Source organism: Phacochoerus africanus, chromosome 4 (assembly GCF_016906955.1).
Source record: "Phacochoerus africanus isolate WHEZ1 chromosome 4, ROS_Pafr_v1, whole genome shotgun sequence".
Taxonomy (NCBI): Eukaryota; Metazoa; Chordata; class Mammalia; order Artiodactyla; family Suidae; genus Phacochoerus; species Phacochoerus africanus.
In genome coordinates this window covers 77321023-77558117 of record NC_062547.1, presented here as the reverse complement: position 1 = coordinate 77558117, position 237095 = coordinate 77321023, and the positions used below count along the sequence as shown (strand labels likewise).

Here is a 237095-nt window from a genome sequence, read left to right as displayed (position 1 = left end):
TCCAAGGAAGGACAGGCACCCCACTGCCCAGGGGAGACAGCCATACCACCAGGTGCCAGCCAGCACCTGGAGCCCAGACATGTGGGCCCCAAGGTGACCCGTGGAGCTTTCCAGAAAGTTGCCCCCAAATGACAGCTTGCCTAATGGTCCAGAAAATCCATGTGACTTAGCAGATGCCATAATCACTGTACCTGAAGGCCTTGCTGAGCTTGTGCTTTTAGGGCATCCTTTTCCTGGGCTTCACCCTTCACCAGCAGCCTAGTCGTGCTGCAGCAGAATGACAGGCAGCGCCTGGGCCCACCCTCATTGCCCACTCATGGGGGCAGTTACCTGGAGCTGCTAGCTGAGGCGTCTGCTGTCTGGTGGGGTCTGCATTGTAGGTCCTCCCCCCTACACGGTGAGGTTACAGCACGCATGGGGCCCTAGGGGGTCCTAGCAGTGGGGAGGAGGGGCCCACGGCAGCCACAGCACAGAGCTTGGGGCTTGGCGCAGCAGCCAGGGCTCAGCTTTCCCATCTGCAGCCTGGGCCCAGTCCATCCTCACCCCTTGGTCTCCAGAGAGTCTGGAAGATGGGAGAGAGCCTCAGAACTGGCTGATGGTCCCCAGGGGCCACCTAATCGCCCCAGACCCTGACCCTGCTTAGGGTCCCATGTAGCCCCTAGTGCTGTGCCCAGGGCCTGCTGCCCTCTGCCTGGCCACGCAGCCCTGTGCCTTCAGTTGTCTGCACTCCGTGATGAAATGGCTTGAGAGAAGATGCCAGTTCCTGAGGCCCAGATCCTGCTCATTGCGTCCCAGACAGGAGCTGGCAGATGGCCTGGAGATCTCAGTCTCCATCTGGCAGCCACCTTCCCTGGGGGAGGGGCTGCTGTTCCCACTCTTCTGACCAACCCCCTTCCAAGGAGTCCTAGGGCCAGAGAACCCCCATAGCACTGCTCTGGACCTTCAGCTGTGGAGTAGGTGCTGGGGGGGTGTCCTCCTGGTACACCCATTCCCCCTTGTGATCAGGGCCAAGGGCACCTTAGTCACTCGTGGCTCCTGCAGGGCTGGGGGTGAGAGTGATCACTCCTGGGCAGGGCAGGTGGGATCCCCAGCCCCTGGACCTAGCACTGTGATGACTCAGGCCTACAGGACAGTGGGCCTGGCTTGGGGAGAGCCTCCAGTTGAGGTGTAACCATCCTTGCCCACACCGTCCCATGCAGGCCTGCAAGGTCTCCCATCCCCCTCTGCCAGCCATGCCAAGAGGGCTCAGAGGAGGTGGGTCAGCCAGCCAGCCCATGTTGGTGGCAGTGAGGGGTAGAACTTGGTGGCCTCTCCCATTGGACCTGACATCCCTACATGGCCTCAGACAAGCCATACATTAAGACCCAGCACTCTTAGATGTAAAGGGGGGTCTACCTCCTGTGCTTGCAAGGAGCCTCAGGAGCTGGTGTGTGGTGGACAGGTGGGTGGCAAGTGATGAATTCGTCCTGCCTCTAAGAATCCAGATAAGCACAATTTGACCCTGACTCCCAGGCCATCACTGCTTGCTATGCACTTTCTGAGAGTTTGTAACCACAGTGACTTGCCTCCTCACACCCAGAGGGACAGCTGTTATTTAGAAAAACAAAGTGAGTGTCAGGAGGCAAAGGAGAGAATTTTCGAGCCCTTGTGAAACTGCCTGATGGAGTGTGAAATGGTACACATGCTGTGGCAAATAATCTGGAGAGTCCTCGGAGTTCCCAATGTGGCACAGTGGAAATGAATCCGACTAGAGTCCACAAAGACACGGGGTCGATCCCTGGCCTCGCTTAGTGGGTTAAGGATCAGTCATTGCTATGAACTCGGGGGGTAAGTTGCAGACACGGCTCAGATCCCGTGTTGCTTTGGCTGTGGTATAGACTGGCAGCTGCAGCTGCAATTGCACTCCTAGCCTGGGAACTTCCATATGCTGTGGGTGCAGCCCAAAAAACAAAATAAATCTGGAGAGTCCTCAAAAAATTAAACATGGAATCACACACACTCCAGCAAGCTCACTCCAAGGGGTATCCCCAAAGCAACAGACTTCAGATGTCTGTACAGCCGTGTTCACAGGAGCACAATTCATAACAGCCAAAGGCGGAAGCACGCTAGGTGTCCAAGGACAGGTGATGGATGAACAGATGTGGTTCCTCCATAGCAGTGGGATATGACTGAGCCTTAAAAAGGAAGGGGATTCTGATACCTGCTCCAACGTGGATGGATCTTGAGGACATCGAGGACATGAGGAGAGAAGCAGATACAGAAGGACAAACACTGCCTGATCCCACTCTCAGGAGGTCCCTAGAGGAGTCAGAGCCACAGAGACAGGAAGGAGATGGTGGGGAGGGGGAGTCAGTGTTTCATGGAGACAGAGTTTTGGTTTGGGAGGATGAGAAAATTCTGGAGTTGACGGGATGACCGTGTGACAGTGTGAATGCGCTTAATTTCACAGAGCTTTGCACTTGAAAAATGGTTAAAATGGTGAACTCTGCGGTATATATATTTTGCAATTAAAATCCTTAGCCTGGGAACTTGCATGTGCCGTGGGTGCGGGCCTAAAAAGACAAAAATAAAAAAATAAAATAAAATAAAGGAGTTCCAGTCATGGCTCAGGGATTAGTGAACCCAACTAGCATCCATGAGGACATGGGTTCGATCCCTGGCCTCGCTCAGCAGGTTAAAGATCCCGCGTTGCCATGAGCTGTGGTGTAGGTCACGGACATGGCTCGGATCCTGTGTTGCTGTGGCTGTGGATTAGGCCAAGCAGCTACAGCTCTGATTAGACCCCTAGCCTGGGAACCTCCATGTGCCGCGGGTGTGGCCCTAAAACCACAAAAAGACTATAAAAAAGAAAAAAGAAAACGAAAATAAAACCTCCCAAGGGTTCCCTGGTGGCTCGGTGGTTAAGGATCTGGCATTGTCACGGTTGTGGCACAGATTCAATCCCTGGCCTGGGAACTTCCCCATGCAGTGGGGGCAGCCAAAAAAAAAAAGATTAAACAAACAAAAAAAATTGTTTAATGTGCACGCATGGTACCTGGGAAGTCAGAACTACTGCTCTGGCCCTCGTAAAGATGGAGAATGGAGGCACAGTATCCAGGGAGCCCAGCCAGGTTGCGCGTGGACAGAAGCAGTTAGATTCCAGCCTGATAATGGGGAGATAACGGCCAGGTGGCACTCTGGGGAAGGCAAGGGGTGACAGCAGAACCAGAGACATGACAGCTTCAGGGAGTGCCCCTGTGTGAGTCCTGGGGGGCCCAAAGGCGCCATATGGTGCTCAGCTGCCTTCCAGAACCAGCACACAGCAGTTTGTTGACTGACTGGCCGAGCATCTGGTGATGGCCATGTTACGGTGCAGAAGTGCCCCCCTTGGGATGAGTTCCTATTACTGAGGACTCATGTTGGCAGAGGGACCTTACCCCAAGGTGGGACAGGGCCCAGGCGATCCCTGAAGACACATTTTATCCTGGTGCCTCATCCAGAACAGTGGGGAGGAACAAAGGGGAGCAGTTCCCTTGTGTGACAGTGGCTTCAGGCAGGGAGGGAGCTGGAACCCAGGCCCCTCCCTGTCCTGGGGTGGCTGGTCAGGTGGCTGGACGAGGTGGCCTTGTCAGCTGGAAGCCAGCCACCCAGCCTGCATTAGTCATCTCAAAATTCAATCTATGCTGCTGGCTGGCACTTGGCATTTTTATTCGACTAATGGAGTGTTTTTCCTTCCTCTCTGATACTGGGTCCAAAGGAGATGCTTGGTTGTGTGTGAAAAAAAAACCAACCGAGTGTAGACTCACTAGTTAGAGCTCGAATGTTCTGAGCAGAGCTGCTGCCCTGCGCCCTGAGGCATCCTGGGAGAAGCCTGGCCTTCTCCGCTCCCTGAACTGGGATGAGAGAATTCCATGCAGGGAGCTGCTGCTGGGTCCTTACTTGGCCAGTGTTTATTGAGCACCTGCAGCATGCCAGGGCCACAGGAAGGGTTATTTCTGGGGGTAGGTGGGGAGGAGCAGAGAACAGAGGAGACAGCTGGGAAACTGGCAGATGTCATGGAGCTACAGAAGGTTCTGGAGCAGTGGAGGGTGATATAACCAAATATCCTTGTCTGAACAGTTGCTCAAGCAATAAGCATTTATAGAGCACCTACTGTGTGCAAACACTCAGAGCAGTTGCCACCGGACCCCCCCCCCCCCCCCCCCCGCCCAGCCCCGTCTCCCAGGGTTAGCCACTAAATAATGAAAATAAAGGAACAAAAAAAGGTGAGAGTGTTAATGTAGGCAGAGGGATGTTCTGCATCCTTCTGGATGACAAGCTGGGGATGTTTTTCAAGCAAGGCCATTTGGGCACTGAGTCTTGAAGGGTAAAGGGGAGTTCTCTGGCTCAAGTTGCTGCCCACAGCTGGAAGGTGGGAGAGCTGCCCTATTGGTCCCCATCAGACAAGTCAGTTTCCCCAGGGTGCCCAGGATGTTAGAACACACTCAGGTGTGTGGGTCTGGGTGGACTGGTTCTTGGAGTTAGGAGTAGGAGGACCTACTGTGTGATTATGGAGACAAATTGACCTCTTCTGGCCCTTAGTTTCTCTCATTGAACAATGGGAAATGTTCCCAGGCTGGAGGGGGGCATGAAGAATCTGGGAGTGGGACAGGGGTGAGTATGGGGAACCTATTCTGAAGCAAACCTCGGTTTCACCATCTGTAGAATGAGAATAACCCCTCCACAGAGCCAGGAAGAGCGGTGGTTAGATCCCACCCAACCCCACTGATGTGCACCTCCACCCCACCCGCCTTGCGTGGCTATCTGAGCCTCAGTTTCCCGCCCTGGCTAGTGGTTCCCACTCCTCCCTCGCCGGTTGCTTAGCGGTGGGGGACCGGGAGGGCCGAGGGCGGGCACAGGTGGGCGGACTCAGGCAGCGAGGGAGGCGCCTGCATGCGGGGGTGGCGCGGCTGGGGCTGGCCAGGACCCCGCCTCCCGCGGTACCACCCGCGGCTCCGCCCCGCGGCGCCCGCCGGCAACTTCGGGATGGAGTTTGTGCGGGCGCTGTGGCTCGGCCTGGCGCTGGCGCTGGGGCCGGGGCCCGCTGGGGGCCACCCGCAGCCGTGCGGCGTCCTGACGCGCCTGGGGGGCTCGGTGCGCCTGGGCGCCCTCCTGCCCCGAGCGCCGGCCGCCCAGGCCCGCGTCCGCGCCGCCCTAGCCCGGGCCGCCCTGGAGCCGGGGCTGCCGCACAACCTGAGCCTGGAGCTTGTGGCTGCCGCGCCCCTCGCCCGCGACCCCGCCTCGCTGGCCCGCGGCCTGTGCCAGGCGCTGGCGGCACCGGGAGTGGCCGCCGTGCTCGCCTTCCCCGAGGCGCGGCCCGAGCTGCTGCAGCTGCACTTCCTGGCGGCCGCCACCGAGACCCCCGTGCTCAGCGTGCTACGGCGGGAGGCACGCGCGCCCCTCGGCGCCCCGGTACGCGCGGACGCCGCGGTTAGGATGCGCGTGGACCCGGGGTCCGGATAGCGGAGTCCTTGGGATGCACGAGACTCAGACTTTTGGACCTTCTGGACCGTAGATGCGGGAGCCCCCAGGGACACCTAGGAGTCCGGGTGACAGGAGCCCTGGGATGGCCCTCGGGCTCGTGGGAAGAACCGCTTGATCTCGGATGTCCCCGGAGCTCAGGGACGCGGAAAGAGAGGCGGGAGCCCAGGGGCCCAGAGACCTAGAGCCATGGGCCTGCGGTTCGGGAACCCCGCGAGCCGCCTCTGTACCCCAGATGGCAGATCCCACAGGACGCTTCCCTGGCCTTGGCAGCGGACTCCCCCTCGAAGCGCGGCCCCCTTCCTGGCTCCGAGGACGCCTCCCAATTCCCAGATTCCTACCGTGTAGGGCCGTGGGGCCAGGATGAGGAAGCAGGTCTACCTGCTTTCTCTCTAGGGGCTGTGGCTTCACACCTTTCTCCTTCCAGAATCCTCACAGAGGCCCTCAAGGCCAAGGCCACCCCCAACCCGCAGCCTCCCTAATGGCTTTCTCAGGTCACCCTGTCTCAGGACACCCTGATACTCCAAACCCCTCCCTCCTCCACCCACTTCTAGTCTTTGGAGTTTATTTTCTCTTCTTAATTCCACCCCCATCCCCTCAGGCTCGGATTTAGGTCCGAATAACTCGAGGAGGAGAGAAGAGTGACTGGCAGAGCTCTGGGGAGACCCTGTTGTGTCTCAGGGAAAGACCACCCCCATTCTCAGGGCCAGCGGGGAAAGGCCTGACACCAGGACACAAGGGCTAGTGTGTGTGGGGGGTCTCACTGCCTCCACACCGAGCTTGAAGCCCCTCCAGGCCTTCCTTCTCGAGACCAGGGAGATCCTGACCCTAGAGGAAGCCCTGGCTCTCCTTAACCTCCACTATCCCTGCCCCCATCCCACGGGAGAGACGCAGGACCCAAATCCAGGCCTGTAGCGCCCTCTGCATCCGGATCCGGGAACTGCACCCATGCAGTAGGAACCGTCAGGATACCGAATTGACTCTGCTGCCACTGGTCTGAGCAGCAGCCCCCTAGTCTGTTCCCAGGCACTCAGCATCCTGTCCCTCTCCAGACAACACCCTAGGTTCCTGAGATGTCTGGCAAAGCTCTCTCATCCTTCCCACACTCAAAGAAAATTCAGAGGAACTTTCTGAGTGCCCCTGGGCACAAAGGGAGCCCATAAGTCCCTGGCTTGCTTGGGGCATCTGAATAGAGGAGGGATAGTGGAGCTGGGTTTTGAAGGATGTGTAGGAGTTGGCTGATATAGATGGGAAAAGGGTATTCCAGCGGGCGAATGCAAAAGGCCTCAGGGTGACTAGAGCCAAGAGAGCAGACCCTAAATGTGAGGCCAGAGCAAGGCTTTGTGCTAATGGTGATGGGGAGACACAAGAGGGTTTAGAGCAGGGTGGGGCTCAGAAGAAGCTGAGGTCCAGTTATAGAGGTGACGTGTTTTTACTGAACATCTACTGATGGGGGTGGGAAAAGTGTGGTGGGACATTGAGGTCACCAGCCCTAACCGTGACCACTCCTTTGCCAGAACCCATTCCACCTGCAGCTGGACTGGGCCAGCCCCCTGGAGACGCTGTTGGATGTGCTGGTGTCTGTGCTTCAGGTGCACACCTGGGAGGATGTCGGCCTGGTGCTCTGCCGCGTGAGGGACCCCAGTGGCCTGGTGGCCCTCTGGACAAGCCGGGCTGGCTGGGCCCCGAAGCTCGTGCTAGACCTGAGCCGGCAGGACCCTGGCGATGCAGGCCTGCAGGCACGCCTGGCCCCACTGGGAGCGCAAGAGGGGGGCACTGCCCCAGTACCCATAGCGGTCCTCCTGGGCTGCGATGCAGTGCGTGCTCAGCAGGTGCTGCAGGCTGCACCCCCTGGGCCCCGCTGGCTGCTGGGCACCCCGCTGCCCGCTGAGGCCCTGCCTACCGAGGGCCTGCCTCCTGGGCTGCTGGCGATGGGGGAGGTTGCTCGGCCCCCACTGGAGGCCGCCATCCATGACGCAGTGGAACTAGTGGCCCGCGCGCTGGGCAGCGCCGCCCGTGTGCAACCAGAGCGTGCCCTCCTCCCCACCAAGGTCAACTGCAATAACCTGCAGCCTGGGTCCGAGTCCTCTGGCCTCTTCCTGGCACGGTGAGCAGGGACCCTGCTGCAGGAAGCCACCTCTGCCTGTGGGTCACAGAGGCAACATTATCAGGCACTTGCTGGGTGCTGTGTCCCCACAGGAGAGGCGGTTTGTCCATCCTGGGTGGAAACAGCACAAGAAGGGGATTCTGCTGGAGGGGATGTGCTGTGGGAGAGACGGGAGGGGCAGGGGAGGGAATGGGTGAGTCTCCGCCTGACCTGAGGAAGCCCCGAGGCCCCACCTGGGTGTCAGAATAGGGCAGCTGCTGTTGCTTTGGGGTGGGCCATCTTCACGGTCTCCAGGGCACCGGTGCCCCGGCTGGGAAGGGGCCCTCCAGCGCCCACCATGGCTTCTCAGTGCTTAGAGAGGTGGCTGGGATCCCTCCGCCATTCTGACTCCACCCCACCCCCACCAGGTTCCTGGCCAACACGTCGTTCCAGGGTCACACCGGGCCAGTGTGGGTGACCGGCTCCTCGCAGGTGCACATCTCCCGCCGCTTCCGGGTGTGGAGCCTTCGCCAGGATCCGCTGGGTGCCCCGGCCTGGGCCACGGTGGGCAGCTGGAGGGACGGGCGGCTGGAGTCCGAGACGGGGGGCGTGGCGGCGAGGCCCCCTCCCCAGCCCGGCGCCCCGGGGGCTCGGCCTAAGCTGCGCGTGGTGACGCTGGTGGAGCACCCGTTTGTGTTCGCCCGCGAGCCGGACGAAGACGGGCAGTGCCCTGCAGGGCAGCTGTGCCTGGCCCCCGGCACCAATGACTCGGCCACCTTGGATGCGCTCTTCGCTGGGCTGGCCAATGGCTCGGTGCCCCGCGCGCTGCGCAGATGCTGCTACGGCTACTGCATCGACCTGCTGGAGCGCCTGGCAGAGGACACGCCCTTCGACTTCGAGCTGTACATTGTGGGTGATGGCAAGTACGGCGCGCTCCGAGACGGCCGCTGGACCGGCCTGGTGGGCGACCTGCTGGCTGGCAGGGCGCACATGGCGGTCACCAGCTTCAGCATCAACTCGGCCCGCTCGCAGGTGGTGGACTTCAGCAGCCCCTTCTTCTCTACGAGCCTTGGCATCATGGTGCGCTCATGGGACACGGCGTCGCCCATTGGCGCTTTCATGTGGCCGCTGCACTGGTCCATGTGGCTGGGTGTCTTCGCCGCGCTGCACCTCACGGCGCTCTTCCTCACGCTCTATGAATGGCGTAGCCCCTACGGCCTCACACCCCGCGGCCGCAACCGGGCCACCGTGTTCTCCTACTCCTCTGCCCTCAACCTCTGCTACGCCATCCTCTTCGGCCGCACGGTGTCCAGCAAGACGCCCAAGTGCCCCACGGGGCGCCTCCTCATGAACCTGTGGGCCATCTTCTGCCTGCTCGTGCTCTCCAGCTACACGGCCAACCTGGCCGCCGTCATGGTCGGGGACAAGACTTTCGAGGAGCTGTCGGGGATCCACGACCCCAAGGTGGGTAGCTGCGGGGTGGGGGGCTCGCAGATAAAGCTGGGAGTTCACCCACCCATGCCAGTCCCATCCATCCCACCCCGACCCAGCAAAACAGGCAGGTGTTGCAAACTAGATGGTGTGTGAGATGGTGATAAAGTTCCAAGGAAAAAAATAAGGCAGGGTGGGGACACAGGGAGTGCCAGAGAGGAATAATTTCTCAAATGGGGATCAGGAGGTCCTCTAGAGGGGTGATGTGTGAGGGACTTTTATGTAGCCATCAGGGAGCAATGGTCTAAGCAGATGATGCAGCCTGTGCAAAGGCCCTGGGGGAGGAAGGTGCTTAGTGTGGTGGAGGAATGAGGAGGAGGCCTTGCGGCTAGGGGAGAGAGGGAGGGGTGAGGGCAGGGTGGGGACAGATGGAGCTCTGGAAAGCTGTGGGCAGAGCAGGGCATGCCCCAGCCTACATATTTTCCTTCTCTCTCTTTCTCTCCCCCTCCCTCTCTTTTTTTTTTTTTTTTTTTTTGCCACACTCATGACTTGTGGAAGTTCCCAGGCCAGGGTGGAATCTGCACTACAATGTAACCAGAGCCACAGCAGTGACAATGCCAGATCCTTAACTGACTGAGCCACCAGGAAACTCCCATATTTTCTTTCTTTTATTGCACCTGCAGCATATGGAAGTTTCTTGGCTAGGGGTCAAATCAGAGCTGCAGCTGCTGGCCTACGCCTCAGCCACAGCAACGTCACATCCGAGCCACACCTGTGAACTACACCACAGCTTACAGCAATGCCAGATCCTTAATCCATTGAGCAAGGCCAGGAATTGAACCTGTTTCAGATTTGTGTCATAGATACTAGTCAGATTTGTTTCTGCTGAGCCATGACGGAAACTCCCCCCATGTTTTCTCTTAATGAAAAAAATTTGATATTTTTGAGTAAGATCTTTTTCCTTAGTGCAGTAGGCAGTGTGCCAGTCTCATATTTTTGAGTAGGGCACAATGACTACCATGAATGAGCCCATAACCCAGTTTGAAAATCAACTCTTGGCCAGTTTCATCCATGCACCAGTCCCAGACACTGGATTTTCATGAGGCACATCCCAGGCCTATCATTTCATCATGAATATTCTGGGAACTTAAACATCAAGGGCCCATTTTCTCAGTTGTATTACCCCCGTACTCTCAGTTTGTTTGAATCTGGATTCTAAATGCACAGACATTACAGGTGGTAGAAGCCTTTTTGTTACTGAAGCAAACATGGGGTCCGCACATCTGCAAGTCGTAAAGCCAATGGCCTGACCCCAGGTTGTGGGGTAGGAAAGGGCAGCGTTTATTGCAGGCACCGAGCAAAGAGGCCAGGCGGCTAAGACACGAATTAGAGTTCTCCTGTGGCTCAGTGGGCTAAGGATCTGGCATTGTCACTGCAGTGGCTGGGTTGCTGCTGTGGTGAAGGTTTGACCCCTGGCCCAGGAACTTCCACATGCCGCAGTTTCGGCCAAAAAGAAAATAAATAAATAAAAGACCCGAATGTCCTGATGGCTTTCAGGGAAAGATTTTTCAATACAGCATGAGGAAGTGGGGTGTAGGCTGTTATGATCAGTTGGTGGACAGTCTTCTGATTGGTTGGTGATGAGGTAATCGGGGGTCAATATAGATATATCAACTTTTGGATTCCTGGTCTGGGGTCTATATGGGGGTGGCCAGCATGTAGTTAACATCTTCCACCTGGTGAGGGTTTCTGTCTCTGCAAAGCAGCTCAAGGACATGCCTCAGGATATTATCTACCGCCCTTGAGGAGGAACTAAAGCTCCTAGACTTTGTTTAATGGCTAAATTATTATTTTGTCTTGCTTGCCTCTTTTCCTTTGTTTCTGCATTTTCTCACTTCTCTGATTAAATGTATTCTTTGGAATTCAGGGGAGGCTTAGGAGGCTAAAGCTTTTCTACAAACAAGAGGCAGGAGGAGGACAGGAGGTCTGTCTGGGGATGGCACTACAGGGTCCTGCTAGGGTACATCTTGACACTCAAGTCCAGATGTCTTCTTCATCTTTTTTCACCATCAGTTTTTTTTGTTGGAGAAATAGTTTGCTTTTTTCCCCCCATAGCGTCTCCCAGCATTTGGATCTAGCTCGTTGCATGCCCCTAAGTGGTGTTTAGCCTTTTATGCCGTCCCCCACCCCAGTGTTCTTGGTAAACCAGTAATAAAACATAGATGCTTATCATCCCATGATCTAGCTACTTGACACATGTGCAACTTTTTTTTTTTTTTTTTTGGCTGCACTCACTGCATGCGGAAATTCCTGGGCCAGGGATTGAGCCACAGCAGTGACAACTCCCAATCCTTAACCAATAGGCCACCAGGGAACTCCCATGTGCTACTTTTTTTTTTTTAACTCAATGAATTATATTTATTGTTGTACAATCATCATCACAACCCAATTTTACATTTCCATCTGAAACCTCCAGCCCATCCTCCCCCTCCCAACCTGTCTCCTTTGACAACCATGTTTCTCAAAGTCTGTGAGTCAGTTTCTGTTCTGCAAAGAACTTCATTGTATCTTTTTTTTAGATTCCACATATAAGTGATAGCATCTGACATTGGGGTCTCACTGACTAACTTCACTTAGCATGACAATTTCTAGATCCATCCATGTTGCTGCAAATGCTATCATTTCATTCCTTTTTATGGCCAAGTAATATTCCATTGCGTATATGTACCACAACCACATCTTCTTTAGCCATTCCTCTGTTGATGGACATTTAGGTTGCTTCCATGTCTTGGCTATTGTATATAGTGCTGCAATGAACATTGGGGTACACGTTACCTTTTCACATCATGGTTTCCTCTGGATGCATGAGATATTCCCCAGGAGTGGGATTGCTGGATTGAATGGTAAATTCTATTTTTAGTTTTTTGAGGAATCTCCATGTGCTCTTTTTTAAATTGATTTAATTGAGAGCACTTAACAGATAATTGAAAACAGCAGAGGTGCAGAGCCGTTCCCTTCCCCAGGAAGCTTTAGATGGCCCTGCCCCAAGGTCTCCATAAACTCAGGTTGGCTTTTTGGAGGTGTCATAGCTCTGTCAGTGTGGCCTCAGCAGCTACTCACTCATTCTTTAGGAGCTTACACAGACTATGGGTGGCACTGCTGCAGCACTGGGGGGATGAGGGCCCTGGGTGGGGGCTGCAGAAGGGTGAGCAGTGGGCAGGTCTAGGGTGTTCTGAAGGTGATTCCCAGGTTTTGTGGATGGACAGGATGTGGAGGTGAGAGGCACATAGAGGAACAAAGGAGGGAGAAGGGACTGCAGTGGGAAGGGGTCTTGGATGGTGTGAGCTTGGTGCTCCTGTGGGACCCCCAAGCGTAGATGTGGAGGATGCGGGAGGAGGAGGACTTTTGGAGTTCAGGGCCAGGTCTGCCTGGAGACAGACATAGGGTTCTACAACACAAGTTTTCAACTGGGCAGTTCTGCCCCCAGAGGATACTGAGCCATGTCTGAGGATTTCTGTGGTGTCAGACGGTTAGGGGGTGGTGTCTCCTGGCAGCGAGGGGGTGCCCAGGGCGGACCCCCAGAGACGATGTGGCCCCGAGGCGACCTGGCGAGGGGAGACGAGGGTTCGAAGCCTGGGCAGTCCGGGCTGGAGGACATGACAGGCCTAGCGCTGACCGGGTGCTGGCCCACAGCTGCACCATCCGTCCCAGGGATTCCGCTTTGGCACCGTGTGGGAAAGCAGCGCCGAGGCTTACATCAAGAAGAGCTTCCCCGAGATGTACGCACACATGCGGCGCCACAGCGCACCCACCACGCCCCACGGCGTCTCCATGCTCACGTGAGGCGGGCGCTGGGGGCGGGGGGAGAGCGCGGGGCGGGGCCTCGAGGGCAGAGCTGCTCACCCCGCCCCCGCCCCCCCAGGAGCGACCCCCCCAAGCTCAACGCCTTCATCATGGACAAGTCTCTTTTGGACTACGAAGTGTCTATCGACGCTGACTGCAGACTGCTGACTGTGGGCAAGCCTTTCGCCATCGAGGGTGAGGGACCCCGGGCACGCGTGATCCTGGGGCAGCAGGGAGCCACTGCAGGCTCCAGGCGGGTAGAGTTCCTCTGGGGCTGCTTCCAGCCTGGTCCCAAGCCAAAGCCCGGCCTCCCCCAGGTTATGGCATCGGACTCCCCCAGAACTCGCCGCTCACCTCCAACCTGTCGGAGTTCATCAGCCGCTACAAGTCCTCTGGCTTCATCGACTTGTTGCACGACAAGTGGTACAAGATGGTGCCTTGTGGGAAGCGGGTCTTAGCCGTTACAGAGGTGGGGCTTGGGACACAGGGTGGGGGTAGGTGTGTGTGGGGGGGCCCTGAACCTGCCCGGTCCTTCACTGAGGTGGCTAATGCCTGCTTATTCCCAACTTGTCTGCTTTTGCACATCTTACCCCACAAAACCCCTGCCCTAGTGCCCTCTCTTCTGAACATGGAGCCCTACCCTTCCATTCCAATTCCTCGGCCCCAGGCCCTTCTTTCTGGCCCAACCTCTGCCCTGTCTCCAAGGCTAGAGACCCCCTAAGGGTCACCACGGCCATGAGGGATGGTGTGCCTGTGTCCTGCCTACAGACCCTCCAGATGGGCATCTATCACTTCTCGGGGCTCTTTGTGCTGTTGTGCCTGGGCATGGGCAGCGCCCTCCTTAGCTCACTGGGTGAGCATGTCTTCTACCACCTGGCACTGCCGCGCATCCGAAGGGGCAACAAGCTGCAGTACTGGCTGCACACGAGCCAGGTGAGGAGCCTGCCATGTGGTTGGGTGGGTGCCACTGTTTCCTGTAGTTCCAAACTCCACCTGGCCTCTACCTTGGCTCCTAGAGAATCCATCGTGCCCTCAACACAGAGCCGCCTGATGGACAGGAGGAGGCAGAGCCGGAGCCAAGGTAAAGGGTCCTGGGGCTGCTCACCACCCCAGGAACTCCCATCCCCGCCCTCAAGCCCACCACTGGGTCCACACCTCCTGTCACCAGCAGCCTCCTCAGGGACCCTGACCCTAAAGGGCAGAGAGAGGTTGTGTGGGTAGGATGTAGCTGCCCAGCCCCATCTGTCCCCAGATGTCCTGAAGAGCCTCAAGAGGACACAGGGGCCCCCACCACGGGTCCACGGAGCTGGACACAGGTGCGCCAGGCCGTGGTGAGGGAAAGGCGGGTACGCTTCCTGCTGGAGCCAGCCATGGCCGCCGCCACACCAGATGCGGAGGGGGATGAGGCTGTGCTGCCCAGCTGCCCAGTCTGGCTCTGCTCCAATGGTCGCCTGGCCACCGAGCTGCCCTCCAGAGCCCCTCGCCCTGGGGAGCTGGAGGAACTGGAGCAGCACATCGCAGACACACATGAGCGGCTCCGCCAGGCACTGGTGCGGCGTGGAGAGCTTCTGGCCCAGCTTGGGGACAGCGCTCATGACCAGCCATGCCCACTGCTCCAGGCCTTTGAGGAAGCACCTGGGGCTGCCCAGTGACTCTGGGACCAGGAACTGGGCCCCATCACCACCCCGCCCTGCCCAAGAGTGGACCCTACACTCCCCAGCCCACACCCTGGTCCTGCACAGAAATGCCGGCCGGACGCTGTCAACAGACAGTTTATTCTATATACAAACACCATTTTGTACACTGCAATTAAATAGAGTGGAATGAGCACTCTTCTGCGTTCCTCACCAAGTGACTGGGTTGGGCCGCAGGCCGTTCCCCACCCTGAGCAGGGCAGGCCCCTGGTGCCCAGTGGCTGCCTTCAATGTTGGTGGCTGTGCGCTAGGCCTGAGGCGCAGGTACTGCCTCCTCGGGACCCCAGCCCGGGCACGCAGGGTGGCCGTGGAAAGGCACTGCGCACGATGGAGCACCAGCGGAGCTGGCCCCACCCATGTTCACCTTGCTCAGAGACCTGCCTGCTCTGCCTGGGGACAGCTCGCTCCAGACCTTTCACAAACCCCTTCCAGAACTTTCCAGGGAGCCCCCGCCCCCTCTCCCACCCCGGCTCATTGGCTTGTCTTGATTCACCAGCTGAGGAGGCCCACCACAAACAGGGACAAGCTTCAGGCAGGCCCCGCGTCCAGGGGAAGAGAAGCCTGCCTCCAAGCAAACCTGATGGACCCCGATTCCACTCAAGGCGGGGTAGGCAGTCCGAGCCACTGGGAACAGCCTCCCTGACCCCCGAGGGCTCTAGCCAGGCCATACCCAGCTGGCCTGGATGGCCAGGGACAGAGGCGGTCAATTTGCCCAGGGCTCAGGAACCAACCTCCGAGGGTGTGTCCACCGGAGCCATGGACACAAGGCTGGGCCGACTCAACCCGGCGGTCTGAGGGGCTGTGTCAGGCCCTGGGGAGTCGCTGGGAGGGGCATTGTCCTGGGGGGCCTGGGTGAGCCCCCCAGTGGGGCTCAGGGAACTGGCTGGCCTCCGGTCCAGGAGGGAGGCGCTCAGGCCAGATAGGAAGGAGGCATCTGTGATAATGGCGGCTGTCTCTGCCATCCAGCCCAGGTCACCACTGGCTGCTGCAGCTACTGAGGCCGCTGCGGCCACCAGGGAGCTGGGTGCCTCAGCCACAGGCCCAGGGCCACCACCAGCACCTTGCAAGCCAGGGCCCAGGGCAGGTGGCTGGCCGGTAGAGTCAGGGGTGGCAGCTGGGGCACCTCCGTTGTTGTTGAGGTCATCTGGCAGTGCCATGGGGGTGCCAGGCCCCAGCGGTGGGGTCTGCAGCAGCATCTCCTGGATGCGGATCTGCTGCAGGATGGCGGGCAGCTCATAATGGTGGAAGAAGTAGATCATGGAGTGCTGGGGGGCAGGCGATGGGTCAGGCCAGAGTCCAGAGCCAGAACCCTGGCCTGTGAAGTCCCCCAGGGCAGCCCCCTCACCTGGATAAAGAGCCAGGAGGTGACCAGCGCCAGGCTGCTATACTGCCCGTTGAAGCGGTAGTGGTAAGCATAGAAAGCGAAGTGGTACAGGTAGAAGAACCTGCGAGGGGGGACAATGAGACGCTGCCCACCTGGCTGCCCCCTCCCGTGACCGCAGGGACCCCTGGTGCCCACCGAAGCCAGTGCCGCTTGCTGGTGTTGGTGTGACAGCAGATGGCGTCGTACTGGTCGGCCAGCCACACGATGAGGATGATGTAGAAGGCTGTGGTGGTGTCGTTGAAGAACTCGGACATGATGGCCTCCATCCCTGCAGGGAGATGGCGAGCCAGCGGGTTGGGGCGGGCAGGCCTTGGCTGGGGTAGGGGACAGGGCATCAGGGCGGGGTCCTCACCCACGAGGGCCAGGATGACGGTCAGCAGGGGTGCTGCGGGGAAGGCGATGGCCATGTTCATCTCCAGCATCTGCAGCAGGTCCACTGCGGGCAGAGGGCAGCGGGCGGGCAGACCGGGTGAGGCGCCCGGCAGGGGGTGCGGAGGGGAGGGTGGCCGGCTGGGATACTCACCAATGAAGACAAAGATCTGATGGTGGGAGTAGCGCAGCAGCATGGACACACTCAGGGTCTGCAAGTGGGACACCATGAGGCCTTGGGCAGCTGGCCTGCCCCCATCCTCCAGCCCCACCCCGTCCCCACGGCACTCACGAAAATGACCATGATGACGAAGGCGGCCAGGTAGGATGTGCGTGCCATCCACATGCTCACGAAGCGGTAGTGCTCCCCGGACACCACGTTCCGCAGGAAGCCTGGGCGGGCGGTGGGGCAGTGAGGTGGTGTGCGGGCACCCCAGGCCCCGCCCCGCTCCCACCCGCCCCTGGCACCGCGGCCGCACCCTTGTTCTCCTCGTTCTCCGCCAGGCCCTTCACACTGGACATGAGGATGTCATCGTAGCCCAGGAACTCGGCCAGCAGCAGGCGACTGAAGCGGTCCCCGAAGCACTGGTCCCGCGTGGGGTCTGTGGGCCGGACCGTGACAGACGTGCGCCCAGCCAGCATGCCCACCCCAGGCCCAGAGCTTCATTCCCAGAAGTGGGGCAGCCCTGCCCAGCAGCCGACCAAGCAGTGCTGTGACCTGCTGGCCTGGGAACCGTGCCGGGATGAAGCTTCCTGCAGCTGCAGAGCGAGGATGGCCCCCAACCCTCCCAAAGGTTTGCTCTGCAGGTGGCACTCACCCAGGGTGACCACCATGACGGGGATGCTCAGCCGCTGCCGTGTGGCCTGAGACAGCCGCAGGAAACCGTACTCCAGTGAATACTCCACGATATACTCGTCCTGCGGCCACACTGCTCGGGGTACAGGCCCGGTCAGCCTGCAGAGCCCCTCTCCCCTGGGAGGGGAGGGGTGACCACAGGCCCACTCGGGGTCCTGGACTTGCACCCCCAGCAAGCAGCCCATACCTTTGGTGGGTGTCTCAGGGAAGGGGAACTCCTGGCTGTCGTTTAGGGCCTCAGGGCCACCTGGAGGTTTGAACACCTTGGGCTCGATATCCAGCTCAAACTGCAGAGTGGGAAGGGGTCAGCAGATCTATGGTACCAGGGGTCAGGCCCAGAGGCCTCTCCCCTATTGATTGGAAGGAGATCCGACCCACCCCACCGCCAAGCTCCCCAAGAGGCTGTCTCCAGGTGAGGGTCTGGAAGCGACAGGGGTCCAGTGAGGTCTGCACCAATACCCACCCACACCAATCCCTGGCCTGGGGCAGCCCCACCTCTGGCAGCCCAAGCACATCCCTCCCCCCAGGCTGGGCGCTGCACATGTCCACTGGCCTGCTTCCAGGGACCAGCCCTCACCATTCGTGCTGGCAGCCTTGCCACCTAGAGTAGCCCGCTTAGAGCTCTAGCCCAGAGCCTCCGGGGGCCTCCTTCCTGGACAATCCTTTTCAGGAGTCAGCTGTGTCCTGGGGCCCTGAGTCAGCCCAGCACAGCCCTCTGCCCTGCCCTGGGGCCATACCAGAAGAAGCAGGCAGGGAGCCCCTGAACGTCACTAGTTTACGTGTGCACTGATCAAGCACCTCCTGTATGCAACACTCCCAGCGGGCTCACCTTGATGGAGCTGTTCCCGAACATCTCCACGGTCAGCTCTTCTTCTTCCTCCTCCTCTTCCAGCTCCAGGCCACCCGGCTCCACAGCCAGGCCAGGGAAGCTGCTGCGGCCACTGTCACAGAACTGCAGGAAGACGGGTGCGCGGCTCGAGTTGTGCTGCACCTCCACGCGCAGGATGCCCTCTCTCGGCCACTTGTCCCGCACATGCTCCAGGCAGTTGATGGGCGAGCGGGAGAAGACGATGTGGATGTAGGCCAGGACGAAGAGCACGAACAGGGCCTGGAGGCAGGGGCCGGTCAGTGGGGGAAGCTGCTTGCGGCCCCACTACCCAGCCCTGAGGACCCCACTGGGCACAGGATGCCCAGGTAGCCAGGATGAGCCCCTCTTCAGCGCCTGCAGGACCACCACCCTGGGAGAGACCAGGCTGGGCTTGGGCCCACCTGATGGGACACAGGAGAACACCTGGTGCCATCGACACCTACACTGCCTAGTCCTCAGACAGCTCCTGATCTCACCGACTAAAAACAGCCTCCCTGGTCGGCCAGGCCTGCTCTGTGCCCTCCCAGGGCAGAGTGCGGTCTCCCTGAGGTAGTCTCCCTGCTGTAAAATGGGGCACTCCTGGCATTACCCCACACCCCAGAAAATGACTCCACTTCAGGGTCCACGGGGCCGAGGAACCCCCCTGTCTAACCACTGTGTTTGCCCCAGTTGACCAGTGTCTCCCTCCAGCCTGGAGGCCGCCTTTAGGGCATCACTCCTATGCACCCCACCCACTAACCCACCTCTTGGGGAAAGGCAGGAGTCAGGGAGCTGGCGACCCCGCTGCTGGGCCGGCACTGCCTTCAATCCATCCCCCACATCAAATTCCCAATCTGGGATGAGTTCACTGTGTGGTACGAAACCACAGCCAAGAAAATCCAGATGGTGGAGACACCAGAGCACAAAGCCTGTTCTCATTCTGACACCCAGGGGTGTGAACTACCCATGGCAATACAGCCACCAGCAGGGCCGCCAGCAACTTGTCCTTTCCACACCCTGCCACAAGCCCCATAGGGTGGTGCCAATGCCAGCTGTAGACTGCCCAGCTCCCCTGTGGGAGCATAGCACCCACGCCCGTCCTGGCTCCATCACAGTGGCTGTGACCTGAGGGGGATGCAGGGCATACCTGGACCCCCAACCATTCCTGAAACTGGAAGGAGCCCACCCCAGACTCTTCAGTTGCGTTGGTTCCAAAATCTCCTTGGAGTTCCTGTTGTGGCTCAGCGGTAACGAATCTGACTAGCATCCAGGAGGACATGGGTTTGATCCCTGGTCTTGCTCAGTGGGTTAAGGATCAGGAGTTGCCATGAGCTATGGCATAAGTTGCAGATGTGGCTCAGATCCCACATCGCTGTGGCTGTGGTGTAGGCTGGCAGCTCCAATTTGACCCCTAGCCTAGGAACTTCCATATGCCTTGCGTGCAGTCCACAACAAAACCTCCTCCTCTTGGGCCAATGTGAACTGCTTGCAGCCCAAAGTGCTGCAGGGGTATGGAAATTAAGAGCACCGTTGAGATTTAAGCTGGGACCCTGACTTGTGCGCAGGGAGGCGTGGGGAAGTTAGTGGGGAAGGCCAGCTGAGGCCCTGCATGTCTGCAGAGGCTTCCACAGACCAGCTTGTACCAGGGCCTTGAGCCCAGGCCCTAACTCCCTCAGGACCCCCAGCACCCCTCCCCACGTTTTGTCTGGGGACCCCGGAGCTGGTGATAGGCAGCTGAATAGCACAGGACTCAGAGCAGTGGTTAGAGCTGACTCACAGCTCCTGGCCGTGCGCCCCATGCCCAGAAGCCCAGCAGGAGCTCTGTCTAGAACACCGTCCACTCTGGGCCGAAAGGACAGCACTGTACAATGTGTGGAGATGTCACAAAAAGTGCTGACATGCAGTATGGCCTGGTGCCAGGGGCTGCCCAAGCACTTCCTCGGGACACATATGCCTGCCATTACCCTCAGTTTTTTGGGTCTTTTTTTGGCCTTGCCTGCAGCACCTGGAAGTCCCAGGCCATGGATTGAATCTACACCACAACAGTGACCCAAGCTGCTCCAGTGACAACACTGGATCCATTAACCTGCTGAGCAGTAAGAAAACTCCGCCCTGTTTGCAGATGAGGAAACTGAGGTACAGAGGCCACATAGCCAGGAAAGGTGGAGCAGGAGATTAAACCCAGAAGTTATTCCAGGCAGGGGTAACTGGGTCCTGAGAAGAGGGATACTAGGCAGATGGGGGTGCTGGTGACACCACTGCCCGTGACCTTGCTGAGTAGGCCCCCAAGCCCCTCACTGTCACCCCTGTGCCCTCTCTAGTGCCAATCAGGGGTCTGCCCCGTCACTGTCACCTATCCTATCACCCTTGACTGAGTAGATAGGTCCTTGGAGATGGGCCAGGAGTCTCAGCCCCACTTGTCAAGGCCTGCCCCAGCTCTGGGCCAGTTTCCCTATTATGGAACAAGCTAGCAGACAAAGCTTCAGTCATCGCCTGCCACAGGGAAGTCCCATCCACCCAGGCAAGGTGGGGTCTGGGGCCCACTCAGGGACCCACCAGCCCTGCCCAATTCTCCATTCCAGGGTCTCAGGAGTCTTGTCCAGGGCCTCTCCTGGCCACCTCACTGGCCCTGGGTGCGCCAGCCCCCAGCCCCTGGCACTCCATGACCCTGTGCTCCACCTCTCTAGCCACACCGCCATGCCAGCTCCAAGGCCTTCACAGACACCATTCCTGCCGCCCACCTCCTCACGGCCTCAGGATGCCTGCCCTAACAGCTCCTGCCCTGCTGCTCTGTCACCCTCTCCTCCTGGTCAGCCCACTCATCACTGGGTCCCAGAGACTGGTGAGAGGTGGCACAGAGGGAGTGAATGGCAAAGGTGCCCTGGTCAGAGCCCCATGACCCTGCGGGTGTCTGCTCAGTGGCAGCAGGATCAGACTCCCCAAGGCCCAGAGTCCAACTGTACAGGCTCAGGCACCTCAGGCCTGCTGCCCCTGGCCTGGTACTGGGTGATCCAGCAGAGGTGGGAGCCGAGGCCAGCAGGGGTCTGCCTCAAACACAGGCCTGGTCCCTACCTCTTGCTCCCCAAAGGCCCTGGACTCCAGTCCCCAGAAGCACCCGAGGTTCAGCAGGGAGCTGGGCTGACTCTGCCGACAGTGAGCTCAGCAGAACAGGTGCCCCAGGAAGAGGCCAGCGTGAGGAAGTCTGACAGGGGAACTCATCTCTGCAGCAAGAGCCCGGAAGCTACAAGGCAGGAAGCTACGAGGCAGAGCTTTCTGGTACTTGAGGCTGCTTCAGAGATCAGTTGCCCCGACTCCACTGGAGGACACCAAAGCCACCAGGGGCCAGGCAGGTTCACAGGGAGCAAGGAACCCCCCTGGCTGCACTCTGTCCAGAGAGGAGATGCAGGGGACCAGGGACGTAGAATGGATACACACCCCACCTGCCCCAAGCCCTGCCCTGCCTGGCTTCTCAATCAGGAAGCGGCACAGGACCTGCTCTCAGAGGAGGCTGAGCTTCTGGGGAGGGGGCCCACCTCACAGAGGGCACACTTGGCAGGGGCTCCTCTGGGGAGAACCATCCTCCCTTTCCCAAGGAAATCACTCCATGCATGGGTTTCCCTCCATTCAAGCCATTCTTGGGTCCCAGGAGCCAGATAGAGACATCCTAACTCAGGATCCTCAGAGGCTCACTCCATGCCTCTGGAAGGGGATGCCTGCCATTCTGGGGGGTGGGTGGCAGGCAGGCAGGCTCCGCACAGCCTTGTGAGGCAAAGAGCATGTGTCAGTCTCACTCTAGGCATGGGGCTTTCAGGGTCTCCCTGGAGGCTGTGGAGGGGCTGGAACCCACACCCAGGTCTGTGGGACAGCCACACTAGCTCGCTTTGCACCACACCAACCAAGTTGACCTGGCTGGCACTCCATGTACCTTGACCGTCAGCACCAGCCTCTTTTCTGCAGATGAAGAATCCAAAACTTACTCTGATGTCAGCAATCCCACCCCAGCCTGGCAATAACTACAGGACACCAAACGAAATGGCAACCAGGACCCTGGCACCCAGTGAGCTCCTTCTGAGTGAGACCCCTTCCTGGAGGACCCATGCAGACACCCGTCCTCCCAGCTGAAAGCTCTGCCACCAGAGGCAGGACAGGAAGTAGGTTCCCAGGAGGCCCCTCACTGTGCCACAAGCAGCGCCACCGGCTGGGACTTTGTCACTAACCCTGGCGATGTGACCTCAGCTAGGTCACATTCCCCCCGGAGGTTCAGAGCAGGGAGAATGGGGGTGGGAACAAGCTGAAGGACCCGAGGAGAGCCCTAAGAAAAAGGGGGAGGAGGAGCTTTCGGTGCAGTGGGAGGCCAGGGGGGTGTGTCCTGGGAAGGGGGCATTGGCGGTGGAACCTGGAATCCTCCAGGATTGGAGTTCTGGGCTGGGCCAGGCCAGACTCGGAGGGTTGGGAGAGGATCATCCGGGGAGAGGATCATCCAGGGCTGAGAATCCCAGGCGGCAGGGCCAGGAGGTCCTGGAGCTGGACTGCCGGGCTCCAGCCTCCGGAGGTGGTGGACGCGGGGGAAGGGCGAGGCCAGGGGTGGGGTGCGGCTGGAAAAGGCTGGGAGTGAGTTCCTGGAGTCGGGATCAGGAGCCACTAACCGGATGAGCCTCGGGCCTTCCCGGTTGGAAGTTTCTAGGCAGGGGGTCGGGAATGGCAGGCTTAAGGGAAGGGTCCCAACGGGTAGGGCCGGGTCTATGCCTCCGGGTGGGAGGGGCGCGCTCCCCCCGGCGGGATCAAAAGTCGCAGATCTGAGGGAAGGGTCCGGCTACCGGGGTCAAGGGTTGGGGCTGCGGTCACCTTGAGCAACACGAAGAACTCGAAGAGACGACGGAAGGCGGGAGGGAAAAGGCGCGAGTAGGTGACAGCCATCTTGAAGAAGAGCGCGTGGAAGAGCCGGTCGCGCACGTTGATGAGAGGGTTGGGATTGAGGTTGGGGGTGCGAGGCCCGCGCGCGGGGGCCGGGCCGCCGCCACCGTTGGGCCCGGGCCCCTGGGCCCCGGGCGCCGCGTGCTCCGACATGCCGCCCAGCGTCGCGCCCTAACGGCCCGCGGGTCCCCGAGGACGCCTCCCGGCTGCCATCGGCAGCCCTCGCCGCCGCCGCGCTCCTCACGGCCGTAGGGCTACAGCCGCCATCTTCCGCCTCCGTGCCCCAGCTGACGCCAGCGAGTCGCGGCGCGGGCAAGAGCGGCCTCCTTGCGCTCGCGCGGAACGCCGGGATACCGGCGGCCGGCCCGTGGCGGCCCCGCCCACCGTCCAGACGCCTGGCTCGGAACGCCTAGGGGCGGGGCTGCGTTAGTCCCCAGGTCTTTTGCATATTGCCCTTGCAGCTGGAAGGCGAGCGATAAAATTAGTCAACATATAAGGATTTTGGAGGTGGTAAGATAAACGTAAGGTAAATGTGACCGGTGGAGATATTTTCTTTGTGCCGCTCTAGAAAATTATGCTGTAGCTGCGCTTACGTTAGGTTGCCCTAACTGCAAAGTGATCGCATTGGGATCTTTAAATAATGTCGGAGGGAAAATGGTTTTCGTTTTCTTCGCTTTCCGTGGTTCCGAAGTGGTGCTTCGTAACGTTATTAGCGTGTGTGGTGTTTCCGGGCTTTACCCGGCTCTCACCTTCCAGCATTTCGTAGTGGTGGCCCAGGTTGTGTCGTTTACTGAGCGCTGTTTTCATCCTAGAGACTGAAGCAATGGCTTTTTTCTTTTTCACAATCCAGATCTTGCCCACTAGCGCTCTTGGCTTTGGCTTTTTGTTCTGTGACCGGGACTGTTCAGTGGGTCCCTCTCTGCTCCCTGGCCCAAGTGATGTGTACCTGGTCCCTGAAAAAGACTCTGAAACCAAGGTAAGCATTCTTAGAGCCTCAACCATCCCCTCCTGGCTGCCGCCTGGTGCCAAGCCTTGGCTCCTCCTGGTAACCAAGGAAGTAATCAGTCCCAACATTCGTTGAGCACCTACTATATGCCAGGTTCCAAAGCAAGGTATGGGTGGGCTTTCTCAGGAAGCACGGAAGGGCAGATGGAGCTGGAGACCAGGGGCTCAGGCATCCTGAGCGTCGGCCCTGGGGAAGGACTCCCAAAGCCTGCTCAAACGTTTCGGGGAAGTGGCTTACAGTACCCCAGGGCCTGCGCTGGGTGCTGGGGACACAGCGGTGGCCAGTGCAGGCTGGATTCTGCCCTCACAGGGCCCAGGGACCAGCAGGAGACAGGCGGACCTCTTGAGGTGGATGTCTGGTCTGGTTCCCAATGGTGAGCACCCCACCGTGAAGGGCACAGACAGGGCTTCTGAGAAAAACCAGGTCCTGGGAGGGGGTCTCTTCTGAATTGCACTGGGGGTGGGGGTGGGGGCGGGGGAGGGGGAGACTTTTCAGATGTGACTTGGAACCTACCTGAGGGAACCTTCCAAACCTATCTGCCAGTTTAGTCCCACTCCCTGGAGTGAAGACTTTCAGTTTCATAGTGCGCCCTGGCATATCAGTAGGTGCTCAATCAATGCACATGATACTCTTATGGATCACCCCCAGATCACTTGTTTTTTTTTGTTTTTTTTTTGTCTTTTTATCTATTTCTTGGGCCGCTCCCGCGGCATATGGAGGTTCTCAGGCTAGGGGTCAAATCGGAGCTGTAGCCACCGGCCTACGCCAGAGCCACAGCAACGCAGGATCCGAGCCGCGTCTGCAACCTACACCACAGCTCACGGCAACGCCGGATCGTTAACCCACTGAGCAAGGGCAGAGACCGAACCCGCAACCTCATGGTTCCTAGTCGGATTCCTTAACCACTGCACCAGGACGGGAACTCCCCCAGATCACTTGTTAATTGCAAAAGGAGAGCTAAAACTCGTTCTTCCCAGTGGAGGGACCGATTGATATCCTTTTTTTTTTTTTTTTTTTCAGGGCCTTTGACTAGGGATCAAATCTGAGCTGCAGGTGCCAGCATACGCCACAGCCACAGCAATGAGGGATTCACCAACCCATGCTGAGCAGCACTGGAACTCCCTGAACTCCTAGAACTTTCAACTTTATTTTCATTGATGTAATTTATATTGAAATAGGTTTTTGTGGCAAGCAGCAAGGCCTAGAGCTCACTCCCACAATCTGGCAACACACGGCCCAGGAGAGTAAGTGAAGGTTATTCTTACAAAAAAGGAACACTGCAGGGGACAGATCTAAATCTACACCAAAGACACAGAGAAGGACCAGACCCCAGGCCCACCCTTCTGGGGACAGTCCCTTCTGGGGATAGCTGGGGAATTTAGACGAGCTAGATTGCAGAGGATGCCGTGGGTGTCACTGTTACCTGTCTGAGGTGTGTGGGCTGCTTGAGGTGGGGACCCTGGGCTGGGGCTCACTGCGAAGGTGCTGGAAGGTGGACAGTGAACAAGCCAGGTGGGAAGAGTTTCAGGCAGTGGGTACCGACCGCTAGGGAAAGGGCCCAAGGCAGGACTAGGGCTGATCATTGGAGGCAGAACCAGGAGAAGCACCAGGCTTTGGGAGCAGAGTCAGTAAAGGGGAGGTGGAGCCTGGAGGACACCTTTGTGGAAGGGCAATGGGGCGGCAAGAATGTCGAATTGTGAATAAGGGGATTGATACCTGGCCTGAGTTAACAGACTTGAGGTTTCATTGCTGCTATATATATACATAAACTAAAGCCAATTTTATTTTATAAGAATCTTATTTTATTTTACTTTTTATTTTATATCGGCATAGAGTTGATTTTTATGTTATGTTAATTTCCAGTGTACAGCAAGGTGGTTTGGTTATACACATGCACATGTCCATTCTTTTTTCAGATTCTTCTTCTATATAGATGATTACAGAATATTGGCTAGTGTTCCCTGTGCTATACAGTAGGTCCTTGTTGGTTATCTATTTTACGTTACCTTATTTTATTTACTTTATTTTTTTAGGGCTGCACCCACGGCATATGGAGGTTCCCGGGCTAGGGGTTGAATCGGAGGTGCAGCTGCTGGCCTACGCCACAACCACGCCAGATCTGAGTTACATCTTTGACCCATACCACAGCTTGCGGCAATGCCAGAACCTTAACTCACTAAGTCAGGCCAGGGATTGAACACACATCCTCATGGATACCAGTCAGTTTCTTAACCCACTGAGCACAATGGGAACTCCGGTTATCTATCTTATATATAGGAGTGTGTATATGTTAACCCCAAACTCCTAATTTATCCCTCCCCCTGCTATCTTTCCCCTTTTGGTAACCATAAATTTGTTTGTTTCATAAATTTGTTTTCTGTGAGTCTGTTCCTGTTTTGTGAGCGCCCTGCTCAGCGGGTTAAGGATCCAGCATTGCCATGACCTGTGTGTATAGGTCGAAGACCCAGCTCAGATCTGGTGTGGCTGTGCCTGTGGCATACGCCAGCAGCTGTAGCTTCGATTAGACCCCCTAGCCTGGGAACCTCCATATGCCGAGGGTGCAGCCCTGAAAAGCAAAAAAAAAACAAAACAAGAGAAAAGATCTGAACCATAAGAGAACTCTCACATCATTGTTACTGTTACTATTTTTTTTTTTTTTTACTTTTTGGGGCTGTACCTGCAGCATATGGAGGTTTGCAAGCTGGGGTCCAATTGGAGCTACAGCTGCGGGCTTATGCCACAGCCACAGCAACTCAGGATCCAAGCCGAGCCTGTGACTTACACCACAGCTCACAGTAACACCAGATCCCCAACCCACTGAGCGAGGCCAAATATTGAACCTGCAACCTCATGGTTCCTAGTCAGATTCGTTAACCACTGAGCCATGATGGGAACTCCCTATTATTGGTTTGTTTTCATTGCAAGATTCAGCCTGCAGGATACCTTTGGGGTCCCACTCAGAGCCCTGAAATGGTAGGGACAGCCAGAATTGCCAAGAAGGTGGCTGCCAGGAAGGAGCCCTCACTGTACCTATGGCCCCTGGTGCCCTGCCCCCATAGCTCAGCTCTCAAGGTTGAGGCTCCTGGCTTTCCTGCAACCACAGGCCCCCCTCCAGCATCATGGAGATTATGGAGATTAGATTCTTCCCCCCACCCCCAGTGAGCCTGCATCATTCCACAGCCCCTGCAGGCAGTTTCCCCAGGGGTTACCTGGACAAAGAGGTGAGTGCTAGGGGTCAAGGGCAGTGGACAGCTGCAGAAGCACCAGAGCTCCCTGTGAAATTCCTGCAGCTGTGCCAAAATTCCAAAGATTTTTTAATGTGTATTGACTCAGTGTTGTGCCCTTACCTCAGCTGAGAGGGTTTTTTTGTTTTGTTTTGTTTTTTGTCTTTTTGCTATTTCTTTGAGCCGCTCCCACGGCATATGGAGGTTCCCAGGCTAGGGGTCGAATTGGAGCCGTAGCCACCAGCCTACGCCAGAGCCACAGCAACGCAGGATCCGAGCCGCGTCTGCGACCTACACCACAGCTCACGGCAACGCCGGATCGTTAACCCACTGAGCAAGGGCAGGGACTGAACCCGCAACCTCATGGTTCCTAGTCGGATTCGTTAACCACTGCACCACGACGGGAACTCCTGAGAGGGGTTTTGAACTCAGGTTGAGGCAGCAGGCGCTGAGGTGGTAGGGTTATATTGAATCACATAATTCTCTAAGTCTTGGGAGTTCCCATTGTGGCTCATCGATAATGAACCTGACTAGTATCCATGAGGTCACAGATTCGATCCCTGGCCTTGCTCAGTGGGTTAAGGAACCGGCATTGCCGCGAGCTATGAAGTAGGTCACAGATGTGGCTCTGATCCTACATGACTGTGGCATAGGCCAGCAGCTGTAGTTCCCATTCAGCCTGTAGCCTGGGAACTTCCATATGGCACAGGTGCAGCACTAAAAAAAAACAACAACAACAAAAGAATGAAAGAAAGAAAAAAGGAAGGAAAGAAAGGAAGAAAGAAAGAAAATAAGTCTCAGGTCTTGGGGGGATTTCTCAAATTGTAATACTCTAAGCTCTTGGAACCCAGGATTTCCAATTCTGGAATGTCTGATCTGCATCTGCATTTTTTTTTTCTTTTCTTTTTTGGCTGCCCTGGCTGGCATATCCCATGCCAGGGATCAGATCTGATTCTTAACCCACTGTGCCCCAGAGATGCCGCTGATCTGGTTGCACCACAGGAGGAACTCCTTTTTCTTTCTTCTTTTTTTATTTTTATTTTTTGGCTGCAGCATGCAGAAGTCCCTGGGCCAGAGATGAAACCTGAGCCACAGCAGTGACCCGAGCCACAGCAGTGACAACTGCCAGATCCTTAACCCACTGAGTCACCAGGGAACTCCAGAGTCTGCATTTCTTGAGTTCCAGGAGGCTGAAAGTCTAGACCATGGGTCAATAAACTATTTTCTGTAAAAAGCCCAAAAGCTAATATTTTCTGCTTTGCAGCCCAGAGACTGCCCAGCCACAAGTGGTTTGTACATGAATGGCGGTATGCCAATGTAACTCTGTCCAAACATGGAAATCTGAATATTATATGACTTCCATGTGTCATGAAATAGTCTTCTTTTGATTTTTTAAAACCACTTGAAAATGTAAAAACCATTCTTAGCTCAGAGGCTGTACCAGGAAAAAAAAATTGCATCTGAATTTGGCCCACAGTCCAGAACAGGGCTGGCTAATAGAAAAATAAGACAAACCACACATGTAATTTTCATAGTTAAAGAACTAAAAGAGAATAGTTTTAGAAATATATTTCACTTAACTGAATGCCTCAGAAATACAGTTGTTGCAATATGTAATTCATATGAAAAATGATGAAAGAGGTGTTTCACACCCGTTTGAAATCTGGCCTTTCCCATTCACAGCACCTCTCAGCCCAGTGCTGATGCTTCCTCAGAGACACTCATCTGTAGCTAGACAGCATAATTTTTTTTTTTTTTTGCTTTTTAGGGCCACACCCGTGGCACATGGAGGTTTACAGGCTAGGGGTCGAATCGGAGCTACAGCTGCTGGCCTACACCACAGCTCACGGCAATGCCGGATCCTTAACCCGCTGAGCAAGGCCAGGGATTGAACCTGCAGCCTTATGGTTACTAGTCCAATTCATGTCCTCTGCGCCATAACAGGAACTCCTAGATGGCGTAAAATTGACACTGAAGAGGAAAACACATCCACCCACACACACAAGTTGTTTCAAATATACTCAGACATTTTCCAAAAACTAAATCCGGTATGGGTTTGTAATTGTATTTTTATTTGTTTTATTTTTATTTTTTGGCTGCCCCACGGCGTATGGAGTTCCAGGGCCAGGAATCAGACCAGATCCGAGCTGCAATTGCCACCTGCGCTGCAGCTGCAGCAACGCTGGATCCGTAACACACTGTGCTAGGCTGGGAATCAAACCTGTGTCCCAGTGCCCCCAAGACCACACCAATCCCATTGTGCCATAGCATGAACTCCGGGTTTGAAATCTTAAATTGGGATTAATTAGGACTTCCTGTTTTGGCTCCGTTAAGCCAACAAGTATCCATGAGAGGATATAGGTTCAATCCCTGGCCTAGATCAGTGGATTAAGGATCTGGCGTTGCCTTGAGCTGTGGCATATGTCACAGATGTGGCTTGGATCTGGAGTTGCTGTGACTGTGCTGTAGACTAGCGGCTGTAGCTCCAATTCGACCCCTAGCCTGGGAATTTCCATATGCTTCAGGTGTGGCCCTAAAAAGACAAAAGACAAAAAAAAAATAGAATTAATTGAAATCAAGTAATTCTTTGCTTCCCTTCTCTAGCCAGCCACACTTCCAGGAGGATGCAGGAGCCCCAATGCCGGTGGGATGGTTTCCAGGAGGACATTTCCGCCATATAGGTCCCATCCTTCAACACTGGTCAAAATGCCACAATTCGGGTCTCTCAGCACTTTTGTGGTGTTTATACAACATCCCAGGCATATTTCTGGGTGCCTGGTAAGAATCAAGGCCTGGAGGTAAGCACATTTCACAGGTGGGAGACTGAGACTTGGCAGTGTTGGGGGACTTGTCTGGTTCACCAGCAGAAAGGCAAGTAGGTGCTTCTCAAGTTTGGAACCATCCGAGCTCAGTCTTCTGAACTTTAGCTCCTGTCCAGTCCTCCCAGAATCTGGTCCTCCCAGGGCCCCACATGTGGTCCAGCCACCTACAAGCATCACATGCAACTTCTGTGTCCCAGAGAGCCCCAGCTCAGGTTGTTGTCCCTAGACAGTCACTGGTGGCCCCCCTGGACAAGCACAAGGGGTCGGGGCATGACCAGGAGGGCCATGGGCATGATGCCAGCAGCCACCGACCACTGCACTCCTGGAGCAGGCACACTGGAGACTGGCTCCAGCCTCCTTACTCCCCCACCCTGTGCCCCAGCAGGACCTGCAGGGGGTCCACCATTCCCACATTCAGTCTCACTGTCTTATTATTGATGCCCCACTTGTCCACTGGTCCCCATTCCACACATGAAACAGACCCAGAAGGGAAAGTACTCTCCCAAGACCACCTGGCTAGGACTTGAACCCTAAAGAAAGGAGTCATCACATAGATGGAATGGGAGACTGACAGGCAAAGAGTAAATAGACATCCAGGGAGTGGGGTGCCCGGGAGTAGTGCTTCCAGGGAAGGTCAGGGTGAATCCTCTCTAGGCCTTCACAGAGCCCAACCAGCCATTTGTCAAATGTGTCAGACTCCCGCTCATGCTTCAAAACCCCACCTCCCACGTCCTCTCTTACATGCCTCTTTCCTTCACCCCACCAGAGGGCACCCACTTCCTCCGCAGGTTCCTCCACCCCAAGTCACATGCAGTTATGTCTATGCCTGGGTCTGTCTTCCCAGGGAGGGACAGGGGCTGAGCCAAGGTCTCCTGGAAGCCTCTATCACCTAGCAAGGGACTGCCCCAGAGGCCCTGTCAGGGAGCTTTTGATGAATGATTGGATGAATAAATGAATGAATGAATAGGTGTGCAAATGAGTGGGTTACTGAAGAAGTTAATTCGTTTATTCCATTATCAATGTACTGACTGATCTGTACAAGCAGGCAGCAACTATGGAGTGCCAAGTATATGCCTGGCCTGGTTCCCTTGGCAGCCTCAGCCCTACCCTCAAGACATCTCCTGACTGCCACTCTCTGCTCTTCCACCCCATCCCCATTCCTCATCTTCCCTCAGCTCAGAATTGAAAGCTCCTTCTCACCGCCTCCTCCCTCAACCTATCTGATTGGTCTCTACATTCTTTCAACCACTGATGTCCCCTTTAGGTCTTTGCACTTTTTGTTCTGCCAGGAGGTACACTAATCCTTTTGGGACTGGCAGACTCCTACTCATCCAGCAAAGCCCCAGCACCAATGGCTGGTGAAGAGCCTCCTCTGAAGAGCCTGTGGTAGTTCCCTTGCTTACCTTCCAGTCACAACAGTTCTCAGAAGGGGACCTAGCCTGGAAGGCGCCTCTAAATGGCAGAGAGGGGGTCTTCACTGGTGTTCCAAGGGAATTAGGGTCCCCCCCAACCACTTCCCATCTCCTCCCATCATCATGCGAGAGGGTAAAGGGTGAGAGCCGCCTAGGGGCTCCCGGCAGGGGGAGGGCAGGAGTGCCAGGCCTCGGCATTGCGGGGCCCCTGTCCCTTCCTGCCTCAGTTTCCCTGGGGTTCAGAGGAGGAGCGAGGCCGCTCGTGACGGGGTCCGGCTGCGGGGCGGGGGGTCGGCGCTCGAGGGGCTCAGGAAGCAGGCGGCCGCTGGAATCCTGAGCCGCGCGGCCTTATAAGGACATGTGCGCCCGCGCCAATCAGCGGCGGGGGCGGGGCGCGCGGCCCGCGTACCCCGCCGGCGCGCCCGCCTGCCCGTCGGTCCGTCCGTCCCGTCCCGCGGCCGCCGCACCCGCCAGCCATGAGCTCCACGCAGTTCAACAAGGGGCCCTCGTACGGGCTCTCGGCCGAGGTCAAGAACCGGGTGAGTGAGGGGAGCTCCCCCCGCCCCGCCAGCCCAGGCTGTCGCCCCTTCCACGGCTGCAGGCCAGGCACTCTGCCGGGCTCCCCAGCATCTGGGGTGGCTCTCCTCCTCCTTAACATCTGAAAGTGCCCCCCGAGGCTCCCTCAACTCTGGGAGAGCAGTGAACTCTGTGCTCTGGCACCCCGCAACTTCTAGGAGTGATTGGGTCGAAGCCCTGCTCCAGCCCTGCTCCCCTAGCCCTCCTCTGTCGGAAGCCCCCCATCCACCCCTCTCAACCCCCAGCCTTGGGCCCCTCCAGCGCTTCAAGGCCTGCGAGTGCCCTGAAAGTCTGAGGAGACCCCAGGAACCCCTTCTTATCCCCCTCCCGCACTTCTGCTTTTGGGGCCACTTCACCTCGGGGAGGGGAAGGGGGCGGGCCTGTGTTTTTTGAGCAGGGTGTGGCCCCCGCAGGAATTTCCCGACTTCTTACACCTGGGAGGTGGGGCACTAAGGGGAAGTTGGAGTTGAGGGGGCCTCCTGGACCAGTCTCTTTGACTCCATCTGACAGGCTTAAGGGGATAGCATAGGGGTCTTCAGGACCCATGTGGGTCCCCTGAATGTGACCTTTAGATGTGGGTTTTGTAACTTGGAAAGGAGAGCTGGGGCCAGGGGAGACACTTTTTAAGAAAGCACTTGTGTTCCAGCTCAGAGAGGGGGCAGGCACTTTTGAAAGGCTACACAGCAGGGTCAGCCCATCCAGGGAAAGAGGAGCAGAGGGTGACCCCAGACCCAGGGGGTGGTCCTAGTCCTGACCTGCAAGAGCCGCCCAGCTGGAGAGAAGTGTGTCATTCTTGTCCACCCCCCACATTCCCACCTGGGAATGTGGCCACACAGCTGGGCCGCTGGGAGCCTGCCTGGGCATGCAGGGGACAGCCTCGCCAGCTCCAGGCCCTGCCCGGTCAGCACTGCAGGGCTCGGGAGCGCCCGTGGGCAGGGGGAAGTTCACATCACCTCTCTGAGTTCCTGGAGCTTCCCTCTGGTCCATGCAGGAAGCCAAGGTACCAGGTGTGGTCACTCAGCAAGCTCCTGATTCCTCCTTAAACACACCAGTCCCCACTCTGGCAATAATGCCGGGGGCTGGGGGACCTATACATGCCCCACCCAGCACCAAGCTGCTTTAAGACCCTTGGTTTACAGATGGGGTTCAGAGAAATCTATCAAACTGCCTAGAACCACATAGCTGGCCAGTGGCCGAGTGAGGACTGGAACCTAGCCCGATGGACACTGATCCTCCTGGGCAAGCCTGGCATTGCCCCTGAGGCAGCAGGAAGTGGGTGAAGACGTAGTACCTGGTAGAGGGGTGGGGGGTGGGGGGGTGGCAGCTTCCTGAGATGGAGTGGGATGGGGGCAGGTTGATACCTGCTCAGGATGAGGTCAGAAGGCTCCCTTTGACCAGCCCTCAGTTTACTGGTCTGGGGAATGGGCGGGGCACCCACTGGCTTGCCAGGGTCACTCGGGAGCCACACCGGAATTGGACACTGGGTTCCTGTGGCTTGGGCGCATGCCCGGACCACTTTACCAGCTGCTTAAGAGCAGGGAGACCTGAGGCCCCAATGCCCAGCCTTTGGGCCTCAGCTCCCTCACTGGATGGCGTGGATGCAGGCTGATGTCCAAGCATCTCTATTTGAGATCTCAGGCCGGCTGGGGGGTCTGGCCCACTGGGAACAGCTGGTCCCGATTTAGCAGGGAGGCAGCGGCTGCATTCCTGGCAGTTTGCGGTGGGGAGGAATGTGCTGAAGGCCGGCAGGGCAGCGGGGGAGGAAAGCAGTGCAGTGGGCGGGGTGGGCCAGGCGCCTCTGCCTGGGACCCTGGCCCTTGAGAGCCGTCAGGGACAGGGCCCAGCTGGGCAGGTGGGCCAGGCGTCCAGACCAGCCTGACTGCTTCAAGCTTGGCTATGCGAATGACCACCCCCAAGCTGGGCGGGGCTGCTCCCTGAGCCGTGGGAACCAGAGACCAAGGCCCAGGGGTGGGCCAGGCGGATCGGGTTAGCAGGCCAGGCTTCCGCCTTTGTCTCCACTGTGCCCTGGGTAGCTCAGCCCTGATCCTGTGTCTGGGGGGTTGTATGCAGGAAGCAGGAAGCAGGGGCCCAGGTCTGTAAAGTCTTAGGAAAGAATTCAAACACAGATGGGAAACTGAGGCGCAGGGTGAAAATTCCGTGGTCATCAGGGAGACAGACCTGGGAGGAGGACTTGGGTCTGCAAGGGCAGCTCTGGGTCCCTGTCCCCTGGGCCCTGGGGAATATGAAGGAGAGGGAGGGAGAGGGGTGGGGATGGCCCGAGTCAAAGTGGGAAGGGGTCTGGGGCAGAAGCCCAACTAGCTGGGCAACCAGGTCCTCAGCTTCTTAGCATCCCTCCAGGGAGCTGCCCACACTCCCACCATCCTGGGTGTCCCTGGGTGTTGTGAGACGCTGCCATGGGGGAACAGGGAGTGTTGTGTCTGTGGGCAGCGGTGAGCACTGATGGGAGACCATGAGCATCCTTGTCCAGAACCAGCTCAAGCAGGATGGCACAGCTTGGAGTGAGGATGGGGCACAAGCCAGGAGGTAGATTATATCACAGGAGGTAGAGAAAAGCTAGAAGATAATGCGGGGGTGGGTTGGGGTGAGGGCGCCATGAGGAGGGCTGTCATATCCAGACGGTCAGGGAAGTGCTCTCTAAGCTTCAGGCTACTGGATCAAAAGGAGGCGCTGGCTGTGCAAATATCGAGTCTAAAGTAACAGCACATGGAGCTTCTGTCATGACGCAGCAGTTAACGAACTCAACTAATATCGTAAGGATGCAGGTTCGATCCCTAGATCCCTAGCCTTGCTTAGTGGGTTAAGGATCCAGCGTTGCTATGAGCTGCTGTGTAGGTCCCAGATGCAGCTCGGATCTGGTGTTGCTGTGGCTGTGGCGTAGGCTGGCAGCTACAGCTCCAATGTGACCCCCTAGCCTGGGAGCCTCCATATGCTGCAGCTGCGGCCCTAAAAAAACAAATAAAAAAATAAAGTCACAGCATGTGCATAGGCCCCAAGGCATAACTAGTGTGCACAGTTCAAGGAGCAGAGAAAGGTTTGGAGGCTCCTCAGTAAGTTAAAGGTAGACTTAGCACATGACCCAGCAGTTCTCCTCTCAGGTATAGACCCAAAAGAGTTGAAAACTATTGAGATAAAACTTGTAAATGGATGTTCATAGCAACTTGATTCACAACAGCCAAAAGGTGGCAGCAACCCAAATACCAATCAGTGGGTGAAATGGATATACACACATGTCCTCCACACCCGGGTGCACTACTCAGCTGTGAAAAGGAGAGAAGCCCTAACACTCAGTGCCACGTGGGGGACCTTAAGACCAGGATGCTCAGTGAGAGCAGCAGACACAGAAGGACATATAGTGTGGGATTCCATTTATGTGAAATGTTCAGAGACAGAGAATGGGTTCCTAATTGTCAGTAGCTGAGGGCAGGGAGGAGTTGGAGGTCACAGCTAATGGGGATGGGCTTCCTTTTGGGGTGATAGAATGCTCTGGAAGTGGACAGAGGCAATGGTTGCACAACACTATGAATGTACTAAATGCCATCGAATTATGAGCTTTAAAATGGTCCATGTTGTATCTTGCCACAGTTTAAAAACAACAGAGAAGTTCTCTCATGGCGCAGCAAATTAACGGAATTAGCCATACAGTTGTCACTGTGGTGGCTTGGGTTGCTGCTGTGGTATGGGTTCGATCCTTTGTCCAGGAACTTCTGTAGGCCTTGGGTGCAGCCAAAATAAAAAAATAAAAACAGGGAGTTCCCTTAGTGGCTCAGTGGTTAACAATCCTGACTAGGATCCATGAGGATGAAGGTTTGATTCCTGGCCTCGCTAGTGGGTTCAGGATCCGGCATTGCTGTGGCTGTGGTGTAGGCTGGCAGCTGTAGCTCCAATCTGACCCCTAACCTGGGAACCTCCATATGCCATGGGGGTGGCCCTAAAAGAAGCACAAAAAAATAAAAATAAAAACAACACAAAAGGTTCTGTCTAGTGCTAGAGATCTGGGAGGTGGGGGGCACAGGGCCAGATCTTTTGGGGGCTTTGGGCTGCCCTGTGGTGGTTGGCATCATGGAAAGTAGATTGGCTTCTGGAATTCCTGCTGTGGCACGGCAGGCGAAGAATCTGGCCTTGTCTTTGGGACAGGGCGGGTTTGATCCCCAGCCCCTCGCAGTGGGATAAGGATCCTGTGCTGGGGTCTTGCAGCTCAGATGCAATCCCTGGCCCCCGAATTTGCATATGCTGCGGGAGCGGCTATTAAAAAAAATGAAAGTAGATTGGCCCCAATGTTTATCAGTGAGAGATACGGGCGGTTTATATGTGCTGATGGGAAGGGGGGAGAGTCGGCTCAGGTTGCTTGGGGACCTCCAGGTCCTTCTGGCTCTTCTTCCCCTGGGGCTGCTGCTGGGGGTGTGCTCACCCCAACTCTGTGCCTTCTGCCCCTCCAGCTCCTGTCCAAATACGACCCTCAGAAGGAGGCAGAGCTCCGCAGCTGGATTGAGGGACTTACTGGCCTGTCCATTGGCCCCGACTTCCAGAAGGGTCTGAAGGATGGGATTATCTTGTGCACGTGAGTGGCCGCCTATGCTCATCACCCTGACCTGTACCATGAAGTCACGCTCCACATTCCGTGTGACACCTGCTTGCTTTCCCTCCATGAGCCTCTGTCTTTCTCGCTCTGCTTTTCCTTGTTAGTGCTTTGTCTTTGTTGGGAGCTCTGATGGGGAGCATCCTTATCTTACACCCTTTTTTTCTCGGAAGAGCCTATAATATTTCCAAATGAGTTTGGCATTTCTTTCTTTCAGGGGGTGGGGGGCGGCCTCACCTGCAGCCTGAGGAAGTTCCCAGGCCAGAGATCAAATCTGAGCCACAGCGAGTTCTGTTGTGGCTCAGTGGTAATGAACCTATTATCCATGGGGATGCGGGTTCAGTGGGTTAAGGATCCAGTGTTGCTGTGGCTGTTGTGAAGGTCAGCGGCTGTAGCTCCGATTCGACCCCTAACCTGGGAACTTCTATGTGCCTCGGGTGCAGCCCTAAAAAGACAAAGACAAAAACAAAAATAAACCAAAAAACCCTGGGCCACAGCAGTGACGGTGCTGGATACTTAAACCACTAGGCCACCAGGGAACTCCCTGGAGACCTTTCTTTACTGCATCCTATTCAACTGTTGTTCAAACATTCCATGGTTTGCACCTTACGAACGTTCGTGGAAATGCCCAGCTTCACTCCCCAGACTCGACACTTCTGGATTATACTCCCAGTGCTCTTTTGTCACTCGTTGGAATCTTTGGTGGGTGAAGTCAAAATTGCAACAGGGGAAATGGAGGCCCGGACAGAACAATGAATGAGCTTGGGGAAGGCACAAGTGTTCCCAAGGTTAGGCTTAGTCTCCTGGGTCTCTGAGGTTCCCCTACACTAATAGAGGTTCCTGTTTCCCCTCACCCCATGTGTCACCCCCCAGACTCATGAATAAGCTGCAGCCGGGCTCAGTCCCCAAGATCAACCGCTCCATGCAGAACTGGCACCAGGTGAGGGACTGGTGGGTGGAACAGGACAGGGCAGGCCCCATCTTATAGGGGAGCAGACCAAGGTCCCTCACTGTCCTTCTCCTGCCTCCCCCCCCAGCTAGAAAACCTCTCCAACTTCATCAAGGCCATGGTCAGCTATGGCATGAACCCCGTGGACCTGTTCGAAGCCAACGACCTGTTTGAGAGTGGGAACATGACACAGGTGCAAGTGTCTCTTCTCGCCCTGGCTGGGAAGGTGAGGCCCAAAGAGGGGCAGAAACCTGCCCAAAGTCACACAGTGAACCAGGGGAAGGTTTGCAGATGCTCTTCATTCATTCCTTTGCAAAGATTTTTGAGCACCCACTAGGTGCTGGGCAATTTGAATTCAAGTGTGACAAGGTAGACACAGTCCACCTCTTTATGGGCAGACAATGAACAAAACTTTTTGGCTGTGCCCATGGTATGCAGAAGTTCCAGGGCCAGGGATCAAGCCTGTTCACAGCGGCGAACTGAGCCACAGTAGTGACAATGCTGGATCCTCAACCTGCTAAGAGTTTTGTTTGCTTGTTTTCTCTTTTTTGGCCACCCCAAGGCCTATGGAGTTCCTGGGCCAGGGATCAGATCCGAGCTGCAGTCATGACCCAAGCCACAGCTGCGGCAATGCCAGATCCTTAACCCACTGTGCCGGGCCAGGGATTGAACCCTCGATCCAGCTCTCCCAAGATGCTGTTGATCCCGTTGGGCCACAGCAGAGACTCCAAGAGTTTTTTGTTTTTGTTTGTTTTTTTAATTAAGGGAGTTCCCTGGTGGTCCAGTGGTTAGGATTTGGTGCTTGGCTGTGGCTTGGGTTTAATCCCTGGTCTTGGAACTGAGACCCCACATCAAGCCGCTGTATGCCACAGCTGAAAACAAAACAAAATAAAACAAGAGAACTTGATCTATCAGCATGTTTAGACTCATAACAAAGCGGAGTGGAAGGTACAGAGCCCTCCAGTCGACCCCTGCCCACCAATCATGCATAGCTTCCCCCACTTTTGTTAACAATCAGTGAAGCTCCGTGGATACCTCGTTATCACTCAGAGTCACACTAGAGTTTGCTCCTCAAATCATTTTTTGCAGTTTATAAATTGTGAGGAGCACCTTGAAAGAGAAGAAAGCACTAGGCTGACTCTAGGGTCTAGTGACCTTTAAACCAAGACCAGCATAGGCTGGAACAGTGTTTCAAGAGGAGGGAACAGCAAGGCCCTGCCATGGGGACAGGAGGAGGAGGTATTCATGTCAGGGAGTTGTGTTCTGAATAGCATTTTCAGGACCCCCCCCCCCCCCGCTTGGCTGCCATGTGGGCAGTGGGGGCAGGGAGACCACGGAGGAGCAGGGGGCAGGTGTCCAGGGGAGAGACAGTGGCCGTAGCCTGGACTGGGTAGAGGGAGGTGATGGAAGGTGAGAGACTGGCAGTGAGGATGCCCTCCAAATTCTTAGCCTGAGCAGCTGGAAGCCTGGGGCTGCTATTGCCTTGGGAGGGAAGGCTGGGGCCATAGGACCTGCTGACCCCAAGGCTTGAGGTGTCCCATGCCAGGTGCAAGGGCAGCTTGCAACCTGATCCCGAGGCCTCCTTGGGCTTGCACACTCCCTGGCTCAAGGGTCCGGGCTGTCCCTCCCTAATATCCCACCCCCACCCCCCAGGCCAAGACAAAGGGGCTGCAGAGTGGCGTGGACATCGGCGTCAAGTACTCGGAGAAGCAGCAGCGGAACTTTGATGATGCCACCATGAAGGCAGGCCAGTGCGTCATCGGGCTGCAGGTGAGCGCCTGGCTGCTCCAGCCCTGGGGGCCATGGGTGTGAGCTTCGGGTGCAACCCAGACTCTGTCCTGCCCCGTGGCCCCTCATGTTGGGGACAGGCTGACCTCTCCCGCCTGCCTCCCTGCAGATGGGCACCAACAAATGTGCCAGCCAGTCGGGCATGACGGCTTATGGCACCAGAAGGCATCTGTACGACCCCAAGAACCATATCCTGCCCCCCATGGACCACTCGACCATCAGCCTCCAGATGGGCACAAACAAGTGTGCCAGCCAGGTAGGCCCCCCCCAGACCTCTACCCGCTTCCCTGCCATGTCACCCCCAAGGGCTAAGGGCTCATCCCTCGGGGCTCGTCCCTGTCGCTCATCTCCCACTGAAAACCCCATTCTGGGTTTCCCTCCTACCCTCTGGCCCTGCCTGCTCTGTCTCTGCTGCAGCTTGCTGTGTGTTCCCGGGGAAGTTACTATCCAGCTCTGTGCCTCAGTTTCCCTCAAAGGTTTGCCCAAAGGCTTTCCATCTCTGATATTTTAAGTCTTGCTGGATTGATGCATCAGTGTGATGGTTTGGGAGCATTCGGGTCCCTTGGCGGGCCTGAGCCCCAGCCTGGGGAGCTTCCCGGCCAGCAGGGAGAGGTGGCCCCAAATACCCCAGCTCTAAGGGAGAGTCACTGGTAATGGAGATCAGCTCAACACAGAGTCAGAAAAGAGAAGGTTCTGGAGTTCCTGTTGTGGCTCAGCAGTAATGAACCCAACTAGCATCCATGAGGACGTAGTTTGTTTCCTGGCCTCATGCAGTAGGTTATGGAACTGGTGTTGCCGTGAGCTGTGGTGTACGCCAAAGACATGGCTCTGAACCCCCATGGCTGTGGCTGTGGCCAACAGCTGCAGCTCCGATTTGACCCCTGGCCTGGGAACCTCCATATGCTGCAGGTCTGGACTCCCCCCTCCAAAAAAAAAAGAGAGTTCTGAGCAGGGCTTGGACAGATCTGTAGGAGGTTGCACTGTGAGCACAAAGACAGGGAGCTGGGCAAAGGTTGGGAATCTGAGAGCAGTTTCTAGGGCCTCTGTTTCCTACTTCTTCCCTCTCTGACACCTCTCCCCGTCTCCAGGTGGGCATGACCGCTCCAGGGACCCGGCGGCACATCTACGACACCAAGCTGGGGACAGACAAATGTGACAATTCCTCCATGTCTCTGCAGATGGGCTACACGCAGGGCGCCAACCAGAGTGGCCAGGTTTTTGGCCTGGGCCGGCAGATATATGACCCCAAGTACTGTCCTCAAGGCCCGGCAGCCGATGGGGCTCCAGCAGCTGCTGGTGACTGCCCAGGCCCTGGAGAGGCTCCAGAGTACCCCCCCTACTACCAGGAGGAGGCGGGCTACTGAAGTGCTTCTGCAAGCTCTTCCCCCCCCCCATTGCCCCATGTGGGTTTTGGGGTTTTTCCATGTTTTTGTCTTGTTTTTCTACGTAGCTGAATGCTAACAGCTGAGGGTCTTGGGGGAAGGGGGGAAGGCCTTGTCCAGTTGCATATGGGATGGGGGTCAGGCTTTGGGCCAAACTGTGGGGCAGGGAGAAGAAACCCAGGTAGGGAGGGGTCCGGCCCCCAGTGGTTTCCGGTTGCTTCTTCCCCTCTTCTCTTTTCTCTGCTGATCAGTTTGTGGTTTCTATACCCATACAAGTTTCAGGTAGTTTTAGTGAAATGAAAATACTTTTTTTTCAGGGGGGTGGGGGAGGTGTTAGGAAGGAAGTAGGTCCTCTGGGAGAAGGCCAGGCCATAGTCCCAAAATATTTTAGGCCTTATGATGTACTAGATTTCCCTAGGATCCTTAGACCACCAACTCTAGCCCTCCCAGGTGCCCAGTGGGGACACTGAGGCCCAGAGAGGACAGTGGAGTTCTGAGTAACTGAGGCAAAGCCAGACCCCTCCCAATACCTGATTCCACCCCCCCACCAAGTACTGCACAGGGACCCCCACCTGGAGGCCCTCCCTGGGACCAGCCCCTGCCCCAGAGCTCTGGGATCAAGAAATAATGTGAAATACCGACTGTGGACCAAAGGAAATAAAACCTCTTTTTAGGAAATGAAGGTGCAGGAGTTGGTGTCCAAGACAGCCTGGGGGGAGGTACCTGGCTTGGATCCCTTCTGGGGCCCTAGGGGAGCAAAGGGCAAACCTCTGAGTAAATCCTCAGGACCAGCCTGGGGAGATGTGGCTTCATCCAGCCTCTAGGCTTTTTCTTGTGCAATCACTGCCTGGAGTTCCCTCTTTAGCAGACTCCTATTCATCCTCAAAGTCCCAACAAGAAACCACCTCCTTTCACGGAGCTCAGGGCTCTTCACACTTGTTTCATCTTCATCATGATCTTGTGAAACATACCCAATTTCCTGGAGAGGGAAACATCCGGAGGTTTTCTTCAAAATCAGGGGGACCATTATGACCAAAGAGTCTAATCTTAGAATGTTGGGGGCCCCTCCACCTTCTACTGTCGCCTGGCCCGCTGTAGGGACCAAGGAATGTTTGTGGAATGAATGAATGAATTAGCGAATGATGACTTTAGTTGAACCCCCATTTTTTCGGGATGGCCAAGTGGAGTCTCAGGGCATTAGAGCAAGTTTGGCTAGGGTTGGGGCCCTCCAGGGTAGAGTGGGGAGAAAGGAACCTCCTGCGACAGGAGACAGCTGCGGTATTGCGGGCGGCTATGCAACGAGAGAAGACAGTCCAACTGGTGCGTCCGCAGGCCAGCCCACTTAGGGTGAGCCAGGCGCCCCACCTCCCGGCAGTGATGCAGCAAGAAGCCAGCGATCCCTTTAAGAAACCGGGTTCAGCGCGTCCCTGCTTTGACCCTTGTCTTCCCCCTCTGCGCGCGCGGCTCCAGTTGACCTGGCCTCTGAATGGCGGGTATACAAGCCAATGGGAGAGGACGGGGCGGGGCCGGGCTGGGGCCGGGCGCTGCAGCTAGCGCTGGAGGCAGCTGGCTGCAGGGGAGCCGCGCCCCTGGTAGGTTGGGGGGGGAAACTTCCTCTTAAAGGAGCCGCGCTCCTCAGCCTCTGTCAGGCGGAGGGAAGCCGCAAGTGTTGGGGGCTGGAACGGTACCGGAGAGAGACAGGAAAGGCCCTGAGACGCAAAGATGCGGGGGTGCAGATGGGTGGGAAGAGGCAGATTCCGTGGGAGTTAAGAGGTGCAAGCCTAATCCAGACTCATTCGCCTTCACTTCCTACCGGGGAGTGTGTTGGGGGCGGCAGAACTAATCCCTAATTCTCACAGGGGAGGTGGAGCATTAGACTCACCTGAGAGGGGCTTTGCCAGCATACACCTGCAGCCCTTCTCTCGGTTCCTACGCCCCTCTGCTCTCTACCCCATTTTACCAATAGAAAAACTGAGGCCGCTCCCTCCGATGCCACTCGGAAAGGAGAGTCTTGGAGTGGTGGTCAGAGGCCCCGGGCCCACTCCCTGCCACCTCTATCGACCTCAGTTTCCCCATTGTACAATGATGCGGAAGGCCAGGCTGGACAGTTCCAAGCAAGGGACAGGCAGGACCAGGAATCGCTGGTTCCAGGAGCCTCCATCGCCGCCCCGTCTCCTTATTCATAGTCTGAATCTTGTGTTTCTTCTGAGCGAGGAATAAGGGAGGGGAGGGCGGAGCTGGGGCCGTGCCTCCTGCTGGATGAGTCACCTCTCTCTGGGGGGGCCTAGGGTGGCCCCTCTTCCAGCCTGTCATGTAAAATGCTCAGCACAGTACATACCCGTTGCTATTATCATCGGGGAAGAGCAGGGACCAGGGACCGGGGGTGGGAGGGAACCCTTCCCTCGCTTAGAGATGAGGCTGGAGGACAGGACCCGGCTGGAAGCCCTTCAGTGGGGCTCAGGGTGGGGGCTGGTGAGGAAAGAGTTAAGTCTAGGCTCCGCCCCCTGCAGGATTAATTGATCGCCGCGGCGAAGCCAGCCGCAGCCCTGGAGGGAGAGTGAGTCCCGGCAACCAATCAGATAAGAGGACGGCTTCGGGCAAGACTCCTATTGGCTTACTCCTATTCCCTCCGGAGAAAGGAGAGCTCCTTTAATAAGCGCCTACGCTCTGCTGGGCTCTAAACGGAGCTTCCAGGAACCTAGCGCGGTGGAATAGATGATGAGATTCAGAGAGGGACAGGGAGTTGCCCGCAGCCACACAGCTCGTCCTCAGACTGACCCCTTAGTCCTGTTTCCTGTCCATTCCCACCATGGCCTTCTGGATACAGCTAATGCTGCTGCTTTGGAAGAATTTCCTGTATCGCAGGAGACAGCCGGTAATGCTCAGCCTGGTGGGCCAGGGCGGGGTGGCCCGGGCGCCTCCCACCTGTGCGCCACTCCCCTCGCCTGTTCTACCCCCCCGCAGATCCAGCTCTTGGTGGAGTTGATGTGGCCTCTCTTTCTCTTCTTCATCCTGGTGGCGGTCCGCCATTCCCACCCCCCACTCGAGCAGCATGAATGTAAGCCTCCTGAGTTCTGCACTTTGGGTAGGCACAAGGGGCAACGTTCACCCTGTCCACATGGGCTCTAGTGAGAGTCAGGAGCACCCGCCGGGCACTCGAGTAATGGCTGAGAGTGAGCACTCTGTTTTGTAATGGTGGTGGGGACGCAGGCCAGAGCCCCAACGCCTGCTTCCCCACAGGCCACTTCTCCAACAAGCCGCTTCCTTCAGCCGGTACCATCCCTTGGCTCCAGGGCCTCATCTGCAATGTGAACAACACCTGCTTCCCCCAGCCCACGCCCGGCGAGGAGCCTGGCGTCCTCAGCAACTTCAAGGACTCCCTGTAAGTCAGCCGCAGCGGAACGTCTGGGTGTGGAAGTGCCCACCCAGTCAGCGGTGTCTCCCGCCCTCTCTATGTCCCTAGGGTCTCCCGGTTCCTGGCCGATATGCGCACTGTCCTGGGGAGCCCCAGTGCCCGCAGAATGCTGGCCAGTCTGAGGAAGCTGACGCCTACACTGAAGGCTGCCCAGGGAGCCAGGGCAGGTGAGAAGGCAAGGGCCCCATGGCCCCAGCTGAGCTCTATGCCTCCACCTGCACCGGGTGGGGCATGTCTCAGGTTAAGCTTTGCCCAACCCTGTGCTTCTGCGCCTTCTTACTCCCGCAGCCTGGTCTCTGCTGAGTGACCAGCCCAAGGAAGGACCATCCTCGGCCACTGAGCTGCTAGAGACACTGCTGCGAGGGGTGAGTGGGCAGGGCAAGGCCAGGCAGGCTCCCGCATGCTGCTCACTGCTCTCTCATAGTCCCAGCAGCTGGCACTGCCTTTCCCAGACCAGCCTCCAGGCCTTTGCCTGGGCTGTCCCCAGAATGATGCCTCTTGTCTGGTCAGTGTCCAGACAGGCCACATCTGGCACGGTAGTAAAGACTCCAGCCCTGAGACCTTGAACAAGTCCATGCACCTCTTGCAGCCTCAATTTCCCTTTTTGTGAAATGGGGTCTATGATAGTATGGAACCCCTGAGAACTTGGCATCAGTGAGCCATCAGTGAATGTCACGGTCACATAGTCATTTTCCCCCCAGGAATCCCTGGGATTTACACTGGGCCAAGCCCAGGAGTCCATTGGCAGCTTTGTGGAGGCAGCAGAGGACCTGGCCCAGGAGGTAAGAAGCCCATGCAGCCTTGACCCCAGCCAGGAAACTAGAAGGGTGGGCTGCCTGGATGGGGAGGTGACAACCTCAGGCACCCTCCCTCGGTGGATTAGGTGAGGGCACTTGTGCTGAAGGAGGAGAGAGTGCTCCTGGAGGAGTCCTCTGAATTGGTGAAGGTTTGGCGGTTGGACCACATGGAAAGTAAGACTTACCATGGTTCTCTGGACCCCTCTCCAGCTCCTGGCACTTCCTAGCCTGGTGGGGCTGTTGGCACTCCTACGGAGACCCCAAGGGACAGGTGGCCCCCTGGAGGTAGTGGTGGAAGCTCTCTGCAGTGCTAAGGGGCCCAGCAAACCAGAGGGGCCCTCCCTCAACTGGTACGAGGCCAGTGACCTGAAGGAATTGGTGGGGCAGGAGCCTGTGCAGGCCCTACCCGACCGCAGCTTGAGTGAGTGACCCACTGAGCTTTCCCAGCCTGGGAAGGGGGGCAGGGACGTGAGTGCAGGGCCTCATGTGGTGTCCCACCCTAGGCCCCGCCTGCACTGAGCTGATGGGGTCCCTGGACACCCACCCAGTGTCCCGCCTGCTCTGGAGGCGCCTGAAGCCTCTGGTCCTGGGGAAAGTACTGTTTGCACCTGACACACCCTTCACCCGGCAGCTCATGACCCAGGTGAGGGAGCAGGAAGGGATACAGGATCTGGAAGAAGTAGGAGTTTGCAGAGATGTGGGTATGTGCCAGCTCAGAGACACAGGGTAGAGCAGAGGGGAGGAAGCAGGAGGGGGGCCCAGGCATCCCCAGAAGAGGCCAGGCTGGCGTGACCTCAGCACCCACCTCCTGCAGGTGAACCGAACCTTCCAGGAGCTGGCTCTCTTGAAGGACATCCAGGAGGTGTGGGGGCTGCTGGGACCCCAGCTCTTTGCCTTCATGAACGACAGTGCAAATGTTGCCATGCTGCAGGTGGGGACAGGATGGAGGGCAGCAAATTCACCCACAGCCTCTCCGAGCACGTCACCCTCTCCTGAGGATCTGGGCCAAGGGCAGGGCCTTCTGGGCAAGGGGGTGGAGGTGGGACGTGGTGTCCATGGTGAGCTCAGGATGCAGGGATGGGAGGAGGGGGCGACAGCTCCTAAGTGCCTGATGCAGACCCCCACTTTCCCCCACACTCCCCAGAGGCTCCTGCAAATCCAGGACAAAGGAAGCAGGCAGCCAGGACCCAGAGGCCGGGACCAGGTGGAGGCCCTTCGTGCCTTTCTGAATCCCCGCAGTGGCAGCTACAGCTGGCAGGAGGCCCTTGCTGATGTGGGACACCTGGTGGGCACCTTGGGCCGTGTGATGGAGGTGAGAGGCCATCCAGTTGAGGGAATCTCTGCAGGCAGAGGCAGCCCTGCTGGCTGGGGGGCACTTCTCAGAGGAAGCACAGCTCCACGGCTCTGCTCTGAGGTCCAGGGAGGACCCTGGGACATCGGACCCATGCCTAGATCCCTCTGTAGTGCGTGACCCTGGACAAGCTGGAGGCTGTGCCCTCGGAGGCTGCCCTGGTGGAGCGGGCCCTGGAGCTAATCTCCGAGCATCGTTTCTGGGCTGGCATTGTCTTCCTGGGACCTGAGGACTTCTCAGTCCCTGGCCATGTGCGCATCAAGATCCGCATGGACATCGATGACGTCACAAGAACCAATAACATCAGGGACAGGTGGGGGCCTTGTGGGGCAGGGCCAAGGGAATGGTGGTGCCAGGGAGCATCCCACCTACCAGAGACCTTGCTGGGTGGAGCCCAGGACTCTTTACAACAATTTGGGTTCTTCGTAGGAGGGGCCTATGGTGTATAAGGGGCGTGTCCAAGGGCTTGGTAGGCGGGGTCAACATGGCTTCTGGGAGGTGGGAGCACTTGGCAGGTAGGGGCTAGTTCCAGAATTGAGCTAGCAGGTGAAGGTGGAGCTAAAGTTGTGATGGGCAGGTCCCAGCCACTCCTATACTCCCCTCAGGTTTTGGGACCCCGGTCCGGCTGCTAACCCCCTGAGAGACCTGCGCTATGTGTGGGGCGGCTTCGTCTACCTGCAGGACCTGCTGGAACGTGCAGCTGTGCATGTGCTCACAGGCGCCTCGCCCCGTGTCGGCCTCTACCTGCAGCAGATGCCCTACCCGTGCTATGTGGACGACGCGTGAGCTCCCCCTTCTCACTCGTTCACCTAGATGCCAGATCCCCAGTCTCAGGGTGGAGGCTGGGTTCTGTGTGGAACAGTCATGCAGTTAAGGCTGAGAACTGCTCTTTAGAGGGACCACTCCCTATGACCTGTAGCAGGAGGAACAGGGATCTCTGAGGGTTGGGTTCTCTGGACACAGGGGGAACATGGCCTGACACCTGGGACTCTGAGGTGCCATCAGGGGTCTGGGAATAAGGGAAGGCGAAGTCCTTGGCTGGCTGCACCTTGGGATGCCAGGGTGGGAACCGTAGTGCTGGATGCCAGCAGCGGGGGCTCCTTGGCTTCCACCCACGCTGCCCCACTGCCCCAGGTTCCTGCGCGTGCTGAGCCGGTCACTACCGCTGTTCCTGACACTGGCCTGGATCTACTCTGTGGCGCTGACAGTGAAGGCTGTGGTGCGTGAGAAGGAGACGCGGCTGCGCTACACAATGCGGGCCATGGGACTTAGCGGTGCCGTGCTATGGCTCGGCTGGTTCCTCAGCTCCCTTGGGCCCTTCCTTCTCAGCACCGCATTGCTTGTGCTGGTGCTCAAGGTGGGTGCACTGCAGCCTTCTAGGCTCCCAGATGGGTGCACGTGTACGCGGGAGGGTAAGAGGAAGGGGGCACCTCGTGGGTGCCATTGCATGTCACTGACCAACGTGGAGTAAGCCCTCCAGCTCCCTTTGCCTCCCGCAGCTCGGGGACATCCTCCCCTACAGCCATCCGGTTGTACTCTTCCTGTTCTTGGCGTCTTTTGCTATGGCCACGGTGGTCCAGAGCTTCTTGCTGAGCGCCTTCTTCTCCCATGCCAACCTGGCAGCAGCCTGCGGAGGTCTCGCCTACTTTGTGCTCTATCTGCCCTATGTGCTGTGCGTGGCCTGGCGGGACCAGCTACCCATGGGAGGCCGCGTGGCTGCTGTGAGAGCCCAGCTAGTGGGGTTGGTGGAGGTTGGGGGGAGGGGAGCAACTTCAGTCGCACTTGTTCACTGCCCTACCTACCCACCTGCCCCAACCTGCAGAGCCTTCTGTCCCCGGTGGCTTTTGGCTTTGGCTGCGAGAGCCTGGCCCTGCTGGAGGAGCAGGGAGAAGGTGCGCAGTGGCACAATGTGGGCACCGGGCCTGCCGCCGATGTCTTCAGCTTGGCCCAAGTCTCGGGCCTTTTGCTGTTTGATGCTGTACTCTACGGCCTCGCCACTTGGTACCTGGAGGCCGTGTGCCCAGGTGAGCTGGGGGAGGCATACCAGCAAAAGGGAGGCTGGGCTGAGGGACAGGACCAGGGCTGGGATGGGACTGAGGGAACCAGGGTACCTGGAGGCTGGTCCGACATGAGAGGGTGGGGCTTCCTGGCAGGTGCGCTCAAGCTAACAGGTGTTGGCATTTGTGGGACAACCTGAAGCAGGTGGGTGGGGCTTCTTGGCTACCTCTTACTTGGGTGCTCTCACCCCTGGTGTGTGGCCAGAAACACCCTCCAGGGGGATGGGCTCAAGGGGTAACTGAATACTAATTCCCACAGGCCAGTATGGGATCCCCGAACCGTGGAACTTTCCCTTTCGGAGGAGCTATTGGTTTGGGACTCGGTCCCCCAATGGTTCTGCCCCACCCGCTGCCCTGCAGGACCCTGAAGGTGAGACCCAGCAAAGCTTAGCAGCCACTTTCCTGCCTCAGTCCCCCAGGTCCCCTTAAACCCAGGTTCCTGCAGCTCCCAATTCTCTGGACACCCCTAGTTCCCCAGGCCCCCTGAGGCCACCCTAACTCCTACAGACCCTGGCCTGCTAAGTCCCCGATTCCACAGCTGAGTCTTGCCCTCCTCCAACAGTGCTGGTGGAAGAGGCCCCACCTGGCCTGATTCCCGGGGTCTCCATTCGGGGCCTAGAAAAGCGCTTTCCTGGCAACCTGCAGCCAGCCCTGCGAGGGCTCAGCCTGGACTTCTACCAGGGCCACATCACCGCCTTCCTGGGCCACAATGGAGCGGGCAAGACCACCACACTGTGAGCAGCCTGCTCCCCGCCCCCTCCCCCACCCCTCCCTTCCCCTCCCTCTTTCCCCTCCCCCACCCCTCCCTTCCCCTCCCTCTTTCCCCTCCCCTCCCCTCCTCAGGTCTCAGCTTGCACAGCTGTTCAAGGGGGAGGCAGCTGGGTCAGAAGTTTCTGTCTGTACATGGGGAGGGACGTTTTCCTGAGCCTCATTTTCTTTCCCCTTTAGTCTGGGCTTAGAGTAGCTGCCCTGTAAGTGCTGATGCTCTTCTCTAGGGGCCTTGGTTCCCCCTCTAATGGAGCCACCACTGAGACCCCTGCACCCCCAGGTCCATCCTGAGCGGCCTCTTTCCACCCACGGGTGGCTCCGCCCGTGTCCTGGGCCACGATGTCCGGTCCAGCATGGCAGCCATCCGACCCTACCTGGGCGTCTGCCCCCAGTACAACGTGCTGTTTGACATGTGCGTCTCGGTGGGTCCGGGGCAGGGCTGGGTGTTCTCGGGGTTCCTGCCCACTGCAGTGGCCACCCTGTTTTTCACCCGTGGCCGCAGGCTGACCGTGGACGAGCATGTCTGGTTCTATGGGCGGTTGAAGGGTCTGAGCGCAGCTGCTGTGGGCCCAGAGCAGGACCGTCTGCTGCAGGACGTGGGCCTCGTCCCCAAGCGGCACACACAGACACGCCACCTCTCAGGTAAGTCCAGCCTGGGGAGGCATAACCCTAACCCTAACCCTAACCCTAAGGAGGGGGCTGGGATTTTATCCCGAGGATGGTGGGAAGCCAGAAAAGATGGCAGATCTGGGATACCTAGGAGGAACCAGGCTCTGAGGTCCCGGCAGGTCAGGAAAGGCACAGGGGGAAGGGAGGGAGCCCTACCCAAGACTGGGAGTGGGGTTGTGCTGAGAACCCTACTCTGTCCCAACCCAGGTGGGATGCAGCGGAAGCTTTCAGTGGCCATTGCCTTTGTGGGGGGCTCCCGAGTTGTTATCCTGGATGAGCCCACGGCTGGTGTGGACCCTGCTTCCCGCCGAGGCATTTGGGAGCTGCTGCTCAAATACCGCAAAGGTAAGAATTGGGGTTAGCTTGAGGTTCCCCTGGATTCTCCTTAAGAGGCCAGAAGATGTTTCTGACAAAGAGGTATTGGGGATGGGGTTTTGAGGGGTGAGTAGGAGTTTACTGTGTGAGACAGAGACCAGAGCCTGGGCAGAGATGTTGCAGCCTGATGGTACATTGTGTGTTGGGTCCCATGCCCAGGTCGCACACTGATTCTCTCCACCCACCACCTGGATGAGGCAGAGCTATTGGGAGACCGAGTAGCAGTGGTGGCAGGCGGCCGCTTGTGTTGCTGTGGCTCCCCACTCTTCCTGCGGCATCACTTGGGCTCTGGATACTACCTGACACTGGCAAAAGGTCCCCTAGCCCTGGCTGCCAGCAGAAAGGTGAGGGCTGGAGCTGACCTCCGACCCCTGGCCGTCAAGGCTCTGTCTAGCTCTGATGACTATGGCAGTTGATGGCCTTCTGCCTGCAGGGTGACACTGCCTTGAAGGACAGCATGGATGCCCAGCAGGAGAGGGAACAGAGCAGTACTGCTGGTGAGTGCTGGGGTGGGAGAGCCAGAGTGAGAAGCAATGGATTCACGACCCCATGCTGGACCCCTGACCTGGACTAAGCCCACCCACAAACCTACCCTTGACCTCTGACCCTGGGTGGACTCTGGCCCTAAGCCCAGTCAAGTCCTGTCCTCAGGCTTTTTATCCTGACCTCTGCCTTCAAGGACAGGCCCCTTCCCTGGGGGGCTGGGATGGGAGGGAGGGGGCAGGATCCAGGGAGCAACCTCCCATAGGGCCCCTGATGTCCCCTGCCGCCTGTGCAGGTGCAGTCCAGCTGCTGGCCCTGGTGCAGCGCCAGGTGCCTGGGGCACGGCTGGTGGAGGAGCTGCCCCATGAGCTGGTGCTGACGCTGCCCTACAAGGGTGCCCTGGATGGCAGCTTTGCTGGGCTCTTCCAAGAGCTGGATCAGCGGCTGGAGGAGCTGGGGCTGGCCGGCTACGGGATCTCTGACACCAGCCTCGAGGAGGTACGGCTGCTGGAGGAGGTTGGTGGGGCCTGGAGGAGGTGGTGCTTGGAAGGATGAAGAGGAGTCTGCCTGTTGTCAGCTGGGGTTCCTGGGGAGGAGGCTGGGCACAGGCAGCGGCCTTGGGGAGGCCTGGGGACCCAAAGTGATGAGGGATAAGAGGCTCTGGAGTCCCTCCCTCTCCCTCCTGTGTGTCCCCAGACTCTGAGCTCCCTGCTTTGTTTCCCCAGATATTCCTGAAGGTGGTGGAAGATTGTGCTGTGGCCACAGGCCCAGAGGATGCAGCCACAGGTCCCTGTCCTTGACCCTTCACCCTGGTCCAGAGTTGGAGCTGACTTTAGACTAAGTCCTGATCCCTGGCTGACATGGCCCAAGCCACAGCCCTGACCTCCAGCCCTGATTCCTTACTTTGACCTTAACCCAGACCCCAGGCTGAATACTGACCCTGACCCTGACCCTTGTGGCTTCACAGACAGTAGACGGAGGCAGCACCCATGCTCAGGCATCGCTCATCGGGACATGACCACGCGGTTCCAGGTTCTGCCAGAGGAGGCAGCCCTGGAGGATGGGGCACTGGGTGAGTTGTCCCCACCTGACTCTGTGGCTCTGTGGTCCCTCCTGGCCCCCAGGGCATGAGCACTGACCCTCCCATTCCCCACAGCTGGGTCTGCCCCCGAGACACAGGCTCTGCAGGGTTCTGGGCCAGATGCCGCAGGCCGCTTGCAGGGCTGGGCACTGACCCGCCAGCAGCTCTGGGCCCTGCTTCTCAAACGCTTTCTGCTTGCCTGCCGCAGCCGCCGTGGCCTATTCGCCCAGGTGAGGGGGACCAGGTAGCAGGGAGGGCACACGGGGAACCCTGGGTGTCTGTTCTCTATTTGGTGACCTAATTCATCTGCTTAACTCAGGTGCATTTTGCACATTGAACACTTCTGTTGAGAGCACTGGGGAGCCATGGACAGTGTTAGAGCAAGACTGGGAAGGGTTGTGGCCAAGCCTGGAGGGTGGACCCATGGGGCAGCTGATTGTTGGTCCTTCAGATTGTGCTGCCTGCCCTCTTTGTGGGCCTGGCGCTGGTGTTCAGCCTCATCGTGCCCCCCTTCGGATTCTACCCGGCTCTGCAGCTCAGTGCCAGCATGTATGGCACCCAGGTATCCTTCTTCAGGTGGGTGCAGAAAAGAGGGGCCTGGTGGTGGGAGAGCCAGGGCCTGTGCCTAGCCCTGACCCTGCCTCCCTGACTGCACAGCGAGGATGCCCCGAGGGACCCTGCACGTGCCCGCCTGCTCGAGGCGCTACTGGAGGAGGCGGGATTGGAGCAGCCTTACCTGAAAAATAACTCCACCAGGTGAGGGCTCGCCAGCCTGGACCTTGTTCCTCTCTAGCCTCAGCTCCAGTGGGCCCCGGGGTGCCAGAGCACCCCCCATGCCTGCTTGGGAGCTGGGCGCCTCCACATTCCAGCAGCCCTGGAAGCCCTGTGTCCCAGCCCCGCCCTGCCCTGCCCCGCCCCTGCAGGGCACAAGAGTGCGCACAGCCCAGCTGCCAGTTCTCAGTGCCCGAGATTCCTGCAGACGTGGCCGAGGTCTTGGCCAGAGGCAACTGGACCTCGGAATCTCCATCCCCCACCTGTCAGTGCAGCCGGCCAGGTGCCCGGCGCCTGCTGCCTGACTGTCCCACTGCGGCCGGCGGCCCCCCGCCGCCCCAGGCATCCACCAGTTCGGGCGAAGTAATCCAGAACCTAACAGGCCGGAACCTGTCGGACTTCCTGGTCAAGACCTACCCACGCCTGGTGCGCCAGGGGTGAGCACCTCCCTGGACTCAGCTGCGTGGCTCCTCTGGGCAGAGGTGGGCTGGTCCAGGGAGGTTGTGCCCAGCCTGCTGCTCTGGCCCGAGGGCCGTCCGTGCATCCCCCTCTTTATTTATCTCACCCGACTCCCCAGATTCTCTGTCTCTCTCTCACTCGCCTTTCTGTCTGTCTGTCTCTCCCTCAGCCTGAAGACCAAGAAATGGGTGAACGAAGTCAGGTGAGGAGGGCCCCCTGCCTGGGCTCCATTCCTGTGCCCTCTGCCCGCCCACTGGGGACACTGCCACCCCACCCTCCCCAACCTTCGACTGTCCCTCCTGCCTTCACCGTCCCACAGGTATGGGGGCTTCTCCTTGGGGGGCCGAGACCCTGGCCTGCCCTCGGGGCTTGAGGTGAGCCGTTCGGTGGAGGAGTTGCGGGCACTGCTGAGCCCCCAGCCCGGCGGGGCCTTTGATCGAATCCTGAACAGCCTCACTGAGTGGGCTCTTGGTCAGGACACTCAGGACAGCCTCAAGGTGGGAAGTGGAGAGGTAGCAGGCTGGAGCAGGCAGGGACAGGCTTGTCCCCAGCACCCTGACCCCTTCGGCCCTGACCCCACCTCAGATCTGGTTCAACAACAAGGGCTGGCACGCCATGGTGGCCTTTGTCAACCGAGCCAACAATGCTCTCCTACATGCCCGCCTGCCACCAGGCCACGCCCGCCACAACCATAGCATCACCATGCTCAACCATCCCCTGAACCTCACCAAGGAGCAGCTGTCTGAGGTCACGTTGTGAGTCCCCCCGCCCTGTATGTCCCCCTGCCTCAGTTCCTCTGTTGTTTTGGGTGATGGGAGTTGGAATTACCCTCTTCCACGTGCTTGCTGGGTACATGGGGAACGGGAACTGCCCTCTGTGCTCCCTTGGCCAAAGTAATGGGACATTATCAGGCCCCCAAGGCTGGACTCCCATATCCTACATCCTACAGTTGCTCACACCTCCTCATCACGTCAATCTTCACCCAACTAGAGACTGGACAGTCTCTCCCTGCCAAAGAACCCAAAGTGGCTCTGGCCATATTCCCCAGCCATGTCAGCCCTGGGGACCTTTGTCCCCTCAGGGGCCTGCCCAGCTCTGCTCTGAGCAGCCCACGCACCCTCACCCCTAGGATGGCTTCCTCGGTGGACGTACTTGTCTCCATCTGTGTGGTTTTTGCCATGTCCTTCGTCCCGGCCAGCTTCACCCTGGTCCTCATTGATGAGCGTGTCACCCGAGCCAAACACCTGCAGTATGTTGGGGGGCTGCCCCCCACTCTCTACTGGCTTGGCAACTTCCTCTGGGACATGGTACGGGGATGGCCTAGAGGGGTGGGGGCCCCACCACCACTTGCCACTGCCCTTTCTGGGCAAGGGCTTGTCTAGGGTGGTCTGAGTGAAGACTTGGGAATTGTCGGAGACCTCCTATACTGCGACAGAAAGTCCAGGGAGGCTGGGGTAGGGCGCAGTGCTGAGGGTGCCCGTTCCTTTCCCCTGTACCCTATGGGAGGTAACTGCTCTCTCCAATGCAGTGTAACTACTTGGTGCCAGTGTGCATCGTGGTGCTCATCTTTCTGGCCTTCCAGCAGAAGGCGTATGTGGCCCCTGCCAACCTGCCGGCCCTCCTGCTGTTGCTACTCCTGTACGGGTGAGGCCTCTAGTCCTGTAGGGCTTGTTCTTACTGACCCCTCCCCCCAATACTCCTGAGGCAGGTGGGACTCTGTAGCAGTTCCTAAGGAAGAGGATGTGGCAGTCTGAGGGGGCCCCAAGAGTGATCCAATTCAGCGCTATGGCAAGGTGACCTTAAAAGCTCATCTTGTCCTGGCCCACATTCTAGAGGCCTACAACACAGAATTTGGGAGGAGAGATCTGTTTCCTTTCAAGGCTGCTCAGCCCCTGTCTGGCAGTGACAGGGGCTTCTGTTACCCCTCAGCTGGGCGATCACACCACTCATGTACCCAGCCTCCTTCTTCTTCTCCGTGCCCAGCACGGCATATGTTGTACTCACCTGCATCAACCTCTTTATCGGCATCAATGGCAGCATGGCCACCTTTGTGCTTGAGCTCTTCTCTGATCAGGTAGGGCCCCACAACGGTTGGATCTAGGGTTGGATTGGGCATCTGCCTCAGCCCCTTACCCACTTCCTTTTTCCTGCCCCTGAGCAGAAGTTGCAGGAGGTGAGCCGGATCCTGAAACGGGTCTTCCTTATCTTTCCCCACTTCTGCCTGGGCCGGGGGCTTATCGACATGGTGCGGAACCAGGCCATGGCTGATGCCTTTGAGCGCTTGGGTGAGAACTTCCCTCTAGGTGGGGAAGTGCCAGATGAGAGTCAGTTCTACAGGGGTGGGACAAATAGCAGCCCCCAGGAAGAGAACGGGAAGTCTTAGGTGGCCCAAAGGGGCTGGTACATGGTGGCCAAGTTAGAGGTGCAGCAAAGCAGCCATAAAATCTAATTCCATCTTGGTCATATCACTAGAGGTCTGAGGCCCCCAAATGAGGGAGGTAGTGATAATACTGTTTTCTGTGCTAGTTAGATCCCAGCTAAGTGACCACGTCAGTTCTTGATCCTTTCCCTTAAGAACCCAATATGATAGATTTCCCTTGTGGCACAGTGGGTTAAGGATCGAGCATCGTCACTGCAGTGACTCAGGTCTTTGCTGTGGCGTGGCTTCGATCCCTGGCCTGGGAACTTCCACATGCCATGGGAGTGGCAAAACAAACAAACAAACAAGACAAACCCAAGGTGACTTAAATGAGGAGGTGCAGAGAAACCAAGCCTCCAAAATGACTTGATCCCTCCTTCATGTCCCCCCAGGAGATGGGCATTTCCAGTCACCCCTGCGCTGGGAGGTGGTCGGCAAGAACCTCTTGGCCATGGCAATACAGGGGCCCATCTTCCTTCTCTTTACGCTCCTGCTGCAGCACCGCAACCGCCTCCTGCCAGAGTCAGTGGGGACCGGGGTGGGTGGCAGGGACTGGGGTCTGGCTTTGGGCCCACTGATGTTTCTGTCCTCAGACCCAAGCTGAGGCTGCTGCCCCCCCTGGGAGAGGAGGATGAGGATGTGGCTCGTGAACGGGAACGGGTCATGCAAGGGGCCACCCAGGGGGATGTGTTGGTCCTGAGGGACCTGACCAAGGTGAGTGAAGAGTGCTGGGTTGGGGGGCTCCCCCTGGGCCAGTGACCTTTTTCATGGACCTACACTCTTCTCAGGTATACCCTGGGCAGAGGACACCGGCTGTTGACCGCTTGTGCCTGGGGATCCCCCCCGGTGAGGTAGGTCCAGGGTGGAGGTCCTGGTGCATCTGCTAACTTTTATTGAGCACCTACTGGCTGCCAACATTTGAGCTCCCCAAACTCTCATTCAGGATCTACTGCATGGTTACATTTATTGATGCCTACTCTGTGTGGTAAAGTTTTAGTAAGATCCTACTGAGGACAAATTTATGACTAAGCACCTATTGGGCTCCCACACATGTGCCAGTTATCTTAAGCACCTATCATGTGCCAACATTTATTGAGTACCAATAGTATACACTAAAGCATCCTTGAGCCCCCTTTTGCGAACCAAAATTGTACTGAATGTCACCTTTGGGTTTTTTTTTGTCTTTTTTTTGGCATTTCTTGGGCCACTCTAGCGGCATATGGAGCTTCCCAGGCTAGGGGTCGAATCGGAGCTGTAGCCACCGGCCTACGCCAGAGCCACAGCAACACGAGATCTGAGCCGCGTCTGAAACCTGCACCACAGCTCACGGCAACGCCAGATCCTTAATCCACTGAGCAAGGGCAGGGATCGAACCCGCAACCTCATGGTTCCTAGTAGGATTCATTAACCACTGCGCCACAACGGGAACTCCCTGAATGTCACCTTTGTGATGATCAACTTTTATCAAGCACTAACAGCATTTATTGAGCTCCCTCTGTATACATATCAAGCACTTACTAACAGCAGTATTTATTAGGCACCTGCTTTGTGCTAATTCACATTCAGTTACTTCATGCAAACTTCTCTTCTGTGGGCCATTTACTGTCCACCTACTAGGGGCCAGCACACACCTGTGGACAAGTATGATGTGTTAGTGTAAACTGCCGTCACTCTTTATCAAGTGCCCACTGTGTGCACCCAAACTTTTACTGGGCTGACTGTGTGCCCAGCCCGAATTCTTGCTGGGTGCCACTGTCATCAGGTACCCACTGCATAGCAGGAAACTTTCAGAAGTCTCCTGGCTGATAGGTATGGCTCAGTGGCTATGTGTGACCTTTATAGGATACCTACTGTGTGCCAAGATTGATTAAACACATGCTGTGTGCCAACCACCATCCCTGCTAAGTGACAGCTTTATGCCCCACACACTCCAGTATCTGCCCCTAGGGTTCCCTCCAGGTAGAATCTGACAGACCCACCCCAGAAACCAGACTTGCAGGGACAAGGGGCCAGAGCCTCTGTGAGTACCATCTGGGTGTACCCACAGTGTTTCGGGCTCCTGGGTGTGAACGGAGCGGGGAAAACGTCCACATTCCGCATGGTGACTGGAGATAAGCTGCCCAGTGGGGGTGAGGCCGTGCTGGCGGGCCACAGGTGAGGGGCCCCAGTGCCCTTGTTCCTCCCCACCCCACACTCCCTTGCATGGACCAAGTCAGGCTGGCCCTGAGTCCCCGACCCCCACCCCTGCAGGTGCATCTGGCCCTGAGACGACACCTGCCTTTACCAGGGCGGGTGGACCCTGAGATCCCTGTTCGTCCCCAGCATGGCCAGGGCCCAGCCAGTTCCCTGAGTTCCCTGTCCCCCATCCCCAGTGTGACCCGGGATCCAGCTGCAGCTCACCGCTGCATGGGCTACTGCCCTCAGTCAGATGCTATCTTCGAGCTGCTGACTGGCCGTGAGCACCTAGAGCTGTTTGCACGCCTGCGTGGGGTTCCTGAGGCCCAGGTTGCCGAGGTAACCCCCCCCCTCCAGTCCCTGCCCCTGGCTCTGCTGCCTCCCCAGTCCAGCTCCACCCCCACAGGGTCCTGTGCCCCTGCCCTCCCCCAGCTTCGTCACACTCACTTGGATCTACCTCCCTTTCCCACTGTCATCCTGGCTGCACCTGCCCCCTTTCTGCGTAGGAGTCTGCCTCTTCCCTCCTGGACCTCCCTGGACCCTCCTGGCTGTGGCCTTGTCCATTCCACCCAGGACTCCAAGTCCTGCTTAGGGCTTCCAGGTGGTTCAAAGCCTTCCAGGTCCCGCCTCTCCCTTACTCTGGGAGCAGCCCCGCCCAGTATTTGCCCTGGCCCCGCCCTTTCGTCGCCCTTGGCCCCCTCCGGCCTGAGGCCCTAGCTCCTCCCACTCACTCCCCCCACTCCTGCTCACACTCTCTCCCCTCACTCTCTCTGGGCTTCCTCCTCATTCTCACTTGGGCCCCCCATGCTCACTCTGCTCCTTGTACTCTGGCCCGCCATAGACAGCAAGGTCGGGCCTGTGCCGCCTGGGCCTCCCTCAGTATGCAGACCAGCCCGCGGGCACCTACAGCGGTGGCAACAAGCGGAAGCTGGCGACAGCCGTGGCTCTGGTGGGGGACCCGGCTGTGGTCTTTCTGGTGCGTGGGGACAGGGCCTGGGTGGGGATGGGGGAGGGGCTCGCTTAAGCTTAAGCACTTAAGCTTCTCCCCCTCCCAGGATGAGCCAACCACGGGCATGGACCCTAGCGCGAGGCGCTTCCTCTGGAATAGTCTCCTGGCCGTGGTTCGGCAGGGCCGCTCCGTGGTGCTCACCTCACACAGGTGGGCCAAAAACCAGACGCCCAGGCCTGCGGGTCCAGGTGCTGCAACCTGGGGAGATAGATGGACCAGGCCCGAGGGAGAGGCTGTCAGAGCACAGGGTCGCACAGGGTGGGTGGTTCTGGCCTTGGGGGCGGGTGCCAGGGCTGAGTGGGATGACACAGGGAGGTGGTACCCTGCCTCGGGAACAGCAGTCTGGGCCAGGATGTGTTCAGAGTACAGGGTGGTCCAGAGCTGGAGGGTGAGGGTCCCTGGCAGGGGCAACACAGTGCCAGGCACTGCTGGTCCCGGCCCGGCTAGAGCTCACGGCGCTGGGCTCCCACAGCATGGAGGAGTGTGAAGCGCTCTGCACGCGCCTGGCCATCATGGTGAATGGGCGGTTCCGCTGTCTGGGCAGCACACAGCGCCTTAAAAGCAGGTGAGCAGGGGGAGAGCTCAAGGGCCTGGGTGCTGGCAGATGAGGGTGGGAGTGTAGGTAGGGCCAGAGGAGGATTCAAGCGGGGCCAACCTGGCTGTACCCGGGAAAGAGACAAGGATTGTGGACTGCTCAGAGGGTCGAGGCTGGACCAAGAAAGAGGAAGTGAAGTCCACTGAATGAGAGTGGGTCCCTGTGAGGAAGCCTGAGGGTCGAGCAGGTGGGCGTGACCTAACAGCTGGACAGGGGCAGGCTTTGAGTGGGCGGGGCCTGAGAGAGGCCAGGTTAGAGTAGGGGTGAACATGTAGGCAGGGTGAGGACCATCATGGGTTGGGGTCAGAGGTGTTGCTCAAGAGGAGCCAGGTATAGGGGTCCAGAAGCAAGCTGGAGGGTGGTGTGGGTGGGTGGTAGGGAAGGGAGGGCCTTGGGACAGTAGCTCTGGTCACACCCCACCCCACCCCACCCACCGCAGATTTGGGACTGGTCACACGCTGACCCTGCGGGTGCCCTTGTCGAGATCCGAGTTGGCGGCGGCCTTCGTAGAGGAGGCATTCCCAGGGGCCGAGCTGAGGGAGGCGCATGGCGGCCACCTGCGATTCCAGCTACCGCCGGGAGGGCGCTGCTCCCTGGCGCACGTCTTTGGAAAACTGGCTGCGCACGGCGCCAAGCAAGGCGTGGAGGACTTCTCTGTGAACCAGACCACGCTGGAGGAGGTGACCGCAGTGCCAGGCCGGGGCTGGGGTTAAAGGTGGGGCTAGGGGCCAGGCCCTCCTGCTGAAATCCCCTCCTGCTTCCTTGGGCCACCTACCTCTAGGTATTCCTGTACATGTCCGAGGATCAGGGGAAGGAGAACCAGGAGGAGGCAGAAGTGGGGACTGAGCCTGTGCCGGGCCCGCAGCGCCCTAAACTCATCACCCAGTTCCTTGACAACCACAGTATGGCTGAGACCGTGCTCTGAGCCTCCCTTCTCTGTGGAGCTGGTGGGAGGCCCTGGGAGTGAAGAAGGCAGAACAGAGGGGTGGGACACGGGACCCAGACTCCCTGGAGGAAATAAAGAGAAGCCGATGTGAAGCAGTGTGCACGTGTGCCCATGCTCCAGGCTGCATGCCTGTCCACAAATGGTTCTCTGTATACGTATCTGCCACCCGAGTGTGTGGAGGCATGGGCTTGGGGACACAGATGCAGTATGAAGTATGCGCGAGGGTCAATGTCTCTGTAGTGGCTGCTGTGTGCCTGCCTGGGGCTCCTAGCCAACTGGACTCCTAGCTGTGAAGGGCTCTGCGGTGGCCTGGGGATGTCACACGTGCAGTGCAGGTGTGCCCTTAAGAGCCTGGACCCTGGACCCCAAGCCCCTAAGTGGCCACATGGTTCTGGCGCCTGAGGGCGGTAACTGTGAGTGGCTGGTTATGAAGTGGGCATGAGGTCAGGGCTCAGGAATGTCTGGGGCAGCTGGAGGAGCCCGGCAGGGGTGGCCTGGACCTCAGGCCTCCCAGCCAGGCCAGAAGCCCATCCACCAGCCAGCCGTCGCCCCCAATCCTGGCCTTCAGAGCCATGAGTGGTGGTCAGAGGATCCTTAAGGGACTTCTGGGCTGGGTCTGTGGATGGACCTGGGCCTGGAGAGCCAGGTTTGGCATGAGGGGCTGTGGCCTGCATGCCCTTTGCCCTGGAGATCGTCCCCTCCCACTGGAGGTCAGTGGGGGCCAGTGTTGGGAAAGGTGGAGGGGCTGGGGTTTGGGGATTTGTGGATGAGACTCTGGAAGGAGAGGGGAGAAGGCTCAGAATGGGGGGCTCAAGAGAAGAGATGGTCACAGGGGAGGGGGATGCCAGGAGGGGAGAATGAGTTGGGGAACTGTACCCACCGCTCTGGCCCCAGTTCTGAGAGTGGCCATGGCTGGGATGGGAGGAGACAGTGAGGTGGCCTGAGGCATTTTATCAGCCCTGCTGCTGGCCAGTGGTCCGGTGGCCAGGGGTCGGTGCGTGTGCCTGGAATGTAGAATGCGGCTGGGGGGAGCTGGGCTGAGGCCAGTGCAGGTGGGGCAGAGGGGGGTGACCGCTCTGCCCTACTCTGGCCCGGCCCTGGGCCCAACAGGGGCTCTCCAGAGGACGCAGGGTGGGCACACCCATGAGGGAACGGCAACTGGAGGGTGGGTGTGTCTGTATCCGTTTCATCTGGGGACCTTGGTGGTTTCTGAGCACGTGTTAGGACCAAGTCCTTGTCGCTGTGTGTCACTGTGCATGCATGTCTGCTCTGCTGGGTGATTTAGGTCTTCCGAGTGAAGGTCAGCGTCTCTAGTGGCCGCCGTGTGCCTGCCTGGGGCTCGTCTGGGGCCAGCACCTGGCAGGGGAACCTCATCTCACATGCGCGCGCAGGGCTACTGAAAGCGGAAGCTGGGGGCGGGGCCCAGGACCCCACCTTCAAGCCCACTGTGCGGAGGGGCAGGCTGAGGCCCAGGCCTGAGAGGATTAGGGGCGGGTCTGCGTCACGGCCTCCGGAGGCCTTTTCCTGTGGGGGGAAGCGCTGCCAATGAGGGCTGGGCCTGTCACGTGGGCCTGACAGCTGGGGAGGGGGTGGCCGGTGACAATGTGGTCCTGAGGCCACCAACATCAGGAGCTGCGGCGCTGAGACCCCCGGCCCGCCGCCCTCGGGCCCTTCGGGGCTGCTGGGCACGGCGCCACCATGTTCTCCAGGAAGAAGCGAGAGCTCATGAAAACCCCTTCCATCTCGAAAAAGAACCGGGCGGGAAGCCCCTGCCCACAGCCCTCGGGGGTGAGTGAACCTCCACTGGGAGCGCGGAGCAGGCGGGGAACCTTGGAGCGCCCCCTGGACAGCAGGGGGACAGGGTGGGGGGGTCACCCTGTGCTCAGGCTGCCGGGCAGGGCCAGGCAGTGCCATGCTGGGCCAGCAGCAGAGGGCTCGAGCCAGCTACAGCCCCCACCGGGCTGGACGGCAGGGGCCACGCAGGATGGGCCGGGACCCCAGTGTTCAGCTCACGGTAGGAGCCCTGTGGGAGGCCACCACACCACCATCCTATCCAGGGCTGGTTGTGGGGTCCCGGGAGTGTGCGGGGCGGGTGTAGGGGTGTGAGCACATTGGGTCTGGGACTCTGGGGTAGGGGCTCAGAACTGGGGGCCTCCAGGCACCATTAGATTTGAGAGCCATGGCACTGCCATGGGCAGAAGGTTTATAGGGAGCAGAGTGTGGGATGAGACCCATGGGCACAGGGCCTGGGTGTAAATTTTGGGGGCGTCCGTGAGACTCGGGGGCCTGCTGAACCTTTAGAGTCCAGGCTTCAAGGTATCATTACCAATGAGTCTGTGTGCCTGCAGTGACCTGGCCTGAGGGCAGCTAAGGAGACCCTAGCCCTCCCTACCCTCTCAGGAAGTGGGGTGCCCCTCCCCCGCACCCCTGCAGGCACCGCCCCTGGCTGTGGTTTGGGGCAGAGACGGTTGTTTGTGAAAGCTCTGGGGAAGAGGATGTTGGGTAACAGGTGTGGGAGGGGCATGACACCAAATCTCAGCCCTCTGACCTGTGGCCTTTGCCCCTGTGGAGTCAGGCTGAAGACCCTCCAGAGCCCCACTTCACCTCTGGGGAAACTGAGGCAGGGTCTGGGGTCGGGGGAACACCTGCTGTACCAGCTCCCCCTCCCCTTCCAGGAGCTAACCAGGAGAGATGGGGCTGATACAGTGTCCCTGGGACCCAGCCTGGAACCACCAAGCGTGGCCTCAAGTGCCAAGGCCACAGGCACACTCAAGAGGCCCACCAGCCTGAGCCGCCACGCCAGTGCGGCTGGCTTCCCATTGTCCGGAGCCAGCACCTGGACGCTTGGCCGTGGCCACCGCAGCCCACTGACCACGGCCAGTCCGGCCGAGGTACCCAACCAGGGACCCTGCCCCGACACCGTGGAGGACATCTCCCATCTGCTGGCTGACGTGGCCCGCTTTGCCGAGGGCCTTGAGAAGCTGAAGGAGTGTGTTCTGCATGACGGTGAGAAGCTGCAGGCACACTGAGGCCTGGGTAGAAGGCAAAGTCAGACACAGATGTCCCAAACCGGGTGGGGTCAGGCAGGTGGAGGGAGGGATTGGGGGAGGCTCTGAAGGGGGTTATACGGAGGGCTTCATGGAAAAAGCTACTGCAGCTAGGGTTCCAAGGGATGTATAGGAGTTTGGTAGCAATTAGGGAGGAAAGGCATTGAGGCAGAGGGAATGTCCTGTGCACAGGCTCAGAAACATCAAATGGAGATGCATTTGGAAGAACAAAGTTCTGGTGTATGAAGCCTATGAGGCTGAAGGCATTGAGAATGGCAAGCAGAGTGTCCCTGGATGTTGTCCTGACGGTGGTGGGGAGCCATAGAAGGTGATAGAGAAGGGATGGATCTGCATGTTGGACTGAAATGCACTGGAGGCAGGCTGAGGTCTGAATCTGTGGACAGAGATTCAGGAGGGACAAGGGGCAGGACTGGCACGTAAGCTGCAGGAGTGATTGGCCTGTGGGATGGCAGTTCCGTTTTCTCCGCGCGTCCGCTGACAGCCCAGCTTCCTGCTGAGTTATTTTCATCTGCTTCCTGTTTGTCCCTGGCAGCCAAGGAGGGCACCTCGATCCCTCCTCCCGGAAACCACAGTGCCAGGGCTGTGCTAAACACTCCGGCCAGCTCCCTCCAGGTGCCCATTTTACAGATGAGGCAACTGAGGCCCACTGTGGGGCCCTGACTCCTGACTCACCCCACCAAGTTGGGGGCAGAGTCCCAATGTCACCTCAGCCTAGAGAGAGACTTCAGCTTCGTAGGGCTAATGGGGGGCTCTGGCCAGGCCTCGGCTGGGACTGGTATGTCAGCCCCGGGTTATCTAGTCCCGGGTGGGGCGCGAGTTGTTTCCTGGGGAAACTCTAATCTCGGTTCCTTTCCGATCCTGGCGCTTCCTTGGAGGCCAGGCCTGGGCGGGGCCAAGCCAGCAGGCGTCCTGCAGAAGGTCAGCCAGAGCTGGGGCACCCTTCTTTGTACTTTGGTGTTGCCCTGGGCAGGGAAGAGGCCCCGGGAGCAGAACAGATGGGCTTCCAGCTCAGTGCTGCTTCTGTTGCTGTGAACCTCCTGCCAGCTGTCCCTTCTCTCAGCTTCATCTGTGAAATGGGGCAACAATGCGCCCCACAGGGTTGCTGACTAGGACCAGATGTCCTCTGAATATCAGGATTGTTGTGGGGACACAGACCCACACAGCAGCTTGCAGACCCCTGTGCAGTCCGCCCAGGAGGGATCCACGTGAGTGGGGCAGGGTCTCCTGGTCTCTCCTCATCCCCGTGCCTGGGCTTGTTTCCTTGCCTCCTGCTGGCTTGGCCCCATCCCAAATCCCAGGAGCTGAGAACCCTGGCCTGGGCTAGTGGGATGCCGCTGGGGCGGAGCTTCCCTCAGTGGGGGCAGGGTCTTCAGACCGGCCAGAGCCAGTTTGGCTGCAGAGGACCCGGCACCAAGGACCCCAGACCAGCCTCTGTCCTGTGTGTTCTCGGTACCCACCCCCTGACGGCCACGCCATGTGTATCTGTGGGACAGTGCACCCCGGGCTGGATCAGGGCCCTGTGCGCTGCCAGGCCAGGCCCCGAGGTGAGGGAACCGTGCGGGGTGAGGGGTCTGGTGGGGAGCACGTGGCGCTTGGGGCATTTGTGGCTGGCCCTTGGGGGTGCAGGGCTGCTAGGTGCTTGCCTTGCGGAGCTGGGCTCCTCCGGGCTTCACCAGAGTCCCACCTGCCATCAGCTTCCCAGGCGGGGGTGCCAGGGGGACCCAGGTGGCCGCGGCCAAAGGAACCTGAGGGGCGGGGTGGTGGAAGGAATGTCCTGGGAAGGGGCGTGGCCCAACCTTTCCTTGGTGGCCTCCCGGGATTCCTGAAGCTCCTTCCTGCCCCCTTGAGTTGGCTTCGGATTTTAAGCAGCAAATTGTGCCCTCGTCTGCGGAATGGGCTGTATAGGAATTTGGGGCCAGGGCCTCTATGGCGGGGGAGGGGGTTGTCTCCCTGCTGGTGGCATCTATCTGGGTCCTTAGTGCAGAAAAGGGATCAGGAGTTCCCGTTGTGGCGCAGTGGTTAGCAAATCCTACTAGGAACCATGAGGTTGCGGGTTCAGTCCCTGCCCTTGCTCAGTGGGTTGACGATCCGGCGTTGCCGTGAGCTGTGGTGTAGGTTGCAGACGCGGCTCGGATCCACCGTTGCTGTGGCTCTGGCGTAGGCCAGTGGCTACAGCTCCAATTGGACCCCTAGCCTGGGAACCTCCATATGCTGTGGGAGCAGCCCAAGAAATAGCAAAAAGACAAAAAAAAAAAAAGAAAGAAAGAAAAGGGATCAGACGCCTATTTTCAGGTGCCACTTATTACTGTTGTTGAGCATCACCCACCAGGCAGAGGGCACACAGGTGTGGAAGCTGTGCTCCCAGCTAGCAGCCAAACACCTCCTGGATGCCAGCGTCTGGTCATTTCTTCCTCACCCACATGTCGCTTCTGGTTTTGTCTCCACTAGATGGTGTGTATTTTGTGCACACTGTTCTGCCTGCACACATGGCTTTTTTCCAATCAAGAACATTTGAGGAAGAACATTTAAGAACATTTAAAGCCGCCTTCCAAGATGCAGATCTGACCCTGACCCTCCTTTGCCCAAACTCCTTCTATGGCTCCCCATTGCCCTCAAGATAAAGCCAGGCAGAGTCCCATGCTCATGCCTCGTGTAGATGAAAAGCTGTGTGATCCTTGGAAAATCATTTCTGTGTGCCTCTGTTTTCTCATCTGCAAAACAGGGGCAATGACTGCCTGCCTCATGGAGAGGCTGGTGGGAGAGAGGGAGATAATGGGGTGTTTAAGCTGCAGTGCCCAGGCAGTCAGGGCTGGGGAAGAGCTGGATGGAGCCTTGAGTGTTTGGGACAGAGGCCAGGTGGGCTGCCTGGAGGAAGAGGCACCAGGACTGCAACTTGAAGGGCAACGGGAGTTTGCTTTCTGGTGAAAGAGGGTTTTGAGCAGGAGTGCCTTGGCTGGCCTATTGACCTGGCCAGCAGTCCAGAGAGGGACAGTGTCCCCCCTGAGGTCACACACTGAACCTCAGGCAGTTACATTCTCCCACCTTGGCCTCAGTTTCCCTACCTGGGGATAGGAGCTCTGAGGAGGAGGTGGGCAGGCTTTCCTTCCCTCCCTGCTCATACCCACTCTGTCCAGCAGACCTCCTTGAGGCCCGCCGGCCACTGGCCCATGAGCGCCTGGGTGAGGCCCTCCGTGTGATGCGCCAGGTCATCTCCAAGTACCCACTGCTGAACACTCTGGAGACGCTCACGGCTGCTGGCACTCTCATTGCCAAGATCAAAGGTAGCTGGCCAGGACAGGGCAGTGATGGCTTCCTAAAGGAGGGGATGTGTGAAGTGGGTTTTGAAGGATGCATAGGAGTTCAATGGGCACAACAGCTCCAATGCTCCTCCTTCAGTTAGTTGCACGAGTGGTCACCTCCCAGAGTGGGCCAACCCCTCTTGTCCTGTCTCTGCCCCCAGCCTTCCATTACGAGTCCAACAATGAGTCTGACAAGCAGGAGTTTGAGAAGGCTTTGGAGACCATTGCCGTCTCCTTCAGTAGCACGTGAGCGTGGGGCCCTGCGGAGGGAGGTAGAGGGCGTGGGGATCCACGTGCCTCTTAACACTCTCCCCTCTGCCCCTGCAGAGTGTCCGAATTCCTCATGGGTGAAGTGGACAGCAGCATTCTCCTGTCAGTGCCCCCCGGGGACCCGGGCCAGGTGAGCAGGGTGGCCTGGATGCTTTGCGGGCTCAGGCTGGCGGGTCCCGTGGTCTCCTGATCTGTCTAGGGGGGCGGTGACTGTCCCTGGCAGGGTGGGCATCCACCAGGGCCCAGCACAGGCTGGCCTCACCTGTGTCCCTCCCGTACAGTCCATGGAGAACCTGTACGGACAGGGGAGTGAGGGTGCTCCCACCAGCACTGAGGACTGTGATGTGGGTGAGTCTCTTAGCCCCTGATGGGTAGGCGCTTGAGTGGTGGGCTGAGCGGCAGAGGACTGGGGCTGGGGGCTGGAGGGTGGCTAGGGTGGAGACCCAGCTGAGCGGACGCCCTGCAGGCTGCCTGCCCCCAGAGGAGGTGGATATGCTGCTGCAGCGCTGCGAGGGTGGCGTGGACGCAGCCCTACAGTACGCCAAGAACATGGCCAAGTACATGAAGGACCTCATTGGCTACCTGGAGAAGCGGACAGCCCTGGGTGCGAGCTGGGTCCTGCCGGGTGGGGGCTGGTGGGAGGGCCCTGGCCCCTGTGCTCACCCCTGCACTCCCGCCCCTCCCTGCCTGCAGAGATGGACTTCGCCAAAGGCCTGCAGAAGATCGTCCACAACAGCAGACAGAGTGTCACCCAGGAGGTGGGGGCCCTGGGGGGAAGCAATGCAGCGCGGGGGGCGCTCAGGCGGGGTATGTCGCAGCCCTGTCGAGAAAGGCTGAAGGAGAGGGTTCCTCATCTGCACAACTTCAGCTAAGGGCCCGGGGGAGGTGGCTGGGCTTCCACGAGGGCTTGGGGAGATGGGGCACCCCTCCTGATCCACCCCGTGACAGCTGGCCCCACCCCCACAGCCCCACATGCCGCTCTTGTCCATCTACTTGCTGGCCCTGGAGCAGGACCTGGAGTTTGGTCATGGCATGGTGCAGGCAGTGGGCACACTGCAGACCCAGACCTTCATGCAGGTGGGCTGTGCCGCGAAGGGAGGGGGAGAGGGAGGGGGCCGAGCCAGGGTCCTCGCTCACGCCAGTTCTACCCCCTCCCCCCAGCCCCTGAACCTGCGGAGGCTTGAGCATGAGAAGCGCAGAAAGGAGATCAAGGAGTCCTGGCACCGTGCCCAGAGGAAGCTGGTACCGTGGGGGCGGGGGGCGTGAAGTTGGGAGGGGGCAGAGCAGGCAGGTTTGCGCATGCGCAGCCTTCCGACCCAGTCTTGGGTGGTCCTTTCTTGAGTTTTGCGAACACCTGGCACAGTGGCCCCTCCTGTGCCCGCGTGGGGGCTGGCTGTGGTATCATAGGTTGGAGCGGGTCCTGCCTCCGACCTGCCCCAGCTCCATCACTGTCACAGTTCAGTCATCTGGAGGAACAGTGTCTCCCGCGGCTTCCATGAGCTGCCAGGGTTGGAGGGAAACGGAAGTTCTCTCTTTGGGGCTGTTCCAAAGGCACTGGTATATTTTGCGTTGCTTTTTTGATCTGTTAATAGGGTCTGCAGTGAGAAGTGCCCCCACAGCCTCAGCTACAGCTAGTGGTGGCCTGTGGCTCCCTCTGGAATAGCTGCCAAATGCACCTCTCCCTGCTTTTGTACACCTGATGACAGCTTGCCTAATACCCTGTTTCACTTCTGGCCTTTTACACTCACCTCCACATGGGAGGACTCATCCCATTTCAGTCCATGTGAAGCTCCTCATCCCTTTTTCACACCATGTGGTGTATTTCACTAAATCCCCATTAATGGACATTTTAGATGTTGGTTGGCTGTTGCTATTTCAACCACCACTGCTGTTGACAAGCTTTGCCCCTGTCCCTCAGACTTGTGACCTATCATTTCTCTCAGATCAGTGTCCAAAATTTGATGATGGGTCATGGGGTGAATGTGTTGATTTGCCAGTGCTCTTTACATATTAGAGAATCCAACCCTTGATGATATATATGTGTTATAGACTCCCCCACCTCCAGTTTATTGCTTTGACTTTTGATTTAACCTGTTGCCTGTTTTTGCCGGTTGAAACCCATGATTATTAGTGGCAGTCTTTTCTTTTATAGTTTTTGGGTTCTGTGTCACGCACGGAAAGGTCTTCCCCTGTGTTTATTTTTAAAAATCCTCCCATGGTCTCTCCTAGTACTTGGATGAGTTATTTTCTTTATGTCTAATCCTCTGATGGTGTAGGCTGTGAGGTGTGGCCCCCAGAAGGCCCACTGGGTTTTGACTAAGTGCTTTTCCTGCCAACCTTGAGGGTGCCTGACTTCCTGTCTGGGCGGCCTCACTGTTGTCATCTATAAGACGGGAAGTGAAAGAGACAGACGCACAAGTTGCTTTGGTGGGGGTGGGTGTAGGTGTCAGAGGATGATACAGTTTGTAACTCCTTCAGACCTTAGCTGTGGCTCGGCTTCCCCAGCTGTAAAATGGGCATGAGATGCTGACTTCTCCCCAGGATCCCAATGTAGATGTTACCTATTCTTCCACCATTGGGTCTTGGGTTGGGGGGGCTCTGCTTGACTGACCAAGGGGTCTTGGCAGAAAGATGGCAGTCCCTAATGCAGTACGTGGCTGATGGGGCTGGTCTGCTCACTCCCACACCCATAGCAAGAGGCCGAGTCAAATCTGCGTAAGGCCAAGCAGGGCTATGTTCAGCGCTGTGAGGACCACGACAAAGCCCGTTTCCTGGTGGCCAAGGCGGAGGAAGAGCAGGCCGGCACTGGACCCGGGGCGGGGGGTGCAGCCTCCAAGACCCTGGACAAGCGGCGGCGCCTGGAGGAGGAGGCCAAGAACAAGGTGAGGGGGCAGTGGAGGGCAAAACTGGTGGCGGTAGTTCCTGAAGTCCTGAGCGGGACTTTTGTCCAAGCTGTGCCTCCTGCCAGGAATGCCTTCCCATCCTTTTCTGCCTGGCTGGTTTCTGTGCAGGGCCCGACGATGCCCTGAGGGCTGATCCACAGGCTGAGGCCCCTCTGGTTACCCTCCCCCCCCCCTTGCCCTCAACCCAGGCAGAGGAAGCTATGGCCACGTACCGCACGTGTGTGGCGGATGCTAAGACACAGAAGCAGGAGCTGGAGGACACCAAGGTGACAGCACTCCGGCAGATCCAGGAGGTCATCCGGCAGAGCGATCAGACCATCAAGTCGGTGCGCGCTTGGGCCCCATGCACTCCCATGGCAGGATGGGCGGGGAAGCTGCCTTCCAGCCTCAGACCGCTCAGTACTCATGTGCCCACCCACCCGCAGGCCACCATCTCCTACTACCAGATGATGCACATGCAGACGGCCCCGCTGCCCGTGCACTTCCAGATGCTGTGTGAGAGCAGCAAGCTGTATGACCCAGGACAGCAGTATGCCTCCCACGTGCGCCAGCTGCAGCGTGGCGAGGAGCCCGATGTGCACTATGACTTCGAGCCCCACGTCTCCACCAATGCCTGGTATGCTATCTGCACATGCCCGCTGGGGTGGGCCTTCCTGCCTGAGATGCCGGGAAGTGCAGGGAGCCTGTGATTCCCGTCATGGCCCCTCTTTTTGGCTGTTGGTCCTACTAGGTCCCCAGTCATGCGTGCTCGGAAGGGTAGCTTCAATGTTGGCGACAATGCAGGGGCGGAGGCTGCAGGCACCCCCCCGGAGGAAGGTGGGCCCAGTGATGGGGCTCTTGCCAAGGACCGCAGGGGTAAGTGTCCAGCCGGGGTGGGCACAACCTCCCTGCAGCCCCCCTCAGCCCTTCACTGGGGACACCTCTTTCGTAGGTGGGCGAGGACACCAGGTGCACAAGTCGTGGCCGATCTCCATCTCGGACTCCGAGGCCAGTCTGGACCCCAGCCCTGGCTCAGGTGAAGGAGCCTGCCTGGTCCAGGGGTGGAGAGCTGCCGCCCCTCCCAGGCTTCAGTGGGCTTATGGTGCAGTTGGGGTCATGGAGCTGGGGAGCATCTGGCTGGACCCTCCCCACTCCGGGTGTCTGATGCCCCTGTTTCCTGCTCAGGGGACTTTAAGAAGTTTGAACGGATGTCTTCCAGTGGCACCATGTCATCCAGCGAGGAGCTGGCCGACCAGGAGGGCAGTGCAGGGGCATCAGCCTTTGACCAGAGTGAGAGGCCACTGAGCCTGGCGGTGGGGAGTGATGGGGTTTGGACTCCTTTTGTGGGCCTGGCCTTGACCTGCCTCCGTGACACTGACCACCCCCCTCTCCCTCACCAGCTGACCTCAATGGCATGGCCCCAGAGCTGCCTGTGGCGGTGCCCAGCGGGCCCTTCCGCCATGTGGGGCTGTCCAAGGCAGCTCGTACCCACCGGCTCCGGAAGCTCCGCACACCCGCCAAGTGCCGGGAGTGCAACAGCTATGTCTACTTCCAGGGTGCTGAGTGTGAGGAGGTGAGAGGTGGTCCCAAGGGGAGCCAGGCACCCTCCTATACGTGCTCAGGACTCTCCCATGCAGGGCACACCTGAGGGAAGTTACGTAGGAGCATCTCCCCTAGGGGGAGAATGTCCCAGGAAGAGGGTACAGCCAGTGCAATGGCCTGGAGGCAGGATCAGAGGGCAGAAAGCCAAGGTGGATGGATGAGTGCCAAGGCTGCCGTGGCGGCAGGGGCGTGTCTCCCAGCCAGGAGGGGTGAAAGGAAGCCAGGGCAAGGATCTGGATTGTGCTTTCAGAAACTGCCCCCCAGAGGGCATTGTGAGAGCTGCAGGGAGGAGGCAGGAGGTGGAGCCAGGGGTGTCTGCGCTGGGCTGGGAGGCTGGGAAGGGCTGCTCACTCCGCACCCACTCCCAGTGCTGCCTGGCCTGCCACAAGAAGTGCCTGGAGACCCTGGCCATCCAGTGCGGCCACAAGAAGCTGCAGGGACGCCTACAGCTCTTCGGCCAGGACTTCAGCCAGGCCGCTCGAAGCACCCCAGACGGTGTGCCCTTCATTGTTAAGAAGTGCATCTTTGAGATTGAGCAGCGGGCGCTGCGCACCAAGGTGACCACCGTGGACACAGCAGCGGGGGTTCTGGCCAAGGGGAAGTGCAGGAAGGGGAAGGGGTGTGGGTTGAGGCTGATTTGCCGGCTTTTCAGGGTATCTACCGGGTCAATGGGGTGAAGACACGTGTGGAGAAGCTGTGCCAGGCCTTCGAGAATGGAAAGGAGCTGGTGGAGCTGTCGCAGGCCTCACCCCACGACATCAGCAATGTCCTCAAACTCTACCTGCGCCAGGTGAGACCAGAATGGGGCAGAGCCCATCCTAAGCTGGACCTTAGCGGCATGGGGCAAGTGCCAGATGGGTGTGACCAGTGCTGAGCAGGGGCACAGTCAGTACAAGGTGGGAGGGACTGGTGCCTGGTAGGGGCGGGGCCAGAGCAGGACAGGCAGGATCTGCACAGGCCTCCTGACCCCTACACCTGACCGCTCACCCGGCAGCTGCCCGAGCCACTCATCTCCTTCCGCCTCTACCATGAGCTTGTGGGGCTGGCCAAGGACAGTCTCAAGGCAGAGGCTGAGGCCAAGGCAGCATCCCGGGGCCGAGTGGACATCACCGAGAGAGAGGCTTCAGCAGTGGCCATGGCAGGCCGGCTGCGGGAGCTCCTGCAGGACCTGCCGCTGGAGAACCGGGCCACACTGCAGTACTTGGTGCGGCACCTGCGCAGGTGAGGACTGGCCAGGCAGGGCCAAGGGTGGCAGGGTCCCGGGAGCCGCTCACACCTGCTCCTGCACCCCCAACCCCCAGGATTGTGGAGGTGGAGCAGGACAACAAGATGACACCAGGGAACCTGGGCATCGTGTTTGGGCCCACGCTGCTGCGGCCCCGGCCCACTGAGGCCACAGTGTCTCTCTCCTCCCTGGTGGACTACCCCCACCAGGCCTGCATCGTGGAGACCCTCATCACCCACTACAGCCTGGTCTTTGAGGAGGAGCCCGAGGAAGTGCCTGGTGGCCAGGTGAGGGCTGTCATGCTGGGTGAGGGGTGCTGGGCATCACTGGGACTGGGGAGGGGGGTGTCCTGCACACTCTTTGTGGGACATAGATGGAAATGACTGGGAGATGTGTGACTGGGCCTGGGGGTGGGCTCCAAGGCATCTTTTAGACCAAGAACTGGATTAAGTGTGGGTTCAGGAGTTAACAAACCCAGCTAGCATCCATGAGGACAGGGGTTCGATCCCTGACCCTGCTCAGTGAGTTAAGGATCTGGCATTGCCATGAGCAGTGGTGTAGGTCACAGACGTGGCTCAGATCTGGCGTTGCTGTGGCTCTGGCCTAGGCTAACAGCTGTAGCTCCAAATGGACCCCTAGCCTAAGAACCTCCATATTCGTGGGTGCAGCCCTAAAAAGACAAAAAAAAGTTTGGGTTCAAAGCTGAGGGCAGAGCCCCAGGCAGTGCAAAGGCCATGCAGCCTGCCCTGTGTCCCTCCTTGGAGCTCAGAGCAGGCCTGCACTTGACCTGCCACTTGTGGGCCTGCAGCAAGTGCTTGTGCTCTGGCCCATGAAGCGTGGCTGGATCCAAGCTATGGGTTTCCCTTTGCCCAATGGCTCTCACGTCCACAAGTCTGTTCATCTAAGAGCAGCTCCTCGTTCCTGTGCTCAGTCCTCCCCATGCACCTCAGGTGGCAGAGGTGTGAGGTCTTGGTGCAGCCTCAGGACAGCAGCCCCTGCCCTGGTGTCCAAGCCGGGACTGACTGGCCTTCTCACTCACAGCAGCAGGGTCCTCACATGCTCAGTGGGTGTTAAGTTTTCAGGGTTTTAACTTACAAGACAGAAAATGGAACTGTGGATGGCTGCAGCTGGGGCGCCCCTCTGACCACCTCACCCTGCAGGAGGGGACGTCCAGCCAGCAAGCTGAGGTGGTGGTCCAGGTGCCGTACCTGGAGGCGAGCGGGGGTGCAGCCTTCCCCCTGCAAGAGGAGGCTGAGGACGGGCCCCTTGGTGAGTGCTGGATGATGTGTGGGTTCAGGTCAGGGGTCTGGAAGCTGTGTTCTGATTTGTCTCGCTCAAAGAGCATGTGTTGCTTGTTTGTTCAATCGTCTTTAATCTGTTGCCAACTCTCCCTAAGAGACAGAATTTCTAGGTGCCTACAAGTGGGCACCTGAAAGTGGAAAAGACCCCAAGTGTTTTGAGACTCCATGCCTCCGCCTGACCGGGCAGGGTTTCTGTGTGGGGATGCCGCTCAGCGTTTGGGAGGCAGAGACTCATGGCACATCTGTCCCTTCCTCTTTCCCCATCTCACATCTTCCTCCTGTCTCTCCCTGCCTCCTTGTCCCTGTCTCCCTTGGACTTGCCAGAACCGCACATCGCCTCCAATGACTCTGACTCAGAGCTGGAGGAGGCCCCGGAGCTGCCCTCCCCGGCAGGCGGGGGTGCCCTGCACCGCCTCAGCTTCCTGGAGAAGCAGGGCAGTGAGGCCAGCGCTGAGAGCAGCCGGGACAGCCGCAGTGGCAGCGAGGAGCAGCTGGGCGCTGTGACTGGGGAGGATGGCGACGGGCTCTGGGAGAGCCTTGGGGAGGACCCAGCACGGCGGCTCTCGGAGTACAACACCAACCAGTGCAACAATGTGGCCCCGGTACGACTGCCGGCCATGAGGCTCCGTGCCGGGCGGCTCCCCACAGGCAGCGGCTGGGAGAGGCAGCCAGAGTTTGTCTAGCTAGGCCGGCTCCTGGCCCTGCGGATGTCCAGTCACTGAGAGGTTGCTCCCATGGCCCACAGCGGTGAGAGCACTGCTGGCCAACTTTTCCAGAAGCTTCTGCCCATGCTGCTCTGCACACCTACCAGGCCCAGCTCCATGGGGCTGGGGTGGGGGCTGTGTCGGAAGGACCCTGCTGATGCTGGGTGGAGGGCTGCAGGCTTTTGTGGGTGGCGGGCTGGCGGTCTGGGGATGCCCTGCACACCCTGCCCACCTGGGGTTTGGCCCCCTGGCGTGTGGGCATACAGTGAGGTACCACAATGCACTTCTTTGAGGGATGAGTGCTGATGGGGTGGGGTTGGGGGGCTTCTTTTCTAAGGTGGTGTAGATGTTCCAAACTGCGGTGGTGGGTACACGTGTGCATGTACTAGAAGTGTGGAACTGTCAATGATGACTCACAGGCACGTGAATTCTGTTTCAGGGGAGCTATCGAATAAAAATGCAGGTATCTGTGCTTACCTGGGCAGCAAGTTCTCTGAAATGAGTGAAGGGGGAAGTGGGTAGTTTGACCTCCAACTTCTATGCAAGAAAAGCATCAAGCCAAAGCTGAAAGGAGTGTGGAGTAAACCCCCACAGCTCTGGGGACCTGGTGGAGACTCCGAGGTGGGGAGGAGGCGCTGACAGGTGGAGACCCCGCAGAGAAGGCTGTGTACCACACACCATGGTGGGGGGGGGGGGTTTCTGCCTCAATTCAGATGAGTGAACTCACTTATTCAAAACATCTTTAATTTTTAAAAAATTTCCAGCACCCAACAGCAACCACAGTCCAGATCAATTTCAGTCTCACTCCCTGCTGCCCAAAGGCGGGATCCGGGGTGGGGCTCAGTGTCCAGGAGAGGCCATGAGGCCCCTCAGCCCAGGACAGGCAAACATGAGCCAGAGCAGGCCCAGGGGAGCAGAGGGAAGGTCCTGGGAGGAGCGGGTGCCCCAGCGCAGCCTCAAGGCCAAGGTGGGTACTCACAGCCCATCCTGTGACCCCCTGGGATATATCTGTCACATGCTGTGGGGCTGCACTCCTCCCCTGTCCCCACCCCCAGCAACCGTCTATCCATCTGTTGTCAGGAGGCTACTGCACCAGCCGGTAGGTGATGTACCTGCCTGCTGTCTCGCTGGGCCGGATGATCTTCACCACCTGCAGAAGCAGGAGAGCAGGTGCTGGGGTGGGACCGCCCTGGCCCAGAAGCCCTGGCTGTTAAGGGGGCTGGAGGAGTAGCACCCAGGGCTCTCTGTCGTGGGAGGGGCTGCTTACCTGCCCTCGCTTTATGCCAAAGTAACGTGCCACAGGGTCTCCTGCCTGGATCCTGGGCAGCTGGTTTTCTCGTAGTTTACTGGGAAGCAGGTCAGGGAAAAAGCCAGGCTGGACTGATTGAGGGGAGAGTTGGGGTGGACAATAGGGGAGAAGGGAGGAGCCGGGCCCAGTTTCAGGCCAGAAAGGATACTACCGGGCCAGAAGCTCCGTCACCTCCTCCTTGGTCATGACGACGTGCTCTGGGACCAGCTGCCAAGAAGGAAAATAGTCTCATGGGGCCAAGAGAGGCCCTCACAGAGAAGGGGTGCGGCGTGGGCCCTAAAATTGCACTCCCCACTCCCATCACCCCCAGGGTTCCTGAAAATACAGGTTCCTCTGCAGACTGGGTAGGCCTGTCAATCTGCATGCTTAGTCAGTTCCAAGGTGCTGTAGCCACTCCTCACCCAGGGGGCCATATCGAGACCCCTACTCTACATCTGTAAACAGTGAAGGCCCTGGATTATCCCCCATGTCCCAGTGTCCACAAGCCCCCAACAGGTGAGGGGCTTAGGGTTCAGGAAGCAGTCTTCAGTCTCACCCCCACCCTCACCCCCGACCCTCCCTGGCCTGGAAGGGTGCCCCCTGCTACCTCGTGCTCTGTGATGTTGATGAGTAGCTCCTGCTGCAGAAACTGCTCCAGGATGTACTTGGGGGCCATGTCGACAAGGGACTGTAAGAGACACCAACCCTCAGGCACAGCTGAAGTAGCTACCCTCCCACCCTGCATGGGCGCCCGGGACAACCCTGCCCCATCTCCTCCATGTCCTAAATCGAGAAGACCCACCCCGCCCCACCCAGACCCTTAGCATGTTAACAAGGCCTCAGTCTCAGGTCAAAATGCTCCCAGGGTTGCAAGGAGCTGGAGTCACAGCCCCTCCCCAGACCGCACATCCTCCACGGGCACAAGGCAAAGGTGTACCCTGGTCCCCTATCCCAACCACCAGCCTCTGCTCAGGCCAGTGCAACCCACAGCACCCAGACGGGCTGTCCCCATGCCCAGCTTCTGGCTCCGTGAACACAAGCCACAGGGAATGCAGGCTGCCGTGGGGACACTCCATGTACCCACTCCTTGTCAGATCCTCAGCCCCAGGAGACAGCCTGCAGTGGAGGGTCTCGGCGCATGGGGCCTGGTGGAAGGCACAGCAGGAAGGAGACATGAGGGTGCAGCCCCCTCCCCCACAGGCTGGGTGGTACTCACCTGCTTGGCAGAGGGCGTCATGCCCTGCTGCACCACGATCAGCGCCCTGGTGATGTTCTCCTCCTGCATGCGCTGGCAGTACACCTTGATGGTCTTGATGCCTACCTTGGGCTCCTCTGTGGACAAAGCACGGGAATCTCACTGAAAGGGCCCTGCGCCACCCTCCTGCCCAGGCACTGCCAAGGCACTGGGTGCCTGACCCTTCTCTCTGGAGCCCTGATTTACAAGCACTGGGTCGCCAGTTCCCAGAACAGGAATGTGGGAGCATAAAGGTGCCCTGGAGGCCTGGACCTAGGGGACCTTTCTGGGAGCAGGGTCTGGGAGTGTGGGTTCAGTCCAGTGTCTCAGCACATCTGAGGTTTGGGAGGCCCCAAGTTAAGTGCTCAATTTAGTCCAGAGGGCCCAGGAGACAGGGCTGGGTGTTTGGAAGTGAGTAGAGATAAGATGACCCACAGAACAGGGTCCCAACATGGAGACAGACCGCCCAACTCCGTGCTGCCAGCCTCGGGGTCCTCACAGTCTTGATAGCACACAGGGCCTGGCACTTGAGAACCGTTAGACCCTGGGAGCCAGCAGGTCAGTGGCTAGGGCAAGCCTCTGGGCCGGGCATCCCTATATATCCACAGCCTCAAAGTGTTCTCCTTGCCCACCCCCCAGGCAATGCCTGTCCCCCAAATCCCTCTGGTGGTGACTGCCGGCCCCAGAACCTCAGGATAAGGCTGGGTTCAGGAGTTCCCGTTGTGGCTCAGTGGTTAACGAATCCAACTAGGAACCATAAGGTTGCGGGTTCGATCCCTAGTCTTGCTCAGTGGGTTAAGAATCTGGCTCTGGCGTTGCCATGAGCTGTGGTGTAGGTCACAGACGCAGCTTGGATCCCTCGTCACTGTGTCTCTGGCGTAGGCCGGCGGCTACAGCTCCGATTAGACCCCTAGCCTGGGAACCTCCATATGCCACAGGAGTGGCCCTAGAAAAGACAAAAAGACAAAAAAAAGGACTGTTTTCAGAGATGGAGTCTTTTTTAAAAAAAAGAGTAATTAAGAACTTTCCCTTGTGGCAGACTGGCTATGGTGCAGGTTGCAACTGCGGCTTGGGTTAGATCCCTGACCCAGGAAATTCCACATGCCTCTGGTGTGGCTAAAGGAAAAAAAAAATTTTTTTAAGTAATTAAGGTAACACAAGGTCAAGAGGGTGGGCCCCCATCCAACAAAGCTGGGGTCCTTGTGAAAAGAGATCAGCATGCGCACCGAGAGGGATGAGCACGTAAGGACATGGGGAGGAGCGGGAGTTCCTGACGTGGCTCGATGCTAACGAACCCAACTAGCATCTATGAGGATGTGGGTTTGAGCCCTGGCTTTGTTCAGTGGGTTAAGGATCCGGTGTTGCAGTAAGCTGTGGTGTAGGTCCCAGAGTCTGCTGCAATTTGACCCCTGATCTGGGGGCTTCCATGTGCTGTGGCTGCAGCCCCAAAAAGACAAAAACCAATAAACAAACAAAAAAAAACAAAAAAAACAAAAAAAAAGGACCTGGGGAGGGATGGGTGTCCACACAGCCAGGAGAGCACCAGTATCTGTCTAACCTGTCTGTGGGGTTCTGGTTCAGCAGCCTGTGCCAACTAACACAGGCAGGAACCTCAACCCCTCACCATGGCCCGCCTGAGAGCCGAGATGCCCCACTGTCCCTAAAGACCAGGAAGTGAAGAAAGCAAGACCTCTACAGAGGACCCAACCCCTAGGCAGTTCTGGCAAGGCCTGGACGGCTCCATGGGTGCCAGGGAGGGTGGGGGGAACAGCGTATGATCAGGCACCATAGGCTCCAATAAATGCTTTTCACACATGGGGACTTTTTTTCTTAAAAATGCCACCTAGATTCATCCCAGGATCTCAAGGATGGTTCAACATATGCAAATCATCACATCAACACAAGGACAAAACCATATGATCACTGCAATAGATGCAGAAAAAGTATTTGATAAAATCCAACATCCCATTAATGATAAGAACTCTTGTGAAAGTAGATATAGAGGGAACACTACCTCAAACACAGCTATTAATTACAAGCCTACAGCCAATATAATACTCAACAGTGAAAAGCTGAAAGCATTCCAACTAAAATCTGGAACAAAGAAGTTTAGGGTTAGGGGAGTTCCCATCCATAAGGATGAGGGTTTGATCCCTGGCCTCGCTCAGTGGGTTAAGGATCCAGGGTTGCTGTGAGCTATGGTGTAGGTCACAGATGCGGCTCAGATCTGGTGTTGCTGTGGCTGTGGTGTAGGCCAGCAGCTGTAGCTCTGATTCAACCCCTAGCCTGGGAACTTCCATATGCCAAGAATTCGGCCCCACAAGGCAAAAAACAAAACAAAAAAAATGACATATCAGAAAGGGAATGTTAGGGAAAAAAAAAAAAAAAATCCCTTTAAAAATGATATTTAGGAGTTCCCGTTGTAATGCAGCAGAAATGAATCCAACTAGGAACCATGAGATTGCGGGTTTGATCCCTGGTCTTGCTCAGTGGGTTAAGGATCCGGCATTGCCGTGAGCTATGGTGTAGGTCACAGATGAGGCTCAGATCTGGTGTTGCTGTGGCTGTGGCGTAGGCCAGCAGCTGTAGCTCTGATTAGACCCCTGGGAACCTCCATAAGTGGCGGGTGAAGCCCTGAAAAGGTAAAAAAACAAAAACAAAAACAAAGCAACGTCTTGGAAGAGCTGGGACGCAGGTTCAATCCCCAGCCCAGCACAGTAAATTAAGGATATGGTATTTCTGCAGCTGAGGCTTAGGTCGAGACTGTGGGCTCAGATCTGACCCTTGGCCTGGGAATTCCATATACCACAGGGAGGCCACAAAAGAAAAGGAAAAAATATGTATATCTCACACACACACACAAATAAAAAAACCCTAGGGTTCCCTTGCAGCTCAGCAGGTTAGAGATCCAGCTTTGTCACTGCTGTGGCTTGGGCCACTGTTGTGGCACGGGTTCAATCCCTGGCCTGGGAACGTCCACTGTGGGCTTGGCCAAAAGGAATAAAATAAGGAGTTGAGATTAAGATGACAGAGGACTGGAGCTCACCCTCTCTAATAAAAGCAGCGAAGTTACAACTAACTGCTGAAAAACCTTCAACAAAACAGACTGCAAAATATCAAAAAAGATATCCTACTCCACAAGACAGAGAAGACCACATAAAGATGAAAGGAGAAGCAATTATGCAGTATAAGCAACTCCATACTCACGGAGTAGCCAACAGACTGGAAAATAACTATCGTAGAGGATCACTCTTGTTTGTCCTTTTGCCTTTTCTAGGGCCGCTCCTGCAGCATATGGAGGTTCCCAGGCTAGCTACACTACAGCTCACAGCAACACCGGATCCCCAACCCACTGAGCAAGGCCAGGGATCGAACCCACAACCTCATGGTTCCTAGTCAGATTCGTTAACTACTGAGCCACAATGTGAACTCCCGAGAGTGAGATTCCTGAGCCCCATGTCAGGTCCCCACACCTGGGGATCTGGATTCGGGAGGAGGAGCCCCTGGAGCATTTTGCATTGAGGGCAGGCAGGGTTTGTGAGCAGGAGCTCCATGGGACTGGGGCAAACAGAGACTACACTCTTTTTTCTTTTTTTTGTCCCTTTTAGGGCTGCACTCACCGTATATGGAGACTCCCAGGCTAGGGGTTTAATCAGAGCTGTAGCCGCTGGCCTATGCCAGAGCCACAGCAACACCAGATCCGAACCACATCTGTGACCTACACCACAGCTCATGGCAACACCAGATCCTTAACCCACAGAGCGAGGCCAGGGATGGAACCCGAAACCTCATGGTTCCTAGTTGGATTTGTTTCCACTGCGCCACAACGGGAACTCTGAGACTCCACTCTTGAAAGTCACACACAGACTTTGACGTTCACTGAGTCCCAGAGCAAAGCAGAGACTCCACAGGAATCTGGGTCAGACCTGCCTGCAGTTCCTGGAGGATCTTCTGGGAAAACAGGGTGATGTGGCTCATTGTGGGGGAAGAACATAGGAGGCAAAGATTTCGGGAGTAATTTTCAGCATGAACTCCTCTAGAGATGGCCATTTTGGAAAAATCTGGGCCCACCCATCAGGGCTGAGAAGCCCCAGGCCAAACAACAAACCAAGTAGGAACACAGCCTGACCCATCAACAAATAGATGGACGAAAGACCCCCCCCACAGCTGCCTCTAATCACACCCAGAGACAAAGACCCTCCAACCAGTGAGCAAACACCAGTCCCTCCCATCAGAAAGCCTGCAGCAAGCTCCCAGAACCAACTTCAGCCACAAGGGGGGCAGACATCAGAAGCAAGAGAGGCTAGGGAGTTCCCTTTGTGGCTCAGTGGTTAATGAACCCGACTAGCACCCAGGAGGATGCAGGTTTGATCCCTGGCCTCGCTCAGCGGGTTAAGGAGACGGCTTGCCATTAGCTGTGGTATAGGTTGCAAATGTGGCTTGAATCCCATGTTGCTGTGGCGTAGGCCAGCAGCTGCAGCTCTGACTCACCCCCTAACCTGGGAACTTCCATATGCTGCAGGTGCAGGCCAGAAAAGCAAAAAAAAGAAGGAGAAAAAGAAAATATGTAGTAAGATAACAGCCAAAAACATCCCAAACATGGGAAAGGAATCACTCAAATCCAGAAAGCACAGTAAGTATCATATAAAATAAACCCAGAGTTCCCATTGTGGCTCAGCAGAAATGAACCTGACTAGTATCCATGAGGATGCGGGTTCGATCCCTGGCCTCACTCAGTGGGTTAAGAATCTGGTGTTGCTGGGAGTTCCCGTCGTGGCACAGTGGATAACGAATCCGACTAGGAACCATGAGGTTGCGGGTTCGATCCCTGGCCTTGCTCAGTGGGTTAAGGATCCAGCATTGCTGTGAGCTGTGGTGTAGCTAGCCTGGGAACCTCCATATGCTGCGGGAGCGGCCCTAGAAAAGGCAAAAAGACAAAAAAAAAAAAAGAATCTGGTGTTGCTGTGAGCTGTGGTGCAGGCTGCAGATGTAGCTTGGATCCCATGTTGCTGTGGTTGTGGCGTAGGCAGGCAGCTGCAGCTCTGATTTGACCCCTAGCCTGGGAACTTCCACACTGCAGGTGTGGCTCTAAAAAAGCAAATAAATAAATAAATAAATAACATAAACAAACCCAAGAAGGAACACACTAAGACACATATTTATCAAACTGACCAAAATTAAAGACAAAGAGAAAATACTGATAGCAGCTAGGGCAAAGATACAAACAACATACGAGGGAACCCTGATAAAGTTATGGGCAGATTTTTCAGCAGAAACTCTATAGGCCCCAAGGGAATGGCACAATATACTTAAAGCGATGAAAGAAAAATATCTCCAACCAAGATAACTCTACCCAGCAAGGCTCTCATTCAGATCTGAAGAAGCTTTATAGACGAGCAAACCTAAAAGAATTCAGCACTACTAAACCAGTTTTACAAAAAATACTAAAGAAACTTCTTAGAGTTCCCGTCGTGGCACAGTGGTTAATGAATCCGACTAGGAACCATGAGGGTGCAGCTTGTGAGTTCGATCCCTGGCCTTGCTCAGTGGGTTAAGGATCCGGCGTTGCCGAGAGCTGTGGTGTAGGTCGCAGACGAGGCTCGGATCCCACCTTGCTGTGGTTCTGGCGTAGGCTGGCGGCTACAGCTCCTATTAGACCCTTAGCCTGGGAACCTCCATATGCCATGGGTAGCGGCCCTAGGAAAGGGGGAAAAAAAAAAGAAACTTCTCTAGGTGGAAAAGAAAAGGCCACAACCAGAAACAAAAATATCACAAATGACAAGGCTCACGGGTAATGGCATACATACAGTAAGGGTAGGAAATTATCCACACACAAATATGCTTCCAAAATTAGAAATTGTGGGAAGAGGAGGGTACAAATGAAAGATATTGGAGATGCACTTGCAATTACGGGTCCAACAACTTAAAACAATCTTTTATACATAGACTCCTATGTCAAAATTTCATGGTAACTGCAAACCAAAATTCTACAATAGATACTTATAAGAAAAAGGAGTCCAAACACAACACTAAAGACAGTTATCAGAGTTCCTGTCGTGGCTCAGTGGTTAACGAATCTGACGAGGAATCGTGAGGTTGCGGGTTCGATCCCTGGCCTTGCTTAGTGGGTTAAGGATCCGGCGTTGCTGTGAGCTGTGGTGTAGGTTGCAGATGTGGTTCGGATCTGGTGTTGCTGTGGCTCTGGTGGAGAAGGTGGCTATAGCTCTTATTAGACCCCTAGCCTGGGAACCTCCATATGCCGTGGGAACGGCCTAAAAAAATGGCAAAAAGACCAAAAAAAAAAAAAAAAAAGAGTTATCAAGCCACAAGAGAACAAGAGAAGGTAAGAAAAAAGAAAAAAAAACCAAACCCAAAACAGTTAATAAAACGGCAATAAGAACACAGATATCGGAGTTCCCGTCGAGGCTCAGAGAGAGGTTAACGAACCTGACTAGTATCCTTGAGGACACGGGTTTGATCCCTAGCCTTGTTCAGTAGGTTAAGGATCTGGCATTGCCGTGAGCTGTGGTGTAGATCACAAGATTCGGCTCAGACCCTGCACTGCTGTGGCTGTGGCATAGCTCTCACTCAACCCCTAGCCTGGGACTCTCCATAAACCGCAGGCGGGGCCCTAAAAAAGCAAAAAGAAATAATGTCATTTGCAGTAACATGGATGGACCCAGAGATTATCATATTAAGTAACCTAAGTGAAGTAACACAAATACTACATGGTATCACTTATATGTGGAACATAAGACATAACACAAATGATCTGTGAAACAGAAAGACGCATAGAAAACAGACTTGTGGTTGCCAATGGGGAGGGGGCTGAGGGATTTGGGGATTAGCAAGCACAAACTTTTTTTTTCTTTCATGGATCCTAGTCGGGTTCATTAACTGCTGAGCCACAAAGAGAACTCTCAGATGTAAACTCTTATATACATACGGTGGATATACAACAAGGTCCTACTGTATAGCACAGAAAACTATATTCAATATCCTATAATAAACCATAATGGAAAAGAATTTGAAAAAGAATAATTATGTGCATGTAACTGAATCGCTTTACGATACACCAGAAAAGAACATAACATTGTAAAACATAATTCAATAAAGTAAATCTTAAAAAAAAGTGCCCTCTGGGTCTGCTCAGCAGGCATTTTCTGCACTCTCCCTTGCCTGGAGGCATACCAAGGTGGGCTCCCAAGGTGCTTGTGACCCAGCATGGTCCCCTACCTTTGGGGTTGAGAGCCAGGCTGCCTCAGTGGAGGCACTACATACAGCAGAGAGGCAGAAGGATGAGGGGTACAGACTGCGTGTCAGGGCAGGTGGCTGCTGCTGCCCTGAGCATGCCCTCACCTGGGAAGAAGACGAACATCTGGTCGGTGGGGTCGTCGTTATGGGCCACCAGCACCGTGAGGTCTGTGCGACGCGGCCGCCCTTCACTGGGCTTGTCCCCAAACTGGGCCTTGAACTCCTCCAGCGTCTGGTCCAGCTCGTCCTGGGTCACCAGGTAGCCACGGTCGTGGCAAAGCTGCAGTGAAAAAGAACCAGGTGACCAAGGTGCAGAGAGAATGGCAAAGGGTGCTCAAGGCCACTGCAGGGAAGATGGGAGCAGGGCTGGGATGTGAGGGTGGCTGTTGATTCCAAGGCCAGGCCCTTGGGTCTGGGGCAGAAAAGGACAGCTGGCTGGGAGAGGTGTTGCTGGGCTGCCTGGGGCAGAAGGCTATTGGAAAACCAGGCCAAGGCCTGGGGGCCAGCAGATCTAGGTCCTGACTCAGAAACTGGGATTCTTTGAGTGGACAGACTGGATGACCACCCAGACAGAGAAGAGAAAGCCACCCACCCTGCCGGAATCCCCTTTCCTCAGCCAAGTACCCCACAGCTGGACTCTCCCTATTTTTTTTTTTTCTCCCTTTTTGCCATTTCTTGGGCCGCTCCAACGGCATATGGAGGTTCTCAGGCTAGGAGTCTAATCCGAGCTGTAGCCACCAGCCTACACCAGAGCCACAGCAACGCAGGATTCCAGCCATGTCTGTGACCTACACCACAGCTCACTGCAACGCCGAATCCTTAACCCACTGAGCAAGGCCAGGGATCGAACCCGCAACCTCATGGTTCCTAGTTGGATTTGTTAACCACTGAGCCACAACAGGAACTCCCGGACTCTCCCTCTTGAGCGCTCACTCTCCTCACCCAGGGCCCGCGACACGGTCAGCCTGAAGCAACGCTGTTCCTACCCTGTCTCTGGGTGGCACTGCAAAGAGGTGGAGAGTATGGGTGCCACTGCCCCGGCTTAGTCCAGGCAGGATCCCCGCCGTGGCGAGGGTGGGTGGTCTTAGTCAAGGCCCGAAGCCTCTGTGGGATCACAATCGTCCCCTCCCGTGGAGTAGCCTAAAGCACGTGGCACACAGAGAACGCTCAGCTAGGGAGCTGGCATGACTTGGAGCCTACCAGCCCGAGTAGCTCAAAGTTGGTGGCCAGGGCGCGCTGTCAGGGCGACCAGACAGCATTGAGACCAGCTAATCAGGGATCCTTCCACATCCACAATCCTGGGATACTGTATTAGGCCCTCAAAACAGTGCCATAACTTTCCGGAAACAGGAACACGCGAGGCCAATTCCCTCCCTCCAGCTCCAGCGAAACCCTGACCCTCTCCCCGGCGTCTCTCGGACTCGCCACTCGGCCGTGGTCGGCGGGGGCCCTCTGTGCCCCGGCCCAATACGGGCCCCACCTGGGCCAGAACCTTCCCCTGAGCCGCGCGGCCAGACATAGAAAAGCTCGTTCCCATCTTCGGGCCTCGCGCTGGCCGTCCGCCCGGCGCAGCGAGGCCCGCCCGCACAGCGTTCGCTTAGTACTAAGGGCAGCCCCCGCGCGTCTCACCTGCATGATGGTCTTACGGATCTTCCAGAGCCGGTATGTCTCCTCCTCGTCGTCCATGGCTGCCGCCCCCCTCGCACTTACAGCGCCTGCGCTCGGCAAGACCCGTGCCCACTGCGCCTGCGCCGAGCCGCTGTCAGGCCCCCTCCACCTCACCCAACCCTTACAGGGCTGTAGTCAGCTAACGCCTGAATGCAGCGACCTTTGGGAGGGGCAGAGCCAAGGGCAGCCCGAGCCTTACTAAAGCGGCGGTTGGCTGCACGAAAAGAGGGCAAACACCACTCACCGGCTCCTCGGTAGATCTCGCGTGGTTTTGAATGCAAGGCCTCTCGGGAGGCGTAGTTTCTGCTCAACGCCCGCCTAGGGAGGACGTTTAGAATCCAGCGAGGCAGATTCTTAGCAACATGGATGGATGTAGAAATTATCATGCTGGGAGTTCCCGTCGTGGCTCAGTGGCTAACGAATCCGACTAGGAACCATGAGGTTGCGGGTTCAATCCCTGGCCTTGCTCAGTGGGTTAAGGATCTGGCGTTGCTGTGGCTCTGGTGTAGGCCGGCGCTACAGCTCCGATTCGACCCCTAGCCTGGGAACCTCCATATGCCTCGGGAGTGGCCCCAGAAAAGGCAAAAGACAAAAAAAAAAAAAAAAGAAATTATCATGCTAAGTGAAGTCAGCCATACAATGAGACACCAACATCAAATGCTTTCACTGACATGTGGAATCTGAAAAAAGGACAGACGGAACTTCTTTGCCAAACAGATGCTGACTCACAGACATTGAAAAACTTATGGTCTCGGGAGGAGACAGTTTAGGGGGTGGGGGGATGTGCTTGGGCTGTGGGATGGAAATTCTGTGAAATCAGATTGTTATGATCATTATAAAACTACAGATGTGATAAATTCATTTGAGTAATAAAAAAAAATAATTAAGGGGAAAAAAAAAAAAAGAATCCAGCGAGGCAGGAGCTCCAGCTGTGGGGCAGCGAACTAAGGATCCGTCGTTGTCCCTGCAGTGACTGGGGTCGCTCGCTGCAGAGGCGCGGGTTCGATCCCAGGCCCAGTGGGTTAAGGATCCAGCGTTGCCACAGCTGTAGCACAGATCGCTCTTGAGGCTTGGATTCAGTCCCTGGCCTGGGAACTTTCATATGCTGAGGGGGTGCAGCAAAAAAAAAAAAAAAATTTCAGGTAGGCAGAAGCAAGGGGAGACTGAGGCCTTGACAGGGTTTTGGGTACGCTCGGTTCCCAGGATGTTCGGACTTACTAAGAGATGTTTCGTAGGTGTTTGTGTGATCAACTGCAGGGAGTTTTCTCAGTTGACTCAGGGCCATGTCCAACTTAATGCCCTAGATCCTCAGTTATCCACTTTGCACAATGGAAATAATAAAGTGTCCCCGTCTTAGAGGATTAGCTGAGGACCTAAAGGGATTGTTAGCTTGGGAGGAGCTTGACATAGCTCCCACTGCTTATGAAATGCACTCATCTCTGTCTTCCTAGTCCCCTGAGGCCCACCCCAGCCCCTTGATACCCCACAGCCCCCAAGATTGTGCATGTTTTTACAACCTCCACATCTGCCCCCACACACACATACACCACCCCGGTTCATAGGAGGTTTGCCCAGCCCAGTGCCCCTGTGTCAGTGGAGGCCATCAGTAACTTCTCCCTTGGTAATACATTTATTCAATGATTCAATATTTATTTATTTATTTGTCTTTTGTCTTTTTTTTAGGGCTGCACCTGCAGCATATGGAGATTCCCAGGCTAGGGGTCTAATCAGAGCTGTAGCCGCTGCCTACGCCAGAGCTACAGCAACACCAGAATCTGAGCCGTGTCTGCGACCCCCACCACAACTCCCGGCAATGCTGGATCCTCAACCCACTGAACAAGGCCAAGGATCAAACCCTCAACCTCATGGTTCCTAGTCGGATTCGTTTCTGCTGCACCACAACGGGAACTCCTAATGATTCAATATTTTATGAGCACCCACAGGGATGTGGAACAAAACAGGCAAGCATCTTTACATACCAGGGAGACACAGGACATAAAGTGAACATAGGAGTTCTCGTGTGGCCCAGTAGGTTAATGACCTGGTGTTGTCACTGAAGTGGCTTGGGTTATTGCTTTGGCATGGATTTGATCCCTAGCCCAGGAACTTCCATGTGCCATGGGCAGGCCAAAAAAAAAAAAAAAAAAGTGAACACAAGTAAATGAAAAAAGGGGACAAGAAAGTGGGCTGAAGGAGAAGGTAGGTTTGAAGTCTCAAATGTGGTCAAGGAAGTTTCATGCAAAAGCCCAGAGCAGGAGAGGGAGGGAGCTGTGGGCATGTCTGGAGGAAGGTGTGTCAAGCAGAGGGTACAGTGTGTGCAAGGGCCCTGAGGCTGGACTTTGCCTGGTGTGTTGGCAGCAAGGATGCCTATGCCAGGGGACAGGGAGAAGAGGAAGTCAGAGGGTGACGTGGGGCAGATCCTGGGAGGCCGTGTTTGTTGGGTTGAAAAGCTTGGGTTTGCAGCCATTTTCAGCATCTCAGCAGAGCAGATACAAGGGGACCAGGGAGGGGCAGGGGAGGGCAGGTCCAGGCAGCGCTCACAGATCTGCAGATGGATGGGATGTGGAGATGAGAGACACAGAGAGGAACAGAGGAGGGAGAAAGGGACTGTGGTGGGAAGGCGTAGGTGTAAGCTTGGGGCTCCCATGGGCCCTAAGGAGAGAAACGGGTAGTTCAGTGGGACATGAGCCTGGAATTCAGTGTGAGCTTGGAGTGGAGACAAATGTGGGGGTTGTGGGCACACGGTAGATACTGGAGCTGGCAGCTAGATGAGGTCACTTAGCAGGTCTGAGGCCGGGCCTGAGCTTTGCCTTCTGGGAGGAGGGGAGGAAACACAGAAGGAAGAGAGGTGCAGCCACCTGGGCTCCAGTCCTCGCTCTGGGACTTAGGTGCATTACTTAACTTCTCTGTGCCTTGATGCCCCCCCTTGCAGAACAGAGGCAAGAACAGCACCCACAGTTTAGGGTACCTGGCTGATGACTGCAGCGGTGACACTCCATAAATGCTCCGAAAATAGAATAGAGGTGAGAGGGAGCCAGGTGCCTGGGAGCCAGGTGAAGCAGCTGCCTGGAGGAGGAGGCAGGGAACCGCCATCAAAGCAGGCCTGAGCACTGGGCAAGGGTTGGGCCAAAGGGACATTGTTTATGACCATGAGGAGGACAGATCCAAGGAGGAGGCCTGGCTGGGGGTGTTTAGAGGAGGAAAGGAAGTGGAGGTGGGGATGCGGGGGCAGGCTGAAGGTGGAGAGGAGATTCAGGAGTAGGTTTTATTTATTTATTTTTGAATTTTGTGTGTGGGTGTCTTTTTTTATGGCTGGTCCCATGGCATATAGAGGTTCCCAGGCTAGGGGTCATATCAGGGTCATATCAGAGTTCTAGCTACTGGCCTACGCCACAGCCACAGCAATGCCAGATCCGAGCTGTGTCTGCGACCTACACCACAGCTCATGGCAACGCCAGATCCTTAACCACTGAGCAAGGCCAGAGATCAAACCCACTTCCTCATGGATGCTAGTTGAGTTCGTTAACCACTGAGCCACGACAGGAACTCCAGGAGTGGGTTTTAAGATGGGAAAAGAGGCATCTGACTCAGTTGCTGGAGTGAAGGATAAATCTAGGCAGGGGAGGGCCCAGGAGTGGCTGGCAGGCAAGGGGATGTTAGGTAGTCTTGCTGTTCCTTGGGGCAGGAGAGAGGGGGCGAAAGGTCAGGAGGAGCAGGTGGGCTTGCAGGGCCTAACCACAAAGTCCATGACTCAGGTCCCACCTGTGACTCTGTGACCTCAGCAATAGGGCATGGAGTGGCAACCGTCTCCATGGAAGCTGCCACCAGGCAGTGCCAACCAGCGGAGCCCAAGGTTCAGAAATCACAGTCCTGGATGGGGGTGTAAAATGGGGCAGCAGCTGGTAGCAGCTCCTCAAACAGTTAAACAGTTACCCTGTGACCCAGCAACTCCACTCCTAGGTACATACCCAGGAGAAATGAAAAAAAACATAGGCTGACGATAGATAAAACTCGTACAGCATTACAAAGCCAAAAGGTGGGAGTTCCTGTTGTGGTTCAGCAAGTTAAGAACTGACATAGTTTTCATGAGGATGTGGGTCCTGGCCTTGCTCAGTGTATCAAAGATCCAGTGTTGCTGTCACTGTGGTGTAGGCCAGCAGCTGCAACTGCAATTTGATGCAGCCCGGGAACTTCTACGTGCCACAGGTGTGATCCTTTTTTTTTCTTTTCTTTTTTCCTTTCCTTTTTTTTTTTTTTTTTGGCTTTTTAGGGCTGCACCCGGGTGGCATATGGAAGTTCCCAGGCTAGGGGGCTAATTGGAGCTACAGCTGCTGGCCTACACCACAGCCACAGCAATGCCAGATCTGAGCTGCGTCTGTGACCTACACCACAGCTCGTGGCAACCTTAACCTGCTGAGCGAGGCCAGGAATCAAACCTCATGTTTCCTAGTCAGATTCCTTTCCACTGCGCCATGAGGGGAACTCCCATAGGTGCGATCCTGAAAAAAAAAAAAAAAGCCAAAAGATGGAAACAACCCAAATACCCGTCAATGGATAAATGGACAAACACAATGTGGCCCATTCACATAATGGGGGATCACTCAGCCATGCAAAAGAGTGAAGCACTGGTACTACAAGATGGGTGAATCCTGAAAACACAGTGTGGTCAGGGAGAGAAGCCAGCCCCTAGAGGCCATGGAGAATTATGATTTGGTTTATGTGAAACATCCATAACAGGCAAATCCAGAGACAGAAAATGGATTTGTGGTTGTCAGGGGTTGGGAGATGGGGAGATAAGGACTGGTAATGGGCATAGTGGGGACAGAGGGTTTGTTTTAAGGTCGCACCGGTAGCATATGGAAGTTCCCAGGCTAGGGGTAAAACTGGAGCTGCAGCTGCCTGTCTATGCCACAGCCACAGCAACAGCAGATCTGAGCCGCATCTGTGACCTATGCCACAGCCTGCAGCAACATCAGATCCTTAACCCAATGAGTGAGGCCAGGAATGGAACCCGCAACCTCATGGATACTACTCTGGTTCCGTTCTTAACCTGCTGAGCTACAACAAGAACTCCCAGAGGGTTTCTTTTGTGGGTGATAAGAACGTTCTGGATTTAGAAGTGGTGATGGTCCCACAACATTGTGAATATACTAAAAATCACTTACTTGTACACTTCGGTTAGAATGGTGATTTTTTTTTTTTTTTCTCTTCAAGAAGCCAGGCCATAGAATAGGCGCTGTCTGGTCCTTCTTGGAGCTGGTGGGTGCTCCAACAAGGCCTCTGGCTGGTGGGCAACTCAGCCTCCCTACTGGGGGACGCAGACACTTTGGTTACCACAGGGGAGACTGAGACTCCGCTGCCTCCTCAGTAAAGTGGGTAAAGTTTGGGAAAAGCTGTGAAATCCTGGGCACAAATCCCTACCTGTGCCAGTGGGCCCATAATGGGGCTGCTCCTGCCCATCTCTGCTCTTATTATAACTGGCATGAAGTCGGGAACAGGTTAAAACCTTGCTCCATCTCTCCCCCTGCAAGTGCTCCTTGGGGGTGTTACCCTGAGCTGTTTTTCTGGAAACCCTGAAGCAGATAACCAGCTGGTGGCCATCTTTATGACAAAGTTAGAGCTTCCAAGGGCAGGGAACAGGGAATAGTTGAGTTTGTACAAGGGCCACTCAGACTTGCCACTGTGGCCTCACAGCCAGTACTGCCATGGCAGGCAGCGGGGTGGGAAATGGGGGAGAGGTTCCTGGGAAGTGAGGTGACCCAGCCGAGACAGTGTGGGCTCCCTGCCAAGTGGGGACTTCAGAGCTCTTGCTGGCCTCTCCTGACCAGGCTGTGGGCAGCAAGCTGGTGAAGGCTATTGTGCAAGGCAGGAGTGCAGCAATCTGGCTACTGCTTGGGCAGAGGCGAGGGTGGGGGAGTGTCCTGTCCCATTTGCCAGAAAAGTCCTCTCAGCTCCCTGGGGCAGAGGGAGGGAGCTCATGCCCCCCACCCCCCAAATGAGCCCAGACCAGAAAGTCTTGCCCCCAAGGACTGTGCAGCACAAAAACCTGAAACCACCCTCCTGTCCGCAGGTCAATGTTCAGCCATGGCTTGAGGTGGGGGGCGACCAGGCCGGCTGTGGAATTCATGTCTCAGTTCCCAAGAATGGGGTGGGTCTTCTCTCCCTCCAGGCTGTGGCCAAACTCCTGCGCCTTGAGTGGAACTGTGTTTGGAGCCAAGCCAGCGGGAGCTCCATCGCTATCCGCGTGCACACCTGCTGTGTCACGTTGGAAGTGACAAAAGATTCCTCTGGGCAGGCGTTTTCCTTTCTAAACACACACCTGCGAGTCCTCACGCGCAAGTCGTCTCGGGAGGGGGGCGGGACAGCAGGGTAACTGCTAACGGTCCCTCGCTTCCGCCCAGGGCTCACGTGTCGCTTATATAAGCAGCTAAGGCGGTGTCCAAGGGCGGTGAACCGACCCTGTGCAGGTGTACCCTGCAGCAGGGATGCAACAGCCGCAGGTGTCCCTCACGCCCTGTAGAGACCTCAAAGCCTGAGTAGGGGGGATTCCGACATTCGGCGTGGTTGTATTTACATTAAGAAGAAAACCTCCAGTTGTTTGTTTTTGTTTTGTTTTGTTTTGTTTGCTCTTTAGGGCCGCACTAAAGGGCATATGGAAGTTGCCAGACTAGGGGTCGAATCAAAGCCGTAGCTGCCGGCCTACGCCACAGCAATAAGGGATCCGAGCCGTGTCTGCGACCTACACCACAGCTCACGGGCAACGTCAGATCTCCAACCCACTGAGCGAGGCCAGGGATCAAACCAGCATCCTCGTGGATACTAGTTGGATTCGCTTCCGCTGCGCCACAACCAGAACTCCGAAAATCCCGTTTTCAAGGAGCTGGGGCGACTTCTCTGAGAGTTCCAGCCGCCGCCTCCCCTCACAGGTTTCCTGTAGTATCTAAATCTGTCGGGCACCGCACTGCGCAGCAGTCAACCACCCAGATAACTGATTTTAACCAGAGGCCGCACCGAGTGCGTGGACTCAGCTACCTGAGAGCATGCGCAGTCACCTACAGCAACACACCCGCAGCCTGGCCCCGGCCCCGCCCCCGTCGGCCCCTCACACCGACCTCCCATTGGCTGGAGCAGGCACGCGTCTGCAGTCCCGTGGCAGAAGACCAATGAGAGGGATGGAGGGCGTGGCCGAGGGCGGGGAGGGGAGGGGCACTGGCGCGCGTCCATTGGTCCGCTCGGCGAGGGGAGGAGCGCTGCCTCCCCGGAGCCCCCGCCGCCGCGATGAGCTTTAGCCGCCTGTTCCGCCTGCTGAAGCCAGCGCTTCTCTGCGGGACCCTGGCGGTGCCCGGCCTGGCCGGCACCATGGTGAGCTAGGCGCTGCCGACCGGCGGGCCGGAGGGCCGTTGGGCGGTCGCGCGGCCTGCCTCTCGGCGCGCGGAGCAGTGGCGACCTTAGGCAGGGGGCGCGCGGACAATCGGCCGCCGCCTCCGCGGCCGTCGGGGCTGTGGCCAGCGCCCGGGCCGGGATCACGATCCCAGGCTGGGTCGGGGACGGGGGGCGGCGTTCGGTGGGGCTGGGGGCAAGGCTGGGCGGTGAGGACCCCCGGGTGGGCGCCCCTGACGCACAGAGTTGCTGCCTCGGGGCAACGGGGTGGCGCCGTCGGCTACTGGTACAACGCCTGGCCCGGAGAGAGTGGGGCGCCCTACGGGGTGGAAATCCGGGATCACGCGCCACGGGGCGTCACTGCCCCTCCCCGGCCCTGTGTGCCCGGGCGCTCCGCGCGGTGGCGTCACAGACGAGCGGCCCCGCGGCCTTGGCTACTGGCCCTTTGTCCCCCGGGTGTGGCGCTCGGTGGGCACAGGCGCAGCCGGAGACGGGCGGGCATGGGCCGCGCAGCCGCCGGTTCCCCGGGTCGTCGTGGCCAGCGGCGCCGGTTGCCGGCCGGGCGGCGACGCAGGACCCCTCGGAGGCGGAGGGCTCGTTTGTGCCGCAGAAGGGCGCGCCTCCGGAGAAGGCAGCCGGCTTCCGAGAGCCCTGGGCAGGGGGGGCCCGCGGCCGGGGAGAGCGGCTGCAGCGCCGAGTCCCAGGAGCCGGTGCGCGCGGCGCCCCCACACCCGCCGGCGGGGTAGCCTAGGTCTCAGTCTTTCAGGTCAAATGCGACCTGCTGCGCAGGGGGCCCTGCGCCTCTGGGGAGGAGGAGCCTCACCCTTTCCTTGCCCCAGAGCCCCGGTTTTCATCCCTTTGGCACCCTGGGTTGAGAGAGTTGCGGGCGGCCTTAGCCCCGAGATCTGCAGGCTGCTCAGTGTGCCCTTGCCTTGCAGTGCGCGTCCCGCGACGACTGGCGATGTGCTCGCTCCATGCACGAATTCTCAGCCAAGGACATCGACGGGCACATGGTGAACCTGGACAAGTACCGGTGGGTACCTGCCCGCTTGGTCTGGGGAGGCAGGGGTAAGGTCGGAGCCCTGTCCTAACCGCCTCAACCGTCTCCAGGGGCTACGTGTGCATCGTCACCAATGTGGCCTCGCAATGAGGCAAGACGGAGGTAAACTACACTCAGCTGGTCGACCTGCACGCCCGATATGCTGAGTGTGGTTTACGGATCCTGGCCTTCCCTTGCAACCAGTTTGGGAGGCAGGTACGTCTTGGTTGGCCCTGGATGTCCTTGTGTGTGGGCGTGGGGAGAGGGCCTGTCTGAGGAATCTGGGTCCAAAGAGGGTACAGGGCCCTCCCCCCTCACCTCCAGCACCCTTTTCTGCCCAGGAGCCAGGGAGTGATGCTGAGATCAAAGAATTCGCTGCTGGCTACAACGTCAAATTTGATATGTTCAGCAAGATCTGTGTGAATGGGGATGATGCCCACCCTCTGTGGAAGTGGATGAAAGTCCAGCCCAAGGGGAGGGGCATGCTGGGAAAGTGAGTTGGGGGGCTGGGGTGAGAGTGGAGGGCAGTGGGGATCTGCAGCTGCCACGGGATTACTGATGACACACTTCTTTTCGCAGTGCTATCAAATGGAACTTTACCAAGGTAAGGGGGTGCTGAGGGCCTGGGGGGTGCCCCCAGTCACCCTGGTGCCACTTCTAGGGCTTCCACCTGACCTAAATGGAGTGATGGGTGGGGGCCGCTTGCTTGCTTGACCCAGTCCCACCACGGTGGCCTTCTGTCCCTGACACCACCTGTCCTGCAGTTCCTCATTGATAAGAACGGCTGTGTGGTGAAGCGGTATGGTCCCATGGAAGAGCCCCAGGTAGGAGCCTGTGCAGGGAGCCCACTGGGGGGGTATGGGAGAGGCACCACTGACCCTGTCTCACCTACAGGTCATAGAGAAGGACCTGCCGTGCTACCTCTAGCTCCACAACTGTGTGCTGAGCCTGCTGCCTGTGCCCTCAGAGCCTTCCACCTGGCACCCATGACAGTCTGCCTAAAAACCAGCCCCTGGTGGGGCAGACCTGAGAACCTGGCGTGCAACCCCGCCAGAGGAAGGTCCCTTGGCCCAGCTTGCAGCTCGCACCCCACCCCAGGCTGCCTTGTGGGAATAAACCATACAAATTGGCTAGTTCAGTGTTCCTGCTTATGGGACTAAACCATACAAATTGGCTAGTTCAGTGTTCCTGCTTGCCCCGGGGTGGGGGTGGGGATTGGGGTGGGAGGGTATCTGTCCCAGGCCCCTCCTGGCTCAGGAGCAGGTGCTGAAGTGGGGGAGGGGATGTGGGGGGTAGAGTTTCTTCAGGGCTCAGAGGGCCCCACCTACCCTGCTGCCCTGGGCGGGTAATCTACTCAGCCCTGGGTGCTACAGAGCTAATCTTGACAGGGAAGATAATGCTTCCTGAAGGGCGCCGCTCCAGGCCCAGGTGGCCACCGGGGACCTTGGTTTTGTCCAGTGTGTCTCCCGCTTGCTGGTGGCCCTCAGCACCCTGGCTGGGTGTCGGGCCAGTGTGGGCTGGGCACCGAGCCACCATGCTGCCCGGTTCCTGCCCACCAGCCTCATCTGGCAGAAGCAGTGCCCCCAGAAGGGACTGTGGACACAGCTTGCCTGTGTGGAGGGTGGCACAACTGTGGCATGGCTGAGCCAGCTGCCTCCAGGACTCCCAGTATCCCCAGGAAAGGCCAGCAGCTGGGAGTGAGGACCTAGAGAGGGGATGGCAGGGTCAGATGGGGCTGAGGGCCACCCTGGACCACTTTCATAGAATCTTCTGCCTCCTGGGCACTAGTCTGCCTTTGGCTGGGGGTGGCCCCCCCGAACTTTTGGGCTGGAAGCCAGGTCCAGACCAGGCTGCCCCGCATGCCACAGCCACCACCACCTGAGGAAGAAAGGGGTAGAAGCCAAGGCAGAGTCTGATGAAAGGGACGCGGCACCACCACAGGGGTCCCAGGCAAGGCCGTGTGTCTAATGGGCTGGAGGCAGCCAATGCAGAGGCAGCTGGCCTGCAGTTCCAGTGCCAGGACCACAATGGACAAACAGCCTCCAGGGGTGGGGTGTCTCTCCTACCCTGGCCCCAGTCATCCACAGGCCAGGCACCATGGGATAGCGGGTTAAAGATCCAGTGTTGCCGCAGCTGCAGCTTAGTTCATGACTACAGCTTGGATCTGATCCCTGGTCCATGAACTCCATGTGCCATGGGGTGGCCAAAAATAAAAAAATAAATTTAAAAAAATGAAATAAAATAAATAGCCTGCCTAGAAGGAACATGTGATGGTGCCCCTCCCCTGCCCCCCACTGTCCCCGCAGGCCAGAAGAGCAGGTAGCCTGGGAAGTAATGAAAAGGCACATATATTTAAAAAAGATCTCTTTACATATGTACACTTGAGTTCATTATAAATACACATAGAAACCAAGGGACCACCCACCAGCTCCACAGGAGATTCTAGGACCTGGGAGAGGTGGCTGGGCAATAATTTAGGGAACAGCGAAGGGGGAATTGCATATATTAATGGGGAGATCTGCCCCATGGACCCTCCCCCCAGAGATGGCGGGGCCCTGAGCACCTGGGGATTCCTGAGTTTCCAGCTCTTGGGGCCACCCAGTATTGTGGATTTCAGGGGTTCTGGCCTGACTAGGCCTTGTAAAGTGGGTGGGGTGGGAGCCCCGACCCAGGCCTGGAGCGGGCAGTAGAGGACAGAGGCACAGAGGAGGAGGGCCCCCACTCCCAGGCCCTGCCTGCCCCCTCCCCCCTAGTCTCCTGAGTGGGGCCTGCAATCAGCCACTGCCCACCAGGCAGGGCCTCCGAGACCCCATTGGGCAGGCAGCATCTTGGGGGTCTGCAGGCACCAGCGGGAAGGCACTACAGTGGAGACCTCCGGAGGCTGGCCCAGGGCCCCTGGCCCCTCCTTCCTCAGTAGTCAGGGGGGCCTGACCCCGCCCACCACCTGCTTCCCTGGTGGAGACATGGCGCACATTACAGATAAATAAGTTTTGTCTGAGAAGAATACCCAGGCCTAGGAATTGGGGAAGGGGGGGCTGAACTGGATCACACTCTGCCTCTCAGGGCCCCCACCACCCCCTGGGGCCCCTGCCGCCCCCCCACCTGCACCCAGTGGGCCGGGGGCCTGGGGGGGTGGCACGGTATTGAGGGAGCGCAGCATATCCTCCAGCACCTCCTTGAAGTTGATGTCGCAGCCCTGGTGCAGGAGGGCCGCGGGGTCAGCCGGGGCATCGGGGGCGTCTGGGGCGCCCAGCAGCAGGCCGCAGGGGCCAGGGGCAGGGGGCGGGAAGGCAAAGGGGGAGGGTGGAGGGAAGGCCTGGGCAGGAGGGCTGTACGTGAGGTCCAGGACCTCGAGCGGGCGTGGGGTGGGCGGCAGTGCAGGGAGAGCCCGGCCGCGTGCATGTTTGCGCTTCACGTCGGTGTCCATGAGCTGCAGCTCCTGCAGCACGCGGCGCACGCAGCCCTCGGGGATCTTGATGCCTGTGGGTTGGGGCAGGGCTGAGTGGTCAGGGCCTGCAGGGGTGCGCACATCCCCCACCCCGCTGCACCCACCGCTCACCAACTTGCTTCTTCTTGTCCTTGGTCTTGAGGCGCACGATCTGCAGGTAGCTGCTGCTGGTGACGTCAGCCATGACAGCTGCGATGCGGCCCCACACACGCAGCAGCGCACCGCACAGCATGTAGTGGTGCCGCAGCCGCAGGCCCTGCGTGCAGTCCTTGCCTTCCTGCACCAGCCGGCAGTGCCGGTTCCTGCCCAGGGAGGACGGGCGGCTCAGATGTGCACTTGCCCCTGGGGCCACCCCATCTCCCATTTTCCAGTCATACCCGACCCAGGTCCTCACCACGTGGTGTGGCTGCAGTGAGTCAGCGAGAAGCTATAGCTGCTCTCCCAGGGCTCCCTGGCCTCCTCTGACGTCACCTGCAGACACGGGCAGTCAAGCCCCTGGAGAGGTGCCCTGTCTGCCTCCCCTGTGCTTAAGCAGGAACTGATGCCCGCCCGAGGGCCCCAGGCCTGCTCATTCTGCCCCCGGTGGCCAGGAAAGCGAGCATGGAGTCCGAGGGCTGGCCTGGGGGCGGAGGAGCCAGGATAGGGAGAGCTGAGTGGCAGAGACTGAAGCACGGTGGAGGCACAGTCAGGGCCCTACCCGGTGGAACTTCCGGCACAGGCTGTCGAAGGTCTCCAGCTGGCTCTGCCGCCCGATGTTGGGTTTGTACACGGTGAAGAGCTTGCCTCGGTTCTGCTGGGCCAGCAGGCAGCTGGGCTTGTTGCCTCGGACCTGGGCAAGTGTGTGTGTGAGGGCGGGGGCGCCACCACACAACCTGGGTGGCTGTCCCCAAAGCATGTGTGCCCCAGAGGGCTGGAGGCTGGCCGTGCACCCCTCCCAGCCCATTGGCTGGGGTCCTGCCTCTGGGAGGCCTTGCGGGCTCCCTGGGCGCCCACCTTGTAGGAGAGGTAGAAGCCGTCATGGGGACCCGTCAGCTCCAGTGACTTGGCGTAGGCCTCCTCCCATTTCAGGCCGCGGTCCACGCTGATCTGTGGGGTGTGGGCGTTAGGGGTGGGGGTGGTGCAGTGGTGGGGAGGGGGGCAGGCGGCAGCATCTCACCTTGTAGAAGACCACCTGCCCATCCTGTGGGTGCCCTGGGGCCAGGAACACCTGCTGGCTCTCCTCGTAGATCTCATCAATGCCAGGGGCCAGGTCTGGGGAGGAGGAGTGGGGTGAGTCAGTGGTCCAGGACTCTGGCTCGGGGCTGGGGGAGGGTGTCCCCAGCTGCACTCACCCAGGATACCCATGTCATATTTGCCCTCCTTCTTGTCGGCAGCGATGAGGTGGTCAAAGGTGTCAGAAAAGTATTGGAAAAGGGCGTTCTGCTTGTGCACCTCCAGCCCCAGGATGCGGTTCAGGAACTTGCTGATGGAGCAGTCTGCTGGCGAGAGGGCGCCTCAGGCTGGGTCAACCTGGCCCCTGCCTGTCCCCCCATCTGGAGGTGTGGGGCTATGTGGGAACTCACCCTTCTCCACATCCAGGCAGCCAGACCTGGACTCGCGCCCGCCGATCCCAACCGACAGCAGCCCTTGCTTCATGTCTGCAAGAAGGGAGAGTCTTGCTCATCTGCCTTCCACGCCAGGGGGGCTCCCCCTCACCAGGAGTGTCCCCTTGAGGTATTGGCGGGGGCAGAGAGTCTTCCGACACAAATCCATCTACCAATTCCACACCCCAGACTGTACCCCTGAGAGCACAGGCACCCCAGCTCACCACAGAAAAAGGCAGCGTCTCCTCCAGGGTAGCCCTGGGGCAGCGGCACTTTGCTCTCCGTCTGGCTTAGGATGGTGGTGAGGACGCAGCTGAGGGCCCGGGCACCATACTGTGTGGAGGGGTGGGACTGCATCAGAGGCTGGGGCATCTCAGGACTCACCTCTCCTGGGCTCCACCCCCCTGGGTACCTTGTTCTCAAAGTTGTACTTGCTCAGGTCACGGGACTCGGTGGCACGGCGGTCTCCGTGGGTGAGAGCCCCCTGCCCAGGATGTGGGAAGCTGTCACACACTGCTCCTCTCCTCCTGGACCCGCCCTCCCTGGCCCAGGCCCCGGCCTGCTTGCTTGCTCACCAGGCTCTCCAGCCGCTTGGCCACAATGGAGGCAAACCTTCGCTCCCCAGCAAGCTCCGAGATGAGGAAGATGTACTCCGGTGCAGAGACCTGGTTGGACCGGTGGGTCCGGCCTGGAGGCAGAGGGGCTTCTAAGGACCAGGTGGTCCAAAGGGAGGCATGGCTTGGGGCAGGGTAGCTTGGGGCGTGGCTCACCAAACTGCTGGATGGCCCGGTCAGCACTCCAGGGAAGCTCCAGTGTCATGTGGACCCGGCGCCGCTGGTTCTGAACCCGGCGGTCGGCTTGGAGAGAAACACCGGAGCTGGAGGCCTCTGAGATGATGGCCACGAGCTGGGGGGGCAGGGCACAGACATGGCCTGGTCAGTGGGGTGGCAGGGTGAGCATCCCATGTGCCCTGGGTCAGCTGGATGCATTTAGGGGGACCCAGGCAGGAAGCTCAGGTACGTGTGTCCATAGAGGGGCCCACAAGGGCTTAGCATAGAGTCTGGACCATCCTGGTTCCCCCACGGGGTGGCTTGGAGAAGCAGTGGCCAGGCACTGAAGTAGTGCATATGTGATTTGGACCAACAGGCGGCAGCCAGCACCCACCTGCACACAGCCGGTGGTCCTCCAGCCCTCTGGCCTCTGTGCTTTCCCCACCCACAGGGCCCTGAGGGCCCCTTCTCCTGGCTCACGGTAGAGTGGGTGCCCTGCAGACAAGGTCCCTACCTTCTCGCCATTCATGAAGCGCTCCTTCTCTCTGAGGTTCACGTGGTCGATGGAGAGACCCTGCTCTGCCCGGGACTCAAAAGCCACAGTCCCATCAGGCCTGGACACCACGCGGCCCTTCCTGCCGGTCATCTGTGGCCATGGTGGGGGCGAGGGCATAGGTCTTCAGCCCGTGTGCCTGTGCCTGTTTGCCCGCCCCCTGCCTGTGACCCTGGGGCTCCTGGGTGTGTGCAGTGGGGGCTGCCAGGACGGTCTCTCCCAGGCTCAGGTGGCCTCAGGCAGTCAGCAGGAATTTTCACTACATGCTCCTAAGCATTTTACTGCAGCCCAGCCACCTGGGACCTAGACATATCTGAGGTGGCAGCACAGGAACATCCTGGGAAAGAATGCAAGTGGAAAGGGGGGATGGGAGGGAGCAGGGGCTGGAGAGAGCACCTGGGACCCGAAGGCCCAGGGTGGGAGCACTGGCCAGGGGCAGGGTGTATGTGTGTGTGTCAGTGGCTGAGGGAGGTAACCCAACAGAGATACTGGGGGCAGGCACCAGGGGGCACCAGAGCTCACCTCGGCCACCTGCTCTGGGCCTCCCAGCTGGTCGATAAGCTCATCCAGGGTATTGACTGGCAGTTCCCGGCCCAACGCCCTAACCTTGGCCAGCAGGTCCTGCTTCAGCCGCTCGACCCGCTCCAGGATGCCAGGGCCGTGCAGGTCCCGCTGTGGGGGGCACAGGGGGCCTGTGGGGCCGGAGGGTCATGTGGGACCAGCCAGGCTGCCTGCCCACCACCCCGCTCGCAGTGAGAATAAATCCTGGGCCCTCGAGGCCAAGGGGTCCCTGGGGAATGGGGGTAAGCACAGGAGGTATGGGGGTCCAGAACCTTCTCCTACCATCCTCCCCACCCCCAACTTCCAGCATGAACCTGGCTCTGCCCCTGCCCAGCTGCAAGCCCTGACCTTCCCTATTTGAGCCTAAGAAGAGAAGACGTGGGGCAGGGCGGGGGCAGGGCAGCACCGTGCCTCACCGCGGTCATCAGCTGGGAGCCCGATGGCATCCACGATGACCACGTCATCATCCAACAGGGACTCGGGGGAGGAGTGGAAGTCACTATCCAGGCCACCGTCAGACTCCGTGCTGCTGTCATCACTGATACGGATGACACCCGCCACCTCGCATGCCAGCCTGGGTGCCTTGGCTCCACGACCTCGTGGCCGCCCTGCGGGGGTGCAGACAGGGGTCACAAGGGCCCAGTCCTGCAACTCTGGCCTGGGGGGCCTCCTAGCGGTCCAGGGACAGGTCTGTCTGCTGGGACAGTGAGGATTCAGGGCTGGGCCCCTTGTTCTGTTCAGCTTTGCAGCACAGTGTAAAGCGGCACTTTTTTTTTTTTTTCCCCTTTTTTAGGGCCGCACCTGCAGCATATGGAGGTCCCCAAGCTGGGGGTCGAATCAGAGCTGCAGCTGCCAGCTTATGCCACAGTGACACCAGATCTGAGCTGCATGTGTGACCTACATCACAGCTCATGGCAACACCAGAACCTTAAGCTGCTGAGCAAGGCCAGGGATCAAACCCATATCTTCATGGATACTAGTTGGATTCTTAACCCGCTGAGCCACAATGGGAACTCCAAGGGGCAGTTCTAACAGCCATCAGACTTCCTGACAGCGGTGTGTCTTAGGATGGCGCCCAGCAAGGCTATGCACGCAGCCTCATGAGGTGGCCATGGATGGGTCAGCCAAAGGATGTGCCCAGGCTTGGACAAGATGGTCATCCAGGGGCTGAGGGAACTCATCTGCTGTCCAGACACCCTGACAGCCGGTCCCAGGAGATGGAAGGAGCAGGACTGGGCAACAGGTGAGTTGCTTGGCCTCTCTTCTCCCCATAAGTGGGGGCTCAGCCTTTGCCTGGAGGAAGAGCAGGCAGTGTACGCCAGCAGGTACTAAAACGTCATTCCCCTGTCCTGGGATACTTTTTTTTTTTTTTTGCTGCAGTGACAACACCAGATCCTTAACCCACTGGATCAAAAGCGAACTCCCCAGAATGCTTTTTTTTTTCCCCATTTTTAGGGATGCACCTGTAGCAGTTCCCAGGCTAGGAGTTGAATTGGAGCTTCAGCTGCCGGCCTACACCACAGCTACAGCAATGCTAGATCCAAGCCTTGTCTGCAACCTATAGAGCCGCTCACAGCAATGCTGGATCCTTAACCCACTGAGCGAGGCCAGGGATTGAAGCTGCGTCCTCATGGATACCAGTCAGGTTCATTTCTTTGAGCCACGACGGGAACTCCCCCAGGATGCTTTTGAAAGGTTCCATCCTGGTCCACATGACCAGTATGGTTTCAGCCTCGGGCTCACTTTCACCTGGGGAGAGCAAGGCCCCCTCGTTCTGGGCATGTGGCCACATGGGCCAAGCTAGCTGCATCCCCATCTTGCTGCACTGGGGTCTTTTGCTGACTCAGCAGCTGCCCTGGAAGGTTGGGGTGCGGATCAGGGGTCAGGCCACATGGCTGTGCAACCAGCAGTAGAGGGGGCAGTGTGTGTGTGGGGGGGTGACAGGTCACTCAGAAGGGAGGGAGGCACCAGGCCAGGGCAAGGAGGCCACAGCCAGGTGGGAGGTTTGAGGTCAGAGGTGGGAGGCTTACGTTTTCTCTTACTGCCTGCTCCTCTCTCTCGCTTTCTCTTGGTTGAAGGAAAGTGCTTCAGAATTAGTGACAGAAAGACGCCTCTGAAAGTGAGAAGCAGGGTTTATTTTCACCAGGAGACTCAGAGGAGCTGGGTCCCCTGTGTGGATTTGCTGCCCAGGGGAAGGAGGGGTGTGGGGGAGGATGCCCAGCGCCAGAGAACCCTGCGATGGGTCTGGGTGCAGGGAGTCCAGGAAGGTGGGCGAAAGGAGCTGTAAGCACAGTGGGACAGGGCCCCCCTGCCTTGCACTTGGGCCTGTGGCTGCGGGGAGCACTGAGTGTGGGTAGGGGCTGGGTGGAGCCAGGTGAAGAGCCTCCTGCTAGGACCCTTGCTCAGTGTGGGGAGAGAGACCAGGGGCTTCGGGGAACACCAAGGCCAGTATCTAAAATTAAAGTGCAGTCCTTGAAAGGGCACCACACCCATGTGGGGAATGGGCATCTGTAAGCCTCATTCTAAAGCCTCAGCCCTTGGCCAGCACCCTCCCAGTCCTAGGGTCCCCATAGGTCTCCTTGATGGCTTTACTAAGGTCTCTGAGGATCTCAGGCTGGCTCCTTCAGCTAGAGTCACACGGAGGACCAGGCCACAGGCTAGACCAGGGTGGGGGCACTTGCTTGGTCGCACAGGGAGGGGGTTCCAGGGTAGCCCCCACCCACCCTCATGGGCCACAAGCATCACTCACTCAGCAGCAGACACGAAGCCATCAAGGTGTCCCTCCTTCTCGCCAAGGACCTCCCGGGTTCGCGCCTCACCCGTGGACTGCAGCCCAATGACCACGCACTGTGGGAGTTGGGGTGGTGAGTGAGTCTGGGACCCTCAACCACCAGCCTTGGAGCGTGGCCCCAGGGAAGCCCCCGGTCCCCACACCCAGCCCCCCAGTAAGCCCAGAGCTACCTGGGAACTCCACCTGGCAACCAACAGCAGCCTCAGCTCCTGGACCCCCTGCTTTTCTCTGCCTGGCCCTGCCCCATACTGTCTGGGGACTCACCAGCCCGGCCTGGACATAGGGAGCCTGGAGCCAGGCCCTGCTTGCCACCTGCCACAGGGAGCTGGGAGTGGGCAGGACTGGGTCCAGCATCACCACTCTCACCCATGGATGGGGACCTCCCAGACACGCACAGGCTCCTCTTCGACCCTGAGACTGATATCCTGACATGGGGTGCCAGGCTCTGCCACCCGCCCCCTGCGTGGGGGTGCAGGGTCTTGACACAGTCCTTGCTCACCTTGTCCCGGGCTAGCTCCTCCCGGGCCAGCTCCACCAGCCGGTGCACCTTGGCGGCCACACAAAGGTACTTGAAGAAGCGCTGGTGGGCCGACCAGAACTGACCCCACAGGGACTTGCGGGACTCCAGGCCAATCCAGTCGGCTGCCTGCTGGAACACGCCCAGGGCCTCGGCCCACTGCAATGACAGTCACCTCAGCTCACCCCTGCCGGCCCCCAGGACCCAGGTGCCCACCTGCCCACTCCCACCCGGCTGAAACACGAGGCCAGAGGTGGGGGGTCAAAATAGTGCAACATGGAGGCAGGGTGATGCTGGCAAGGCTGTGGCAGTTGTGAAGAGTTGAGGTGTCCAGGGGTGGGGGACAGCCTTCTGCAGGCAGGCACTTGACTTTCCACACTCTAGACCAGGGAGGTCTCACCAGGGTGGTCCTGCCCCCAGAGTACACCGGATCATGTCTAAGGACATCTGTGGTTGTCACACTGAGGAGGCCTGGCATCAGCTGGGTGGGGGCCAAGGAGGCTGCTCTACACCTCTCAGTGCCCAGGGTGGTCCCCCAGAAAGAGGCCTGCCCTGGTGTCGGCAAGGCTGAGGGGAGATCCAGTTCTGGTGGGAGCTCAGGGGCCAAGCATGACATGGCAGGGCTGAAGCTCAGGACTCATCCTGGGTGGGTGTGATCTGATGGTGAGGATGGGGCCAGGCTACAGGTGCACAAGGATGTGGACACTGAAAATAGCTACCAGCTGGGTCACGTCCAGCAATGTGCTCATGAAATCGTGGGGAGAGGGCGAGAGGGCACAGTCGTACGGTCTGCACAGAATCTACAACTTGGACAGAATCAAGTTGCTCAGCTCCTGCCAGGGACCAAGGCAGGTAGGCCGGCTGCCTCCTCCTTCTCACAGTCTGACTAATCCCTGGGTGTCTTTCAGAGCAGACGAGGAAGGAGACAAGGCATGATTCCTGGGGGAGACGCAGGCTATCCTTGTGGCCCGAGGCTCACCAGCAGGGCCGCCCGATTGTAGATGCGCTCAAAGGCCGGGGCCAGTGGGATCTCCTCAATGCGGAACGTGACACCGGAGAAGCTGAGCTGGCGTGCAATGTACATGCCGCTGACCTTCATGTCCATGGCCACGATCTCCATGGCACCCACGCCCCTGTGGATGAGCACAGGCTGCCTGGGCACTGGCAGGGGACCTGCCAGCCACATGCTGGGTCCCACCCTGAGATGGATCAACCCGGGAAGGGGCTGCCACTCGGAGCCCTGGAGAGTGAATGAGGAAGAGCCAAGTGCACAGCGGGAGCAGAGAGCACTTGCAAAGGCCCAGTGGCCACCAAGGGCCGAGTAGCCCTTGGAAACGGACAAAAGGTGGTCTGCCTGGGCCAAGGAGGGATCTGTGGGATCAGGAAGGTGGGGGGGGGCTTTCCCCTGAGACCAGTGGGAAGTACCAGGCAAAGAAAGGATGGGATTTGCTTTTAAAGATCCCTCTGGTTGCCAGAAGAGTGTGGGCAGGGGTATGAGGTGGTTGCACCAGTCACCCGGCCTCCCAGTGTGATCAGCAGGGCCCTCTGTGGCCCCCGCTCCCACCATGGGTGGGGTGGAGCTGGGTGAAGAGCGCACCTCTTCTCGATGGCGTGCAAAAACTCCTCGAAAGTCCTGAAGGGCGTGCCCTCGCCCCAGATGCCCAGGCGGCTCATGTAGATCATGTTCCGGGGCTCAGAGGCACCTGGGGGAGGGAGGAGCTGCTGAGGGTCTTGGGAAAGTGCCCACAGCCAGTGGGCAGAGGAAAGACCCTCTGATGGGGGTTGGTGTTTGAGGACAGGCCGTGAGGTGCCTCCTAGGGCCTGGCAGGAGCCAGGCTGCAGACCTGGCATCACTAATGGAGGACTGGGCCCTGGCCCTGCCCTGTGTGTCCTCACCTGTGGCGCTGGCGTAGACAACCCTGGCCAGGGGCAGCTTGTTCTGCAGGTCCAGCACGGCCTTGCCCATCTTGGTAGAGCTGGCATTCTTGGCTTTGTGGCACTCGTCAAACACAATCTGGGACAGGCGTGGGTTAAGGACTGTTCTGAAAGGCAGGCTGCCCCACAGACCCACCATGATTGCCCCATGGGGTCCCTTCCTGGTTGAGGGACTCTGGAAGGTGCCTGGGGGTACCTGGCCATGGGTGGGGTGCTTGCAGTGTGTGAGCCTCTAGGCCCTACACAATGCTGACAGAAATTGGAAGACAAAGAAAGTTCTTAATGTTTCAAGGGGAGAAAGAGTAAGCTGCAGATAAGCATGTCCATTACGAAGGTGTGAGTGCCACACATGCGCACACAGAGGTCCACGTGTATGTACATGTGCACAGAGGGTCGATAGAGGATTTGTGACAACACAGGTGAGGAGGTGAGCCTGGTGCTGGCAGGTAGCCCCTGGGTGTGAAGTAAACCTTGTTTTTGTGCTGCTGCTGAGCGGAGATGTCACCAGGTGCCTGGACCTGCCAGAAACTCTGCTGCTGCTCCTAGCCCTGGGGGATCTGCACAGACTAAGCCCTTGGGAACAGAGGATGCATCTGGGGGGAGTGAGGAGGGCTTTAGGAGGGTGCAGTCAGCCCACTTCTGGCAACAAGGGCGGATTCCCAGAGGGTAAGGCCAGAGGCTCCTCCACGAGCACCGCAGCAATCCCCAGGAAACACTGGGGCCCTTCATTGGGTGCCTGGCTGACGGGGATAGAGGGGAGAGGCTGGGGAAGACCAAGGAGGGTTTGTCTAAAGGTTGTTACTAGCAAGAGGAGTGTGTGAAATAAGGAATTAATACAAGACAACCATCAGACTCTTGCTTACACTTTCCTATCCTTGGTATCCTAAGATTTGATGGGAGCAAAAAGAGTGTTCTCAGGCTGAAGCGCAGAGGGAGACCGAGGGCTTCCTGCTGCAGTTGGGAAGGGCCCAGAGCACTGAGGCCTCCTGGCCTTGCTGGCCCGCCCCATGGAGCCCAGGACAACTACGGGGCTGGATGGACAAGGAAGGGGTAGGAAGTGCTTTGTGCCCCCAGACCTCCCGCCCTGTCACCCCGCAGTGTCACAGAAAACAGCCCCCGCCACCGCCCCTGTGGTCAAGGGTCCAGCCTGCTGGAGCCAGGACGCCGAGGCAGGGGCGTATCCGGTCTCTGAGGCTGAGCCAGCGCCACCCGGCCCTGCCTGCCGGGAATTTCTCCCGCACTTCCGCTCCCTCCCCCGCCCGCCCGGCTGGCCCCGGCCAGCCAAGACCAGACTCCCGGCTAGCAGCCTGGGCCCCGCCCTGTCCCTCCACAACCCTTCCCCCGCCCCGCCCCCGCCCCAGGTCAGGATACCACGCCTTCGAAGGCCTCCCCGCACCACTCCAGTATCTGCCGGATGCGCGTACGGTGCTGCCCGCCAGCTTGGCTCTCCCCGATCAGGGCCGAGTAGGTGGCGAAGAGGACGCCCTCTGAGGTAGTGTTGTCGCCATACTTGATCTGGGGAAAGGAGCAGGCATTGGTGCGAGTGGTGTCTTGGCCATGCCGGGCCTCTGGGACTCCCACCAGGGCTGGGTGGGCTGTGGTCCACCTACCTTGCTCAGCGCATGCACCGCGATGCCAGAGGCGGCGATGTCCCTCAGGTCTCGCTCCGCGTCATACTTGAGATCATTAGAGACGCTGAACCTGGGGGTGTGGGCCAGTAGGCGTCAGGAACCCCCTCCTCACCTTCCAGTGCGCCCGCACTCAAAGGGGGGACACTCACCACAAGGCCTTCTTCCTGCCCCGAAGGTAGTTCTCCAGGATGATGCCAGCCACAGTGCGGCCCTTGCCCACGCCCGCGCCATCCCCGATTAGGAACCCCGCGCGCTGCCCGCCCGGGAGAAGGACCTCGTGTTGCTGTGGGGGTCGGGGAGAAGACAGGGAAGTCAGCAGGCTGCAGAGTCAGGGTGGGCACAGAGACTCCCTCCCACACCCGACGCGAACCCGGTGGGAGCCCCCAGGATCACCTGGCAGGCGTAGGTGATGGCCTCCAGCTGCAGGGCAGAAAGAGCCCCGCTGTCCGAGGTGGGCAGAGCTAGGGTGTAAGTGATATCTGGCGGCGGGACACTGGACAGCGTGCTGGTCTCCACTACACGGTCCGGGTGCTGCTTCCCAATCTTGGCTGGAGGGGCGTGGCGAGGGGGCAGGTCAGGGGCGTGGCCAGGGCCTAAGGGAGGTCTGCCTGAGGCCAGGATGGGCGGGGCACGCTCCCAGAAGAGGAGGGCCCCATCATGCACTAAGATCCCTAACCCCCGCCCCCAGAGGTGTGGAAGAAGGCAGCCTGCCTCTCCATGGCAACCTCCATCTCCGGTTTTGTGCTCATCTCTCGATTTTGCACCAAATGAAGATTACAGCCTGATTACAGAACTGCCCCTTTACAGACCGCCTACAGCTCCCACACCTGCCTTGGTGGTTTAAGGGACCTGGGACCTTCAGGAACCCAGTGCCCCTGGGGCTGTGCAGCCCAGAGGTCGCCTGCTGGGCGTCGCCAGGATACTCACACTTGGAAGGCACGTAGTCTGCATAGGTCTCCGCGTGGCCCAGTTCCTCTGCCTCATCCTCCTCAGCCTCTTCCTCCTCCTCGGGCTGACTCTGAGACTGATGGCCAGGTGTTGTCATGCTGGAGCTGATCCTGTCCCCTGCATCCCCTCAGCACACCAGCCTCCCCACCGAGGCAGGGGCCTGGACCGCCCCACACAGCATGGTCCCTCCCTGGCACCTCAGCTTCCCTACCCATGGTCCCCAGTGGGCAGACTATGCTTCTAACCTAGCACAGGGCTTGGCACACAGCAGATGCCTGAGTGTGAGGGGCCCTCCCTAGTTCCCAGGATGGGAGGGTGGCTATAGGGAAGAAGCCTGGCTCACCTGGTAGCTGATGAGAAGCGGGGTGCTAGGTAGGGAGGATACGGGGTCCTCAAGGCCTGTAAATGGCCCACTGGGCAGGAACAGCTGGAGGGAAGACTGGACATGAGCCTCAGGCCAGATGTGGGGCAGAAGTGCCTGGAGGGGCCCCAGCCCCCAGTGGGGGCTCGCCTCGCTGTCCTTAAGCCCTTCAGCTGGCCACTGGCCTCCCCGGCTGCCTGCCTACTTGGATTTGGTAGATAAATAAGGGATGCATGAAGTATTAGATAAATAAGTACTAGGAATGCAACGTACAACTTGGTAAGTATAACTAACACTGCTGAACATTATATGTGAAAGTAGTTAAGAGAGTAAATCCTAGAAGTTCATGTCATAAGTAAAAAAAAATTTTTTTTTTGTCTTTTTGCCTTTTCTAGGGCCACTCTCGCGGCATATGGAGGTTCCCAGGCTAAGGGTCTAATCGGAGCTGTAGCCGCCAGCCTACGCCAGAGCCACAGCAACGCCAGATGCGAGCCCCATCTGCAACCTACACCACAGCTCACAGCAACGCTGGATCCTTTAACCCACTGAGCGAGGCCAGGGATCGAACCCGCAACCTCACGGTTCCTAGTCGGATTCGTTAACCACTGCACCACAACGGGAACTCCTAAAAAATATTTTTCTATTTGTTTTCTCTCTTTTAATGGCCGCGATGTGACAAATGGAAGTTCCCAGGCCAGTGAATGAATCTGAGCCAGTGAATGAATCTGAGCTACAAAACCTACACCACAACTGCAGCAACACTGGATCCTTTAACCCACTGCAATGGGCCAGGGATCAAACAGACCTTCACAGCAACCCGAGCTGCTGTAGTTGGATCCTTAACCCATTGTACTACAGTGGAGACTCCTGTTTTTCTATTTCTTCTTCTTCTTCTTCTTCTTCTTTTTTTTTTTTTTTGGTTTTTAGGGCTGTACATGAGGCACGTGGGAGTTCCTAGCCTACGGGTGGAATTGGAGCTATAGCTGCTGGCCTATGCCACAGCCACAGCAATGCAGGGATCTGAGCCGTGTCTGTGACCTAAACCACAGTTCATGGCAACGCCAGATCCTTAACCCACTGAGCGAGGCCAGGGATTGAACCTACGTTCTCATGTCCGGTTTGTTACCACTGAGCCACAAGAGGAAGTCCTTTCTATTTCTCTAATTTTGTATCTTTTTTTTTTTTTTTTTTTTGGCTAGGTCCGTGGCAATCGAAGTTCCTGGGCCAGGGACTGAACCTGGTCCACAGCAGTGACAATGCCAGATCCTTGACACGCTCCAGGGAACTCCATTAATTTTGTATCTTGTATGAGATGATGTATGCTCACTGACTTAGTGTGGGCATCCTTTCATGACGTGCGTATATCACATTGTCATGCTGCACACCTTAAACTTACAGTGTTTCACATCGCTTTTATCTCAGTAAAACTGGAAGGAAAAAAACATGGCCAAGGTTTTTTAAAAATGAAAAATAAAATGGAAGTGAGTTACAGGGAGGTCAGAAACCTATTCTTAATTTTCTTTTTTTTTTTTTAATTAACAAAAACAAACAAACAGCCATGGGCCCAGGTTCCTGGAAGGCTGAGTCAGGTTCCCGAGGGCGGGCTGTCAGGCTGGCCACAGCACAGCAGCCAGGCAGGACGTGGGATTTCAGCTGCCCTCCTGTTGCTGCCTTACCTTACCTCATGCTGCCCTGCAGGTAGGCAGGGACAGGCCCACTACGCCTGCTCTGGCACTTCCCATCCTCCCACCAGCCTCATCCTGGCCCTCCCTGGCCCCTCTGTTCCCATGAGTGGCCGCAGGCCTGGGGGGGGTCCCAGCCCAGCTGCCCCCATAGGCACGGGTGCCCCAGCCACACTGCCCAAGCTTGCCTCTTGAAGCTGTGAAGCAGGTTCAGGCTCCCAAAGGCTAGGAGCTGCTCTCCTGGCAGAGGACCCTGGATAGAGGCATGGGCTCCCCAGTCCTCGCAGGATGCCCCTGCTGCCCAGTTCAGGGAAGGTGCTAGAGTCTGGCCTGGCATACCCAGAGTCCCTGCTCACCTGTGACCTCTCCAGGCTGGCCTCTCCTTGTCCCGGGCCTAGCCACCTCCTGTGTTCCAGCCACCTCCTACATCCTGACCCCGCACCTCCCCCGTCTGTGTCCTTCATGAGATACTGCACAGATGCTGCTCCTCCCCTAGTGCTGCAGCCCTGGCAAAAAGCTGGCCAGGGGTTGCTCGCCACACTGGGAAGGAGGTCCATGCCATCACTATCCCCACCAGGCCTTGAGATTCACTCCAAGGGGCTTGTTCCTACCACAGGATCTTTGCACATGTGCTGTTCCCTCCACTTGGCCTGGCCAATGCCTCCTCCTCCAAGTCTCAGCCCTGCCCACCCGGCTCTATTCCATCATGTGACTACATTCCTTGAGGGTGTTCACTCAGCACTAAGGACATTCGGGGTAGGGGGGGGCACCCTACACACAGGGGGCCCTTGCCTGGGCAGGGAGCGTGGGGCAGAATCACTAGAGTGAGAACCAGTCTGGGAACTTGCTTTCCTCTTACCTCCTGGTAAACCCATCTCCCCAAAAGGCAGGGGCCCTGGGGTCCAGCACAGAGCAGGGTGTGGAGAATGAGCCATGGAGGAAGTTGGGGGGCAGCATTGATGGGACACCTGGTGCTGGAGTTCCCCCGCCCCCCGCAGAGCCTGCATCATCTGACCCCACGGGAAACATGTGCTCTCTCAAGCAATGGCCTCCTCTGCATCTGAACAGCTGAGGGCAGGCTGGGGGCACACTGACCTTGTCGTGGGCGGAGGGGCCAGTGCTCACATCCCAGATGGTGGGCACCTGGCTGAGGCTGTCAGCAGGCAGGAAGTCGGGCGTGTCTGCGATGTCCGAGAGGGAGTCCACAGACGAGGAGAAGATGGAGGCATTGGAGAGGTCGTCGAGGTACGAAGGGTCCTAGAAGACAGGCTGGGTAAGGCGCAGTGGGGACATCCATGGGCGGAGCTACGGGGCCAGCCACACAGTGACACTGCTCAGCCGTGATGAGAAGAGAAGCCCCAACACTCGCTACCACGTGAATGGACCTTGTGACCATGATGCTCAGTGAGAGAAGCAGACACAGAAGGACACACGGTGTGGGATTCCATGGATGGGAAATGTCCAGAACAGACACATCCACAGACACAGAGAGAGAGCGGGTTCCTGGCTGTCAGGGGCTGGGGGGGGGGTGCTGTTGATGCTCATGGGAATGGGGCTTCTTTTGGGGGTGATGGGAATGTTCTGAAACTAAATATGGGGGATAGAAGTTGCATGAATCTGTGAATGTACTGAAAACACTGAATTACCCATTTCAAACAGGTCGATTGTACAATATATAAATTATATCAATAAAGCTGTTTTTTAAAAAAAAGAGTCCCACTGTGGCACAATGGGATCTGCAGTGTCTCTGCAGTGCCTGGATGTAGGTTCAATTCCTGGCCCAGCGCAGCAGGGTAAAGGATCTGACATAGCTGAAGCTGCAGCATAGGTCACAACTACCACTGTGACCTAATCCCTGGCTGAGAATGCCATGTGTTAAGGGGTGGCCAAAAAAGGAAGAAAAAAAAAAGCAGAGGTGAGAGAAGACAGACCCCACACGCTATGTACTAGACTCTATCTTGGTGACACTGGGGTAAGGGGAGAGGCATCCCATGCCTTCCCTGGCCCATCCCCATGGAGGAGGTGACACCACTGTAAGGATGTCAGGATTCAGGGACCCCTACACTTTGGAAGCCAGCTGTGGAGGTTATACACTTTAGAAACCTAAATTTAAAGGAAATTAGGTGCAGCACCGGCCAGGGGCGGGGGGCACCTGGGTGTGCCTGGCTTCTGCTGGGCATGGGGACGTGGAACCAGCCCCTTGGGCCTCCTAGACCAGAGGCCCTGCAACAACCCGTAGCTGGGGAAGGTGCAGGCCCCGTCCACCTCCCTTAGCCCCTTGAGTCCTAGATGGGGGGTAGCTCTTGGCTGACCAGCCCCCAGGGAGGGAGCCCCCTGAGCCTGCCTGCCATGGGTGGAGCCAGTCCAGCTGCAGCTGCAGAGGGCCCATTATGCTGACATTTGGCCCCAAGGCATTTCAGGCCTGTCAGTGGGACCATTTCCTGAGTAGGGCAGGGGCCATGGAGGAGGGAGGGCTGCCCCCTAGGAGCCCCGCCCTGCTCACACAGCTTGGCTCACCAGGACTGTTGGGGACCTCGTCAGGCAGATTAGGTGGAGGGTGCATCTGTTCCACTAACCCTGGGGGACTCTGAGGAGGGACACCTGGGTCTGGAGGCCATGGCCAAGCTGGCTTCTGGTGGTAGAGGGCAGCATTCCCGGGGCCTTGGTCACTGAGACCTAGTGTTCAGCCAGTGCTCGGCCCTGCCCCACACCCCTGCAGGGGCCGTGTTTCTGGGGCTCCCTCCCATAGTGATCTGCATGGGAATCAGCCCGCACTCCTTGGGGTGGGGGGACCTCCAGGTGGCACTGTCCAGCTTCCTGAGGACTCTGAGCTCAGGCGCTGGCACAAGTACAGTCCCAAATAGGCAGGCTAGTAGCTACATTGCTAGGGGACAGCAGCCTGGCAGGAAGGGGTGGGGCAGGGGTGGCAAGATCCAGCCAGCGGCCTCCTTATGGGTGGCTGGGCGCTGATCTCAGTCTGTCCATCTACTGGATGGGGTTGGTCCTTACTGCCTGGGGTCAGGAGACTTGGTGATGTCAGCTGCTATGAGGTTGGAGACCCTGTGTGAACGCCTCTCACTACCCAGGGTGCCCTGGCTCTGGCAGTGCCCAAGGACAGCACTTTGCCCACCAGGCCTCTCCTGGCCCCAGCCACCTGCCATGCCCAGCCTGGACCGTGGAGGGATGCAGACTCCAGCTTCCTCTTACTGTCTCCCCGGCTAGGAGGCACATAGTGTCCACTAGGACTAGTGCAGGCACGGGCAGCAACCTGGGAAGGTTAATGAAAGCCCTGAGCTGCAGGACAGAAGCTGGGGAGGCCAATCTCAGGAGCGCAAACAGGCCCCTATGACACCCCCTGGAGCACCTGGCAACTCACACAAGAGACTGGTGACCCCACAGACCAGAGCATTCATCTCAGGGGAAATAGAGGCAGTAGCAGCAGGCCTGGCCCTATGGACCCTGAAGCCAGCTCCTGCCCCATCTCGGTCAGCTGGGGTCACAGGTGGCCCTTCCTGAGTCTGGTGGGCAGTGCCAGGGAAGGCTGGGCTGCAGAAGCTGGACATCTAGTCCCCGTGAAGCAGCAGGGCTCAGAGGTCCCCAGAGACTCCACGGGCTGCCTGGGGTGGCATCTGGACACCTGCAGAACTGGCTGTCTCAGCTATAACCCCTCTGGGACCACATCTGAGTTATGGCCCTTCCAGCAGGTGCCACCCAGCCTGGCCCCTGGTCAGGGTAATGATGGTCCAGGGCCATCAACCACCCACCCTGGCGCTCTGAGATGGCCCTGCTTCCCAGAGGCAAAACAATCACGGAGCAGTGGGCAGGGAGGACCTCGGGGGTGCTCAGGGGACCCCACCCTGCTGCTACGGCTGTGCACAGAGACTCCTGCCCAGGACAGCAAGGAAGGAGCCAGTGAGGAACCAGAAGGACAGACCAAAGACAGAAGCAGGGACCTCTGGTGTGATGACGGGTGACAAGGGCGCTGCCCCAAGGTCCTCCCACGCCCCCTCAACCCATCACCCCAGTGCGATCTGAGAAAACCCTGACACACCCAACCTGACAACGTCCAGCAGGACCCCCAGCCCAGGTGCCTCTCAAGGGGAGATGGTGAGACTGTCACACCCTGGGGGCGGGGTGGGGGGTGGACACTGGATGTCACAGAGGTCCTGGGGCAAAGAGGACTCTGATTAAGGATGACATTTCAACACTGGCGGGCGAGTCAGCTGGGACACATGTGGTGCTAAGGTGGGTGTGAATGACAGGGACTGGTTGTGGGGCCCACAGCAACTGTTTCCCAGCCAATCTGTAAATCTGAAACTGTCCTAAAAAATAGTTATTAATTAAGAAAGTGGGCATTCTCCCCCTGCTCTGTGGAGGCTGCCTCCACCAGGGGCCCAGAGGGCAACGACATCATCTGGGGACCCTGGATCCTGGGGCACAAAAGGAGGCGGGGCCCCACTTGGGTCACCAGGGGTGAAGGTGCAGCTCCCAGGGGTCCCTCCCCCTCCATCCCTGTGCCAGGTGGGTAGCTAGACAGTAGTCAGAGTGGACTCCTCCCTGGTGGTCTCCACACACACTGGAAGCAGACCCCCAGCAGCCACCAGCAGACCTCCCAGACGACCCGAACCCAGATTCTCCCTCCCAGGGCCTGGTCAGGTCAGTGCCACAGCTCCTGGGGCCCCACCAGCCTGCTACCCTCCAGCCTGTGTCCACTCCATTCTCAGCCTCACCTCCCACCCTACGTCCCCACCTGGAGCCCTTCCTGGACCCTAGGCCCATCTGTCCATCCACTGCAGCCCCCAGGTGGGGAGCTGGCTGGTTGCCATGACAGTTAGGGAGGAAACAGGGTCACCTGCTGTGGTTACTGTCTCCCCAGCATTTCAGGGACCCTGGACCAGTGAGGAGCCCACAGGACCCACACAGTGACACCCCCGCTGCCCCCTGCCCCACAGTCCAGTGGGATGGGACAGGCCAGCCCCCAAGCACGACCTGGCTCTGGGCCCGCCCCCTGGAGTCTGCTCAGCACCCCGCCAGCCAGAGAAGGACCCAGACACCCTTCAGAGACAGGTCCTTTCACTGGCCCATGGCAGGGGCCCCGAGGAGGGGACGAGAGATGGAGGGAAGGGGACTGTTCCTACCTGTCCAATCAGAGCCCATCTTGAACCATGCCCCACAGAGCTACTGCTCATACTCCCAGGACACCTGGAGCCCTGAAGACCCCAGGTGGGACGGCTCCCAGCCTCCGACAGCCCCTCCTGCCTGCCCTCCCTGGCTGTCCCACAAGCCCCCAGTCTCCTCATCCCACATGGCTCTGCTTGGAAAACTCCAGCGGACTGGCTCTTGCTGCCAAAAAAGCAGGAGTAGCAGGCTGGGGGAGGGGGCCTCCAGGAGCCCAGTGTTCCCGGCAGTTCCCACGGCCAGGATCCCGCCCTCCCAGCCCGGCCTCCCTCGGAGCAAGAGCCCAGGGTTACCTTGCTGAGAGCTGCAAACTGCAGCCAGAACCGCAGCTGGGACATGGTGGCCGCCGCCAGGTCCCTGGAAGGCGGCGGGAGCAGCTCCCGCATGACCGCGGTGCTCAGCCCGGCTGCATTTGCATGTTGGTTTAGTCACTGCCGGCGCCTACTTCCCCTAAGGCCGCTGACTTTCAGGAAATGATGCCTGCCTGGTAAGTCAGGACGCTTCCTGGCAGAGCGCTGAGAATTACTGAACGGGGCGGAATCTAGCCACAGACGGCTGTCAACAAGGCCCGCCCGCTGCCCGCCAGGTCGCACCCTGCCCGCCCCAGGGGGCCCTTGGCTGAGGCCAGGCCCCTCTGTGGGTCCAGACAGAATGTGGGGGTGGGGGAGGACAGCTGGGATGCCCAGACAGACCCCTCCTGGCCCTGGCCTCAGTTTCCCCAGACCATGAGCGCTGGATACTGTTCCAACCAAACCCTTTGCCGAGCTGGCCTGACAGGGACTGCAGCTGCCCCTGGGATGCCTACAGCAAGCAGTGACTCAGCGGTGGCACAGGCCTACACTTCACAGAAGGAAACGGAGGCCGGACCAGCCCCTCCAGGCCCCCCATGCCCTCCCAGGTCTGTCAGCCCCTTAGCCTATACCTGGGGCTGTCGCTACAGTCCCAGAGGCCCTGGAACCTGCCTCCAGCACCTCACCAGGGTCAGCCAAGGGCCTCTGCCCATGCTGGGGGCCCCTGGGACCCTCCCCTCCTCCAGTCCTGGAAAGGGTTTGGCTGCCCCAAAAGCCTGTTCCTCCCCCTCCCATCCTCCTCCCACAGCCTACCACAGAGGGCGGGATAGTAGGGGGCACAAATCCCTTAAGGCCAGGTGCCCTGTCCTGGATTGCTTCTTTTTTTGGCTGCACCCTTGGCATGTAAAAGTTCCAGAGCCAAAGATTAAACCTGTGCCACGGCAGCAACCCAAGCCACTGTGGTGACAACACTGGATCCTTAACCCACTGAGCCACCAGGGAACTCCCAAGGCTGTTTCTTTAGACCACCCACCTCATGGGATGGTTCTATATCACTGGTGGCCAAGAGGAGGGAATACCTGCTCTGCTTGGTGCCTTGGGTCTCTGGCTGGGGAAGGGACCCCAGGGGCAGGGAGACCTCGGCCCACGCAGCAGCACCTGGCCCGGTCTCCGGCCCATAGCTGGGGTGGGGCTAGGGGGGCACAGGGCCCTGAGGCTACCACTAAGGGGAAAAACATGTACCAATGGCAGCAAGCAGAGAAAGGACACACAACTGCAAAATGCAAACTGAAACCAGCAGGACATACTTCACAGCCGCCCAGAAAACTGGACACACGAAGCTTACAGTGAGCAGTGTGGGGAGAAGGCGGAGCGACTGAAGCCCAACCCGGCAGATGGGGCAATGAAACGGGGCAGCGTCCTTGGAAAACGTCACTACCACAACCCTGCGATTCCACCACCAGATTCCTCATGGAAACCTGCACATGCACATCCACAGCAGCCAAAAGGTGGACACAACCCCACTGTCCAACAATGGATGATGGATAAACAGTGTGGCCCCTCTATACACAGGAGCACTGCTCGGCCATGAAAGGGAGAGAAGCACCGACACTCCTACCTCGTGGACAGACCTGGAGACCACGATGCTCAGTGAGAGAAGCAGACACAGAAGGACACAGAGTGTGGATTCCATGGATGGGAAATGTCCAGAACAGGCACATCCACAGACACAGAGGATGGTTTTTAGAGACAGAGAGTGGTTGTCAGGGGCTGGGGTGATTGCTGATCGGGACAGGGCTGCACTTTGGGGTGATGGAATGTTCTGGAATTACATAAAGGTGGTAGTTGCACAACTCTGTGAATATACTTTAGAATATACTTTTTTTTGGTAGCATCTGTGGCATATCAAAGTTCCAGGCTAGGAACTGAACCCATGCCACAGCAGCTACTCAAGCTGCTGCAGTGGCAGCACCAGATCCTTAACCCTGTGTACCATGAGGGCACTCCTTAGAAGGATGAATTTTTTTTCCTGCTTTTTAAGGCCGCACCCACAGCATATGGAGGTTCCCAGGCTAGGGGTCAAATTGGAACTACAGCTGCTGCCTACAGCACAGCCACAGCAATGCAGAATCCAAACCATATCCACGACTTAACACCACAGCTTGCAGCAATGCTGGATCCTTAACCCACTATTTGAGGCCAGGGATTAAACCCACATCCTCACAGAGACAACATAAGTGAGGCTGAGCCACCACAGGAACTCCAGAAGGATGAAATTTTTTTTTTGTCTTTTTTTTTCGCCTTTTCTAGAGCCGCTTTCCGCAGCATATGGAGGTTCGCAGGCTAGGGGTCCAATTGGAGCTGTAGCTGCCGGCCTACACCAGAGCCACAGCAACTCGGGATCTGAGCCGTGTCTGCAACCTACACCACAGCTCATGGCAACGCCGGATCGTTAACCCACTGAGCAAGGCCAGGGACCGAACCTGCAACCTCATGGTTCCTAGTCGGATTCATTAACCACTATGCCACGATGGGAACTCCATGAGAAGGATGAATTTTAAGATTTGTGAATTTTGTCTCAATTTTAAAAAGAATTACTGGGAAAAAGTGAAAAGAGGACACGAAGTGCATGCACAAGCTTTCTATCACTAGATCTAACTGGCATGAATTGTCAGGCAACAGCTGTTTCTAACCTCAGATTCTCTGTCCATGCATTGTCCCCACATGGCCAGTCATCCCTCTCTGGCCAGCATGTCCCAGTTGTGGGGCCCCCAGGCTGCCCTGGGCTGGGCAGCAAGGGGCGGGGCAGTTCCCCCATCCAACCGCCGCCTGTTCCTCCTGCATCTGGTGACCTGCCTTCCCCGCACGCACAAGGGATTAGATGCCCACTGCCACAGATCGCAGAGAGCTGGTGCACGGGCAGCCGCAGAGGAGAGGAGCCAGGGTGGCCAGTGGAAGGGGAAAAGGCTGGGAGGGCACTGAAGCTGCCCCTCAGAACACCTCGTTACCAGAATGCTCGTGTTGAGGACTCAACTGTGGCCCCAAAGGATGGGCTCAAGTCCTGACCCTGTACCTGTGAGGGGACTGCCTCTGGAAGTGGGGTCCCTGCAGGTGCAATTAACTGAGGGAGGGTCACACTGGAGCAGAGGACCCAATGCCACAGCTGGTGCCCTTACAAGAAAGAGGGGATCTGGACAAGGACGCAGAGGATGAAGACAGAGGCAGAGATGGGGTGAGGAGGCTGCCAGCCCAGGACACTGGGGGTATGGCGCTAGGAGAGGCAGGACGGACCCTCCCCAGAGTTCCCAGGGGAGTGTGGTCCTGCCGCGCCCTGACCTCGGCAGAGACCATGGAGCGGGGGTCCTCGGCCATGGCCCATGGGAACCACTAGGCCTCCTGAGATAAGCAGCCTTGAGTTCGCTCTCTGCCAATGCCAGGAACTGCTGGGCGCCGGCTGGCAGGGTGGGCCAAGACCTCTGATCCTGGAGAGATCCATTTGCAGAGCAGTCGATGCTGCCCGCCAGCCCCCTCCTCGTGGGGAGCTGCTGAGAGTTTGCAAAGCACTTCTCTGAGCTGTGACCTCATCCTGCTTCCCAGAAGCCTGGGCTGGCAGATGGAAAGTGTCCTCAGGACGTAGGGCCCACCTGAGATGCCTGCAGGGACCCTCAGGGCGGATGTCTGCCCTACAGAGTGTGTGGCAGGGGGCTCACTGCATGGGAAAGAGCCCTCCCAGGGCCCAGCTGAGATGCTGGGGTCCAGGCAGTCTTGGGAGGAGGGGTGAGGGCAGCACCGATCCTGAGAAGGACTGGGGGTTGGGGGAGCTAGGCATTGGAGAGTTAGCAAAGAAGGGTGGGAAAGCCAGCCCTGAATCCAGCACCCCAGAGAGACCAGGGTGGAGAGCACTGACAGGAGGCCCTAGAAGGGCAGGGGCAGAGAGGGCTGGAGGCACACCTCACCCCCATTCCTCACCCCAACAAGGCCCCAGTAGGTTAAGGATCTGGAGCTGTCTCTGCAGCAGCACGGGTTTGATCCTTGGCTTGGGAACGTCCATATGCCTTGGGTGCAGCAAAAAAAAAAAAAAAAAAAAAATTCCCTGAATGAGATTGAGCTACAGTGGAACACAGGTCAGTGCTAAAATATACACATACATGTTCACACTGGAACGATTCACAGCAGCCATAAGGTGGAAATGACCCAAATGTCCACTGATGGACAGACACATAAACTTACATGCCCTCCACACATGGGAGCATCACTCGGCCATGAAAAGGAGAGAAGCACTGACACTCGCTACCACACTGACCTTGGGACCATGAAGCTCAGTGAGAGAAGCAAACACAGAAGGACATACAGTGTGTGATTCCATGACCGGGAAACGTCCAGAACAGATGCATCCAGACACAAGAGAATGTGTTCCTGGTTGTTGGGGCTGGGGTGGGGAGGGGATAGGACTGACGGCTCAAGGGGATGGACTTCTTTTTGGGGAGATGGAATGTTCTGGAATTAGAGGCGATGGCTGCACAATTGCGAATGTACTAAAACTGCTAACTCATATGAAATGGAAATCATATTTCAATTGAAAGTTAAAGGATGAAAGACCAGCCACATGCCCTCCCCACCTCCAGCGCATCCTGGGGTAGGAGATCACATGTGGGCCCCTCAGCAAGGGGTGTAGGAGCTTCGGTGGCTCTGTGCTAACTTGAAGGCAGAAAGGAGAGGACAGTGGGCAGTAGAGGGACCTGGTGGACGCTGCCCTGTCATGGGTCAAGGTCAACCCATCAGCAAGATGCATGGACTCAGGGCCTGGGAGGAGGTGCGCCATGAATGTGGGCCTCCTGCAGAAGATGCAGACCCCTCAGCGTGGGCCCCGGCAAGGCAGCCTGCACAGAACTGGATGGTTCTTCTCAGAGCCTCAGCGCACCTCTGGGAGCACAAGTGTGGTCAGCCATGCTGCTCCAGGGCTAGTTTCTGCCTCGTGACGCTGGCCTCGGTCAGTTACGTAAGGTGTTATATATATATATATCGTGCAGGGAACTGGATGAGTGAGGGTGCTCAGGAATTCTTGGTAGCATTTATCCAGCTTTTCTGTAAACCTAAAATATTCTGAAGTTTGTTTGGTCACAAAAACCTTCAAACATACAGAAGAGAGCGTCAGAGGTAAAATTTCCAGATAACTTCTGGGTACATTTAGTCTCCCACCCTGGAACCCGGGCCCCCAGGCTCTGGGTGGGCTCCATGGGGGCCCAGTCTGACTTCTGGCTTGTGTGCGGCCCCCAGAGAACTGCTCCACACCCCAAAGTCAAGTGGGGGAGCTTTCTCCTCAGAGGCAGCAAGAGTCGCACAAGTCATCACTTTCCTCTTTGCTTTGGCTGCTAGGAAACTTGGGGCTCAAGTTTCGTTACCAGGAGGTATGTTAAGGCCTGGGGGGTTATATTCACTTCCTGCCCCCAGCCCTGCATTCTCCATTCCAATTCCTTCTGATGCATGAACAGGAGTGAAGAGTGTGCCATGGGTCACACGAGGGCTTCACCCGGAGTATTTCCTCTCGCTGTTGTAATGAACTATCTCAAACTTCTCAGCTTAAAACAACACACATTTATTACTTCATGGTGCTGGAGAGCATAAGTTTTAAATGGGCTGACAGAGCCGGTTCCTTCTAGAGGCTCCAGGGGAGAGTCGTTTTCTCCTTTTCCAGCTTCTGGAGGCGCCGCATCCCTGGCTCGCGGCCCCTTCCTCCATCCTCACAGCCAGCAGCGCGGCATCTCCAGTCTCTCTGCCTCTGACCCTCCCGCCTCCCTCTTATGAGGACCTGGTGATGACACTGGGCCCCTGGGGAATCCAGGACCATCCCCATCCCAGGGGCCTTCACTTAACCCCACCTGCAAAGTCCCTTTGACATAGGAGGTGACACATCCCAAGTCCCAGGACCAGGAGGAGGACATCTTCAGGGCTGTCCCTATGCCGGCCACTGTGCGATGTCACTTAATCTGAGCCAGGAGCAGAGGGCATCTGTGGAGGACCCAGTGGGTAGGGCTGAGCTGTGAGGAGCCTCAAATGCCAGATTCGCTGTGGACTGGGCTTTTTCTTGGCGTTGAGGCCCAGGGGTCCTGGGGGAGGTGGGGAGGCTGCCTACAGGGCCGGGACCCTTCATCCTGGCTGAGCTGTGTTCTCACATCTGTCTGATCCCACAGTTGGCACTGGAGTAAGATTTCATTTGAAGACATTTTGCTGCTTAACGGGGATCTGGATCCAGGTGGTCCCCCCTTGCGGGAGGGTGGGCTAGGCTGTGGCTGCACTCAGCAGGTGCTCAGTGGACCACCCGTGGGGCGGGCATGGTGATCTCCAGGGAGGGGAGCCCTGGGCAGGCTGAGAAGCTGGCATGGCTCCCCAAGGGATTCTTGGCTCAGAAACCAAGTGGATTACTGGCAGAGACAGGAGGTGGTGGGAGCAGATGAATGGGGGGTTGCGAGGTCAGGTGGGAAGCCACAGGGCTGGGACAGCCCCCAAAGGCTTCCGCTGACCCTGGACTTGACACGTTCCAGGCCTTACCTGTCCAGCAAGGGTCACCCCAAGCAGGGGAGCAAGTCTGGATGCAGACTCATGCCTAGGACACGGTGGACAGGAGCCAGTCAGCTGCCAGCCCCCGAGAAGAGCCCATGCCCAGGTGAGGGGCCATCAGCTGGGTGCCCTGGGAGGCTGAACTGCCCACCCCATCGCCTTCCTCTCCTGGTCAAGGGTATCCTCACACTGGCAGCAGCAGGCAGAGGAAAGCACGAATGCTTCCATAAAATCTGTGTCCACTGGCCTCTTGTCCCCACACCATGGCCCTCACTCAGGGGACTCAGGGCTTCCGAGGGGCAGAATGTTCTGCTCCCATGGCCCCAAGGCCCAGCCGAGACTCCTCCTGGGCGGTCAAAAGGTCACAGTCACAGACGGGTCTCTCTGACAATAGACACATCTGGCCCTCAGGACAGACTCTAGGCTTGGTGGGGCTATGCTTCCCCTGGGCTCCAAGGGTCCTCCCTGCCTCCCGCAGCCCCCCCACCCCCCGCACCCACATCTGTGTCTCCACTTTTCCATCCCTGCAGGGACTCTCAGTGGCCTGAGCGCCACCCTAACCTGGGAGATCTCAGCTCCTTTTTTTTTTTTTTTTTGGCCACCATGCAGCATATGTCATTTCCAGACCAGGGATCAGATCCGAGCCGCAGCCATGTCAACCCCAGATTCTTAACCCACTGTGCTGGGCTGGCCCTCGAACCTGTGTCCCAGCACTCCCAAGACACAGCCAATCCAGTTGCACCACAGTGGGAACTCCTCAGCTCCACCTTTAACTAACCACACCTGACAAGAACCCCATTTCTTTTTTTGTTGTTGTTGTCTTTTTACTTTTTCTATGGGCGCTCCTGTGGCATATGGAGGTTCCCAGGCTAGGGGTCTAATCGGAGCTGTAGCCACCAGCCTACGCCAGAGACACAGCAACACGGGATCCAAGCTGTGTCTGCAACCTACACCGCAGCTCAAGGCAATGCTGGATCCTTAACCCACTAAGCAAGGCCAGGGACTGAACCCGCAACCTCATGGTTCCTAGTCAGATTCGTTAAACCACTGAGCCACGACAGAAACTCCATAGACCCCATTTCCAAGTGAGGTCTCTCTCTGAGTGGACCTGGATTTGGGGGGGACACTCTCACCGCAGAGTGCAGTGCTCAGTCCAGTTCTCTGCCCAGTCCTGCCATGACCCGGGGTGTGGAGAACAGCCAGGCTCCAATGGATGTGGGCCAGTCTGACGGCCCTGGTTTTGGTCCAAGTGGGAACAGCGGGTTTGCACTGGCCCATGCAGGCTAGTGAGTCCTCTGTCAGCCTGTCCCCTGGCAGAGCCCGTGAGCCCCTACTCTATAAGAGGAAACCAAGCACCTGACAGCCCCTCACCCTCCAGTTCCCAAACTGTGCACTGAGGCTGCCCAGCCATGGAAAGCCCACTTGGTCACCAAGGATTTCAAATTTTGGAAGGAAACCCAGCGCCATTCAGCTCCTGCCACCCAGATTGGGGTCATGTTGGAGCTGAGGCCCCACCACAGCCTCGCTGGGCTCCTTCCTTCCCACTCAACACCTCTGTGGCTCTCAGGTTCAACACCCATGGACAAGGCCACAAGGCAGGGTCCCTTGGCTCCTGGGCTCCTGGGGGGCTGGCTCCAGCCTAGGGGAATGGGAAATATGGCCCCAGCCGAGGGGCTAGTGCACACTGATGGAGCGAGCGCGGGTCCAGGGAAAGAGAACGCGCTAGAGATACAGCCCATAACCCACATCCAGGCCTGAGCGACAGTGTGACACAGCTGGGCTTCCAGCCTCAGTTACATGACCACCAACTGAGTGCTTCCCTGATAGAAAGTGCCCCCCAACCCAACAGGTCCAGAAAAGCTATTTCCCAAACAAGCCCGGTCCCCACGTCATGACACACCCATATGACGCATGGCCCAGCCATGAGCACTACCCGGGGACGCGGCAAGGGTCCCATCAGACCAGAGGTTTCCTACCTGAGGAAAATCATTGCTCTTTGGTGGGAAGCTGGGGGTGGTGGCTGAGGGGCCATAGCTGGTGTCTGCACAGGGCTGGTCCGCAATGAAGGAGGACGAGTTCATGAACTGGCTGGAGGCAGAGAAGGAAGGCGAGCCATCAGGCATGGCCAGTGCAGCCCATGCAGGATGGGTGTGGGGTCATCCGCCCACAGGAATGACTCTCAGAAACTCAGCACAGGAGGGGCCCATGTGCCCACATCCCAGGACATGGTACCCCTGGAAAACTCTGAGGCTCCAGCCACATGTGCTTCCAAGCCCTTTGCACAGGCCATTCCTTGCTTTGCTTCCAGACCTGCTCCCTCTGGCAAACTCCTACTTATCCTTCAAAACCCAGTGCACTGATGCCCTCCACAGGGAAGCTGCCATCCTGGCTCCTTTTACCCTTGAAGTGGAGCCCTCCCTGGCTCCCTCATCCAATCTGACCTTTTCCCTGGGGGTTCTTGCTAAGGGAGATGACAGCAGGTCAGTCTCAGCTGCCCCTGTGTGGCCAGGGCCTGGCCCATGCCCCCTTGGCGGGATGCTCAAGCCCCTTGACCAAGCCTCTGGTTTTGTTTAACCCATGACTGTGGATGGAAAGGCAGAGCAAAACCCATGAGGGTTGGGTGGCTCCCCAGCAGGATGCAGTAGGGCTGGTTTGGACCCGGGGGCGTGGGAGCAGTCACTTACTGGCTTTCACTGGAGAAGGCTGGGTATGGTGAGGGCGAGAAGGTGTTCCACCAGGAGTAGTGCAGCATGGCGTTCTGAAACAAAGTAGCAGGTGTCACGGAGAGGGCAGGAGGCAGGCATCCCAGTCCCCGCTCTCCCCCCCGCCACCCACTGCACTAGGGCAGGGACCAGAGACCAGAGCCTGCCCGGGGGCTTCCCAGTTGGGTCACCTGTGCCTCAGTTTCCCCATCTCAGGAGAACCCACTGGGGGGGCTGTGGTGAAGACACTTTCAGCAGCGCTGGAGATAGGGCGGGAAGGGGACAGTGAGCATGGCTGTGACTCTGGACTGGCCCTGCCCCCACCATCCCTGCAGGACTCAGGAAGCCCATTCTGGAAAGTGGAGGATGGGGCCCCATATAAAACAAGATGGTGTGAGTCCCTCCTGGGCTGGGCCCCCACAAGGGAGATGTGCAGCCTGCTGGGACAGGGGACTTCTCAGAAGAGCAGGGGGCTCCCACCAGCACCATGGACAGGCCCCTAGCCTAGCCAGAGCCTCGCAGCCCAACCCCTCCCAGGAGGATGTGGGGGTCTGGCCTTCTCAGAGCTCCCAGGGGCCAAGCCTGGTTGGTCCAAGAGTGAGGCACAGGCAGGGGTTCTGGGGGACCTGTCTTAGGAAGCGCCAGGGGGTGGCCAGAAGGATGAGCCTGAAGTCAGCAGGGGCAACATTTGGCAAGACCGGCATGGGGGTGGGGACATGCACACCCCTCTGAATGGGCCACATGAGACTCCATCAGGGAGGCCAGCAGCTGTCACTGGAGAAAGGCCTGCTGGCTTCGGTCACCATGCCCTCTTGTTCTAGCCCCTGCCCAAATAAGGCCTGCTCCTCGGGAAGGCCACTCCCTTCCTCTCCAAGACTCACTGACCTGGTACTGGTCCAGAACCCACCCAGGGCCCCTCCCCACTGTGCAAAGGGGAGGAGCTAGTCCCATCTCCCATCACTGCCCCCATTCCCAAGTCCAGCTCAGAGAACCAGAGTGAAGGAGATGTGGTGAGACCTTACAACTGGCGCAGGCCCTAAGGCTCAAGGTGAACCAGAGGAGACCAGCTCAGGGTGTGGTGGCTCCTGCCCAGGCTGGTCCAGGGAGTAGGCTTGGGCTATGGGCCCAGAAGTGGGCAGCTGGGGAGGGGAGGCCCGAGGAGCCACTTGCTCACCAACCTTCTCTGCCTGTGCCCAGACTGGGCCTGGGGTGACCTGGTGGAGCTCCCAGGCCAGGGGACTCCCAGACCCTTGAGGAGCTCAAGGCCTCAGGCTGGGGAGGTGGGTAGGTGGGGTCCCCGTGTGGCTTTGTCTACACAGCACCCCAACCTCCTCCCTCAGCATGAGTCTCTGGTGAGGCTGCCAATGCAGGACATCCAGCCCCAACCCACAGGGCTGGTACATCAGAGCCAGCCAAGCAGAGCCTTCCTTGGGATTTTACACTTGCAGCCAGAGGGAGTGGCTCCGCCTTCAGAGGGCAGGCCTGTGGGACTTGATTGGTCCAGAGATGAGCCTCTACCCCAGCAAGCCAATCAGAGTTTGCCTGGGGATTTCCCACCTGGAGACAGAGAGGCTGGCCCTCCCCAGGGGAGGAGCAGGCCCTGGGAGATTAGCCAAAAGCTTCCCAGGCCAGTGTAAACTGATGAAGGAAGATGACACTCCCGCTAGGGTGGCAGATAAAATGAGAGTGCCAGATAAAACACAGGACACCCAGTGAAGTTGGAATTTCTGATAAGCAAAAAATAAATTTCAGTGTAAATACTGTGTAGAACATGCCTACTAAAAATTTGTGTTTATGTAAGATTTAAGTTTCCCTGGACTGTATTTTAATTTGCTATATCTGGCCAGCTTGGCGACAATGATAGCCCTAGGGGCATGTCCCTGCCAGGCAGCCCCAGTGCCAGCTCCACCCTGGGTTCCTCCTCCCCAGCTTGGGTCAGCTCAGCTAGGACATGGAGAGGAGCATGGCATCCACACTGACCTCCGTGGCCTACAGGTCCTATAGAGTCTGCTGGCCACTCTTGGGCCAGACCCAGTGTGGCCTGAGGAGCAAGTCCACCACTGGTGGCCAGAGAGGAAAAGGCTGTGTGCAGAGCTGGGCCTTGGAGAGCACAGGAAGCCTGCTCTGTTCTGACTGCCTGAGTGGGCTCAGAGCCCCACATGGCAGCTCCCTTCTACCAGGGTCCCTATCTCAGCCCAAACGTCCCTCCCGTGATGCCAGTGTCTGAGCCCCTCTGGTCCCTGAAGACTGTTCTGGCCCTCGGCCAGCTTCCTGGGTCACTGTAGCTGGATGTTGCAGAAGTAGCCCATCCTCTGCAAACCCGCCCGAGCCTGCTGCTCTGACCCAGGATTCTATTCCAGAAACAGCCCCGGGGACTCATCCAGGAGGGGGAGGAAAACAGCAGCACTATTTATAGCAGCGGAAAACTGGATGCACCCCAAGGCCCAACAATAGGGAAATAATTAAGCAAATTATGGATGCTGAGAAGAAGGGATCCTGTGGCGCTGTTAAGAATGACAAGCGTGTACTTGGAGCCTAGGAAATGGGGCGAAACAGCACCCAGGGAAGGCGTGCACTTCCTGCCACGTGTGGGATGGCTCAGGGAGGCCTCAGCCAGGCAGCGGAGGCTTGGAGGGACATGTGGGAACAGCTTCGGCAAGAAGGGGAGCAGAGGAGGCGGCTGGACTGGCACATGGTGGTGCGCAGGTCTGCAGCTCTAACCCCTTTTTGCTTCCTTGCCAGTGGAGGTGCCAGGCCCATTGCATTTGGGTACCATGTGGGCACAGCTAGGCAGTGGGTGAGATCTGGGTGGGTGCACACCTCCTTGCCCCTTTCTTGATGCTACAATTTGGGGTCTGGGGCACTTTCTGCCAGTTCTGGACCTTCAATCTGGAGCCTCGCTTGGCCCTGAGATCCACCCAGCTTCTCTGAAACCCAAGCTGGACTCTCGCTCTTTTCCCACCTGCCTTCCCTTGGCCCAATCCCAGCAGGTGCTTTACTGCTGCACTGCACACTGCCCTCTGGCGCCCGCACCCCACCTGCTCTCCGGGCTGACTGGCAGCTCCAGTTTCCCCAACCGAGAAACTCATCCCCAACAGAGAAACTCAGCTTTTGTCTTTTCTGCAAGGAGGATTCCCCCACTTCACTCCTGGCCTGACTTGATGGAGGACTCCAAACCTGTCTCTTTGGGAGGCCTATGGTACCATCTGTGATGTGAGGACACCCGGCCCTTGCGGTCACTTTATCTCTTATGGCCCTTCATCACAGTCATCAAAACTCAAAAGCAACAAGCTGCCCCTCAGTAGGTGGGTGCATGAACAAACTGGGACGTGCAGAAGATGAAATGTTATTTGGTGCTAAAGAGAAATGAGCTATGAAGCCTGGAAAAGTCACGGAGGAGCCTCAGATGCACATGACTGAGAAAAAAAGCCGGTCTGAAATGGTCACACGCTGTGACCCAGTTGCAGGACATTCTGGAAGAGGCAGCGCTCTGGAGACGGCCGATGGGTGGTGCGGGGGTGGGGGGAGGGGATGAAGAGGCAGAGGGCAGGGGGTTTAGGGCATTGACACGACGCTGTATGAAGCTCTAAAAGTGGGGATGTGTCCTCTGACATGTGTCAAAACCCAGACAACATCCAAGAGTGAACCAAGGAGTTCCTGCTCTGGCGCGAAGGGATCAGCTGCATCTCTGCAGCACTGGGACGCAGGTTCAATCCCCTGGCCCAGCACAGCGGATTAAAGGGTCTGGCATGGAGTTCCCATTGTGGCTAAGCAGGTTAAGAATCTGACTAGAATCCTTGAGGATGTGGGTTCAATCCCTGGCCTTGCTCAGGGGGTTAAGGATCCAACGTTGCTGTGAGCTGTGGTAGGTCGCAGACTTGGCTCGGATCTAGCGTGGCTGTGGCTGTGGTGTAGGCAGGCAGCTGCAGCTCTGACCCCACCCCTAGCCTGGGAACTTCCATACGCTGCAGGTGCGGCCCTAAAAAAAAAAAGGATCTGGTGTTACCGTAGCTGCAATCTAAGTCACAAAAAAAGAAGAAAAAAAGACTGAACTGACTGTCACTGTGGCCCTTAGTGACACTGGATCACAGCTGTGATGGAACACCCTCACCAACAGGGTGATCAGGGAAGGGAGAGGTATGTGGGAACTTTCTGTGCAATTTTCCTATCAACCTAAAACTGCCTAAGAAATAAAGTCTTATGAATTAAGAAGAATGGGTGCTGAAGCAGAAGGACAAGCATGGAGTGTGACCTGCCTGGGCGGTCCCAGCCTTTGACGCCCCATAGGTGAGGGCAGCTACCAAGGCAGTGTGTCCCCATGGGTAGTCAAGGCCTCTGCAGAAGAAACTTTGGAACTTTGCAGAGGAACTTTGCAGAGGGTCCTCCTGGCAAAGCCAAGGGCCTCCATTTCCACAAGAAGCACCAGGAGGGGAGCCAAGGGGCCAGGAGGCCGACCCTGAGGGCCAGGCTCACCTGGATACTCACCTGGACGCCGGACCCGCACAGCGGGGTCTGCAGGGGCGGCGGGCTGTACAGGACACTGCCAGCTGGAGGGGGCTCGTGTGGAGGGAACTCCCCATCCATGGTGGGCCCCACTACCAGCATTGGGGGGCTCCACAACCCAGGCCGCAGGGGCATCTATCTGGGCTTCTTGCTCCGAGGCGGCGGCATCATGACCTGGAAAAAGACATGCACATCCTGAGGTTGCCCTTGGACCCTGATGGTAGCTTGGCCAGGCTCACGCAGAGGGAGAGCAGTGGGGGTCATGGGATACCAGGGGATGTCCCCTGACCCATGCAGGGGGTACAAGTTGAGGCTCCCCAATTCCACAGTGCTGCCAGGGTGCCCTCCTGGTTTCCAGCACCTCTACAGCTGGGGAAGGGGTTATCCTTCAGCTGCCAGGGTGCCCCACCCCCCCCGGCGATGACATCCCAAGTCACAGGAGGCCCTGCTGACTGCCCTTCCTGGGAACACTGGGGCCAGGACCTCCGGGATGAGGGCAGCCCCTTACATGTGGCCAGGGCCAACCCTGCCCAGCACCCCTCCAACCCCTCCCCTTGTTCTCAGGCCCTGAGCTGCCCTCCCTACCCACAAAGAGGGCCTAGAGCCTGGGAGCCCAGTGTGAGTGCCGACCATCCAATCTGTGTTGGGAGGGATATCTGAACTGGGAGTGCCCACAGGGGGCAGGGTCCTCCCCATCCCTCTGCAGCCGCATCAAGCCTGCTCAAGCTGAGGGTCTATCAAGTCCCCCCACACTGGGTTGGGGCTAAGATCGCACAGGGCCCCAGCTGAGAATGAGGGCAGACACCCAGCCAAGAAAAGCTGCAGGGACCAGCCCTGGCCCCCACGATCCCCCCACTCCCACAGGCCTGGAGCCTGGGAATGAGGTCCCCCAGACCCTCTAGCCTGCCACCACAGCAGGAACCCCAGACTGGCTGAGCGCCCCTCAGACTGCGGCCCCAGGACATTAATCACCCAGGGAGGCAGGAAGGGGAGGCGGCTGCCACTCCCAGCCAAGCCCTGAGTGAAGAAATCCTCAGGACTTCCAGTAATCACGGCCGCATGCGGGCAGCTTGTGCAATCCCGAGGGGGCGGGGAGGGCTGCCTGCGCGGGGCCCTGGCTGCCTCCATGCCTCACCACACAGCCCAGAGGGGCAGGACCAGGGCTTGGGCCACGGTGTGCCCAGCCCTTCGGGGCAGCTGCAGGAGCTGGAGCCACAGCTGCGGGTGCCCTGCTCTGCTCAGGCCTCTGAGCTCGGGCTGCCAAGCTACCAGCAGGATGCCACTGCCCCTAGCCCACTTCCCGCCACAGCCACACCGGGCAGGACCCAAGACACAGAGACACGGCTCTCCTGTGACCCAAAGTCTTGGTCAGGCAGACGGTCCAACCCCAGCTCTGTCCAAGGGTCGGATAACCTCCAACAACCTAGGGCCTGAGCTCCTCTGCGCCTCAGTCTGCTCACCCGGAGGATAGGTTGTTCAGGTACGTGCACAAGGCTCATCAGGCACTCAGCAGAGTCCAGAGCCTCTGCAATCAGAGCCACTAAGTGACTGCTGCCTTTGTGGAGACCCCAGGAGGCTCTTCTATTCAGGGGAACCCCCACGAGGGGTCAGCCCCCACACCAGGGAGAGCAGGCAGGTGGGAATCACCTTTATTTGAGAGAGAAGGCTCAGAAGGCTGACAGCTCACTCTGTCCTGGGGTTGACCACCGCCCCTTGTCTGTACCAAGTGCAAGGGACGTGTCCCCCAGCCAAGAGCCCCACTAAACCCCATTGGCACCCCTGCTGCCACAGCATCCTTCTCTCTTTTTCTTGACCCTACTGCAGCATGGTGGAAGTTCCTGAGCCAAGGAGTGAACCCACACCATAGCAGTGACCTGAGTGATGGCAGTGACAATGCCAGGTCCTCAACCGCTAGGCCACCAGGGAACTCCTGGTGTCCCTCTATTAGCAGCCAGAAACCCAGCGAAGCCAACCCCTTCCCACTCCTGGGCACCTCTCAGCTCCAAGGCCTCAGAGGTTGCTCACTTAGGAAGCACCATCCAAGCTCACGCCAAACAGCCTGGGATGGGACACCATGGTCAGCTCCCCAGGGACTCCCCCACCTGCATCAGGCCAGGCCTGCACGGCCCCATAGAACCTGTTCTGAGTGGCAGCCCCAGAAGGCTCGGGCACCACACTGTCACTTGCCATCCAGGGCATCACGTGCCTCCAGAGAAAGGTTTGCCTCTGAAGGGGAGGCCGCAGACTTGACGGGGGTAGGGTATGTGTGACTTGGGGGGGGGGGTTCCCTATCTGTTCAAAGACGCGGAGAATCTGCCTCAGGGGCCCCAGGATCTGACTGAGCAGGGTGTTGACACCTGGCCCTGGATCAGGAGTGTGGGGAGGGGAGCGATGTGGCCTCGAGTCAAGGCGGCCCCTGGGCACCAGGAATCTGGACCAGGGCAGGGTCGTGCAGGTGGGAGTGCAAAGTGGTACAGCCCCAAGGTTGGCAGTCGGAAGGTGAAGCAGTCACCACAGATCCAGCAACTCCGCTCCCAGCCATTCCCACAAAAACCTGCACACACACATCCACAGCAAAAGGTGGGAACAATCCCCATGGAAACACACATGTCCCCCACACGCGGGAGCATCACTCAGCCATGAAGAGGAGAGAAGCACCAACACTTCTACCACGTGGACAGACCTTGAGACAACGATGCTCAGTGAGAGAAGCAGATGCAGAAGGACGCACAGTGTGGGATTCCATGGATGGGAAACATTCAGAACAGGCACATCCAGAGAGCAGCTGTCAGGGGCTGAGGTGGGCACACTGGGCCCACCCCCACCCCCACAGGGCCCAAAAGCATCTCCCTGCCCCCACCTCCACAGCCTCTAGCCCCCTGTTCCCCCACAGCCCCCCAACACCACACTGGTGCAGCCCCCAAACATAGCCCCTTGAATCCTTCCAATTTCTGCGGAGCAGCCCCACCCCCAGCCCTGCCCCACAGCTCTAGACTCAGTACCCTGTCGCCAGCCCCAGAGCTCCAGAGGGTGAACATGCCATGTCCTAGGGCTTCTAGCCGCCCAGGATCAGCCCCACCAGGTGGGGTCTCAGGGCTAGAGCTCCATGTATTTTCAGATGTTAGTCGCATGCGGTGTGGTGCCCACAAGGTGCTCTCAGGGGAGGGGCCTTGCTTTGTGTTGCAGGATTTCCTCTTGAGATCAGGTTGTGAATGAGTCATTGTAAAAGAGAAAGATCAAGGAATCGGTGGCCCAGATAGGACGATGGGGACATGGGGGGGCAGGGCGTGGGAAAAGGCCAGATCTAGGAGAGGCTAACCCCCACCTCTTGGCTGAGACCACTTTGCCCTGTCGCCCTAGCCAGTGACCCCAGAGCAGGCTGCCGGGTCTTACCCTAGGATGACAGTGGGCTCTGCTGGCTCAGTCCCCTAAGCCCCTCAGAACACACTGTCTGGGCTTGCTGGCATAGTTCAGCTTGGTCAGGAACCCTGGGGGCCATGTGTCCCTGGATAGTCACCTCCATGAGTGGTAGGTGGGCTGAAAAGGTGGGGGGGTCCCCAAAGAAAGCCTCAGGAGCCCTTCCTCCCCAACAGTCCACTGAGGCCAAGTGCTCAGTGGGACACACAGGGACACAGAGCCAGCTGAGGGGGGCTGGGAATTTGGAGAGAGGGCCCAGTGCAAGGGGAAAGTGGTGAGAGAGAGAAGGGAGACTTGAGAGGCTGGTGTCTCCCAACCTCATGTCCACCAGGAGCCTGGGCAGGGGTCTTCCCTCAGAAACAGGGTCTTCAGAGGGGTGAAACTAGTTAAGATGGGGTCGGACTGCAGCAAGGCGGCCCTAAGGCAAAGACTAGTGTCTTTTTTTTTTTTTTTGTCTTTTTAGGGCCGTACCCGCAGCATATGGAGAATCCTAGGGTAGGTGTCTAATCGGAGCTGTAGCCGCTGGCCTAAGCCACAGCCACAGCCACAGCAACGAGGGATCAGAGCCGCTTCTGCGACCTACACCACAGCTCTTGGCAACACTGTATCCTTAACCACTGAGCAAAGCCAGGGATTGAACCCACGTCCTCATGGATGCTAGTCAGTTTCATTAACCACTGAGCCATGATGGGAACTCCCAAAGACTGGTGTCTTTAGCGGGGAAACACACACAGACACAAGGAAGAGAGGCCATGTGAAGACTGAGACAGAGGCTGAGGGTCACCTGGGCCTCAGAAGCTTGAATGGGCAGGAGGCACCCTCCCCTGGAGCCTCTGGAAGGAGCATGGCCCTGGGACACCTGGATCTCAGTCGTCTGCCTCCATAACCATGAGAGAATGAAGCTCTGTAGTTTAAGCCAAGTGTGTGGTCAGCCCTGATAGCAGCCCAGGGACACTAGATGGAAGGGGGTGGTAAGCCCCAGCTGGAGCCACCCTGACACTCGGCTCGAATCCCTGTGACCCCTGGAGCCAGGATTACTACTGACCAGTGGGGCCGGCACCAAGGATGTGACCTAGGACCTGCACAGGGTTCCCAGGGGCATGTGGAACACAGCCACTCTGGGATGCCAAAGACAGGGAGGGCCTGGCCCCAGTGACATGCCAGGCAGGCAGGACATGGAGCCTCTCTGTCTGGGACAGGGAGAGGGTGTCTCTTGCAAGACCTCCTGGCCTGCTGGGACACGAAGCCCCCTCCCTCCCTGTGGTGGGGCCACAACATCAGAGCCAGGCCATCACAGTCAACCTGAGGTTGAATGGGGGAGGCCCTGGAGGGAGGGCAACCGCATAGCACGTCACCCCAACCTGACCCCAGGAGCAAGAGCAACCGAGCCAGCCCACATGGGGGGCCTGCCACAGGGCACACACACAGTGACCCTGGATGCCAGCCCCAGGAAGGTGCTGCTACTCCAGGAGGTTGGATGGTGCTGCTACTCCAGGAGGTTGGATGGTGCAGGCGCCATTCCTGAGGACAGACACTAGCCATCAAGAGAAACTGCGCCTGGGCAAGCAGAACTGACCCTGGCCTAGGCGACAGAGTGATGTTTGCTGAAATGAATGTTTATGCAGAAAAGGAAACTCTCAGGCTGAGTCCTGGAGGCACCGATTCGATTTGGCCTGTGGGCCAGGACAGCTGGTTCCAGATGCTCAAATGGATGACGAGGTGGCACTTTACGCAGCTCACACACCCAAGGCAGAGCTGAATCTATAACCACACCACCCACCCTCATTGGAGTCCCACAGCCTTGGGAGGCCAGTGAGCACCCCCGCCAACCCCGAGGGCACAGCTTGGCACACATAGCCTTTACTACCTACCCCAGGGCCCAGGAGGGAATGGGGACCAGGAGTCTGGGGCTCGGTGACCCCCAACCCCTGGTCCCCACTCCCAGGTGCAGTCCAATCTTATCAAGGGAGAGCCCACTGGCAGGGATGGCGTTCTGGCTGCTATGCCTCTTGGCCCACCCGTGCAGCTGGTGAACCTTTAAATGTGTCCTCATGGACAGGTGTGGAGCAGCTGCCCACAGTGGCAGGCACCTTCACAAGAGCATCCTCCTCCAGGAAGAGCCTCCTCAGGGCTTGTGCTTATTCAGTCTTTAAAAGGCTTTAGATACACTGAGCATGTGGTCTCCTCTGACCCCCAGATCTTCTTCCTCTGAAAAGATGTTAAGCCAAATCCCAGCAGGCCCAACTTTCCAGTCCTTTGACACTGATGTGCCCTAGTCTGTCCAGAGTCTGTAGGTAGAAGAGTCTGACCCTCCTGGCTCTTGCCGCTTGGTGACAGGCATGCCTCAGGCCCCTTGGCTCCCAGGCATCTCTCCCTGGAGAGCCCTGAGTGAGACAGCAGCTGGTACTGCCCGCAGCTGGGTTGCACTAGTCCCAGGGAGGTGGTCCGACCAGCAAGCAACACCATTTGGCTCCTTTGGTCCAGTCTGGTGCCAAGAACATCATAAGAGACCTTTGCCCGTGCCAAAGGGCACCCTGATGCTAAGGGAGGAAGGCGACAAACTGGGAAGAGGGAGGACACTCCCAAGTCCCAGAAACAGGGGCCCTAAGACCCACAATGGGGCCTGGATCTGCTTCTCCTTCCGTCTAGAGGAATAACCACAGACTCGGACCCTGTCCTAAGCCCATAGATCAGAAGTCCAGGTGAGCACACGGGCCTTGGCTCTGGGTCTCCCAAGGCTTGGTGTGGTGCTGATCTTGTTGGCAGAGCCAGGGCAGGGGGGTGCCCCCATCTTCAGAGGTAATACCTGGAGGCCCCCGGAGCTCTAACTCAGTTCCCTTCAGCCTCCCATGAAGAAAAGTCCCCTGCTTATAAGGACCTCTGGAGGACACTGGGTCCTTGGTGGAATCCAGGGCTATCACCATTTCAGGGTCCCTAATTTAACCCCAACTGCCAAGTCCCTTTGTGTGTGAAGTGACCTATCTACAGGGCTCAGGACCAGGACAGGGGTGTCCCTGGGGCAGTTACTGAGCTGACCCCAGAAGCCAACTAGGATGCAGCCCATGAGGGGACAGGAGGGTAGCAGGGCTAGTCTCGCCCTGTGCACAATAACAGGTACTGGGAACACCGATCCTGCCCCCTGGAGGTGCCTGGAGGTGGTGAAGCCCCTGGTGGTCCCCTCTTGGGAGGAGGCTGCTGGATTCCTGGAATGCAGTGGGGCTTCCAGACAGGCTGGTTTTGCAAGAGGAGTGGCAGGTCTGAATTTGGGGGGTGGCAGCCTCTGCCCTCCCAGAGCTGCACCCCAACTCTGTCCCAGCCTGGGGCACTTTCACTGCTGAGGGTTACACCCCAAACCCCCCAACCAGGGCCATCCCGACAGCCCCTGAAACCTAGCTGGGGGCCCACTTACCCCGAGTCCTACCCCCAAAACAGTGGGCTGAGCTCCTGGAGGGCCGGAATCTGATGCAAACTCCCTTAATACCCTGGCTGGCTCACATGGACACCAGGAGAGGCTCCCACACCCTGCACCACCCCAGCCGGAGGGGGGCGCCCATACCCCCACTCTGCAGCTTCCAGGGCAGAACACCCCTGCCCCTCATATGTACACACCCTGTCCCAGCTCCTGGACCAGCCTTTCCTCAACTTACCTCACATGCTGTGGGACACCCACGCCTGGCACCTCTGGGCCATCTCTGAGGGGAACTTTTGCCCCATCCCAGCAGTGAGTCAGGGCATAAATGCTTACTGCGGGTCCACAGTCAGACCGCTCCCTCCCTCCTCCATCCCACTGCTGCTTCCTGTGTCAGCCTTTGACCCCAGTGCTGCGACTCTGAAACTCTGACTCCCGGGAAATGCCAGACGCCTGTCTTCCGGAATGTGGCACCACTCTCTGCACCAGCTGCGGACCTGGAAGGACTGCCAGAGAGGCCTCTTTCGGTTTCACTTGGGGATGTGCTCCAATGGGGATGGAGACCAATCGGATGGAGGCACCTGCCCCGGACTGGACAGTGCAGTTAGCGCAGTTGCTCTGGGAACCCAGGAGGGTGGGGCAGATGCCCAGCTGTGAGAACCCAGGGGGGCACTGGGGGACATAATAGGGGCCAAATCCAAAGCCTTCCCCTGGGTAGTGTCTCTGCTAGCTGTGCCCTGGAGGCTCCCAGGCAGCACAGGGAGAGCGCAGAGCTGACTTACTGGGTGACTCCCCTCAGCCCCACTTCCTGCAGTCAGGGCAGAGCCAGGGCCTGGGGGCTGCCAAGGGAGACTCTTTGACCCTCCATAAAGTGGGGAGACAGCACCTTGTCCCCCTTCATGGGACTGAGAGGAGAGAGATAGCCCCCCCCCCAGGCCGCAGCACATGGGTACCTGTGAGCAGAGGCCAAGCGCTGCTTTCTCTTTTTCTTAAATACTTCTTTGTTCTATGGAGAAGTGATTCACAGGCCACACACTTCACTCATTTAAAGTGTACAATTCTGCAGTCTTTAGTACATTCCCAGAATTGTACAACCATCACCTGTAATTTCAGAACATTCCATCACCCCCAAAAGAAACCTCCCTCCCATCAGCACTCGCCTCCACCTCCTCCCCAGCTCCTGACAGCCTCTAATTCATCTCTGTCTGTAGATGTGCCTGTTCTGGACGTTTCACATAAATGGAATCTCACACTGTGTATCCTTCTGTGTCTACTTCTCTCACTGAGCATCACGTTCTCAAGGGCTGTCCAGGTCTTAGCAGGTCTTAGCGCTGCCTCCACAGGGGGCCAGGCAAGCCCAGAGCATCAGAAACTTCTCGGGCGGGCTCCCACCTGAGGGCAGGGCAGCTACATGCCCCAGTGAGAGAAGCTGGTGGCTGTCACTAGGCAGGATGATAAAGGAAGTTTGCTTTCCTATCCAGCCCCATGGAGGCTGCCCATGTGGGATTGACCCACCAGCAGTAGGGAAGAGGGTAGCTCTGAGGGACAGGAACAGGGGTTTCACTCAGGGGAGAGGAGCCCACAGACGTTCCCAGGCTGCACACACAGGGAGACAGTGGGCAAGCAAGGGCAGGCCAGGCCTGGACCGGGTCTGAGTGACCTTGCTCCTGGTTACACCAGCATCCAACCACACAGCCCTTGGCTGCAGAAAAAGGGGCTGGAAATGCTCCAAGCCTGCATAAGACACACACACACACACGCATGCACGCACGCACAGATACACACACTCACCTGCATGCACACACAACACACTTGCACACACATGCATGCAACACTCACACATGACATATGCACACACTGTCATGCACGCCCTCACATGGACGTGCACTGCTGTACATATGTATCCGTGAAACATGTGCACGCGCACACACACACACACACACACACACCGCCATGTGTCCACGCAGACGCACATGCACCCTGAAACTGTGCTGGCATCATGGGGGGCTGTCTCCCCACTCTGCTCTCAATGACATGACCCCCACATAGGGAACAAGCAGATCCCTGCCCCTGTCAGTGGCCGTAAAAGCTTCATCAGGCAGAGGCCGTCCTGGGAGGGAGGCAGCCTCTGGGGACTGGACACAGTTGCCTCTTTATTCCCGGCCCAGCTCACTCACGCAGCTAGAGCCCTGTGCTGGGTCAGCGTTTCCGGCCTGGCCCCTGCTGGAGGGGTATCTGAGACTTTTCTAGAACCGAGCTGGGTCAGCCCAGGCTGGTCCTGTCACCAGTGGGGGCCAGGCCTGCAAGCCATGGGGGTCCAGCCTCAGTAACCCCCGAGCTAGAGAGCGCTGGCCTTTGGCTGCATACCTGTGGCCTCATCCTGCCCCAACTTCAAAGCCAACTGCCTCTTCTACGCTCCACCCTACAGACTCCCCTACAAATCAGGCTCCACATCTGGGCCCTAGGCCTCCGCCAGCCCCCCTCCAAAGAAGAAACATCTCCCCCAACACACTTACACACACACACACACACACACACACACACACACACACACACACGGCGGGTCCAGCTCCAGGCAGGTGTGAGCAGACATCTGCTCAGAAGCTCAGAGTCAAACAAAGAGCCCACGCCCTCCAGAATCCCAGAATGCTGTCCCCAGGTCCCCATACTGGCTGTCCCTGGGGACAGCACATTGTACCTGGCAGGGTCTGTACTGTGTCTCCCCTGCCACGGGGTAACCTGGGACTGCCGCCCGTCCTGCCCTTCCCTGGCCCACTCACCAAGGGGCCCAAGCAGACAGCCCTGGGCAGCCATCGCCCAGCTCTGGGGCCTCCCCTGGGAAAATCCAGGGTGCTTGGAAAAAAAGGTATGGCTGAGCTTGCAGGAGCTTCTCCAGGCTGCCCAAGGACCTCAGGTCTCGGCCTCAAGGAAATGGGTGCCTGGCTATTTCTCTCTTCACAAGGCTCACTGATAGCATAGCTGCCCCCTCCAGTGGGACAAGCAGGCCCCAGGGCAGGGAACATGAAATGCAGGGTCAGGTCCAGCCCAGAGCAAGGGCAGGGCCTCACGTCTACTGACTGAGGCCAACCTTGGACTTCTCTGGAGTCTCACATCTGACAGATGGCCTTTCTTCGCTCCCAGGCCTGCAGCCCCCAAGGCCCAGCCTCATTTTCCTTGAACCTTTCCTACAGGAACAGACCTACTATGTTGGGCTCCAGGTTGGATTACCAGGTCTGGCAGTAGGTAAGAAGGTTCTCCACTAAAGCCAGGCCAACACCAGCCCCCAGCCACAACGTGGAACACTCACTACCACCACCCAAAATGCCAGCAAGCTTTATCCCAGGCCACTTCCAGGCCTGTTCTATGTGCAAACTCCAATACCAGCCCCCTCACTGCAACGTGGAATGCTCACCGCCCCCCCCCAATGCCATCAAGCTTCATCCCAGGCTGCTTCCAGGCCTGTACTGGGTGCAAACAGATAGCACTAAAGCTGGCCAGGCCAGGCAGTGGATGGGCAGAAAGGACTTTAAGGGCAGGCAGGACCAAGGCACATTCTGGGAAGCAGAAGTGGGAGGCAGACACACTTTACACACTCAGTTCTTTTTCCCTTTTCAGAACATTAGTGAGTGGTACTAGGATACACTGCTGCCTGGCTGTCCATGCCTCTGCTCCCCAGACTGGGTCAGTCCCTGCCAGGGCTCAGGGTGCACCTGGCTACCTGGCCTCACCTTCGCGGTCCACCCACACAGGCTGCTTCTCCACCCACCCCAGCTCTCTGCCTATCTAAGGTGGGGGCAACCTCTGCCCACCACCTCCCCCAGCCTGTCCTCTGGGCATTTCCAGTGCCAGTTCCAGGAGACCCTCCCACCCCAACATGCTCAGTCAGGTCAGCTAATACCTAAAAGGCCCCCAATCCCAAAGCCACAGGATCCCTCCCGTGGAAACACCAGGAACAGGAGCCGGAGGGCAGAGAAGCCAGGTCAGGAGGGGTCCTGGGAGAGGGGACACTGAGAAGGAAGGGCAGAAATCCAGCAGCAGCAGGTCAGAGATCACCCAGAAAGAGAGGAGCTAAGGTCAATGGAGGTTGAGAGTCACAAGAGAGGGGTCAGGGAATGACGGAGGAGCAGTCAGGAGGGGGTCACGTAGTGCTGGAGAGTCACAAGGAAGTGCGGGGTCAAGGGTCACCAAAGAAGTAAAGTCCGGGGATCACCAAGAAGCGTGGGATGGGGGGTCGCCAGGAAGGGAAGGGTCAGGGAATCACCGAGGAGGGCGAGGAGAAAAGGTTGGGGTGCCGCCGTAGGTCAGGGTTCACGCGAAAGCGTATTGGGCAGGAGCTACAGCAGCACAGGGTCGGGGGTCGCCGAGGAGGGCGGGGTTAGAGTTCAGAGGCGGAGGACCCGGACCCAGGGTCACGGCTAAGGGTGGGGTCGGAGGACAGAGACCCGCCGCCGCCTCCCCCTGCCCGCGGCCCCGGAGCGCCGGAACCCCGGAACCCCGGAACCCCCGGCCCCGGACGCGGGCGGCCACCAGGAGCCAGGGCCCACGCGGGCCGGGGAGCGCGGCTCGGCAGGGCGGGGGCGGCGCGGGCGGGCTGGGGGTGGGACCGGGCGCGCCTCACCTCGGACTCGGGTCCGGCAGGGCGCGGAGCCCGCGGCGCCTCCGTTTCTCTAAGCTTCGCCGCGGCCGCGCTCACTTCCGGGTTTCGAGCGCCATCTTGGGGGCCCCGCGCACTTCCGGTCATGCCGCGGGGCGGGGTCTCTGGTAGGCGGGTTGTGGGCGGGGTCTGGCGGGGCTGTCCCTCCAACCGTGGCCCCTGAGCCCCCTTGAGGCCGACCCTTCTGCCGCGGCTCGGGCTCCGCGGACGCTGGGTCCTGTACAAACCAACTACTGTTGCTACCCTGGATTGTGGTTTACCCTTATGAGCCTCAGTTCTCTCCTCTGCAGCATGAGGGTAGGATGGAACCATTCCCACCTGCAAGCCTTTCTTTGCCCGACTGTACCCTCCCCTGGTGCACTTTGACCCAGACCTTTCAGCCACTGGGGTTCTTGTATCCCGAAGATCTTGGCTCTGAAGCTCCTCGTCAGGGACTTGCTGGCAACTATGTGAAAGAGTCAGGGTCCCCTAGATGCTCCCTCCCTTTACTGACTTCCCACCAATAGTTATTTGTTCATTAATCTGTTTCCACCCTGGAATAGGAGTTCTGGGACGCCCAGCCCCCAACACAGAGCCTGGTACCTGGAATCTGGTAAGCCCCAGGGGCCACCCAGAGAAAACACAGGGTCCTTCCAGGTAGGGCCATAGGGATATGGGTGGCTCTCCTGCTGGCTCTCTCCCCATTAGGGTTTCCAGGGGCCTGATGCAAATGATGCCGGGATTTGCCTCACTGCCAGGAAGAGGGTGGGACTTAGCCCTGGCACAGACAAGCTGTGTTCCTGTGACTTGAGCCCACTGGACCCATCAAGGGATAGGTCTGGCTGTTCAAGCAGAGCTAGTGCAGGAGACACTACCCCCTCCCCAGCAGAGTGTTCAGCAATGAAGTAACTGCCATCATGTCCCTGGACCCACCTCACCACCAGCCAGAGGCCTCCTATACCCAGTCCAACCCCTTGGCTATAGAGATCACCTCTCCACTTCCTTGTCTATCAGTGAACTTTTATGGATGCTGCTATGTCCATAGCCTTGAGCTGAACATATCTGGGGCTCCAGAAAGAACTTGGTTCTTATCCTTGCCTTCAGGAAACCCCCAGCTAGGGGAAACAGGCAGGACCAGACACTCCCATCTCCAAGATCAGGCCTAGGGCCCAGGGAGGGATAAAATCTCTTCCTAGGGCATCATGGAGAGTAAGGGTAGGGGGGTATTGAAGCTGGGGCTTTGAAGTTCAAGTATGAGTTTGCCAGACCGGGGCAGGGGGAACACCTTAGGAAGGGCAAATTAAAAGCTGTTCAGGGAGTTCCCGTCGTGGCTCAGTGTTTACCGAATCTGACTAGGAACCATGAGGTTGCAGGTTCGATCCCTGCCCTTGCTCAGTGGGTTAAGGATCCGGCGTTGCCGTGAGCTGTGGTGTAGGTCGTAGACGCGGCTCGGATCCCGCGTTGCTGTGGCTCTGGCGTAGGCCGGCAGCTACAGCTCCGATTCGACCCCTAGCCTGGGAACCTCCATATGCCGCAGGAGCGGCCCAAAGAAATGGCAAAAAGACAAAAAAATTAAAAAATTAAAAAATAAAAGCTGTTCAGGGAGTTCCTGTTGTGACACAGTGGAAATGAATCTGACTAGTATCTGTGAGGATGCAGGTTCGACCCCTGGCCTCACTCAGTGGGTTAAGGATCTGGTGTTGCCATGAGCTGTGGTGTAGGTCACAGAGGCAGCTCAGATCCTACGATGCTGTGGCTGTGGTGTAGGCTGGCAGCTACAGCTCTGGTTCAGTCCCTAACCTGGGAACCTCCATATGCTGTAGGTGTGGCCCTAAAAAGAAAAAAAAAAAAAAGCCTGGTCTGGTAAAGGAGATGAGTATGTTTAAACCTGTTTGCCCTAAAAATTCAGGCCAAGGGCCCCCCACATCCAAACCCATAAGCACAAGGAAGCTGATGGGGAAACCGAGACCCAGAGAGAAGTAATTTATCCAGAGTGAGCTTCACTTTGGCATGCATAGTTTTCAGCAATCAGGTTGTAGCTTTGACTTTGAAATTTTTTGTTTTTGTTTTTTTTATCTTTTTAGGGCTATACCCGTGGCATTTGGAGGTTTCCGGGCTAGGGGTTGAATCGAAGCTACAGCCACAGCATTCCAGGATCTGAGCCACAGCTGTGACCTACACCACAGCTCACGGCAACACCAGATCCTTAACTCACTGAGTGAGGCCAGGGATTGAGCTCGGGTCCTCATGGATACTGGTCGGGTTCGTTTACCGCTGAGCCACGATGGGAACTCCTGGAACTATTTTTTATAGCTAATGAGAAACATTAATTTGAGCAATAGACACTTCAGATTCAAAAGGGTGAATAAGCTGATTTGGGGAAATAGAGTCCGGTGGCATTTTCCCATTTCCTCTCACACAGGACCAGCCACACAATTCGCAAGGCCAGTGAAAAATGAAATTTAGGGCCCTTGTTCAAAAAGTATTAAAAACTCCAAGGCAGGAACCGCAGGGGATTAAGGTGAGCACAGCCCCCCCGAACGTCAGGCCTGGGCGACGTCCCCAAGTCACATGCCCAGGAAGATGACCCTGCTCCCACCGTGGTCCTGTGAGGATGGGACTCATGTTACCTGCAATTTGCTGGTGGAGAAACCGAGGCACAGAACTGTTCCTCAGCCGGCCCAGGTCAGAGAGCAAACAGTGGGGAGGCGTGGATTCGACCTCCACCACGTCCACCTCAGGAAACCACGAGATCTCTACGGGTAACTCTGCCTGAAATGGCGGCAGTTTGCCCAGGCCAGGGTGGGTCCAGCCATCTCATCATGGAAGAATTGCCAAGGCTAGGGATGTCTAGGGAATTAGTCAGATGTGGGGATTTCCAGGGAATCGCAAGAGATAGCCTGGGAGAGCAAAAGGGATGTAGCTCTGGAGCTCAAGGCCTGGCCTCGGGTGCTGTGCGACTCCTGGAAAGTGACTTAGCCTGTCTGTGCTTCAGCCTCCCACCCACGTTAATAATAGTAGCCACCTACTAGGTAGTTCTGTAAACACTGCATAGTATTTAGCCATTGTGAATATTTCCAGGTGAACATCTGAAACATGGGGTTACCTAAGTGAACATTCAGTGGTCAGAAGTGCCTAAGGCTTCTGGTCTGGTGGAGACAGGGCTCACAGAAGTCCAGGGCTCTATCAGAAGAAGCTCTGTTTGGAGCCTCCTCTTCACGCGCTCCCTCTGCCCTCATCCCATACAAGGACACCCCCCAAGTGTCCCCCAGGCACTTTGACCAGGCTGGAGGAAGTAGGGTCACAGACAAAATGCAGTTACATTTGAATTTCAAATACACGAAGAGTAACTGTTTAGTGCAAGCATAACCCGTACAATGTTTGAGATATACCAAAGAAGCAGCCTCCTGATATCTGAAATTCACATCTAACTGGGATGGGAGTCTTGTGTTTTTCTTGGTGAAATGAAGCTACCCGACGTGGGGAGACCCCAGATAGAAATAAGGCCCCAGAGCTGAGCCAGGAGAAGGCTGGACGAGTGGCCCACTCGCTCCGAGCCTCAGTGTTCCTGCCCGCTAAACCGGAGTGATGCTGGGACCTAACACACAGGCGAGCCCACGGTGCGGGTCATTATTTGCAACAGCGGAAAACTTCAGATGGACGAAGGTCAGGTCCCTGGGGCCCTCCCTGGGAGCTGATGAGATTCTTGGGCTAACCCTCAGTGGGGAGCCCCCCCCTCCCCACCCCCACGCCCAGCCTCAGTTTCTCTCCTGGGAGGGAGTCGGGGCTAGGCCCGCCCAGGGAGGAGGAGCTCGTGTTGACCGAGCAGGTGGGGCGGGGCAGGTGGGCCCAGCCTGGCCCAGTTGGCTGGGGGCAGGGACTAGCCACTTCCTGTTTCTCCACATTCTGGAAAGCCCCGGCGTTCCCAGTTGAGGAGCGCCTCCTCCCTCCCGAGCGGGCGGGCGCCACTGGGCCGGGGTCCCTCACCACTTCTCCTTTCCACACCCACTTCCCCCCTGCCCCCCTCCGCGCCCGGCTCAGTTCCCGCCTCCTCCCCCCGTCCCCCTCCCCCCTTCTTTTCCCATCCTTGCTCCAGCGCCCCGCTTTTCTCTCCTTCCCAAGCCCCAGTCAGGCCTTTGCCGAGGCGCAGTAGAGGAAACTGAGGCAGAAGCAGCCCAGGTCCCACATACCATGTCTGTGCCCCCACCCCCCCCACCCCGCGCTTCTCTCTTCATCGTCCATCTTTCCTGCTCCTTCTTTCTGTCGCTGTCCCCAGGTCCCTTGCTCTGCCCCATCCTCTATTCCCTGTTCCCACCAGTGGCAACGCCACCCAGTCCAGCCTCCACACCCACCTTGTGCCCCGGCCCACCTGCCGCTTGCGCCGAGATGTCCTCAGGCGGCGCTGGCTGGCTGGTTCCAGGGCCCTACGGCTCCCTCCTGCCCGGCCTGAGCCCAGAGCAGGATGGTGCCAGGCCCTGCCAGGGCTGCCTCTGAGCCAGGGTGACTTCAGGGAGCAGCAAACTTGTCCAACGGGTTTGAGATCCGCCCCAGACAGGCTTCCCGCCTCTGCGATGAAGCTAGGACACCAGAGCTGGAGGGGTTAAATGTCACACCCTAACTAAGCACCCCCCAGCCCAGGCTGGTTTGAGACTGGGTCCTGACATTGGGGAACATGTGGGAGGGGAAAAAACATCAGCAATCCACCCATCAAGCCCAGAGGAGAAGAACTGTCAGGGAGAGGGTCCAGCACATGCAAAGGCCCAGAAGAGCCCTGGGGATGAGGTGGGGAGGGGAGGCAGAGGCTACAAGCACAATGAAGCTGGGATGAGGAGGGTGGGATGGGGGGCCCACAAAACTAGGGCAAGGCCTTTATCTGGGGGGCACTAGGGAGCCATTGAAGGTTATGGAGCAATGGAGTGCTAGTCAGGGTGCAGCTGGAGGTCACTCAATCTGCCACTGTGCTAGACAGAGTGAGGCCAAGAGACCACATCTCCAAAACTCATTTGGTAGCAAGATAGCCTGGAGGAGGCTGAGCTGCTGGCCCAAAGCTAAAGGAGCCAAACTTAGAATTTCTTTCCAGAGTTCCCTTCATGCTTCAGCGGTTAACGAAGAACCTGACTAGGATCCATGAGGTTATGGGTTCAATCCCTGGCCTCGTTCAGTGGGTTAAAGATCCGGCGTTGCTGTGAGCTGTGGTGTAGGTCACAGATTTGGCTCGGATCCCGTGTTGCTGTGGCTGTGGTGTAGGCCGGTGGCTACAGCTTCAATTCGACCCCTAGCCTGGGAACCTCCATATGCCATGGGTACAGTGCTAAAAAGCAAAAAAAGAAATTTCTTTCCATCGAAGGCCAATAGGGAGACAGGTGGTTTGAACTGGAGAGAAGAGGTGTGGGAGGGGTAAGGACCGTCAGGATGCCCCCCTCCGCAGCCCCTGACCCCACCTTGGAGGAGACTCAAGCTGGCTTTGTCCCCAAGGCAATGGGGAGCTAGGGAGGATTTAGAGCACCAGCGGAGACGCAGCTAGGGCAAGGGTGAGCATCGAAGGGGGAGAGGGCACAGGGAGGGGTCCAGGTAAACTGGGGAGGGAGAGGAGACTGACTGAAGGTTTGGGGCCATACATCCATCCACTAAATATCTGTCATCCCTGGGCCAGGCCCCAGGGACACAGCAGAGATCAGAGCCACGCTGTTATGCTCCTGGGCCACAAGGAACCAGGACACCCCTGCAGTGCCAGACTGCTATGCTTCTTTCCCACATCGCTGCCACACAAGTGCCAGCAGTTGACAAAGCCCTGCCTTCCCCCGCCTTTCCTCCCAGTTATAGACCTGGGAGGTCTATAGACCTGGCCAGCCCTGAGCACTGATGTCACCTGTGCTGGGACTTCCTGAACCTTCACCTTGGATCTGCTCAGACCCAAGGGGAATTTCCAAGCCAAATGGAGCTGAGCTGACTCATTGCCAGGCCAGGCCCCAGTGGTCCTGAGGGTCATGGGGGGCGTTTGGAGAACTTGGCTGGAACTCACCACCCTCCATCCTCCAGGCTTGGGAATAAGCCAGACTCCCCAGCCCTGGGTCCTGAGTGCCCATCAGAATCTGCAGGGCAAGGGCAGGAATTCGGGCTCTAACAGGTGAGAATTAGGGTCAGGGATCAGGGCTGGTCTGGATGTTTTTCCTCTCCTGCCGGTCATCTCATGTCCCCAGGGCTGCAAGAATGACCAGCAGAGGAGTTTCCTGGTGGCCTAGCAGTTAAGGATCCAGCATTGTCACTGCTGTGGCTCAAAATGGCAAAAGTTCAATCCCTGCTCTGGGAATTTCTGTATGCCGTGGGTGCGGCCAAAAACAAAAGAATGGCCAGAAGAGTAGAATGGAGCTCCAGCAGCAGGGCATGAGGTTAATATTTCCCGGGTTCAAATCTCAGCTTGGCCTATGGCTGTGTGATCACAGGCAAGTTACTCAACCTTTATGTGCCTCAGTTTCTCCATCTATAAAATGGGGGAGGAGTTCCCTTCATGGCTCAGTGGTTAACAAATTCGACCAGGAACCAAGAGGTTGCAGGTTTGATCCCCGGCCTTGCTTAGTGGGTTAAGGATCTGGCATTTCCATGAACTGTGATGTAGGCTCAGATCCCATGGTGCTGTGGCTGTGGCGTAGGCCAGAGACTACAGCTCCGATTAGACCTGTAGCCTGGGAACCTCCATATGCTGCAGGTGCAGCCCTAGAAAGATAAATAAATAAATAATAAAAAAATAAAATAAAATGGGGGAAATCTGAGTTCCCGTTGTGCCTCAGCGGATTAAGAACGTGACTTATAACCACGAGGATGCAGGTTCAATCCTTGGCCTTGCTAAGTGGGTTAAGGATCCAGCATTGCTGTGAGCTGTGGCATGGGTTGTAGATGTGCTTGGACCTGGTGTTGCTGTAGCTGTGGCTTAGCCTTGTAGCTGCAGCTACAATTTGACCCCTAGCCTGAGAGCTTCCACATGCCGCAGGTGGGCTATAAAAAGAAAAAAAAAGTGGGGGAGGGAATCAGAGTACCTCCCTTGATGAATTTTTCTGAAAATTTGGCAAAAGCCAGTATAAGCTTAGAGATTTTATAGCAACAATGTTTACAAAAGCCAAAATCAGGAGTTCCTGTCGTGGCTCAGCAGTAACAAATCTGACTGGTATCCATGAGGACACAGTTTCAATCCCTGGCCTCACTCAGTGCGTTAAGGATCTGACGTTGCAAGGACCTGAGGTGTAGGTTGCAGCCGAGGCTCAGGTCTGGTGTTGCTGAGGCTGTGGTGTAGATGGGTGGCTACAGCTCCAATTCGACCCCTAGCCTGGGAACCTCCGTATGCTGCAGATGTGGCCCTAAAAAGACCAAAAAAAAAATCATTATAGCAGGATTCATAATAGCCAAGAAGTGGAAACAATCACACTATAGTTTAGCTGATGAATGGATACACACACTATGTCCTCCACACAGAGAAGCAGCACTCAGCCTGAAAAGGAGAAAAACAGCGACACTCGCTACCGCGTGGATGGACCTGGAGACCACGATGCTCAGTGAGAGAAGCAGACACAGAAGGACACACAGTGTGGGATTCCATGGGTGGGAAACGTCCGGAACAGGCACATCTGCAGAGACAGAGGATGGGTCCTGGTTGTCAGGGGCTGGGGGGAGGGTAGAGGTGACAGCTGTTGGGGACAAGGTGTTTTATGGGGTGATGACAGTGTTTTGAAACTAGAAGTGGGGGCAATTGTAGTGCAAGGTGAGTGTGCCAACTGCCATTGGACTATACACTCTATTATTTATTTATTTATTCATTCATTTTGGTTTTTAGGGCCACATCCGTGGCATGTGGAGATTCCCAAGCTAGGGGTTGAATTGGAGCCGCAGCTGCTGGCCTACACCACAGCCACAACAACACAGGATCCAAGCCTCGTCTGCAACCTACACCACAGCTCATGGCAACACCAGATCCTTAACCCACTGAGCCATGTGAGGGATCGAATCTGTGTCCTCATGGATGCCAGTCAGATTCATTAACCGCTGAGCCACAACGGAAACTCCAAGGACTGTATACTTTAGAATGGTTCATTCTATTGTGTATGAATTTCACCAAAATAAAACAGAAGAAAACAGCCATCATCCCTGGCAATCAAAGGTGTGATAGATGTCACTGCCAGGCCATCATCAAATTCTGAACTAAAGTTGCAAACATGCTTGAGAAGATCTGTGACCACTGCTGATGATCATTGCTTTGGACAGCAGGGACACTTGATGTGACTGGATAAGAAGGCTGCTCACTGGGAGTTCTCTGGTGGCTCAGTGGATTGAGAATCTGATGCTGTCACTGCTGTGGTGCGAGTTCCATCCTTGACCCAGGCACTGCCACATGTCGTGTGTGTGTGTCACATGTCATATGTGTGTCAGTGTGTGTGTGTGTGTGTGTGTGTGTGTGTGGCCATGAAAAAAAAAGAAGTCTTGGAGTTCCCATCGTGGCGCAGTGGTTAACGAATCCGACTAGGAACCATGAGGTTGCGGGTTCGGTCCCTGGCCTTGCTCAGTGGGTTAACGATCCGGCGTTGCCATGAGCTGTGGTGTAGGTTGCAGATGCAGCTCGGATCCCGCGTTGCTGTGGCTCTGGTGTAGGCCGGTGGCTACAGCTCTGATTGGACCCCTAGCCTGGGAACCTCCATATGCTGTGGGAGCAGCCCAAGAAATAGCAAAAAGCCAAAAAAAAAAAAAAAGAAGTCTTTTTATCCCTGTGGTCTTTCTCCCCAAGCCCATCACCTTGGTCTAAACCTGAGAAAAACGCCTGACAAACCCAATCAAGGGACAGTCTATGAAATACCTACCCCAGCCCCCTCAAAGCCATCCAGTCATCGAAAACAAAGAAAGTCTGAGAAACTGTCATGGCTCAGAGGGGCCCGAGGAGATGTGACAAAGACATGTCATGTGCGATCCTGATGGAGTCTTGGGGCAGAAAAGGGACATTAGGGAAAAATGAAAGAAATTTGGGGGGAAAAAATGAGGTTTGGTTGGTAGTAATATATCAATGACACCACACTAATGTCAGATGTTATCAGCAGGACAAAGGGGGTCCCAGGACACAAGAACTCTGTGCATCACCTTTGCAACTTTTCTGTAAATCTAAAGTTAAGCTGGAGTTTCCTAGTGGCCTAGCAGTTAAGGATTCGGTGTTGTTAGTGTGGTGGCTCTGGTTTGAACTCTGGCCAGGGAACTTTTGCACACCATGGTGGTCGGGGGTGGGGGGGAGCCAAAAGTAAGTAAAATGTAATAATAAAATGCCAAATTTTAAAAAATTAAAAATAGGAAAATAAAACTAAGCCTAGTGAAAAATAAACAAAGGGTAAGGCTTAACTGTACTTTCCCACTCTGATTCATGGGAAGAAGCCCACCCAGGTGGACCACCTTCAGCTCCAAAATCCCCTGCATGAGTCTTGCCTCCCAGATTGGTTAGAATCTTTTGGTTGCAAGTGACAGAAACTGAAACTGAAACTGGTGTTTTTGTTTTTGTTTTTTTTTCTTTTAAATGGGAAATTTTTGTTCATGGAAGTGAAAGGTCCAGGGATAGATTTAACTCAGAGGTCTCCCCCTCAGCATGGCTGACATTTGGGACCAGATGGTTCTATGTGTTAACCAGCTATCCTGGGCACTGTGAGGTGTTGAGCAGCATCCCTACCTTCCACCCACTCGATGCCAGGAGCCCCCTCCCCAGGTCTTGACAACTGATGATATCCCCAGATGTTGCGCAGTGTCCTCTGGGGGCAAGACTGCCCCGATCCAGCTAGTTTCAGGCTCACCTGGATCCAGGACCTTCAAACAGTGTCACAAAAATTGTCCACCGCTCCATCTCTCAACTCAGCTATCCTCTTTCTTGGCTTTTTCTTTTCTTTTCCTTTTTTTTTTTTGTCTTTTTGCCATTGCTTGGGCTGCTACTGCAGCATGTGGAGGTTCCCAGGCTAGGGGTTGAATCAGAGCTGTAGCCACCGGCCTACGCCAGAGCCACAGCAACACAGGATCCGAGCCACATCTGCAACCTACACCACAGCTCACGGCAACGCCAGATCCTCAACCTACTGAGCAAGGCCAGGGATCAAACCCGCAACCTCATGGTTCCTAGTCAGATTCGTTAATCATTGCGCCACGATGGGAACTCCTTTTTTGGCTTTTTCTTGAAGAGTTTTCCCTTTTATGGGCATGAAGATGGTGCTTGCAGTCCCAGACCAAATCAGATCCCCTCATCAGCTTAACAGCCCCAGCAGAACATCAGTACCTCTTCCCCAAGAGACACAGCAAAAGTCCCAGTGGAGCTTCCAGTTGGCTCAACTTCAGTCACATGTCCTTGTTGAACCAATCTCTGTGGTCAGGTAATGGAAAGCCCTGATTGCCCAACCTGGGATCACACCATTGTATGGAGTCAGCCAATGGGGTGAGAATACCATAATGTCAGCCAGTGGGGTGAATGGAGTCAGCCAATAGGGTGACCCTCTGAACTGGATTGGAAGCAGTAGAGCCCCCAATTGGGTGAGGCTATCTAGAAGGACAGCATCAATAAATGAATGTGTGCTGTCGCGATTTCTCAGTAGATACATGCTGGATGTAAAATGATGAATGGTGGAATGAATGGTAAGCCTGGGGTGGTCCCCATATATGGTGTGTATTAGTTAGCTACTGCTGCATAACAAATTTCCCAGGGCTGGCAGACCTGAGTCCTGTGCTCAGGATGCATCATGGTGTTGGCCAGGGATGGGGGCTCACCAGGGAGAGGACTACTTTCCAACCCCCTCACCTTGTTGCAGGATTTATTTCTTTGCTGTTATAAGACCGAGAGTCCTGGAGCTCCCTCTGTGGCACAACGGAATCTACAGCATCTTGGGAGTGCTGGGACACGGGTTTTATCCCTGGCCCTCCTCAGTGGGTTAAGGATCCATTGTTGCCGTATTCACAGGGCTTACCTTGCGGCCACAGCTCGGATCTGATCCCTGGCCCCTGGGGGCTCCATATGCCCTGGTACAGCCAAAAAAAAAAAAAAGACCAAGGGTCATAGTTCTTGCTGGCTGCTAGCTGGAGGCTGCCCTGGGCCACACATGGGCTTTTCTAACTCAGCTGCTCCCTTCAAACCCCCAGGGGGAAGTAGGTCTTATTGTAAATGATGTCACCTGATCACAGAGGGACATCCCATCACCTGGGCAGCTGTCTGTTAGTCCCTCCCCTCTCAAGAGGAGTGGATGACACCCAGGTGTGACCAGCAGGAGGCGAGATCACAGGCCTTGGGGTCTGTCCTTCACACAGCCTGCAGCCTCCAGAGAGGAAGCACCGCTGTTTTGCACCTCCACGCTTGAGTGCAATAGAGTATGGCTGCATCCAATTCTGGAAACACTAGTCCCTGGACCCTGCCCAGCTGTGTAGGACCTGCATCAAGCTAACAGTGATGTTTACAGAGGAAGACTTGTTTTTCCTTTTTTGGCTGCTCTGCTGCGGCATATGGAGTTCCTGGGCCAGGGATCAGATTCCAGATGTAGCTGCAGCAACGCCGGATCCTTGAACCCACTGTGCTGGGCCGGGGACCAAACCTGCATCCTGGGGCTGCAGAGACGCCGCCAATCCCATTGTGCCAAAGCAGGAACTCTAGAAGAAGACTTATTTTGTGATTCATGAAAATGACATGAAATTTGCATATTCATGTCCACGAGTAAAATTTTGCTGGCATGGCTGCTTTTGTGACACCATGGCCAGAGCTGAGCAGGTGCAAGTGTCCATCCAGCCACAGAGCTGAAAAGGTTTCTTCTATGGCCCTTGGCAGGAGAGGCTGACTGACTGAGCCCTGCTTTCCTTCACTCCCCGGTGGGCAAGGAGGCAGGGACCCCTCCACCCAGGAGTCTCCTCTGTCTTGTGGGAGCTGGTGAGAGAGAGGAGGAACCTCAGCCTCCAGGCCAGCAAGGGAACTTCAGACCACCATGTGCCAGCTCTGAGAGTCACTGTCACCCTTCAGGTAGCCTGGGTCTGGGGGCATCCCCAGGCAGGCACGGCTTAGCCAGGAGGCTTAGGAGAGTGCTTCTGAGGAGGTGACCTGAAGCTGACACCTGAATGGGTGAGGAGGGACTCAGCTGGACACTGGGAGACAGACCCTGGGGGAGACAGAAGCTGCTCTGGTGACACAAGGTGAAAGGACGATGGGCCAGAGCAAAATGACCACTGGCCAAGTCCACATGCTCCAGACCCCCATAGACAATTAGGTCACTGCGTCCTGGCACACTGGTGGGCATCCCCCATGCACCCCCAATCTGGCCTTCCCCTAGCCTCAGTTTCTTCAGTGATAGAGTGGGGGTTCTGCCCCATGATGTCCCAGAATTTCAGGTCTGTGCGGGCCTGGCTGTGTCAGCCTGGCCACCACAGCTCTTGGGCTTCCAAGGTCCAGCTACGCAATGGGCTGATGGTCCTTGGGGGGGGGCTGCAGCCCCATCTTCCCCCTCCCATGTGTCCCATTCTGGTAAGTGCTGCCCCGAGCCCCACACCCATTCAGACCAAGGGAGACCGGCTCCAGGCTGAGGGTGTCAGGGAGAGGAGGGCCTGCAGATGGGCCAGCTCCCCAGCACCCCCCCCTTCCTACCAGGATGCCTGCTGCCCCTGGGCTGACCTGCTGCCCTGCCCCTCCCCGAGTGCTTTCCTGGCCACTAGGGTCTCTGAGTTGGAGCCAGTGGCCCTTGTCACAGGTGGGCCCGCTGAGGCCAAAGGTAGGTCTTGGACCCCAGAGTTGGGGCTGGGACCCAGGGTCCTGAGAGAGCCGGAGTGGACGCGGATGCCACTGGGTAGGCTTTCTCCCCTTGCATCACCCCCACTCACCCACGTGTCCATTCTCTCCCTCATTTATTCACTCAATAGGTTCTGGTGCCCACCGTGTTCTGGCAGACCTGGCCTTGGCGACCCAGTTCAAGCTATTGACCCACGTGTGTGCCGATGGATGAATGGATAAACAAGATGTAGCCCACCCTGCTCATGTCTTTTGTTGTTGTTGTTTTATTGGAGTATAGTTTTACTGAAGTATAGTTGGTTGCTGCTCATGTCTTAGTAGCATCACTTTCTGTTTCTCTCTCTCTCTCATTTTTTTCCCCCTGTGGTTTGGTGGGGTTTTTTGTTCTTTGTTTTTGTTTTTTTTTTTTGCATGAAACCCAGTTGTTTTTCCTGTTAAGTTTCCCACAGTCTAGAACTTGCTGATGTGTTTCCCTGTGATGGTTACAGTTTTTTCGAATAGGTAGCTCGTTCCCTTGTTTCAAAACTTCAGAGTCAAAAGTACACCCAGAGGGCAGCCACTGTGGGAGTGTCTGGCAGCTCGTCAACAAGCTAAACAGAATTGCCGCCTGATCCAGCAGCTCTGCTCCCAGATGTGAACTCCAAGCCCTGGAGGCAGAGACCCAAACAGGTACCTACCTGTGCATGAACATTCATAGCAGTGGGGTCACAACAACCAAAGGTGGAAGCAGCCCAGGTGACCACAGACAGGTGATGGGTAAACACGATGTGGTCCATGCGTACACTGGAATATTGTTCAGCCTAAAAAAGGCAGGAGATTCTCACACCTGCTCCAACATAGGTGAACCTTGAGGACGTGATGCTCAGTGAGAGAAGCCAGACACAGAAGGACAAAGACTGTCTGATGCCACTCCCAGGAGGTCCCTAGAGGAGTCAGATCCACAGAGACAGGAAGGAGATGGTGGGGTCAGGGGCTGGGGGAGGGGAGGGGGAGTCAGTGTTTCATGGGGACACAGTTTCAGTTTGGGAAGATAGGAAGGTCCTGGAGAGAATTGTGGGGATCATCACACAACAATGTCAATGTGCTTCATGCCACTGAGATGTGCACTTAAAAATGGTGACGTTCGGGAGTTCCCGTTGTGGTGCAGTGGTTAACGAATCCGACTAGGAACCATGAGGTTGCGGGTTCGATCCCTGGCCTTGCTTAGTGGGTTAACGATCCGGTGTTGCCGTGAGCTGTGGTGTAGGTTGCAGACACAGCTCGGATCCAGCGTTGCTGTGGCTCTGGCGTAGGCCAGTGGCTACAGCTCCAATTAGACCCCTAGCCTGGGAACCTCCACATGCCGCGGGAGCGGCCCAAGAAATAGCAAAAAGCCAAAAAAGCCAAAAAAAAAAAATGGTGACGTTGGAGAGTTCCCACTGGGGCTCAGCAGTAACAAATACACCTAACATCCATGAGGACGCGGGTTCAATCCCTGGCCTGGCTCAGTGGGTTCAGGATCCGGCATTGCCGTGAGCTATGGTGCAGGTCGCAGATGCGGCTCAGATCTGGCATTTCTGTGGCTGTGGTGTAGGCTGGCACCTGCAGCTCCGATTTGAACCCTAGCCTGGAAACTTCCACATGCCTCAGGTGCAGCCCTAGAAAGACAGAAAAAAAAAATGGTGAAGATGGTAAAGTTTCTGTTATGTGTATTTTATCACAAAAGGGTGCGCCCATATTACCATCCCCCTCCCAAGGTGCCCTGGGTGTCCTTCCAGAGGAATCCCTCCCAAAACAATAATAGCCTGGCGTAGTCCCCAGCTCCCTGCCCCGTCTGCCACAGTCTGCCACACGTGCACTTTTTTCCCACCTAGCATCTGCCAAGTTCTTTCGGCACCAGTTCTTTTGGGGGCTGCACAGTATTCCCTGCTTGGGATGTGCCACCACTGGTTTACTCCCTTCCCCAGGGGATTTCTAGGGTGTTTCCAGGCATGGTTTCCTGTGCCAGGGGCAGCCACGTGGTCCAGGCAACCCCATGTGGGCAAGTGAACTGGGAAGTGACCCCTGTCAGCGATCCAGCCCATGCAGTCCTACACTGTGTGTCCTTCTGTGTTTGCTTCTCTCACTGAGCATCATGGCTCAAGGTCCATCCCCATGGTAGCAAGCGTCGGTGCTTCTCTCCCTTTCAGGCTGAGTGATGCTCCGTGTGTGGAGGGACCACATTTATTTATTTATCAGCCATCCATCGATGGACACTCAAGTTGTTTCCATTTTTTGGCTGTTGTGACGTATGCTGCTGTGAACGCGGGTAAACAAGCATCTCTTCTTACTTCCCTGCTTTCAGTTCTTTTGGGGATGCACTCAGGGGTGGGATTGCTGGGTCACATATAGTAGTTCTATGTTTAATTTTTTGAGGAACCTCCAGACTGTTTTCCGTGGTGGCTGCACCCTTTTACTTTCCTGACGGCTGTGCCCAAGGGTTCCCAAACACTCTCCACATCCTTGCCTACACCTGCTATTTCTTTTCTTTTAATTTAAAATTTAAGACAAAAAAATAAAATAAAATAAAATAAAAAGGAGTTCCCATCGTGGCGCAGTGGTTAACGAATCCGACTAGGAACCATGAGGTTGCGGGTTCGATCCCTGCCCTTGCTCAGTGGGTTAACGATCCGGCGTTGCCGTGAGCTGTGGTGTAGGTTGCAGACATGGCTCGGATCCTGCGTTGCTGTGGCTCTGGCGTAGGCCAATGGCTACAGCTCCAATTAGACCCCTAGCCTGGGAACCTCCATATGCCGCGGGAGCGGCCCAAAGAAACAGCAAAAAAGACAAAAAATAAAATAATAATAAAATAAAATAAATTTTAACTTTATTTTTTTTCTTTTTAGAGGCACACCAGCAACATATGGAAGTTCCAGGCTAGAGGTCGAATTGGAGCTGCAGCTGCTGGCCTACACCACAGCTCATGGCAACACCAGATACTTAACTCACTGAGTGAGACTGAGGATCAAACTCGCATCCTCATGGACACTAGTCAGGTTCCTAACCTGCTGAGCAACAAGGGGAACTCCAATCATGAATATTTTCAAATGCAGAGAAGAGTTAAGAGGATTTTGTATTTAAAAATTCGGTACCGGGCGTTCCCATCTTGGCTCAGTGGAAACAAATCTGACTAGTATCCATGAGGATGCAGGTTCGACCCCTGGCCTTGCTCAGTGGGTTAAGGATCTGGCGTTGCCATGAGCTGTGGTGTAGGTCGCAGATGCAGCTCAGATCTGGTGTTGCTGTGGCTGTGGTGTAGGCCGGCAGCTACAGCTCCGATTCGACCCCTAGCCTGGGAACCTCAATAGGCTGCAGGTGCAGCCCTAAAAAGATTAAAAAAAAAAAAAGTTAAGTGACAAAACCAGGAGTTCAGCTGGTGTCTCAGCTGATTAAGGATCCAGTATGGTCACTTCTGGGGCATGAGTTTGATTCCTGGCCCGGGAGATTCTGTATGTCATGGAGGGTGGCCAAGAACAACAACAACAAATGGCCAAATCAAAACAAAAACAAAAGGACGAAACTAAGTGCTAATGAGGAGGCAGAACAACTGGAACGCACAGATGTTGCCAGAGGGGCTGCCGCTGCTTTGGAAGACAGCTAGGACCTTCCTCAAAATGTGAAACCTAGCCTTGTCAGATGATCCAGTTGTTCTACCCCTGGGTATTAACTGGAGAGAAATGCAAACTTCTAGCCACACAAAAACCTGCCACACGTGTTCTTGGCAACAGGATTGGGAAATCACCCCAAACTGAAGACAGCCCACATATTCCTCAGCTGGTGAATGGATGAACAAGCTATGGAACGTCTTTGTGAAGGTGCAGTGTCTGGATCTGACAAGGATCCAGTGCTCGCCCCAATTATTGGGGTGAAAGAAACCAGGCTCCTACCATGTGGTGCCACTGGGTGACCTCCTGGAGAAAATTGAGCTGTGCTATGCTGCCAAAACTTTTTAAAAATCTTTTTAGGGCTGCACCTGCAGCATATGGAGTTTCCCAGGCTAGGAGTCAAATTGGAATTGGAGCTGTAGCCACTGGCCTACGCCACAACCATAGCAATGCCAGATCCAAGCAGCATCTGCAACCTATATCATAGCCCACGGCAACACTGGATCCTCATGCCGCTGAGTGAGGCCAGGGATCAAACCAGCATCCTCATGTATACTGGTCAGATTCATTTCCGATGAGCCACTATGGGAACTCCTGGGGCCAAAACTTGATTGGCGCTTGGGGAGGGCTGGGGGTGGAGGGCAGGGAGGACAGGGGCACCAGGGGTGAGGAAAAGGTTTTATTTATTTATTTATTTATTTATTTATTTATTTATTTATTTATGCTTTTTCAGGGCTGCACCCACACCACATGGAAATTCCCAGGCTAGGGGTCTAATCGGAGTTGCAGCTGCCGACCTACGCCACAGTTAGAGCAACATCAGAGCTGAGCTGCGTCTGCGATCCACACTACAGCTCACTGCAACCCCGGAATCTTAACCCGCTGAGTAAGGCCAGGGGTCAAACCCACATCCTCATGGATACTAGTCCGGATCTTAATCCGCTGAGCCACTGTAGGAACTCCAGTGATGGAAGTATTTTATTTCCTGAGTATGGCCCTGATTACAGGGCCCTATCCTTTCGCCGAAATTCACAGAACTGTGCACTTAAAGGGGTGGGTTTTTCTGTAATAAGTCACTCTAAGAACCTTATGGATGAGTTTCCTGGGCTGCTGTAACCGGTGGCCCCAAACTGAGTGGGTTAAAACAGCAGAAATTTTGGAGTTCCTGCTGTGGTGCAATGGGATCAGCAACATCTCTGCAGTGCTGGGATGCAGGTTCAATCCCCCACCCAGCACAGGGGATTCAAGGATCCTGCATTGCCACAGCTGCAGCTCGGACCTGACCCCCAGCCTGGGAACTTCATATGACTCGGGGCTGCCAAAAAAGGAAAAAACCAAAAAACATGAAACAACAGAAATGTACTCTCACATTCTGGAGGCCAGACAACTGAGATTAAGGTATCAGCAGGGCTGGGGGCTCCCAGGGAAGGTCTCTCCTGCCTCTTCTAGCTTCTGGGGGCTCTGGGTGGCCTTGGGCCTGTGGCCACATCATTACCCTTTTTTCCACCCCATCTTAAGGTGGCTTCTTGCTGGTTGTCACCCCTGCATGCCATTCCTGCATGTTTTTATGAAGACATCTGTCACTGGTTTTAGATGCCACCTAAGTTACCTGGGAAGCTCTCAACTCAGGATGGTCACCTTGATTACAATGGCAAATACTCTGTTTCCAGGTGAGGTCACATTCATAAGTTCTGGGGATTTGGACATGAACATCTCTTGGGAGGAGGGCACCATTCAACGTGTGACACCTTACTTAAAAATAAAAACAGTAGTGGCTCTATGGGAACACTTTCTCCCAAATACTTCGGCCTGCACATTATGTCCAGGAATGTTTTGAGAAAAATCCTGGATGTCATATCCTTTCGTTTATAGGTTGCACATCTCTAAGGCAGTGGTCACTAGCTGAGGGTGGTCCTGCCCCCCACTCCAGGGGACACTCAGACACCTCTGGGGACGTCTGTGATTGTCTTCACTGGGGCTGCTCCTGGTATGCAGTGAATGTTGGTGCACACATACACACACACACACACACACACACGCACATGCGCTCACACGCACTCACACATGCACTTGGGGAGCCTGGGCCATGATCTCTACCCGCCCCCTGGCGGCCACACGGGTCTACACAGACCCAGCCTCTAACCTAACTATGACTGGATTCCATGGCGCAGGCTGACCTGGTTTTTTTGGATGCAACTCTCTGGCCCCTGGGGGCCCCATTTTGCAGGTGGGGGGCTGGGCTGACCCTCTGGAAAGCCCCTGAGCCCAAGAGCCTGACATTTAAGAGACCTGCCAAATGGAAGGAGATCCAGGGCAGGGCAGGCAGCCAGGAGAATGGTTGGGAGGATCTCTGGCCTCCTCAGTCCTTGGGGAGGGGGTGAAGGGGGTCTTGGCATCAGAGCTGAGGGAAGCAGGGGGGTCAGTGAGGAGGCTGAAAAGGAGCAATTGAGCCCAGGGGCTGGCTGGGCATGAGTGTGAGTGTGAGAGCTGTGGGTGGGCAGGAGAAATGATCTAGGTAAGTGATACGGTACAGAGGAAGAGATGGTACACAGAGAGGCCTAAGCTCTGGAGGGCTCCATGTTTAACCTGGAGCCTTATCTGTAACCTGGGGCCCCCACCTGTAACCTGGGGTGCCCTCCTATAACCTATAGGCCTCCATTTATTTATTTATAATGTCTTTTTAGGGCTGCACCTGCAACATATTTCCTAGGCTAGGGGTTGAATTGGAGCCGTAGCCACTGGCCTACATCACAGCCACAGAAATGCCAGATCCTAGTCATGTCTACAACCTACACCACAGCTCATGGGAACAATGGATCCTTAACCCACTGAGCGAGGCCAGGGATCCAACCTGTGTCCTCAGGGATACTTGTCAGATTTGTTTCTGCTGAGCCACGACAGGAACTCCGAGGCCTCCATTTATAATCCGAGGCCACCCATCTGTAAATTGGGCTCCCCTATCTGTAACCTGGGCCCTTCACTTGTAACATGATCCCCCCCACCTATAATCTTGGGTCTCCCACTATAACCTGGGCCCCCACCTATAACCTGGGGCCCCCTCCTCTTACCTGGAGCTCTAACCTATAACCAGGGATCCCCCACCTGTAAGCTGGGGCCTCTCAGTTGTAACATGAGTCCCCCAACCTATAATCTTGAGTCTCCCACTATAACTTGGGCCCCCACCTATAACCTAATGCATCCACATATAACCTGGGGTCCCTACCTATAAACTGTGGCACCTCAATGGTCTCCTCAGACCCCATCCTAAAGCCCCAATAATCTGGGGATCCCACCTGTAACCCAGGGTCCTTAGAACCTGCAGGGTGGTGAGAGTGAGAACAGGCTAGAAAATCATTTTTCCCAGGGCTACCATAAATATTCACAACTATCTCCCATGCCTATAATCAGTCCGTTTGTCACAGTTTACCATCCCAGAGGTCAAGCTGCCTCTCTCAGTCCCAGGTGGCATCCCTCGCTGCTCAGTCTTTTCTATCTGTGGTGATTCATAAAGTAAACATACAGCTCACTTCCGATGGCCTCTTATATTTGATGACATATGATATTGTTACTCCCACACTTAGAGACATGGGGTGTGAGAGGCCTAGAACCCCCAGCTGAGGATCTCTGCTGGACAAAGGGCTGGGGCCTATAAAATGGTCCCTGGAGAGGTCAGAACAGCCCTCACAGGGGTCTCATGCTGGGAGGATCCTCATGTGCTGGCCCGGCTTGGGTTTGGTTCTTGCTATGAATCTTACATAAGCAGGACAGCTGGAGAGCCCCATGGCCTGCGTGACCCTAGAATTCTTCCTGGGCTCCTGGGGGCTCCCAGGCTGGGTACTGAGGTGTAAATGTCCACTCCACCAGGTACCTGGGCAGGGGACTGCCCCTGGACAAGCCTCAGAGGGAGGATTTTAGAACATTTCATCACCTGAAAAAGAAATGCTCTCCCCAGTGGCAGTCACCTGCATCCCCACCCCAGCCCCTGACAACACTAACCCACTCGCTGTCTGTGGATGTGCCTGTTCCGGACATTTCCCATCCGTGGAATCCCACACTGTGTGTCCTGTGTCTGCTTCTCCCACTGAGCATCATGGTCTCAGGATCCATCCATGTGGTAAGCAAGTGTCAGGGCTTCTGTCCTTTTCAGAGCTGAATATAGTCCAGTGTATGGGTATGTTGTATTCTGTTTATCCGCTCATCTGTTGATGGACCCTTGGATTACTTCCACTTTTCTATCTACTGTGAATCAGGCTGCCGTGAGTGTGTTTTTTTGTGGAGGTACGCTTCCCTTTCTCTCCAACACAAACCTAGGAGCAGAATTACTGGGCCATGTGGAAACTCAAGGTTAAACTTTTACCTTTTTTAAAATTTTATTTATTTATTTTTTGGTCTTTTTTGTCCAGGGCCGCACCTGCGGCATATGGAGGTTCCCATGCTAGGGGTCCAATCGGAGCTGTAGCCACCAGCCTACGCCACAGCCACAGCAATGCCAGATCCGAGATGCATCTGCGACCTACACCACAGCTTTTGGCAACACCGGATCCTTAACCCACTGAGCAAGGCCAGGGATTGAACCGGCAACCTCATGGTTCCTTGTCGGATTCATTAACCACTGAGCCACTACAGGAACTCCAACCTTTTACCTTTTTCTTGGTCCACACCTGCGGCATGTGGAAGTTCTGGGCCAGGGATCGAACCTGAGCCACAGCATCGACCTAAGCTGCTGCAGTGACACTGGACTCTTAGCCCACTGTATCATGAGGGAACGCCATGAAATGGTTAATTTTAGTGATATATTTCTTTTTTCTTTCTTTTCTTTTTTTTTTTTTTTGTCTTTTTGCCTTTTCTGGGTCTGCTCCCTCAGCATATGGAAGTTCCCAGGCTAGGGGTCTAATCGGAGCTGTAGCCACTGGCCTACACCACAGCCACAGCAACGCCAGATCCGAGCTGCATCTTCGACCCACATACAGCTCACGGCAACACTGGATCTTTAGCCCACTGAGCAAGGCCACGGATCGAACACGCAACCTCATGGTTCCTCGTCAGATTCGTTAACCACTGCACCACGGTGGGAACTCCTAGTGATACATTTCTTTAATTTACTTATTTATTTATTTTAAATTGTGTGGCCGGCCACACCCACAGGATATGAAAGTTTCCAGGCTAGGGACTCAATCTGAGCCACTGGATCCTTTTAACCCACTATGCTGAGCTAGGGATGGAACCCACAACTCTGTAGCAACCAGAGCCACTGCAGTTGGATTCCTAACCCATTTCGCCATGGTGGGAACTCCACATATTTCTTTTAACCTAACATATTCAAAATGATACAATTTCAACATGTAAAGTGAGTTATTGAGTGTTTTCACATTACAGCTATTTATAATATATATATATTATGTATGGTACAATGTTACATGTACAATAAAGGCATATATATACACACACATATACATGTACATGTATACTTTTATTTTTCATGGTAAGTCTTCAAAATCCAATGTGTAGGACTTCCCATGGTGGTGCAGTGGTTAACGGAATCCAACTAGGAACCATGAGGTTGCGGGTTCCATCCCTGGCCTTGCTCGGTGGGTTGAGAGGCTGGCGTTGCCATGAGCTGTGGTGTGGGTTACAGACGCAGCTCGGATCTCGCGTTGTTGTGGCTGTGGCTCTGGTGTGGGCCGGTGGCTACAGCTCTGATTGGACCCCTAGCCTGGGAACCTCCATATGCTGAGGGAACGGCCCTAGAAAAGGCAAAAAAAAAAGACAAAAAAAAGAGACAAAATCCAATGTGTAGTTATGCCTACAGCACATCTGAATTCAAGCAGTCACATTATGGGAGTTTACCAGACACATGTGACCAGTGGCTGCTGTATTGGATAGCACAGCTCAAACTGCCAAAGATGCAGCAGAGGCCAAGACACATCCAGCCTCAGCCCCAGAGAGTTCCCAGTCTAGTTCAAGAGACCAAAGGAAAATGGGTAAAGAAAAATAGAAATGAAGAAGTTCTCTTGTGGCTCAGTGGTTTAAGGGTCTGGTGTTGCCACTGCAGTGGCTCGAGTTGCTACTGTGGTGCAGGTTTGATCCCTAGCCTGAGAACCACCACATCTGTGAGTGTGGCCAAAAAAGAAAAAAAAAAAAAAAGAATGTAATTGATTTTGGCATTTCTGTTGCGGCTCAGTGGTTGACGAATCCAACTAGGAACCATGAGGTTGTGGATTCGATCCGGTCCTTACTCAGTGGGTTAAGGATCTGGTGTTACCATGAGCTGTGGTGTGGGTCGCAGATGTGGCTCGGATCCTGAGTTGCTGTGGCTGTGGTGTAGGCCAGTGGCTACAGCTCTGATTGGACCCCTAGCCTGGGAACCTCCATATGCTGAGGGAACAGCCCTAGAAAAGGCAAAAAGACAAAAAAAAAAAAAGAAAAGAAATGAGGAGTTTCCGGAGTTCCCATTGTGGCGCAGTGTAAATGAATCCAACTAGGAACCATGAGGTTTTGGGTTCCATCCCTGGCCTCGCTCAGTGGGTTAAGGATCCGGCGTTGCTGCGAGCTGTGGTGTATGTTGCAGATGTGGCTCTGATCTGGCTTTGCTGTGGCTGTGACGTAGGCCAGCAGCTATAGCTCTGATTCGACCCCTAGCCCAGGAACCTCCATATGCCATGGGCGCGGCCCTAAAAAAAAGAATATATATATATATATATATATATATATATATATATATATAAATGAGAATTCTTTTTTTTTTTTTTTGGTCTTTTTAGGGCTGAACCTGTGGCATACATAAGTTCCCAGGCTAGGGATCAAATTGGAGCTGCAGTTGCCAGCCTATGCCACAGCCAAGGCAACATGGGATCCGAGCCAGGTCTGTGACCTACACCACAGCTCATGGCAAAGCCAGATCCTCAACTCACTGAACAAGGCCAGGGAATGATCCTGCATCCTCATGGATATTAATCAGGTTTGTTACTATTGAGCCACAATGGGAACTCCCTAAATCAGACAATTTCTGATGATAAGTTTTTAGAAGAAAATCAAACTGGTAAGGGGCTACATTCAAGAGAATGACCAGGAGGGCGTCCCAGGGAAGGTGGTATCAGAGCTGAGATTTTACCTTGAAGGACTCTTTCTGCAGTGTTCACCAAACATTTCCCCTGTCCTTCCCATGTGTCCCACACATTGGCATAGGAGTGGAGGCTTTGTAAAGGAGAATGGAGCCTTCAGATGCTGTGATTAACAAGTATTCCTAGATTCCAAGATGTTTGGACATAAGCCAGCAGTGAAAAATGTAGGAAATACTGGAGTTTCCACGTGGCTCAGTAGGCTGAGGATCCAACTGTCACTGCCGTGGCAGGGTTCAATCCCTGGCTAGGGAACTTCTGAATGCCCTGAGAGTGGTGGAAAAAAAAAATCCATAGGAAATACTAAAAAGAATTTGAGTTGGGCAGTGTTCCCTCCTTTTCTACATTCTAGAAAAAATTGTTTCAAGCTGACATTATTTCTTCCTGAAATGTTTGGTGGAAATTTATGAATGAAACCATCTGGGCCTTGTCTTTGTTGAAAGGTTTTCCCTACAGATTTAATTTCTTTAATAGATATAAGACTATGCAGATTGTCTATTTCTTCTTTTTTTTAATTTTTTTTATTACTCAAATGAATTTATCACATCTGTAGTTACATAATGATCATAACAATCCAATTTCACAGGATTTCCATCCCATAACCCAGGCACATCCCCCACCCCCCAATGTCTATTTCTTCTTGAATGAGCTTTCAGGCTTTGGTGCATCTCATGCTGAATGTATGGGTGAGATTTGTTCCTATATCTAAACCTTTCAATATCTGTAGGGTCTGTAGTGATACCCCTTCTTTCATTCCTGATATTGGCTACCTTTCTTGATCAATCTTGCTACAGTTTTATCATTTCTTGATCTTTTCAAACAACAGTCTCTTGGCTTCACTGACTTTCCTTATTCCCTCCACTGTGACAGCAGAAAGAGTCAAAGACAAGCAGCACTCAGAGATGCGGAATAGCTAGATTTGTTCAGCACCAGTGCAGGCTCAGAGGAGTCACCTCCAAAGTCTGAGCACCAGGTCTTTGTTCTGAGTAACATTTTTTTTGCCTTTTTAGGGCCACACCCGCGGCATATGGAGGTTCCCAGGCTAGGGGTCAAATCGGAGCTGTAGCCGCTGGCCCACACCAGAGCCACAGCGACAACAGATCCGAGCCATGTCTGCGACCTATACCATGGCTCATGGCAACGCCGGATCCTTAACCCACTGAGCGAGACCAGGGATTGAACCCGCAACCTCATGGTTCCTAGTCGGATTCGTTTCCCCTGTGCCACGACGGGAACTCCTTGAGTAACTTTTATGCAATACAGACTTCCAAATCTTAATGTTTTCCCATGCAAGCAGCTCCGGCCCTCCACCTTCCTGGAGCAGACAGATTTCTTGCCTAAGAAGCTGACAAGCAATGCTTGGAACATGATTAGCAGGGCTGCTAGCAAGGACATAAGGCAAGTAGTTGCTACATGATTACAAGAAGGGTGGTATGTGGCAAGCAAAGCTGCTGACAGGCACTTAGCTGCCTTTTCAGCCAGGGGCGGGGGGGGGGGGGTTGTTTCTCTAGTTCTTACTTCAATATTGGCCATCTTTTTTTATTGACCAATTTGGCTGCAGTTTAATTAAGTTTCTGGATCTTTTCAAAGAGTCTTTTGGCTTCACTGACTTTCCTTAGTCTCCCCACTCCCACCCCAAATCTGCGGCACGTGAAAGTTTCCAGGCCAAGGACTGAACCCTGGCCACAGCAAAGACAACACGGGATCCTTAACCCGCTTAGCCACTGGAGAACTCCTGGTTTTCGTTACCCTTTTTCCGTTGTATTTCATTGGTTTCTGGTTTATGATTTAGGAATTTGGGGCTAACCCCATGTTCTGATTAGGGCTGGCTGGTACACTGGTGTGACCTGGGGCTCCTATCCCTCAAAGTCATAGCAATCCCCCTTCTCTGGGTATTTGAGAATCCGATGAGACACATGGATGTCCCCAAGAACGTGTATACCAGTGAGCTCCATTTCACACATAGTCTTAGGGAGTGCACAGGTGTTGGGTCAAGAACTCCCAGCCTGGAACCCAAATCTGATGGTGTCAAGTCCCAAGGTTTCACAAGCAGTTTGCCCCAGCAAAATAAGAACGTAGTGATACAAACAGACAAAAAGCAAAACAGGTTAAAAAACACAGGCCTGGAAGTATTTTCCACCTCATCAAGCCATATTTTGCCAACTCTGTTTTTCACCCAAAGCGCTTTGCTGGCACCATCCCAGCTGGGTTCTGAGTTTTAGCCCATGAATTCCTTTGGGGCAGAAATCATCCAGAGCCCTTCTCAACCCATTTGGCCTGAGATACTTAATAAAGGCTTTTTGCCTCGAATTGTACACTTTGGCTACTTTTTGACCCTTGACCTCGCCTCAAACGGGGTTTCGGTTGAGGAGCCCAGGCAGGGGCACCAGAGTCCCCGAGCCCGGCCCTGCCCAGGATCACTGCACTCGCCCGGTGCCACGGAAGCCGTTAGAGCTCTAGACCTCCGACCTCGGCTCCCAACCCCTCCCAGGTCAACGCCCGGGTTTCGCTTCCCGGCTCCTGCTTCCCGCCCCCTCGCCGTGACGGGCGCTTCCTCAGGCCAATGAACAAACTGTATCCACCCCTGGGGCGGGTCCCAGCGGGAACCAATCCCCGCTCGGACGCCCGCCCGGATCCAAACGGCCCAATGGGAGCAGCGGCGGGGCGCGCCTCAGGAGGGGTCGAGGCCAGGCGGCTTGGCCAACGGACGTGCACGTCGGCGCCGCGAGGGGCGGGTCCGCTACGGGCGTGCGGCGGCACGGCGGCACAGAGGGGGGGAGGAGATAAACAAGATGGCGGCGGCGTGTAGGGCGCGGAAGGGGGAGGCGGCCCGGGGCTCCCTCGAGTGAGGCGGGGCGCGGCGGCAGTGGCGGCGGGCGCCGGCCGGCAGCGCGGCCGCCTTGCATGGGCTGGCCCCCCGCGTCGCCCAGCCTGCTCCACGCGCGCGGCGGCCGCGGCGGGGGACGGGCCACCCGGACCCCGGCGGCCTCAGGAACCCCGGCCCGGCGCCTGCGGCCTGCGCCGCCTCAGCCTCCCGGAGCCCCGCGCGCCCCGCGTTCCGCGGCCGACAGAGTTCCGGCGCAGACCGAGTGCGGGCTGCCGTTTGGGGCGCGGCGCCCTCCGGGCCCGCGCGGCCGCTCGGGGTCCCAGGCCGGTGTGCGGGCGCCCGGGCGGCGGCCGACTCCGACGGGGGTCGCTCCCTGCGGCCGGCGGGCCCCGGGCAGTCCCGGCGCTGGAGGGAGCCAGCGGGGTCAAACAGAGGTTCCTCGTGCGCTCCGGACACGCACCTGCCGGCGTCTCGGGCGCCCCGGCCGGCGGGGCCGGCGGGAGCCGCCCCCGAGCAGCGCGCCGGATCCCCAGCGAAGCTCGCCTGCCCGGCTCTGGGGGCCCCGGGGCCGGCCTGCGCGGGGCCCCGGGCGCGCGCCATGGCTCGCTAGTAATGGACGGCGCGGAGAAGACTCGACCCGGCCGCGTCCGTGTTCGTTCGAGGGTCTAAAGTCCCTGGAGGATGACCTAGCACTTCCCGGCCCCACCGGCCTCCCGAGGGCCCCCGTGGACGCGCCGGCCCGCCTCAAAACTGTGAGGCCGGGCGGCCGCAAAACTTGGGACGCTGCACACGCCCAGGTGTCCGGGCTTTGGACCAGGCGCGCCTTTTGAACTCACGTTCAGTACAATCGTTTCTTTTCCAAGAAGGGTTTTCTTTTTCTTTCTTTCTTTCTTTCTTTTTTTTCTTTTTGCGATTTTGTGACTTTTATTTTTGGAGAAGGGAATCTTGGGGAGGGGGGACAAAAGGAAGAACCGCTCACCAGGAAGTACACAAAGGGGATTAGAGATCGCCTGCGGGAGTCGGAGCCCTAGGGTCCAGGATGGATGTGGCGGACCCGCAGCAGCTGGGCATGTTTACAGAGGGCGAGCTGATGTCGGTGGGTATGGACACGTTCATCCATCGCATCGACTCCACTGAGGTCATCTACCAGCCCCGCCGCAAGCGGGCCAAGCTCATCGGCAAGTACCTGATGGGGGACCTGCTGGGGGAGGGGTCGTATGGCAAAGTGAAGGAGGTGCTGGACTCAGAAACGCTGTGCAGGAGAGCTGTCAAAATCCTCAAGAAGAAGAAGTTGCGAAGGATCCCCAACGGGGAGGCCAATGTGAAGAAGTAAGTGCCTACTTCCTGGGTTGGGGTGAGGTCTCCTTCCTTCTTTCAATCCTTCCTTCCTTCCTCCCTCCCTGCTTTTCTCCGTTTCTACCTTCCATACTCCCTTTCCTTAAGAACCTGAGCTGAACCGCTGGGAAGGTTGTGGGTGACTGGCTTGGATAATTGGGCGAAGTCAGCCTAGCTTGTTGCGGTTGGGTGTCCCGGGCTTCCTGACGCCGCCGATGCTGAGCCCTCCTCGGAAGGGGGCGCCCCTCTCCCCTATCTGCCCTCCCAGCTGTCCAGAGGGCCGGTGTGCCTGGCAGACCCGCTGGTGTTGATTTGGCCTTGAGCCTTGGGCTCAGAAACGGTCCTGCCTGCCGCCAGCAGGTTTCAGCACAGCCACAACCCGCGGCTGTTACTGGGGCGGGAGAAGTGCGATTTGTTTGTCCTGTTGGAGGGGAACCCTGCGGTTGCCAAAAATAATTGTTTGCACCGGCTTATCAGTCAGCAGGGAGGAACTTGGCTCTTTCTCTCTCGCCTAGGATGTGACATAGGACATGTATGGGACTCACAGGCCTGGTGACTGCTGAGGAGGATCGGCTTGTGTGCCCGCAAACTTTTTACACAGATTTCTTCTGGTGCCTGTCTGCCTCTAGGTGTCCCAGAGGTGTGGGGGGTCTGCATGCAGGAGCATCCCCAAGGTCGGTGGAAGCCCTGCCTCCTTCCCTCTTGCTGGTTTCAGTAGGGGGCACCCCCACTCCTTATCACTGCTGCCCTGGAGACCCCACCCTGCTCTGCCCACACTCCTCCCAGCCTCCAGTGTCCAAGAAGGGTTATCTAACGGGCCAGGCAGGACTGGCTGGTGACCTTGGCCAGTCCTGGGAGTGCTGCTCTCGGATCCACTTTCACCCCCTCCTCCCAGCCCCCCTCCCCTTGGACAGTTTAACAGTGTGCTGCCGAGCTCTGTCTGCTTACTCTTGGATACCTGGGGTGGTGAAATTGGGGAGCGGAGTGCTGAGACCTGACTGGCTCTGGTCAGCGCACCAGTCCGTGAACACCCGGCAAAAGTGGGCAGAGTGCGGGGCCAGTGGGGCACAGAGCGCCAGTTCCCTGTGCCCACTTGGTACCTATAAGGTAGGGTTAGGGTAGGGGCCTCTGGCGTCCTGAGGGAAACAGGCTGGTGGGACAGCAGACGCCCTCCTGGGAGCCAAGCAGGGCCACATCTCTGAGTCAGATCCCCACCCCTGCTTCTAAGTGATGGCTTCTCATCTCGCCAGAAGTACGTGGGATTGTGTGCCTGTATCCTGGCTGCTGCCTCTGGAAAGGGACCCCCTAACTGCTCTCTGGGGCCAATCCTTGTTCTCCTGGCTCCTCTTAGGCCTCACCTTCAGATCTGGAGTGGGGTGCTTGTCTCTTCCAGCTGGATGAGCCCTCCTGGGTGGAGTTGACACAAGTCTGTTAAGTGCTTTGGTGCCGGTGTTTTATACCGTATTGCTCTGGCTCCCTAAGTAGAAAGGATTGCCGGGGTCCATCCAGAGGACCAGGCTGGGCTCTGGCACCAGTTGATCTGTTTGGCTAGAGCTGGCCAGCCCAGGGGCTTCAGGGAGTAAACACATCCCTGGGTATGGACACGGGCAGCAGATTGAGTGGGCCCCAGAACCTCTGCAGATGCCCTGCCTGTGGTAGAGGGCTGTCAGGTGGGCAGGTGCCCACTTTGGCCAAAGCATAATGTACATGTGATAAAGCGCCCCCCAGGCAAGTGCACATGCCCAAGGTCAAGTTAGAGGATGTTACCACCCAAAGAGTTCCCTCATGCTTTGCAGTACAACTGGGAGTTTGCAGAGGGCTTGCTGCCAGTTCCAGTTTTTGGAACGGTCAGCCATGGTCCCAGGAGCTGTGGAGATGGTGTCCATCGGAAGATCCAGAGGGGAAACTGAGGCCAGGGAGGCAGAGTGGTGAGCAGTCCACAGCCATCCTGGCACTAGGCATAAGGCGTCACAGCTTCAGGTCCAGGGCTAGTTCCCCACCTTAGCTCTGGATGTGCAAGCCTTCACCTCTCTGAGGCTCCCTTTGGAAGGCAGGGCTGGCCCCATGCCGGGCTGTTCGCCTGTCTGTAGCCTCCGGCAGAGCCCCCCCACCCCGTGTATACTTCCTTGGGTGTTGCAAGGGGGTGTACCATCCTCTGAGGCACCCTGAGTCCCGACAGTGCTCCAGATGCAGGGCAGAGGGCTGGGCTCTCTTACGAGGTCCAGGGTATCCACTCCTGGGCCCAGAGATCCAGGCTTCTGGGTCAGCCTTGCTGCCCAGCAGCTGCAGGGAACAAAGGCCTCATTGTCTAGCAGAGATGTAATAAACTCAACTCCAGACTTGCCTCTTGGAGTGAAGTGTCCTGAACTTTCCAAATAAGCCTCCGAAGTCCTCGAACTCCAATTAGAATGGGAAGTTTTTCCTTAAAAAAGGAAGTTGGGAAAAGGAGGTCCTTCCTTCCTGTGGTTCCTTGAAGGAAGGCTGTCCTGGGTCTGTGCATGTCCCTCTCTTGCTCGCAAAAACTAATCTGTTCTGATTGTAGAGCGGGGAAAGTTTCCGAAAGCCTCAGAAGTAAAAAAGAAACCTCATTTTAATACTGACACACCTGCTGCATTCCTTTTAAGCCGTTCCCTTTTTGGGGGTGGGGAGTTCCCCTCGTGGTGCAGTGGAAGCAAATCTGACTAGTATCCATGAGGACGCAGGTTCCATCCCTGGCCTCGCTGAGCGAATTAAGGGTCTGGTGTTGCCATGAGCTGTGGTGTAGGTTGAAGATGTGGCTCAGATCCTGCATTGCTTTGGTGTGGTGTAGGCCAGCGGCTGCAGCTCCATTTCGACCCCTAGCCCGGGAACTTCCATATGCTGAGGATGAGGCCCTAAAAAGAAACAAACACCTTTTTTTTTTTTTTTTTTTGAAGTTTTCACTGTGTTCCATTGGGATCAGTGCTGTCTCTGCAGTGCCGGGACGCAGGTTCAATCCCTGGCCTGGCTAAAGTGCACTGCAGAGCCCTGTCTACTCTGGGATGCCTGGGGATAGTGAAATTGGGGAGTGGAGTGCTGAGACCCACTCATGTGGCATGTGAAAATTCTTGGAGCGGGACAGGGATTGAACTTGTGCCACAGCAGCAACCTGAACTGCTACAGTGACAAGGCCAGATTTTCTTTTTTTTTGTCTTTTGTACTTTTAGGGCCGCACCTGTGGCATGTGGAGGTTTCGAGGCTAGGGGTCGAATAGGAGCTGCAGATGCTGACCTACACCACAGCCACAGCAACGCCAGATCCGAGCCTCATCTGCGACCTACACCACAGCTCACGTCAACGCTGGATCCTTAGCCCACTGAGGGAGGCCAGGGATCGAACCCACAACCTCATGGTTCCTAGTTGGATTTGTTCTGCTGTGCCACTATGGGAACTCCAGACAAGGCCAGATTTTTAAGCCACTGCGCCACGAGGGGACTCCACCTAAGGATCATTGTAAACAATGGTTGTGTTCTCCAGTTTTACCAATAGGCAGCAGAAGCCACAGATGCTGCCTTCCTGGCCTAGGGGGCAGCCATGGTGTTTCTTGTCAGCATAGACCACTGGCACACGCCCCTTGTGACATGACCACGCAGGAGGGCAGGTGGCAGCTGGGCCCAGCTCTGCATGCCGTGCAGGAGGAGCTCACAGGAGTCTCACCTGTCGCCAAGGACTGTTCTTGGTGGTTTTTTTTCATCAGCTGTTAAGGAACGTAGCAACGGCCAGGGCCATCTGTGCCTATGGCTGTGGTTCTCAAACCCCCACCCCACAGCCTGGGCCCAGCTGACTTTCTGTCTACAGGCTGGTCAGACTCAGCAATGACCCCGTGAGTGAGCTGTGCCTGCTGTGTGCTGAGCGTGTCACCAGGCATGGCTGCGGTTGGTGAGCAGCTCAGGGCTTCCTTGTCAGCGTTCCTGGTGCCCCTGCCTATGTCTTGGAGGTAACACAGTGTGACTTGTCTGCCTGGGCTGGCTTCTTTGCCTGGTGTCCCAGTGGCTGGGTCCTTGGCAGGCTGGTGCCAGTTTCTAGGCTGGGCCTCCTGTGGTGAGATGGCACCGCCCTGTGGTGACTGGCAGGCACTTGGACCCGGGTGGTGAGTGGTGGGGATTTTACCCCATTGAGCAATGCGGCCTGGACTTTCCTGGACCCTGTTCTCATCCCAGGTAGCCACTGCCAGGTGCTGGCATCTGCCAGGCACCTGCCCCCCTCAGTGTCAGCTATGAGGCCAGGCTGGGCTGCCCGCCAGGAGTGGTGGTGAGAGGGCACGATGGGTCCACCAGGGCTCCCTTCATTGAGCATCCGGGGCCTCCCCTTCTGGTCCTTCCCTGGCAGAGCAGGTGCTCCTGAGATGCACTGGGAACTCTGGGGCCACCCTGGGCTCAGGGCATCAGCACATATGCCAAGCCAGGGCGGGCTGGGGAGTGCTGGCTTCTCAGGAGTGTTGGGAATCGAGAACTAGCTGCCCTTTACCCCTGTCCACCATGTGACTCAATAGCTGCTTTATCTAGATAAGATTTACACGACACGTGACATAAAATTTGTACTACTGATGGGTAATTTGGTGTCATTCAGTACTTTTTTTTTTTTCCTTTGGCTGAGCCCAGGGCACGTGGACGTTCCCAGGCTTGGGATGGAACCCTCATCACAGCAATGAGAACACCAAGTCCTTAACCCACTGAGACACCAGGGAACCTTAGTGTCATTTAGTACTTTGATAGAGTTGTGCTACCATCACCTTTGTCCAATTCCAGAAAATTCCATCACGCTAGAAAGGAGCTCCATCTCCATTACTGTCACCCCCTCCCCAACCTTTTGACAACCAGGAACCCACTCTCTACCTTTCTGCATGTGCCGGTTCTGGACATTTCCTGTCCGTGGAATCCCACACCCTGTGTTGTGTGTCTTCTTCTCTCACTGAGCATTGTCTCCAGGTCTGTTCACATGGTAGCAAGTGTCAGTGCTTCTCTCCTTTTCATGGCTGAGTGATGCTCTGGGTGTCTTTGTGTGCATTCATCCATGGACATCTGGGTCGTCCTCACTTGCTTCCTGTTAGGAACTGCTGCTGGGAACCTGCATGAACAAGTGTTGGCACTGTTAGTGAATTTCCCATTGTTTTAGTTTTTCCCAGAACCTCAAGGGCTCCTTGACCTGATTGGGGGCATCAGTAGGAGCCTCAGGGGTGTGTGGGGGGTCTTGTTGAGGGCACCTCCCACACTCTGCAGACAGGCCATTTGGAGGGAGTGAGGAGGTGGGTCCCAGTGGCTCAGACTCTGTGACTGGGAGGCAGCTCTTGTGCATCTCCTCCCTGCACTCCCTCCCCCCACGAGCTCCAGAGGCTTAATAACCCTCATGTTTGCACTTCTCTTCTGGGTAATGGGGCAAGTCTGCTCAGCAGGCTGCACCTCACTCCTTGGGCAGGTCCCTGGGAGCCATGGGCAGTGGAACCGGAAGGCTCCGTTTCCTCTCACTTCACTTCCTGCATCCTGGCTCAGTGCCTGGCTTTTCCTTATGCTTTAAATACTATTTTTCTTTTCTTTTCTTTCCTTTTCTTTTCTCTTCTCTTCTCTTTTCTTGTCTTTTCCTGGCCAGTGGTGTGGCTCGTAGGAAACAGAAAACACAGAGAAGGTGATAGAAGTCCTTGCACACACACCTCCCTGTGGCTGCAGTGAATGTTTCAAGTTCCACCTCGTGCCCCCCTTCTCTGTCCCCAGAGTACGTGGGTCCGGCTCTGCAGGCACACTCTGGCTCATGGATGTGTGTGATTCCCCCATCTTGTAGTTTGACACAGTAGCTGCTTTCCGGTGCTCTGTAATTGTGAAGGAAAGGGTGCTGTCATCTCCCTGGGGCTGGGCTTCCCCAGATTGACGTCTCCCACAGAGAATGAAGATTCAGGGGTGGTTTTGCCTCAGAGGCGGGGTTGGGGGGCTTGGCCATGAAGGCGGGGCTCGTCCTCATACTGGGAAGGACCGGGGGTTTGGACTTTTCCTAACACCTGTGTCTTCCTTGTTTTGGAAACCCCTGTAGCGGTCTCTTTGGACCAAGAGGATACACCCTAAGGAGCTTTACAGGGAGGGAAGCAGGCATGGATGGCATGCCTGAGCTGTCCTGACATCATGTCTGTTCCACTGTTCCCAGTCCCGCTTGTGAGTTCAGAAGCCAGAGCTGGGAGGAGTTGGGGGTCTGCTGCTGAGTGATCCCCTGTGCCTGCTGGGCTCACAGCTGAGCTCACATCCCATGGGCTCCCTCCCTTCTGGGGCTACAGACCCCCCCAGGTGGGCCCTCGCTGGTCAGGTAGCTCAGCAGGTACTTGACTGGCTGGGTGTATAGCAGGTGCTGAGCCGTGGTCTCTGCCCCTGCCCTCCCCCCATACCTGCCCCTCAGAACACCTGCTCCCTCCCCACATGCCCCTGGGACACCTGCGAGGAGCCAGTTCTATACTCATACCATCTGGTGCTTCTTAGGGACCAGTAACGGGTTACACCCTGTTGAGTGATGTCACTCCACTGTCAGATGGAAATGGAGTGGGGCTTTCCGGTGTGGGAAGGTCCCTGAGTCACAGCTGAGCTCTGGCCCTGGGGCACAGGGCCGGGAGTCAGTATTGGGTGATCCAGGGTTGGTGGGGGCTGGGTGTGGAAGCAGGGAGGAGGACATCTGAAGGGTGCTTGATACCCCTTGGCCAGGCCACCCGCATGCCCAGGGCCTGGCCTATAGGGGCCTACAAGGTCCGTCACAGGACTGAGTGAGTAGAGTGGGGTCGGGAGGGGCTCACAGGCAAGGTGGGATGTGGAGGTCCTGCTCCTCATCCACCAGCACGTTTCTTATCCTTTTTTTTTTTTTTTGTCTTTTTGTCTTTTTGCCATTTCTTGGGCCGCTCCCGCGGCATATGGAGGTTCCCAGGCTAGGGGTCTAATCAGAGCTGTAGCCACCGGCCTACACCAGTGCCACAGCAACACGGGATCCAAGCCGCGTCTGCGACCTACACCACAGCTCACGGCAACGCCGGATCGTTAACCCACTGAGCAAGGGCAGGGACCGAACCCACAACCTCATGGTTCCTAGTCGGATTCGTTAACCACTGCGCCACGCCAGGAACTCCACGTTTCTTATCCTTTAAGGCAGAACTCTTCTCTGGGTGATCTCGCTTCCAGGGACACCTGGCAACATCTAGGGATGACACATGAGGATGGCTGTGGTCATCACGATGGGGTGGGGTCAGGGATGCTGCTCCACCTTCACAGCACCCAGGTGGGCCCTAGTGTCCCAGTGTTTAGGCAAGATGCCATGAGCAAGGATGGAGTATGGGCCACGCTCACACTGAACACCAGCATAAATCCTGAGTCAGGCAGCAGGAATCAGGGTGGCCCTGGGTCTGTGAGCCACCTCCTTTCCCTCCTCCTCAGTTTGTGCAGTGTCCTAAGACCTCAGATCAGATGGTCAGGGATGACTGTGGAGGGTCAGAGCAAGGACAAGGCTCCTGCTGTACCCGGGGGCCTTTTGGCAGTGGTGAGGTGGGCAGTCCATGAGCTTGTGGGGAAGCGGCTATAGAGCTGTATTTTGTTCTGCAGGTTGATGGCCTCCTGTGTTCTGGGTCTGAGAGTAGTAGCCACACACAAGTGCAATTTCTCTCAGAGGCTATTTGGGTCCCAGGCTGGGGAATCTGCATGGAGCACTTGGGGTTGGCGGTGCGGTGTCCAGGTATCAAGGCCTCTAGGAGGGCCTATTCTTAGGAGGGGGAGTGGTGTTGAGGGCACAGGATTCAGGCACTGGGTGTGAGGGTTGGATGTGGTCAGGAAAGGCTTTCTGGAATAGTCTGCCTTTTCATGGAAGCTGCACAGTGGGAGGGTTGGGACTTGAGTCTTTAGGAGGATGGGGGGCCCCTCACCTCCCCAGCTCTTGGTATATTTCATGCTTGGGCATCTGGTGAGGACTTAGAAACTTTTATTGAGATATTCTTCATGTATCGTGCAGTTGATGGCCTTTGGTATCTTCATGGAGCTGTGCTACCATCATCTAGCTCCATCCCCAAAGAAAACACATTCCTCTGAGCAGTCACCCCATTTTGTCACACCCCCCTCCCCGCAACAACCAGGAATCCACCCTTGGTGTCTGTCGATGTACCTGTTCTGGACATTTCCCATCTGTGGAATCCCATACTGTGTGTCCTTCTGTGTCTGCTTCTCTCACTGAGCATCGTGGTCTCAAGGTCCTTCCACGTGGTAGCGAGTATTGGTGCTTCTCTCCTTTTCAGGCTGAGTGATGCTCCGTGTGTGGAGAATACTTGGGTTATTTCGACTCTGGGGCTTCTGTGGGTGGTGCTGCTGTGAGTGTGCATGAGCAGTTTCATGTTCTTGGTCCTGGGCATATACCTTGAGCTGAATTGCTGGGTTGGACGGTGACTCCCCCCTGCCTTCTGAGGAGCTTGCCCAGACTCTGTTGGAAGAGATGAAGTGTCAGGAGGCCATCTGCAGAGGGGACCGCACAGGGCTGGGAATGTGGTCGTGGTCATGGTCACAGGTGGCTGACTTAGTCGGATGCCACAGAATCCATTCTTTGGGGCTGCTCTCCCCAGGCCTCTTTCTGGAGCAGCTGAGGTCTCTGGGCTCTTGAAAGGGAGTCCTCCTGGAGATGCCCCAACAGTGCCTGGGTGCTGGGGGGCAGGCTCGACCTGGGTTTGCTGTGGGACCTTGCTGTAATGCCAGCTCCCACGTGTTCTCCCTGCTGTCCTGTGCTGCCATCGCTGTGGTCTCTTAAAACAGGACCGTTCACCTTTAGTGAAGTGTTGGAAAAGCACCTTGAAGGCCTGGCCCTGTCGAAGCCTCTCCAGACTCCAGGAGACAGGCCAGAGTCTCAGTGTGGCTTCACTCAGGAGGGGCCACAGCAGGGGCCTCAGATACTGGTGCTTTGAGGGGGGGTGGAGGGAGGATCTGGCTGATGCCTCCATCTCCTCCTCAGGGAAATCCAACTACTGAGGAGGTTGCGGCACAAAAATGTCATCCAGCTGGTGGATGTGCTGTACAATGAGGAGAAGCAGAAGATATATCCTTTCAGGGCAGGTGTGGCTGTGGGAGTGGGCCCTTCTGTGAGCAGCCCCTTCCTTGGGGCCGGGAAATGGTGAAATGAAAGTCCAACTGCCATCCTGGCTCTGCGCCTCCTCCTGGAAGTGGCTATGAGGCCGCAGCCCTCGGGCCCTCCTGTGGCCCCAGTCTCTAGAGCGGGTGTCCAGGGTCCAGAGAGAGGACACTTCCCCGGCTTCCATCTGGGTGACCCCATATCTAGGGGACCTTATGGTGGGCACTCTCCCTACCTCTAGCATTTGGGTGCCACAGCCTGGTAGTTGCCCCCTCTATGGCTTGTGGCAGAGTGCATGGGGAGTGGAAAATGTGTCACTGCCAGGAGTGGTGCCAGGAATGGCCTCAGCCTTCATCCTTTACTCTTGGGCTGCAGGTCCTGCCAAGGGGCTGATGTCCTTCTACAGCAGTGACTGTCACAACTCCCTGGGTACAGAGTGATGGAGTCCCAGCAAGTGGCTCCTCTCCATCCAAGTCTCAGGCTGCCCCTTGATGGTGGAGATACTGCTGGGGGTCTTCGGCCTGGCCTTGGGCTCCCCATCCCTGCCTTTCTTTCCCACTGGCCTGAGACACCCAGCCACTCCCTGTCTGGCCTGGCCTGGCTGCCCCTGGCCTCCCCTGCCCTGAGCCCCCCATCTTCTTGGGCCTTCTTCCTGCAGGGCCCTTGGGAGCTGGGAGTGGGGCCTCAGCTCCTGCATGTTGTGTGGAATTGGCCAGAGGGGGCTTCCTGCAGGGCTGTTGAGGCTGAGCCCAGAGGAGGCAACCACAGAACCCACAGGTCAGCCCCGGAGGGGCAGGGTCCCCGCACACAGCCCCGTGATCCCTCAGGGCTGTCCCAGCTCACCTTCCTGATGCAGCCTGTGCCCTGGAGAGAGGCCCGTCTGGCTGAGCATTGACTGCGCGTGCTTTCCTTAGCACTGCACGTATATGGTGATGGAGTACTGCGTGTGTGGCATGCAGGAGATGCTGGACAGTGTGCCAGAGAAGCGCTTCCCCGTGTGTCAGGCCCACGGGTAAGCACACCCAGTTCCACCCTGCCCCTGCCACTCATGGCCCCAAGGGCATTAAAGATTCAGTCCTTTGTTGAGACAGCTTATTCTAACTGTTGGTGAAATGAAAGTCCAAGTGTGTTTTAAAACTCAGGGCTTTGGGAGCCCAGTTTGTGTTCCTATAGCCGAGCCACTTCGGACTCCCTGACCTGCAGCCCCATAGCTCCTTTCCCCACCCCTTCCGGCCTGCTGCCGGAGGCTCTGGGGCCTCCTGGTCTTTTGGAAGCTCCTGACTTGCACTGCCCTGGCTGGCCCTCCTGGGGAGTCAAGCCCCAGCTCTCAGGTGCTGCAGGACCAGCTGGCATGTGGTGTGAGGGGACAGGGGTTGGTGGGCTGACCTGGGTCCCTGGCCCCAGGGAGGACTATGGGCAGTAACAGGTCTGGTCCAGGCCAGAGTGATTGGGGTAATAGCGCAGCCCCCAGGCTGTCTGGGCTGGGGAGGCACCTGGGGGCAGGTGGCCCCTGGTGGCGTGACTGCAGCCCAGGTTCTAGGAGTGTGTCAGCCTGGCCAGGGCCCTCTGGTGCCCTGATGGCTCCCACGCCATGGCCCTCTGTCTTTGGTCCCACTGGATTACTCCAGGCGGCTGTCAAGCTGAGGGTCCTGTAGGAGGGCTGAGCCCCTTGGTGGAGTGGGTCACAGAGGCCGTGTCCCACAGGTACTTCTGCCAGCTGGTGGATGGGCTGGAGTACCTGCACAGCCAGGGCATCGTGCACAAGGACATTAAGCCTGGCAACCTGCTGCTCACCACCGGTGGCACACTCAAGATCTCCGACCTGGGTGTGGCTGAGGTAGGTGCTGCCCCAGGCCCAGGTGGGGTCCTGCTCCGGAAGGCTGCTCCCTGAGGGCTTCCTGCTTCGCTGCAGGCCCTGCACCCCTTTGCTGAGGATGACACCTGCCGAACGAGCCAGGGCTCTCCTGCGTTCCAGCCGCCCGAGATTGCCAATGGCCTGGACACCTTCTCTGGCTTCAAGGTGGACATCTGGTCGGCTGGGGTCACGCTGTAAGTGTGGTGGGCCTTGGTCCCTCACCCTGCCCCAGGGGTCCTCCTTTACGCAACCTGGCCCAGGCACCCTGTCTGGGCTCCAGGCTTCCATAACCTGCCATTCCCGGTGAGTCATCCCCCAGCAGCTGATGCCCTCCAACTCTGGGGGTGGGGCACAGAGCTGGAGTCTGGAGCCCCTGTGGGTCAGAGGCCTAGTCGGGGGACATGCTCCGGGACAGGCCATCCTCCTGGCCCCCACCCAGCGTGGGCTGGCTCATACACCAGCTGCCTTCACTGCTGGGGGAGCATCCTGATCCCTTGTGCTGAGAGGTCTGTTTTTTGGGGTTTTTTTTAGGGCCACATTTGCAGCATATAGAGGGTCCCAGGCTAGGGGTGCAATCGGAGCTGCACCTGCTGGCTTATGCCCCAGCCACAGCAACGCCAGATCTGAGTGGCGTCTGTGACCTACACCATAGCTCACAACAATACCGGATCCTTAACCCATTACATGAGGCCAGGGATCAAACCTGCGTCCTCATGGATGGTAGTCAGATTTGTTTCTTCTGAGCCACAATGGGAACTCTTGAGAGTTCTGAAACATTATGGCCCACTGCTGCCTACCTCCCACCCAGACTCTGCCTCGTGGTCCTTCTGGCCCTTCTTGGGTTATGTCCCCAAGCCTGTTGGGGGAGCGCAGGCTACACTAAGTGGATGTGTTCCCTGGAAACCTCTGCTTGAGCTGGAGTGCATGCTGTAGCCCTCATGCAGGGCAGCCACTGGCCTGGGTGTTAAAAGTGTGCAGTCCAATGGCTTTCTATGTTTTTAGCCACCACCATCTAGTTGAGAACATTCCTGTCACCAAGTCTTGAGTCCCTGTAGGTGAGGGTGGTTAGGGCTTCTGGACCAGGCTAGCTGCAGACTGGGGCTGCAAAACCAGCCCTCCTGACTGGCTCTGTCCTTCCTGGGGCCGCAGCTACAACATCACAACAGGACTGTACCCGTTCGAGGGGGACAACATCTACAAGTTGTTTGAGAACATCGGGAAGGGGGACTACAGCATCCCTGGGGACTGCGGACCCCCCCTCTCAGACCTGCTGAGAGGTGAGGCCCAGAGGTGTGGGAGGGTGGGCTCGGCTGGGGTGGGGTCTTCCCCACACTGTGCATGGGGCTGTAGGTGGCGGGGGGCTGAGCCTGGGAGGGATCACTGGCTCCCTTGGGTCCACCCTATTCCCTGCATCCCCACAGGGAAATAGCCACCTGCCTGCCCCGCGGGGTCTCCTGCCCAGCCTTTTCTGTTGCACTTCCCTGGGCTGCGCATTAGGTGGCACTGTGCATGCACAGCAGGGGCCCTGTCCAGGTGTGGGTGTGCTGAGGTTTGGCTGGTCAGTTTTGATGGCAGAGCACATCCACAGTGTCACCCTTGGTGACTGGTGTTGAGAGTTATCAACAGCACATCATCCTAGACTCTTCTGTCCGTAGTCATTGTGTTCTGTGTAACTGACCTCACTCAGCTCACAATGGACACTTGGCCGGTACCTAGCTGTCATTGACTTAGCAGCTGGGAAAGTAGATTCACGGTCCTGAATTGCTGCTGAGCTTTCTGATAACTGAGTCTTGCTGGTTCTTAGGTTTGTTGTATAAGGTGAAATGAAGCCGGGCTACCACATTTCCAGTACTGTGTCCCCTGCAGCCCCAACCCTCGCTCCCTTGGCTTGCATTGGCAGCCACTCCAGGCCCCTCCTTGGACCCGGCCTTCTCCATGCCTGAGCTCTCTGAAGGCTCTTGGGCTACCATCCTCAGCCTGCCCCAGCTCCACCAAGGGCACTGCAGACAGCGAGGGTGTTCTGGGCTCTTCTCCCTCTGCCAGGCACTGCTAGTCAGTGTTTTCTCTGTTCAGAGCTCTCTCTGCTGTAGTGACATGAACGGTGGTCTGTGGCTGCCCTTGATCTCATAAATGCTTGAAGCGGTCCCCAGTTGTGCCAGTGAGATGGTGGGGGCGTCCATGTCTCTGTCCCCACATCCAGGCAGTGTCCGGTTCTCACTCCCTCTGCTGGGGCCTTCAGTACTGGGCCCTCCTCCTGGAGGCCCCTCCCCTCTGCCAGGGCTGTGTGTACACACACACACACACACACACACCCCACACACACACACACACACCCCACACACACACCCCACACACACACACCCCACACACACACCCCCACAGCGTCTGCCCCTGTTCATTCACAGCCCCAGCTTCTTCAAGCTGAGCTGGGCCGCCCAGCTGTGGAGCCCTGGCCTGCTGGGGGGAGGGGGCTCCACTCACACAGGCCACCCCTGACCCTGTACGGGCACCCATGGGCGTCCCCACCTCTCCCAGGCAGGGGAGGGGCCTCTGCCCATGCTGACCCCCGCACCCACCGCCGGTCTCCCTGGCAGGAATGCTGGAATACGAGCCGGCCAAGAGGTTTTCCATACAGCAGATCCGGCAGCACAGGTAGGTCCCGGCAGAATCATCAAGAGGCCTGGGATGTGGGGTTGCGCTGCTCAGACTCTGGCCCGCCCTCCCCTTCCCCTCCTGTGTGCTTCTCTACACCGGGCTTTGGGGTGGCCCCTGGCCACCCTGACCTGCAACTTCTACAGCTGGTTCCGGAAGAAGCACCCACCAGCTGAGGAGCCGGTGCCCATCCCACCAAGCACGGACTGCAAGGACCGGTGGCGCGGCATGACGGTGGTGCCGTACTTGGAAGATTTGCACGGCTGTGCAGATGACGTGGACGACGAGCTCTTCGACATCGAGGATGACATTATCTACACTCAGGACTTCACGGTGCCTGGTGAGTCCCGCAGGCTTCGGCTTCGCAGCTGGTCCTCATGTCTACCTGGCACCTCTGGGCTGACCTAGGAGGGGCCTCCCAGGGTGCCTCCTCCTCCCTACAGGAGTAGGTGGAGGCCACAGGCTTCCTCCTGCATCCCAGGCACGTGCCCCTTGGTGGGTGGCGGCGCACTTGGGGGAGGACCCCCCACACAGGCCTGAGGGTCCAGTGGCCCTCCTGGTGCTGACACCCTCCTGATACGTGGCCTTCTTCCCCAGGTGGCGAGGAAGCATCTGAGGCAGGGCTTAGAGAGAGAGGCCTGCAGGAAAGCCAGTGCTCAGACCTTTCTGGAGAGGAAGCTGAGGCTAGGGCCACCGAGGAGCTCCACGTGGAGCCTGGGCCTTAGTATATCAGTGCCCCCACCCTGCACAGCCACCATCATAGTGTCCAGGCCGCTGCACCCCCACGGGCCCTTGGACCTTCCTGAGGTCTGAGGGAGGCTGGGCCACTGCCTCGCCCCAAGGCATCCACACTTCTGTGCTGTCCCCAGACTGGTTCCCAGCATAAAGGTCTGCCCTGCTGAGTGTGTGTGACTCATGCTTGCCTCCTCCCGGCTCACTGGCAGGGCTTAGGTTTTTACTGTAGGAAGAGTTCGTGTTCAGGGTGGCCTCTTGGGTGGTGGCCCTCCAGCGAGCGGCTCCGGGGGTGTTCCGTGGGTCCCATTCTCCCAGGACATGCTCAGAACTCATGCCCCCTATGCTTTGTCTCAGCTCTTTCCCTGTGGGGTCCTGGGAACTGGAGGTCTGGGAGGTGGCATGTGTGTGTTGTGCCCAGCCTTGGAACCCTGGTCCTGGCCAGGCCACTTATGAGTCTGAGGACTCCTGGAGCCTCTGTTCCCTCAAGAGAATAGGATGGAGGAGCCTCTCTGAGGCTCTAAGGCCAAGTGACACCGTGTAAGGACCCCACCAGGCCCCACATTGACCACTTGCTTCAGGTCTGTGCCAGAGGCTTGGGGCTGCCTTTCCTGGGTCGGGGAGGGCTTGTCCAGGAGTGACTCTCAGAGCCTGAGCCAGATGCCTGGCCCGGGAGTACTCCCCACCAGAAAGGGGAGAGCCCTGCACTGAGGTTAGGCGGCCACTTCTCTTTGACCTGCTTGTAGGTCAGCCAGGCTGTGCCAGGGCTAAGGCTCTTCCCACTCCGGTTCCAGTCATGTGGTCACATTCAGTGCCTGCTGCCCCTGCAGCCTCCTATATGCTGAGAGGAGGCTTCTCCCACTCACCCCCTCCCATCCTGAACTCTAAGTTCTGACCTGAAATGCTTTTTGTGTGATGCCAGTAGCCTCCCAGCAAGTTCCAGAGGCCACCAAGTCAGGCTCTGGATGCCAGTGGCGGAGGTAGGGCTCTGTGTGGAGAAGAGAAGGGCTCAAAGCGGTTAAGGGCAGTCCCTGCCGATGTCCACATGAGAAGGCTGGGCAGTGCAGGCACATGGGCTCCCTGCACCCCTCCCTCTGCCCCATGCCTTGCCAGGAGCACATATCTGGGTGGGCAGCCCCAGGCCATTGGCCCCCAGATGCAATTGAGGGCTGTCTGCCTGCACAGTAGGGGTGGGACTCAGCAGGTGTTGTCTCTCCCTTTGTGCCTGGTGTGGAGAGCCAGGGTGGGCTGTTGTGGGAGAGAGTTTGGCACCCCAGCCCAAGTGTACCCCCTTTGAGTCCCACAGGCTCCAGCAAGGTTTGGCCTTTGCACAGGTGAGAGAACAGAGGCTGGGGCCCAGGACCCTGTCCTTCACCATGTTCCTGCAGTGAAGGGTGAGCAGGACAGCCTGGAGCCTGCCCAAGTGCAGCCCATACCTGAACAGGCAGGTGAGCGTGAGCTGGGCCTGGGCCTGGCCCTGGCCAATTGGCTCTAAGACCAGCTCTCCCTCTGCCTGCATTAGGACCGTGATGGCAGGCCCTGGACAGGTCAGGTGGAGGAGGAGCCTGGGCCCCACTGGCTGGAGGTGACCTGGGCCTGGGCAGGTGGAGACACTGGGGGTGTGTTGGTCTGGGCCCCCCAGTCAGCACACACTCGCCCTCTCCCTCCTAGGACAGGTCCTGGAGGAGGAGGCAGGTCGGAGCGTACAGAGTCGGGGCCTGCCTAAGGCTGTATGCGTGAATGGCACCGAGTCAGTCCAGCTGAGTGCCAAGTCGAGAGCGGAGCGCCGGGCCAGCGCCACCTCCAACCCCACCCGCAAGGCCTGTTCGGCCAGCAGCAAGATCCGCCGGCTGTCAGCCTGCAAGCAGCAGTGAGGGTGGCTGCCTCCAGGTGGGACATGATGGGGACCAGCAGGACTGAGTTGGGGGCACACTGTGGGTACTGCCAGTACTTGGCTTATGTCACTGTCATGGCCACTGCTGACCATGGCCAGCTCTGCCCTTCACAGTCATCAGTCTGCTTATCACCACGGGGTCTGGGTTGGAGGTGGGGGAAGGTCACTTTTAGCGGGCTACAGGCCCTCAGTGGGGTTGGGGAGCCCATGTGCAGAAGAAGGGCCCCTTAATATGACAGTCTGTCCTGCAAAACTGAGTGGCTTGCCCTTCCCCAGTGTGGGCTGCTCCCAGGACAGGGGGCTGCTGGCTTTGGAGGGGCTGTGTAGGGTGGGTGGGAGGTTGGGGGCTGGGAGGGGCTGTGGCTGTCATCTTGGTTGTTGCTGCCTGCTCTGCTTCCTTCTCCCACCTTTGTTTGCCCTGCCCCCATCCTGAAAGGCCCTAAAGGACTAGAGGCCCCATGGCCTGCTTAGGATGTGAACAGCAGGGTGGGGGTCTGAGGCTGTAGCCTCTGTCCAGCCACATCCCCTCTCCCACGGAGCTGCCCTGGAAGTACTTCTCTACCAGCTTCAGAACAGCCAGACACGGTAGAAACTGCTTTGGAGGGAAACCTGGTTCTGTGGCAGAAGGGCAGTGCTTAATCTCTCCAGGCAGTAAGTAATTCAGAGGGTGGTCCCTTGAGGCAGCGCAGCCCTCCCAGGCACTCCCAGCACTGTGTGACCAGACCTTGGTTTCCCCAACCTACAGGGAGCCCACGTTGGGCCTGTTTTTTGGGATGCAGAGCCTATGTGTTGACCCAGAAGTGACCCACTTTCTGTCCTGGTCTCAGCCTATCTCCAGGAGCCCCAGCCAGGTCCTGCTCAGTCTTCCTGCCTACTGCTGGTCTGCTGCCCACCGTCCCAGGAAGGCCGACGCTACACCCTTCGTGCTGACCGCCCCTTCAGAAGCCAGGGGGTCCTAGAGGGCTGTGGCTGGGGGCAGCAGAGACTGGGGCCTGGCCCTCCCCTGATGGCCGGTGGACACGACCTCCTGCTGACTGCAATCCTATGCTGAGCCCCCTCCCCCAGCCAGGGGAGGAGGGAGAGGGCCCGGTGTGGCCCCGAGCCAGCCTTTGCCATGCACTTTACGTTGAGACTACTGGTTCTCACCCACCCTGACTCCTCTTTTTACTCTGCCACTCGTTAGCGCCTCCCACACCTGGTGATGTGTTCAAGCCAACCACAGCGGCAGCAGGATGGGCGTGACGACCAGGCCTGTCCACTGAGATGCATGCCTAGTGCCCAAGGGAGCCAGGCGGCTGCCTTGTTTTGTTGTTTTGGTTGGTTCCTTTTTCTTTTTTTTTCTTTTTTTTTTTTTTAAAGAAAAAATAAAACAGGTGGATTTGAGTTGTGGTCATGAGGGATGTTTGGGAATTGTGGGTGGCAGGATGTGTTATCAAGTGGGTGATCAGAGTCTGAGCCTGGGGCCCTTTGTAGATCCTGTGGTGGAGGGGCTGGCCGGGGTCTGCAGGTCTTGCTGGTAGTGCCTGGTGGGGACATGGCCTTTGGCCATGTTGGATCTCTGTGCTGTCTTGGTGACCCAGCCTCCAGAAAGCTCCAGAGCCCATGGCTCCACAGTGCAGTGGCCTGGAGATCCTGATCCCTTTCCCCCCAAGGCCTCTGTGCTGTTGGATCCCATGAGAAAACTCAGAGCCAGCAAGAGTATGCAGTAAATATAATCAACCAGAAAACAAAACACAAACTCCATCACTGGATGGCACACTGACAGTGCGAAGCTTCGAAGGAAGGGACGGGGCAGGGCGACTCGGCCGCTGGCGAGGGCTGCCCCATCTTTTGGCAATAAATAAAGCTTGGGAAACTTGAAACCTTGATCGTTTGGATTTTGTGTCTGAAACACTGGTGAGTCCTAGCGGCTCTTTGGATGATGCAGTAGGGGCGTGCGGCCCACCCAACATGCAGAGGGCGAGCGTCGGGATGCAGACACTGGGAGGAGGGCTGGAGGGTGTATCTAGGGCTGGGGATGGCAGCAGCAGATGCGGTTATTGCTTGGAGGGGGCGCGGACTGCTGCGAGCACTCGCCGCGGTGAGGTAAACGGCTTCAAGGGGTTGGCGGCCGCGGTCTTGGGCCAACCTCCTAGCCCAGGGCGGATGCATTCTTCAAGGGTCCTCGGCACCCCGCAGTCACTGTGCTTGTGCCCTGGCGCCGACTCTGGCGCACCTCGAGGCCCAATTGGTCCTGGGAGGGGGCTCTCTGCGCATGCGTCTAGCGCAGTTGCTGTGCATCGCCCCTCTAGGATGCAGGCGCTGCGCATGCGCTTCCCATCGCCATGGGCCCGAGACGCGGCAGTGGTGTGTGCTACGTTCAGTCACCAGCTCGAGGTCGCTGTCCGGGACCAAGGGAAGTGGAACGTGGTCTTCAGGAGTCTGAAGATGAAAATCCGCCACACTCCCTCTAGTCGACCCAGCTAAGTGCCCGGTATGAACTGTGTGCGTGCGCATCCTAGGGCGGCACGGGGCGCCTGGGGCACTGCTTTGTGCGCGAGGCCCCCAGTCCCAGCGCATGCGCACCAGGGCGTCGCGCCCCAGGTGTGTCCGGTGCCAAGGCCCCGCCGGTGCTGTATAAGCTGACGAGGTGGGCGCAGGACACAGACTTAGACGGGGCTGTGGTCGGGGGATGTGGGCGCGGCTGCGGCCAGCGCAGGGGCCACAGCGACAGGCTGGGCCAGGCGCGGCGGGAAGAGTCTGTCGTCGAGGCTGACTGCCAGCTTGTCCAGGAGAGCGCCCTGAGGCCCGGTGCACAGGCCAGAGCCTGGGCAGCCGCCGCCGGGCTCCTCCTCGATGACGGGGATGGCGAGGGCAGCTGGGTCCTCTCCTGCGCGGCCTTCTGGCGGGCAATCGACGCTGTCCCCGCGGCGCAGGGGTGCGCGCGCAGGGCGGGGGGCGCCGGTTGGTGCCCCAGAGGGGGCTGGGGCCGCAGCTCGCGCACCAGGGTCGCTGTGCTGCCTACCCCGCTGCTGCCACTGCTTGCGCGTGTGGGGATGCACACGCGCGCGGTGGCGTGCTGCTGCAGACGGGGCATCATCGAAGTGCGGGTCATGGCGGAGGAACTCATGGAAAAGTGCATCCGTCTTCTCGTCAATACTGTAGTCCCGGCGTGGGGCGCGGCGGGGCCAGGCGCGCGGGCTGCGTGGTCGGGAGAGCACCTCTGGCATGGGCCCCTCGAAGCTGCCGCCCACGGTGGCCTCGTGGCCCGCGCTCGTGAAGGAGGAGCGTTTCTCTGGCGCGCTGGGAGGCCCCTCATCACCCGCACCGCGGCCCTCGATGCTGGCGTAGCCGCTGTCCATCTGCAGCAGCTTGCGCGGCCCACTTGCCTCGCTCTCCGCTGGGCGCGGTGTGGGTGGCGGTGAAGGTGGAGGGAAGACGGGTACGGTGCCTCCGGAGCCCGAGCCCGAGCTGTCGCCGCTACGCACGGAGTCGCGGTCGTTGCCGCTGCTGCTGTGGTCTGAGGCGGTGGCTGCATGCAGCTCGAGCGAAGCGCGCAGGCTCCAGATGTCGCGGTAGATGGTCTGGGCCTGCTCCGGCCCTGCATCTCGCTCACCATCTGACTCTTGCTGCTGCCCAGGCCCCATGCTGCTGCTGCTGCGCTCTGGGGGGGGGGACTCGGGGCTGGATCCTCCCGCGGCGCCCACCTCCTCGGCTGCCTCTAGCCTATAGAACAGGCTGCAGCTGTCAGAAGGCTGCACAGGCCCCCGCGCCCCCTCCCCGGCCACCCTGCCTCTGGGTCCGGGAGGGTGGGCACCGGTGGGAACCCTTCAGGTTTTGTCAGACTCGGTATAAGATGGATGTTTTGAATGCTGCCTGTCTACTTAGGAGTGGATGTGTGGGGGTAGACCCAGAGCCCTCTTGGCATCTGCTGTTTAACCAGGGCCTCTTTTAGAATATGTGACCTGAGCATTTGCTGGCACTGCAGGGATTTGGCCCCTTGCCCAGAAAGAGCTAAGGCCTTAGAAGATGAGCTTCCTAAGAATTTAGTATAGCAAAGCACTGCCTGGACCAAGCAGGGTCCCTCTCAGCCCCTACACCAGGTGACTCTGGCTGTGTTGCCTCACCCCCACCATGAGCTGACAGGAGCCTGGAAGAGGATACACAGAACTGTTAACTACCTAGACCTGGAAGTGCCCAGGAGTAGCTAGCCTGCCTTATCACTGAGGAGGGTCCAGAGCTTCAGGACAGTTGCTTTTGGGCTGGGGGAGGGGTACTGCTGGTAGAAGTGGTTACACTGTTTCCAAGTAGGGACATCCAGCCCTCAGAAGCAGGGCAGGTAGGAGGGTCCATGGGCTCCACCAGGAAGTATTGATACCCACACAGACACACACCCACTGAGGCCTGGCTTGAGCAGGCATCCTGTCTTGGGGACCCTGGGGCCCCACCTGCCCCTCTGCCCTTACCCAGTCTCCCCCTGCTTCCCTCCTGCAGTCCATGCTGGAGAGGTGGCCTCAGCGAGGCAGCCTCCGCGAGGGATGGTGGAGCCAGAGGGACACGAACCGCCTGTCCGAAGGGTGGGGAGAGCACTCCCTGGGCCACCTATGGGGGAGGGGGTGGGGCAGGGGGCCCACAGGTCCACCCCTAGCACCTCTATCTACTGAAAAATACCTGCCGAGAGCGGGGGGCGAGCTGGCAGGGCTGGTCAGAAAGGGGTGGGGGCTTGGGAAGGCCACTGCATCTCCTGCACTGGCGATGTACTGAATGAAGTCGGCCTGGGGGGCGCCCCCCTCCTCCTGCTCCATGCTCTCGCTGGCGGCCCGCTGCCGCTGGAAGTGGTGCCGCTTGGGGGAGCCTGTGTAGAAGAAGGCACGGCAGCCTGCCGGGGCCCCTCCTAGCCCTGGGCCCATCCCCTTCCCCCCGACCACCCTGGGCCACGTGAGTGTGTACCCTGCTGTGCAGATGAGGAAACCAAGGCATAGAGAGCAGAAAGCCCAGGGAAGGGGTGAGCCAAAGGGCCCCCTGAGCAGCCCTGGCAGACAGGTGTGGCCGGAGCAAGGACCTGGACTGGCTACCCGGTGACAGACATAGCCTGGCTAATGTGTAGCCGGCCAAAGGAAGGCGTGAGAGAGTGAGGGCCAGGGGTGAGAGCAGAGAGGTGAAGCCCTGTCCTGCCAGCTCCAGCCCTGCCAGGGACCAAGACCCTCCCATGACAAGAGGCCTCAGTGGGAAAGCCTCAGGTGGGGATGAGAGTCACCCAGCAAACAGGTTCTGGGAGCTTCCTTGCCTCCGTTTCAGTGTAATCACTCCAAGAATCACAGGCTCCATCTGGGCTCCTGGTGGGACAAGGGGCTAAGCCCTCCCCTCCCTGGCCAGGCGCACCTCAGCCAGAATTCACCCTGCCCAGCCCTGCACCAGCTGGAGCCAGGCCCCAACAAAGGGGCTTCCTCTGCCACTGACCACACGGCTTCTCTCATCTCCAACACTGCTTGTCCCCCATCCCTGCCTCTCCAGGTACCACCACCTCCTCCATAGGACAGCCGGCAACCCAGAGTCCTGTCTCTGCTGAGCTCCCTTGAGCCAGGCTCATTTCAGCTGTTGGTGCCCACTGGGCCAGGAGGCACCACTCCCAGTCCTTGGCTTGGGGGTTTGGAAGCCCTATATCCAGGACCCCACATAGCCAGGGGGCTGCAGGATTGAAGGCATACCATGTGTAGTTGTAAATAAAGTTTAACCGGCACACAGCCATACTCTTACATGCCATCTAGGGCTGCTTTCACACTGGGGCAGCAGGCAGACTTACCTCAAAGCCATAATCACACCCCGTGGTGATTTCTCATAGCAAAAGCTCCCCAATCCCCACTCTAGCCTGACAGCCCCTCGCTTTGCAGGGGCACAGTACACAGCTCGGGGTTTTCCTCCTGACCAGCCTAAGACCTGAGGCAAGATGCGGGCTGGCAGGAGGTAATGCTGGCCCACACGGGTTGGGCGCCCAGTGCCCCTCCCAGGGTGCAGAGCCTCCTGCTCCACATCCTCCTGGGCAGCACCTGCTACTGGCCCCACGCCCTTGGGCCTGGCTCCCTACCTAGGGCCACGGCTCACCTCTTGTGTCCAGGCTGGATGCCCGCTGGCTGGGCTCCAGCTTCCACTTTTTGACCTTGAAGTAGGGACTAGCCCCATCCAGGCTGGCATGGCGCCTCAGTCGGGTGAAGAACTGTAGCACGGGGCCCGCCTCCCCGGGCCCTGCCGCAGCCCCTGGCCCACCAGGCTTGGCGCTCCTGGCACCCGCCTCCAACTGGGAGGGAAGAGGGACACTCTCAGACACATAGGCCCCTCCCTGCTGCCCCAAGTGCCAGTCCAGCCCAGGCCACAGCCCTGCACTCCTGTCACCCTTCACGGGAGTGCAAAGCTCAAGCATGCCAAGCCCAGGGGCTTAGCCAGGTGCTGAGTCCCATCCCACGGCCTGGGGTGGGTCCTGACTGCACCCCATCCAGCCTCTGGGCTGCCCCGTGCATGTGCACGCCAGACCCTCCTCCTCCCAAATAGGGGATGAGGCAGGGGCCACAGGCTGACCTGTCCTGGGGTGGGACAGGGGCTGCACGCATGAGGGTCTCACCGAAGTGCCTTCCCCGGAGTCACTGGATGCTGAGGGGCTGATCTCGAAGTCAGCAGGCCCCACGGCCGAGTTGTAGGGGTCACCTGGCAAGGCGGAGCTGGGGCCCACAGAGCGGCCGGTGAGGGCCTTCCCCGGGGGCTGTGGGACAGAGCCGGGGTGGGGGAGGAAGCAGTGACAGGTCAAAGAGCACGGGTGGGTGAGGGGGTGTGCTGGACCCACCACCCATTGTACCCAGCCAGGCCCCACTCCTCATGCTGATGTGAGGGGCCCAGCCAGAGGGCGGGAAAGCTAGTACCTGTTGGGTGAGGGTGGATTCCCACCCCCGACTCACTTGGAAAATGGCGAGGCTGGCCTTGGGGGTAGCTGTGGGGTGGGGTGTGGCGGTTGCACTGGCCTCCCCCGAGTCACACTCGTGGATGGTGACGATCTTGAGGGGTGGCAGGTGCAGGTGCGTGAGGCGGGCATTCTTCAGGTGGTGGAAGTCCCCCTCCGTCAGGGTGTACCTGTGCCCAGCATGCCTGCCCGTCACCTGCTGGCCACCCCCCAGGCACAGCCCCTCCACCACCCTTTCAGGTGTGGGGGAGAGTGGGGCACCCAGTGGAATCCCCCACACTGCTCCCTACTCCGTACCGGCGGCCCTTGTCCTGTGCCTTCCGGCTCTGCTCAAACAGGGCGGCCTCGTTGAAGGACACCCGGCGGCCCGTGGAGCTGGTGGACAGGAAGCGCTCAGTCTCAGCATCCTGGCCCTGAGGATCCTCGCCCCTGAAGTCAGGGTCTGTGAGGAGAGCCAAGAGAGGGTGGGCCCCAGTGGGCCTGGCCTGGTGCCGGGTGGGCTGCGGGGGGGCCAGTGGGATAGAAGTGTGGAGGGCGGACTATCCGTCGGGATGGTACGTGGTGGGAGAGTGGCTGGGCACTTGCTTATCTGCTCACAGACTCACTCACTAAGCACATGCCTGTGAGCACCTATGCGAGGACTTAAGGAAACAGAGATGAATCGGAATCGAGCCATGCCCAGTCTGGTGGGGGAGACAGACAGACACAGTCAGGTGGCCCAAGGAACAGGGACAGGCAGGGATGGGGTCTGGTAGGACGCCTCACCTTGGGCAGGGTGGGTGCCATTGTCCAGATAGGTGGTGGTGGTCTTCTCTGCTTCCTCTGTGGCTCTGGGAGGGACAGTAGAATAGCACAGTGAGCCAGAGGACCCAAATAGCCTGCCCACAGGCAGTGTCCTGAGCTCACAGCATCCTGCTCCCTTGGACCAACCCCATTCTTCTAAGGCCCCTGTGCAGACGCACCGGGCACTGTCACTCAGAAGTGACACCAGCTTATGTACACCCAGGGCAGGCTCTCTTGCTGACCTGTTCCAGCCCTGCGGGGTCCCCCCCCACGGCGGGCAGGCGCCTTGCGCACCTGTGGAGGCGCCGGTGGACCTCCCAGCAGCGCTTGCAGAGCAGTAGCGCGCCGGACAGCACCACAAGTGTGCCCCCGACAAAGAGCGCCGTCACCACCACCAGTAGCACGTAGTTGTCCAGGACTGGGTCTTCAGGCTCCACCTGCTAAGGCAATGGGACAGGGCTGGGGGCCGTGGACTCTGATGGCTCCACCCCACCCATCCTCCCCATTCCAACCCCCTCACTCACAGTGGGTTGACCCGTAGCGTTATCCCACGTCGTGGTCAGGGCGACAGTGGCAGTGGTGGTGGTGGCTGCCGTGGCCATGGTGGCTGTGGGCTGCATTTTGAGGCTAGGAGGAGGGGTGGGGCTTTCTCAGCTGGAGCTCCTAGGTTCCCTCTCCTGCCTACCTAGAAGTGGGAGCAAGGACCCACACAGGGCGGTGACTCACTGAGAGGTGGAGGGGAGTCCCTAGGCAGCCCCCACCCGGCTGGAATCAGACCTCCATGTCCCCATCTTTGAAAAGGGGGAGGTGGGTGCGTATCAACAGCTTCCCCAGCCGGTGGGACTGGCCAGGCAAGGTGGCACCTGGCAGGAACCCTGCCCAGAAAAAGGAAGGCACCCCTGCTAGGAATGGGGAAACTGAGGCGGTCAGCTCACTCCCGCCAAACCCCAGGGGCCCTGCCTGCCCCACCAGGGAAGCAGGAGGGACTGTCTAGGTCTCCGGAGACCGTCCTAGAACGGCGGGGACTCGGGTCCTTCCTGGGGCTGTCCCGCCCCGGGGAGGGTGCAGACGGACTGAGCACAGGGACTCTCGGGTCAAGGCTCTTGGAGGTAAAGGTCCCCCTCCGCCGAGTGCCAGTGGGCGTGAAAAGGCCAAAGAAGGCGCATCTGTTCCCAACTCTCAAGAATCTGGTTCCTATGGCGACTGAGAGCAGGCCGAGCCGGGGGGGGGGGGGGGGGGGGGGGGCGGGTTGCCAGGGAGCACTGGGGAGGGGAGGGGGCGCGGGGGAGGGAGGCCTCCTGCAGGGGCGGCTGGAGCCAGCCCCGGGCGGCAAGATGGCTGCTGCCTTCGGTGCCCGGCCCGGCCGCGCGCCCCCGCCGCACCTCTCCCCGCCCGAGCCTGTCGGTCTCCATCTCTGCCTGGTGCTGAGGGCACCGGGGCCAGGAGGGTCTCAGCAGTTGGGAAAGGGACTGCCTGGAAATTGCACCTGACTGCCCTCCCCAACGCACGGCTCCTCCCGGCGGGAAGGACTGGTGGCCGTGCTCTGGAATCTCAGAGAACCGAGTCTGGGGCCTGGAAGACCAGCAGCCCCGAGTGGGCACGGTGCGCGGCCCTTACCCACAGGAAAGGGAACGCCTGTGCACAGGTTCCAGCACCCCACCCCCACCCCCAGGTTTTAACGCCAGTCGACAGCGGGTAAAACTGAGGCCCAGAGAAGGGGAGGGTCCGGGTGAAAGCCAGGTGTCCTCGGCACTTCGGGTTAGAGTGGCCGCGGATCCCCTGCGTCCTCAGGGGAGGGGGCGTCTAAATGTAGGTCGGGAAATGAGTTCAGGATGGAGGAGGAGGGAGCAGATGCACACGAACGATGACAGTAGACCAGGAAAAATGGCACGAGGCCGCGGGGAAGGGAGGTGGACTCCTAGTGGGTAGGAGGGGGCACAAGCCTAGGGTGGAGGTTGCCCACGGGCCAGTCCCTAAAGTTCCGCCGAGCCTCGGCTCCCGATCGGACTCGTTATTGCGCCCCCGACCAGCCCTGGGGAAGGGGATGGATTGCGGAAAGATGCAGAGCCGACTCCAAGCACATCTTAACCTCGGGCTAAGCCAGGAGGCGGAAACGCCATGGCCCTGGCCGAATCCCACTCAGGGAAACTGAGGCTGAGGGAGGGCGTGAGCACGGGTCCTTCTCCAGGTCGCCGAAGGGAGGGTGCAGAGCCCTCCCCGTTGACCCTCACGCCGGCCCCGGCTCCTCAGCTCCCTGCCTCCCGCCTCGCTGCCTCGCGGGAAAGGACCAGTGGTCTCTAGCCAGGGCGGGCCGCGCGGCTTCGGCCTGCCCCCCGCCCACCCCGGTGCAGCCCCAGGCCCGCGCGCCTACCTCAGCGCCGGGGCGCGCGGCCCATGGGCGGCAGGCGGGCGGCTGCGCGGCGCTCCCGGCTGGCTCCGACGCTCGGTAGCCGCGGAGCAAGCGGAGAATTTATGAATGGAAAGCGCGGCGCGCGGGGGAGGCAGACGCGAGAGGAGGGGCCGCACACGTGACTGCGTTGGCGACGAGCCCGCTCTGACCCGCTCGGTGTCGCCGAGTCCCCGGCCGGCCACCCCCCACCGCGCTGGCCGAGGAGTCTGTCTTGCTCAGAGCTGGCCACAGCCTCCCCTTCCCTTCCGGCGGGGGCGGGGGGGCGGAGCCTGCGCTCCCGGGCGCCCCCACCCCACGCGGAGCCGCCCTCTCCCCAGGCAGCCGAATCTCCGCCCCCGGCCCCTGCCACAAGACTCCCCGACCCATTCTTAGAGCCCGGGGCGGAGACCAATAGGGTTTTGGCCCTAAGGCACACAACTCCCCGCAGCTCAAAGTCCTGGGGTGCATAGACTCTCCGTCCCTCGCCTGCCCCAATTCGGAAGTCTCCGTGTGCCCATCCTAGAGGCTCCCGTACATGCTGGTGGCAGCGTCGGGGATCACCATGCACCTTGCTTGCCAAAGGTTTACAGAACACAACCCCTGCTGAGTGCCACCAAGGCCTGCCCGGTGCCAGGTGACAACAGGACTGCAGAAACTCCATGCCTGGTCAACTGCTCCTTTTCAGACAATCGTGCTTCTCGTCCTAGATGCTAAGACCACCAGCCTGGTCATAGGGAGTCCAGCCCAGCAAGCATGGCCCTGTGTTGGACACAACACCATGGCACCCCTTTATCCAGTGAAAGCCCAAGGCCCAGTCCAAGGTCAGGGCCTTTGCAGGTGCAGGGGCAGGGTCTGGACAAATTTTTCCAGGTTCAATGGCAAGACTCTCTCTCCAGCACTTCCTCAGCTCTTTCCCACTGGCAAGGTTTCCACCTGTGTCTTCTTGGCTCCCTTTTCTAAAAAAGCAGCTCCAACCCACACTTCTGACCCCTGCTTCACTTTGCTTCTTGCCTGAACGCTGCCTGTTATCCGCTCCAGTGTGTTCTGTCCCTACTCACCCCTGCTCCTACTATGCAGTGACCTCTAAGTGCAGGAGTTCATTTATAGCTGAGTCCCCAGGCAGAGCAAAGGGTAGGCACCCTAGAAGGACCGAGTGTGTCCAGTGGATGAAAAAGTGACACTGCCAGGGAGGGCAAGGGGCAGTCAAGTGGACAAATATCTGAGAAGGCTGGCTCCAGGTGTGTGGGAACTGCTTGTGCAAAGTCTCTGAGGTCTGAGAAGGTGTGGGCTGAAGATCGACATATTGAAGGGGCAGTGGAAGCCACTCGTGGTTCCCATAAGGGGAATGATATGGTTCCTCTGGCTGTGTGTAGAAAAGACACCATGGTGAGGCCAGGGGAGAAGCTTGAGGCCCTCCAGGCCAGTAAACGTAGCCGCAGTGGCCGAACTGGGTGGAGGAGCCTTGTCGATGGATCCAATGGAGAATTCCAAGATAACTTAGAGTTTGGGACCTGAGTAACAGGGGGTGCTCCCACCCCTTGGCTATCCTGGAGTGAGGATCAGAGGCAAGTCCAATGGATGGGTGAGAGGAGCCGACTGGAGGAGGCCTCCATTGCAATAGGGTCTGGGGCACTGAGGGAGGTCTCGCAGGGCACAGGACTCTCTCCCCTGCGCAAACACGCCTAGGGCCAGGAGAGGTGACTGGGACTAACTCCCTGAGTGCCCAGGGCCTCCCTCCCTCATGGGGGGGGGACCTCCCTCCCTCATGGGGGGGGACCTCCCTCCCTCATGGGGGGGGGACCTCCCTCCCTCATGGGGGGGGGACCTCCCTCCCTCATGGGGGGGGGACCTCCCTCCCTCATGGGGGGGGGACCTCTTTCAGCCTCAGCACCTGCCCAGCCATGGGCCTAGGTGTGACACTTCCCTAGCGCCTTGCACCCGTCCGCTCCTCAGTCACATCCCGTCCCAACGTGGGCCTCAGCCGGGGAGCTCTTCGGACTCCGCATTTTCCTAGAGCCCAAGGTGGGGGCTGGGGCCCAACCCGGGACGCCGACCTGCTTGAGCGCGGGGGCGGGGCAGTGACGTCAGCGCCGTGAGCGAGACTGCGCGGGCCGCGGTGACGTCAGCGGAGCCCAGGGCCGCCCGCGCACGCGCCCTAACGTCAGCAACGTGTGGGGGCGGTGGTCAAGCGGGCGGGGACGCAGGGAGCTCATCTCTGGGCACCGTGCGCCCTCTGCCGGCACCCTCGGGGGTTACAGCCAAGATGTTCGTTCCCACGCCGCTGGCTTGCCTGGGCTAGGCTCTTCGCCTGGGATGCCGCTCCGGGACGCCTGCACCTTCTACAGTCGAATCTGGCCAGTCCCCCTACTCTGCTTTTTTTTTTAATTTTTAAGTATTTTTCACCTCTTAATGTAGAGGCTATTTTTATTTTTATTTTTTGCTTTTTAAGGCTGCACCCGGGGCATATGGAAGTTCCATAGGCTAGGGGTCGAATCCCAGCTACAGCTGCCAGCCTGCGCCACAGCAACGCCAGAACCGAGCGCATCTGCGATCAACACCACAGCTCACAGCAGTGCCTGCTCGCTGATCCACTGATCAAACCCAGGGATCGAACTCGCGTTCTCAACAGATTCCTTTCTGCTGCACCCGGACGGGCACTCCCACGTAGAGGTTATGTAATGTGGTGTGTCAGTAAAGCGCCCTCACCACCCCAAACTAGTGCAAGAATCTTGATAGTTCCGTGTCTCTCTCTCCGCTGCGCCTAACATCAAGTAAGCGCCCGCAGAATCTTAACTTCGACTCAAGTGTTTCCTCCACGCAGGCTTCTGCGCTTCCTCATGCAGAACCATGTAATTGAGCCTCCCTCTTCCGCCGGACCACCGGACTGGGGGCGCTGGCCGGAAGGAAACTACAACCCCCAGCTTGCCGCGTGCCCAGGCGGGGCGTGGCCAATAACGTGGCAGGCTGCGCTCCGGGAGTCGTAGTTTGCGCGTGCGCCCTCGGCGGATCCCTGTCCCATAAGTCTACGCGCGTCGTCCTCCTCGCCCTCCAGGCCGCTTGCTTCCAGCCGGGAATCTCCCCGCCGCAGCTCTGCTATCCGCCCTCCACTCTCAGCCATGTTGCCCGCTACTCTGCTCCGCCGCTCGGGTCTTGGCCGAGTCGTGCGCCAGGCTCGGGCCTACGCCGAGGCCGCCGCCGCCCCGGCCTCTGCAGCAGGCCCAGGGCAGATGTCCTTCACCTTCGCCTCACCCACTCAGGTTCGAACGTCCCCCGGGCTCCAGACACCTTTCCGGACCCCGCACCCGCACTCCTACCCCGTTTGGCCCCAACCCTCAGGTCAGCGACCCCCGTTCCGGATCCGCGTCTCAACCCTGTGTGGTCCGGTATCATAGCCTCCAAACTTCAGTTTAGCGGTCCCTGTTCCCCAGATGCTCCTTTTCCGTGTGGTTCGGGATCCGCTCCTCAGCCTCCCTTTTCCATGTGTGCCTAGCGTGTATCTTTCCCACGCTGTTCAGAATCGGAGCCCCTGGGCACTTTGTTCAAATTCACCGCCTCTGTATTCTCCCGGGGTGGCCCTCGGTTTCTGCCTTAACATCATTTCTTTGAACGGAGGTTAAGATGGCTGGATTTTCTTCCCTAATAGGTAAAGATACTGCAGTCTTACTCGAGAACCCGCTATGTTTCGAGCATAGGCCGCAGCACAGCTGCCTCTGTATCTCCATCATCCCTCAGCCCTGCCCCAGTTGTTTGAATTTAGGGAGTGACTGACCGCTATTCCTCCAGGATTGGCCGGAAGCGACCCTTGTTTCGTGTGTCTGTAGGTGTTCTTCAACGGAGCCAACGTCAGGCAGGTGGATGTTCCCACGCAGACAGGAGCCTTTGGCATCTTAGCATCCCACGTGCCCACTCTGCAGGTCCTGCGGCCAGGGTTGGTTGTGGTTCACGCTGAGGATGGCACCACCTCCAAATACTTTGGTGAGTGGAGTAGGAGGGCAGAGGGAACGGTTTTCATTTAAATTGACAGAGCAGGAAAAGATACTGTTGATGGTAGAGCTCCCCAGTGGTGGAACCCCAGCTGTGGTTAGGAATGTAACTGATCAGCAGGAGGAGCTAACAGGGGCGGGGAAGAGAAGTAAGATGGCAGCGTGGTGGGGGCCTTTTGGAGGAGGAAAGATCTTGAATTCTAAGGTTTTCCACCAGTGTGGGTCTTCTTGAATACCACAACCCGGATTTGAATCCAACTCTCGCTCACACACAACCCTGGCTTAGCCCCTGGGCCACTGGGCAAAAGAATGGAGTTCTGTCCCCATGTCCAGCCCCTGGTGGATGTACTTGGTGGCCTCCATCCCCTTATGCTTGGACCTTTGGACTCTGGAGCCACGCTGTGGGGTCACCCTCCTGGCGCAGCAAGGACTCTGGGGCTGATCATGTCCCCCACACTTGGATGTGGAGCTCTCACTCCCTTTCCTCCCACAGTGAGCAGCGGCTCTGTCACAGTTAATGCTGACTCTTCTGTGCAGTTACTGGCTGAAGAAGCTGTGACACTGGACATGCTGGACCCCGGGGTGAGTGTCCCAGGGAAAATCGGCTCAGAGCTGTCTAAGAACTCTGTAGCTATTGGGGTGGAATGCCCAGGTGGGGCGGGTGCTGGGCTGGGGTCCCTGCATGGCCCTCACCTGCCACCCACTCTCTGCAGGTGGCCAAGGCGAACCTGGAGAAGGCGCAGTCGGAGCTGTTGGGGGCTGCAGATGAGGCATCAAGGGCTGAGATCCAAATCCGTATTGAGGCCAATGAGGCCCTGGTGAAGGCTCTGGAGTAGGCGGTGTGTGCCTTCATGGTGGCTATGGCAGGGAAAGCCAGGGAAAATGAGGCCTGGAGTTGGAGGGGTGTCCTGGCCAGATTGAGCCAGCTCTTGTGGTCAGGCTGACTAGGGGGAGGGGGGAGTGAGCAAGCTGGCCAGCCACCCTTGGAGCAGCACTTTTTTTGGGGGGGAGCTGACCTTACTAGGAAACCACTAGGGGGCAGCATGGTGACAGCTTCTGCCCAGAGCACCCTTTGGGGCCCTGCCCCTTTGGAGCCAAATAAACCCATGGGATTAAGTCCCTTGCCCTTGCTGGCAGGCCTGGTGGCTGGGGGCAAGCTTGGGTGCTTGCCTTGCCCATGTGGGGGTACTGTCATCCTGAGGGGCTCTCCTCCCATCTCCCAGGATTTCCATGGGCTGATGTGCCCACTACTCCTCTGTCCCTGCATAGCCTGCTGCAGAAATCTGCTTCTGGCCACTTCCAATGGACAGTTTGCCCCCTTCCCAAGCCCCCTATTAAAGACCTGGGACCCGACAATGTACGCTGTTTTTATCATGCTGAGACTGGCGGGTTTGGGACGCAGCCTGCTCTCTCTCCCAACTCTTAGTTTTCTGTGCATGCCCAGTGAGGTTGGGTAGCAGATGCTAGCTTCAGCCTTCCCCGGTCAGCAGGCTATGGCTTGAGACAGCTTGGGTGTCAGTAGTAGGCTGGGTGCTGGGGTTGCAGAGGGCACGGTTAGTAAAGCCAGGCTGGATTGTGGGCAGAGTGCTGGTTTTCACCCTGAGAGGGTGGGGGCAGGCAAAGGTCACTAGCCAGGGCTGGGGACAGGAGGGAGCAGTGTGGTTGTGACTTCTGGGCTGGCTTTGGGCTTCCAGAAATACACTGGGGCTCTGCCAGGTTCTAGGCTGTGACGTCTGCTCCGTGGGCTCCTGCGCCCCGCCCCAGTCACACTGGGAAGAGGTGGGTCCTGCCTGCTCCCGTGGAGGCCCCGCCCTCTGCTTGCCTGGCCTGTGGGTGGCCCCAGCTGGCCAGGTGCCTGATCCCTGCTGTTGGCACCTCCATGGCACCCAGGCCCCTGGACCAGCCTCATATGGGTGGAGTGGCCAGGCAGGGGCGGTCCTGGAACCTTGAAGCTTCAGTGCTGTGCCATCTTTTTCAGCCAGTAACTCCCTTTTGCGATCATGTGGTGGTGGTCCAGGTATTTGCTCCAGCTTGTAGATAGGGGTCTCCTTGCCCTCTCCCCAGCCCTGGGCCTAAGCAGAGGTGACGGGGGATTATAGGGAGGTGAACATGCAGGAAAGTTTTGGTCCCCTGTGTGTCACTGGCAGCCAGAGGTGACAGGCCATTCTAGGGTTGTCACTAATTGTGCGATCTTGTGTCATGGTCCTGTGCAAATGACTGTCCCATGGCCTGCCTGCCAGGTTTGGGGTGGGGGGACACACACAAACATAGATGCGACTCAAAGCAGGCTTGTGTCTTTGTGGGAAGTGTCCATCCTGGTCTTCTGTTTTCTGGGCTGGTGAGGCCTCAGCAGCTGGCTGCCACTTCCCCAGGAACCCCCAGCTCCAATAAGACTGATGGGCGTGGGGTCACAGGTGCAGCCCCACCACACCTATACTGTCTCCCAGCTTAGAGCACGTGTCCTCAAGTTCTGGCCGAGCTCCTTTACTGGTCTATAAATAAGAGCAAGGGCACTGCCAGGGGTTGGTGGGGGGCTGGGGGAGAAGACCTTGATCACACTGCTGAACCAAGAGTCCATACATTAGGGAATTCTGCCTGTATCCCCATATCCTATGGCCTCAGCCACAGCTATGGGATGCATCCGGAGCCCCCCAGCACAGTGCAGATCCCTGGGGGATGTGAAAGCCTTGGAACCTTGCCTGGGGACACCTCTGGGGCCGCAGGAACAGCCTGTGCTGTCTGGGCTGTGTCCTGGAGTGAGGGGTACACAGGGCTGGAAACCAGGGGTCATGAACCCCCTTTTTTGTCTTTTTGGGGCCGCACCCAAAGCACACGCAAGTTGCCAGGCGGCTAGGGGTCAAATCGGAGCCATGGCAATGTGGCATCCAAGCTACATCTGTGGCCTACACCACACCTCATGTCAACGCTGGATCCTTAACCCGCTGAGCAAGGCCAGGGATCAAACCCTTGTCCCCATGGATACTAGTCAGGTTCGTTATCACTGAGCCACAACAGGAACTCCACAGGCATGCTCTTAGTGGGAAAGAACCGGAAGCAGGCTGACCCTGGATGTTTATCACCTGGAATGTTTATCATCTTGGACTTGCAGAGCCAGGCAGGGGCCACCAACCCCCTCCCCCAGTGTTGACCCTCAGCTCATTCCAGGAGGACAGCTGCAGCTAGAAGAGCCGGGCCCAGCAAGGGGACCAGTGAGATCACAGACCTGCCTGGGATTTTGCAGCACCCCTCCCCCCACCCCCATACACACACAGCCACCTGCCCACCTTGGGGCCTCTTGGTCCCCCCTCCTGGAGCCCTCCAGCATTGATTGCTTCAGCCTCAGAGCCCATATAGCTCCCTGTGCTACCTCCCCTATATCTGGAGGCAGAGCCGGCCAGGACCTACCACCAGATCTTGGGCACTCACCCCAGCCTCTGCCTCTGCTCTGCACTGACCACTGCTCCTGGAAGCATTTTTCTCTTCCTCTGGCAAAGTCCTATCCATCTTAACTCCAGGACCCGCTCCCAAGGGCTCCACTGGTCCCTCCCTTGGGCCTGGCCCTGACCCTGTGGAGCTGGGAGTGTCTGGGTGTGTCTGTGACAGGGTGGGGGGACTGGAGACCTGGAAAGGAGCACAGCCCTGGGAAGGGCACCCAGGGCAGGGGTGGGGTGGAGGTGGTCAGGTCAGATAAAGGAGACACCAGATAAGTGAATGGGGGTAGCGTGGGGTTCCCCCTCCTCTGGACAGAGGGGAAGGAGGACAGAAAGGGCCCATTCTCAGCCAGGGTCACTCTTGGGAAGTCCCCCTACACAGGCGATCTGCTGGGAGAAACCTAAAGATGTGCCAGGTTTCTGTCTGTTACTGGCTGTGTGGCCTGAGTTTCCTCACCTAAGAAATTGGTAGGGTAATTTTGCTCACCCCCGAGTTTGAACACCAGCTGGTGAGCATGCTTAATGAGGTGATGACAATAGCGCTGAACCTAGGTGAGGGCCCCACACTCCCCAGCTCCAGAGTGAGATCTGCTGTAGTCTCTCACTTCATTCCACCAGCACCCTTGAGAAACTGAAGCTCCCAAAGGTCAGTGCCCTCCGGGGTCACAAAGCACATTGGGTGGTGACTGGATGTGCAAGGCCCGGCGCTGGTGAATCGCTCCATAAATGCTCTCTGAGGTCACCGTTAAGGGATGCAGAAGGTTGGGCGGCCCTGGCAGCTGGCTGCGGCACCCCCACAACAGGCAGGTGACTGGCCTGTTTTCCTGGACCGCAGCCGCTGACTCAGGCTCCCCCATGCGGGCGCCCCCAGGTGGAAGCACCGGGCCTAGGGCGGCAGAAAAGGGGGCAGGGCAGGGGAATCCAGCTGTGCTACCCAAGACCCTGTCCTGCGGGGCCGGAGTGCGGGTGTGCCCGAGTTTGTAGCATTCAAGAAGTACCCCCACTTTCCTCGCTCGTTTACTGGGCTGGGCTTAGGAGGCGGGTGGCTCTGGCCTGACAGCGCCCCAGGGCCCAGGCCGGCAGGCAGGGGCGGGGGCCGGCCTGCGTCACTGCCAGCCCGCACCCCCCCCCCCGCCCCCTGGCCGCCCAAACTCCACCCCGAGGGAAGGCGGCGCGGATAAAGGCTCGGGGGCCGCCTGCTTGGCCCCAGACCGGCTCCGCCACCACGCACTCGGCCCGGACGTGGGTACACTCAGGACAGTTGGGATCTCAGGACTGGCTGCTCCCGGTGAGTAAGGGCCGGACCTTGCGGCCGAGAGGGGGATTTACACTCTAGGCAGTTAAGAGTGTCCCACTTTTCTTTGTTCTTCGAGCAGGCAGGGTTGAGGGGGTCTCCAGGTCTGGGGAGCCCCCCTGGACGTGGAATGGGAGAGACGGCCCAGCCAGCACTGTGCAGGCTGGACCTCTGCCCCCGCCCCTCCCACCGGGCACTCCCTCTCCCCGCGAGTGACCTTGAGCTAGTTTTTGTTCCGCCTCAGTTTCCCTGGCTGTGCGGCCCCAAGTCTCCTGACTCGGAAGCTTCACAGTCCTAGCGAAGCTTCCCCAAAGCCTGGAGTCCGGTCGGCCTGCCCCATGCCCGGGGCGGCCTCGGCACCCCCTTCTTGGGTCTCTGGGCAGAGCTCCCGGGCGGGGCCGGCAGAGGGCGCGCCGGCGCTGCTGACTCACCGCAGCCCGGAGCGGCGCGCGCGGGCGCAGCCGGGGACGCCGCGTCACGTCACGGCTCCGGCGGGCGCGACTCGGGAAGCGGGCCCGGCCCGCGGGACGGGGGTGGGACGCGAGGTGGCACTGGCGCGGGAGGGGCCCTCCGGCACCGGCCACGTCACCGGGGTGAACGCCCCGCCCGCAGCCCCACCCCTTGCCCGAGCTTCAAGCCTCTCAGGTTGGGGGCACCCCGGGCCGACCCCCTCGCGAGCCTCCCGGCTGGGACACGGCCACGAGGCACGGGGATTGCCTCCCGCTTCCGCTCACAGCGGCTTCCCGGTCGAGCAAAGGGGGAGGCCCCGGCTCACTGGTCATAAGGCGCGAGGCCGCTGCCCTCCCTCCCACACGGCACGCCACTTCTCACAAGGGTCCGGCGCCCCCAGCCCCCACCCCAAGTCGGGCCGCCAGCCCTTTGTTGCGGGCCCAGGCCTTATGAATGGCCGCGGCGGGGCGGGGGGCGCGGGGGCGGGCCGGAGCGGAGCCAGCCCCGCCCCCGCCGCGTTCTGTTTGGTCGCCGGGCCGGAGGCAGGGCGAGGGGCGGTCCGCGCGGCCACGTGGGGCGGCTCCGCGGCGGCTCCCATTGGCCGGCTCGCGTGGCTGACTGGGCGTTCGGCGCGCGCTGATAGGTCGGCTCGGGCCGTCGGAGTAAGTAGTGAATGGGAGGGGGCGGCAGCCCCGCCCCTCGGGACGTTGATACATTATAACTTTTTTTTCTTGTTACTTTCACCCCCAGATCCTCCAGCGGCGGCGGCGGCGGCTGTTGCTAAGGGAGGGGACGCGCGGGGAAGCGCGGCCCGAGCGGCAGACGGACCTGAGCGCGGTCCGCGGAGCGGCGTCCTCTCCTCCGGGACCCTTCCCTGTACCCACCGCCCTTGAAAGGAGCCGCGAGTGCAGTCCCCACCCAGGAAGGCGCCGCGAAGAGCCGACGCGACCCCGGAGCGCCACTCGGATATTTGATTCCTGATTCACCTTCCGCTCCTGGGACCTTGTTGAACAGGACACGCGCAGTCCCCTGCCCCCAGGGACCCGGAGGACCGGGTTAGGGGAACCCCCCCCCCCCCCGCCCTGCTCGGAGGCGCGGCGAGAATTGGCGCCCCGCGGACTCCAGCCCCCCAGCGCGGGCCGGGGATGGAGCCGCAGCCCGGCGGCGCCCGGAGCTGCCGGCGCGGGGCCCCCGGAGGTGCCTGCGAGTTGGGCCCAGCGGCCGAGACGTCGTCCATGAGCCTAGCCATCCACAGCACGACGGGCACCCGCTACGAGCTGTCGGTGCCCCCCGACGAGACGGTGGAGGGGCTGCGTAAGCGGCTGTCCCAACGCCTCAAAGTGCCCAAGGAGCGCCTGGCGCTGCTCCACAAAGACACGTAGGTACCGCGCGTCCCCAGCCCCCGCGCCGCCTGGGCCCACCAACCCCTCGGGCCCCGGCCCCGGGGCGGGAACAAAGAGCGCGCCGCTTGGGGAAGGAAGGGGGCGGCCAGACGGGGGCTGGGGGCGCGCCGCGCGCTCTCGGGCGCCCTCTGCTCGGCCTTGCCTGTCTCGGCCCCCTCCCCCGCCCGGGGTCGCTGCACAAAGGCGGCTGCGAGGGCGCCTCGGGTCGGGCTTAGGCGGCGTCCCCCACGGGAAGACTGGAGTCCCGGGAGGCGTGGAGGTCCGAGCTGCGGGGGTGGGGGGCGCGGCGGCCGCCTCCTTTGCCTGCGTCCCCGCCGGCTTCCGCATCTGCTTGGCTGCCCCCTCTGCGTCTGGCTGCCTCTCCCGCGACTTGCGTCTCTCTGCCCCCCTTTGTTCTCGCCACCGAGCGTTCCTCGCAGTCTCCCCCTCCCCTCTGCCATTTAAATCGCCTCCAGGCCGGGGAGCCCTCCCTCCGCGGGCCTCCGGGGACACGTAGTGTCCATCCCCAGCGGAGGGGCCCCGGTGGGGGAGGGGCGGGAGGGGGAGGGTCTCCTTTGTCTGAGCGGCGGCGGCGACGGCGGCCTGCGCCGCCAGGGAGGGAGGAAGGAGGAGGGGAGCCCACCCCGCAAAGCCCCGAAAAGCTAAACGCTTGGCCTACAGGGACAGCCCAAACCTGGGTGGTTGAATTACAGCGGGGGGGTGCCAAGGGGTGCGCTGGGCCTGTCTGGTGAAAAAGTGCTTTCCTCTAAGATGCAGCGCGAATGCTCCAGTTCAGAACGGAGGTTCCTTGGGAGAAAGGGTCTGACCTCAACCTCTAAATTCAGGCCTCCCGATCTGGAGGCCAGGAAGGGGTGGGGGTGCCAGGGCTCCAGTCTCTACCCCGTGAGCACAGCCCTCCCCCGCGGCCTCCACTTCCGAGTCCCTGCCTTGTCTCCGAGTAGCCTCACCCTCTTCCTTCCTCCCCCCTCAGCCGGCTCAGTTCGGGGAAGCTGCAGGAGTTCGGCGTGGGGGATGGCAGCAAGCTGACGCTCGTGCCCACCGTGGAGGCGGGCCTCATGGTAAATGGCTAGGGCAGTGTGCCCCCAAGGCCCCACACTGGCAGGCAGCTCCCTCTCCTACGGGCACAGTCCCCATTGCACACTGGACCCCTTCCCCCGCAGGGCTGCCTACCCCACCCAGCAATCAGGGCCGCCCACAGCCCTGTGCTCCAGCCCACCCTCAGGGTCTCCTCTCCTTCCTCTCTGTAGTCCCAGGCCTCCAGGCCAGAACAGTCTGTGATGCAGGCCCTCGAGAGCTTGACGGAGACACAGGTAAGACCCTATGGCCCCTTCTAGCCCTTCGGGACTGCAGGCCCAAGTGCCTGGCCACTCGGGAGAGCCCAGGGGTTGTTTGTGTTCTCAGGAGGCCTGTGGGGAGGGGAGAGGACCTGCCGCCCCATCTTCGTGCCAGCTTGGCCTGGTCACCCAGCTTCCTCTTCCTCCCCCCCCAACCCCAGCACTCACCACCTGACCTTGAGAGCCTTCTCTCCCACAGTGGCCACCATGGGGGAGGGGGGCGAGCTTTCACAAGCCTGCCTGCAGGGTGACCTTGGCCAGCACTCCCACACCACTCCCACACCACTGGGGCCTGCATCCTCAGCCCCACCTGCTTTGGGGAGGAACTCCCCCCACCCCACCCACCCCAGCCAATGTGGTTTCCCCAGAGCAGCCTTTCTAACATTTCTGATGGGGGTGGGGGGGAAGAGACCAGTCTTGAGACTCCTTCCATGACCCCCTTGTGAGGGGTGGGGAGTCACCCCTCCCCCTCCTCCCTCCAGCTTTTGTTCTCTGTCCCAAATGGGGAAGGGGGAGGGGGCGTCCAGCCCAGGGGCCAGCACAGCCCAGACAGGATGTTAAGAAAATATTTAGTAAGCATCCGGGAGGGCCATGAAGAGGAAGGCTGGGGGCTGGCCCACACTGGGTTCCCGGTTGGGTTGCAGCTTTTTTTTTCCCCCCTTCTTTCCTCATTTTTCTGGCAGCAGGGGCCCTCCTCCCAGGAGGGTGACACAGGTCTCAGCTATCCGCCTGCTGCCAGGGTGGGGGTGGCAGGTCCCCAGCCTCCCCGGCTGGGCTGGGCCGCCCCGGCCTCAGGAACCTGCTCAGCCGCTTCCCTTCCTCCTGCCCTGAGGCCCTCGCCCCCTCCCCGACATGTAGCATCCTGCCCTCTGCAGCTAGCTAGCCTGGAGGAGGAGGGGGCCAGGAGCTGGGTGGTCCACCATCAGGACGGGCAGTGCGGTGGGGGGAGAGCTGGGGTCCCAGAAGCCTGCTGAGGATTGTCTATGATCTCCTGGGGCAGATGTGAACTGAGCTCCCTGTTACTGGGGGGGGGGGGCTGTGGTTGGCAGGGGGCCCCAGGGGCGTGTTTGGTTCACATCCGCCCCAGGGTGCCTGCGTCAGGAGGGAGATGGGGAGGCGCTGGGCGGAGTGACTGGGCTCCCAGAACTACTTCCCCGCCTGGCACCGAGTCATGCCTGCCCGTTCACCCTCCCCAGGGAGGAAGTTGCAGGGTGGAGTGGAGGGGGGACACCCCAGCTGCTCTTCGGAAGCCACCCCAGTCCCTTCCTGCAAAGGGCGGCTCTGGCACTGGGGGAGGGTGTGTGCAGAGAGGGGCTGTGGGGTGGGGGCTGCATACTGTCCGCCTCCTTCGCCTCCTCCCCAAGGCCCCCAAGCAGAGAAGGTTACGCCAGCCGCTGCCAGCAGAGAGCAGGGAGGAGGTGGTTCTGAGTCATCCCGGCCTGTGTCACTTCTCAGAAACCTCCACCCCCTGCCCCATCCCGGCCCCTGGGGAGAGCAGAGCGCTGGCCAGGCCCCAGAGAAGGGTCCAGTGCAGATGTGGGGGGCAGATGCGCTGCTCGCCCACTCTGAAAAGGGGGTGCTACATTTGAGGTTCATGCTTGCCCGAGCTGTGTTGAGGCCCTGAGGGGGCTTGGGCCCCCCACAACCCCCCCTGCTGTGGCTGGCAGAGGCAACACCTCCCCCTTGGCCTCCGCCCCGCCCAGCATAGATAAATATTTATCTTGAGAAAGCAAAGGTTAGGACAAGAATTTGTCCAGGAATTCCGCCCACTCGCTGCCCAAGTGGCTTGGTTGAGAGGGGGCCTGGGATAGGCCCCTCCAGTGTTCACAGACGGAGAGAATTTGGGGGCCTGAGGGTGGGGAAGAGGTGTGATCTGAAGGTTACTTGAGAGGAGTGACCGCTGGCTGGGCCCCGCCCCCTCTGGCCTCAGTTTCCCCTTGAAAGTACCAAGCTGGCCAGGGAGGGCCAGGCCCCTGTCTCATCCGCCTCTGTCCCCCCACAGCCCCCAGCAGCGCCCGGCCGGGGCCGGGCTGGCGGAGGCAGCTTCCGGAAATACCGATGCATTTTATTTAAGCATCCGTGGCACCGACAGGGACCCCAGAGCCCAGAGAGGGGCGGCGAGAGGCCCCAGGTCACGCAGCTCGGGGGGCTGGGCCGGGTCGGGCTGGGGGCACTGCAGGCTGGGGCTCTGGGTTGACAGGCCGCTCTCTGCAGGTCAGTGACTTCTTGTCGGGCCGCTCGCCACTGACCCTGGCACTGCGTGTGGGTGACCACATGATGTTCGTCCAGCTGCAGCTCGCAGCCCAGCACGCCCCACTGCAGCACCGCCATGTGCTGGCCGCCGCTGCTGCCGCTGCTGCCGCCCGTGGGGACCCCAGCATGACCACCACCCCTGTACCCTCTCCCTGCCGGCCAGTCTCCAGCGCCGCCCGTGTGCCCCCAGTGCCCAGCAGTTCTACCCCTGCATCCTCACCTGTCACAGCTGGTTCCTTCCGCTCCCACTCAGCCTCTACCACCTGCCCTGAGGTAAGTCTGGGGAAAGTCTTGGGAGGACTCTGGGCAGGAGGACGCTGGGGGGAATGTCAGAGCCTCAGACACGTCTTTTGTATCCAGCGCCCTCCCCACACCTTGGGCTGGTGCTGGTATGGTGGGTGATCCCCTGACCCTGAACCCCAAAGGCTACCTTGCACCCTGAGCTCATGTGCCCCCTCCCCCATCAGCAGATGGACTGTTCCCCCCCTGCCAGCGCTGGTGCCAGCCCCACGTCCCCCGCCGGGGGTAGCCCCACTTCTCGCTCCCGCAAACCTGGAGCAGTCATCGAGAGCTTCGTGAACCATGCCCCGGGGGTCTTCTCAGGGACCTTTTCTGGTAGGTGTCCCGTGTGTCCCCACGAGCAGTCAACGTGCACACACGCCAGGAATAGGACATGATGGGTTCTCCCCAGCCTGTCTATGCACACTCATGGCCATATGGCAGGCCTATCCACATGTGCGAGCACGAGTGCCCTCACCAGCCAGGGGTTCCGCTTGCACATGTGGGACCCAGGCACTTCCAAGGCCACGAATCCACTTGGTGCTCATCTATACCCCCTGCAGGCACGCTGCACCCCAACTGTCAGGACAGCAGCGGGCGGCCGAGGCGAGACATCGGCACCATCCTGCAGATCCTCAACGACCTCCTGAGCGCCACTCGGCACTACCAGGGCATGCCCCCATCGCTGACCCAGCTGCGCTGCCATGCCCAGTGCACCCCCGCCTCGCCCGCCCCGGACCTTGCCCCTAAAACTACCTCCTGCGAGAAGCTAGCGGCTGCAGCCCCAGCCTCACTGAGCCAGGCCCGCTTGTGCAAGCCCCCCGGTGAGTGTCCACCTCACCCCCCCATCTTTGGGTCTCTCAAGGCCCCTCTGTGCGCCTCTCAGAGCAGCTGAACCCCGGGGCTGGGGGGTGGGTACCAGCTGCCGCTCACCCTGCTCTGCTGGAGCCTGGAGAAGGGGGTGTGTGTGTCGGGGGTACACAGTGTCTTTGTGCCCTGGTTGGGGGGGGTGTCCGTCCTCACTTCCTCCTCGCCCCCCTCGGGGGCCTTTTCCAGATGGTGTGCGGAGGCTCTGTGAATGGCCCAGTCAGGCCGAGGAGGGTTCACTTCCCCTCCCGCTCAAGGGCAGCCTGTGCCACCTCCCCCCCCACCTCCCGTGACCTGGTTATTCCAGACACATCCACACATCCAGAGTCCTTCAGAACTATGAGAATGGGTCCCCCGGCTCTGGTCACTAAGGGGAAGCCAAGACACGAGCCTGAGTCCTCTCCTGGGTCATGGAAGCAGCCTAAAGGGCTATGACAACCACGTTGCAAGTGCCTGTCTTGGGCTATCCCTGTCCTCAGGTAGCTCAGCCCGCCAGGCAGTGAACATGGAATTCCTTCATGGAATTCCACTGAAGCTTCAGTAAGACACTCTTGACCAGCTCCTCCCTTGGGCCAGGGTTCATGTCCAAGGGGCACTTGTCAAGGGTTTCTCACCTTTATGGGGGCCTGGCTTCCAAGGAGGCCCTCAGGGTCACGGTCACTGCCTTTTCTGCAGGGGACCGGCTGCGGCAGACGGAAAACCGTGCAACCCGCTGTAAGGTGGAGCGCTTGCAGCTGCTGCTTCAGCAGAAACGGCTCCGCAGAAAGGCACGGCGTGATGCCCGGGGCCCCTACCACTGGCCACCCAGCCGCAAGGCCGGCCGCAGCGATAGCAGCAGCAGCGGGGGAGGCGGCAGCCCCAGTGAGGCCTCTGGCTTGGGCCTCGACTTTGAGGACTCCGTCTGGAAGCCAGAAGTGAACCCCGACATCAAGTCAGAGTTCGTGGTGGCCTAGGAACCCTGTCCCTTGCCCCAGCCCAGGGTGGCCGTGAGCTTGGCCCGCACAGGAGGGCCGGTGGTCAGTCGGTGCAGTGGGAGGCTCCCCATTTCTGGTTCAGCATCCTTCTGGTGGTTTTTTTTGTTGTTGTTTTTTTTTTCCAATTCCCACCATGGTTTTCCGAACTCTCCATGGACTTGGGTTCCTGCCTCCTTGGCTCGGCTCACACTCCCGCCCCTTCCTCCATCTCCCATCCCCATGGGCGACCTGCGCTGGGTCCCTCCCGCCCACCTTCCCAAGCTCCAAATATGTAGCAGTCTTTCCAGATGGTTGAGAGCGGAGACGAGGAAGCCGCCCCCCCTTCCGTTCTGCCGCCCTCCCCACCCTTTTCAGGTTTAAGTCGAAAATGTAGATGCCTCATTATGCACTTTACAGACAGGGGAGGGGGCCTAGGAGAGGAGAGCCCCCCTCCCCCACCAACTCTGGCTCTAAAACCACATGGCAAGGAGCTGCGGGCAGGTGCACTGCGACCCATGGTGACTGCTTCTCTTCCACATCCCACATCCCGTACTTGTTTCTCTTCCTCTTCTCCTTTTCCTTTTTCCTGGAAAAGAAAAGCTGTTTCAGGGCAGAGGCTGGCCAGAGCCTGCCTTGGGGTGCGGGCTGGGGTGTGGGACCCTTTCCTGCCAGGAAAGGAAAGGGAGGGAGGGGAACATCCCGCCACCAGCCTTCAGCGTCCACGCACTGTGCCATTTCCTCCAACGCCACCCTCCCACCCCACCCCACCCGGTTTTTCTGAGCTTGGGGTATTTATAGACTATTAATTTTCTGACTGAGCCAATAGTGGTTGGGGATCTCTTGAAAAATAGGGAGAGCAATGGCTGTGGGGGGCAGGTTGACACCCCAAGCCCTCCTTCCTCACCCAACCTGAGGGATCTGGGCCTGTGGACTGCATCTGGGGGGCCCTCCAGCAGCGGGGGGGGGGGGGGCGGGCCGGGGGGGGGGGGCGGTTGCTGAGCTGTGAAACCCCCAGTAGGGGCAACGCTGTGTAGCATTAACCCCCTTGGGGGGGGTTCGCTGCTGGTCTAAATTGGACCCTCCCCACTCATGCCCCTGCCTGAGGGGGCCCCCCCAGGTCAAAGAGACAAGACCCCCCCTCAGGGGGGGCCATTTCATTGGGGGTGGAGTTTTTCATTCACTTTTATTTTTTACTGATAATGGAGATGTTTGGGCCCTGCCCCCCCACCTGTCAGTCTCGTCCTGGCCCCGCCCCTCTGTGCTGCGCGTCCCCTCATACTCTGCCTGCCCCTCCCTCCTAGGTGAACCCCAGGTCCTTATCCTGCCCCCGGTTATGTGTTTAAAGTTAATGGTTTCAGATGTGAACATCTTGTGTTAACTGTAGCTCTGTAAATTTTTTGTGGGGGGGGTGGGCAGGGAGGGGTCAGAAGGTAGGGGTCAAGGATTTTTGTTTTTGTTTTCATTTTTGCAAAAAAAAAAAGAAAAAAGAAAAAAGGGGCGGATTTGTTTTTGAAGCTCTGTCTTGGATATCTATTTAATGTGTGTTCTGATGGGGTTTTTTTAAACAATTTTTAAATAACGTCTGTGCCTCCGGCTGGTCTGAGGGTGGAGGCCCCAGGCAGGAACCGCCTACCCCCCCTCTGCCCTCACCAGGGTCGTCCCCCCCCAGAAAGCATTACCCGCCCTTGGGGGGGGGGGGTCGGGCTGTGGGGTTCTCAGCACCTTGCGGGAATTTCCTGTATGAAAACAAAATTGGAAAAGAAAACCTACACAAACACGGTGATTTCAAGGAATAAACAGAAAATGAAACAGTGAATGTCCAGCCTGCTCTCCTGGGGAGTGAGGTGGTCTTGGTCACGGAGGGGAGTCTGTTAGGGGAGGTCTTTCCACAGAGGATTGGCCGGTATGCTGGGGTCCCCACCTCCTCTGGGAGTAGGAGGTGGGAAGTGGTCCCAGGCCCCTCAGCGGCCGAGGGGGGAGGGGTGCAGGCTGCGCGGAACAGTTCCCACGCCCCCTCCTCGCCCTGGGGTGAGGGTGGGCAGGAAGCCACCCAGCGGGGGAGGGGGGAGGGAGGGGCTGGCCACTTCCCGGTACCCAAGGCCGGAAGTCCTGCAGGGTGTGGGCACAGGACTGCCCGCCTGCTGTGTGCCCTGGGTGGGGCCTTTTGATTCTAGGCTTGAAAGTGGGCTGCAGGCAAGCCCAGGGACTCAGTCTCCAGGGAGACCTAGCCACAGGCTCTGGGCCACTGTTCCCCAAGCCACAGAAAGGGGGAAGCAACTGGGGCGGCCAACACATAGGGCCTGCCTGGGGACCCCTGACCAGAGCTCCACCCCAGAAGGTGCCGGCAGGCCTCCAGAGCGCCCCCCCCCCGCCTCCTGCCCAGAATCAGGCCAGGGCCTGAGCTGGTGCTCAGGGACTCCTGGTTGGCTCCGCCCTAGCCCTGGTGGACTCTCAGCAGCCTGGCTGGCATTGCAGTGCAGTGCTCCCCAGCCCTGACCATCACGTTTAAGCCTCCAGGCATTTGCCCAGGCTGTGCCTTACCCAGAACAGCCCTAGCCAGTGCGTAGGCTCTGCCTGGGAACTTCCTCAGACTCTGCCTCCCACCCCTGCCCACCTGGGGCTCCCTGAGGGTGGGGCCAGGTGGCAAGTACTCCAGACTCCCACCTTCGACCATTTTGGAGCTGGGCAGAGACACACAGTCATATGATAAGCTCATTTTACCTGTATATCCTCAACACAGCCAGCTAAGAGAACCAATTATCCTCCCATTTGGTAAGTGACAAAAACTGAGGCCCGAAGAGAAATAGCACTTGCCCCTGGGCATTGGGGGTGTTTGTTAAATTACTGACCACCATCCCCAGGCTGATTTCTGATGGCCCAAGACCCTGCCCCAGTTCCAGGGACCCCAAGTGTAAAGGAAACAAGTCCCATGCAGTCCCAGCAATGTCCTGGGAGAAGCTTGCTAAGGCCCTTCTGCCCCTCTCATCACCCAGTCACCCCCAAGTCATCGTACACCCACGCCAGGAAGGTAGGATGCCCAGGTCAGGCTGATCCCTCAGAACTTAAGGTCAAGAGTTCCTGTTGCAGCTCAGCAGTAATGAACTTGACTAGTATCCATGAGAACACGGGTTCGATCCCTGCCCTTGTTCAGTGGGTTAAGGATCCGGTATTGCCACGAGCTGCAGTGTAGGTCGCAGCTGTGACTTGGATCTGGCGTTGCTGCGGCTGTGATGTAGACGGGCAGCTGCAGCTGATTCGACCCCTAGCCTGGGAACTTCCATATGCCGCGGGTGCAGCCCTAAAAAAGACAAAAAAGAAAAAAGAAAAAACTTAAGGTCAAAGGCGCAAACGTCCCTGCGAGTCGGAGGGCCACAGGGTGGATGTGTGGGTGGCACAGCTCTGGTCGAACCCTCTGCCCACGCAACCGGGCCCCAGGAGCTCAGTGCTGTGGCCCAGGTGGCCGGCCGCAGGGCTGGGTGGGGGATGCGGAAGGAGGGTGTACACCAAGACACCGCTGAATTACAGGGGCTGTATCAGCATGTTGCAGGGCGGGGGGAGCTTGTACTGATGGGGAACTTACTCCTCAGGGCGCTACCTGGCGTCTAGACCGGGGGTCTGAGGGTCATAGCCCTGCCAAGGAGCCCTGCGGCCACTGGCCCCTTATCCCCGCGCAGGTCTGCAAGGCACGCATATGCCAGGAGGAGGTGGGGAGGTGGGGGCGGGGAGGGGAAGTTGAGAGAGGTGCCCAGCTAGGGGAGTGCAGCTGCCAGAGAACCGGCCAGCCAGGACACGTGGGCGTGGGTGGCTCGCAAAGGTAAACTGAGGCCGAGAGAGGGCCAGGACTTGCGGAATCAGACTGGGCGGAGACAGTCTTTACACTGCCCCCTCCCCCCATTGAGGAAAAAGTTGAATGGGAGGGGGCGGCCCCCGGAAGCCCGCAGGGATGGAAACGCGGTTTCCATGGCGACGCGCCGCGAACCTAGACTGACGTCACGTGGGGAGGGCCCCCTGTTCGCCCCCGTCCTTCTGTCCAGGCCCCTCCCACTGAGGGACGCCTCATTGGTGGCCACGTCGTTCGCTCCTGTGTAGGCTCTGTACGCACCAATGGCCGCGCGAGGTTGCCACCCGGAGGCGGGACTCCGGCATGGCCCGGCTGTGTGCGCACGCGCGGCGCGGAGGCGTGCAAACCCCACCCCCACCCCGGCCGCAAGTCCGCAACTTGGGGGCGGAAGGCGCGTCGAGGGGTCTGACGGACTCGGCGGCTCCCGGACGGAAGAGGGGGCGTACCCGGGGGCACTGCACGTGGACCCTCGCACGGGCGCAGTCTCATGCACTACCTTTTTATGCCTGCCCATTGCCTGCTGCACGCTCCCCACGACTCGGTGTGCGCTACCCTGGGGATGAGAGAGTGCAGGGAGAGGAACGGGAGGCGGCACTTGAGTTGAAACTTTGCCAAAGGAATAGAAGTTTGCCAAGAATAGGAAGAGGGAAATGGTGCCCCAGGTGGGGGCATGGCGTGTGCAAATACCTGAAGACGTGAAAGCGGGTGCATTTGGGAGGCATTGGAAAAGTTAGTTTGGGGGGACCTAAAACAAAAGGCGAAGGCAAGGACTTGAAAGGGGTGATTCCTCAAATCTGGCTGGTGGCAGGAGCTGGGGGGGGATATGGGATGGTTTCCCCCAGAAGTGTCTGGACGCTCTGCTTGGGGAGGGTCAGATGGGGCATTGTTTGGAGGTGTCCTCGGGTTCTCAGTGAGGTGATTGGCAAAGGGCGCTGTGGGGAGCTTGGGGGAAGGGATTGGGAAGTTGGCGATGTCCTCATGAGCACTTGGCTCCTGGAAGCCTATGGTCCAGAAACAGGGAGAGATGGGTGACCAGGAGGGGTTACGGCTGTCGGAAGTCCCTGTAGCTGCCTGGCTGTGGCTCAGTTTCGCTGTGGCCAGAAGTCTACTCAGAGAAGGCAGCAGGCTTTAACAGGATGGCCTTTGCCAGGTGGGGAGGACGTGAGCCAAAACCTTTGGTCCAAGGTTAGGCCCTGAGGGTAGCCTGGGCAGGCTGAGAGCCGCCAAAGTGAGACAGAGGTTGGGGCTGGCGGTGTGGACACGTGCGGCTGCCAAGGTATGGAGTCGGGGGACGGGACGATCCAGATGCTGGCTCATAGGTGAGCCGTGCTCCTGGAGTGATGAGGCAGCTGTGGGCGGGCGAAAGAAGGTCACTGGGGTCACATCTCTCTTCTGGAGCCCACAGTCCCTTGGGGGCATCCAAATGGGCAGTTGGGCCTATCTGCACAGTATTGAATCGCCAAAGGATACGGAGAGAGGTGGCTTGGGAAGAAGGCGGGGAGCCATCTGGGGAGATGGGAGTGACTCCTGCACCCCCAGCACGGGCGGTGCCCCAGCGCAGCCACCCCCACCAGGTCTGGCAGGAACGCCCTCCACCAGGCACCTTGGGAATGGGAGTTACCAAGCTTCAGCCAAGGGTGCTGGGACCCAACCTGGGAGTCTCCCCACCAGCCTCACCCATGGCTGCGCAGACCGGAGAGGGCAGAGGACAGGCAGCCTCTGCTGTGGCTTGGGACAGCGAGCAGCCCAGCAGGTGGGGGCGGGGCTGCTGTCACCTGGGGCCCTTCCTCTGACTGCAGACTGCCCTTTGGATGGACCTCTGTCCTTGGTTAGCTGCCTCTGTTCCCCAATCCGTGTCAGTCCCTCCGAGTTCTCTTTTCCTGTGTCTTTCTGCCTTCTCCTTCTTTTCGCCTTCCTCCGTCTCTGAGCTTGTCTGCATTTCTGTCTGGGTCTCTGTCTCTTCCTGGCGGCCTCCCTCTATTTTCGTCTGGTCTGTCCCACCAGCTCCTCCTCCTGGCCCTTCCCCCACTTCCGCCCCCTCTCTGGGGCCCCCTCCCTCACCCCCGGCACACATTCCAGCCTCCACCCCCGCCTGGCCGCCCCTCCCTGGAGCCAGCTGCTGCTGCCTGCGGTGCCCGAGCTGCAGGGAGTGGGCTTGAGCCGGGGGTCAGAGGTGGGGAGTGGGCGGGGACTGGGGCGGGCACCCCCCCAACTCCTCAGGAATGTGGGCGGGGCCTGCCCCACCACGTCGCGGGTGGGGGAGCCTGAGCCGGCGGGCCTCAATTCACCGCATACACCCCACACTCCAGACGCTACCCACAGGCCTCGCAGAAAATCAACACAACCCCAGACGCCCACACAGGGCCCCTTGCAGCCACCAGACCCAGATCAACCCGCTTCTCTGTCCGGCACTCACGCACAGCACACCCTCCGCAGTCAAGGGGTAGGCAATGCAACACAGAGACCCCAATATGCAACACCCCACACCCTCACACCCACCCCAGCCTACACTTTGGCACCACAACCTCAATCAACTGTGTGACCCTCAAAACCCACTCTCACCCTGGGCCAAGACAGGCCTGACAAAAGCCACAAAATTTAAGGTCACGCCAGGCAGCCCCAACTCGGACCCTCAGAGACACAGCTCAGGCAAGGCAGTGAACTCCCCCAATGCGCAGGCGCCCCAGCCACAGACACGGTCCACGCCCACAGGGCCAGCGGAGCAGAGCCGCAGGGACAGGGAGGGACAGGCGCCGGGGCCTGTGTGCGCCCTCAGAAATGGGGTTCTTCGTGCATAACCAACAGTTCCCCACGTGTCATGAGGCACCCAAAAAGAGGTGTGGTCTTATTCCTGGTTGCCCTCCCTCACCCTTGCTGACCCAGGGCAGTGCTGCTGCCATACCCATTTCTCAGATGACACACTTGAGGCCCAGAGCAGAGCCTGAATATCACCTATCTGTTCGCTGGACACCTGGGCCATCGTTGACTCTCCAAGGGAGGGATGGTAATTGAGCGCTGGAGGAGTTCTGTAGGCACCTGTGTCTGCCTGCTTGGGTATGGGGGCTGCTGGGTGAGGCCACCTGAACCCCCCGAGCCCCTGGCAGCTGCCCCAGGAAGGAGTGCGCTCCATTGCTGCCACTCCAGTGTTGCCGTGGAGATGACACAGCCCCAATAATGGGTCCTGCTGCCCCTCCCTGTACCTTGGGGGGGGCAAGGTCAAGTGACAGGACAGGGCATAAGTGGGGGTCAGCTCCTTCTGGTCCTAGGGGTGGGGGCTGTGGATATCAGCCCTTTCCCTGTCTCAGAAACCCAGCAGGGTGTATCCCCAGCCCCCACTGAGGCAAGCCTTGGGGTTTCCATGAGCATGCAGGGGTCTCAGTGTGCACAAGGTCTGGCGTTTCACAGACACCTGATGTCTGTCCTGAGCATGAATACAAATTCTTGGTGGTTCCTCCAGGTGTTCCCTGGGTCTGTTCCACAGCCTGCATGCCTGCGGTTTGTGGGGGGGGTCACCAGGATGGCCCATGTGCTGCCTGGCCTTTGCACCCCTGGGACGGGGGTCTGGGCAAGAGCAGAAGAATGGCAGCTTCCACAGTCCTGGGCCATGAGTCACAGGGAGCTCTGTCTAGCCCCCACCCACATCCCCCTCCACCTAGGAGCAGGAGGGAAACTGAGGCCAGGGTGCAGGCAGCTGAATCTCCTGTATTCACAGCAGCAGCCACCTGGGGCCTCCTGGGGATCTCAGATGTTCCCGCCTACTGGCGCAGGTGGGAAATGGCATGGTGGGGCCATTAAACTTCCTCCTGGCTTCTGGCCTTCTGTAGTTCTCCTCCTCCCTAGGAGGCCCTGGCTACTGCTGACATAGCATGTGCCCACCCCAGGGGCATGAGTCATGCCACCAGCCACGGGTACATATGATTGTGAGTCCGGGTCCCCCAAGTCATGCACACCCAGCCCTGTCCCCAGCTGATCCCACATCCCAGTTATGCACAAGCTTTGGGGGACCTCGAACAACCCCCTGTGTTCCTGCACATTAAGCATGACCATGCAAACATGTTTCCAGGTCTGCGCAGGCACACACCTCCACACCGCTTTGCACATAGACACGTGTGAGTGCCATGCACACACTTTCACACCCGGGTGCACATGCTCTATGCCCCACTTTCATGTCCACACAAGCACGGTCCCCAGAGTCCTTGTTTCTCTGTACCCACGAGTCCCCTGCCCACGGGCCTACATGTGCACCACACCTGGCAATGTGCACACACATCCAGTCCCGGCTTCCTCTTCCCTGGCTCTGGGCCCCCGGGGATCTGGGCCAGCAGGGAGGGCTGGAGTCTCTGCCAGGACAGCCCCACTTCCGCGCCCCCGCGGGCGGCCGCCAGGTGCACCGTCCGGGAGGCGGGGAGGGGGCGGTAATTACGCGGCCCCGGGTTCCCCCCCGCAAGCGCCTTTCATCCCGGCCACGCCCGACCTGGGCCCAGACGCTCATTACCGTCTCCCGCCCGGTCATTAGCCGGGGTTGGGGGAGGACCCGGCGTCCCGCGAGCCGGACCCGACGGGGAGGACAGAGAGGGCGTTGCAGGAGCAGGGCTGCCCCCGCCCCCCGTCTCCATGGCAACGCCGGCGCGGGAGGGCGGGGTACCTAGTCCAGGTCTTCTGCGGACGCCTAGGGAGGGGCTTGTGGGTTTGCAGACCCCGACCTCCAGCCTAATCTCGGTCCCGCCGGGCAGGCGGCGAGCACCACGCCACCCGGCGGTAAAAAGCAGCCTCGCCCCCGCCTGCAGCTATTTTGAGCCCCCTCCTTCCCGGCCACCCCCAGCGCTCCGGCGGCGCGGGGGCGGGCTTGGGGGCGTGACGGGAATCTTCTCCCTTGCCGGTGCCTGCGGCCTCTGGCTGGAGCCGGGCAGGGTCGGGGGGAACTGGGGCGGGAGGGAGGGAGGCGGAACCGGGAGCCTCCACCCAGGGTGACAGCGAGGCCTCAGCGCCCCCTTGTGTCCTCGGGGAGAGCGTGGAGCGGCGGCCAAGGCGGAGAAGGTTGTCCCACCCCCCTGAAAGTAAACTTATGGCCCCTCACACCCCCACAAACACGGTCTAGGTTACACATCGAGTCACAGGGACACGCAGACGCCGGTAACCACAGAAAACACAGATACAGTAACACACCTGAGACACAAGCACACAGTTACCACGTAATGCCCAGAGTAGGCGCATCTGGGGATAGGTGCACCTGGGGACAGGTATCCACAGGTGTAGGTCCACATCATGATGGGAACTCAGGATAATCATGGGTACATATGGAGCCCGGTACCCAGCAACAGACTCGTAGTAAGTAAACGTTGTGTGGTGAAATGAATGAGTGAATGAATGAACCAAGCACCTTACAAAACCAGGAGAATGCTGACTTGTGGGGAAGAGCGCGGGGAGGGCAGTGAGTGCTGGAGTAATGGGGGCTCCCATGACTGCAGGGACCCCCCTGGACTGGGGTCAGGAGCTGCCAACCTGACTTTGCTGGAGGAGTAGATCAGAAATGGAGGGGAAGTTACTCCTGGGCTGGGCATACCCGGCCCCAGGCCCTCCCATGGCTGCCGGCAGCAGGAGGGGGAGCTAACTGTTGATTCTGCTCCCTTTAATAACCACCCTGCGTGAGTGGCTGACGCAGCAGCAGGGCTGCTGACGGAGAGTTGTATGGGGGGAGCTGTGGCATGGGGGAGGAGGTGCAGAGACAAGGCTGCCATGAGTCATGAGCTGCTGCCTGGGGAAGGGGATCCTGAGCCAAGGAGGTGTCCCAACGATCCTGTTACAGGAGTCAGCGTCCATGCTCAGGTCCCTACTGCATCAGCTAGATCCAGAACCAGACTCTGTCACTATGGTGTGACAGAGTCTGGCTCCTGGAGTGGGACTGGAACTTTTCTGGGGCAGGCAGCAAAGCAAAGCAGGGGTCTCTGCTCTCAAATCCCCCTGTTTTTATTATGCAGAGGGTCTGCCCTTTTAAGACTTTCTAGGGATATAGCTTGGGCCTCTGGTCTGGGCAGGCAGGGGTCTACACTAGCATTTTGTTGTTGTTGTTAATTTTATGCCTGCACCAGCAGCAGATGGAATTTCCTCAGCCAGGGATTGAATACCTGCCACAGCTGCAACAGTGCCAGATCCTTAACCCACTGCACCAGGTGGGAGATGAAACCCTCGCCTCAGCAGGCAACTTGCTACCCTTAAGCAGCTGTGCAAGCTTTTTCCACCCCATGGAGGGTTCTGGGACACAGAAGGTAGTGTAACCAAGGCCTGGGCAGGGTGAAAGTGGTTGCCGTGAGAGGGGCTCCCATAAAGAGGGCATGGGGATCCAGAGGAGCAGCCGTGGGGGTAAAGATCCCTGCAAACCTGGTTCTCCTGTTGCAGAGGCCTCCGGATTCGGACTTTCATACAGGAAAAAGATTCAGGGGGAGGAGCCAAGGGAGTGCAGAATAGTGTTGGGAGGGTGCTGGAGCACGTGATTAAGGGGAGGCGGGGGCTGAGCTGAATGTTGAGGTCCAGTGGGACTCTGGGCTGCACCCAATTGTGGGTTTGAGAGGCCAGGCATCTAGTGCTGGGATGCACAAAAGGGTCTGGCCAGCTGACTGGGGGTGTGGGCGCTGCACTAGACGGAGTGAAGTCAGGATACAAGTTGGGATTTGTAGGCAAACTGGGTTGGGTGAAATTGGGGTACCCCAAAGTTGTAAAGTAGGCAGAATGGGATCATGACGAATATTTTTGGGAGGGCTTTGGGGCCAGTCACGTTAAGCGGGACATTCAGGAGCATTGGGTTCTGGGCACTCTGGGGTGTCAGTTACACGTTGGCAAATATATAAGAACTGATGTCAGGATTCATCAGTTGGGGAGTCTGAGAGCTGATCCTCAGGTGCGTATGGGGATCTGGCTGAGGTCCTATGTCGGCGATTATTGGAGCACTGCAAAGGACGGGGTTGCAGCGGCCAGGGAGCTTTCCCAGGAGGAAGCAGCAGCCTGAACCCCTTTTGTTCCCCGCCGCAGGCCGGGGACTGGCATGCGGAAGTGGGTCAGCTCCGCCCAGCAGCGCGCTGGCCCCGCCCCCCGTCGTGGTCTGGAGACAGCAGACCATGCGCATCCCCGCCAGGCACTTTGACCCCCGCCAGCACGCGGGAGGGGGCGGGGTCGGCACAGGCCCGGCCCCCCAACTCGTAAATGTGAGGCACAGCCACGCCCTCAGGGGCCCTGGATTGGCCGACTCGGGGCGGGGGGATGGGGGCGGGCTTAGTGGGGGCGGGTCCCAGCGGCAGCGTACAAAAGGCCGTACCCGGAAACTGCCCCCCCTCATTCGCGCGTTAGAAGGCTCAGGCCGTTGTGCTGTGCTGTCTTCCCGCCTGCGCCAGGGACCTGCCCAACTCAGTGGTGAGGGCCCTGGCGGTACCGACTCCGCGGGCCCGGGGCGGCGGGCGGCCTGCAGCTGGCCGGCCAAGGCGGGGCGGCGGCAGCACGCCCCTGGGCGGGGGGCGGTGCCGGGGCGGGCCCGGGGTGGAGTCCGCTCCGCCGGCGGAGAGGGGTTGCGGAGACCGGGCCTTGCCGCGGCCGGAGGACGTTCTCCGCGGGCCAGAGCGCCGCGAGCGGGTCACCGCCGTAAAATGGCGGCCGCGAGCGCGAGGCTGCGCCCAGCGAAATGGCGGGAGCCCCGGGTACCCGGATGGAGTGGCGCAAGCCACGGGCGGGGCGCATGCGCGGGGGCGGGGCCGGGGCTCCTCCCCTTTTTCCTGTTGGAGTTGTGTGAGGGCAACACATCATGGGTGCCGCCCACTCTCCGATCCCCAGGTTTGGGCCCAAACTTGCAAGGGGTTGCAAGGCTGCGGGTCGTCTTCAGGCCTGGTTTTGGAGTCATTCAGCTCAGGCTCCTTTTCTATAAAGGGTCGCTTTAAGTCAGCACCTCCCCACATCCCGCTCCTTTTTAACATCATAGCACCCTACAGTAGACCAAGCACTTTGCCGCCCCTGTATAATAGGGTTAGAAGTTAGCTCCCTCTCCACCCTCCGACATGTTTGCAAAAGACAGAAGCCAGTGTGCACTCAGCCGGTGGCAGTGGAGATTGATGCCTTCCTTCATTGTCCAGCCCTAAACGTCCTGAGAGGGTGTCAGTGTAGCTGGAGTTTTGGGGTCCCAAATCCAGGCAGCACTGAAGAGTGCTTGCTGCAGAACTGCGGTCTGGCCCTAGCCTTCGGGGAGCCCCCGACTTCGGGAGTGGAGTTGGCCCAAGCACAGAAAAAGGGGCAAGAGGGAGTGATGAAGGAATCAAGGGCTTGTTTGAATTAAGCCCTAGGTATGAGCTTGGGATGGTTAAAGGGCACAAAAGCAATTTTCCAATGTTTGCCCCAGGAGCGTGTGTTATTTGTCTAAAGTAAAAAACGGCGAGGGGGTGATCCTCCTGGCCCCTGCAGGACCTCTGAGGATTTCAGTGATGTTTGCCACAGGTGAGCATGGCATCAGACGAGGGCAAACTTTTCGTTGGAGGGCTGAGCTTTGACACCAATGAGCAGTCGCTGGAGCAGGTCTTCTCAAAATATGGGCAGATCTCAGAAGGTGAGGCTGGTTCCAGATTGGCTGGCGGCTGAGCAAGGCTGCTTATAGGGAGAGCTGGGTACTGACCTCAGACCTCTCCCTTGCACAGTGGTAGTAGTGAAGGACAGGGAGACCCAGCGATCGAGGGGCTTTGGGTTTGTCACCTTTGAGAACATTGATGACGCCAAGGACGCTATGATGGCCATGAACGGGAAGGTGAGAGGCGGCTGTCCCGGGGTCCAGAAGGTCTGGGCTGCAACCTGAGCGTGGGAGGTGCGGGGGCTAACCATATCAACTTCTGGTCTCCAGTCTGTGGATGGGCGGCAGATCCGGGTTGACCAGGCCGGCAAGTCATCTGATAACCGATCCCGTGGGTACCGAGGTGGCTCCTCGGGGGGCCGGGGCTTCTTCCGTGGGGGCCGAGGCCGGGGCCGTGGGTTCTCCAGAGGTGAGTGCAACTTGCAGGGAAGAGGTGGGGGCACTGCTTCAAGAGCTGACACTCACTTCTTGTCTCTGTATAGGAGGAGGGGATCGAGGCTATGGTGGTAGCCGGTTCGAGTCCAGGAGTGGGGGCTATGGCGGCTCCAGGGACTACTACAGCAGGTGAGGGTGGTGGGCCCATCTAGGGGCCAAGGGTGTCTGCCTGGATGCTGGCATGTGGGCTGCTCTGAGTAGCCTAAGGTACTGTCCAGCGCCCATCCATGTCCTTCCTACAGCCGGAGTCAGGGTGGCGGCTATGGTGACCGGAGCTCAGGCGGGTCCTACAGAGACAGCTACGACAGTTACGGTAAGTGGCGCTCTGAGGTCCTGCAGTGGGAGCACAGTGAGCCTTAGTGCCCTTTGTGGGCAGCGCTCAGACCTGCTCACTGCTTGCCCACAAGGTCCAAGACTGCCCTCCTGGGTCTTGGTGCCAGCAGCCATTTCTACCACAAACATAATCGTGAAACCAGATTGACCGAGAAGGAAAGGGAGAGCGAGGGCCCACGGAGCAGGCAGCATAAGTGCATGTGGGCCTGCCGTCGCCCGCCACCCTCGGCCGTGGGGGGGTTGGTTGCCCCCGAGGCCGCAGGGCTGAGCCCCCAGGTCTGGGCCCGGGCGTGGAATGCTGCGTCCTGTCGCGTGCTTCAGTGCCTTTACACTGTGCCTGCTTCTTCTTCTCAGCTACACACAACGAGTAAAAATCCTGCTCAAGATCGTCCTTCCAATGGCTGTATATTTAAAGATTTTGGGAGCTCCGCTGAATCGTTAATGTGTAGTGAATCCACCTCCTTGTACCCACTTTTGTAGTCTTATCAGTTCCTATCTTGTCAAACACAGCCTGACTGCTTCTGACCCCAGATGGCCTCATTACTACAGTTTTCTTTTTAAAGAAGTGCCGTCTGTTTTTGAGGATTTTAAACATGTTTTGCAAAGCACTTCAGGTTTTACTTTTTATCGTGAGCCATGAGCTTTTTAGAAAAATCATTGAGGGTTGCGAGAGTTTGAGTTTGGGTTGTGTTGCCTTTTTTCTCTTTTTCGTGGGGTCGGCCCCAAGTAGTTAGGGGCCCCAAGTCACTTGTCTTTTGAGTCTGAACGGACTCTGAATCCGCTCTTTGGCAGAAGCTGAGCACACTGTGGCTTTTTTTCAGCTCCGTGTAATGTTCCTGAGCGTAGCATGGTATGGTAGGACCGGGTGGCGGCAGAGGTGCCTGGCTGCCTGGCCCCACCGCCCCTCTGTACTGTATCATCCACGGTAGACTTGCAGACGTCCCAAGAGTTTCTTGAAAATGTTTATTTATATTGTCTTTTTTTTACTGGAAGACGTGTGCATATGTCATTGATGTTGTATTTGAAGTGGCTAAGGAATTCTTGTATGCAGTTTTCTTTGGCTTCACGAAGCCGATTAAAAGCCCGTCTGAATGAACCTGCTCTGACCATCTCCCTTTGATCACACCACACTTTCCCTGCTGCGGACTCGCAGCAGGCAGACCTGAGCAGAGAGGGCAGCTTGAGGATTAGGTCCACCAGTCCTTCCTGAGGCTGCCAAGAGCTAGAGGAGAAAGGCAGAGGCAATGACGCTGGCCAGGCCCCTGTGACAGCGGACTGCCACTGGTCCCAGTTAGGTGAGCAGGTGGGTGATGGGAGTGGGCTCTTGGACCACAGGGCAGCACCGGGAGGTCTCTGGCAGTGGCAGCCAGAGGGCTCGACAGGGCGGGCAGCCAAGCAGGGACGGTGGACACCCGGGCACCTGACACTGACCCCGAGCACTTTAGTTTAGAAGCAGGCCAGAGAGTGGACGTAAGCAGTGTCCTTGGGTGACCCCAGATTGACCAGTTTGTTAGCTAGCTCTGCTGTTGCTTTACAAGTTCTGAGCGTTCTCTGCTAGCCTATGGAAGCTGCAGCCCCTCGGAGGACAGAAGTGTTGTGCGCCCAACAGAAACCTCTGAGACGCAAGCTGCTCCCTGGGCTAGCTCATATGTGGAGATAGTCCTGTAATTCGAGGTAACTCCTTTTGCTCGTCCACATCCCTCTTCTTGTCCAGAGCTCTTTTGAAAGTAAAGTCATATAACCGGGGAATGTTCCTTTGACTGGTTTTTGCTCTTCCATTTTTTTTCTTTTTTTCTTTCTTTTTTTTTTTTTAAATCAAGCTAGACGTAAAGGCAGAGCCCAGCCGTTTGCCCTTTCCTGCCTGCGACCAGGCATTCGGCCAGGCAGCTGTGCCTCACCAGTAGGTTCGATCCATAAGCAGGATTGGAGACCACCGAACGGCCCTGCCTTTTGGATTTTTTTTGTTCATCAGTTGTCTTCTCAAGACCTCTTTAAGTCACTCTGCTAACTAGCTCTCTGATGTCTATTGCTGCCATGAGTTTTTTCTCAGAGCCCACGCCAATTTCTAAGCAGCTCCTTCCCAAGTGGGTAATCGGGCTTGAGAGTGGAAGGTGGCCTGGCCCATCTGAAAGGCACAGGCCTGCCCTGGGCATGCCGGCCTGTGGCAGGGCTTCTAGGATTGGCCCCGATGACTAGCTTGAGACCCTTCCAGGAGCTGTGGATGGTTTTGGGGGAGGTGGGGAGGGCAGCTGTGAGCTCAGCGTGGGCATCAAGGTTAACACTCCTTTGCTTTGACAGGTTGAGTGGAAGCCAGTGCAACTCAGAAGGGTGGCCTGAGAGCTGTAGGGACCTGGGGTAACGTCCCAGGAAGGAATCACCTTGAAGCCTGAGGCAGAGGCACAGCTGCCTGCCCTCACAGACCTTCACCTGTAAGTGCTTTTCAGGGTGGGAGATGTGTGGCCCTTTGGCCCTGGCAGTGCCTGGCCCTTGCAGTGGATTCTCTACTGGTTTTGTGACATCCCCCCCCCCCCCCTCCCGCCCCCAAGGGCCACGTCTGTGCCTCCTGCTGGAGCAGTGCTCTTGCTCTCCCCCTCACCCCTCCTCATCTTTCCAGCAGGTGCTTCACTGGCAAGGTCAGGGTGCGGGGCTTCCAGGAGGACAGGCACATGGCCCTTGTGTGACAGCCAGTCATACGCGACTGTGACAAGACAAATGTGGAAATCACACTTGAATAAAGGGATGGCGTGTCCACCAAAAATCTGACTCTGGTGTGGGGTGTGGTGCGGCCGTGTAGGGCTGGTGGCAAGGGGTATGGTGAGGCATCCACTACAAAAAGCCTCTTCTGCCCTTTGTTCAGGGACATAAGGGTTACTTCATTATCTCCTGGGGATGTTCTCTTGGGGTCTGAGGAGCATGGTCAGTCCACTCCCAAAGAGGAGGTGGTCCCTTGGCACCTGCTCTTGGGTGGGTACACATCTCTGGCAGGGCCCAGGCTGAGGTCTTTTTCTTTTCTTTTTTGTCTTTTTAGGTCTGCACCCGTAGCGTACGGAGGTTCCCAGTGTAGAGGTCAAACTGGAGCTGTAGCTGCTGGCCTAAGCTACAGTCACAGCAACACTAGGTCCGAGACTCGTCTGTCACCCACATAGCTCATGGCAATGCCCGGATCCTTAACCCACTGAGCAAAGTCAGGGGTCGAACCTGCATCCTCATGGATGCTAGTCAGATTCATTTCCGCTGAGCCACAGTGGTAACTCCCAGGCTGGGGTCTTGGCAGAGTGAGGGGGCACCTTCATCTTTGCCGTCCTTGCTTCCAAGGCTGGTTGCCTCCTTCTCTGGTCTTGGGTGTAGAGCATTAGGGTCAAGCCCTGGTTCTAGCTGCTTTGGGCTCTGAGGCAGTCCCCTTCACCCACCCCAACCCCTGCAGCGTCCGGCTTTTTGTGGACCGAGTCTTACACATCCCCACCACCGTTCTCCCATGGGGTGTGTCTGGTTCTTCCTGGCCTCTTCCCAAAAGAGGATGCCCAGTCTCACAGCCGGGACTGGTGTCCCCTTTGGGAGGGTCAGGGCCAGGGGTTCCCCCTGCTGTTGTCACTGAAACGTAGGGCAAGTGGAGGCTGGGGCCGAGGACGCATGAATTCCCAGGGCCAGGGTGGGAGGAAGGCCCGTTGGGCAGGTTGTGCCTGCTCCGCCCCCTCGCAGTCTGACGCTGCAGGACCTGCGCCTGTGGCCTGGCGATGGGGCGGCGGTGGGAACAGAACTGAGGCTCTGAGCCTACCAGGGTTTGGCCTTGAGCGATGCGGAACTACCCAGGGCTTGGGTGAGGCGAAGTGACCAACCGGGGGCGGGGCCGGGGCGGAAGTTCCGGGTAGTGGGCACCGCCCCCGCGGGCCATTGGCTGGTACCCGCCCCCGCGCTAGTGACTGACACTCGCGGGGCGCAGCGCAGCCACTGCTTCCGCCGGGCCATGGGGCCGCGCGTGCTGCCGCCGCGGCTCCTACTGCTGCTGCCGCCGGCGCTATTGCTGCCGGCGCTGCTGTGCGGAGCCGAGGAGGCCGCGCCCCCATCGCTGCGCTCTACTCAGGCCGCACTGTCGCCGCCGCCCGCCGTGACGAACGGGAGCCAGCCGGGCGCGCCGCACAACAGCACACACCAGGGGCCGCTGGGCTCGCCAGGCTCGCCGCTGGTGCGCTCCATCTACGTGGTCACGGGCCTCATCTGCCTGGCCTTGCTCTACTTCCTCATCCGGGCTTTCAGGTGCGTCATGCGCACGCTACTGCCGCCGCCCTGGCATGGCTAATCAGCTTGCGCTTTGCGCCTCATGTGATGGGGCGCGAGAGCCCCGCCTCTCTGGTGCTGTTTGTCCGTGTCACGTGCCCGGGTGGGTTGGGCCAGACAGTCACGTGACGCGCCGCTGTTTCATAACGCCGGGGTGCTGCTCTCTCCTTTATAGACTTAGGCTGGGAGGTTGGAGTTTGTGGGGTGCTGTGGGTTCCCGGAGTGCCCGGGGCATTTTGCAGCTCCCTCAGCCTGGCGACGAGCACAGCAACCGCCAACCCGACTTGAGTCTGCGATCCCGGACTGGCTATGTCCTTCTCTGTAGTTAATGCCCACAGACCAGCCTGGTCCCACAGGCTGAGCCAGACCGGAGCCCGCGCCCCGCGCCCCGGAACCTTTCGCCTACTGTTTTTTCAGCCCGGAGCAGTTTGTGGTTTTAAGCGTCTAGGTTCTGCACATGCTTTCCTCAAAGAATCGAGGGAGTTTTTCTCTCCTCCGTTGGCACTACTGTGGGTACACAGTGTTCTTTTTCCCGCTGAGTACTTGCTGCATCCACCGCAGAGGCCCCCCCACCTATCCCCTTTCTCTGGTGGTGATCAGGAGCCAGGGCTTTTGCCTGAGGCAGTCCTCAATTTGAACTCTGGAAAACCTTCACTCTTAGAGTCAGTCTTCTCATCAGTAAAATGGAATGACAGTGCCCCCTCCGCCCCCCTGCCCGATCCTAGCCTAGGGTCTTCCACCCTGAGAGCTTGTCAAGGGACATGTCCACCTCCTGTTACTGATATAAGAAGAACCAATAATCATTGTGATCATTTTTTTTTTTTTTACTACCACACCTATGGCAAATGGAAGGTCCTGGGTCAGGGGTCAAAATGGAGCTGCAGCTGTGGTCTGCTCTGCAGTCACAGCAACGCTGGATCCAAGCCACACTTGTGACCTATGCTGAAGCTTGCAACAACGCCAGATCCTTAACCCACTGAGCAAGGGGTCAGGGATCAAACCTACATCCTCACAGAGACAACACTGGGTCCTTAACTTGCTGAACCATAGTGGGAACTCTCTTTGTGACCAGTATGAGAAGAAGCACAATCAGACCAGGAAGGTTCACAGTAAGGCTTTGGGGGCCTAGCAGAAGAGGATTCTTGGAGAAGGAGGGGAGGGGGAAGGGGTGTCAGCAGCTCCTGGGGGTTGGCATGAGAGGGCCACTGAGCGAGCCTGGGCCTGCTTTCAGGTTGAAAAAGCCACAGCGGAGGCGGTACGGGCTCCTGGCCAACAGCGAGGACCCCACTGAGACAGCCTCGTTGGATAGCGATGAGGAGACGGTCTTTGAAACAAAGAATCTGAGATGGTAGGGCAGCCCTCCCCACACTTTTCAGGGGTTCTTGTGGGGGGCCAGGGGCGGTAAGCTGGAGAGTCAGGAAGACTGCCAACCCACGAGGTCCTCAACATAATCGGCACAGGGCAGTGGTGGGGCCTGGAGTGAGCACTGGCCTTGCATTCAAAGTCTGTGGCCTTATTCAAGGCTCGTCCCTCTCCCAGCCTCAGTTTCCTATTTCTTTAAGATGGAGACAGTCAACCGTGGTTGGTCAAGATCAATGTCAGAGATGGAGAGTTAATTCTTGTGGGGTGCTACCAAGGGGGATGGGGTGCGGAGGAAGTTCCTATGTGGGGCAATGGGTTAAGAATCTGATGTTGCAGCAGCTGTGGCGAAGGTTGCAACTGCGGCACAGGTTTATTCTCTGGCTCAGAAACTTCCACGTGCCATGGGTGAGGGGGTTAAAAAAGAGAAAGACAAAGGGGGTCCAGAGATGGCCTCTCCCTGGCCCCAGCCCCAGGTAGAGCACCCCAGGCAGAAGGAATAGAAGAGACAAAGAGGGCTGGCAACTGAAGTGATTCAGGGACCATTGGGCGCAGAGCCAATGACAGGGCCTGAGTGGGGAGTGATGGCCCATTTAATCCCAGCCTGTTGGGGGGCTCAGGCAGGGAAGCTGCTCCCCACCCCACACTTCTCATCTCCTACCCATTGCTTCTAGATATTCATGTTGGGAAGGCGGCATTTTCAGCGGCCCTGGGGGACAGACAGGAGACAGGGCCCACCGATTCTCCTGCTGGACCAGAGAGCTTGTGTGGGACCTACCTGGCCACCTGAAGCCACCTCAGCCCTCCAGATGGACAAGACTGCCTAGGATACTGGCTGGAAGTCAGAGGGGCCCTGGTAGCCCCACCCAGGACTCTGAGGTCCCCTGGCCACATTGTGACTTGTGTCAGTTGCTCTTCCTGGTGGGGATATGGCAGCCCCGAGTTGAGGCCTGGTAGGTGGGAGGGCTAAGGGGTCTGTCTGGAAGTACCTAACCCCTGGGCTGGGGACAATAAAGGCAGCAGTGGTTTTGCAGCTGGTACCAAGTTCCAGAGAGGGCCAGAGTCAGTGTCCTGGCTCTTTGGTTGGGGGTGGGGAACAGATGTGGACCCCATGTGGGCTGTAGTTCTCCCACTTAATGACCACTTGGCCCCATCCCCAGCTGTCCACAGGGTCCACTGAGAAATCCCATGAAGTAGGCAGAGAGATGGGGAGGATCTATCTGACCTGCCTGGATAAAGGCCCTGCCAGTCATTGCTTCCAGGCAGAGAGAGAACTGCTATTCATCCATCAAAGCCCTTGCTTAAGGGCTCCCTGCTCCATGCTTCCTTCAGCCCGGGGCCCCTCAAAGGCCATGCCCTCTGGAATTCCCACCTCTCCCAAACTCGTACCATTACTTAGTGGGCGTTTTCCAAGGCGCACCAGGCCGTGGTGAACAGGTCTGGAACTTCCTGCGGCCCGAGGACCCCTGTGCCCACCCTGCCTTTCCCCCATCAGCCTCCCGTGGCATCACTGATCAATCTGATCCCCTTTCTCAGACACCTGAGAGATATCCTGGCACTCAGCCCCCATCTCTGGTGAGTGGCTTGATGAGTTCCTCTGTGGCCATTGTTTCTAAGCAGAGTCCAGCTCTGGCCTATCTGCACACTGGGTCCTGTAAGTTTGGTCCTGGAGAATGAGCACGGCGAGACTGGCCTGTGGCCCCCCTGGGCCTGAGGCTGCTGGACCAGTGGCTGAATTTACCAAAGGCCATGTCATTAGAAGGAGCTGCCACCAGGTGTCAGCTTTGTGCCGCCCAGCCTTCACCCTGCTGGCCTGTGGTCCCAGGTGTGGCCTGAGCCAAACCTTTGTTGTACAGGTAGGCAAATAGGTCCAGCTAGGGGCCCCATTTCTCATACCTTCTGAGTCCCACCTTGTCCCCATGTCCACTGCGAAATGGCCCCAGCCTGATGCCCACTCAAGACCCATCGACCCCTGGAGCTCCTGTACCTGGCAGTCCTGCTGAGTAGCTCTGCACACACTGAGCATGTGTTCCTGCCTACTGTCACGTGCAGAGTCAGCTGGTCACCCATCTCTCCAGCCGGGGTGTTGGTCCCCAGTCTGCTTCCTTGCATCCTTGTCAGCACCCCCCCCTTCCCCCAGTCTGCTTGCACGTCTCTTCCACCTCTGGTACCCAGCTGCCACCTCCAGTAAGTCCTCCCTAACTGCCTGGGCCTAGCCCCCTTTCTTTGGGAGGGGCCAGCAGTCAGGAAGTGAGGCAGAACCTCTGGGAGGCCCCCTGCCCCAGCTCTGGCTGCTCTCCCCAACTGTTCCCCCTCTGGGTCTATCTCCTTGCGTCCCTGCCTTTTTGTCTCTGCGTCTCTGTCTTTATCTGACTCAGAACTCCTCCCCGTTTCTCTCCATCTGTGCTGCCTCTCTCACTCAGCCTCCCTCCCTTTCCGTCTGTCCCTTTCTGTCACTCTGTCTCCCTCCGTGTCTGACCCACTGGGACACGCTTTTAACAGGCGCGCAGACACCATCCACGGCCCCCCCCCATCCTGTGATCTGCGCCCCCTTCCCACAGCTCTGAGCGATTTCTCGAGCTTCAAAAGGCACATTAATTACTCTAATGAGGTCAGGAGAGACCCCGCGCTCTGCCATCCGGAGCCAGGAACACACCGCGTGCCCCCGCAGCCCCGCCGGCCGCCTCCTGCCCGCCCCCCTCGGGCGGGAGGGGAGCCCCGCCCGCTTGCCGGCCCCTGTGCCTGTCAGCGCCGTCAGCGCGCGCGCCCGCACCCCCGGCATTAGTGTCGAGTAATTGGCAGCCCCCGCCAAGGTTAATGCACTATTAGCAGGAAGTTCTCCGCGGCTAAAAGCCGGGAGAGGGGCCTGTCAGCACGAGATGAAAGGCCCCGGGTCCCGGCTGGCTGGAGGGCCGCGTGTGCGTGTACGTGTGCGTGTGCATGCGAGCACGGGAGGGGCTTCCAGCAGCTTCCTCCACTCCGCACACGAGTACAGGCACAAAACGCGGCCGCAAGGACACGCGACACGGACAGTCACGCGTGCGGGATGGACACGACAGGAGTATGCACACACACGCGGGTGTCCAGTGCAGCCGGTCTCAAGCCCGGTCCAGGTGGGGGGCGCACAGACCCACAACCCAGCGCCCTCGAGGCCCCTCCCACCACTGCTGCTTCCCCCAACCCCGCAACAGTAGTGCCCACGGAACACGCAGCCAACCAGTACCCTCGGCAGGAGGATGGGGCAGGTTGGGGTCTCTGGCTCCTGGGTGGCAAGACAGGGCCCTGCCCCCAGCCTTGGTTCTCCATCTGGGGCATGGGGCTGGATGGGGTGGGTCAAGCAGGGTCTCCTTGGGCTCAGGAAGAGGGCAGCTTGTGGCTCTGCTGCCCTGGGCCTGCAGTGCTGGTCCAGGCCAAACGCCTTCCCTGGAGGTGGGGACACCTCCACTGGCTCTGGTGTGGCTCCTCCTTTCAGCTCACCTGGGGTCAGCAAGCAAGGGCCTCCTGTCCTCCCTGGGGGCTCAGGCCCCTGGTGGCCCATGTCACCCTCTCTGGGCAGTTTGAGCCACAACCCCGCCTCTATGCAGCCCTCAAGGTCTTTCTTGTTCCTGGACAAGTGTGGCTGTCCAAGGGCCCATGTAGACGTGGCTCCAAGAGGCTGCCAGAGCCATGCTGCCTAGGATGGTGGCCATGACCATTACTGCTCAGTACGCTAATGACGACTAGCTATTTACATTTACATTAACTAAAAGGAAGTGAAGTCTACAATCTTGTTCCTCTCTGTACTGGACACATTTCACGTGCCAACAGCCACATGGAGCTGGTGGTGGTGCCTCTGTTGGACAGTGCTGATCTGGAACTTTTCCATCCTTGGGGGAAGTTCCTTTGGGCAGTAGTGGTCTAGTCCCTAGACTGGCTGTGGGAGGAGGGGGTCAGTGTTCAGGCCCTGGGACTGGGAGGGTGGAAAGGGAGGAGGGAGGGAAGGAGGGGGAAGGAAAAATGCTGGGCTGGCTGTGGAGGCTGCAGGAATCTTAGGACCTGGCTGAGATTCCAAGGGCCTGACTGGACTCTGGACACAAGGGCGGGAATTTTAATTTATTGGCAAGAGAAAGGACACGTTTGTTTGTTTATTCTCTGTGACAAGCTGTGGAACTCTCCTTGACACACACATCCCCCCAGGTGCCAGTGAGGCTGGCGCTGTTGCCTGCCCCCCAGTCCAGCTCTGACCTGGGTCAGGGGAGCCCCAGACCTGCTCTCTCTGGTGACCTTTTTCTGCCTCCTGAAACATACCTCAGCCAGAGCAGGCGGCGGATTTGGTCAAGTTTTTTCTGTAATGAGAAATTTCTCCCCACATATTTTTAGCTTCCTCCAAGGCACTATGGCCTTTGGAGGTTGAGGGGGTGCTGGACACTGATCCTGAGCCCCTGGGATTCACCCTTCCGTCTGGGGCACCTGGCGATGAATGATAGGTGGTGGGTGCGGGGCCAGGGTCAGTGGGTGAGGGTAATGGGTGATGGGTGATGTGTTGGGGTCAATGGGCAGCAGGTGACCAGTGGCGGGTAATGGGTCAGAAGCCAGTGGGTTCTGGGGTTAGCGGGTAGGGGGTGCTGGGTGGGGTCAGTGGACAATAGGCAGTGGGTGCTGGCCACAGGTTAGGGGCAGGTGTGGGCCTCACTTGGGCAGAGCTTCAAGGTCAAGAGTGCAGCCCATGGTGGACTGGGACAGACACCTATGAAAGATCCTGTCCTGGGTCTGCACCTGGTGCTGAGTCAACTCTGAGTGACCCCCAACCCTGACTGAGCCTTGAACCTAAGACTGACCCTATCCCCAAAGTAAGCCTGATCTCTGACCCTTGACTCCAGCGGAAGCTTACTCCAGGATGACCCCTGATCTCAGCTGACCTCCTGTGGGCTGAGCTTGGAGGCTGCAACAGCCTCCAGCGCTGGGAGGGGACAGTGGCCCCCACTGGACAGGGGTCCTGGAGGGCAACTGGGCAGCTGTCCCTGCACCTCCACCCCCTCCTTGCCCGGGGCCAGGCCATGGAGCTGGCCAGCCCTCCCCTCCAGGGCCCCTCCTGGGGGAGCGGCCAGCGGGCGCAGGGAGGTTGAATGGGGGACGTGCGCCTTTGTTCCTGTCCCTGCTCCGGCTCTGACCTTGAGAGAGAGACAAGAACAGAAGGAAAACGGAGCTTCTGCTCAAATCCGCTCGGCGGCAGCGGTGGTGGCGGCTCTCGCCTTGGTGGCCCCTGCATGCAAATGAGCCGAACCACCCCAGGCCTTTGCTGGGGCGTCCCCCGCCCAGTGTGCCCTTCTGGCTCCCCCAGCTCTGCAGGCCCAAGCTCTGCTGGGTGTGACATGAGACCCCTGCCAGGCTCTGAGGTCCCACAGCGTGGGAGGGGGCAGAGAGAGCTTCCAAAAGGCCTTTGCAGGCAGGAACACTGGGTTGGGCCAGGCCTGGCATCCTGAGCTCACAGCCCCTCTTTCTGGGCCCAGCCGTGAGCCTCCATTGCAGAGAGCTGGCCTCCCAGAGTGGCTGCCCCATCACTCCCCCGAGAGCCAGACTAGCCAGCCTGGGCCAAACCCGGCCTGAGTTGCTGGGAGCCCCAGGCCCTCAGTCCAGCAGTGTCCAGAGAGTCTGTTTAAGGCCTTGCCACGTGACCCTGGACCAGTTCTGGTCCTCTCCTGGCCTCCTGTGCCTGCCCCGTCCACCACTTGGGGGGTTAGGCTCCCATCCTCCCTTGGGACTTCAGACCTGGCCTCCTGTAGTCAGAGGACCAGCAAGACCCGGAAGCTGGAACACCCCAGACCGTTGGGCTGAGTTCCCTGGATGGCAGAGGACAGAGGACCTGGAGGAGGGGTAGCTGAAGCACAAGGAGGACAGACCTGGAAGGAAGAAAATGGAAGGACTCCCAGGCAGGGTTCAGCCCAAGCAGAGGGCTCAGTGTGGGGAGGATGACGCTCAGAGCACATGCCCACAACATGTAGGAGGTGTGGGGCTGGGATGGGTCATCTGCTGCCCTGCCTCGCTGAGGTGAAGCTTATTTTGCCAGTCTCTGGCCTCTCTAGGTTCCTTCGAGGAGTTTACATAATCCATCACCCAGAAACCTTCCAGCTCTTGGCTCTCAGACCCTGTGCCAGCCCTGAGAGTATGAAACAAACCCAGAGAGGTAAAATCTGGCTGGGTGCCACTGGCACTTTCCAGTCAGCACTTGGTGACAGTGTACCTCCACAAACTCAGAATCTGGTGAGGCAGACAATGGCATGAATAAGGAGAAAAATAGGCCGGGCCCCCAG

The 237095-nt window shown here is 58.1% G+C and overlaps 14 protein-coding genes and 2 long non-coding RNA genes across 51 annotated transcripts; 12 read left to right on the top strand and 4 right to left on the bottom strand.

Annotated features, from left to right (window-relative positions):
* The first annotated feature begins 4994 nt into the window (after positions 1-4994).
* Positions 4995-14689, top strand: GRIN3B (glutamate ionotropic receptor NMDA type subunit 3B). The gene is made up of 9 exons (XM_047777780.1): positions 4995-5430; positions 7017-7606; positions 8014-9049; positions 12710-12855; positions 12939-13054; positions 13177-13328; positions 13628-13792; positions 13876-13940; positions 14112-14689. The coding sequence occupies exons 1-9, from the start codon at positions 5005-5007 to the stop codon at positions 14509-14511; spliced, it is 3096 nt and encodes a 1031-aa protein (XP_047633736.1). The 5' UTR covers positions 4995-5004; the 3' UTR covers positions 14512-14689.
* TMEM259 (transmembrane protein 259) lies at positions 14616-23220 on the bottom strand. 3 transcript variants are annotated; one of them, XM_047777783.1, is made up of 11 exons: positions 22855-23219; positions 17992-18270; positions 17350-17449; positions 17125-17235; positions 16786-16908; positions 16599-16699; positions 16461-16518; positions 16290-16373; positions 16073-16205; positions 15899-15998; positions 14616-15818 (listed from the first exon to the last, which is right to left on the bottom strand). In XM_047777783.1, the coding sequence occupies exons 1-11, from the start codon at positions 23074-23076 to the stop codon at positions 15273-15275; spliced, it is 1857 nt and encodes a 618-aa protein (XP_047633739.1). In that variant the 5' UTR covers positions 23077-23219; the 3' UTR covers positions 14616-15272. The 3 variants fall into 3 exon arrangements, with proteins under 3 accessions (XP_047633739.1, XP_047633740.1, XP_047633738.1); XM_047777784.1 differs by having other exon boundaries at positions 16290-16370; XM_047777782.1 differs by having other exon boundaries at positions 16290-16518; positions 22855-23220.
* Positions 23221-23256: 36 nt separating this feature from the next.
* LOC125125972 (uncharacterized) lies at positions 23257-25929 on the top strand. Of its 2 annotated transcripts, XR_007134490.1 has the most exons (4): positions 23257-23449; positions 23774-23899; positions 24950-25173; positions 25846-25929. It is a non-coding gene; the product is annotated as an uncharacterized LOC125125972 (long non-coding RNA). The 2 variants fall into 2 exon arrangements; XR_007134489.1 differs by lacking the exon at positions 25846-25929 and having other exon boundaries at positions 23266-23449; positions 24950-25729.
* Positions 25930-31775: 5846 nt separating this feature from the next.
* Positions 31776-41357, top strand: CNN2 (calponin 2). Its single transcript, XM_047777785.1, has 7 exons — positions 31776-31926; positions 36421-36542; positions 37434-37500; positions 37598-37735; positions 39163-39279; positions 39407-39553; positions 40386-41357. The coding sequence occupies exons 1-7, from the start codon at positions 31864-31866 to the stop codon at positions 40659-40661; spliced, it is 930 nt and encodes a 309-aa protein (XP_047633741.1). The 5' UTR covers positions 31776-31863; the 3' UTR covers positions 40662-41357.
* An 896-nt stretch (positions 41358-42253) lies between these two features.
* Positions 42254-60141, top strand: ABCA7 (ATP binding cassette subfamily A member 7). 8 transcript variants are annotated; one of them, XM_047777768.1, is made up of 47 exons: positions 42254-42271; positions 43190-43554; positions 43644-43737; positions 43920-44061; positions 44143-44261; positions 44383-44459; positions 44796-44876; positions 45102-45312; positions 45395-45534; positions 45706-45822; positions 46036-46203; positions 46356-46555; positions 46848-47024; positions 47377-47599; positions 47742-47963; positions 48065-48266; positions 48559-48669; positions 48862-49033; positions 49348-49479; positions 49570-49709; positions 49944-50081; positions 50271-50455; positions 50545-50608; positions 50860-51092; positions 51320-51380; positions 51562-51666; positions 51751-51905; positions 52127-52251; positions 52333-52431; positions 52599-52883; positions 53075-53107; positions 53225-53402; positions 53491-53660; positions 54035-54212; positions 54434-54549; positions 54835-54979; positions 55067-55190; positions 55717-55846; positions 55918-56038; positions 56113-56175; positions 57372-57478; positions 57697-57838; positions 58341-58475; positions 58555-58658; positions 58981-59073; positions 59543-59783; positions 59885-60141. In XM_047777768.1, the coding sequence occupies exons 2-47, from the start codon at positions 43489-43491 to the stop codon at positions 60026-60028; spliced, it is 6468 nt and encodes a 2155-aa protein (XP_047633724.1). In that variant the 5' UTR covers positions 42254-42271; positions 43190-43488; the 3' UTR covers positions 60029-60141. The 8 variants fall into 8 exon arrangements, with proteins under 8 accessions (XP_047633724.1, XP_047633732.1, XP_047633730.1 ...); XM_047777770.1 differs by lacking the exon at positions 42254-42271 and having other exon boundaries at positions 42317-43554; positions 50890-51092; XM_047777769.1 differs by lacking the exons at positions 42254-42271; positions 43644-43737 and having other exon boundaries at positions 42317-43554.
* Positions 60142-61503: 1362 nt separating this feature from the next.
* ARHGAP45 (Rho GTPase activating protein 45) lies at positions 61504-74876 on the top strand. 3 transcript variants are annotated; one of them, XM_047777777.1, is made up of 25 exons: positions 61504-61837; positions 62725-63055; positions 64215-64322; positions 64611-64661; positions 66255-66398; positions 66578-66662; positions 66744-66816; positions 66968-67034; positions 67153-67290; positions 67380-67444; positions 67653-67763; positions 67848-67928; positions 69380-69568; positions 69778-69915; positions 70015-70205; positions 70320-70444; positions 70521-70604; positions 70754-70858; positions 70969-71141; positions 71539-71727; positions 71823-71960; positions 72165-72391; positions 72472-72682; positions 73556-73664; positions 74021-74876. In XM_047777777.1, the coding sequence occupies exons 1-25, from the start codon at positions 61748-61750 to the stop codon at positions 74377-74379; spliced, it is 3582 nt and encodes a 1193-aa protein (XP_047633733.1). In that variant the 5' UTR covers positions 61504-61747; the 3' UTR covers positions 74380-74876. The 3 variants fall into 3 exon arrangements, with proteins under 3 accessions (XP_047633733.1, XP_047633734.1, XP_047633735.1); XM_047777778.1 differs by lacking the exons at positions 64215-64322; positions 64611-64661 and having other exon boundaries at positions 61508-61837; XM_047777779.1 differs by lacking the exons at positions 61504-61837; positions 64215-64322; positions 64611-64661 and adding an exon at positions 61947-62063.
* A 247-nt stretch (positions 74877-75123) lies between these two features.
* POLR2E (RNA polymerase II, I and III subunit E) lies at positions 75124-85988 on the bottom strand. The gene is made up of 7 exons (XM_047777786.1): positions 85806-85988; positions 84282-84456; positions 76905-77020; positions 76296-76376; positions 75858-75916; positions 75668-75746; positions 75124-75550 (listed from the first exon to the last, which is right to left on the bottom strand). Exons 1-7 carry the CDS (start codon positions 85860-85862, stop codon positions 75485-75487), a joined length of 633 nt encoding a protein of 210 aa, XP_047633742.1. The 5' UTR covers positions 85863-85988; the 3' UTR covers positions 75124-75484.
* Positions 85989-93063: 7075 nt separating this feature from the next.
* On the top strand, positions 93064-95396 carry GPX4 (glutathione peroxidase 4). 2 transcript variants are annotated; one of them, XM_047777766.1, is made up of 7 exons: positions 93064-93206; positions 94163-94257; positions 94335-94479; positions 94605-94756; positions 94843-94867; positions 95028-95087; positions 95158-95396. In XM_047777766.1, the coding sequence occupies exons 1-7, from the start codon at positions 93123-93125 to the stop codon at positions 95188-95190; spliced, it is 594 nt and encodes a 197-aa protein (XP_047633722.1). In that variant the 5' UTR covers positions 93064-93122; the 3' UTR covers positions 95191-95396. The 2 variants fall into 2 exon arrangements, with proteins under 2 accessions (XP_047633722.1, XP_047633723.1); XM_047777767.1 differs by lacking the exon at positions 95028-95087.
* A 1199-nt stretch (positions 95397-96595) lies between these two features.
* On the bottom strand, positions 96596-146219 carry SBNO2 (strawberry notch homolog 2). Of its 8 annotated transcripts, none has more exons than XM_047777758.1 (32): positions 146103-146219; positions 130257-130448; positions 125754-125827; positions 125046-125157; positions 112139-112300; positions 109344-109427; positions 108980-109076; positions 108446-108600; positions 108202-108335; positions 108032-108122; positions 107793-107936; positions 106383-106500; positions 106084-106189; positions 105466-105619; positions 104469-104645; positions 103928-104025; positions 103209-103291; positions 101595-101786; positions 101140-101309; positions 100579-100710; positions 100065-100200; positions 99870-99982; positions 99707-99778; positions 99519-99627; positions 99274-99348; positions 99043-99189; positions 98868-98962; positions 98705-98797; positions 98409-98540; positions 98106-98182; positions 97823-98013; positions 96596-97743 (listed from the first exon to the last, which is right to left on the bottom strand). In XM_047777758.1, exons 2-32 carry the CDS (start codon positions 130407-130409, stop codon positions 97277-97279), a joined length of 4143 nt encoding a protein of 1380 aa, XP_047633714.1. In that variant the 5' UTR covers positions 130410-130448; positions 146103-146219; the 3' UTR covers positions 96596-97276. The 8 variants fall into 8 exon arrangements, with proteins under 8 accessions (XP_047633714.1, XP_047633715.1, XP_047633713.1 ...); XM_047777759.1 differs by having other exon boundaries at positions 146086-146205; XM_047777757.1 differs by lacking the exon at positions 146103-146219 and adding an exon at positions 141719-141864.
* Positions 104563-110591, top strand: LOC125125964 (uncharacterized). 2 transcript variants are annotated; one of them, XR_007134488.1, is made up of 3 exons: positions 104563-104694; positions 105395-107913; positions 110561-110591. It is a non-coding gene; the product is annotated as an uncharacterized LOC125125964 (long non-coding RNA). The 2 variants fall into 2 exon arrangements; XR_007134487.1 differs by lacking the exon at positions 110561-110591 and adding an exon at positions 108743-108986.
* Positions 146220-168011: 21792 nt separating the features above from the next.
* STK11 (serine/threonine kinase 11) lies at positions 168012-187478 on the top strand. Of its 5 annotated transcripts, none has more exons than XM_047777754.1 (10): positions 168012-169393; positions 178367-178450; positions 179406-179495; positions 180188-180320; positions 180396-180532; positions 181488-181615; positions 182933-182990; positions 183137-183330; positions 185394-185612; positions 186444-187478. In XM_047777754.1, the coding sequence occupies exons 1-9, from the start codon at positions 169104-169106 to the stop codon at positions 185594-185596; spliced, it is 1317 nt and encodes a 438-aa protein (XP_047633710.1). In that variant the 5' UTR covers positions 168012-169103; the 3' UTR covers positions 185597-185612; positions 186444-187478. The 5 variants fall into 5 exon arrangements, 3 of the variants coding, with proteins under 3 accessions (XP_047633710.1, XP_047633711.1, XP_047633712.1); XR_007134486.1 differs by having other exon boundaries at positions 168953-169393; positions 185394-186267; XR_007134485.1 differs by having other exon boundaries at positions 168953-169393; positions 185394-186267; positions 186362-187478.
* CBARP (CACN subunit beta associated regulatory protein) lies at positions 187313-195979 on the bottom strand. 5 transcript variants are annotated; one of them, XM_047777751.1, is made up of 10 exons: positions 195699-195979; positions 193852-194012; positions 193622-193767; positions 193310-193374; positions 192842-192986; positions 192543-192638; positions 192212-192308; positions 191698-191890; positions 190267-190450; positions 187313-189321 (listed from the first exon to the last, which is right to left on the bottom strand). In XM_047777751.1, the coding sequence occupies exons 2-10, from the start codon at positions 193945-193947 to the stop codon at positions 188265-188267; spliced, it is 2079 nt and encodes a 692-aa protein (XP_047633707.1). In that variant the 5' UTR covers positions 193948-194012; positions 195699-195979; the 3' UTR covers positions 187313-188264. The 5 variants fall into 5 exon arrangements, with proteins under 5 accessions (XP_047633707.1, XP_047633703.1, XP_047633706.1 ...); XM_047777747.1 differs by having other exon boundaries at positions 192212-192349; positions 192543-192714; positions 195699-195978; XM_047777750.1 differs by having other exon boundaries at positions 192212-192349; positions 192543-192714; positions 193622-193764; positions 195699-195978.
* A 2734-nt stretch (positions 195980-198713) lies between these two features.
* On the top strand, positions 198714-201052 carry ATP5F1D (ATP synthase F1 subunit delta). The gene is made up of 4 exons (XM_047777746.1): positions 198714-198973; positions 199538-199691; positions 200193-200281; positions 200413-201052. The coding sequence occupies exons 1-4, from the start codon at positions 198833-198835 to the stop codon at positions 200533-200535; spliced, it is 507 nt and encodes a 168-aa protein (XP_047633702.1). The 5' UTR covers positions 198714-198832; the 3' UTR covers positions 200536-201052.
* Positions 201053-204290: 3238 nt separating this feature from the next.
* Positions 204291-213779, top strand: MIDN (midnolin). 4 transcript variants are annotated; one of them, XM_047777742.1, is made up of 9 exons: positions 204291-204418; positions 205625-206252; positions 207248-207335; positions 207525-207587; positions 209614-209742; positions 209826-210137; positions 210335-210479; positions 210707-210967; positions 211686-213779. In XM_047777742.1, the coding sequence occupies exons 2-9, from the start codon at positions 206020-206022 to the stop codon at positions 211961-211963; spliced, it is 1509 nt and encodes a 502-aa protein (XP_047633698.1). In that variant the 5' UTR covers positions 204291-204418; positions 205625-206019; the 3' UTR covers positions 211964-213779. The 4 variants fall into 4 exon arrangements, with proteins under 4 accessions (XP_047633698.1, XP_047633697.1, XP_047633701.1 ...); XM_047777741.1 differs by having other exon boundaries at positions 210332-210479; XM_047777745.1 differs by lacking the exon at positions 209614-209742.
* A 9329-nt stretch (positions 213780-223108) lies between these two features.
* Positions 223109-227934, top strand: CIRBP (cold inducible RNA binding protein). Of its 4 annotated transcripts, XR_007134484.1 has the most exons (8): positions 223109-223208; positions 224277-224385; positions 224474-224580; positions 224674-224812; positions 224886-224967; positions 225081-225151; positions 227470-227600; positions 227789-227934. XR_007134484.1 is itself a non-coding variant. In XM_047777738.1 (7 exons), the coding sequence occupies exons 2-7, from the start codon at positions 224283-224285 to the stop codon at positions 225540-225542; spliced, it is 519 nt and encodes a 172-aa protein (XP_047633694.1). In that variant the 5' UTR covers positions 223109-223208; positions 224277-224282; the 3' UTR covers positions 225543-226267. The 4 variants fall into 4 exon arrangements, 3 of the variants coding, with proteins under 3 accessions (XP_047633694.1, XP_047633693.1, XP_047633695.1); XM_047777738.1 differs by lacking the exons at positions 227470-227600; positions 227789-227934 and adding an exon at positions 225526-226267; XM_047777739.1 differs by lacking the exons at positions 227470-227600; positions 227789-227934 and adding an exon at positions 225526-226267 and having other exon boundaries at positions 223125-223208; positions 224244-224385.
* Positions 227935-228077: 143 nt separating this feature from the next.
* Positions 228078-231838, top strand: FAM174C (family with sequence similarity 174 member C). The gene is made up of 3 exons (XM_047777740.1): positions 228078-229425; positions 230678-230794; positions 231480-231838. Coding segments are annotated over exons 1-3 (408 nt in total). The 5' UTR covers positions 228078-229135; the 3' UTR covers positions 231481-231838.
* The last annotated feature ends 5257 nt before the right edge of the window (positions 231839-237095 follow it).

Coding starts and splice junctions, on each gene's coding strand:
- GRIN3B (XM_047777780.1), top strand. CDS start 5,005: ATGGAGTTTGTGCGGGCGCTGTGGCTCGGCCTGGCGCTGGCGCTGGGG. Junction 9,050..12,709: donor CGGGGATCCACGACCCCAAG/GTGGGTAGCTGC, acceptor GCTGGCCCACAG/CTGCACCATCCGTCCCAGGG. Junction 13,329..13,627: donor GGGTCTTAGCCGTTACAGAG/GTGGGGCTTGGG, acceptor TCCTGCCTACAG/ACCCTCCAGATGGGCATCTA.
- TMEM259 (XM_047777782.1), bottom strand. CDS start 23,076: ATGTCGGAGCACGCGGCGCCCGGGGCCCAGGGGCCCGGGCCCAACGGT. Junction 17,236..17,349: donor CCCTGAGACACCCACCAAAG/GTATGGGCTGCT, acceptor TACCCCGAGCAG/TGTGGCCGCAGGACGAGTAT. Junction 16,206..16,289: donor CGTCATCCTGGCCCTCGTGG/GTGAGGACCCCG, acceptor ATCTCCCTGCAG/GGATGGAGGCCATCATGTCC.
- CNN2 (XM_047777785.1), top strand. CDS start 31,864: ATGAGCTCCACGCAGTTCAACAAGGGGCCCTCGTACGGGCTCTCGGCC. Junction 39,280..39,406: donor AGTGCGTCATCGGGCTGCAG/GTGAGCGCCTGG, acceptor GCCTCCCTGCAG/ATGGGCACCAACAAATGTGC. Junction 39,554..40,385: donor CAAACAAGTGTGCCAGCCAG/GTAGGCCCCCCC, acceptor CCCCGTCTCCAG/GTGGGCATGACCGCTCCAGG.
- ABCA7 (XM_047777768.1), top strand. CDS start 43,489: ATGGCCTTCTGGATACAGCTAATGCTGCTGCTTTGGAAGAATTTCCTG. Junction 49,034..49,347: donor GCGGGCAAGACCACCACACT/GTGAGCAGCCTG, acceptor CTGCACCCCCAG/GTCCATCCTGAGCGGCCTCT. Junction 53,661..54,034: donor CAGCTGTCTGAGGTCACGTT/GTGAGTCCCCCC, acceptor CCTCACCCCTAG/GATGGCTTCCTCGGTGGACG.
- ARHGAP45 (XM_047777777.1), top strand. CDS start 61,748: ATGTTCTCCAGGAAGAAGCGAGAGCTCATGAAAACCCCTTCCATCTCG. Junction 70,445..70,520: donor TCTTGCCAAGGACCGCAGGG/GTAAGTGTCCAG, acceptor CCTCTTTCGTAG/GTGGGCGAGGACACCAGGTG. Junction 71,961..72,164: donor TCAAACTCTACCTGCGCCAG/GTGAGACCAGAA, acceptor CTCACCCGGCAG/CTGCCCGAGCCACTCATCTC.
- POLR2E (XM_047777786.1), bottom strand. CDS start 85,862: ATGGACGACGAGGAGGAGACATACCGGCTCTGGAAGATCCGTAAGACC. Junction 75,917..76,295: donor TCAACATCACAGAGCACGAG/GTAGCAGGGGGC, acceptor CCTTCTTGGCAG/CTGGTCCCAGAGCACGTCGT. Junction 75,551..75,667: donor TTGGCATAAAGCGAGGGCAG/GTAAGCAGCCCC, acceptor CTGCTTCTGCAG/GTGGTGAAGATCATCCGGCC.
- SBNO2 (XM_047777758.1), bottom strand. CDS start 130,409: ATGCCCCTGCGGCCTGGGTTGTGGAGCCCCCCAATGCTGGTAGTGGGG. Junction 101,310..101,594: donor GCTCCCAGCTGATGACCGCG/GTGAGGCACGGT, acceptor CCGGCCCCACAG/GCCCCCTGTGCCCCCCACAG. Junction 98,798..98,867: donor GGCAGGTGGTCTTCTACAAG/GTGAGATGCTGC, acceptor CACACCCCACAG/ATCAGCGTGGACCGCGGCCT.
- STK11 (XM_047777754.1), top strand. CDS start 169,104: ATGGATGTGGCGGACCCGCAGCAGCTGGGCATGTTTACAGAGGGCGAG. Junction 182,991..183,136: donor CAGCAGATCCGGCAGCACAG/GTAGGTCCCGGC, acceptor CAACTTCTACAG/CTGGTTCCGGAAGAAGCACC. Junction 183,331..185,393: donor TCAGGACTTCACGGTGCCTG/GTGAGTCCCGCA, acceptor TCTCCCTCCTAG/GACAGGTCCTGGAGGAGGAG.
- CBARP (XM_047777747.1), bottom strand. CDS start 193,947: ATGCAGCCCACAGCCACCATGGCCACGGCAGCCACCACCACCACTGCC. Junction 193,375..193,621: donor GTCCACCGGCGCCTCCACAG/GTGCGCAAGGCG, acceptor TGTCCCTCCCAG/AGCCACAGAGGAAGCAGAGA. Junction 189,322..190,266: donor TCGCCCCCCGCTCTCGGCAG/GTATTTTTCAGT, acceptor CCTGTTCTATAG/GCTAGAGGCAGCCGAGGAGG.
- ATP5F1D (XM_047777746.1), top strand. CDS start 198,833: ATGTTGCCCGCTACTCTGCTCCGCCGCTCGGGTCTTGGCCGAGTCGTG. Junction 198,974..199,537: donor CCTTCGCCTCACCCACTCAG/GTTCGAACGTCC, acceptor GTGTGTCTGTAG/GTGTTCTTCAACGGAGCCAA. Junction 200,282..200,412: donor TGGACATGCTGGACCCCGGG/GTGAGTGTCCCA, acceptor CACTCTCTGCAG/GTGGCCAAGGCGAACCTGGA.
- MIDN (XM_047777741.1), top strand. CDS start 206,020: ATGGAGCCGCAGCCCGGCGGCGCCCGGAGCTGCCGGCGCGGGGCCCCC. Junction 206,253..207,247: donor GCGCTGCTCCACAAAGACAC/GTAGGTACCGCG, acceptor CTCCCCCCTCAG/CCGGCTCAGTTCGGGGAAGC. Junction 207,588..209,613: donor AGAGCTTGACGGAGACACAG/GTAAGACCCTAT, acceptor GTCCCCCCACAG/CCCCCAGCAGCGCCCGGCCG.
- CIRBP (XM_047777737.1), top strand. CDS start 224,283: ATGGCATCAGACGAGGGCAAACTTTTCGTTGGAGGGCTGAGCTTTGAC. Junction 224,581..224,673: donor TGATGGCCATGAACGGGAAG/GTGAGAGGCGGC, acceptor TCTGGTCTCCAG/TCTGTGGATGGGCGGCAGAT. Junction 224,813..224,885: donor GGGCCGTGGGTTCTCCAGAG/GTGAGTGCAACT, acceptor GTCTCTGTATAG/GAGGAGGGGATCGAGGCTAT.
- FAM174C (XM_047777740.1), top strand. CDS start 229,136: ATGGGGCCGCGCGTGCTGCCGCCGCGGCTCCTACTGCTGCTGCCGCCG. Junction 229,426..230,677: donor TTCCTCATCCGGGCTTTCAG/GTGCGTCATGCG, acceptor GCCTGCTTTCAG/GTTGAAAAAGCCACAGCGGA.